Below are 243793 nucleotides of genomic sequence, written 5' to 3'. Positions count from 1 at the left end.
TCCTCTTCTCTGCATTTCCTTGTTGAAATCAAGATTCACTGCACTTTCTCCTTTTCTAATTCATTCTTAACTCCAAAATCACTCAGTTTTTCTCCCTTTCCATTACTAGACTCAAGCGTTACATCACTTAATTGTAGTCATCTCTTCTAAACATTATCAATCATGGCTCTTATCTGGGCTTTCCAATTGAAAAAATCCTTTTCATACCAGTTCAAAGGAGACAAATGTAAGTAAGTAATACACAGTGTACATATTGCATTTTATTTTGCAAGGATGAGAACCATGAATTTTCAATGCCAAATTGCTGCTTAAAATGTTGGGCTGTCAAAACAAATAGTCATTTATCTGTTTTTTTTTAAAAAGGTACTTATCTCAGAGTATCATTTAGGTTGTAATTGTCATATGTAAAACATATTAGATATTGAAAAAAAAGAAATTACGTCAAAGGCATTTAAGTGTACATTTCATATTGGCACAAAGTAAAGCAGCAACTGTTTTAAAAAATCAGAAATTAAGACATAATTGTAAGGGAAACATTTTATCAACATCTACTAACAGATATATTAAAAGCCTAAAAGTACCACTGCACCTGTCTAAGAACAGTAAAAGGGACTGCTTAGTCCATGGACATTCTAAAAGATTTGGTAGCACCATTAAGCTTTTGTGCCAACCACTAAACTTAACAGTTGACAGGACTGTAAAGCTCTAGGGGTAGGAATTCAGTTCAGTGCAATGCTTTATATTCCACTCTTATGTTATTCTCAGATCGTAATGTCATTGCAGCAACATTAATTAGTCAATATGGCTTTTACAGTCAAAGCTGACAATGGCCTGTATTCAAATGCAAGCTGTGCAGAATATGCATGGAATGGAGTCTCTGTTTCCCTCATCTGTAGCATATATTTCTACCATAATTCTAGACATATAATGCACAGAAGGGACATCAGGCCTATTTTCCAAAGTATAACAGTGCATGTTATATGCAAATATTGTTCCAAGGTCCATTACTAAAATTTCACATTTTATGCACACCTGGATTGTGCACCCATTTTCAAATGTAAAATGGTGTCAACATAAGCAAAACAAATTTCTCGTATCTGAATGATATGCTGAGTAGGTGACTCCCAGTCTTGCTATTGGCCATATGCTACAGGCTTGACCCATTAACTGTCTTTTGGGATTGGTTCTGGTGGTTGTGGCTTCTTTTGGCTAACCAATCGCATCTTTTCTCGAATATGTTCTGCTGTTGAGGCCATGTCACTTGGGCTTCCAAAGTACTGTTCAGTTCTGTAAAATAAATATTGAGAATACATTTAAATGTGGAAAAGCAGAATTACTGAAACACAATATAGCAAACACCGAAAATAAACCACAATTATGTTTAGTGAGGAATTCTGAGTGATTGTTAGTAATTTTGCCCAGGATGATTTCAAACGTGTATGAATTTCCCCATCTCCACCTTAACACAGTCAATTGAAATTAATTCCTCAGTTCTTGTAAAGAATGCATCATTTATCTGGTTCTATCCTCTCCAAACTGCCTGGAAGAGAAAATCTGTTGGGGCACAGAGCGTAAACATGCATCTTATAATTTTATAAGATGAACGAGGCACAACCTATATTAAGAAGAAAATCCTTTTCACATTTAACTTAAATTTGTTGGATCATATCCTATCTAGGCGACAACAGGTAATAAAGAAGGCAAATGGAATTCTGGTCTTTATAGCTAAAGGGATAGAGGGCGGAATTCTCCGCTCCCGGGAAAAGTCGGGAAGGCCGTCGTGAACTCGGCCGAGTTTCACGACGGCCTTGGAGGCCGCTCCTCTCACCGTATTCACCCCCACCCGGGGGGGGCTAGGAGCGGCGCTCCGTTATTCTCGGCGGCCGGACCATTAAGGCGGCGCGCCGAGAATGATGCGACGGCGGCGCCTATGTGATGTCAGCCGCGCATGCGCAGGTTGGCCGGCTCCAACCCGCGCATGCGCGGCTGACGTCACGACGGCTGATGGCTCAAACCCGCGCATGCGCGGTGGCCGTCTTCCCCTCCGCTGCCCCGCAAGACGTGGCGGCTTGATCTTGCGGGGCGGCGGAGGGGAAAGAGTGCGTCCTGTTGAGACGCCGGATCGACGATCAGTGGGCACTGATCGTGGGCCAGTCCCCTCCCGAGCACGGCCGTGGTGCTCACTCCCCTCTCCGCCCCCCACAAGCCACAAACGGGCCTTTGGCGCCCATGTTCACGACGGCAGCGACCAGGTGTGGTTGCCGCCGTCGTGAAACGGTCGCGAACGGCAGGCCGCTCGGCCCATCCGGGTCAGAGAATCGGCGGTCGCCGTGAAAAACGGCAAGCGCCAATTCTTTCGAGCGGGGGGTGGGAGAATCGCAGGGGGGGCGCCAGGGGGGCGTGAAGTGAGTCGCCCGGCCCTCCCGCGATTCTCCCACCCGGCGTGGGGAGCGGAGAATCGCGCCCAGAGTATAAAAGTAGGGATGTGTTGCTACTCTATAAGGAATTGGTGAGACTCCACCTGGAGTACAGTATTCTGTTTCTGTCCCTTTATTTGAGGAGGGATGTAGTTGCATTCGAGGTAGTTCAGAGGAGGTTCACGAGATTAATTCCAGAGATGAGGGATTTGTCCTATGAAGAGAGATGGAGCAGTTTAGGCCTATACTCTCTCGAGTTTAGAAGAATGAGAGACCAGTCTCAAGGGGCTGGATTGCCTACTCCTGCTCCTAGTTCTTATATTATGTTCAGGCAGATTAATATACATTGCCACAGCAAACCTAACTTCTTTTGTACAATCTTAGCGATTCATATTAATGAGAAGTTATCAGATCATAAGCATCTGGAAAATTAAAGTTGGTTTCACATAACATACTGATCACAATAGAGTGCATAACCTATAATACCTAATGAGCTCTGTGCTACAGTGAAGAATGCTAATGCTGAAATCTAGAACACTTTAATTTCTGAGTATGTTACCCAGTATCGGCATCAGGTGTTCCCAAGTACAGTTATAACTGAATGATGGTGCTCTGAAAAAGCCGTGTGACATTGCTCATATGCAGCCCACTCTCAGTTAGCAGATCCATAAATCTTGTTGAAAGTTCAGCTTCTCCACATCTTCTCCCATATTCAACCCTAATTGCCCATCAACCCTGCTCTTGATGAAGTACATTTGTTTCTGGACCCTGACTACATTGAATTTAAAATCTTCCTCTTCAAATTGTTCCATGGCTTTGCACACATTGGGCTGGATTCTTGCTCCCGAGATGCCTGAAGTGCGTTTCCTAATGGGATGGAGAATCGTGAGCTGGGGGAAAATCAGGTTTGGTGCCGCACGACCCCCTGCTGGTGCCAGGATCGAGATTTAAGACCACGTGCCAGTGGGAGCATGCAAATGAATGTGTCTCAATGACACATTTGCATCCATTTAGCGTACCCGGCACCAGAGTCTCCGGCTCTTCGTGATACTCTGGTTCCCTGGGCCAGGAATCACATGGCAACAAATCACTTCTTTTATTTACCAGTGTAGCCCTGAGGTGGTGGGCCCTTTTGGGGAATTTTTCCCAAGGTCCATCTGAGGGTTCCCACAATGCACTACCTGCCCACCCCTCCTCGACCAGACCCCCAAACATCCCTCCTTTAATAGGGAGAACCTGCAGCCCCCCCCCCCCCTTTAATAGGGAGAACCTGAGGGGTCTGGACACAGGTCACGGCTTTTTTAGTTTGAGGAATGGACACGTGGAAATTCCAGCAAGTGCATTTATTTTCACTGCCTCTGTCTGGTCTGCTCTATAGCTTCTAGTCAGGGGTCTCTTTTCTGGGGGGTGGGGGTGGGCCTTTAGTCAGGGGGTCTCTGTGGGAAGGTCCTTTTAGTTAGGGGTCCCGGGGGGTGGGGCGTGGGGCACCATCATACTTGGGGGAAGGGGTAGGGGACCTGGGAATCCAGGGATGGGGATTGCTTTGTGGTGCTATCTGGCTGCCCGCTCAAAATGACAGCCCAATAGAGGCTTGTATTCCTCGCCATGCGTAAATTTGCATGACCAAGGGATATGGAATTACATCTTGATTTGCGCTCTCTGGGGGATTGTAAATCAGCTGCTGCAATTCTCCTCCAGCGGGAAAACATAGTCTCCCAAGCAGAGAATTCACCCCCTTATCTCTACAATGTGCTTTATACCCACTCTAACACCCTTTAGCGCTGCAATTCTGGCCTTTTTCCATTACTTCCTGTTAACATTGGTAGCAGAGCTTTCAACTGCATTGGTTTCCCTCTCTGGAATTCTCTGCGTAAGCCTCTCTTCCTCTGCAATTTTTAACAAAATTGTCTCCTAATCATCCGATTATTATATATAATTCATTCATTTATTACATAAACCTGTCACATCTTTCATAGAGAAAGCCGTGGAATGTTCTCTACATTAGGGACACCACCAAAATAAAAACTGTGAAAAAACTGATCAGAAAGATACAAATATTTTCTCAATATTATGAAATGCATTAGTGATCATTAGATGATAATAACTTCCCAAATTGGCTGTATGGATAACATGCACAGATAAATATCAACAATGCAAAACCGTACCCATCTGGGTAAATCACAGGCACTGTTAGTCTATCTAATAACGATTTTCCAGTGACTTCAACTTCATCAATTTTTTCTAGAAACTCCTTCCAGGCTTCAGTCTGCTCCTCCAATTGAGAATTATCCTTTAGTATCTGAAGAAAAAAAAATGATAAGTTATGAAACAAAAAGGTAGTTGTATAGCCATGTTCTGAATATAACCCTAGTCAATTCTAAAGAAGAAGAACATGTACGTATTTAGGAAGTCTGTGCCAGAATATTAGATCTGAAGTATCAAGCTGCCCACATATGTAACTTATACTTCAAATGTATAGGTTTTGCTGAAAATATAAAATGTTGTTTACAAAGTGGTGCAATATTAGTTTACTGTGAATTCACTTCACTTTCATCTGCTTATTAAAATACAAGCATGAAACAAACTAGGGTCTTTAAAATTAAACATATCCCTCGCAGCTATGCATACGGAAACAGTCATGACACAACATGATTCTTTAAAAGTAAATTAAAACTGAGCGAAGGCAATTTTAATTGTTAATATTGTAAAAATTGGATAAAAATGAACCATTCTGTGATATGAAAACAGCCTTGATATAAAGGCATAATTTTATTTAAGCCATTGCAATTCATCAAGAAAAATAAACATTTTGGGTAATATTTTAACTTCAAAAATAAACCTGTTTTAGCATTCAGTATAAACCTTGGTAAGTGGCAAGTTTTGTGAACAATTAATTATAAAATAATTCTAATACACAGCTTTTTGTGGGCTTATTTAATTTGAAAGAGTGGGTGTGCTATATATGTGTAGGTGGGACTGGTCATTTTAGTTACTGGTTAGACGTATACTTCTCTTCTCCCCAGTTTGCAGAGTGTTGACTCTTCCTGAATACAAATGGGGATTGGAAATCAATGCACAGACATCAGCCACCATGAACCCTTTAATAAGTATATTCCATTCACACCAATTTAATGGGGTGAACTTACTATCTTGTGCATCAGTTTCTACAAAATGGTTGAATCCAGTGAAACTGAAACTAAGAGAATTTGACCAACCATAGAAAATTGCTGGCAGACATTTACTCAGAAGCAAACGTTTGCAGTTCCTAGCAGTTCCTGTTATACTGAAGTTCCTCCTTCACATAAGAAAAACATTCGTACAAAGTGTTCTTATAATGGCTGAGTAAGCAATTCTTGTACATGATATGCTACAGACTAATACATAACCGGAAAATTCCTTTTAGATCTGAGTGGAGTTAACCTTGATGATATCTAGGCACTACAACTGATCTCAATCCCTCAGGTCAGGAGGAAAATACAATCACACATTTTTTTTTTTTTTTTTTTTTATTATTAAGGGGCAATTTAGCGTGACCAATCCACCTACTCTGCACATTTTTGGGTTGTGGGGGCGAAACCCACGCAGACACGGGGAGAATGTGCAAACTCCACACGGACAGTGACCCAGAGCCGGGATCGAACCTGGGACCTCAGCGCCGTGAGGCGGATGTGCTAACCACTAGGCCACCGTGCTGCCCAATACAATCACACATGCTTCCCATTCCTGATTGGCATTCAGTGGCCCTCTCTATAAAGTGATCAGATAGATAATGACAGAATCAGGCTTGGTTATAATGGCCATACTACATAAAATGTTTACATATTGACAAAGCCCATAAATGGAAGTAAAAGAGTCACCACTTTCAGGACAGCAGTGATGAAGAAAAATACTTCAAACATCTAAACACTTAAGAGGCTAAAAAAGAAAACACAACCTTTTCAGCAGCTAAGTTGAATGTGTAGGCCAAACTCAGTCTGTGAATCCTTTCTTCCGACGTCACTGTAAACTGTTTCCAGACTCTGTTCAGTCTTGGTAGTGTCTCTCCTGATGACCTTGTGGTGCATCGTAGAGATTGGCACAGCACTACTGTGGCCTGCAGCAATTGTCTTCCATAATCATAGGTACTCTGGATACACAGCATCATTAGGTGGGATAAATAAAACAGGCCGATACTTGGATTACTTTTGCATTCTATTCACAGCAATTTATTTTGCTTAAGTTAAAATTAGAAATACTTTTAAAACTGGATTTAAGACATTTTTGGGTAATGACACTATCTTTCAAATATTTTGCTTTATCTAAACAGACACATTGATTAAACAAGCAGAATAATCACAAGTCATTTGCTCACCTAGCTTCAAAGGATAATTCAAATGTGCTAAACTATGAAGAAGCAGCAATGTTCTGCTCACCAAAATTCATGAACAGTGTGCCACCATACATATATGTTTAGTCAGGATGGGAGTTTAAGCAGAAATTATAAATAGGCAGATTAGGTTAAAATTAAACCCAAAGTTTGAGTGCCATCCTTTTATCAGAACTGCGCACTTTCCACTTGTGCTTTCTATATCGAGCTTTCCCAAAATTTAGCTCTGTTCACTGATTTTTCACACACCATTTAGTACTTTCTGACTTAAAAAATCAGATTCAACATGCCTATTTTCCTCCTCCTGAAGTCCCAAATGCTACTCCAAGTGAACAACATTTTCTTCCATATCTGTATTTGCTAGTCACATTATTGTTTCGATGTGTAGGATGACTGTTGGGTGACTGTTTTGATGAACTCTTCCATTTTGTTTGTAAGTATGACCTGGCTCTCTATGATCAGCTACCTCAACTCTCACTTTCATTCCTGTTCTAATACTTTCATGATGATCCAACTAAGTTCAATATAAAATTCAAGAACTGTATCAGCCTTAGCTCAGCAGAAGTGCTCTCATCTCTCAGCCCAAAGGTTGTAGGAACGAGTTTCCTTCTAGGATTTAAGCTCATAATTTAGGTTGAAACCAATGATAGCCATGCTGTTCACAGGTGTGGCCACCCAACAGCCTGGACGATAACATGAAGTTCTTCTTCCGGGTTATATGCCACATATATGTGAGGCCATCCAAAAAAAATGGCAATTGCACATTTAAAAAAAACTCACCATTCGTAACAGCAAAGTTTTTACTAAGAACGTTGGTTGAGACATTGGACTTCAACTGACGGTTATGTGCTGAGCATTCGCACATTCGATGGCTCTCCTCCAGGATACAACCAAATAAGCACTTTTAATCGAATTAGCATGGAAATTCGGACTTATTTCACCCACAATTAAGAAAGGGAAAGAATAGGAACAACAACATGCCAGCAAATGGGACCTCAGGATGCTGCAGAGATGGCAGGAGCGGAGGTAAAGGACACGAACAGCAGGGGGACGAGTCGGTGGACCCACAAGGTGAGGAGTCCCCATCCATGCCGGAGAGAGAAACAGACGACCTGAACAACGGCCTCCCCTCAGTGGCCTGAAGATGGATGGAAGACGTTCCTGACAAGGAACTGATGGCAATGAGGGAGGCGATAAAAGTGGAGATCCAGGTGGCGGTCAAAGTGGCAGTGATGGAAACGTTGGTCACCATGCAGGCAGCGATCGACAGAATGGGGAAGAAGCTGGAAGCTCAGGGGAAGAAGGTCCTAGGGCTGGAAAAGGCATCGACGGACCAGAGCAACAGGATTGTCACTCTGGAGGCCAAAATCAAAAGGTTTGTGACGACCCTGGGGAGCCTGAAGGGGAAGGTCAAAGACCAGGAGAATCAGTCCCGGAGCCAGAATATCCAGATTGTGAGCCTGCCAAAAGGGACAGGGACCCGACGGCCTCTGTGGCTCAGATGCTGGGCAACCTAGTCGGGAGGGACAACTTCCCCAAACCACCTGAGATTGACAGGACACACTGTTTGCTCCGACCAAAGCCCAAGACGGGGAACTGCCAAAGGCAAAAATTGCCAAATTACACCGATCAGGAGAGGATCCTGTGATGGGCAAGGCAGACAAAGGCGAGCAGCTGGGAAGGACATAGAATCTGAGTCTACCAGGACATTGGGGCAGACCTGGCAAAGCGCAGGGCCAAGTTCAACCAGGAAAAATCGGCTCTATACGAAAGCGGAGTAAAATTTGGAATGTTCCCAGCCAGGCTCTGGGTCATTTTCAAAAATAAGAAACATTATTTCAACACCCCGGCTGTGGTGAAAGGCCTGGACAAGGGGCAGGCAATGCAGCATTGAGGATGAAGCAGAGGAGGGGCAAAGGGAAAAAGAACTATGATGGACCCATACTATGTTTGCGCGGATCATTACTGCCTCACTTTGAACAGAAATGCCAGGCCACAGCGAAGGGCGAGGACAGAGAAATGCAGGAGAGGGTGAAGGGAAGACAGTAAAAAGGGGCAAATATCTCCCGTCACCCTGGCTACGTTACAACATTGATACCCATGGTTAAACAGTGCAACAAATTAAGAAAATGTAATGTAATGAAGAATTGGTGCGTCACTGAAGATAATGATGCAGTAGGAAAGTGGAAACAACTTCTGCATGATGGTGTCAGGAATAATGAGGAAAGAACTCACCAGTATTATATATAGCAGAGTTAGAATAAGTTGTTTGACAAACACAGGGTACAACTAAGTATTGCAAGATTATTCTTGGTATTCAATTGTAGACAAGACAATTATGCAGCATAATACATGGAATATGAACAAAACAATATTCAACATTTTTAGTAGATTGACAAACGGAACAAAAAATTCCAAGTGGTAGCAGTAACAAGGACTTAAATAATGCCTTTAATGTGGAAAAATATTCCAAGGTACGTCATGGACACAAAGGGCAACAAAACGAAGAAGTTTGGAGGTGTGACAAAAAGCTTGCTCAAAGAAGTTGGATTTAAGGAGGAGAGAGAGTGGAGAGATGGTGGGGTTGAAGGGACGAATGAGGCAGCTAGTCTCACTGTAATATGCAGCTCCCTGAGCTAACCAAGGCATTGGGATCCATCTCCTTCACCTTGAAGACCTTGGGCGAACCCTATTCAGTGCCGGTCTCCACAAATGGGGACCAGACGGAATGACACTCGTAGGGATTTCTCAGGGATTGCAGTCACCCAGGTGCATGCTCCCTAGGCTGGGTGGTACCTTGGCACTGCTGCTGCCACCTGGGCACCCTGGCACTACCAAGGTGCGAAGCCGGCATTTTTTATTTTTGCAGGAATGATTGGACAGGGAGGGGCCCTGCACAGGGGGGGGGGGGGATTCAGGGATCGCATCTGGGGCTCGTTAAATTGGGATGCCATTTAGAAATAGCGTCCCGACCTCTCCTGCATGGAGGAGTTTCAGCGAGTGGGCTCCTCAGTGCAGGAAATGGGACGAAGTGTGTAATTGGCTGCGCATTCCCAGCTGAAGTCCCATATCTAATCCAAGTCACGTTCGATAGCATTGTGTTTCTCGGCGCTGTGAGTGCTGGGAAACATGCAGCTAAACACGCTCACGATGGGACATAGTTCCTATTTGGTTAAATTAAGCCCTTAGTGAGGGAACTGCAGAATGTCAGACCCAGGCACTAAAGACATTCAGTGCGTAACAAACCAGAATCAGAGAAATGCAGGAGAAGGGCATTTCTCAAAACCCAGCTCCTTAAAGAGTCATTCAGTCAACCATTTTAATACCTCCTTCTTTAATTTGTCCAACTTTTCCTTAAGCCTCTGCAAAGTGCTCTGGGAGATTTTTGTCTGATAACAGCACCAGTTCAATGCTGCTGCATCTTCTTCACATTTGAAAATCTGCTCTTGTTGGCAGCAATAATTATTGAGTAGTTAATTATCTCAAATTCTGTCAGTCAACAGATCATTACTTGCTTCCTTTGTGAATAAGTAGCTGTAGAATTAAGAGCATTGGCATACCTGGGCAACATCAATAAATTTGCGGTGCTTTTCCAGGAGAACTTTGGCTTCCTGTGCATCATCTCCAAGTCTAATATGAGTTTTGAGAAGGGCATCTAATAGTTCACTTAGCCATTCAACTGCCTGTTATAAATGAAGCAAAAGAAAATCACTGTTATTATGTTGCATTCTTTTCCAAGTTCCAGTTTGACATCCCACTAAGTTGACATGCATAAATATTCGTCATTTCCAGATTCTTACTTCAAACCAGTTCAATGATTTACCTGTGCTGCATCTTCCTCACATTTGAAAAGCTGCACCATCTGAAGCATTTTCAATCTTCGCACATCCACCATATCTTCACATCTGCAAGCCCACAAGCACAGAAAGAAAAGGTTATAGCTGCTGATCATTTAATAAGCACATTGTCTCAGTTTGAAGTTCAATCAATAAACTCCAAATTATTTATTCTGGAAATTTAACATAAACCTGTGAAACAAATCAGTTTTTACATATTTACCCATTAAATTAATAGGACTTCCCTGTGGTTCGCACAATAAATATCGAGAGTAATTTAAATCACTTTAAACACTGACATTGTTACAGCAAATCTTAAATTAACATTTCTTACCAAAGTCAATCTGGTATCCTAAGAATATAACTTATACAGCAATTAATTGCGAAATACAAGTATTGTTTAGGAAACATAACTCTATCATTATTGGGGTAAACCTCGATATTTAGAAGTGATATAATCATTAATATGTATGGACAGTTTCTCCAATTGTTTAGCAAAGATCTCTGCAATATTGAAACTCTTAATCTCAGTGATTAGTTCAGCAGTGCAATATGTCCACCAACGTTCACCAAGCTCCAAAGTGATATCCTCCCTCCATTCTTCAGCATCTGCACTGAGCAATTCCTCATCATGTACAGGAACAGCTGCAGGCCATTCAGTCCCTTGAGCCTGTTACAACAGATTTGGTCATGCCAACCCCCCTTTCTGCCTCTGCTTCTGTGGCAGGACCCTCTTCACCCTCAGCACCTTCCCTGCTCACGTAAACTCCAAAATTGCTGCGTCCAGTTTCCGGAAAAAGGTCTTCGGAATTAAAATTGGGAGGGTTAGGAATACAAACGGGAACCTTGGCAGAAGGTTCATTTTTACTACCTGAAGCTCCAAATATCTAAACCTGTCCCTGGCTACCCTAAATGGCAACTTCCCAAGATTGGCTCCCTGACCGGGAACATTCATCAGAAACACCTTACTCTTCCCAACATTCAACTAATAGACCGAGAAGGCCCTGAATCTCGCTCGTATGTCCATAATTCTCCCCATACTCTCCAAAGGGTCTGACACGAACAGCAGCAGATTGTTTGCGTACAGTGACACCTGGTGTTCCCTACTCCCCCTCACAATCCCTGCCACTCTGCTGACCCCCTAAAGGGCCATCGCCAAGGGCTCTATCGCCAGCGCAAATAGCAGCGGCGACAGCAGAAACCCCTGTCTCCACGTCTATAGAGATCACTACCACTAGTACCCGTCCTTTGATGGGGTCATGATCATGTTTAATAACTGCCTAATGTTACTGGAAAGCTGCCTTCCCTTTAAGAAACACGTTTGGTCCTCTGCAACCACTCCCAGAAGGCAGCCTTCTACCCTCCCCACCTCTAACCTGGCCAACACTTTCACATCCATGTTCAACAGTGATATGGGCCTGTATGACCTACACTCCAACAGGTCCTTCCTCTTTATCGGGATTAGCGTGATCGACGCCTGGGTTAGTGTCTCCGGTAGCTCCCCCTTCTCCAGTGTCTTGCCAAACACCCCCAGTAAATGTGGTGCCAACTCCATTGGGAACTCCTTATAGAACTCCGACGGGTAACCGTCTGGCCCCGGGGCCTTCCCCGACTTCATCCCTTGTATACTATCCATCATGTCTCTCAGCCCTAGGGGCTCCTCCAGCCCCTCCCTCCTCTCCTCATCCAGCCTTTGCAATCCCAGCTCATCCAAAAACTGCCCCATATCCCCTTCCTCACTGCCTGGATCGGCCCTATGTAACTTCTCACAATACTCCTTGAACACCTTGTTAATCTTACCTGGCTCTGACATTACCTCCCCCTTCCCTGTCCGTACTTTCAGGATTTCTCTGGACGTGGCCTGCTGCCGTAGCCCACTCGACTATCTCGTCCATCAACCGTCCATATGCCTCCCGTCTCTTTGCATTATGAACGAGGTAACCTCCCCCAAACCACTCCCTACAATGCCTCCCAAAAAGTCTGTGGATATCCCCACATTCTGATTCAACTCCACATAGTCTCTGACCACCAACCACACCATCTCACAGAAACCCTTGTCCGCCAAGAGCCCCAAATTTAATGTCCATCCTGGCCTCTGCTCCTACCTCGAGCTAAATCCGACCTCCAGCCAGTGCGGCGCATGGTCAGAGATCACGATTCCTGCACATATCGGCCCCACCACCCCCACCAATACCTCTTGGCTCATCACGAAAATTTCAATTCTAGAGTATACCTTGTACACATGCGAGAAGGAGTATTCCCTCTCCCTCGGGTTCCTAAACCTCTACGGGTCCACCATTCCCATCCTTTGCTTAAACCCTCCCAGCTCCTTCACCACCCTCAACTTTCCCATTGACTTAGGGCTCGACCTATCCGCCCTCGATTCTAGAATGCAATTAAAATCACCACCCATAATTAACTGATGAGTGTCCAGGACCAGAATCGTTCCCAATAACCCCTTCACAAACCTCATGTTGTCTCAATTCGGCGCATATTCACTAGCACCACTGCCGTCCACTCCAACACCCCGCTCACTATCACATACCTCCAGAACCCGTGTCCCGCACTTCCTTGGCCCCTACAAACCCCATCATTTTGCTCAGCAGCGTGTCCACACCATGCGACTTTGAATCAAACCCTGAGTGAAATACCTGACTCACACATCGCTTTCTCAACCTAACCCGATCCTTTACCCAGAGGTGTGTCTCCTGCAGAAAGACCACCCACTTCAAGTTTCTCAAGTGCACGGAGACCCAAGACCTCTTCACTGGCACGTTCAATCCCCGTACATTCCATGTTACAAACCTTACCGGACGCTTATGCCTTCACTCCCCTCTACTGTCCGCCATCCTCCACTTCCAATTCTACCTCCTTTGATTTTGCCCTGAACTAGGCCCATCCAAGATGGCCTCCTTCTCTGCCCATGACCCCGCTCATTCTCCAACACTGCCATGTCATACCCCCCTCCCCTCCCGCCTCCCCCACCCTTACTTGGCCAACCTCTGTGACCACCTCCCCCACCTCACTTCCATCCACCTGCATTATCTGCTAGCGTGGCAGCTCCTGCCTGAAGGCTCCTCCTATCTACCCCTCCCCGGACCCTTCACTTCCTTGGTCTGTGCAAACGGCTCCCCGTGGACCCCACCCAAAGACAGATCGAAATCCACACGCCACCCCCTCCAAAACGAAAAGCACACAAATGAAAAGAGGGGGAGGAGCAGTTGCCCCCTTACCATCTTGTTGCCCCTGTGCAAATAATCACAACGGCAGTCACCCCACCCGAGACAATGTCCCACACCCTCCGGCCCCACCAATACCCGCAACGTCCGATCTCTGTTGTTCCAGTTCCTTCATCTCCCATTAACATTCAACTCTCCCCAGAATATGTTCTCGAATGAAGCTATTACTCTCTTCTGGGTTTTCAAAATTGTACTCCTGGCCTTCAAAAGTAATCTGCAGTTTCGCCGGGTACCGTACCCCAAACCTGAGCTGCCTTCGGTATCGAACCGCTTTGGCCTCGTTGAAACCGGCATGCCTTTTCGCCAGCTCCGCTCCAAGGGATCCTGTTCCCCTGCCATTCACACATCACATCCATTTCTCTCTGGCCTACTCCAGGATCTTCTCTTTATGCATCAACTAATGGAGCCTCATAATCACCGCCCGTGGCGGCTCCCCTCGCTCTCGCTTCTGCCTTGGAGACCCGTGTGGCCTATCTCCGGGGCCTTGTCCAGCACCCCCTCTGCCACCAGCCCAGCCAGCATCCCTGAGACATATCTCGTCTCACTCGTGCCTTCCACACCCTCTGGCAAGCCAGTGATACGCAGATTCTGCCTTCTGGATCTGTTCTCATGCAGTTCTCCCTTTGCCCTTAGCGACTTGTAAAGCTTCCGCTTCCAACGCCACCACCCGATTGCTGTGATCGAACATCACCGTCTCCATCTCCCTGATCTGCGACCCCTGCACCTCCAGACTCTTCTTGACTCTTTCCATTGATCCTTTCAGGGGTGCTACCGCTCCCTCGATGGCCTTCGACTGATCTTCATGCATCTTCATTCGCTGCTCGTGGCTCTTTTCTAATAAATGCTGGAAACTGCTCCATCTGGGGTTTTCAACTTGCGACAACTCTTCCCCCTCCGCCACCTTCCCAATTGCTACTGCGCCACAGGTCTCCTCCAGTTCCTTGGCTGGACTTTGTAAAAGGAATTTTATTCATGGCATTTTCATATAAACAAACAAAAGCAGAAGAACCACCATACATTATAAACAACCAACACTCACTACCCTCTCACTCCCCCAATACTGCCGCCATCTCCATCCTGCCTTCCCCATTTTAACCCCCTTACCCTCTCCAATCCATCCCTCCCCGTTGCTGACCCCTCAAACCTCCTTAAAGAAGCCATGATGTGGAGATGCCGGCTTTGGACTGGGGTGAGCACAGTAAGAAGTCTTACAACACCAGGTTAAAGTCCAACATGGTAGAAGATAGATGTGGATGGTGCACGACAGGGGTCCTCGAATCACGTCCACACGTTTTAGGCATGGTCGAAGCTGAAGGGGTTCTGGCAAGGGTTCGCGGTATGATATCCGAGGTGCTGAGGGTGAAGGTGGCCCCGAGCCCAGAGCTGATGATATTCAGGGTATTGGAAGACCCGGGAGTTCAGTCGCCGAGAGAGGCCGAAGTTTTGGTCTTTGCTTCCCTGATAGCCCGGAGACGGATCTTTCTCGGGTGGAGAGACTCAGAGCCGCCGAAAGCGGGGAATGGTTTCAGGTATTTGCAGGTCCTAGATTTTGTAAAGAGAGAAGTCCCGTCCTTTCCTGGACTGCCATCCCTGGGATTGCAGGATAAGGTACTGTTGAAGGATGAGATAGAGCAGGGGAAGGTGTCCGAGGTCTACCTTTCTGGGCCTGCGTCATGCAACCCTCCAGGCCCATCCTCGGATGTCCACTGTTATTGATCCTTTTCCAACTGCGCCACACCACCACACCCTTGCCAGCAACTCCCCCCCCCCCCAAACAAAACATCAGCCGCATTCAACCCCCCCCCCCCCCCCACCTCCAGACAACCCCCGTTAACTCGCCCACCCATCTAGCGGTTCCCGCCCAAGGACGCTAACTTCCCTGCCACCCCCAATTCTAACCCCTCCACCTGTCCATTCCCCCTAAAGAGTAACAAAAGGTACGCTCACCCTCAATGTTCCCCCATGAAAAGCCTATCCTTCAGAATCTCCGCCATCAAATAAGAAAAAAAACTTTTTTAAAAAACACACGCACAAACTCCTCCAAAGTTCAATGTGTTCACCCTCCTCCCAGCCCATTGTCCCTCAAGAACTCCATCTCTTCTGGTATGCCGATATAGTACTTACGCGTCTGGAAAGTTACCCAGAGGCAGGCCGGGTACAGTACTGCAAACTTACGCCTTTTAAAAGAGGGCACCCTTGACCCGGATAAACGCGGTCCTCCTCTTCACCAGTTCTGCTCCCAAGTCCAGGTGCACCCGCAGCTCATTTGCTTCCCATGTGCACTTCCTAGTCTGCCTCGCCCATCGGAGGATATTTTCCTTATCTAGAAAGCGGTGCAATCACACCACGATCGCCTTGGTGGCTTGTCCGCCTGCGGCCTCTCCGTCAGTGCACTGTGCTCTCAGTCGACCTCCAGGGGCCAGACAAAGGCCCCCTCCTCATCAGCTTCTCCAACACTTTGGCAACGTATGTGCTGGCCTCCGCACCTTCGATGTCTTTGGCCATCCCCATGACCCTCAGGTTTTGTCTTCTGGAGTGATTCTCCAGACCCTCCACCGTCAGCCTTTTTTGGGGTGTCCTACATCACACCCAGCTCAGCCACCAATGAGGTCAACTATTCTTTGTGCTCCCTCACTGCCTCCTCCACTTTCTGGATTGCCCAGCCTTGGGACTCTAGCCTTTGCCCCACTCTCTCGATCCCCAACTTAAATCGGTTCCACCACCTTGGTCATGTCTTCCAGGGAATCTTTCCTCTGCTGACAGAACTTTCCATTGAGGAACTCTGTTAGCAGCTCCGTTGACCATTGGGTGGGCAGGGCAGCTCCCTTGCCCTCTGCCATATTATACTGTGGCGCACCTCAAAGACTCTCGTGTTTCAGCAGCTCTTTTCGTCTTACCGCTTTCCTAGTTTGTGGATCCATCCACCAGCCACATCAGAGGAGTAAAACCTTTCACAGGCACTCCTGCACTCTAATACTGTGAGTGGGGAAAAGACCAAAAAACAAAATGCTTTGAGTGGGAGCAACCAAATGTGCGACCACTCACTCCATGGCCGCCACCGGATGTCCTTGGCCAGGTCTTTAACCATCTTCTGCTGGATCTGATAACCAGTAGACATGTCACTCACGGGTTGGGGGGTCCTTCTCCTCCACACCTTCAGCAACGCTTTCCTGTCAAAATTACCCTTTTCTTTGGTAAAAAGAGCTTAAACCAAGGCCTTTGAGCCGAAGTTGCCTTGTGTGCAACTCCATGGCCGCCACCAGAAGTCCTAGTTTTGGATTTGACTACTTCACTCTCTATCTTAATGAAAAATTCTATTCAATGATGGTCAGTCTCGTCCACAAACAAAGATCGTTAATTAACCCTTTCTCATTGCACAGTGGAATAGCCTGTTCTCTGGTCGGTTCCTCAATGTATTGGTCTAAAAAAAATCATTATGTCCACTATATCATTGCGAGTTTGATGTGTCCAATCCATATGTAAATTAAAGTCACCCATGATTACAGTTGTACCCTTATTGCATGCATCTCTAATTTCTTGTTTAATACTTTCCCTTACCATCGTCACTACTGTTTGGGGGTCTATAGACAGCCGTCAACAATTCTTTTGCCCCTTGGTGTTTCTTATCTCTACCCACACAAATTCCACATCATGATTTTACAAGTCAATATTGGATTGATTTCCTCCTTTGCTAACAATGCTATCCCATCTCCTTTCCCTTTTGGTCTGTCCTTCCTTAATAATGAATACACTTGGATGTTCCGTTCCCATCCTTGGTAACCCTGCTGCAATATCTCTGTAATTGCAACTATTGCAGGATTTTTAATATATATTTGCACTGTTATCTACTTTATTGCGAATGCTCTGCATATCAAGACACAAAGCCTTGATACTTGTCTTTTTAACCCCCTCCCCGCCAAGAGGAGACACTGGTCCTGGTCCTGCCCAGATGCAACCCATCCTGCTTGTAACGGTCTCACCTTCCCCAGAACCAGTCCCAATGTCCCAGGAATCTGAATTCCTCCCCGCTAAACCATTTCCCCAGCCACGTATTCATGTGGTAAATCACGTTATTCCTCTCACTAGCAAGTAGCACTTGTAGTAGTCTGGAGATTCCTACCTTTGAGGTTTTTAATTTACATCTCAACTCCCTACATGCTACTTTAGGACTTCATCCCTTTTGTTAACTTATGTCATTGTACTGATATGTACTACAACCACTGGCTATTCACCCTCCTCCTTCAGAATGCTCTGCAACTGCTTGGAGACATCCCTGACTTTAGCATCAGGGATGCAACGCACCGTCCTGGAGTCTCTTTTGCAGTTGCATAAATGCCTGGCTGTTCCCCTTACTATCGAATCCCCTATCACATAGCCCTGTCATTCGTTTTCCTCGCCTCTTGTGCAGTACAGCTACCTACAGTGCCATGCACTTGGCTTCCATTGCTAACCCCCGAGAAGTCCCCACTAATCCCCCCTCCCAGTCGTATCTAAAAGGTTACATCTGTTAGAGAAAGGGAAGGCCAGAAGGGTTTCCTGCACTACCAGCCTTCCCATACTCTACCTGTTCAGTCTTTACCTGTGGTGTGACAACCTCACTGATTGTTCTGTTCATGACAATCTCAGCATTGTGGATGCTCCCCAGTGAGTCCACCCGCCTCGCCATCTCTAAAATGCAGTTTGCCAGTAGCTGCAGTTGGCCGCACTCTCTGCACACGTGGTCGTCAGAGACATTGAAAGTTTCCCTGACTTCCCACATAACACAGGAGGAGCATATAATGGGTGCAAGCTCCACTGCCATGACTCCCCTTTATATTAGGCTTTTTAGTTACTCCCAAAGAATACTAATTATGCTTATTTCACTCTGTTCACTCCGGCTACAACGCAAAGATCTTGCCGTAAATCTTTGGAAACCTTACTTTAAGTCTTAATTTTACTTCCATTATGTTACTTTTGTTAACTTATTATATTGGCCCTAATTTTCTGTTGGATCGAAGTACAGCCATTTGTTTGAAGTATAGACGCTTTTCTAATTTACAGCAAATTGTAGGTAATCCCCAACAGCAGTTTCTTACTAATCAATGAACTTAAGGTTTTCCAGAAATATAACTTTTTTGTCCAACAAGAACTTACCATAGGACACTCTTTACAGTCTACACCGGCCCTTGGAAAGAGCACCACACTCAAGTCCATACCTCCACCCTATCTCCGTAACCCAGTAACCCCACCCAACCTTTCTTTTGGACACTAAGGGGAATTTAGCATGGCAAATCCACCTAACCATCTTTGGACTGTGGGAGGAAACTGGAGCACTTGGAGAAAACCAACGTAGACACGGAGAGAACATGCAGACTCCGCACAGACAGTGACCCATGCAGGGAATCAAACCCGAGGCCCTGGAGCTGTGTAGCTGAAACTATGCTAGCCACTGTGCTACCATGCCGTCCCTTCTTAGTATTAACTACCCCCTGCAATTTGATGTCATTCCCAAATTTAGAAATTGTATTTTTGATTCCGACGTTCAAATCATTAATGTAAATTGAGGAAAGCAGTGGTCCCAGCACTGATTCTCATGAGATCAGAGGTCATTCTGAATAACTAACCTTAACTTCCACTATCTGCTTTCTGTCTTGAAACCAACTCTCTACTTCCACAATTTAGGTCAGATAATTTCATCTCCAAGACTTCACCATTAACGGCTTGCATTTATATGGCACCTTTAATGTAACAAAACATCCCACGTTGCTTTGTTGGAGCATAATCAGAAAGCAATTAACAGCAAGCTATGTAAGGAAATTTTAGGACTGGTCACCAGAAGCTTGATCAAAGAGGTATATTAAAAAGAATGTTTGAAAGGAGAAGAGAGGAAGATAAACAGCCAGGTACGGCAAGGGAATTCCAGAGTTCAGGGCCCAAGACATTTGAAGGCACAGCTGCCAGTACCTCCTACCACCCTCATTTCCCAACCCTTACAATCAGACATCCTGCTATGTCCACACAAAAAGAAAACTCTGCCGCAATTATTCAGTTACACTTTCAAGCAGCCAACTGCCTGATCTTTGACCGTTTCGCAATACTTTTGAACCTGTTAATCTGCTGAACTGCTCATTCACAGCCACCTTTAGTATCCTTGTTTCCACTTAAACCTCCAGTTTCTCCAAACATAAGCCATTTCCCATGATATGTCGTCCATTATCACTCTCTCAAGCCTAAAGGCAAAGGCACAAGCACATTGGGCACACATCTGGATTAACCGTTCATTCCCAGATCTAGTTGTACCAATTAAGTACCATCGGACTTCATTGTTCTCTGCCAAGACAGCCCACTACTCCACCTCATCCTGGAGAGCAAAGATAAATATGGAGAGATGATAAAATTCTGTTCAACATTACAATAAGACCATAAGACATAGGAGAAGAATTAGGACATTCGGCCTATCAGGTCTGCTCCATCATTCAATCACGGCTGATATGTTTCTCATCCCATACTCCTGCCTTCTCCCCATAATGCCTCATCCCTTTATTAATCAAGAACCTATCTATCTCTGTCTTAAAGACACACAGTGACTTGGCCTCCCCACAATTCTGCGGCAATGAGCTCCACATATTCACCAACCTCTGGCTGAAGAAATTCCTTCTCATTTCTGTTTTAAAGGATCGCCCCTTCAGTCTGAGGCTGTGCTCTCGGGTTCCAGTTTCTCCTACTAGTGGAACCATCCTCTCCATGATCACACTATTTAGGCCCCTCAGTATTCTGTCAGTTTCAATGAGATCCCTCCTCATTCTTCTAAATTCCATCGGGTACAGAACCAGAATCCTCGACCGCTCCTCATATAACAAGTCCTTCATTCCGGGGTCATGCTTGTGAATCCTCTTTGGACTCTTTCCAAGACCAGCACATCCTTCGTTAGATAGAAGGCCCAAAACTGTTCACAGTATTCCAGAGCCTTATACATCCTCAACAGAACATCCCTGATCTTGTATTCTAGCCCTCTCGACATGAATGCTAACATCGCATTTGCCTTCCTAACTGCCAAATCAACCTGCATGTTAAGAGAATCCTGAACTAGGACTCCTAAGTCACTTTGTGCTTCTAATTTACGGTGTGATTTCCACATTGTATTCCATTTGCCACTTCTTTGCCCACTCTCCCCTAGCCTGTCCAGGTCCATCTGCAGCCTCCCTGCTTCCTCAATACTACCTGTCCCTTTACATATCTTTGTATCATCTGCAAACTTAGTAACAATGCCCTCGGTTCCTTCTTCCAGATCATTAATGTGTAACATGAATAGCTGTGGTCCCAACACTGACCCTGTGGAACATCACTGGTCACCAGCTGCCATCCTAAAATCCTTTATCCCCACTCTGCCGTCTGCCAGTCAGCCAATCCTTTATCCAAATCAGTACCTTGCCCCTAACCCAATGGGCTTGTATCTTATTTAGCAGCCTCCTGTATGTCACCTTGTCAAAGGCCTTCTGGAAATCCATATAAACCACGTCCAATGATTCCCCTTTGTCTAACTTTCTCATTACCTCCTCAAATAATTCTAACAGATTTGTCAGGCATGATCTCCCCTTGACAAACTTGCGCTGACTCACACCTACTCACTCCGCAATCTCATTCTTAATAATACTAACCGGCCTATAATTGCCTGTCTTCTGCCTCCCTCCCTTCTTAAACAGGGGTGTTACATTAGCAATTTTTCAAGCCTTTGGGACCCTCCCTGCCACCAGTGATTCCTGAAAGATCACCACTAATACTTCCACAATCTCCTAATTTAGGTGACATTTCCGAGCAAGAAATTAATATTTTTTTAAAATATAAATTCAGAGTACCCAATTCAGGGGCAATATAGCTTTGCCAGCCACCGAGCCTGCACATCTTTTGGGGTTGTGGGGGCGAATCCCACGCAAACACGGGGAGAATGTGCAAACTCCACACAGACAGTGACCCAGAGAATTTAATATCTTAATGAGAAAAAGACGACTTGAACAATTAATCTCACTGCATGTATTTCCCTTCTGGAGAGAGATTTTGAATTTTACTTGCAGACCTTGCTGTGATTCCTCCAATCTAGTGGCTGAACTTGTAAATACAAATTATGTGGTTGCAAGGTAATAGTACAGATTTGTTCTCTGGATTGAGTTAGTTTATCTCAGCCTGAACTAGCAAGAAGAAGAAGCCGGGTTTTCACCAAAGTGCACACTCTTAAAAGCATGCTTGCGCACTTGTTAGCTCTGAGGTGATGCCTTCAAGGTTATAAAGCATGTGATGTTTATTAAAAATGGTAATTTCTGTGATGAACCAGTGGACTGAGAGCAGTTATTCATTGACTACTCGTCACTCAAAGGCTCAAATTTAAAACATTCATCCCTTTCTTTGAGTCCTTAAGGCCTCATTCCCATCCACTACGCTAGCTAGCTCCAGCCCTACAAATCATTCCGATCGCTCTGTTCCTCCAACTTCTTCTTCTGGCCTTTTAAGCCACACCCACCCTCTTCATCCTACCAATGATGTTAGCACACCACTGTCTGAACGACTTACCAGGGGTAAGCCATGAGGTACGGGACTCTAGCACGGAGTCTGTCCCTGTTGCTCAGAAGGGAAGGGGGGAGAGGAGCAGAGCATTAGTAATTGGGGACTCAATAGTCAGGGGCACAGATAGGAGTTTTTGTGGGAGCGAGAGAGACTCACATTTGGTATGTTGCCGCCCAGGTGCAAGGGTAAGTGATGTCTTGGATCGTGTTTTTCGGGTCCTTAAGGGGGAAGGAGAGCAGCCCCAAGTCGTAGTCCACATTGGCACTAACGACATAGGTAGGAAAGGGGACAAGGATGTCAGGCAGGCCTTTAGGGAGCTAGGATGGAAGCTCAGAGTGAGAACAAACAGAGTTGTTATCTCTGGGTTGTTGCCCGTGCCACGTGATAGTGAGACGAGGAATAGGGAGAGAGAGCAATTAAACACGTGGCTACAGGGATGGTGCAGGCAGGAGGGATTCAGATTTCTGGATAACTGGGGCTCTTTCTGGGGAAGGTGGGACCTCTATAGACAGGATGGTCTACATCTGAACCTAAGGGGCACCAATATCCTGGGGGGGAGATTTGTTAGTACTCTTTGGGGGGGGTTTAAACTAATTCAGCAGGGGCATGGGAACCTGGATTGTAGTTTTGGGGTACGGGAGATTGAGAGTAGAGAGGTCAGGAGCACAGATTTGACTTCGCAGGAGGGCGCCAGTGTTCAGGTCGGTGGTTTGAAGTGTGTCTATTTCAATGCCAGGAGTATACGAAATAAGGTAGGGGAACTGGCAGCATGGGTTGGTACCTGGGACTTCGATGTTGTGGCCATTTCAGAGACATGGATAGAGCAGGGACAGGAATGGTTGTTGCAGGTTCCGGGGTTTAGGTGTTTTAGTAAGGTCAGAGAAGGGGGCAAAAGAGGGGGAGGTGTGGCGCTGCTAGTCAAGGACAGTATTACGGTGGCAGAAAGGATGCAAGATGGGGACTCTTCTTCCGAGGTAGTATGGGCTGAGGTTAGAAACAGGAAAGGAGAGGTCACACTGCTGGGAGTTTTCTATAGGCCACCTAATAGTTCTAGAGATGTAGAGGAAAGGATGGCGAAGATGATTCTGGAAAAGAGCGAAAGTAACAGGGTAGTTGTTATGGGAGACTTTAACTTTCCTAATATTGACTGGAAAAGATATAGTTCGAGTACATTGGATGGGTCATTCTTTGTACAATGTGTGCAGGAGGGTTTTCTGACACAATATGTTGACAGGCCAACAAGAGGTGAGGCCACATTGGATTTGGTTTTGGGTAATGAACCAGGCCAGGTGTTAGATCTGGAGGTAGGTGAACACTTTGGAGACAGTGACCACAATTCGGTGACCTTTACATTAGTAATGGAAAGGGATAAGTATACCCCGCAGGGCAAGAGTTATAGCTGGGGGAAGGGCAATTATGATGCCATTAGACATGACTTAGGATGTGTAGGTTGGAGAAGTAGGCTGCAAGGGTTGGGCACGCTGGATATGTGGAGCTTGTTCAAGGAACAGCTATTGCATGTTCTTGATCAGTACGTACCAGTCAGACAGGGAGGAAAGGGTAGAGCGAGGGAACCGTGGTTTACCAAAGAAGTGGAATCTCTTGTTAAGAGGAAAAAGGAGGCCTATGTGAAGATGAGGCGTGAAGTTTCAGTTGGGGCGCTTGATAGTTGCAGGGAAGCGAGGAAGGATCTAAAGAGAGAGCTAAGACGAGCAAGGAGGGGACATGAGAAGTCTTTGGCAGGTAGGATCAAGGAAAACCCAAAAGCTTTCTATAGGTATGTCAGGAATAAAAGAATGACTAGGGTAAGAGTAGGGCCAGTCAAGGACAGTGGTGGGAAGTTGTGGGTGGAGGCTGAGGAGATAAGCGAGATACTAAATGAATACTTTTCGTCAGTATTCACTCAGGAAAAAGATAATATTGTGGAGGAGAATGCTGAGACCCAGGCTATTAGAATAGATGGCATTGAGGTGCGTAGGGAAGAAGTGTTGGCAATTCTGGACAAGGTGAAAATAGATAAGTCCCCGGGGCCGGATGGGATTTATCCTAGGATTCTCTGGGAAGCCAGGGAAGAGATTGCTGAGCCTTTGGCTTTGATTTTTAGGTCATCATTGGCTACAGGAATAGTGCCAGAGGACTGGAGGATAGCAAATATGGTCCCTTTGTTCAAGAAGGGGAGTAGAGATAACCCCGGTAACTATAGGCTGGTGAGCCTAACGTCTGTGGTGGGTAAAGTCTTGGAGAGGATTATAAAAGATACGATTTATAATCATCTAGATAGGAATAATATGATTAGGGATAGTCAGCATGGTTTTGTGAAGGTAGGTCATGCCTCACAAACCTTATCGAGTTCTTTGAGAAGGTGACTGAACAGGTGGACGAGGGTAGAGCAGTTGATGTGGTGTATATGGATTTCAGTAAAGCGTTTGATAAGGTTCCCCATGGTCAGCTATTGCAGAAAGTACGGAGGCTGGAGATTGAAGGTGATTTAGAGATGTGGATCAGAAATTGGCTAGTTGAAAGAAGACAGAGATTGGTGGTTGATGGGAAATGTTCAGAATGGAGTTCAGTTACGAGTGGTGTACCACAAGGATCTGTTCTGGGGCCGTTGCTGTTTGTCATTTTTATAAATGACCTAGAGGAGGGCGCAGAAGGATGGGTGAGTAAATTTGCAGACGACACTAAAGTCGGTGGAGTTGTAGACAGTGCGGAAGGATGTTGCAGGTTACAGAGGGACATAGATAAGCTGCAGAGCTGGGCTGAGAGGTGGCAAATGGAGTTTAATGTGGAGAAGTGTGAGGTGATTCACTTTGGAAAGAATAACAAGAATGAGGAATATTTGGCTAATGGTAAAATTCTTGGTAGTGTTGATGAGCAGAGGGATCTCGGTGTCCATGTACATAGATCCCTGAAAGTTGCCACCCAGGTTGATAGGGTTGTGAAGAAGTCCTATGGTGTGATGGCCTTTATTGGTAGAGGGATTGAGTTCCGGAGCCATGAGGTCATGTTGCAGTTGTACAAAACTCTAGTACGGCCGCATTTGGAGTATTGCGTACAGTTCTGGTCGCCTCATTATAGGAAGGACGTGGAAGCTTTGGAACGGGTGCAGAGGAGATTTACCAGGATGTTGCCTGGTATGGAGGGAAAATCTTATGAGGAAAGGCTGATGGACTTGAGGTTGTTTTCGTTAGAGAGAAGAAGGTTAAGAGGTGACTTAATAGAGGCATACAAAATGATCAGAGGGTTAGATAGGGTGGACAGCGAGAGCCTTCTCCCGCGGATGGAGGTGGCTAGCACGAGGGGACATAGCCTTAAATTGAGGGGTAATAGATATAGGACAGAGGTCAGAGGTGGGTTTTTTCGCAAAGAGTGGTGAGGCCGTGGAATGCCCTACCTGCAACAGTAGTGAACTCGCCAACATTGAGGGCATTTAAAAGTTTATTGGATAAGCATATGGATGATAAGGGCATAGTGTAGGTTAGATGGCCTTTAGTTGTTTCCATGTTGGTGCAACATCGAGGGCCGAAGGGCCTGTACTGCGCTGTATCGTTCTATGTTCTAAATCCCTCTCTCTCATCACCTTCCTTTCCTCCTTTAAAATCCTCTTTAAAACTCACTTATTTTGATCAGGATTCTGGTCACCTCCCTCACTCCTCAAAATATCCTTCTTAGTTTGATGTTCATTTTTAACATACACCGCAAGAAAAGCTTTTTCGAGGTTAACGGCACTGCTATCAACGTGATTTATTTTGAATTTGAAGCATTTTTCAGAAAACGCAAAATATGTACCCAACTCTCTCAAACATTCATGAGACGTATTTCTCATATGATCTTTACCACCACATGGTCCAATAATAATTCTACTGATGTGCAGGTAATCATTTATTTTTCGCATCAAGTATACAGTTTGGTTTTTGTAACTGTTTGGACAAAACGGACACCCTCAGTTTACATATTGCAGCTTTGTAATTCATCATATATGCAAATGCTAGATTGTACCTTTGTTTTCGAAGCTGCATATCCTCCATAAGTCCTTGAATATGTTCTATGTTGTCCTTATTTTCAATGGAAACATCTTTTCCGAATGTCCACGGAGCCTGGGATGTCATCTGGTCTAAAAGGCCTTGACCTTTTTCCTGTAAACTCTGCAAAGCAGTATCTACAAAACAAAAGCGGTTTAAGTACAATTTCCCTGCTATTATCGAAGTGCAATATAAATTTTAAAAATAATTGGCAAGTCAGTTGGGGCGGCACACTGGCTAGCACTGCTGCCTCAAACAACCAGGGCCTAGGTTCAAATCCGACTTTTGGTGACTGCCTGTGTGGAATTTGCACATTTTCCCCATGTCTACATGGGTTTCCTCCGGGTGCTCAAATTTCCTCCCACATTCCAAAGATGCGCAGGTTAAATGGATTGGCCATTCTAAATGTTCCCTTCATGTCCAAAGGTTGGGTGGGGTTAGGGATAGGGCGAGGGAATGGGCCTAGGTAGGGTGCCCTTTCAGAGGGATGGTATAGATACACGGATTGAATGGCCTCCTGCAGTGTAGGGATTCTATGAAAAGGTATCCGCTCTGACTCAGTAGCGGAATTGTCACCTTTGAGTAAATAATAGTGTCATCTGGGCACCATCACATGAGCTGCCCATTAGATATCCAACTGCATTTTCCTTTCCATTTACTTCAATGGAGAAGAACATCAGGAAGCATGTATAGTGGGCGGCTGATCAGATATCACCTGCTTTACCCTGTTCTTAAAAGTTAAAATAATTTCCAAGGAGTTCTGTTGAAATTGGAGTGGGATTGGTGGATATTGTTTTTTTATTGCAAAACACAGAGGTGATCAGAGAGTCTTGGGTATGCTGCAATTAATAAGACAAAAACTGCAGGGAGGAGCTTTCCCAAAAAATGGAATAGTGTCTGGCTGTCACTGATAACCGGCGTGTTTCTCCCAGAGAAATAGCCAGTTTTTCTCTCCAGATCCTCTGCGACTTTGTCAAGAAAAAAGCAAGTGGGCATCTTTTATGCCCTCATTCTTGAGGGGGCGTGGCCCTGTTCCACAGAGATCGGACAACTGGCAAGACTGGTTCCACAGGGATCGGACAACATTTTTAAAGGGTCCCCAATCTTAAAGTTAAAAGACAGGACACCCCCGCCCCGCCCCCTCCCTCCCCCACGGAGAACGAGACCATTACCCGCCCCCACATCCATCATTGTTGGCAACACCACCACCCCCACACACAAAATTAATAATTCCTGGCAATTACACCCCTCAATTACAGCAATTCTACACCCCCCCCTATTAATCATCACCAGCAAATCCCCACCCAGCAACGATCGTCGTTGGCAATTCCAACATCCACCCCTCCCATTAATCACCGCCAGAAATTGCCCTCAATGCCCTCCTCACACCCATTAATTATCGCCAGTGATTTCATCCCCCTCCCACCGCCATTGTGGCCAGGTTGGCACATGCAGGGTGTCAGGGCACTACCCTGCCATGTCCCTGACCACCAGGGGCCACAAAGGCCTCCACCCCGCTGGCTTGGTAATCTCGACTGCTACAGAGCAGCAGTGATTCACGCCGGCCCCACATCAGGCTAGCGGTGGCGAACCTGAAAGGTAAGCCATTATACCATTTCGGCACATTCACATCTATTTAAATCCATGGTATTCAGGCTCATGCCCTCACTGGGCGTCAACCTGATTACGTTGCCGGCAGGAGCGGGAGGTTAGTGGGCATAACAGGATTTGCATCCATGGCGAACAGGACCAGAAATCACCCTGTTGTGTGCAGCCATCTTTATATTTTAGTCACTATTCCACCCTACTTCATGGCCAATTTCTCAGGCTAGAACAGTCTGATTTCATCTGCCATCATATTAGATCACAATTTAAGCTTCTGATTCTATATCCTCTCAATCACAAAAACTTCCACTTCCACCTCCATGACATCTCAACCATGTGATGCTGTCAAAATCTTATCCAGCCTGCTATAATTTCCAAACTCAACTATTTTAATCTCCTCCTGGCAGAGTCTGACTCTGCAGCAAATCCAAAACTCTACTACACACATCATATCCTGTACCTAGTCCAGCTGACTCATCACGCCTATCTGCACTATCTTACAGTGCCCCCAGGTTTCAACTTCTCAAATTAAAAGCGCACCTTTGTGTTTAAATACTTCCATGGCCTGTCCTCTTCCCTATCTTTACCAGTAGTACAGAGCCCCTTCCTTGAACACTGTTGCTGGATCAGACCCATAGTGTTTCCGACTTACCATTGGCAGTCATACCTTCAGCCATCTTGACAGCACAATCTGAAATTCCTTCCCTAACCACCGCAGCCTCTCCAACTCCCTCTCTTCAATAAAATACAACTTTTGACCAAGCCTTTACTCGCACCTTTGGATATCTCTATCTTTGGCTCAGTGTCCATGCTTCCCTTCCACACATGTTCACAAGACGTAATGGCGGAGGGTGGGGAGGGGTGTAAGAAATTACATAACTAACAGGGGGATATGTGGATAAAGGTCAGAGGGAGGTCATGTAATAATAATAATATTTATTGTCACAAGTAGGCTTACATTAACACTGCAATGAAGTTACTGTGAAAAGCCCCAAGACACCACACTCCGGCGCCTGTTCGGGTACACAGAAGGAAAATTCAGACTATCTAATTCACCTAACAGCACGTCTTTCGGGACTAGGAGGAGGAAACCGGAGCATTCGGATGAAACCCATGCAGACACAGGGAGAAAGTGCAGACTCCACACAGTCAGTGGCCCAAGTCAGGAATCGAACCTGGGACCCTGGAGTTGTGAAGCAACAATGCTAACCACTGTGCTACCCCATGTGTGTCATATTCTCCTGAGACTCTCGTCACCCTTTAACTTTTCATACCTTATATGGACTGGACTCCAAGTCTCCTCTCCCTAATCCACCCAGACGCTTGCATCGCCATTTAAATCTTTGGGTTTTAATACAAAATGTTACGAGAATTTTGGCCATTTCAGTCTTTAAATGGAAACTATTTTAAAGTTCTAATTTAGAACATAGAACAGTACAGCACAGAACAGGCCCTTCGGCCCTCAATGTTGTGCCGAGCCATGATCACCCCACTCAAACCCACGTATCCACCCTATACCCATAACCCAACAACCCCCCCCCCCATTAACCTTACTTTTATTAGGACACTACGGGCAATTTAGCACGGCCAATCCACCTAACCCGCATATCTTTGGACTGTGGGAGGAAACCGGAGCACCCGGAGGAAACCCACGCACACAGGGGGAGGACGTGCAGACTCCACACAGACAGTGACCCAGCCGGGAATCGAACCTGGGACCCTGGAGCTGTGAAGCATTTATGCTAACCACCATGCTACCCTGCTGCCCCAAGAATTAATTTGTTCCAAAAAATTCTTTACTCTGCTAAATATAACATTACTATGCACCTCACAAATGATTCTGAATCACAGAATATTGATACCGATAAAGCTTAAAATTTAATTTTAAATCATTTGTTCCATCTATGGTACTGAATGTATCCTCACATGTTAATATAATCAAAAAACATGCTAGTAAGTTTATTTGATCACTTGAGTAAAAACTCAGTTTTCATTGAAATACCCATGAGACAGAATGATTTTAAATGATGAAGGATGAAATGAAGTACTAATTCCATATGATGACCTCTTAACGCATTCATAATCTTTTCAATCCTTTTAATCATAACACAATTTACTTAGCAAAAAGAATAGCTTAAGTTACTGTTACAGACAAAAGGAGTAAACTGTGGAGCAATTTTTATACCTCATTTTCTACCAATAAAACTCAAGTAGTTAATGGTTTGAAAAAATATTGTTTTACAGATAATGATTTCCACTGCACTGAAGTAGGTTATGTATGCAAAGGGCGCAATCCAATTGCCATGCTGTGCCTGAAAGTCAACTCGCCACGGCTCAGTGCGGCCGATAAAAGCCGGGAGACCCCGCTCCCAGGATCTGTCCGGCTCACAACACCTCGCAAGTTATAACGCAATCTCGCGAGATGTTGTGATGTGAATCCCACCCAATCTGTGTGGGATAACCTTTTGGCAAATCTGCGTATTAAAGCGAGAGAGCTCGTCTCATTTTAATATGCAGATTCAAGGTACCTGAGGCATTGGGATCTATCCCCTTCACCATGGAGACCTCGGGCGAGCAGCGTTTGTTCTCATCTCCATAAATGGGCACAGTAAGAAGTCTTACAACACCAGGTTAAAGTCCAACAAGTTTGTTTCAAATGACTAATTTTCGGACCAGGGGATCGAAGGCCCCCAGCTGCATGCCCTTTGGGTAGGGTGGTGCCCTGGCACTGGTTCCACCTGGGCACCCTAGCAGTGCTTGCACGGCACCTTAGCAATGCTCTCGGAACTTCATTAAACCATGCCCTCCACCTGTGTAAGTTTCACCCAGGCGGTGAACTCTGCTCCGAGCACAAACCGCTCCTGTACCTCTATGAGGTACTCTCACTTGACTGTCGAAGGCCTTTTCTGCGTCCCGGGAAATGATCACCTCTGGTGTTCTTTGCTCGAATAGGGCTATTATCACATTCAGCAGGCGCGTGATCATAGAATCATAGAATTCACAGTGCAGAAGGAGGCCATTTTGCCCATCGAGTCTGCAACGGCATTTGGAAAGAGCACCCTACTTAAACCAACACCTCAAGCTTATCCCTGTAACCCCACCTAACCTTTTTTGGACACTAAGGGCAATTTAGCATGGCCCATCCACCTAACCTGCACATCTTTGGACTGTGGGAGGAAACCGGAGCATCTGGAGGAAACCCACGCAGACACGAGGAAAATGTGCAGAATCCGCACAGACAGTGACCCAAGCTGGGAATCAAACCTGGGATCCTGGAGCTGTGAAGCAACAGTGCTATCCATTGTACTACCGTGCTGCCCCGGTAGTGAGACTGATGTTTGATTTTAGCTGCCCTACTGTCCTCTGCGACTACCTCTGGTATGCAGCTCTCCGGTTGCCTCATCCGGATCTTAGCCAGTATTTTTGCATTTACGTTGAGCAGCGAGATGGGTCTGTTGGACCCACATTCTGTCGGATCTTTGTCTTTCTTGGGCAACAGCAAGATTGAGGGTTGTGCTGGAGTTGAAGGCAGGGTGCCACTCGTGAGATTGTGGACATCTTGCGCATCTCGAGGCCAGTGCTGGCATGAATTTCTGGAACGACCAGTTCTAATGTGTTTCCAGACCCCCCCCCGTTTTCTATCCTCCCCCCCCCACGACTGGCATGTCCAGTCCACTGAGGAATGTTTTCATCCTCGAGTCCCCGTTGGAGGGTTCGGAGGTGGAGCCCAGTGCTTCTTAATCCTGTGCAACCAATCGTTGAGTCCTGAACTTTGAGTATTCTTCCGTTTCCTTGACTTTTTAAAAAATAATTTAACTTTAATAATCTGTGTTGAGTCTGCAGGCTCTCCCTGTGTCTGCATAGGTTTCCTCCGGGTGCTCCCGTTTCTTCCCACAAGTTGTGAAAGACGTGCTGTTAGGTGAATTGGATATTCTGAATTCTTTCTCAGTGTACCCGAACAGGCGCCTAAATGTGGAGACTAGTAACTTCATTGTCGTGTTAATGTAAACGTACTTGTGACAATAAAGATTAAATATTATTATATAATTAACGTACCATTAACAGAGTGCTGAGGACCATGAATACTAAGATGTTTGGTGCATTGGCACTCTTGCACAGAGTTTGGAGCCCATTCTTACCAAGATAAAAGTGGTGACCAATCCATGGCAGCACTTGTAGGCCCGCCCATAATGCATTGCCTGGCAGCCGGATTCTCCATTTCCACTGCAGCATAAGTGGAAACCCTCAATGTCTCAATTGTGTACTGAAAGCAAAGACTAAAGTCATGAGGTCCATGCTAGCACTCCAGAGGTTCAGCAATCTCTCTATCAGGATGAGATCATTTGTGCTCTCACCCAACTGCCACTCCACCAGTGCCTTTGCTGTTTCTTCAGCTAACACTGCTGACACTCAATCTGTAGGCCCTCAAGGTCCAGATCAAGGTCCAGGGTTAGGTGGATTGGCCATGCTAAATTGCCCGTAGTGTCCTAATAAAAGTAAGGTTAAGGGGGGGTTGTTGGGTTACGGGTATAGGGTGGATACGGGGTTTGAGTAGGGTGATCATGGTTCGGCACAACATTGAGGGCCGAAGGGCCTGTTCTGTGCTGTACTGTTCTATGTTCTATCTGCCCATGATAGACTGTGAACTTTACAACCACTTGCAGCACCACCCTTGTCCTGGTGTGAGGCTGCAGCTCCTCTTGCAAGACGTGACATAGTTCTTGTTGCGTTTCGAGGTTCTTTATTATAAATCTACCAATCACACACAGGATTGGTAAGTTATAAGTGGATTCCATTTATTTGAAGACTAGAACTAATATATACACTCATTTCAAGGGAGCTCAACAAACAGGGCCATCTAGGAATTTAACACACTCAGTAACTTACCAACAGCACCTCAAAGGTAACATTATGCACAGTAAGTAAATGCACATTACACAACATATTTACACAAAAGATGGATCTCCATTCATCATTTCAGAGTTTTAGAGTTTGTATAATGTGTAGGTGGCTCACTCATCCTCTTGGATCTCGTGACGGTTTATCCTTCCTGAGATCTAGACTCATCACTTTGGTGCTCTCGTCTCTTCTGACAATGCCTGGTTAAATATCTCAAACATATGTTGATGGTCCTCCTGCAGTACGTATTGAACATCCTTCCTTAACAGCTGTCTATGTGATGTGGCATTGCTCTATTAGTGAAGCCAACCCAGGACTCAGTGCTTGTGTGTGTATTTGCAACCCAGATAGCTAGAAGCAATCAAAACCCCCGCTTGTTTGCATTCTAATGGCCCATTTCCCCAGAACAAAAGAACTGTACTCAGTTAAGTTACAGATACAGACTAATCGGCGCCACTCCCTTTACTCAGGGAGCCCAAACAGCCACGGTCAATGACCACTAAGGATACACTCAGCCATCAAGGCACCCACCCCTTTATTGGCCAAAATTGAAGGCGGTGATCGAAGCCTGTCAAATTATTGGGTCCAAGTTAAGGACCGCCCCAAAGAGTGCAAAATCCCAGAGGGATAAGAAGAGACAGAAGACAAGTTCAAGACCAATGATCGCTACCAGACGGATGAGCCCAGCAGAAACGAAGCCACTTCTTCTACCCAGTCACGCAAGATTCGAACAAAGGCCTTGTTCATCTGCAAAGAGCCGGTTGCCCTGAAGTTAAGTATAGGTTATCGAAGTTGTTAGGTGCAGTTTAACTTGTAGTGTTTTATGTTGCATGTCAAAGTAATCCTTGTGTGTAAATAAATCATCTTTGAACTTGAACTGACTAACTGGTTGTGTGATCCTTTGATCGATATCCGGTAAAGCCTTGCGGTGGTATCATTTGATACCTGGTGACTCTGAAACGCAATATTATCATTAATAACTGCCATATCTAGTTAATTTAGCAACAGTACTTACCTTCATTTCATGCAGTGAGGAGCTCTGCTGGTCAGTGCAGGAAGAGATCAGGGCGCCATTTTCAAAAGGCACACTGATCTTGCGATCCCCCAATCTGACCCTCAGACCACCCCAATGGCCCAACTCACCTGCTGGGGGGCGGGGGTGATTCCTTGAACCACGCACTCCACCTCATAAGGGCAGGCCACCCCAAGGCCCAGCCCCCAGCACAGGCTGCCAGCCTGGCACCCCGGCAGTGCCCCTGCCAGCCTGACAATGCCACCTGGGCACCCTGGCAGTGTCAGCCTGGCTTGAAAACTGCCCGGGGAGCCAGGTTGGCACTGCCAAAGTGTCAAGCTGGCATTTTTTGCACACGCGCAATTGAGCCAGTGGTGCCCTGAGTGGGTGTTGGGGGTTGCGGGGGGGGGGGGGGGGGGGGGGGGGGGGAGAGGGACCCTCCCATAGTGCATTTGGACTTGGTGGGGGGTTTCTTCGGAGATCACATTGCTATTTAAAAATGGCGTCCCAATTTCTCGCTACACTGGGGAGTTCCAGTGGGCAGAGCTCCTCAGTGTACAAAACAGGGCTGCGTGTGCACTCCTCGCTGAGGCCACTTATAAAACGCGTGTTGCGTTGTATAGTCATGTGTTTGTCGGCGCTGCGAGTGCCGGGAAACACTGGGCTGAATGCATTCACTATGGTACTTTGTTCCCAATTAGTTGCGCCCAAAATGTTGAGTTTACCAGTATCAATCATGAATGTAAACTTAATTTTGAATGTTAACATTTATGTCGAGACGGCTACAGTACAAGAGCAGGGATGCACTTCTGAGACTTTATAAGGCCCTGGTCAGACACCATTTGGAGTATTGCGAGCAGTTTTGGGCCCAGTATCTAAAGAAGAATGTGTTGGCCTTGGAGAGGTTCCAGAAGAGGGGCACAAGAATGATCCTTGGAATGAAGAACTTGTCATACAAGGAGCAGTTGAGGACTCTGGGCCTGTACTCATTGGAGTTCGAAGGATGAGGGTGATCTTAATGAAACTTACAGGATACTGAGAGGCCTAAATTGAGTGGAGACGGAGAGGATGTTTCCACTGTGAACCTGTGGAACTTTTTGCCGCAGAAGGCTCTTGAGGCCAAGTTACTGAGTGTCTTCAAGACAGAGATGGATAAGCTTTTAATTAATAAGGGGATCAGGAATTATGGGGAGAATGGGGATGAGAAACATATCAGCCATGATTAAATGGTGGAGCAGACCCAATGGGCCGAATGGCCTAATTCTGCTCCTATATCTTATGGTCTTAACGAGAGCCTGGTGTGAAACATCTAATACATCACTTCAGTTATGGATTTTCTCAATGTCAATTTCAACCAATAGTTGGTATTACCTTCCCACTAACTAAATAGTTTCATAGGGGCAGTGGCACAGGGTTAGCACTGCTGCTTCACAGCGCCAAGGACCAGGGTTTGATCCCGGCCCTGAGTCACTGTCCATGTGGAGTTTGCAAATTCTCCCCATGTCCGCCTGGTCTCACCCCCACAACCCAAAAAGATGTGCAGGGTAGGTGGATTGGCCATACTAATTTGTCCCTTAATCGGAAAAAAAAATTATATTTAAAAAAAACTAAATACTTTAATGTAAAAACAAAGTTGTGTCTCATGTATATTTACATTAATGGAACATTCTTAAGGGCTGTAAAAACATCTTCAGATTTCGATATATTATCCACCCTAATTCCAATTTGCAGGCCGTAACAATCTTTATTTTGATCTGTACCATACAAGTATATCAAATGTTGTGCACCCAAAATGAGTATAACGGAACTTTCCCATAATTCAAACCTACAATGCTCAGACCGATTGAAAATTCATACAATTGTAACTAATTTAAGGAAATTATAATACAAGTTTCTTCCACTTACCAACACTCTTTAGCTTCTCTTCCAGAAGTTTTAATGTTTGCTGAATAGCAGTTCCATCAGCTGGTGCAACATCAGCACAAAGCATCCCAAGTAATCCATCCAGCTGCTGGGACAACTGTGAAAAATCCATTCACAAGATTCAATTTTTCAAGTCGGTGCAAATATATGGCATAAATTGCTCACAATATTCATTAATTTATATTAAAAAAGAAATACGTTCCACATTTTGAAAACAAATGCTAGAAATAAAACAGACTGTAAAAAGTTAAGAAAGTACAAGTGAATTATCCTTTTAAATCTCATCTATATAGCACCTTCAACGGAATACAACATCCCAAAGTGTTTCACAGGACCAACTTAAAACAAAACACAAGCTGTGTAAAGGAGATATTAGGTCAGTTGACCAAAGGCTTGGGTAGTGAGATAGTTTTTAAGGTGCTTTTTATAGAAGGAAGAATGAAGAGGTGATAAGAAGGAATTTTAGAGTTTAGGGTTGTGGCAACTGAAGACATAGCCACCAATAGTACAGCAAATAAAATCAGGGATACTCAAGAAGTCAGAATGAAAGGACTATAAATATCTTGGAGGAGTATGGAAATGGAGGATATTACAGAGGAAGTGGAAGGACAGCACAGTGGCGAAGTGGTTAGCACTACTGCCTCATGGCACCGAGGTCCCAGGTTCGATACCGGCCCTGGGTGACTGTCTGTGGAGTTTGCATAGTCTCCCTGTGTTTGTGTGGGTTTCGCGCCCACATCCCAAAGATGTGCAGGGTAGGTGGATTGGCCACTCTAAATTGCCCCGTAATTGGAAAATGAATTGGGTACTCTAAATTTATTTTTTGAAACTTTACAGAGGAAGTGGGGGGCATGGAGGGATTTGAAAACAAAGTTGAGAATTTTTAGTTCAAGACAGTGATCGACTGTGAAGCCAATGTAAGTCAGTAAGCACAGGGGTGAAATGTAATATAATAATAATAATCTTTACTGTCACAAGTAGGCATACATTAACACTGCAATGAAGTTACTGTGAAAAATGTGACTGAAACTTGGTGTGAATTAGTTGCAGGGTGGTGATCAAATTTCCAAAGTGTAGAATGTGGAAAATCTGCCAGGATTGTGTTGGTGTAATCAATTCTAGAGACAACAAAGATATAAATGAGTGTTTGAGCAGCGGATGGGTTGAGTCAAGGATGAAGTAGGGCAATGTTATAGAGGTAAAAAAGGTGGTTTTGGTGATGACATGAATATGTGGTCAGAAACTCATATCGGGGTCAATTATGATGCAAAGGCTACAAATGACATGTTTTAGTCTCAGACAATTACCAGGAAGAAGGATGTATTTGATAGCCAGGTAACAGAGTTTGGGGCAGAGAGAGAAAACAATGGCTTCAGTCTTCTGAATATTTACCTGGTTTAAATTTCAGCTGCCTCACAGCACCAGGGACCCGGGTTCAATTCTGGTCTTGGATGACTGTGGAATTTGCACTTTCCCCCCCGTGTTTGCATGGGTTTCCTCTGGGTGTTCTGGGGCGGGATTCTCCTCTACCCAGCGGGGCGGGGGGTCCTGGCGTAGCGGAGTGGCGCCAACCACTCCGGCGTCGGGCCTCCCCAAAGGTGCGGAATTCTCCGCACCTTTGGGGGCTAGGCCCGCGCCGGAGCGGTTGGCACCACGCCGACTGGCGCCAAACCAAGCACCAACGGTCTTTGATGCCCGCCGCCCGGGCTGGCCAAAAGGCCTTTGTCGGTTCGCGCATGCCCCCACGGCACTGGCCTGCCCGCCGATCGGTGGGCCCCGATCGCGGGCCTGGCCACCGTGGGGGCACCCCCCGGGGTCCGATCGCCCTGCGCCTCCCCCAGGACCCCGGGGGCCCGCTCGCGCCACCGATCCCACCGCCACCAGAGGTGGTTCAAACCTCGGCGGTGGGACTTCGGCCTATCGCGGGCTGGAGAATTGCCGCAGGGGGCTCGCCGCTCGACGTGGCGCGATTCCCACCCCCACCAATACCTGGGTGGTGGAGAATTTCTGCCACGGCGGTGGTGGGATTTTCGGTGGCCCCGGGCAATTCTCCGACCCTGCGTGGGGTCGGAGAATTCCGCCCCTGGTTTCCTCCCACAGTCCAGAGATGTGCAGGTTGGTAGTTTGGCCAATTTAAATTATCCCTTAGTGTCTCGGGATGTGTGGGCCTTGCAGGGATAGGGAGGGAGCCTCATTAGGGTGCTCTTTTAGAGGGTTGGTGCTGACCCGATAGGCCAAATTGCCTCCTTCTGCACAGTAGGGATTCAATGCTCACTCATACTAGATGTCAGATGAGCAATCTAGTTAATTCAGTAATAACAAAGGAGTCAAGAGGTGGTGGTGAGGTAGAGCTAGGTGTCAGCATGCACATGAAAACTAATTCTGTGCTTTCAGGTGATGTCGTCGAGAAGCAGCATGTTAATGAGCAATAGGAGGGGGCCAAGAACAATTCATTGCAGGGTATGAGAAATAACAGTGCAGCAGAAGGTACAGAAACAATTGAAAGTGATACTGCAAATGATACACGAGGACCAGGAAGGAATGCTGTATGGTTAGCATTTTAGTGGGAATAGGGCCAAGGGATCTAAAGGAAGTGGTTTCATGGACAAAATGAGCTCCAAGAGCTGCTGGCCTGCTTTAAAAGCCAGCGATTTAGCCCAGTGAGCTAAACCGGCCCCTATTTTTCAAGAGGACTTGAGGGGGACGGGGGGGAAGATTATCATAGAATTAACAGTGCAGAAGGAGGCCATTCGGCCCATCGAGCCTGCCCCGGATCTTGGAAAGAGCACCCTACCCAAGAAGAGAGAAACTAGTGAGCTCAGGGTTAGGGCAGGATGAGGTTTGCCCTGAAAGCTAGTTGAAGGGAAGTATGTGACAGAGGCAGCTACCAGATTGTCTCAATCTTAGTGATAAAGAAGTCCATGAACTCCTGGCACTTACTGTTGGAAGTGAGGGTGGAGGAAACCGGTGAGAGGGGTTTAAGAAGACAGCTTGCGGTACTTAAAAGAAAATGGGCTTATCCTTGCACTCCAGGATGATCTGGAATAGTGTGCAGTTTTAGCCAATGATAGCAGGACCCAATTATACTTCACGTGGTTCAGCCAGATTGCCAGTCATATCCCTTGAAGGAATGGAGAGGAGGGGCCTGAGAAGGTGAGTGACCCAGATGAGAGTAATGGTTTTTTGGAGGATTGGGTAAACTGAGGGTGTGCTTGAAGCAAAGCAGTAAATGCAACACGAGTGTGGCGAACAGAGGTTCAAAGATTCCACAGTTGGGATTTTGAAGGTGAAATTCTTTTTTATAAATTTAGAGTACCCAATCCACCTACCCTGCACATCTTTGGGTTGTGGGGGCGAAACTCATGTAAGCACGGGTAGAATGTGCAAACTCCACACGGACAGTGACCCAGAGCCGGGATCGAACCCGGGGCCTCGGCGCCGTGAGGCAGCAGTGCTACCCACTGCGCCATCGTGCTGCCTTCTTGAAAGTGCCATTGTAAGTGAATTGCAAATAGTCACAGAGACAGTTACCCTCATCTCCAATAATTTTATAACTAAGAAATGTGAGTGCTCAAAGAAAATTTAAAAATAAACACCCCTGTGATACTTCCAAGTTGCTCAATTATCCTGAACCGGTACCATCCTCCTCGAACAGGCGCCGGAATGTGGCGACTTGTGACAATAAGCGATTTTCATTTTTCAGATTAATATTTAGTTTCTGGGGACTCCATTACAACCCTGGAGGTCTGACAACCTTAACCAGTGCTGCAAAACCAATTGACAGTGAAATCACTAATATCACAAGAATCTAATTGAAAAACAATGCCTTGTGGTCACCTGCAATAATAAAAGCAGATGCCTCACAACTAGACAGTGACTATCTCTAACCTACCTTCCCCAAATATTGGGTGTGTTGCGGTGGCTGTTATTATGAGGGGTTAATTAGAGTAAGGAAATTGACGTGACATATTTATTTTGCAGCTGTATTTTCTCTTTGCTCCATTTTTGACAAGTATGCTTCTACTAAAATTAAAACTCACACCAACAGTATCTTTCATTTTGTTGCTTGGTAGCACCACATTCTCATTTTATGGTTGCCAGTTAATAGCTTTTTGTCCAACTGTACTTATTAGACAACACAACATTGAGTTGAATTAATCACATTTCTTGCCACAATAAATTAAAAGTAGATAATCAATCAATTACTTAATTGATAACAATTCCCAAAATGTTTAAAATAGTTTTATTAACAAGTAACTTACATCCTGAGCAATACCATGAAATTCAAGAGCTGTCTGCAACACATTCTGCCTGAACTCTAGTTGGCTGGCCTGTCGATAGCAAACATCACTTAGCTGTTGTTGCAGGGCCTTTAGTTCAAGCAAATCTTCCTCATCCCCTGCGTTCAACAGTGCTGCAATCTGCTGATTAAGCTCCACGTATACCGCAAACCACTCCTGCAGATAAATTGAGAAATAAAGGACAGTAAGAGACAAACGAGATTCTACACTCAAATGCTCATTTGCTGAATCATCCAATTATTAAGTTTTACACACAGATTTGGCTATTGCATGTTTGAAAGTTTGTACAAATCTGAAGTTTGACATCACAGACTCAGGAATCACACATCACAAACTAATCACTTAAAAAGTATCGAACTATTCTATTAATTCTGATCAACCATCAGAGATTTTGTGAAAAAAGTGAACAAAATGATAGGATTGTAAAATAATGAAGGAGACTATTTGGCTTACTGCGTATGTGCTGTCTCTTTTAAAATAATTCAACTCGTCCCAAGTCTGCCCGCTTTCCTCATATCTGTGTAATTTTCATCTTTTAGATATTTATCCAATTCAGTTTTTAAGTCTACTCGTGAATCTGTATCGAACATCCTATCAAGCAATGTATTCAAAATCCTAATTGTTCGTTGTTTGAAAAGATTTTCCTCACGTTGCCTCTGGGTTCTTTTACCAATCATCTTAAATCTTTGCCTTCTGATTAATGACCAGTGCATAAGACCATAAGGCATAGGCCACTCGGCCCATCGAGTCTGCACCACTATTCAATCATGGCTGATATTGTTCTCATCCCCATTCTCCTGCCTTCTCTCCATAACCCCTGATCCCCTTATTAATCAAGAACCTATCTATCTCTGTCTCAAAGACACTCAATGATTTGGCCTCCACAGCCTTCTGCGGCAAAGAGTTCCACAGATTCACCACCTTCTGGTTGAAGAAATTCCTCCTCATCTCTGTTTTAAAGGATTGTCCCTTTAGTCTGCGATTGTGTCCTCTGCTTCTAGTTTTTTCGACAAGTGGAAACATCCTCTCCATGTCCTCTCTATCCAGGCTTTGTAGTATCCTGTAAGTTTCAATGAGCTCCCCCCTCATCCTTCCAAACTCCAATGTGTACAGACCCAGAGTCCTCAACCGTTCCTCATAAGACAAGCTGTTAATTCCGAGATCATTCTTGTGAACCTCCTCTGGACCCTTTCCAAGGCCAGCGCATCTTTCCTTAGATACTGGGCCCAAAGCTGCTCACAATACTCCAAATGAGGTCTAACCAGAGCCTTATACAGCCTCAGATTGTATTCTGCTCTTGTATTCTTGCCCACTTGACATGAATGCTAACATTGCATTTGCCTTCCTAACTGCTGACTGAACCTGCACATTAACCTTCAGAGAATCGTGAACAAGGACTCACAAGTCCCTTTGTGCTTCTGATTTCCTAAGCATTTCCCCATTTAAAAAATAGTGCATACCTAAATTCCTCCTTCCAAAGTGCACAACCTCACACTTTTCCACATTGTATTTCATTGGCCACTCTCCTAACTTGTCCAAATCCTTCTGCAGCCCCCTTGCTTCCTCAATACTACCTGTCCCTCTACAGATATTTGTATCATCTGCAAACTTAGCAACAGTGCCTTCAGTTCCTTCTTCCAGATCATTAATGTATATTGTCGTAGGAGGAACGGTTGAGGATTCTGGGTCTGTACTCGGGAGTTTCGAAGGATGAGTGGGGTACTTACTGAAAATTACAGGACACTGCGAGGCCTGGATAGAATGGACGTTTCCACTTGTCGGAAAAACTAGAAGCAGAGGACACGATCTCAGACTAAAGGGACGATCCTTTAAAACAGAGATGAGGAGGAATTTCTTCAGCCAGAGGGTGGTGAATCTGTGGAACTCTTTGCCACAAAACGCTGTGGAGGCCAAATTACTGAGTGTCTTTAAGACAGAGATATATAGGTTCTTGATTAATAAGGGGATCAGGGGTTATGGGGAGAAGGCAGGAGAATGGGGATGAGAAAGTATCAGCCATGATTGAATGGCGGAGTAGACTCGCTGGGCCTAGTGGCCTAATTCTGCACCTATGTCTTATGGTCTTATGGACTATTGTGAAAAGTTGTGGTCCCAGCACAGACCTCTGAGTCACCACTAGTCACCGGCTGCCATCCTGGAATAGACGCCTTTATCCGCACTCTGTGCCTTCTGCCAGTTAGCCAATCCTCTATCCATGCCAGAATCTTACCCTGAACACATAGTTTCTTAACTTACTTAGCAGTCTCCGATGCAGCACCTTGTCAAAGGCCTTCTGGAAATCTAAATAAATCACGCCGACTGGCTCTCCTTTGTCTAACTTCCTTATTACCTCCTCAAAGAACTCGAACAGATTTGTCAGACATGACCTCCCTTTGACAAAGCCATGTTGACTCAGTCCTATTTTACCATGCACTTCCAAGTACTCTGCGATCTCATCTTTAATAATGGACTCTAAAATCTTACCGATGACCAAAGTCAGGCTATCAGGCCTATAATTTCTCGTCTTCTGCCTCCTTCCCTTCTTAAACAGTGCTGTTACATTAGCCACTTTCCAGTCCTCTGGGACCCTCCTTGCCTCCAGTGATACCTGAAAGATCACCACCAATGCCTCCCGTACCAGCCTCCCCCAACAGGTGCCGGAATGTGGTGACTAGGGGCTTTTCACAGTAACTTCATTGAAGCCTACTTGTGACAATAAGCGATTTTCATTTCATTTTCATTTCCATAATCTCCTCAGCTATCTCTTTTAGAACCCTGAGGTGTAGTCCATCCGGTCCAGGTGACTTATCTACCTTCAGACCTTTCAGTTTCCCCAGAACCTTCTGCTTAGTGATGGCCACTGCACGCATCTCTGCCCCCCTGATTCTCCTGGAGCTCTGACATCCCACTGGTGTCTTCCACCATGAAGACTGATGCAAAGTAACTATTCCGTTCATCTACCATTTCTTGGTTTCCTATTATTATTTCTCCAGCCACGTTTCCCAGTGGTTCAATATCTATTTTTGCCTCTCGCTTACCTTTTATATATTGAAAAAAAACTCTTCCTATCTTATTTTATATTACTAGCTAGCTTGTATTCATATTTCACCTTCTCTCCCCGTATTGCTTTTTTAGTTGTCCTCTGCTCACTTTTAAAGGCTTCCCAATCCTCTGGCTTCTCACTAATCCTCGCCACTCTGTATGCTTTTTCTTTTGCTTTTATGCTGTCCTTGACTTCCCTCGTCAACCATGGATGCCTTGTCCTCCCTTTAGCATGTTTCCTCCTTCTTGGGATGAATTTCTGCTGTTACTCCCAAATAATCCCCCAAAACCCCTGCCATTGCTGTTCCGCTGTCTTCCCTGCTAGGCTCCTTTTCCAATCAACTCTGGTCAGCTAGATGTCATGAACAAGAGCCCTTGAGAGGGAACATTCCCAAGCTCTCAGGGGCAACAGGATATCAACTACCGCACCAGACCTAGCCAAGCCCAGCACATACTGACACACAGGAATCCATACCCCAGGATCTCAAGCACATTACAAAACCTTCCAGCCGACCCTGGACCTCACCAACCACGGTCGTGCACTACCCCTCCACCCATTTACACAAAATAATATTACCCAGACCCACCTGAGGAGACCCACCGAAGATAAGAAGAATTGTCAGGATATCTCCCCCCCCCCCCCCCCCCCCCCCCCCCCATACCCATACCCATACAAAAAGGGAACCTTCCATAGACCACCAGACATGGCAAACAGTCTCTCGCTTCAACAAATCAGTCAAGGGTTGACCAAACCGACCTCGGCATACACCGCCACTCAATTCATCCTATTCAAATAGCAGCCCATATAAATAGGCTGATTTATATCAGCCCATTGCTCAACCAGATGAAAAGGGGAAGGAAAACCCCTAAGGGAAGGATGCTCGAGTTGACCTTGGGATATTAACCACAGCCCGGCACTTCACGCCAGCACAAGAATATTAAGGGAAATGACAGCGCTGCCTCAACAGAGATACAAACACTGCTTCCCACATAGAAAACCCAACCAGAATGAGGAGGACACTCAAGAAGCAACCATATATGACCACTTCAAGGTGGGCACCTCTCTCCGACATCAAACCTGTACCTGTACGAGGGAAGAGCTCCAACAATGTAGAGACATGGCAAACAGTCTCTCGCTTCAACAAATCAGTCAAGGGTTGACTAAACCGACCTCGGCATACACCGCCACTCAATTCATCCTATTCAAATAGCAGCAAAGAAAAAACTCTCCAAGCTCCCGGAAACCTCCCCGGGAGTGATAATCTGCCCGGCCATCAAAGGAGACGAGCACAGATTCTTAAATTCAAAATAACAAAAAACAAAATAAAGACCCAATACGGTTAGCTGTAACTGGAGGGCTAGCCTCAATCTCAGTGAGGACTTAACTGATCCAACACCCAACACCAATTAACCACTCATTGCCATGCCGCGGCTACACTCATTTTCATCATAATGAGCTAAGGGGTGTCCACAAGGCGCTCCCTTCCCATAACAAAAAGTACAGCACATAATCTTAAAAAAAAAAGAGTAAAATTGTGCACCGACCACATTTCATATAATATGGCTTTTGCTAGAACAGGTAACAGGCAACTCTTGCCCTCGTGCTCACACCTCGCATGCCCTTGCAGGAGAAAAAACAACAACAAGCAATCAACAACATAATCATAAGGAAGTAACATCCGGGATAATTGAAGAACTGCAGGATATTAACACCATCTATGGTTGCTCGAAAAGGTCAAAGCCGTGATCGGATCATCGAACACTCTTCAGGATCTCTCGAGGATACCAACAAATGGAGTGCCTTCATTTCCACCATGTTGCCGCTGCTTGATGCCCACATAATTCACAGCTGGGGGATAACAGCATGATCGGCCACCTCGAACCCCTCACAATGAGCATCAAGAGCAGGGTAATATAGGGCCTGTGGTCGGGGGCCCAACCGACCCCAGGCCTCAAAGAACAGGTACTCTGTGCTCTGTCGATACGCCCAGCCTCCAAATCAAGATTACTAAAGTATGGCAGCCAATTTTCAAACTCAATCCGGAACTCGCTGTTTTGTTATGCTCTTGACATAGCATAAGCTCCTTCCTTGATGTGCACTCTGACAAAGGAAGGTTCAGACTTGGAGATAGTTTTAACACACTTATTTAAACTGTTAACAATTCTCCTACTTGGATTCAACTCTCCTGTTAATCCTGCTATAGCTACTCAGATTGACGAACCAGTCTGCTACAATCCACGTGGTGGCTGTGATGTGTTTCAAATCAACGTTATGTACTCACCGAGTGTCTCCACTGGAAAGAGGAAGATCATGTGTGCTGTGTCCTTTTATAGGAGTTGGTGTAATGCCCTCCTGTGGTAGTGTCACCTCTGTGTGTATCTTGAATGCCCATTGGTCGTGTCCTATTTTACTGACCTATTGGTTGAATGTCTGTGTGTCATGTCTCTGGTGCTCCCTCTAATGACTAGCTAGTCTACGCGTATTTACATTAACCCCTTGTGTATTTACAGTGATGCGTATCACCACACTCTCCTCCCATTTCTCAACAGGGTTCGGGCTCACAGATACTGCTTTTCCAGCCGCTACTTCCTGAGCCCGTCAGGATAGATGACACACCATGCAACAGGATTTCAACTAATCGAAGGTGGGCCCTTATCATGGAAAATGCTCGACTGAATACAAGGATTCATTCCTGCACCTCCACCATTCTTGCAGTTCCTCAAAGTGAGCTCCAAAGACCTGCACAGAGCGGAGATTCTCATCTAAAAAAACATTCTCAATGGCGGCCATCATCTTAGAACATAGAACATTACAGCGCAGTACAGGCTCTTCGGCTCTTGATGTTGCGCCGACCTGTAAAACCCCTCTAAAGCCCATCTACACTATTCCCTTATCGTCCATATGCCTATCCAATGACCATCTGAATGCGTTTAGTGTTGGCGAGTCCACTACTGTTGCAGGCAGGGCATTCCATGCCCTTACTACTCTCTGAGTAAAGAACCTACCTCTGACATCTGTCCTATATCTATCTCCCCTCAATTTAAAGCTATGTCCCCTCGTGCTGTACATCACCATCCAAGGAAAAAGGCTCTCACTGTCCACCCTATCTATTCCTCTGATCATCTTGTAAGCCTCAATTAAGTCACCTCTTAACCTTCATCTGTCTAACGAAAAAGCCTCAAGTCCCTCAGCCTTTCCTCATAAGATCTTCCCTCCATACCAGGCAACATCCTTGTAAATCTCCTCTGTACCCTTTCCAATACTTCCACATCCTTCCTGTAATGCGGCGACCAGAACTGCACACAATACTCCAAATGTGGCCGCACCAGAGTTTTGTACAACTGCAACATGACCTCATGGCTCCGAAACTCAATTCCTCTACCAATAAAAGCTAACACACCGTACGCCTTCTTAACAACCCTCTCAACCTGGGTGGCAACTTTCAGGGATTTATGGACATGGACACCGAGATCTCTCTGCCCGTCCACACTACCAAGAATCTTACCATTAGCCCAGTACTCTGTCTTCCTGTTATTCCTTCCAAAATGAATCACCTCACACTTTTCTGCATTAAACTCCATTTGCCACCTGTCAGCCCAGCTCTGCAGCTTATCTATGTCCCTCTGTAACTTGTAACATCCTTCCGCACTGTCCACAACTCCACCGACTTTAGTGTCATCTGCAAATTTACTCACCCATCCTTCTACGCCCTCCTTCAGGTCATTTATAAAAATGACAAACAGCAGCGGCCCCAAAACAGATCCTTGTGGTACACCACTAGTAACTGGACACCAGTCTGAACATTTCCCATTAACCACCACCCTTTGTCTTCTATCAGCTAGCCAATTACTGATCCAAACTGCTAAATCACCCTGAATCCCATGCCGTTGTATTTTCTGCAATAGCCTACCGTGGGGAACCGTATCAAACGCTTTACTGAAATCCATATACACCACATCAACTGCTTTACCCTCGTCCACCTGTTTGGTCACCTTCTCGAAGCACTCAATAAGGTTTGTGAGGCACGACCTACCCTTCACAAAACCATGTTGACTATCTCTGATCAAATTATTCCTTTCCAGATGATTATACATCCTATCTCTTATGAACCTTGCCAAGACTTTTCCCACAACAGAAGCAAGGCTCACTGGTCTATAGTTATCGGGGTTATCTCTACTCCCTTTCTTGAACAAGGGGACAACATTTGCTATCCTCCAGTCTTCTGGCACTATTCCTGTAGGCAAAGATGACTTAAAGATCAAAGCCAAAGTCTCAGAAATCTCCTCCCTAGCTTCCCAGAGAATCCGAGGATAAATCCCATCCGGCCCAGGGGATTTATCTATTTTCACACTTTCCAGAGTCGCTAACACCTCCTCCTGATGAACCTCAAGCCCTTCTAGTCTAGTAGCCTGTATCTCAGTATTCTCCTCGACAACATTGTCTTTTGCCTGTGTGAATACGGACAAAAAATACTCATTTAGCACCTCTCCTATCTCCTCGGACTCCACGCACAACTTCCCACTACTGTCCTTGACTGGCCCTACCTACTCTTACCCTAGTCATTCTTTTATTCCTGACATATTTATAGAAAGCTTTAGGGTTATCCTTGACCCTACCTGCCAAAGACTTCTCATGTCCTCTCCTGGCTCTTCTTAGCTCTCTCTTTAGAGCCTTTCTAGCTAACTTGTAACTCAAGCGCCCGCCCTAACTGAACCATCACGTCTCATCTTTACATAGGCCTCCTTCTTCCTCTTGACAAGTGTTTCAAATGCTTTAGTAAACCATGGTTCCCTCGCTCGACCACTTCCTCCCTGCCTAACGTACATACTTATCAAGGACACGCAGTAGCTGTTGCTTGAACATGCTCCACATTTCCATTGTGCCCATCCCCTTCAGTTTTCACCTCCAGACGATGCATCCTAAGTCCTGCCTCATCGCATCATAATTGCCTTTCCCCCAGATATGACTCTTGCCTTGCGGTATATACCTATCCCTTTCCATCACTAAAGTAAACGTAATCGAATTGTGGTCACTATCATCAAAGTGCTCACCTACCTCCAAATCTGACACCTGTCTTGGCTCATTTCCCAGTACCAAATCCAATACGGCCTCGTCTCTCGTTGGCCTATTTAAATACTGCGTCAGGAAACCCTCCTGCACACATTGGACAAAAACGGACCCATCTAAAGTACTCGAACTATCGTGTTTCCTGTCAATATTTGAAAAGTTAAAGTCCCCCATAACAACTACCCTGTTACTTCCACTCCTATCCAGAGTCATCTTTGTAATCCTTTCCTCTACATCTCTGGAACTTTTCGGAGGCCTATAGAAAGCCCCTAACAGGGTCACCTCTCCTTTCCTGTTTCTTAACTCAGCCCATACTACCTCAGTATTCGAGTCCTCATCAAATGTCCTCTCAGCCACCGTAATACTGTCCTTGACTAACAATGCCACCCCTCCCCCTCTCTTACCACCTTCCCTGAGCTTACTGAAATATCTAAATCCCGGCACCTGCAACAACCATTCCTCGCCCTGCACTATCTATGTCTCCGAAATGGCCACAACATCGAAGCCCCAGGTACCAACCCATGCCGCAAGCTCACCCACCTTATTCCGGATGCTCCTGGCATTGACGTAGACGCACTTTAAACCACCTTCCTTCCGATACAATCCTGCAACTTTGAAACCTTACTCATGACCTCACTACTCTCAACTTCTTGTGTACTGGAGCTACAATTCAGGTTCCCAATCCCCTGCTGAACTAGTTTAAACCCTCCCGAATAGCATTAGCAAACCTCCCCCCCAGGATATTAGTACCCCTCTGGTCCAGGTGTAGACATCCCGTTTGTAGAGGTCCCACCTACCACAGAATGAGCCCCAATTGTCCAGGAATCTGAAACCCTCCCTCCTGCACCATCCCTGCAGCCACGTGTTCAACTGCTCTCTCTCCCTATTCCTCGACTCGCTAGCACGTGGCACAGGTAACAACCCAGAGATAATAACTCTGTTTGTCCTGGATCTAAGTTTTCACCCTCGCTCCCTGAATTCCTGCCTTACATCCCTATCCCTTTTCCTACCTATGTCGTTGGTACCTATGTGGACCACGACTTGGGGCTGCACCCCCTGCCCCTTAAGGATGCCGAAAACACGATCCGAGGTATCGTGGACCCTGGCACCTGGGAGGCAGCACACCAACCGTGAGTCTCTCTCGTTCCCACAGAATATCCTATCTATCCCCCTAACTATGGAGTCTCCAATGACTAATGTTCTTCTCCTGTCCCCCTTCCCTTCTGAGCAACAGGGACAGACTCTGTGCCAGAGACCTGTACCCCATGGCTGACCCCTGGTAAGTCTTCCCCCCCAACAGTATCCAAAGCAGTATACCTGTTACTAAGGGGAACAACCACAGGGGATCCCTGTACTGACTGCTTCCCCCCAGCCCCTCTCACCGTCACCCATCTATCTTTATTCTTTGGCGTAACTACTTCCCTGAAGCTTCTATCTATGACCACCTCTGCCTCCCAGATGATCCAAAGTTCATCCAGCTCCAGTTCCCTAACACGGTTTTTGAGGAGCTGGAGTTGGGTGCACTTCCCACAGATGAAATCAGCAGGGACACTGACGGCGTCCCTCACCTCAAACATTCTGCAGGAGGAGCATTGTACTACCTTCCCTGCCATCCCCTCTAGATAAAAAACAAGAAAAAGAAAGTTAGAGCTTACCTGATATTCCCTCAACCCCTTAGGTTAGAGGAGGTGGAAGGGTGGGGGACACTACAAGTGTAGTGTCTCAGGTTTAGCAACAGCCCGACTTATACAGGTACTCACCTTCCCGACAGGCCCCTGCTCCCGCCAAAAATCCAGAGGCCGCTCCCACTGAAAGGTAAGCAAATTTAAAGGCACACAGCACCACCACTGCAAGCTGGGCCCCACCCCAGCCAACTCCAACTGCCATGGTCAAACGAGGAATCTCTATGATTTACCTCAGCTCCTCATCACAAACACCTAAATGGATCATCCTGGGCAAAACATCCCAAAGTAGGAAGGAACTTAAACGTGGAATTAGAAGGCTAAAAGGGGCAATGTCTTTAGCAAAAATGGTAAAGGAGAATCCAAGTAATGCATATATTAGGAGCACGAGGAAAGCAATAGGCCCACTCAAGGACAATGGAGGGAAGTTATGCGTTGAACCACAGGAAGTGGGTGAAATCCTTAATGAGTACCTTGTGTCAGTATTGACCAGGGAGAATGACATGGCGGATGTTGAAGTCAGGGATAGGTGTGTGAACGCTCTTGAGAACATCAAAGGAGGAAATGTTGAGTATCCTAAATTGCATTATGGCAGACACGTCCCTGGGGCCGGATGGGATCTATCCCAGGTTACTGCAGGAGGCAAGGGGAGAAATAGCTGGGGCCTTAACAGATATCTTCGCATCCTCTTTGACCACAGGTGAGGTTCCAGGGGACTGAGAATAGCCAATGTTGTTCCCTTGTTTAAGAAACAAAGCAGTTGATAATCCAGTAAATTATAGGGTGAGCATGACATCGGTGGTGGGGAAGCTTTTGGAAAAGATATATGCACATTAGGAGGAAAATGGACTAGTTAGTGACAGGCAGCATGGTTTTGCATGGCGATGGTCATGTCTCACCAACTTGATTTGTTTTTTGAAAAAGTGACAAAGAAAATTGATGAGGGAAGGGCTGTAGATGTAGTTTATATGGATTTTAGTAAGGTGTTTGACAAGGTCCCACATGGCAGACTGGTACAAAACATAAAATCACATGGCATTCGAGGTAGGCTGGCTAGATGGATACAGGATACAGGGCAGCACGGTAGCATGGTGGTTAGCATAAATGCTTCACAGCTCCAGGGTCCCAGGTTCGATTCCCAGCTGGGTCACTGTCTGTGCGGAGTCTGCACGTCCTCCCCCTGTGTGCGTGGGTTTCCTCCGGGTGCTCCGGTTTCCTCCCACAGTCCAAAGATGTGCGGGTTAGGTGGATTGGCCATGCTAAATTGCCCGTAGTGTCCTAAAAAAAAGTAATGTTAAGGGGGGGGGGTTGTTGGGTTACAGGTATAGGGTGGATACGTGGGTTTGAGTAGGGTGATAATTGCTCGGCACAACATCGAGGGCCGAAGGGCCTGTTCTGTGCTGTACTGTTCTATTAGAACTGGCTTGGTTATAGAAGACAAAGAGTAGTGGTGGAAGGGTGCTTTTCAGAATGGAGATCTGCAGCTAGTGGTACATAGGTAACATGGAAAATTAGAGCAAGAAGTGGCCTTTTGGCCCTTCGAGCCTGCTCCACCATTCATCACGATCATGGCTGATCATCTAACTCAATAGCCTAATCCTGCTTTCTCCCCATAGCCTTTGATCCCATTCTACCCAAGTGTTATATCTAGCCACCTCTTGAATATATTCAATGTTTTAGCATTAACTACTTCCTGTGGTAATGAATTCCACAGATTCACCATTCTTTGGGTGAAGAAATGTCTCTTCATGTCTGTCCTAAATGGTTTACCCTGAATCCTCAGACTGTGAACCCTGGTTCTGGACACACCCATCATTGGGAACATCTTCCCTGCATCTACCCCATCTAGTCCCGTTAAAATTTCATAAGTATTTATGAGATTCCCTCCTCATTCTTCTGAACTCTAGCGAGAACAATCCCAACCTAGTCAATCTCTTTATATGACAGTCCTGCCATCCCTGGAATCAGTCTGGTAAACTTTCGCTGCACTCCTTGAGAGCAAGAACATCCTTCCTCGGGGAAGGAGACCAAAACTTCACACAATACTCCAGGTGTGGCCCCACCAAGGCCATATAATTGCAGCAACACATCCCTGCTTCTATACTCAAAACCTCTCGCAATGAAGGCCAACATAACATTATTTTTCTTTACTGCCTGCTGCACCTGCATGCTTACCTTCAGCGACTGGTGCACAAGGGAACCCAAGTCCCGCTGCACACTCCCCTCTCCCAATTTACAACCATTCAGATAGTAATCTGCCTTCCTGTTTATGCTTCCAAAGTGAATAACCTCACACTTATCCAAATTATACTGCATCTTCCATTGATTTGCCCACTCGCCCAACCAGTCCAGATCATGGTGTAGGATCCCTGCATCCTCGTCACAATTCACCCTCCCACATTTCTTGGTATCATCTGCAAACTTTGAGACGTCACATTTTGTTCCCTCATCTAAATCATTAATATATATTGTGAATAGCTGGGGTCCCAGGATCGATCCATGTGGTACCCCACTAGTTACTGACGGCCAATTTGAAAAGGGCAGCACGGTAGCATAGTGGTTAGCACAATTGCTTCACGGCTCCAGGGTCCCAGGTTCGATTCCCGGCTGGGTCACTGTCTGTGCGGAGTCTGCACGTTCTTTCCACGTGTGCGTGGGTTTCCCCCGGGTGTACTGGTTTCCTCCCACTGTTCAAAGATGTGCAGGTTAGGTGGATTGGCCATGCTAAATTGCCCTTAGTGTTGGTTGAGTGGGGTTACTGGGTTTTGGGGACAGGGTGGTGTGGATTGGGTAGGGTGCTCTTTCAAAGAGCCAGTGCAGACTTGATGGGCCGAATGGCCTCCTCTGCACTGTAAATTCTATGACCCATTAATCCCGTGGTGTTCTGTAGTGATCAGTGCTGGACCTCTGTTGTTTGTAGTATATAAATGATCTGGAGGAAAATGTGGGTCGTCTGATTTGTAAGTTTTTGGATAACATGAAGATTGGCCAGGTTGCTGATAGTGCGAGGATTGTCAGAGGATACAACAGGAGATAGATTGGAGACTTGGGCATAGAAACTGCAGATGGGAGTTTAATCCAAACAAATGCGAGGTGACGCATTTTGGAGGATCAAATCTTGGTATGAATTATACTGTAAATGAGAGAAGACTTAGGAACATTAACATACAGAGGGATCTGAGCATGCAGGTCCACAGTTCCCTGAAAGTGACAACATAGGTAGCAGGGTGATTAAGAAGGCATATGGCATACTTACCTTCATCAGCCGGGGCACTGAGTACAGAAGTTGGGAAATCATGTTGCAGCTTTATAAAACCTTGGTTAGGCCGCATTTGGAGTATTGCGTGCGTTCTGGTCACCAAATTATCAGAAGGCCGTGGAACCTTAGGATAGAGTGCAAAGAAGGTATTCCAGGATGTTGCCTGGTCTCAAGGTTGTTGGCTAGGAGGAGAGTTTAAGTAACCTAGGATTGTTTTCACTGGAAAGACGGAGGCTGAGGGGAGACCTGATAGAGGTCTACAAAATTATGAGAGGCATAGGCAGGATGGATAGTCAGAAGCTTTTTCCAAGGGTGAAAGTATCAATTACAAGGGGGCACAGTTTCAAGGTGAGAGGGAGAAAGTTTAAGGAAGATGTGCGGGTTAAGTTTTTCCACGCAGAGAGTGGTGGGTGCCTGGAATGTGCTGCCAGAGGTGGTTGTGGAAGCAGGCACATTAGCAACATTTAAGAGGTTGGGAGAGGGTATGGAGGAGGGGTTCTGGTATGAGGTGCTCCAGAGGGTGAACACCTCCACCTCGTGCGTGAGGTTGGGGCTGATACAGCTGAAGGTGGTACATACAGCACACCTCACATGGGTGAGGATGGGTCGGCTCTTTGAGGGGGTAGAAGATGTGTGTGAGCGTTGCAGGTGGGGGGGTCGTCGCAAACGACGTTCATATGTTGTGGTCCTGTCCAAAGCTGGAGGATTACTGGAAAGAGGTTTTTAGGGTAATCTCTAAAGCCGTGCATATGAAACTGGACCTGGGCCCTCGGAAGGCCATATTCGGGGTGTCGGACCAGCCGGCGTTGGAATCAAAGTGTGGAGGCAGACGATGTAGCCTTCGCCTTGTTGATCTCCCGAAGGCGAATCCTGTTCAGGTGGAGATCCCCTCTCCACCTCGTGCCCTGGCGTGGCGGCGGGGGACCTGCTGGAATTCTTGACTCCTGAGAAGGTTGAATTTGAACTGACGGAGGGATTCCACAGTTCATGGGCGATATTCATTATGCACTTTTGAGAATTGGATTACATAGAACATTAGGGGGGGGGGGGGGGGGGGGGGGGGGAGAGAGACTGTATATGTTAATGGTGACTATGGGTGATTCCTGATTCCTTTTTGTCACGTGTTTATGTTAACATGCAGGTTAATGTTTGGGGGTTTGGTGGTAAGATAGGATCATTGTTATTGATATGGGGATTGACATTGCATTCGTTACTGATTATTTTTTATTGTTGGGTGTAAATTTGGGAGAAAATGTGAAAAAGGAGAATCAATATATTTTTAAAAAACACCATTTAAGAGACATCTTAAAAGAGATACATGAATTGGGAGGAAACAGAGGGATATAGACTGGGTAAGGGCAGAAGATTTTTTTTTAAGGTAGGGCATCATGATCAGCACAGTCATGGAGGGCCAAAGGACCTATTTCTGTGCTGTACATTTTTTTGTTCAAAAATAACGACAATTATGAAATGTGCACTAGGATAAAATAAGAATTAAAAAACAAGCAGTGACAGAGGTTGCAAAAACGCAGCTGTTCCCGCACTCATATCATGTAACCCTCAAGAGTTTGGAGTTTATTCTGAAGTGCTAATTAAAGGGCAACCGTTACGCTAGTTTCTTAGGGTTTGGAAGAGTGGTTGGGTGGTACAGATATTAGAGTTAACTCTCACATAGGTGAAAAAGTAATTTTGAAAATCCTTCTCGCACTTTGAGTCATATGAAGTGTAGGTCAAATTACAGAGAAGCCATTTTTTTGCACAGCAATACTTTTTGGAAAGATGTGCTCTGAAATTACCCAAAGAGGCAGCAGGTGCAGAAGAAAAACAATGGAAACTGAACAAGTGTGTCTATGGCCCGAATGATGCCTTCAGGGTGTGGTATTTTTCACTGAAAGCTGATTTTTTTGGTCATAGGTTACGTTCAACTACAAACAGATTCCACAATATTTAATTGGTATTATAAAGGAAAACTTTCAGGTTTAATCTTGATTGCTTAAGGGATGAGACTACGGAATTTGTAAATAGTGTTATTGACAAGATTGAGGAGAATTTAACATTAGGGCCGGGATTCTACCCTACCCGACGGAACGGGGGTTCCTGGCGTATTGGAGTGGCGTGAACCACTCCGGCGTCGGGCCTCCCCAAAGGTGCGAAGTCTCCGCACCTTTAGGGGCCAAGCCCTCACATTGAGGGGATTGGCCCGCGCCGCAGTGGTTCCCGCTCCCCCGGCTGGCGTGAACGGCCTTTGGCGCCACACCAGCCGGGGCCGAAAAGACTTTGCCGGCCGGTGTAAGTCCGCGCATACGCCAGAGCGTCAGCGGATGCTGATGTCATCCCGGCGCATGCGCGGGAAGGGGGTCTGTTCCGCGTCCGCCATGGTGAAGACCACGGCAAAAGCAGAAGAAAAAGAGTGCCCCCACGGCACAGGCCCGCCCGCCAATCGGTGGGCCCCGATCGCGGGCTAGGCCACCGTGGGGGCACCCCCCGGGGTCAGATCGCCCCGCGCCCCCCCCCACCCCAGGACCCTGGCGCCCACCCATGCCGCCAGGAGAGGCTTGTCAGCGGCGGGACTTCGGCCCATCGTGGGCCAGAGAATCGCCGCAGGGGGCCCGCCGATTGCCGTGGCACGATTCCCGCCCCCGTCGAATCTCGGGTGGTGGAGAATTCAGTACACGGCGGGGGCGGGATTGACGCCGGCCCCGCGTGATTCTCCGACCCAGCGGGGGGGGGTCGGAGAATCTCGCCCTAGAAGTCAGAATAATGGAGACATTAAATATATTGGGTGAGCTATTAAGCAGTAGATCTGGTATAACGTTAGATCGGAAATGGAGTGTGTTATTCACATTTTGGTCAATCGTGTTCGGCCATCACAGAAAAATATTACTCTCTCTAAAGAGATCGAGCACCTGTAAAGCTCGACTTGCCAGTTGAATTGGTATACCACTGAGACTTGTCCAGACATCAGTTTTTATGCACTGACATTAATTACTATGGTGAGATATCCAAAAGTTAGAATGTTTGAAGGGCAAACAAACATTAAAAAATTAAGCCGAGAGAAATGCATACTTAAGTTACCATCCTTAGTAGAACCAGAGAATCTGAAACTAATAATTTTGAGCGACTACATGCTAATTTTCCTGATAGGTATTTTAATGTAACTGATTTCATACTGCCCATATCTTCTGCTCCCCAGATCGTCGGAGTCTGGGCAAAGGGCACAGCAGTGGCACAGAGGTTATCACTGCTGCCTCACAGCACCAGGGACTCGGGTTTGGTTTCAGCGTTGGATCACTGTCTGTGTATAGTATATACGTTCTCCCCGTGTCTGTTTGGGTTGCCTCCGGACGCTCAGGTTTTCTCCGACAGTCCAAAGATGTGCAAGTTATGTGGGTTGGCACGATAGATTTAATTTGGTGTCCAGAGATGTGCAGGTTAGGTGGGATTATGGGGATCGGGTGGGAGAGTAGGCCTGGGTGGGGTGCTCTTTCAGAGGGTTGGTGCAGACTTCATGGGCCAAAATGGCCTCCTTCTGCACTATAGGGATTATATGGATATGATCCAAGATGTTCATCAAGACCCTGTGGATGTCCCAATGCGCTGACCTCCTTCAGAATTGCCTAGAAGTTTGGACTCAGACAGATAATTCCCCTGCTCCCCAGGACCCTCCTGCAAATATCTCCAACTCGGAGCTAAAGTCAAAGGCTTTCGGCAGTTTCGTGGATCTTACCCAATAGTTACCCAGAAGTGTTGGACAGACAAATCCTAGTCAAAGTCCTGAGCAACTAAAGAACAGACCTCCCAAGCACTCACACTGACCCAACTTCCTGTTGACTCCTCCGCTAATTACCTCCAAATGGGACTCCCAGAAATGAAATGAAATGAAAATCGCTTATTGTCACGAGTAGGCTTCAATGAAGTTACTGTGAAAAGCCCCTAGTCGCCACTTTCCGGCGCCTGATCGGGGAGGCTGGTACGGGAATCGAACTGTGCTGCTGGCCTGCTTTAAAAGCCAGTGATTTAGCCCAGTGAGCTAAACCAGCCACCCGACACCGATACCAGTTGACCTGCTTGCCACCACACCTGCCTGCCACCCACCTATCTGCTATGGTACCCACCTACACATTCACTCATTCATTCACTCACTCATTCACTAACATCCACACTGAACTTTTAAACATACCATACAGCAGCCAGTAGTGTAAAAAGGGAGCGGGTCCTATCTTGTCCCTGATGCTCCAGTGCTTCAATGGAGCTCTCAGGTGGACACTGTGCTCCGCTCTTCTGGAAATGCCAAGCTCAGAATATAGAAGACCTGGCTAGAAATGTGGAGCAGTGTCCAGGTGTGGGAAAGTTTGAGTGGAGCAGCAATCCAATGATGAATGCCACTTCACAAAGATCTGGACCAATATCTCTTATGGGTGTAAAGGAGAAATGTTGTCCTTAGTTTGGGAAGCTAAAAGAATTTTAAAAAGGTTATTTAAAGCGCTTTAGCTGCTTAAACACATTTGTGCAAGCAGTGGAAATGGGTTCTATTCAAAAGCATGTAAAGATTGGCTCCAGTTCTATCCTTACTGGCTTTCTGGAATAGAACACCACACATTCTGTCCTGTTGCATCCCTCTTTCTGCTCATAAACTCCTTTTTATACACTCACAGCAACTGCTTCAGCAAATATAAAAATCTTCTGTAAGAAATCCAGGCTGGCTTTGAAGTAGTGCAAGCTGGCTTTAAGTAATGCTTGCCTTGCACAGATTTGGGCCTCCTGCTGAGGAGTGCGGCCACTCAGCATTACTCTTAGCAATTAACCATTATAACTTAAATTAGCCGAAAGCATGAAGCTTCGAATGCTGCCTGCACTGTAATGAATGTGCATTGTGAGACCATGGCCTGATTACTGGCCTAATCCCCCCCACCCCCCAATTCCCCCCACTCCCTGTGCACCAAAATTGTTATTCTTCTGAATTCAATTACAAAGCCAAGCAACGTAGCCACTGAGCACTATGAGAAGCAACAGAACATTGTGAAGCACTACGTGCATATGAACAAGAAATTTGGAAGTTATCAGAATTGAAAACCTGGTCAACATTACCAAATGCTTGGCTGAAATATTTTCCCCGTTTTTGTGAGCAAATGAAAGAACACCATTCCACCGGGCATAATTCTAAAATGAAGGTTCAAGTTCATAGCAAGGAAAGCAATATGCTTATCATCTCTTTGGCATGGCATAAAGAAGGAAAAGGACACATATCATGGATTATTGTGAAACATTTTTTGTATCTAGTTGGACGGCTCACTTGATTTATTTGCATCCAACTGGCTGAAAATAGCACCAAGTAGGATGTTGCAAAGATAATGGCATGCACTGAAGGCAACGCCATGTTAAGAAATATGTTCAATTAATTGACAGATACTTTTGATCGTCCTGCTGGTGATCCTGATTTCCTTTTCAGAATTAGTGACAAAGTTAACACTGATTTGTGCAAACATTATGCTCCTGTAAACAGTTGCTTTGCTAATATCATGATATATGGTCTGTCTTAACAGCAGGTCACAGCATTAAGCATGAATTCAGCCATATATATGCTAAAACACGTGTAAGAAATTAACCTTTTGAATCATGTAAAGCTTTCTTCATCCACGCATTACAAAGGCAACTGATACTGAAGAGCCGAAATATGTGAAATCTTTCCTGATTGCTTTGGTAACTGCTTGGTAACTGGGTAGCACAGTAGTTAGCACTGTTGCCTCACAGCACCAGGGGCCGTGGTTCAATTTCAGCCTTGACTGATTGTGTAGAATTTGCACGTTCTCCCATGTCTGCGTTGGTTTCATCTGGGTATTGTGCTTTCATCACACAGTCCAAAGATGTGCGTGTTAGGTGAATTGGTCTTCTAAATTGCCTTTTAGTGTTCAGGGATATGCAGGTTAGGTGGGGTTATGGGGATGGGGCAGGGGAGTGGGTTTGGGTAAAGTGCTTTTTCGGAGGTTTGGTGCAGACTCGATGGGTCAATGGCCTCCTTCTGCACTGTAGGCATTCTATGATTAGACATACTATTAAACACACTAACATTCATATTAATATATTATTGTTTTTGGAGTGATACCATTTAAAACTCTTGACTGCTGCCATTGAGGAGTAGATTGCTGAATAAAATTCAGTGTGACAATTGAAAGATATGTCAGATCAACAGAAAAATAATAGCGCGCTGAATAATAAAACAATAAATGCAGATTATATTATTTCAGTTGATGACATTGTGCAACATACCTCAGTATTAATTCCATGGTATAAATGTACCTTAGTATGAATCACAGTCACAGAATGAATACAATCATAGAAATAACACAAGGGATTGATGAAGCTAGCACAATAGATGTTGTATGCAAGGACTTTCAAAAGGCATTTGATAAACTATCACCTTACAGACTTAATGAGAAAGTAGAAGCATTGGATGTTAAACAGAAGATGGTACTTGGGCATGTAATTGGATAAAGAGGCGGAGATGCAGAGAGCAGCAGTGATCTGATGTTTTTCTGGCTGGAGAGGAGTATGCAGTAGGGATAATAAGGGGTCAGAATTAAGACTATTGCTTTTCTTTTATATAGAATAATTTGGATTTGGGGAGAGGGAGTAGACAAAACAAGATAACTTAGTAAATAGTGAGCAGTATAGTTGCAGATTTCAGGATGCCATGAGCAGAATAGTAAAATGCAATTTAATGTGGAAAAGTGTGAAGTGCTGCACTTCGGGATGAACAGCATGGGGAGGCACTTAATCTAAATTGCTCTTAGTTTGAGGGGTTGCAAGAACAAAGGGACCTCAGGGTACAAATTCACAATTATTGAAGGTGGCACAACAAGTTGATTAAGAAAGGTTATGGGATACTTGACTTTGTGAATGGGTATAGTGGACACAAGGAACCTTTATTGAATCCCCACTGAGGTAAGTTTATCCTTCCTTGAGTAGAGAGACAAAAACTGTGCACAATACTTCAGATCTAGTTTCACCAAAGCCCTTTACAATTGCTTATTCAGGTAACCCAATCCCTTTGTAATATAGGTCAACATACTATTTTGTCTTCCAATTTGCTTGTTGTACCAGCTTGTTAACATTCCATGTCTTATGTACCAGACATTCAATTCCTTCTGAACACCAACATTTAATAGTTTCTCACTATTGTGCACCTAGGCAAAATGCCACTCTTCTGTTCTAAGAATCCATTCTATGAGTAAGCCATTCATTTGAAGTAAAACTCATTAATGATTTAATTTAAGCAGACATTTGGTAAATTTTGTACTAGGTCACTTGTTAGATTACTAGCCCATAATACAATAATACATTTGTTGTCTTATAAGTCTCTCTTAATTATATTTTAATTGTATGCAGGTAGTGGGCATGAAACAGACTAAAACTGTGGTTGTTGGGTTAGGTGGTGTTTGCTTGTACTATATAACTCTAAATAAACAAAAAAGTGTGTCAAGATTGGCTCCAATTCTATCCTTCACTAACTGGCATTCGCTAACTGGAATGGGACAATACATTTCACAAGTATTTGGTAATTAACATCTAATCACTTACTAAAACAATTTGCAGTGATTAGATCATCATAGTTAATTGAACCATTTCCTAATTGAAGACAGTTTCAGTGAACTGCCCAGCAGACACAATGCTGAACATTGGTATGACATTACATTTTTCAGCATTCTGCAACAATAACCAAGCAGATGAAAACGGAATTTCACTATTATAACAATGAAAGCAATCTTCTTTATAATCATTCCAATTAACTGACACAATATAGAAATAATATATAATCTAATTTATGTCTTTGTTGGGATATATTCTGGGAGGTGCTGACGTAGTGAATTTGTCACTGGATTAATAATCCAGAAACCCAGGCTAATGTTCTGGCGGACACAGGTTCAAATTCTACCATGGCAGCTGCCAAGTATCCCATAACTTTTCTAAACCACATTATCAACTTGACATGCCACCTTCTGTGGTTTAAATTCAATTAATATATCTGGAATTAAAAGCTAGTCACAGTAATGGTGACCATGAAACCATCAAATATGGTCATAAAAACCCATCTTGTTCACTAATCCCGCTGAGGGAAATAAATCTGCCGTTTATCCTTAACTGCTCTGGCTATCGGTCTGCTGACTGAATGCTGTCTGATATGGCCTAACAAGCCACTTTGTCGCATCAAATGGTGAACAAAATCAAAGAAGAATGAAACTGGATGGGTGGTGGACCTCAACCTAGGCACTGGAAATGACAATGGCACACCCAGCCTGTGGATGATGCAAAGTTATTGCTAACATCTGGAGACCTGTGCTAAAATTGGGACAGCTCTCCCACAGGCTAAATCCCACCTTGGCGTAGTCATACTCACTGAATCATAGTTAACAATGTCCCAGGGACTGCCACCATCATCATCCCTGAAGGGGGCAGCACAGCGGTTTGCAGTTGATAAGGGGTTGCCCTGAGAATTGTCAATATTGACTCTGGAACCTATGAAGTCTCATAGCATCAAGTCAACCAAAGACAAGGAAAGCATCTGCTGATTACCACCTATCGCCACCCCTGAAGCCAATTAATCAGGACTCTTCCATGCTGGACACCAATTGGAAGAACACTAAGGGTGGCAAGGACATAGAATGTACTCTAGGTGAGGCACTTCAATGACCATCACCAAGAATCGCTCTATAGCACCATTACTGATCGAACCTTGAAGGATATCGCTGTTGAACTGGATCTGTGGTATGTAGTGAGGGAACAGACAAAAGAGAAAAATCTACTTGAGTTCATCATCACCAATCTACCTGTCTCATTCATCTGTCCCATCAGAGTATTGCCAAGGGTGACCACTACACAGTTGTGCAGACAAGTACCAATCTTTACATTGAGAATGCCCTCCATTGTATTGTGCTGTACACCTTACTGCCCAGTTAGTTTAACATCAGTGGTGGAAAAACTTCTAGAAACAATTATTTGGGATAGAATTAGTAGTCACATGGAAAAATGTGGGTTGATTAGGAAGAGCCAGCATGGATTTCTAAAGGAGAAATTGTGTTTAACTAACTTGCTGAAACTTTTGACGAGGTAACAGAAAGGGTTGATGAAGGAAATGCTGCATTCGATACAGTGCAACACCACAGACTCATGAGAAAAGTTATAATTCATGGAATAAAAGGGACGGTAGCAACGTGGATAGAACATTGGCTGAATAATAGAGAACAGAGAGGAATGGTCAATGGATACTTTTTGGGCTGGAGAAAGGTTTGTAGTGGTGTTCCCAGGGGTTAGTATTGGGACCCTTGCTTTTCCTGATGCATATCAATGATCTACATCTTGGTGTGTTCGGGACAAATTCAAAGTTTGTGGACAATATAAAACTTGAAAGTATTGTAAACTGTGAAGAGCACAGTGTGGGACTTCAAAAGGACATAAACAAGATGGTGGAGTGGGCAGATAGGTAGCAGGTGAAGTTCAATGCGGATAAATGTGAGATAATGTATTTTGATAGGAAGAACATGGACTGACAATATAAATTAAAGGATAAAATTCCTAAAGGGGTGCAGGAAAGAGGGACCTGGGTGTAAATCTGCATAGATATTGAAGGCGGAGAGAGCAGTTAATAAAGCAGATAGTATTCTGGACTTTATGAACATAGAGTACAAGAGCAAGGAAGTTATGCAGTATTTTGGGCTTTATGAATTGGGGCACAGAGTACAAGAGAAAGGAAGTTATGCTGAACTTATGCAAGTAGCGAGTTAGACCTCTGCTAGAATCCAGTGGACAGTTCTGGGCGCCACACTATAGGAAGGATATAAACACACTGGAAAGTGTGAGTGTTAGTTATGAGGATGGATCAAGAGAGGTTGGGACAATTCTCCTTGGAGAGAAGGCGGCTAAGAAAAGATTTAATAGCGATATTTAAAGTCATGATGGAGCTGGACAGAGTAGATAGGGAGAAACTGTTACTGTTTGTAAATTGATCAAGAACAAGAGGACACCGATTGAATGTGATTTGCAAAAGAAGCAAACGTGATGTGAGAAAAACTTTTTCCATACAACGAGTGGTTCGGGTCTGGAATGCACTGTCTGGAAGTGTGGTTGAGGGAAGTATAATTGAGACATTCAAGAGGGGATTAAATTATTACTTTAATAGAAACAATGTTCAAGAGTGTGGGGCAAAAGTGTGATGAAAATCACACTGACCATAAAGTCAGATAAAATCTAAAGCTTTCATAAAAATAAAACTTATGGCCAGGAGTGGATTCTGGTGCACAGCACGTGTGACACAAGTCATGATACAACTGTCTTTCAGAATCCCTAATACCATTGCGATAGAAACATAACAAATACAATTATGAAAGAAATAAAAGTAAATTACTGCGGATGCTGGAATCTGAAATCAAAGAGAAAACGCTGGAAAATCTCAGCAGGTCTGGCAGCATCTGTAGGGAGAGAAAAGAGCTAATGTTTCGAGTCCAGATGACCCTTTGTCAAAGGACAATTCCCTCAATGCTTTGACAAAGTGTCATCTGGACTTGAAACATTAGCTCTTTTCTCTCCCTACAGATGCTGCCAGGCCTGCTGAGATTTTCCAGCATTTTCTCTTTGGTTTCAAATACAATTATGAATTAGACTTAAATGGTTCAACTACCCCAAACAATGAATGTAACAAAGAGAATAAATTGTACTCCAGGATCTTGAATTGATAAACATAAAATGTTTTCGATCATCATTCGTAAAAGCTTAAATGAGATGGCCACATGGATAACAAACTAGAGATTGGGGGGGGAAGGGAAAGTCAGGGAACCAAGAGGTGAAGGAATCAGTGGGAAGCGTAGCTGCTTAGGATTACAAAAAAAATCACGAAAAGACAGAGCTCAGGAGAGGTTACGATAGTCCCCATCTCACAAAATATGACACAGTGTATGGAAAGGCTCAGTAAACCAAGGTCCACCACACTAAGAAAACAAAAAGGGACAGTCAATAGGGAATTAAAGGTGCTATATTTAAATGCCCGCAGTGTACGGAACAAGGTAGATGAGCTTGTGGCCCAGATTGTGACTGGCAGGTATGATGTGGTAGGCATCACAGAGACATGGTTGCAGGGGGTTCAGGACTGGCAGTTAAACATCCAGGGATTTACAACCTATCGAAAAGACAGAGAGGTGGGTAGAGGGGGCGGGGTTGCCTTGTTAATTAGAAATGAAATTAAATCAATAGCACTAAACGACATAGGGTCAGACGATGTGGAGTCTGTGTGGGTAGAGTTGAGGAACCACAAAGGCAAAAAAAAACCATAATGGGAGTTATGTACAGGCCTCCTGACAGTGGTCAGGACCAGGGGCACAAAATGCACCACGAAATAGAAAGGGTATGTCAGAAAGGCAAGGTCACAGTGATCATGGGGGACTTCAATATGCAGGTGGACTGGGTAAATAATGTTGCCAGTGGACCCAAAGAAAGGGAATTCATTGAATGTTTACAAGATGACTTTTTGGAACAGCTTGTGATGGAGCCCACGAGGGAACAGGCTATTCTGGACTTAGTGTTATGTAATGAGCCAGAATTGATAAAAGATCTTAAAGTAAGGGAACACTTAGGAAGCAGTGATCATAATATGGTAGAATTCAGTCTGCAATTTGAAAGAAGGAAAGTAGAATCAGATGTAAAGGTTTTACAGTTAAATAAAGGTAATTACAGGCGCATGAGGGAGGAACTGACGAAAATCGACTGGAAGCAGAGCCTAGTGGGAAAGACAGTAGAACAGCAATGGCAGGAGTTTCTGGGAGTAATTGAGGACACAGTGCAGAGGTTCATCCCAAAGAAAAGAAAGGTTATCAGAGGGAGGATTAGGCAGCCATGGCTGACAAAGGAAGTCAGGGAATGCATCAAGGCAAAAGAGAGAGCCTATAATGTGGCAAAGAGTAGTGGGAAGTCAGAAGATTGGGAAGGCTACAAAAACAAACAGAGGATAACAAAGAGAGAAATAAGGAAGGAGAGGATCAAATATGAAGGTAGGCTAGCCAGTAACATTAGGAATGATAGTAAAAGTTTCTTTAAATACATTAAAAACAAACGGGAGGCAAAAGTAGACATTGGGCCGCTCCAAAATGACGCTGGTAATCTAGTGATGGGAGACAAGGAAATAGCTGAGGAACTTAATAAGTACTTTGCGTCAGTCTTCACAGTAGAAGACATGAGTAATATCCCAACAATTCAGGAAAGTCAGGGGGCAGAGTTGAATATGGTTGCCATCACAAAGGAGAAGGTGCTAGAGAAACTAAAAGGTCTGAAAATTGATAAATCTCCGGGCCCAGATGGGCTACATCCTAGAGTTCTAAAGGAGATAGCTGAAGAAATAGTGGAGGCGTTAGTTATGATCTTTCAAAAGTCACTGGAATCAGGGAAAGTCCCAGAGGATTGGAAAATCGCTGTTGTAACCCCCCTGTTCAAGAAGGGAACAAGAAAAAAGATGGAAAATTATAGGCCAATTAGCCTAACCTCGGTTGTTGGCAAAATTCTAGAATCCATCGTTAAGGATGAGATTTCTAAATTCTTGGAAGTGCAGGGTCGGATTAGGACAAGTCAGCATGGATTTAGTAAGGGGAGGTCGTGCCTGACAAACCTGTTAGAGTTCTTTGAAGAGATAACAAATAGGTTAGACCAAGGAGAGCCAATGGATGTTATCTATCTTGACTTCCAAAAGGTCTTTGACAAGGTGCCTCACGGGAGACTGCTGAGTAAAATAAGGGCCCATGGTATTCGAGGCAAGGTACTAACATGGATTGACGATTGGCTGTCAGACAGAAGGCAGAGAGTTGGGATAAAAGGTTCTTTATCGGAATGGCAACCGGTGACAAGTGGTGTCCCGCAGGGTTCAGTGTTGGGGCCACAGCTGTTCTCTTTATATATTAACGATCTAGATGACGGGACTGGGGGCATTCTGGCCAAGTTTGCCGATGATACAAAGATAGGTGGAGGGGCAGGTAGTATTGAGGAGGTGGGGAGGCTGCAGAAAGATTTAGACAGTTTAGGAGAATGGTCCAAGAAGTGGCTGATGAAATTCAACGTGGGCAAGTGCGAGGTCTTGCACTTTGGAAAAAAGAGGATTCTCGAGGAATTAAGGGCTATGGGGAGAGAGCGGGTAAATGGAGTTGAAATCAACCATGATTGAATGGTGGAGTGGACTCGATGGGCCGAATGGCCTTACTTCCGCTCCTATGTCTTATGGTCTTATGGTCTTATTTATTCATGGTTTTAGGTGCGAATTAAATGCATAGCTAATGATGAAATTATTAAAAATGTCTTGCCTGTGAGAATACATTGTTTTAGATAATGAATCAACTATTGAATTCTTGTCTTGACTGTGGAAATTTAGGCATTGTTTCAGTGAATGTTTTATATAATGAATTAACTATTATTCATTTCATTTTCAATGCATTTCGCAATAAGAAGGTATTAACTAATTATTTACAGCAAGGTTTATGGCCAGCGATGGCGTGAGAAAACTATTTTCATATATAAGGATTCCCTTAAAAGTAAGACCTCATGATTGAGTTCTCGTTTCTGAATTTCTGCACTGCTGAATTCTTGATCATCCAATTCGTTTATTTTGAAGTGATTTCTTTTTGTTTTTATGTTTAATGCTTTTCTTTGTCATGTATTTGACCTGTTTATGTATTGTTTTGATATTTTGTTTCTAAGTTTTGATTCAGTTCTTATGCAAGTGAATAATTAGCAATAAAGTTCAGGAATACTTCCTGCAGATTGAAGGGTAGCTCATGTAGCTCCATTATTTAAAAAGGGAGGTAGAGTGAAAGCAGCGAATTATAGGCTAGTAATCCTGACTTCAGTAGTGGGGAAAATTCTAGAATCCATTATCAAAGATTCTATAGCAGAGCACTTAGAAAATAGTGGCAGGATTGGACAGAGTCAGCATGGATTTGTGAAGCGGAAATCAAGCTTGAAAAATCTACTGGAATTCTTCAAGGAGGTAACGAGTAGAGTTGATGAGGGGGAGCCAGTGAATGTGGTATATTTGGACTTTCAGAAGGCTTGTGACAAAGTCCCACATAAAAGGTTAGTGTGTAAAATTAAAGCGCATGGGATTAGGGATAGTGTATTGAGATGGTTCGAAAACTGGTTGCAGACAGGAAACAAAGTGTAGGAATTAACGGGTCTTTTTCAAACTGGCAGGCAGTGACTACTAGAGTACCACAAGGATTGGTGCTAGGACCCCAGCTATTCACAATATATATTAATAATTTAGGTGAAGGAACAAAGTGTAATATCTCCAAATGTTAAGATGACACTAAATTGTATGGGAGGGTGAGCTGTGAGGACGATGCAGCGATCCTTCAGTGTGATTTGGACAAGTTGAGTGAGTGGGCAGATCATAGAATTTACAGTGCAGAAGGAGGCTATTCGACCCATCGATTCTGCACCGTTCCTTGGAAAGAGCACCCTACTTAAGCCCACACCTCCACCCTATCCCTGTAACCTGACCTAACCTTTTGGACACTAAAGGCAATTTAGCATGGCCAATCCACCGAACCTGCACATCTTTGGACTGTGGGAGGACTGTCGGAGCACCCGGAGGAAACCCACACAGACACTGGGAGGAAGTGCAAACTCCACACAGTCATGATAGATAGAGAAATACAGCACAGAACATGCCCTTCGGCCCACGATGTTGTGCCGAACTTTTGTCCTAGGTTAATCATAGAATTTTGGACACTAAGGGCAATTTATCATGGCCAATCCACCCAACCTGCACATCTTTGGACTGTGGGAGGAAACTGGAGCACCCGGAGGAAACCCACGCACACATGGGGAGGATGTGCAGACTACCATGCTGCCCTTAAGAAGAAATTAATCTACACTCCATTATTCTACCCTAATCCATGTACCTATCCAATTTCCGCTTGAAGGTCCCTAACGTTTCCGACTCAACTACTTCCACAGGCAGTGCATTCCATGCCCCCACTACTCTCTGGGTAAAGAACCTAACTCTGACATCCCCCCTATATCTTCCACCATTTACCTTAAATTTAGGTCCCCTTGTAATGGTTTGTTCCACACGGCGAAAAAGTCTCTGACTGTCTACTCTATCTATTCCCCTGATCATCTTATAAACCTCTATCAAGTCGCCACTCATCCTTCTCCGTTCTAATGAGAAAAGGCCTAGCACCCTCAACCTTTCCTCGTAAGACCTACTCTCCATTCCAGGCAACATCCTGTTAAATCTCCTTTGCACCTTTTCCAAAGCTTCCACATCCTTCCTAAAATGAGGTGACTAGAACTGCACACAGTACTCCAATTGTAGCCTGACCAAGGTTTTGTACAGCTGCATCATCACCTCACGGCTCTTAAATTCAATCCCTCTACTAATGAACGCTAGCACGCCATAGGCCTTATTCACAGCTCCATCCACTTGAGTGGCAACTTTCAAAGATCTATGAACATAGACCCCAAGATCTCTCTGCTCCTCTAAATTGCCAAGAACCCTACCGTTAACCCTGTATTCCGCATTCATATTTGTCCTTCCAAAATGGACAACCGTACACTTGTCAGGGTTAAACTCCATCTGCCACTTCTCAGCCCAGCTCTGCATCCTATCAATGTCTCTTTGAAGCCGACAACAGCCCTCCTCACTATCCACAACTCCACCAATCTTCGTATCATCTGCAAATTTACTGACCCACCCTTCAATTCCCTCATCCAAGTCGTTAATGAAAATCACAAACAGCAGAGGACCCAGAACTGATCCCTGCGGTTCGCCACTGGTAACTGGGCTCCAGGCTGAATATTTGCCATCCACCACCACTCTCTGTCTTCTATCGGTTCGCCAGTTCGTTATCCAACTGGCCAAATTTCCCACTATCCCATGCCTCCTTACTTTCTGCATAAGCCTACCATGGGGAACCTTATCAAATGCCTTACTAAAATCCATGTACACTACATCCACTGCTTTACCTTCATCCACATGCTTGGTCACCTCCTCAAATAAGTCAATAAGACTTGTAAGGTAAGACCTACCCCTCACAAATCCGTGCTGACTATCCCTAATCAAGCAGTATCTTTCCAGATGGTCAGAAATCCTATCCCTCAGTCCCCTTTCCATTACTTTGCCTACCACCGAAGTAAGACTAACTGGCCTGTAATTCCCAGGGTTATCCCTATTCCCTTTTTTGAACAGGGGCACGACATTCGCCACTCTCCAATCCCCTGGTACCACCCCTGTTGACAGCGAGGACGAAAAGATCATTGCCAACGTCTCTGCAATTTCATTTCTTGCTTCCCATAGAATCCTTGGATATATCCAGTCAGGCCCGGGGGGCTTGTCCATCCTCAAGTTTTTCAAAACGCCCAACACATCTTCCTTCCTAACAAGTATCTCCTCGAGCTTACCAGTCTGTTTCACACTGTCCTCTCCAACAATATGGCCCCTCACGTTTGTAAATACTGAAGAAAAATACTTGTTCAAGACCTCTCCTATCTCTTCAGACTCAATACACAATCTCCCGCTACTGTCCTTGATCGGACCTACCCTCGCTCTAGTCATTCTCATATTTCTCACATAAAAGGCCTTGGGGTTTTCCTTGATCCTACCTGCCAAAGATTTTTCATGCCCTCTCTTAGCTCTCCTAATCCCTTTCTTCAGTTTCCTCCTGGCTATCTTATATCCCTCCAGCGTCCTGTCTGAACCTTGTTTCCTCAGCCTTACATAAGTCTCCTTCTTCCTCTTAATAAGACATTCAACCTCTCTTGTCAACCATGGTTCCCTCACTCGGCCATCTCTTCCCTGCCTGACAGGGACATACATATCAAAAACACGCAGTACCTGTTCCTTGAACAAGTTCCACATTTCACTTGTGTCCTTCCCTGACAGCCTATGTTCCCAACTTATGCACTTCAATTCTTGTCTGACAGCATTGTATTTACCCTTCCCCCAATTGTAAACCTTGCCCTTTGCACGCGCCTATCCCTCTCCATTACTAAAGTGAAAGTCACAGAATTGTGGTCACTACCTCCAAAATGCTCCCCCACTAACAAATCTATCACCTGCCCTGGTTCATTACCAAGTACCAAATCCAATATGGCCTCCCCTATGGTCAGACAATCTACATACTGTGTTAGAAAAGCTTCCTGGACACACTGCACAAACACTACCCCATCCAAACTATTTGATCTAAAGAGTTTCCACTCAATGTTTGGGAAGTTGAAGTCACCCATGACTACTACCCTGTGCCTTCTGCACCTTTCCAAAATCTGTTTCCCAATCTGTTCCTCCACATCTCTGCTACTATTGGGGGGCCTATAGAAAACTCCCAACAAGGTGACTGCTCCTTTCCTATTTCTGACTTCAACCCATATTACCTCAGTAGGCAGATCCCCCTCGAACTGCCTTTCTGCAGCTGTTATACTATCTCTAATTAACAATGCCACCCCCCCCCACCTCTTTTACCATCCTCCCTAATCTTGTTGAAACATCTATAACCAGGGACCTCCAACAACCATTTCTGCCCCTCTTCTATCCAAGTTTCCGTGATGGCCACCACATCGTAGTCCCAAGTACCGATCCATGCCTTAAGTTCACCTACCTTATTCCTGATGCTTCTTGCATTGAAGTATACACACTTCAACCCATCTCCTTGCCTGCAAGTACTCTCCTTTATCAGTGTTACCTTCCCCACTGCATCACTATGAGCTTTGGCGTCCTGAATATCGGCTTCCTTAGCTGCTGGACTACAAATTGGTTCCCATTCCCCTGCCAAATTAGTTTAAACCCTCCCAAAGACTACTAGAAAACCTCCCCCCCAGGATATTGGTGTCCCTCTGGTTCAGATGCAACCCGGCCTGCTTGTACATGTCCCACCTTCCCCAGAATGCGCTCCAATTATCCAAATACCTGAAGCCCTCCCTCCTACACCATTCCTGCAGCCACGTGTTGAACTGCACTCTCTCCCTATTCCTAGCCTCGCTATCACGTGGCACCGGCAACAAACCAGAGATGACAACACTGTCTGTCCTGGCCTTTAACTTCCAGCCTAACTCCCTAAACTTGTTTATTATCTCCACACCCCTTGTCCTACCTACATCGTTGGTACCAATGTGCACCACGACTTCTGGCTGCTCACCCTCCCCCTTCAGGATCCTGAAGACACGATCCGAGACATCCCTGGCCCTGGCACCCGGGAGGCAACATACCTTCCGGGAGTCTTGCTCGCGACCACAGAATCTCCTATCTATTCCCCTAACCATTGAATCTCCTATTACTATTGCTTTTCTATGCTCCCCCCTTCCCTTCTGAGCCCCTGAGCCAGACTGAGTGCCAGAGACCTGGCCGCTAGGGCCTTTCCCCGGTAGGTCATCCCCCCCAACAGCATCCAAAACTGTATACTTGTTTTGAAGGGGAACAGCCACGAGGGATCCCTGCACTGTCTGCCTGTTATTTTTTTTTTCCCTGACTGTAACCCAGCTACTCTTGTCCAGTACCTTGGGTGTGGCTACCTCCCTGTAACTCTTCTCGATAACCCCCTCTGCCTCCCGGATGATCCGAAGTTCATCCAGCTCCAGTACCCTAACACGGTCTCTGAGGAGCTGGAGTTGGGTGCACTTCCCGCAGGTATAGTCAGCGGGGACACCAGTGGTTTCCCTCACCACCCACATCCTACAGGAGGAGCATGCAACTGCCCTAGCCTCCATCCCCTCTTACTTTACTGAATTAGCTGCCCCGTGGACAAACTGGACCTCCGCCCTCCGACCCTGCTTCCAGTCAGCTGTACTCTAAATCCTGGCTCCCTTCACGCTCTTTGATAAATATAGGAAATGAAATGTAAGGAGCACCTTACTCCCTCCTACTACAGTATCTTTCCAGATGGTCAGAAATCCTATCCCTCAGTCCCCTTTCCATTACTTTGCCTACCACCGAAGTAAGACTAACTGGCCTGTAATTCCCAGGGTTATCCCTATTCCCTTTTTTGAACAGGGGCACGACATTCGCCACTCTCCAATCCCCTGGTACCACCCCTGTTGACAGCGAGGACGAAAAGATCATTGCCAACGTCTCTGCAATTTCATTTCTTGCTTCCCATAGAATCCTTGGATATATCCAGTCAGGCCCGGGGGGCTTGTCCATCCTCAAGTTTTTCAAAACGCCCAACACATCTTCCTTCCTAACAAGTATCTCCTCGAGCTTACCAGTCTGTTTCACACTGTCCTCTCCAACAATATGGCCCCTCACGTTTGTAAATACTGAAGAAAAATACTTGTTCAAGACCTCTCCTATCTCTTCAGACTCAATACACAATCTCCCGCTACTGTCCTTGATCGGACCTACCCTCGCTCTAGTCATTCTCATATTTCTCACATAAAAGGCCTTGGGGTTTTCCTTGATCCTACCTGCCAAAGATTTTTCATGCCCTCTCTTAGCTCTCCTAATCCCTTTCTTCAGTTTCCTCCTGGCTATCTTATATCCCTCCAGCGTCCTGTCTGAACCTTGTTTCCTCAGCCTTACATAAGTCTCCTTCTTCCTCTTAATAAGACATTCAACCTCTCTTGTCAACCATGGTTCCCTCACTCGGCCATCTCTTCCCTGCCTGACAGGGACATACATATCAAAAACACGCAGTACCTGTTCCTTGAACAAGTTCCACATTTCACTTGTGTCCTTCCCTGACAGCCTATGTTCCCAACTTATGCACTTCAATTCTTGTCTGACAGCATTGTATTTACCCTTCCCCCAATTGTAAACCTTGCCCTTTGCACGCGCCTATCCCTCTCCATTACTAAAGTGAAAGTCACAGAATTGTGGTCACTACCTCCAAAATGCTCCCCCACTAACAAATCTATCACCTGCCCTGGTTCATTACCAAGTACCAAATCCAATATGGCCTCCCCTATGGTCAGACAATCTACATACTGTGTTAGAAAAGCTTCCTGGACACACTGCACAAACACTACCCCATCCAAACTATTTGATCTAAAGAGTTTCCACTCAATGTTTGGGAAGTTGAAGTCACCCATGACTACTACCCTGTGCCTTCTGCACCTTTCCAAAATCTGTTTCCCAATCTGTTCCTCCACATCTCTGCTACTATTGGGGGGCCTATAGAAAACTCCCAACAAGGTGACTGCTCCTTTCCTATTTCTGACTTCAACCCATATTACCTCAGTAGGCAGATCCCCCTCGAACTGCCTTTCTGCAGCTGTTATACTATCTCTAATTAACAATGCCACCCCCCCCCACCTCTTTTACCATCCTCCCTAATCTTGTTGAAACATCTATAACCAGGGACCTCCAACAACCATTTCTGCCCCTCTTCTATCCAAGTTTCCGTGATGGCCACCACATCGTAGTCCCAAGTACCGATCCATGCCTTAAGTTCACCTACCTTATTCCTGATGCTTCTTGCATTGAAGTATACACACTTCAACCCATCTCCTTGCCTGCAAGTACTCTCCTTTATCAGTGTTACCTTCCCCACTGCATCACTATGAGCTTTGGCGTCCTGAATATCGGCTTCCTTAGCTGCTGGACTACAAATTGGTTCCCATTCCCCTGCCAAATTAGTTTAAAACCCTCCCAAAGACTACTAGAAAACCTCCCCCCCAGGATATTGGTGTCCCTCTGGTTCAGATGCAACCCGGCCTGCTTGTACATGTCCCACCTTCCCCAGAATGCGCTCCAATTATCCAAATACCTGAAGCCCTCCCTCCTACACCATTCCTGCAGCCACGTGTTGAACTGCACTCTCTCCCTATTCCTAGCCTCGCTATCACGTGGCACCGGCAACAAACCAGAGATGACAACACTGTCTGTCCTGGCCTTTAACTTCCAGCCTAACTCCCTAAACTTGTTTATTATCTCCACACCCCTTGTCCTACCTACATCGTTGGTACCAATGTGCACCACGACTTCTGGCTGCTCACCCTCCCCCTTCAGGATCCTGAAGACACGATCCGAGACATCCCTGGCCCTGGCACCCGGGAGGCAACATACCTTCCGGGAGTCTTGCTCGCGACCACAGAATCTCCTATCTATTCCCCTAACCATTGAATCTCCTATTACTATTGCTTTTCTATGCTCCCCCCTTCCCTTCTGAGCCCCAGAGCCAGACTCAGTGCCAGAGACCTGGCCGCTAGGGCCTTTCCCCGGTAGGTCATCCCCCCCAACAGCATCCAAAACGGTATACTTGTTTTGAAGGGGAACGGCCACGAGGGATCCCTGCACTGTCTGCCTGTTAGTTTTCTTTTCCCTGACTGTAACCCAGCTACTCTTGTCCAGTACCTTGGGTGTGGCTACCTCCCTGTAACTCTTCTCGATAACCCCCTCTGCCTCCCGGATGATCCGAAGTTCATCCAGCTCCAGTACCCTAACACGGTCTCTGAGGAGCTGGAGTTGGGTGCACTTCCCGCAGGTATAGTCAGCGGGGACACCAGTGGTTTCCCTCACCACCCACATCCTACAGGAGGAGCATGCAACTGCCCTAGCCTCCATCCCCTCTTACTTTACTGAATTAGCTGCCCCGTGGACAAACTGGACCTCCGCCCTCCGACCCTGCTTCCAGTCAGCTGTACTCTAAATCCTGGCTCCCTTCACGCTCTTTGATAAATATAGGAAATGAAATGTAAGGAGCACCTTACTCCCTCCTACTACAGTATCTTTCCAGATGGTCAGAAATCCTATCCCTCAGTCCCCTTTCCATTACTTTGCCTACCACCGAAGTAAGACTAACTGGCCTGTAATTCCCAGGGTTATCCCTATTCCCTTTTTTGAACAGGGGCACGACATTCGCCACTCTCCAATCCCCTGGTACCACCCCTGTTGACAGCGAGGACGAAAAGATCATTGCCAACGTCTCTGCAATTTCATTTCTTGCTTCCCATAGAATCCTTGGATATATCCAGTCAGGCCCGGGGGGCTTGTCCATCCTCAAGTTTTTCAAAACGCCCAACACATCTTCCTTCCTAACAAGTATCTCCTCGAGCTTACCAGTCTGTTTCACACTGTCCTCTCCAACAATATGGCCCCTCACGTTTGTAAATACTGAAGAAAAATACTTGTTCAAGACCTCTCCTATCTCTTCAGACTCAATACACAATCTCCCGCTACTGTCCTTGATCGGACCTACCCTCGCTCTAGTCATTCTCATATTACTCACATAAAAGGCCTTGGGGTTTTCCTTGATCCTACCTGCCAAAGATTTTTCATGCCCTCTCTTAGCTCTCCTAATCCCTTTCTTCAGTTTCCTCCTGGCTATCTTATATCCCTCCAGCGTCCTGTCTGAACCTTGTTTCCTCAGCCTTACATAAGTCTCCTTCTTCCTCTTAATAAGACATTCAACCTCTCTTGTCAACCATGGTTCCCTCACTCGGCCATCTCTTCCCTGCCTGACAGGGACATACATATCAAAAACACGCAGTACCTGTTCCTTGAACAAGTTCCACATTTCACTTGTGTCCTTCCCTGACAGCCTATGTTCCCAACTTATGCACTTCAATTCTTGTCTGACAGCATTGTATTTACCCTTCCCCCAATTGTAAACCTTGCCCTTTGCACGCGCCTATCCCTCTCCATTACTAAAGTGAAAGTCACAGAATTGTGGTCACTACCTCCAAAATGCTCCCCCACTAACAAATCTATCACCTGCCCTGGTTCATTACCAAGTACCAAATCCAATATGGCCTCCCCTATGGTCAGACAATCTACATACTGTGTTAGAAAAGCTTCCTGGACACACTGCACAAACACTACCCCATCCAAACTATTTGATCTAAAGAGTTTCCACTCAATGTTTGGGAAGTTGAAGTCACCCATGACTACTACCCTGTGCCTTCTGCACCTTTCCAAAATCTGTTTCCCAATCTGTTCCTCCACATCTCTGCTACTATTGGGGGGCCTATAGAAAACTCCCAACAAGGTGACTGCTCCTTTCCTATTTCTGACTTCAACCCATATTACCTCAGTAGGCAGATCCCCCTCGAACTGCCTTTCTGCAGCTGTTATACTATCTCTAATTAACAATGCCACCCCCCCCCCCCTCTTTTACCATCCTCCCTAATCTTGTTGAAACATCTATAACCAGGGACCTCCAACAACCATTTCTGCCCCTCTTCTATCCAAGTTTCCGTGATGGCCACCACATCGTAGTCCCAAGTACCGATCCATGCCTTAAGTTCACCTACCTTATTCCTGATGCTTCTTGCATTGAAGTATACACACTTCAACCCATCTCCTTGCCTGCAAGTACTCTCCTTTATCAGTGTTACCTTCCCCACTGCATCACTATGAGCTTTGGCGTCCTGAATATCGGCTTCCTTAGCTGCTGGACTACAAATTGGTTCCCATTCCCCTGCCAAATTAGTTTAAACCCTCCCAAAGACTACTAGAAAACCTCCCCCCCAGGATATTGGTGTCCCTCTGGTTCAGATGCAACCCGGCCTGCTTGTACATGTCCCACCTTCCCCAGAATGCGCTCCAATTATCCAAATACCTGAAGCCCTCCCTCCTACACCATTCCTGCAGCCACGTGTTGAACTGCACTCTCTCCCTATTCCTAGCCTCGCTATCACGTGGCACCGGCAACAAACCAGAGATGACAACACTGTCTGTCCTGGCCTTTAACTTCCAGCCTAACTCCCTAAACTTGTTTATTATCTCCACACCCCTTGTCCTACCTACATCGTTGGTACCAATGTGCACCACGACTTCTGGCTGCTCACCCTCCCCCTTCAGGATCCTGAAGACACGATCCGAGACATCCCTGGCCCTGGCACCCGGGAGGCAACATACCTTCCGGGAGTCTTGCTCGCGACCACAGAATCTCCTATCTATTCCCCTAACCATTGAATCTCCTATTACTATTGCTTTTCTATGCTCCCCCCTTCCCTTCTGAGCCCCAGAGCCAGACTCAGTGCCAGAGACCTGGCCGCTAGGGCCTTTCCCCGGTAGGTCATCCCCCCCAACAGCATCCAAAACGGTATACTTGTTTTGAAGGGGAACGGCCACGAGGGATCCCTGCACTGTCTGCCTGTTAGTTTTCTTTTCCCTGACTGTAACCCAGCTACTCTTGTCCAGTACCTTGGGTGTGGCTACCTCCCTGTAACTCTTCTCGATAACCCCCTCTGCCTCCCGGATGATCCGAAGTTCATCCAGCTCCAGTACCCTAACACGGTCTCTGAGGAGCTGGAGTTGGGTGCACTTCCCGCAGGTATAGTCAGCGGGGACACCAGTGGTTTCCCTCACCACCCACATCCTACAGGAGGAGCATGCAACTGCCCTAGCCTCCATCCCCTCTTACTTTACTGAATTAGCTGCCCCGTGGACAAACTGGACCTCCGCCCTCCGACCCTGCTTCCAGTCAGCTGTACTCTAAATCCTGGCTCCCTTCACGCTCTTTGATAAATATAGGAAATGAAATGTAAGGAGCACCTTACTCCCTCCTCACCTAACTCCCTCAGTCACCAAACTCGCACTGTAGCACTCAAATGCAACAAGTTCAGCACTCCATCTGAGGGTGAAATTGGACCCAGGTTCCTGGAGGTGTGAGGAAGCAGTGCTAACCACTGTGCTACCGTGACGTGAATGGCAGATGCAGTATCATTTGGAGAAAGTGTAGCTTATCCACTTTGGTAGCAAAAACGAGAAGGCAGGCTATTATCTGAATGGTCATAAATTAGGAGCGGGGAATGTGCAGCGAGCCCTAGGTGTCCTCGTACACCATGTAAGCATGTAGGTACAGCATGCGGTAAAGAAGGCAGATGGTATGTTGGTCTTCATAGCGAGAGGATTCGAGTATAGGAGCAGGGATGTTTGTTGCAATTATACAGGGCCTTGGTGAGGCAATATCTGGAATATTGTCTTCTTATCTGAGGAAGGATGTTCTTGCTCTAGAAGGAGTGCTGTGAAGATTTACCAGATTGATTCCTGGGGTGGCAGGACTGTTGTATGAGAGATTGAATTGGTTAGGATTGTATTCACTGGAGTTCAAAAGAATGATAGGGCTCTCACAAAAACTTTGAAAATTCTAGTAGGACTAGACAGAGTAGATACAGGAAGGATGTTCCCAATGATGGGTGTGTCCAGAACCAGGGGTCACAGACTGAGGATACGGGATGGACCATTTAGGGCAGAGATGAGGAGAAATATCTTCACCCAGAGTGCGGTCGACCTGTGGAATTTGTTACCACAGGAAGTGTTGAGGCCAAAACATTGCATGTTTTCAAGAAGCAGTTAGGTATAGCACTTAGGGCGAAGGGGATCAAAGGATATGGGGGGAAAGCGGGATTTGAGTTGGATGATCAGCCATGATCATAATGAATGGCGGAGCAAGTAGGAAGGGCCAAATGGCCTCCTTCTACTCCTATTTTGTTTCTATCCCTACCCTCAATGATAGAGAAGCACAGTAGATTACTGCAAAAAACAATGCTGAGCATTTTCAAACATCTTCAGCCACAAGGTGATCCATCGTGCTCCTCCTAAGCTCCCAAGCATCATAGATACCAATTTTCGGCCAATTCGATTCACACCATTTGATACCAAGAGAGAGCTAGGGCACTGGATACTGCAAACACAATGGTACCTGACAACATTGCAGCAGTTGAACTAAAGACGTGTGCCCCAGTACTAGCCGTGACCCTCGCCAAGCTGTTCCAGTACAGCTACAACACTGGTATCAATCTGCTAATGTGGAAAATTGCCCTGATATGTCCAGTTCACTAAGAGTCCTTCCTGTTTATTTTCTTTGTTCCCATTTTCTTTTTTTTATTATTTTTGGTCCATGGACCCATAATCGGAATGTGCCTTTTAGCAGAGGACTCAAGCTGAAGCAGCATGCTTGGCAGGACATTATGTTTCAGGTTTTGTATTTTGCAGATGAGAGACCGGGGCCGGGATTCTCCATAAGTTTTGATGTTTAACTATTACAAATAGTATAAACTCAAAGTATATAAAAATAAGAAAATAGTATACAACTTTAAAAAGGGGACTAAATTATATTTACATGCCTTGGTTGAATTATCCCTCATTGTCCCTGCTTCACCTGAAGATCTCAACCTCCTTATTCAACACAACTGATGTTCAAGTACTAGTATAATTGTTGTAAAGCACAATGTAAGTTAAAACGTCAGCAATTTCTTGGGGAAACTTTGAATTGAAAAAGAGCAAGTTCCATTCAACTGCATAAAATGATCAGTTCTATGTAAGTTAGTGATGACTCATAAATTTTGCTCCCAGATCTGGAGGCACTCTCACATTTTATACACTTGTGGGAAGACTTTAACAAATCTTATTCCAGTGTCTTAACTCATTATTTTACGGAGTTAAAAATTAAAATGTACCCGTTAGATTCCAAACCAACTTCGATTCTCCTATTTTTCATACACTGTAAACCAGTCCCTTAATTCAGTGTTTTTCAAACTTTGTTGCCATGGAACATTCTTGCCACTCAGCTATCCTTCGGGCTGAAGCCGGCCGACCTTCATGACCCACCAATTTCTCTTACCTTTAATGCGAAAGGTGAGCCTGCGTGGTCCTCACAATCTCACTCCAATCAGATTCACAGGAGGAGAGGGCTATACGCATATTGGGTAGAGAATTCAGCCGGTTCCTTTGTGCTGTCTTCATCTTTGTGAGGACAGAAAATCTAACCTCGCACATTTAGGTCGTTGTGAAGGGAAAAAGCAACAAAATGCTTGTTTTACTCAGCTCTGGATACTTCTCAGAGACGCTACTCCAGATTGCTGACAGCCTCATTGACTTGTACCGTGTTCTTAATGTGCTGTCACAGCTGAGGCGCAGAATTTCAGTTTCTCCATTTGGTGTCAGCTGCAAGTTAATAACTAATTCTGGGATCTCAAACTCAAAGGGAATTTTTACCCACCTCTTCTCTGGAAAGCAACAACAAAAACTGTTGATCAGCGCAGCCATATGCGACTGAATAAGGCTTGCCAGTCCATTTACAGTTTCCTTACTAACGCTGTTTTCTTCGTTGTGTCCTAGCATTGTGGGGAACATGTAGTAATTTTGGCTTTGAACTCGCTATTGCCAAACTTTCAATGACTTTTGGAAAGCTTTGATTTCTTCACAGTCCTGAAAGTAATCATCATCCTTCCCTTGCAATTTGAGGTTCAGTTAATTTAGAATTGAAAAGGTGTCTGCAAGGTAAGACTGTAAGGTGTCTGTAAGGTAGCATCTAAGTTTCATCAGCAAATAAATCAGCCAGAGGGAACAATTTCTCGAGGAGGAAAGCCTGAATTTGATACCACAGTTCGTAAACTGTGACTAGCACCGACTCCTTGACAGCCAACATACTTCTGTGTGGAAAAATAAATGTGTGTGCTCGGCCCCCATATCGGAAGACAGAGTCTCAAAAGGTCTGGTACTGAGTGCGCTGCGTCTAATAAAATTCGCAACTTTCACAATTCCTTTCAACACCACTTCAAGATTGGATGGAATTCCTTTTGATGCCAGTGCTTCACGGTGAATAAAACAATGATTCCAAACGACGTCCTGACCAGCTGCCTCCTTTTTCCTCATTATAATTCTGCTGTTTTTTCCCAGTCATGTTGGCTGCTCCAGTGCTTGTGCTTCCTCTGCAATGAACCCTGTCGAGCCCGCACTTTCCAACCACATAACTATTCAATGCTTCAAAAATCTCTGCGGCAGTCGTGTGGGTTGGTAATGTCAGGCAGCACAGCAAATCCTCAACAAATTCATTGTGCCAAAAATACCTAATGTAAACTAGCAAAGTTGTACAATCTGAAACATCTGTACTTTCATCCTGTTGCATTTTCTCTTTAGCTAGCATGTAAGAGGCTAATTGTACTTTGTCGTTCAATGTAACACGAACCGTCATTTTTAAAGCTGGTTGCAGCTGGCATTTTTAAAAGCCGGCAGCTGCAGCTGTTGGGTATTAATCCCCGTGATCGGGAACGCCGCAATGGATGGGTCCACGACCCTCCCGACACCCACCCGCAGGTCGCGACCCCCACTTTGAAAATGACTGCCTTAATCTGTTTCCACATTTATATTTTGAAGAGCAATACCAGTGTAAAGTGATGCAACATGACATGGGAAGGAAAGTCCAGCATTCGTTCAATTTCCCACTCGCTGAAAATTAAGAAGTTACTGTAATATTGCACTGCACTCAAGCGTTTTGACTTTTATGAGACATTTTATAGACCTCATTAGATGCTCAATGCATCAACTTGGCATTGAGCATTTTTCAGCATCATAGTGCTCTGGCAGGTAGAGTGGGGACGGGCCAATGGTAACAAAAATTACAATATATAAGTTTAAAATTACTTTATAAGCACAACAATTGTCAGGCACAAGATTAAACATACATCATTTGTATTTTTCAGTAGAACGCCAATTAGATAATTTAACTTGTTCCAACTTTATTTAACAGCAAAATTTTATCTTGTAGCACATCTTGCATATTATATTAGCGTGATATTTTATTACAGAAATGTGTTTTAAATGCGTATTACGATCCCAAATTTATCTCACTCCCCGACAAACAGAAATAATAGTTATAAATCCTCAGAAAACAAACTCGCGCTTGAACTCTTTGGCATTCTTAAGCCTATTATCAGATATGTTAAATATACTTATGTTGTAAACCATGCAAAAACAATCCCTTACACTGTGCTGGCTTTCTATTTCCTCATGTTTTTGTTGCAAGGCCTGTGAAGCTCGAATGGAATCCCCAATTCCCCACTGAGTCCTCAGTTGTTCTGATCCAGGTCCTTCAAGCCAATTCACAACCTAAAGTGAGGAATTTATTTTGGTAAATGAATTGAATGGCAAATCTTCGTCAGGACAATATTCCTGAAAACCCCTCAAATGTGAAATAAAACACACTTATAAAAAAAAACTGTTGTACAGCCAGATAGGACGTGGACATTCATATATTATATATATATATATATATGTATGTATGTGTATTTTTTCATAGTTTAAGCATCAACTATTATGCAAACCAATTATTGTTCAATTTAAAAATTAAATTGTAGTGAATGGTCTGGTGACACTGTATAGTAGGGCAGCAATGCTGTGTCCTGGAGATTCAGCATGCCAATCTTAACCCATGATTCCTCTTAAATAACTTTGCAATTGAAATGGGCCATTTGGTGGAGATGCAGAATGAAAGTAGCGCATTTCTTCAAAGTGGAAAGGGAGAGGAACAAAACAACATGGAGATTCAACATGCTCCATGTTTACAAACAACATGAAGCACACTACCTGTCTCTCAGGGAAGCTACTTCAATTGTGGAAAAGACAATGGAAGCAATTGTTTACCAACCCACAAAGAAGTAACATGAATATGTGCATCAAAAAAATCAGATTTTCCAGTTATGAAATGATGACACAGTCTTGAAAAAGAAACGGTGTCATTGCTGTTTGTCATCTAGATCAACAATTTGGATGAGAATGTACAAGGCATGATCAGGAGGTTTGCAGATGACGCTAAAATGGGTGGTATAATAGGCGCTAAAATAGGACAGTGAGGACGGTTATCAAAAATTGCAGCAGGATCTTGATCAGCACGGGTAGCACAGTGGTTAGCACATTTGCTTCACAGCTCCGATTCGCGACTCGGGTCACTGTCTGTGTGGAGTCTGCACATTCTTCCCGTGTCTGTGTGGGTTTCCTCCGGGTGCTCTGGTTTCCTCCCGCAGTCCAAAGATGTGCAGGTGAGGTGGAATGGCCATGATAAATTGCCCTTAGTGTCCAAAAAGGTTAGGTGAGGTTACGGGGACAGGATGGAGCTGTGGGCTTAAGTGGTGCTCTTGCTAAGGGCTGGTGCAGACTCGATGGGTCGAATGGCCTCCTTCTGCACTGTAAACTCTATGATTCTGTGAGCTGGGGAAGTGGGCCAAGAAATGGCAAATGGAGTTCAATACAGATAAGGGTGAGGCGTTGCATTTTGGAAAGTCAAATCAAGGTATGACTTTCAGGATGAATGGTAGGACCTTAAGGAATATCCTGAAACAGAGGGACCTTGGAGTTCAGGTGCATGGTTCTCTAAAGGTGGAGTCACAGGTAGATAGGGCAGCGAAGAAGGCTTTTGGCATAATAATAATAATATTTATTGTCACAAGTAGGCTTACATTAACGCTGCAATGAAATGACTGTGAAAAGCCCCCAGTTGCCACATTTCGGCACCTGTTCGGGTACACAGAGGGAGAATTCAGAATGTCCAAATTACCTAATAGCACGTCTTTCGGGACTTGTGGGAGGAAACCGGAGTGCCGGAGGAAACCCACACAGACACGGAGAGAATATGCAGATTCCGCACAGACAGTGACCCAAGCCGGGCAGGATTTTCTATGAAGCATACTCTTATATTACACTGAAATGCCAATGTAAATTATGCACCCATAGCTTCAAAATGGAGCTTGAAAACAAATATTCTGACTCAGGGCCATAACTGTAACACCCTTGGTTAATGAGATGGACAGATTGGTAGCAGATGCAATTTGATCTAACTAATTGCGAGGTATTATGTTTTGGGAGAAAATATCAAGGATTGAAGGAATGTTGACCCCTCCCGAAGTCAGGGAACCATAGTCCAGTTACAATACCTCAACTGCCTAGATAAAAAGTAGCTACACTAACACAGGTCTGCAATCTAATGGTCTGTAAGACTAAATCCCACAAGCAGTGAGTGCAGTTGTTTTAAGATTAAACCATCGCAATTTGTAGAAATGTGCATTTTATTCTGAATTATTTCTCACCTGCATAACTTTCTGTTGTATCTCTTCAAGTTGAGTACGTTTATTCCGCTGTCTGCAGACCTCTTGATATCTAGTATATTGTTCTCGTAGAGAATCCAGTAGTTTCACTACTTTGGGCTGAGCTAACAATTCGTCATCCATTGGGGACCATGACATACCTCCTTCTAACCCATTAAAGCGGCGCTGCTGCAATTCCGATAGTAGTTCATGACCTTTGGGGTAATTACATAAAATATTTCAGAATCAATTCACAATTCAATCTTTTATAGATGTGCCAATGGTGCAACAATTTATTACTTCAAAACTGAAACAGGCAGCTTTGAAACAGACAGGTGTTAATAGGCATCTGTTTGATCAAAGGGAGGAACGGAACCAGCATATAAATACTGTAGCTACAAAAGCAGATCATAGGCGGGGAATTCTGCAGTACTCACTTCCCAATTCCTCAAAGCCTGTCCACCATTTGGAAAGTACAAGTCAGGAGTGAGATGGAACATGCTTAACGTGGATGAGTGGAACTCCGCCCAATGCTCAAGCCTGCTTGATAGCCACCCCTGCACCACCTAAAACATGCATTCCCTCCAATACTGACACAGTGGCAGCAGTACGTACCACATACAACATAGAACATTACAGCATAGTACAGGCCCTTCGGCCCTCGATGTAGCGCTGACCTGTGAAACCACTCTAAAGCCCATCTACACCATTCCCTTATCATCCATATGTTTATCCAATGACCATTTAAATGCCCTTAATGTTGGCGAGTCCACTACTGTTGCAGGCAGGGCATTTCACACCCTTACTACTCTGAGTAAAGAACCTACCTCTGACATCTGTCCTATATCTATCTCCCCTCAATTTAAAGCTATGTCCCCTCGTGCTCGCCATCACTATCTGAGGAAAAAGGCTCTCACTGTCCACCCTATCTAATCATCTGATCATCTTGTATGCCTCAATTAAGTCACTTCTGGACTAGCCAGCAATGCCAACATCCCATGAAAAAAACGTTTTAAAAAAGTATTTTCTCATGCATAGATTATGCCCTTGTAAGCACAATGATTTCTGCTTTTTGTGCATCATTCAAACACTACAATAAATCTACTTAATGACGTCTTGATGTTGTGAAACCTCCCACTACTGAGATAATGTACAGACTGTCCTAAGGGACCTAAAAGAAGAATGACGCTTTATCGTTGAATTCCAAACTAAAGAAGCAGTTATTTGTGATCAGCACGTTATCTAGGACATGAAGTAACAGTACAATTCAAATAACATTTGTATTTGTGTTCATATTGCATTATGAAAATGCCCTGTTTATGCGATAGAAAGTTTCAGACATCAACAAAAAATAAGTTAGTCCATTCTCCTACAAAAAGAGGGGTGATAGTGAAGTTTAGGTCAGAGCACAAAAAAGATAGTGAGTCTCATCTAAAATAAAGCCCAATAAACATGCCAGCAATGTTGAGCATCTATCAACATCCTGGGGAATACCACTGATCAGAAACATAACTGGTACAACCACATAAATACCATGGCTACTAGAGCAGGCCAGAGACTGGGAGTTCTGCATTGACCAACTCACCTCCTATCTCCACAAAGTCTGTCTACCATCTACAAGGGACAATTTAGGAGCGTGATGGAATACACTCCACTTGCCTGGACGAACGTGGCTCCAACAACACTCAGGAAGTTGGACACCATCCAGGAAAAAGTAGCATCCTAGATCGACCACATTATAGACCAAAGTTTGGCCACAGAGGTGCCAATGCAAACTATACACAAGATCTACTGCAACAACTAACCAAGACTTTCTCAACAGCAGCTTCCAAATCCATTATCGCTACTACCTGGAAGGTCAAGGGCAGCATCAGCACCTGCAAGTTCCCTCCCAAGTCACACAACCACCTGACTTGGAACCATATCACCACTCTTCCAGTGTCACTGGATCAAAATTTTAAAACTCCCTCCCTAAAAGCATTGTGGGACTCCAGCTGTTCAAGCAGGGAGCTCACCACCACCTTCACATGGGCATGTAGGGATGGGGAGTAAATGCTGGCCTTGCCAATGACATCCAAATAAAAAATTAAATGCAAAGGAATTTGGTTGGTAAGTCTTTGAATACAGAAAAGGCACACCTTGTTCCATTAAAAATGATTATGGAGAGTAAAAGAAAACATTTGCAATCATACAGCAGCTTTCACAGCCTTAACACGTTCATAGCGTTTTACAGCAAATAAAATACTTTTAAAGTGCAGTCACAATTACAGGCCTAGATTTTCATCCCTGTATAGGTTGAGAGATAAAAATAATCGCACATGGGTTGGATTTTCAGTTGCTGGATTTTCAGCCAGAGAAAATGGGCGAGGTACTAAATGAATACTTTGCATCAGTATTCACCAAAGAGAAGGAATTGATGGATGTTGAGTTTGGAGAAGGGCGTGGAGATAGCCTGGGTCACATTGAGATCCAAAAAGATGAGGGGCAGTATTCTCCGCTCCCGATAAAAATCGGGATGGCTGTCGTGAAATCGGCCGAGGTTCACAACGGCCTCGGGGCCCGCTCCCCGCACCTATTTCACCTCCACCCGGGGGGCTAGGAGCGGGCCTCCGTCTTTCCCGGCCGTGACCTCGTCGCGCCGGAAATGACGCGCAAAACGGCGCATTTGGGTGGTCATCCGCGCATGCGCGGGTTGCTGGTTCCAACCCGCGCATGCGCGGACGACTTCTTCGCGCCGACAGCGCAAACTGCACATGCTCGGTGGCCGTCTTTCTCCTCGGCCGCCCGGCAAGATGTGGCGGCTTGATCTTGCTGGGCGGCGGAGGGGAAAGAGTGCGTCTGCTTTGGACGCTGGCCCGACGATCGGTGGGCACTGATCGCGGGCCTGTCCCCTCCAGAGCACAGTCGTGGTGCTCCCGTGCCAATCGGGGCCCCTAGATGCCCCAAACGGGCATCTGGCACCCGTTTCACGAATGCAGCAACCAGGTGTGGTTGCTGCCGTGGTGAAACGGGCGTGAAGGGCCAGCCGCTCGGCCCATCGGGCTCGGAGAATCGGCGTTCGCCGTGAAAAACGGCGAGCGCCGATTTTTCTGAGCCCGGGGGGGGGGGGGGGGGGGGGTCAAAAATGTCGGGAGGCTTTCCCGCGATTCTCCCACGCCGTTTGGGGAGCGGAGAATTCCGCCCGAGGTGTTAGGCTTCTTGAAAAATATTACGGTAGATAAGTCCCCAGGGCCTGATGGGATCTACCCCAGAATACTGAAGGAGGCAAGAGAGGAAATTGCTGAGGCCTTGACAGAAATCTTTGGATCCTCACTGTCTTCAGGTGATGTCCCAGAGGACTGGAGAATAGCCAATATTGTTCCTTAGTTTAAGAAGAGTAGCAAGGATAATCCAGGGAACTACCGGCCGGTGAGCCTTACGTCAGTGGTAGGGAAATTACTAGAGAGAATTCTTGGAGACTGGAACTACTCCCATCTGGAAGCAAATGGACGTATTAGCGAGAGGCAGCACGGTTTTGTGAAGGGGAGGTCGTGTCTCACTAACATGATAACGTTTTTCGAGGAGGTCACAAAGATGATTGATGGAAGAGGACAGTGGATGTTGTCTATATGGACTTCAGTAAGGCCTTTGACAAGGTTCCTCATGGCAGACTGATACAAAAGATGAAGTCACACGGGATCAGAGGTGAGCTGGCAAGATGGATACAGAACGGGGTAGGTCATAGAAGACAGAGAGTAGCAATGGAAGGGTGCTTTTCTGATTGGAGGGCTGTGACTAGTGGTGTTCCGCAGGGATTAGTGCTGGGACCTTTGCTGTTCGTAGTATATATAAATGATTTGGAGGAAGGACTTCCGGTGGTGGCGATGACGTAGGAAGCCACACATTTGGGAGCTCCCATTTTAAACGGACTTTTCGGCTCTTTTTAGAGCCCAAAACGGAAAATTTTCGACGTCTCCTGATGGGAGAAGGTGTGCTGATCGACTTTCCCCGCAGTCCATGACTCAAACTCGGAGTGGAAAGGGGGAAAAAACGGCAGCAGCTCCCGAGTAAAAACGGGGGAAGGAATCCAAGATGGCGGCCGACGGAGCTCCAGAGGAGCGGAAGCAGTGGGCCCTGGAGCAACAAGCTGCTCTCCTGCGCTGTTTTGCAGACTTCAAGGCTGAGGTATTGAGCTCTCTGCAGGAAACAAACAGAAGGCTCTCGGAGATTCAGACGACCCAGGGTGCTGCCATCAAGGAGTTGCAGACGCAGGCCACTGAATGAGAGGAGGAGGCCGGGATCCTCGTGAGTAAGGTGGAGGGACACGAGGCACTCCACAAGAAGTGGCAGGAACGCTTTGAGGAGCTTTATCACCGCATGAGGCGGAAAAATCTGCGGATCTTGGGCCTTGCGGAGGGGCTGGAGGGGTCAGACCTGACAACCTACATGGCTACGATGCTGAACTCGCTAGTGGGGGCCGGGTCCTTCCATCTGCCCTTGGAGCTGGAGGGAGCACACAGAGTACTGGCCAGGAGGCCTAAGGAGAATGAACCCCCGCGTGCGGTGCTGGTGAGGTTCCACCGGTTCAGTGATCGGGAGTGTGTGCTGCGCTGGGCCAAGAAGGTGAAGAGCAGCAATTGGGAAAATGGGGTAGTACGGATCTACCAGGATTGGAGTGCGGAGGTGGCTAAGCGGCGGTCCGGATTTAATCGGACGAAAGAGGTGCTTTACAGGAAAAATATAAAGTTCGGAATGTTGCAGCCCGCGCTCCTGTGGGTAACTTATTCGGACCGACATTATTATTTCGATTCCCCAGAGGAGACGTGGGCCTTCGTGCGGACGGAGAAACTGGACTTGAACTAGGGGTTGGGGGGGTCGGTTGTAATGCTTTCTTGCTGGTTTCTGCTGTTGCTGTGTTCTCTTTTATTTTACTTTTGCAATTATGATATGGTTATTTATGGGGGTGTTGTTCTGTTATGTTTTCTTTTTGCTGTGGGGCATTGTTTGAGTTTTGTATCTTGCGGGGAGGATTGGTGGGGTTTGTTGTATTCTATGTCGGGTTGGGGGGATGGAGTGGGGCTGGTATTTGGGAGCTGCGTCAGAAGGATGTGGTGGGGCAGTGCAAAAGCGCGGGCTTTCCTCTGGTTTCCCGCGGTGCGGGGCTGGGGGGTGGAGACGATGACGGGGGGAGGCGGGGCCTTAACTGGTTCTTCCCCGCGCTGGAGCGGTGCCTGGAGGAGGGATAGATTGGGGGAGGATCCCACTTTGGGAGGGGTCGGGTTATTGGCGGGAGTTTCCGGGGTCAGCAGAAGTTAGCTGACACACGGAAGTACAATGGAGGACGGTTCGCGGCTAGGAGGGTTCCTAGCCTGAGGGGGGGGGGGGGGGGGGGGGGGGGGGAGGGAGGGGAGGAAAGGGGAATACCGGGTTGCTGCTGGTAGGGTCAGGAAGGAGCTGGTGGGGGCTGGGGGGACAGAGGTGAGGTGTTGTCGCTGTGGGGACTGGGTCGGGCAGGGGGTGCTGGCCTGGGGCGGGCAGTCGACGGGCTATGGCTAGTCGACGGGGGAGGGGGGGGCGGGACGCCCTCTGATTCGGTTGGTCACCTGGAATGCGAGAGGATTGAATGGGCCGGTGAAGCGGTCGAGGGTACTTGCTCATCTGAAGGGGCTAAAGGCAGATGTGGCAATGCTTCAGGAGACCCACCTGAAGGTGGCGGACCAGGTCCGTCTGAGGAAGGGATGGGTGGGGCAGGTTTTCCACTCTGGGTTGGATGTGAAGAACCAGGGAGTGGCGATTCTGGTGGGGAAAAATGTGTTGTTTGAGGCATCGGAGGTGGTGGCAGATAAGGGGGGTAGGTTTGTTATGGTAAGGGGCAGGCTGCAAGGAGAGAAGGTGGTATTTGCTAGTGTGTATGCCCCAAATTGGGACGATGTGGGCTTTATGAGGCGTATGTCGGGACGGGTGGCGGATCTGGAGGCGGGAGGTCTGATCATGGGTGGGGGGGGACTTTAATACGGGGTTGGATCCTTCACTGGATCGGTTCAGCTCTAGGACAGGTAGGAGGCCGACGGCGGCCAAGGTACTGAGAGGGTTTATGGACCAGATGGGTGGGGTGGATCCATGGAGGTTTGTGAGGCCGAGGGCACGCGAGTACTCTTTCTTCTCCCACGTACATAGGGTCTACTCTCGGATAGACTTCTTCGTGGTGAGTAGGGGACTGATTCCGAGAGTGGAGGAAGCCGAGTATTCGGCCATTGCAATCTCCGACCACGCTCTGCATTGGATAGAGTTGGAGATGGGGGAGGTGCGGGACCAGCGCCCGTTGTGGCGGTTGGATGTGGGGTTGTTGGCGGAGGAGGAGGTGTGTAGGAGGGTCCGGGCAAGTATTGAGGGGTACCTCGAGGTGAATGATACGGGAGAGGTTCAGGTGGGGGTGGTCTGGGAAGCCCTGAAGGCAGTGATTCGTGGGGAGCTGAAATCCATCCGGGCACACAGGGAGAGGACCGAGAGGAGTGAGAGGGATAGATTGGTGGGAAAGATGCTGGAGGTAGACAGGAGGTACGCAAAGGCACCAGAGGAGGGACTGTTGGGGGAGAGGCGCAGCCTGCAGGCTAAATTTGATTTGCTGACCACTAGAAAGGCGGAGGCACAGTGGAGGAAGGCACAAGGGGCAGTGTACGAACATGGTGAAAAGGCGAGTAGGATGCTGACTCATCAGCTCCGCAAGCGGGATGCGGCTAAGGAAATTGCAGGAGTGAGAGACAAGAGTGGGAATGTGGTGCGGAAGGGGGTAGAGGTGAATGAGGTCTTCAAGGACTTTTACGGGGAACTGTACTGGTCGAGCCAACGGGGGAGAGGAGGGGAATGGAGAGGTTCCTCGACGGGCTTTCTTTCCCGAAGGTGCAGGAGGAGCAGGTGGAGGGGTTGGGTGCGCCGATTGAGCTGGAGGAGCTAGTTAAGGGGATCGGGCAGATGCAGTCAGGGAAGGCACCGGGGCCGGATGGGTTCCCGGTGGAATTTTATAAAAAGTTTATGGACCTAGTGGGCCCCTTGCTGGTGCGGACACTTAATGAAGCGTGGGAAGGGGGACTTTGCCCCCGACGATGTTGCGGGCGCTGATCTCGTTAATTTTAAAGAGGGACAAGGACTCCCAGCAGTGTGGTTCATACAGGCCCATATCTCTCCTCAACGTAGATGCCAAGGTGCTGGCAAAAATCCTGGCCACCAGGATAGAGGCCAGGGGTTGTGCACGAGGACTAGACAGGTTTTGTGAAGGGAAGACAGCTGAACACGAATGTGCAGAGGTTGTTGAATGTCATCATGATGCCGGCGATTGAGGGGGAGGCAGAGATAGTGGTGGCGCTGGATGCGGAGAAGGCCTTCGATAAAGTGGAGTGGGGGTACCTATGGGAGGTGTTGGGGAGGTTTGGATTTGGTGAAGGGTTCATTAGATGGGTAAGGCTGCTATATGAGGCCCCGATGGCGTGCGTGGCCACGAATGGGGGGAGGTCGGAGTACTTCCGGCTTTACCGAGGGACCAGGCAGGGTTGCCCCCTGTCCCCCTTGTTGTTTGCACTGGCAATCAAGCCGCTGGCGATGGCGTTGAGGGATTCAGAGAGGTGGAGAGGTTTGGTGCGAGGTGGGGAGGAACATAGGGTGTTGTTGTATGCCGATGACCTGTTACTGTATGTGGCGGACCCGGTGGGAGGGATGCCGGGGGTGATGGAGCTGCTAGCTGAGTTTGGGACCTTTTCAGGTAATAAACTAAATTTAGGCAAGAGTGAGGTGTTTGTGGTGCACCCTGGAGACCAGGAGGAAGGAATTGGTAGGCTCCCGCTTAGGCGGGCAGGGGAGAGCTTTACGTACCTGGGGGTGCAGGTGGCCAGGGACTGGGGGACTCTCCACAAACATAATTTCACTAGGCTTGTAGATCAGATGGAGGAGGAGTTCAAGAGGTGGGACATGCTGCCATTGTCGTTGGCGGGGAGGGTGCAGTCCGTCAAAACGACGGTGCTTCCGAGGTTCTTGTTCCTCTTTCAGTGCCTGCCCATCTTTATCCCCAGGGCCTTCTTTTGGAGAGTGACTAGCAGTATTTTGAGCTTTGTGTGGGCACATGGGACTCCGAGAGTGAAGAGGGTGTTCCTGGAGCGAGGGAGGGATAGAGGCGGGCTGGCGCTGCCCAACCTTCTGGGGTACTATTGGGCGGCCAATGTGTCAATGGTGCGTAAATGGGTGATGGAGGGGGGAGGGGCGGCGTGAAAAATAATGGAGATGGCATCATGTAGAGGTATGAGCCTGGGTGCCATGGTAACGGCGCCGTTGCCGCTCTTCCCTAAGAGGTTTACCATGAGCCCGGCGGTGGCGGCGACCCTAAGAATCTGGGGACAGTGGAGACGGCATCGGGGGGAAACAGGGGGCTCGATGGAGGCTCCATTGGGTGGCAATCATCAGTTTATCCCAGGGAACAGGGATGGGGGATTTAGGGGGTGGCAGAGGGTGGGCATCAGGAAATTGAGGGACCTGTTTATTGGCGGGAGGTTTGCGGGCCTGGGGGAACTGGAAGATAAATTTGGGCTTCCCCAAGGGAACATGTTCAGATACTTGCATGTAAAGGCGTTTGCTAGGCGACAGGTAGAGGGATTCCCTTTGCTGCCCACGCGGGGGACGATGGACAGAGTGCTTTCGGGGGTGTGGATCGGAGAGGGGAAGGTGTCTGACATCTATAAGGTAATGCAGAAGGTGGAGGAGTCATCAGTGGAGGAGCTGAAGGCTAAATGGGAGGAGGAACCCGGGGAGCAGATAGAGGACGGAACTTGGGCGGATGCCTTGGAGAGAGTCAACTCTTCCTCCTCATGTGCGAGGCTCAGTCTCATCCAATTTAAGGTGCTGCACCGGGCCCACATGTCCGGGACTAGGATAAGTAGGTTCTTTGGGAGTGAGGACAGGTGCACCAGATGTTCGGGGAGTCCAGCGAACCACGCCCATATGTTTTGGGCATGCCCAGCACTGGAAGAATTCTGGAAGGGGGTGGCGGGGACGGTGTCGAGGGTGGTTGGATCCAGGGTCAAACCAGGGTGGGGACTCGCGATCTTTGGAGTTGCGGTAGAGCCGGGAGTGCAGGAGGCGAAAGAGGCCGGTGTCCTGGCCTTTGCGTCCCTAGTAGCCCGACGAAGGATCTTGCTACAGTGGAAGGATGCGAGGCCCCCAAGTGTGGAGACCTGGATCAGTGACATGGCGGGATTTATAAAACTGGAAAGGGTCAAATTTGCCCTGAGAGGATCAACACAAGGGTTCTATAAACGATGGCAGCCTTTTCTGGACTTCCTGGCTCAAAGATAGGTATCTTAGTCAATAGCAGCAGCAACCCGGGGGGGGGGGGGGGGGGGGGGTTCCTTATTGTAGTTTCTATTATGTAACTTAATATTGTGTTAATTTGCGTTGTTGTCAAAATGCTGTGTTGTTCATGTAGGTGGGGCGAATGTTTATGATTGCTAATATTGTTATTTTTGGTATTTTATTATGGTTTGTTGTTGTATAAATTCAAAATTTTTCAATAAACATTATTTTTTTTAAATGATTTGGAGGAAAATGTAACTGGTCTGATTAGTAAGTTTGCAGACGACACAAAGGTTGGTGGAATTGTGGATAGCGATAAGGACTGTCAGAGGATACAGCAGGATTTAGATCATTTGGAGACTTGGGCGGAGAGATGGCATATGGAGTTTAATCTGGACAAATGTGAGGCTATGCATTTTGGAAGGTCGAATGCAGGTAGGGAATATACAGTGAATGGTAGAACCCTCAAGAGTACTGACAGTCAGAGAGATCTAGGTGTACAGGTCCACAGGTCACTGAAAGGGGCAACACAGGTGGAGAAGGTAGTCAAGAAGGCATATGGCATGCTTGCCTTCATTGGCCGGGGCATTGAGTATAAAAATTGGCAAGTCATTTTGCAGCTGTACAGAACCTTAGTTGGGCCACACTTGGAGTATCGTGTTCAATTCTGGTCGCCACACTACCAGAAGGATGTGGAGGACGAGAAGGATAGAGAGGATGCAGAAGAGATTTACCAGGATGTTGCCTGGTATGGAGGGCATTAGCTTTGAGGAGAGGTTGAATAAACTTGGTTTGTTCTCACTGGAACAAAGGAGGTTGAGGGGCAACCTGATAGAGGTCTACAAAATTATGAGGGGCATAGATAGGGTGGATAATCAGAGACTTTTTCCCAGGGCAGAGGAGTCAATCACTAGGTGGCATAGGTTTGAGGAGCGAGGGGCAAGGTTTAGAGATGTACGAGGCAGGTTTTTTTTACACAGTGGGTAGTGGGTGCCTGGAACTCGCTGCCGGAGGAGGTGGTGGAATCAGGGACGATAGTGACGTTTAAGGGGCATCTTGACAAATACATGAATAGGATGGGAATAGAGTGATACGGACCCCGGAAGTGTAGAAGATTTTAGTTTAGACGAGCAGCATGGTCGGCACAGGCTTGGAGGGCTGAAGGGCCTGTTCCTGTGCTGTATTTTTCTTTGTTCTTTGTTCTAAACAGACGTCAGGGCAGGCGACCCCGGAATGAAAGTGCAGGCTGCTGGGAGCAGATATGAGCTGGGTGCAAGGCCTGCCTGTGTCTCAGCACTGTGCTTAAATAAAAATAATTAATCACAGAACATTCCTCCAGCACTCACCATCCTCACACACTCCCTATGTCCACCTATGCCACCCATTCTCCCCACTCATCCCTCATGGCACCTATATCCTCTGTACCAAATTAGTGCCCCTCTAAACAATCCCTACAGCATTCCATGTTTCCATGCCAACTTAGTGCTAACTCATACCCATAACCCACCATCCTTTATCCTTACCCCCTCCATGCCAACTCACCTAGTATCCTTGGACAGTTCACTGACAATTCTGACACTTACTGGATAGCTGACTCTTCCTGGACAGTTCTGGCACTTTCTGGATACCTTTGACAGGTTTTCGACTCCTTATCAGTTCCGTGACAACTTCTTGACAGCTTAACAATGTCAATGATTTTGTGCGTAAAAAGTGCATACTGTATTAATGTTCACTTTTAACTAACCCAAAGGATACCTTACCTCTCCCAAAGGGGTACCTTACCTCTACAAAGGTGCACCCAAGCTATCCAAAGAATCCACCAAGTTCAGACCTCCTCGTACCGGCTGTATTCAGCACAATCTAAATTTCATACTCCCTGTTCTTCCAAGAACCCACTTCAGTGGGGCAGCTGGTGATTTAAATGGCCAGCTGCCTTCACGATTTGTGAATCCTAGCCCGACTCCAGTCCTGCCCCATGCAGAAGGAAAATGTTGGGTTCAAGGGACGGGATTTAAAATTTTAAGTCATTTCCGAAATTGTCACCATGATGGAGAGCCTCTCCAAGCCGTAATATAGGAAATGCAACAGCCAACTTGAACACATCAAGATCCCACAAAGAGAAAGGTGATAATGACCAGATGAATCTGTTTTTATGTTGGTTGATTGAGGAATAAATATTGACCACAACACTGGGAGTAACTCCCCTGCTCTAAACTGCGAGTAACTCCTCTCTCTTCTCCAAAATAGTGTCTTTTATGCTCCAAGAGAGTAGGTGGGCACTCAGTTTAGCTTCTCACTTGAAAGGTGGTATTTCTAATAATCTAGCATCCCCTCAGCACTAAAACGGAGTGTCAATCTAAACTTTTGTGCATAAGCACCAAAACCTTTTGTAGTGGCAAAAGTGCTACTCAATGAACCATAGCTTACACCTGATAAAACTTTTCATGACCTTGGTTATTCTATGTCTGCTGGAAAGTTGCACAAGGAAACAACTGAGCAGAATAGATTTTTATTTCATTCTAAGTATGGAACATAACATATCCAGTATTGGAATGGAATACAGCATACAAGTGGCAACACTGGACAAGAGGTTTATGTTCAAACTTTATTCAATGTTAGCAGGTGCATGAAGCCTAGATACTAAAAACAGAAAACAATGGTAAAACTCAGCAGGCTTGGCTGCATCTGAGAAGAGAGAAGCAGAGTCAAAGTTTTGGTCCATATGATCCTAATTTCTTCTCTTGGCGAACAGCAGCAAAACAGTACTGCCTGTCGGAATCATAAATGGGGAAACTGGACTAGACATTGCCAGAACATGGAATCATGTGTTCTGCCAATTTGTGACAGTGGCCGATTCACATACTTTTGGACGCTAAATGAACTGTTTAATTGCCAAAAAAGTGGGGATGCACAAAAAAATGTCACTGTACTTGATATGATAACTGTGGTCATCAATACTTGTGCATGAAAAAGAAGGCTCTTCTTTTAAAAATCGGAACATTCCAGTCTCACAAAATTATCTCAATTGTAATACATAAAAAGTGGCACTGATATTCAAGTTGGCATCCTATACATAAACAATCAAAAACAGATGAACAGATAAAGCTAGGATCAAATTTTGCAGAACCAATCAGTTTATCAAGTTTATTGTATCATTAAATTTAGTATTTTCTATGGCAGTTAATTTTTTGAAGACTTAATACTCGTTTAAAAAAAATCACCTGTTTGCAAAACCGTTTCTGGATCCACGGAAGGAAGAAAACTGTATTCCACCGGCCTATCAATGTAAACAAAAAGTGAATCTTTCTAGATGTCATACAAGATGCAAAACTAAATCACAGACAGTAGTTTCAGAACATAAAAATAAAAATTGGATAGCCAAACATTTCAAAAGGGTTGAGATAGCACATTACTGCAAAATACTTAGTTTGCCCTTGGATATCTGTGCATTGTGCAACCCCATCTGGTGGCACTAATAGGTACTTATATTATCTTATGCATAACTTTTAACAATTTAAATTTACATGGCATATTTAACGTGATGAAATGCCCCAAGGGATTGCACAGGAGTATTAGAAAACAAAGTACATCACACATAAGGACATTAGGTCAGAAGACCAAAAGCTTTGTCAAAGGGTTAGATTTTAAGAAGCGTCTTCAAGGAGAAATGTGAAGTAGAGAGCCGGAGTGGTGTAAGGAGACAGTTTCAAAGCATGGGGCCCAGGCAACTGAAGGCACCACAACTAATGGTGGAGCAATTATTTCAGAAAATCCAGAAGAGGCCAGAATTAGACGATTGTGGAGACCTCAGGGGGCTGAGTTATCTTTACTATTCGATGGGCATGATCTACCAGCCATGTTACACCCGAAAGTCAGCGCAGTGTGGCGCTGCCATTTAAAAATGCTGTCCTGCTCTCAACCCGCATCGAGTTCCGGTGAGCGGAGCTCTTCGTTGCAGGAAACGGGATTGAGTGCAACCTCGGCAGGGCACCTGCTTCCGAGACCCCCAATTTACCCGAATGGCCGTTTGATAGCAAGCTGTTTCCCGGCGCTCCGAGCGGCTGGAAACATCCAGTTAGTCGCTCGCTATGGGACGCTATGGGACTTCGCCTAATGTAAACTAATCATACAACAAGGATTGGTAAAACAATAATGAGTTAATTATTCAAAGATAGGACTATATACTAGCAGTTACCTGTGAGACTGTGGCAAGCACATCTGATTTCTACTGTAGATGGAGTTGAATATCATGGGGCAAAAACTTTGTATGCACGCACATGCACGCAAATCAGGAGGAGCAAGCTCAGTGGTTCAAATGGTCTACTCCTTCGGTTTCGTGTGTGTGTGTGTGTGTGTGTGTGTATGTGTGTGTGCGCATGGAAACTATGCCATGATACTACAGCACCATAGGAGTAGTCCATTTGACGCATTGAGCTTTCTCCTCCTTTAATACTATCATGGCTAATCTTGGGCTTCAACTTCATCTTTCCACCTGTTACCCATTTCTGCTAGTTCCCTACGAGACCAAAAATCTGTCTATTCCAGACATACATTCTATTAAATGTATTCAATGAAAGATATCCACAATCCTGTGCTGAGGTATAAGTGATGGACAGCAGTTTAAGATATGCCCCTTAAAGGTCGGTGTACATCATTTCACAATGTCCTTTTTTTAAAAAACTAAGTGGTTTACCCTCAAAAAATCAAGCTATTTACATGTCAGCAAAAGAAAGCAACGTTGTGACTGAATAAACCATTATATAACTCAATAGATTTACAAGTCTCTGAAACAAATCGGCAGTTTGGTTATTCATCCAGACTTAGTTATGATTATCTTGGTTTTTAGGCATGTGCAAGGCTGTTACATCTGCTTGTGGCTTCTCATTATGTTGAATCATGTGGTGCATTCTTTACTTTCTGTATTGGTGCTTCCAGTGTCCTCTGGCGCTACATGCTTTGCATACAGCATTATAAGATGGGCATTTTCAGGATGCATATATGAGCCTGCACCACCTGCATTGCTTACTAGGCTTGCCTGTACTGGACAATGGTGAATGATTTACACAAAGCCTGTGGACTCCGTCTACCCAGTAGTATGGCTTCATGCTAGCGTACACTTTGCAGTAGAGCTTTCATGCCGTAACCTTTGGGTTGGTCCAAGAGGTCTTTTTGAAATGCTTTTATCGGGATAGATGCTGTCACAAGCTCGATTATTCTGTCGGATAGCTCTGACACCATACAGTCGCAATCTCGCATGTACTAATTAACTGGTCAACAGTCTTTGTCGGTTGTTGCTTGTAATGTTCTTTGATTGGGCTGATGTGCAATCTCGATATTGCCGTGTGAACAAAGAACATTCGACTTGGTTTTATAAACAAAGTTATTTATTACTAACACTGCACTAACGAGTAATTAAAATGTCTAAGGTGAATAAGTTGAAAATAAATGTCTAACACTAACTTACACTAAGATACTGCAGAGCTATTCTAATATGCGACTGCTATCAACTCCTTACAAACACCTTCTGATGGAACACATGGTACATCCGGGTCCTGTGCCTGTCTACTCACCCCACCTGCTGGTCGGATGCTAGAACTACAACAGTAAAACATATGATGATGATTTACTCATGCTATATACAGATGATAGTCTACCTATCATCACTGATTAAAACACAAATTCCTTACGATGTATTTGGAAGTTGAGCTTCACTGATCTTCTCGGCTTGACCATATTTTATCGAGATTTTTAATATGTCGGACAGACCTGACATGATCAATTTGTAGCACTTTTATGGCTTAGATATCTGGTTCAGAAAACATTGTTCTACATGTTGATAGAAAAAAAATTCAGACAGAAGGTTTGTGTCTTCCAACTGAGTTTTTGAAATGTTTTGGTCATCTTGTGGCTTTTTGTTGGATTATTATGACTATCTGGAATATAATAGCTTTCTATGCTTTTAGACAGCCCCAAAGCACTTGGAATGGCTTCCTGAGTTACAGTGTATTCTGTGGCCACCACCTCAGGTAGTCATAGATTGTCGCTTGATTGCAATGTTGACACGATTGAGCTCAGTTTCTGCCTTTCCCAGGCTTGAAGCTCTGCCTACAAAACAGTGATTTTCTTTGCACAAATAGGAACTGCAATGAAAAAAGACTTTGTCCAAGCTTCATGGCTATTGGGAACTGATCCTGGAATAGATTGTTCTTTATTAGTCCAGCATGGTGTGTTTTAATCAGCTCTAACCTCCTGTGGGGAGAGCAAGCAGTAAGATGGATTCCTCGGTCTATGGAGTTCTGTTTAAAAGTAGAACCCTTGGATTTATCCTTTTAATGTCTGTTCCTGCACAAACTTCACAGCAGGCAGACTTGCACTGATTAAAGGTTCCCAAATTTGAATAATTCTACTCTGACCCAGTGCCTGCAGACTGGAGTTATATCCCAGAATTAACGTAAAGTGTGTCAGATTTGCACAGGGCTGCAGGATCACTAACACACCAAGTTCGTACTTAAGTTAGTTGCTTAACTATCACACCAGTTACTCTTCTGCAAGAGAAAAGGCTATGTTAAGACCGCAGCAGATGTTATTGCTGAGCATGCCAGATTCCAGATGACAGATTACTGATTATCAACTTTTTTTATCTATTCTGAAAAAAGAAGGAAAAACTACTGACTCCAAAAGCATAGAACCCCAGTAACACCTTTAGGATTAAAAAAATTAAACAATTTATTTAAAAACCTTGAGCACATAAGATTAAAGTTACACTGTTAAAACAATTTTAGAGAACAACCCTCAAAAAACGCATTGGTCAAAAATACATCCATGAACTATGTTCTTGGCATAAACCCCCTTATAGATTAACTGTAAAAATACAGTATTATTATCCAAATCATAGAATTGTTTCCGCTTGAGTAAAGGTATGCCACAGAACTTCTCAAACACTTACACTCCGATGAGGAAATTCAAAAACAAGGTTCAGAAACAAACTGGTTTTGTGAAAACAAAGACTTTTCTGGCTTGAAATTGGATAATTGCCTCAAAATCAAAACGTTCACACCTTCACAGAACTTAGAACTCGACTTCAGGACATTTCCCCACATAGCGACCACAATTCAGCTAAACATCTTTCCTTGAATACTTTTTGTGCTTTCATCACAAGTTTCATTGTCCTGAAACACCTATTTTGTTTTCCTCTTGCCTCTACTTTCACGTCAATAATATTTAATATGTCTTCCCTGTTTACTCTAATTATTCCCTTATTTCCCCTTCATTTTATTTTTGCCATTACATTTTAATACTTGGATAATTTGTGGACATGAGTCTTGTGGACATGGGGCTGGTTTAGCTCACTGGGCTAAATCGCTGGCTTTTAAAGCAAACCAAGCAAGCCTGCAGCACGGTTCGATTCCCGTACCAGCCTCCCCGGACAGGCGCCGGAATGTGGCGACTAGGGGCTTTTCACAGTAACTTCATTGAAGCCTACTCGTGACAATAAGCAATTTTCATTCATTTTTTCATTTCATTAAGGCAGCTTGTATCTTTAATTCAAGCAGAAGAAAGCAGTAGCCTGTGCGTTTAATTCAAACCGAAGGATTCCAAAGGCTGTGCTGATTTAAATTGATGATTGCAGACTGGCCGGCATCAGTGCTGACTCAGTGTGATTGATTTGGCTGATGGCCAATGAATTTGGCCCAAAAGACTGTGCTCTGCTTAGTAACGGGTGGTGATTGAGTCTTATCCCACTAAAATGGTTCAGAGATCTTAGGAGCTTTCAGTTTCATTTTGGAAACATGGAGGTTAAGAGCTAAATCCTCTCCAGAACAATGTTGCTAACTCTCTCTCCCAAAAGATCTAGCTAAACTCTCTTCAGAGAGCGACTGAGAAAGCTGACTCTCTCACTAGAGAGTCTGGGTGCTGTTTTCTGGAGGCAGCAGAGGCCTAAAATCAAACCAGGAGCGGGAAGCAAGGTTTGATGTGAAATAAAGTGTCTCTCCAGAAAGATATAGGCCTGAATGTGAACCTCAAGCTGAAGGTCCAGCTTGATAAGAACTGGTGCTTTTCCAGAAAGCCTACTGCCTGTGTGTACTGTATTCTATTTCTAAACTACAAGAACCCTGAATGAATGACTCTGCAAAGACCATTACCAGCTGTAAACCAGTGACTTTAATCATTCGTCGTGCTGTGACGAAAGAGTGCTGAGAATCACTATTTGAAGCAAAGACACTTTTTAACCTTCATCCCTATTATTTTTACCCCTTCCACTCTGCACTCTTCTGCTTCCATTCTTATCTTTCTAATTTTAGCCAGAGAATCTCCTCTGTGTTTGTCTGTCTTATGTGTGTGGGTAGAGGATGGGACAGTTAAAGTGGGTAGTAGGTATCAACTTGTCATTTGTATTTACTGCATATTTTATGATAGTTCTTGGTATAAATAAACAGTAATTGTGTTTAAACGTACAAACCTGGTGACTGTAATTATTGGGCAGCCAAGGGCCAAAGACTTTTCTATTATATTATTTAATTTTTATATATATTTAATTTTATATTATTGGTTAATTCACTTGTGTCGTGACTCCGGTGCATGTGGGGCTGGAATTGAACCCGCACTTTCCCAGGGTGAGTAACATTATGAAATCTTTGTAAGTTGTAAACGTTCCTTTCACTTTGAAATTCAACAACTAAAAAGCCACGCCCCACATATCTTATAATGTACATTTTAAATCCAACCCATTTACTTGCACCTCAATCTCATCGTAACCCCTCATTACAAATGCATGAACCCATACCCTTTTATTTCAGTTCTGAAAAAAACCCAGCCACAAACAAAGCAGAGTTGAGGCTTGCCCATTTTTCAGTCAAATCATCAAAAAACACACTACCACCATGTTACTTTTTTTATTCAATGTAAACGTACCAGTCACATGGCAATGATTGGTAAAACCATAATATGAGACCTTATTTGAAGATAAGACCTCTCTCTATATATATATATATATATATATTATATATATTTATTACATACACAAGTTTAACTGGGAGACCCGAGACCGGATCGGACATTGGGGGCGGGATTCTCCGACCCTCCGGGGGGTCGGATAATCGCCAAGGGCCGGCGTCAATTCCGCCCCCGCCATGTCCCGAATTCTCTGCCCCCTGAAATTTGGCGGGGGCGGGAATCAAGCCGCGCCGGTCAGCGGGCTCCCCGCGGCGATTCTCCGGCCCGGGATGGGCCAAAGTCCCGCCGCTGACAGGCCTCTCCCACCGGCGTGGATGAAACCACCTACCTGACCGGCGGGATTGGCGGCGCGGGCGGGCTCCGTGGTCCTGGGGGGGGGGGGGGGGGGGGGGGGAGCGCAATCTGACCCCATGGGGTGCCCCCACGGTGGCCTGTCCCATGATCAGGGCCCACCGATCAGTGGGCGGGCCTGTGCCGTGGGGGCACTCTTTTTCTTCCGCCTCCGGCATGGCCTTCACCATGGCGGAGGCGGAAGAGACCCCTCCCCTGCACATGCGCCGGTATGACATCAGCAGCCGCTGACGCTCCGGCGCATGCGTGGACTTACGCTGGCCGGCGAAGTCCTTTCGGCATTGGCTGGCGTGGCACCAAGGGCCGTTCACGCCAGCCGGCCGGAGCGGGAACCACTCCGGCGCGGGCCTGGCCCCTCAATGTGTGGTGCGGAGAATTCTGCACCTTTGGGGAGGCCCGACGCCAGAGTGGTTCACGCCACTCCGACACACCGGGGCCCCCGCCCCGCCGGGTAGGGGAGAATCCCGGCCCTGATGTTTACTGCTGGTGTATTGGACTGAGTTCAGAGTCACGGGACTAATCTTTCACATCTTGTACCAAGGTCATAATGATTGAGTTAAGATATGCTCTCTTAAAGGCATGTACACATCATATCATAACCGGTCGTGGAGGTTGGAAGAGATTGTAGAGATAGGGAGGGACAAGGTCGTGAAGGGACATGAAAACAAGAATAAAGAATTTTAAAATCAAGTTATTTGACTGGGAGCCAATATAGGTCAGCGAGCACGAAGGTGATAGGGGAAAATAACTTGCTGCAATATTTAATTGGAGGAAATTTCTGGGTGTCGAATAAGCAGTCTGTAGTTAGCATCACTGGAGCAGTCAAGAGAGGTGGTGGTGTGGGAAAGCTGGGTCTCACTGGGAGTGACTTTAAATGATATCATTGAGAGATAACATGTAGATGAGAAATAAGAGAGGACCAAGGATAGATCCTTGAGGGACACCAAAGGTAATGGTGAGGAAACAGCAAGTGATTCTCTGGCTAAAATTAGAAAGATAAGAATGGAAGCAGAAGAGCGCAGTCTTGAGCAGGTGGATGACAGTGGAAAGAAGTTGAGGGGGATCGTGTGGTCAATCGTGTCGAAGGCAGCAGCTGGCGAGGAGGTGGGGGGTACGTTTACCTTTGCCACAGTCACCCAGGATGTATTTGTGACTTTAATTTTTAAGGGGGGGGGGGGGGGGAGGAGGACCCGTGGAGGTTTGGGAGATCGAGGGCGAAGGAATTTTTGTATTTCAACCATGTGCACAGGGTGTACTCCCGGATTGACTTTTTGTGGTGGACAAGGTGTTGCTGACAGGGTGGTTGATTCAAAATATTCGACGATTGTGATCTCAGCCTACGTGCCGCACTGGGTGGATTTGCGGGTGGACGGTGGGTGGCAGCGCTCGCATTGAAGGCTGGATGTGAGGCTGTTTGTGGATGAGGTGGTATGCGAGCGAGTGAGGACTGCCATTCAGGAGTATGTGTAGGACACGGGGCAGGTCGCGAGGTTGATCAGGGGGACTTTATCTCGATCCGGGCATAAAAGGAGAAGGCGGAAACGGCAGAGATGGCAAGGCTGGTGGAAGTGATTCTGAGGGGGGGGGGACAAAGGTATTTGGAAGCTCCGGAGGCAGGGTTGCTGAGGGAGAGGCAGAGGCTCGAGATCGAGTTTGGATTGGTGTCCACAGGGAAGGCGGTAGGGCAGTTGCGGAGGGCCAGGAGGGCAACTTACGAGCACGGGGAAAATGCAAGCAGCATATTGGTCCTCCAGCTTAGGAACCAGCAGGTAGCGAGGGAGATTAGTAGAGTGAAGGACGGGATGGGAAGGGAAGTGCTGGACCCGGTGAGAGTGAATGGGTTGTTTGAAGAATTTTATGAGTCGGAGCACCCGGCAGAAAAAGTTAGGAGCAAAGGCGTCTTCATCTGGGGGCACCCTACCACTGACTCACTCATCGTAAAGGCAGACTGATGCTCCTTCCGAGTTGGAGAGCTTCCTGTTGGACTTCCAGCTTCAGGGGCTGGTTTAGCACAGGGCTAAATCGCTGGCTTTGAAAGCAGATCAAGGCAGGCCAGCAGCACGGTTCAATTCCCGTACCAGCCTCCTGAACAGGCGTCGGAATGTGGCGACTAGGGGCTTTTCACAGTAACTTCATTTGAAGCTTCAGGTGGCAGAAAGGATGCAAGATGGGGACTCTTCTTCCGAGGTAGTATGGGCTGAGGTTAGAAACAATTAAACACGTGGCTACAGGGATGGTGCAGGCAGGAGGGATTCAGATTTCTGGATAACTGGGGCTCTTTCTGGGGAAGGTGGGACCTCTATAGACAGGATGGTCTACATCTGAACCTAAGGGGCACCAATATCCTGGGGGGGAGATTTGTTAGTACTCTTTGGGGGGGGTTTAAACTAATTCAGCAGGGGCATGGGAACCTGGATTGTAGTTTTGGGGTACGGGAGATTGAGAGTAGAGAGGTCAGGAGCACAGATTTGACTTCGCAGGAGGGCGCCAGTGTTCAGGTCGGTGGTTTGAAGTGTGTCTATTTCAATGCCAGGAGTATACGAAATAAGGTAGGGGAACTGGCAGCATGGGTTGGTACCTGGGACTTCGATGTTGTGGCCATTTCAGAGACATGGATAGAGCAGGGACAGGAATGGTTGTTGCAGGTTCCGGGGTTTAGGTGTTTTAGTAAGGTCAGAGAAGGGGGCAAAAGAGGGGGAGGTGTGGCGCTGCTAGTCAAGGACAGTATTACGGTGGCAGAAAGGATGCAAGATGGGGACTCTTCTTCCGAGGTAGTATGGGCTGAGGTTAGAAACAGGAAAGGAGAGGTCACACTGCTGGGAGTTTTCTATAGGCCACCTAATAGTTCTAGAGATGTAGAGGAAAGGATGGCGAAGATGATTCTGGAAAAGAGCGAAAGTAACAGGGTAGTTGTTATGGGAGACTTTAACTTTCCTAATATTGACTGGAAAAGATATAGTTCGAGTACATTGGATGGGTCATTCTTTGTACAATGTGTGCAGGAGGGTTTTCTGACACAATATGTTGACAGGCCAACAAGAGGTGAGGCCACATTGGATTTGGTTTTGGGTAATGAACCAGGCCAGGTGTTAGATCTGGAGGTAGGTGAACACTTTGGAGACAGTGACCACAATTCGGTGACCTTTACATTAGTGATGGAAAGGGATAAGTATACCCCACAGGGCAAGAGTTATAGCTGGGGGAAGGGCAATTATGATGCCATTAGACATGACTTAGGTTGGAGAAGTAGGCTGCAAGGGTTGGGCACACTGGATATGTGGAGCTTGTTCAAGGAACAGCTATTGCATGTTCTTGATCAGTACGTACCAGTCAGACAGGGAGGAAAGGGTAGAGCGAGGGAACCGTGGTTTACCAAAGAAGTGGAATCTCTTGTTAAGAGGAAAAAGGAGGCCTATGTGAAGATGAGGCGTGAAGTTTCAGTTGGGGCGCTTGATAGTTACAGGGAAGCGAGGAAGGATCTAAAGAGAGAGCTAAGACGAGCAAGGAGGGGACATGAGAAGTCTTTGGCAGGTAGGATCAAGGAAAACCCAAAAGCTTTCTATAGGTATGTCAGGAATAAAAGAATGACTAGGGTAAGAGTAGGGCCAGTCAAGGACAGTGGTGGGAAGTTGTGTGTGGAGGCTGAGGAGATAAGCGAGATACTAAATGAATATTTTTTGCCAGTATTCACTCAGGAAAAAGATAATATTGTGGAGGAGAATGCTGAGACCCAGGCTATCAGAATAGATGGCATTGAGGTGCGTAGGGAAGAAGTGTTGGCAATTCTGGACAAGGTGAAAATAGATAAGTCCCCGGGGCCTGATGGGATTTATCCTAGGATTCTCTGGGAAGCCAGGGAAGAGATGGCTGAGCCTTTGGCTTTGATTTTTAGGTCATCATTGGCTACAGGAATAGTGCCAGAGGACTGGAGGATAGCAAATGTGGTCCCTTTGTTCAAGAAGGGGAGTAGAGATAACCCCGGTAACTATAGGCCGGTGCGGCTAACGTCTGTGGTGGGTAAAGTCTTGGAGAGGATTATAAAAGATACGATTTATAATCATCTAGATAGGAATAATATGATTAGGGATAGTCAGCATGGTTTTGTGAAGGGTAGGTCATGCCTCACAAACCTTATCGAGTTCTTTGAGAAGGTGACTGAACAGGTGGACGAGGGTAGAGCAGTTGATGTGGTGTATATGGATTTCAGTAAAGCGTTTGATAAGGTTCCCCACGGTCGGCGATTGCAGAAAATACAGAGGCTGGGGATTGAGGGTGATTTAGAGATGTGGATCAGAAATTGGCTAGTTGAAAGAAGACAGAGAGTGGTGGTTCATGGGAAATGTTCAGAATGGAGTTCAGTTACCACAAGGATCTGTTCTGGGGCCGTTGCTGTTTGTCATTTTTATAAATAACCTAGAGGAGGGCACAGAAGGATGGGTGAGTAAATTTGCAGACGACACTAAAGTCGGTGGAGTTGTAGACAGTGCGGAAGGATGTTGCAGGTTACAGAGGGACATAGATAAGCTGCAGAGCTGGGCTGAGAGGTGGCAAATGGAGTTTAATGTGGAGAAGTGTGAGGTGTTTCACTTTGGAAAGAATAACAGGAATGAGGAATATTTGGCTAATGGTAAAATTCTTGGTAGTGTGGATGAGCAGAGGGATCTCGGTGTCCATGTACATAGATCCCTGAAAGTTGCCACCCAGGTTGATAGGGTTGTGAAGAAGGCCTATGGTGTGATGGCCTTTATTGGTAGAGGGATTGAGTTCCGGAGCCATGAGGTCATGTTGCAGTTGTACAAAACTCTAGTACGGCCGCATTTGGAGTATTGCGTACAGTTCTGGTCGCCTCATTATAGGAAAGACGTGGAAGCTTTGGAACGGGTGCAGAGGAGATTTACCAGGATGTTGCCTGGTATGGAGGGAAAATCTTATGAGGAAAGGCTGATGGACTTGAGGTTGTTTTCGTTAGAGAGAAGAAGGTTAAGAGGTGACTTAATAGAGGCATACAAAATGATCAGAGGGTTAGATAGGGTGGACAGCGAGAGCCTTCTCCCGCGGATGGAGGTGGCTAGCACGAGGGGACATAGCCTTAAATTGAGGGGTAATAGATATAGGACAGAGGTCAGAGGTGGGTTTTTTACGCAAAGAGTGGTGAGGCCGTGGAATGCCCTACCTGCAACAATAGTGAATTCGCCAACATTGAGGGCATTTAAAAGTTTATTGGATAAGCATATGGATGATAAGGGCATAGTGTAGGTTAGATGGCCTTTAGTTTTTTCCATGTCGGTGCAACATCGAGGGCCGAAGGGCCTGTACTGCGCTGTATCGTTCTATGTTCTATGTTCTAAGCCTACTTGTGACAACAAGTGATTTTCATTTTCATTTCATTTCAAGTGCCCATCCTGTCCTTAACTGGATAGCGAGCCAGTGTGGCCACAAATTGGCAAAGTTGGGGAAACTGTTTGTACCGGAATGTGGGCTTCTGGCCCATATTTAAGCTGACAGCAAGGTCATGAAGCCCAAGGGAAAAATCCAGCCCATCATCTTTAACATCTACAGACTTGAAAATATCAGAGACAAAAATCTGCATTTTGTGAAGAAACAGAATATAAACTTACAAATTAATTGACCATTTACAAATTCATGAGATAAAAAATTGGAGGAAGCAGCAATCTTAAAGAGATTTGAAGCCGAGTTGGTATAATTAAATATAACTAAAGAAAATTAAATAATAAACATAAAATCATAGTGAAATCATAATGAAACTGCAAATCATCACATACACATTTCATTCCTACCTTTCTTTCTCCTGTTGATTACCTCTCTCAGATCCATTATTAATTAGAGCTAGTTCATCCAGCAGTGATGTAGATTCCTTTGTAAATTTTTCAAAGACCTATGTTAAACAAAAAAAATTCTCCTCAAATATTCAACTTTAAAATATTTCACTTTCAAGCTGCTCTTCAAGTTAAAATGAACTTGCACGACTCAACAGTAAGGATCTGGTTAATAAAAAACGACTTTCCATTCAGTGCAAGAAAATTAGCAAAAATCTGAAAATTCTTTTAATTCACCAAAATCATATTTAAAAAAAATATAAATATTGCTTAATCACTGCAAACTTGTCAGGAAGATTGCTTTTACATCTTAAGTGATCCTCCCTTCTGTTTTTGTTGAACAATGCTGTATTTCTTCTATTCCTGTAAACATAAAGGTGATCCACATTTGCTATGTTGTATTTTGGTTCGCTATAATGTGGAGACTTTCAGATAAAAATTAGTTTATACCTGACCATTTTTGCTTCTTTCTTATGTCATCAATATGAGTAACCTGATTTTATGTCTGTTACCGTTGGGTTCAAAGGAAATACAATTTGACTCAAGAGAACAATTGTGCAGGAGTAAGAGAGAAAAGAAATATTGATTTGTAGTAATTGTTTATGTTCGCTTTTTAAGAAGGAGATTCAAATGGATAACGGGTCCCTTGTAAACAATACACTGGCTTTCATGACTGCATTATGACCAATATTACTTAAATGTAAACTGTTTTCCATGCATCCATGTGCCAGTACGTCAACCTGTAAAAGTTCAACAGATTACATCAGACCAACAATGCATTTGGTGGTCAACATGAAAAACATTATTGCTGCATATGTTCCTGCAATACTTCAAATCAAGTTATTGCTTTTGGTGGTTGAGAGAATTTCTAACAGGGATATCTTGTTCATTTGTTTTCACTGCATATATGGAATTGTGCAAGGGTCACCGGGAATACCACTACAAAAAATATGGGTGCTCAAATTACTCTCAGAGAATATGTGACATGAATGATTAAGGTTACACAAAGTTAAGTTACCTAAATTATCCTCATCAACATGGGAAATTTTTAAGTTTGATCGAATCAAGGGAAATGCCAGCAACTCCAATGTTACAGTTAATCAACATTTTACACACATTTACCGCATGTAGCACAAGACAGCAAAAAGGCACAACCATATTTTATTTTTTCTTGGCAGATGGCCGATCTCAGTCTTTGAGGCAACCTATGCAACAATAAGCATGCTGAGTTAGCACTCTCTGCAATAGGACAAGGTCCCTGGTGATTCTTTTATTGCAGAATCACAGGAATTCCTGATTGCATTTGGATTTAAATGAATGAGAAAAGCTGCCATCGCATGCAGTACCAGAATTCCCTGAAGAAATGTCAATGAATGCAATCAATTCATTAAGCTATTAAAATGAACAAGGGGGAGTTCCGAGATAGAAATTGAGAGGAGAATGCTACATTTGAGATAGGAAAAAGGAAAACAACATTAGAAGCATCTTGGGTATCGGCATTTCTCTGGAACATAATTTGGAAGGCAAGTAATTATCCCCATGCTCTCAAAACTGAAAGTCGTAGTAGATAAAAGCTCTTACCAAAGACACAAAGTAAACTGTGCACTACACTGCAATGGTCTCCCAATGGATACAAAGTCAGGTATGAATTTATTTTTACTATGAATCTTCATTGGCCTTGAGGGTCACTTGCCAGTTCACCATTTGCTTGGCCTTCTTTAATTGGCCTTGAAAGGAATGGCTTGCTCGGCTATTGCAGAGAGCAGTTGAATTAACCACATTGCTGCAGGCCAAGAGTCATATCTAGACCTGACCAGGTAAATGCAGATTTCCTTCCCTCAAGGACATTAGTGAACCAGATGGGCAGATCCTAATTTTTTCTTTCATGCTACCGAGATGCACATGGGCCTTTTGTAAATATAAGCAACCCAGGAGAGGCATTCTTATCAGCAAAGTGACAAAAGAGGGAAGTATCTCTTTCTGAAAATTCCTCAACCCTCAGAAGACATGTGCTAGCATGCCAATGAGAATGTGCTACAGTTCAGTTAAATACCACTGACATCCTGTTTCATTGTTAAAACACTTAATTTGCATGTTTTTGTATGTCAATATAAGGAATCAAAGTGTATGCCACATCAGTAAGAAGACGGTGACGTAGTGTTATTGTCCCTGGACTAGTAAGCCAGAGGCCGAGGGAAGTACTCTGGTGACCTGGGTCCGAATCCCACCATGGCAGATGGTGGAATTTGAATTCAATAAAAATCCAGATATAAAAGTCCAATGCTGACCATGAAACCATTGTCGGTAGTTCACTAATGTCCTTTAGGGAAGGAAGACTGTCGTCCTTACTTGGTCTGGCTGACATGCGACTCCAGACATTCTGAAACGCCCTCAGGGATGGGCAGCAAATGTTGGCTCAGCCAGTGATGCCCACATCCCATGAATGAATATTTTTTAAAAACTCACTTCTCAAGCCAAGGAATTATGAGCCTTCCTGACGTCTTTAGTTGTGATGTCATAAATGTACCATTGTCAGACAGGGCTAACATTTCAAAATTCCTACAACCATATTATTTAAATATAAATTATGAAATTATACATCAACATAATTACCAATATTTACAAAATGCAATGAAGCAACGCTTCTACGAAAGTCTTTACTGGGCAGGCAGTTGAAATTAGGTGACTTATACACTGACACCCTGCATGGATTATGCTGTCCTCAATTTAACCTGCTCTTCTGACATGCTACAAAGAAATCTCACTGAAATTTGTGGGATTCTTCTTTGAATATTTATCAATTACATCATCCAGTCTCAACTGTAATTTTAACTGGAGCCTTTTTGTGGCTATATCACTAGGTTAAGACAGTGGGAAAATACTCTGTCACCAAAAGAGACCAGTCAAGGTAAGTTTTATTCACATTCCTTGTGGGGCCAAAAGGAGCAGAAGTTGACTGGCAATATGCAGATGAGGCCCTGGAGAGGAGAAGGGCACTTGCCTTGTCCCACTTAATTCCACTCCAGGTTTGAATATTCACAAATTGGTATGGCTTCTCTGTGGCTTACAGGATCAAAACTTCCTTGCCCCGATACTTGAAAGCTAAATTTACAAATAAAATTATACTTAATAGCTAGATAGTATAATTTATTAGGTGACAATCCAATTCCAGTTCTTAAAATAAGAACAAAGGAGTAATTATGAAGGTTATAAACAGATCTGATGCCGCACAGGTATCAAAATCGTCTTCAATTGTTTACTCTCATCCAATGCTGAATGATCAGAAATTGCCTCTGATTAAACATTGGGAAAATTAAAGCTATCCTTTTCGATTCCTTCTCCAAGCCTTGCTCCCTAAGTATTCTCCCTCTCTTCTTGTCGTAAGCCCAAGATTAACTCTCTCCATCACCCAATTTGTAACCTACTCTTCCCTTGCCTAATCACTGTTATGAGGGATTCAATCTCCCACAGTGTTCTGGGCTCTTTGGGAAGACACCTTTGAGACATGCAGACTTTCCTCTCTCCCTTGGAAGTCATCATCAACAGCAAAATGGGATAGCAGCTTTACAGGATTTCTGGTAATCAGGGTGTTGCTGCAGGGCCTACGAAAAGTGCTGACCATGGATCCTTTTCAAAGATAGATTGATCCAAGAGAAAATACTAAAAGGCATCAAAACCTGGAACTCTTTTAAACTAGAAGAGTAAAAGGGCAGGTTTCAGCACAACTATTTACAATCTTGATACCAGTAACATCTTTATGGGGTTGCAGGAGACTCAAAGTCTTTTGATTATGGACAAAGCAACAGCTATGATTGCCCTCAAATGTAAATATCGGGCACCTCCCTCTCAGTAACACAATTTGAGTTTTCCCTTTGGTCCTGACTAATTATACCCCAGCTTTTACAGTCAGATAGACATAACACATAATTCCTCCCACTTTAAAGTTAAATTTACAGTCCCAAATTATAACTCTCTTTCAAATCGTAAAGATACATAATCATCAACATGGTGTGACGCTTGAAGAATTTTAGGACTATTGGGACAAGAGTTAAAAGTGTGTATGGCTGCAGCAGTCATGGTTTTAAAAAGGATTTTGTTTTGCTTCTGGGAAATAGCAGGCAAAATTGACCAGAGGAATGTTGCTTGACCGGGGAGGTCCGTGGGGAGTTGATGTGCTTTTGCAACCTGCAAAGATGGTTTACTTTTCAGCTTTGGGAGCTGAGGGGCGCAATCCATTGGCCATGCTGCGCCCGAAAGGCAACTCACCAGGGCGCACCGAGGGCGATAAAAGCCAGGAGACCACGCTCCCAGGATCTAGCTGACCCACAAGCCTCGCAAAATCAAACGCGATCTAATGAGACGTTGCAAAGTAAATCCCGTCCATTGTGGGTGGGATCGCTTTTTGGCAAATCTGCATATTAGAACGAGACAGTTAGTCGCACTCTAATGTGCGGATTCCCAAGGTATCTGAGGCCTTGGGATTCATCCCCTTCGCCTCAGAGACCTCGGGCGAGTGCCGTTCAGCACTGGTCCCCACAAACGGGGACCAGAAGGAGCGGCTCTCATAGGGGTCTCCTAGGGAATCGGAGGTCCCTAGCAGCATGCCCTTTGGGTAGGGTGGTGTCCTGGCATTGCTTGTGCCACCTGGGCACCCTGGCAGTGCCACCTGGATGCCAGCCTGGCATTTCTAGCTGGCATGGGCACTGCTCAGGTGCCAGGTTGGCACTGCAAAGGTGCCAAGCTGCATTTTCGGCACGTGTGCAATTTTGCTGAGGATGCCCTGCGTGGTGTTGAGGGGGCAGCGTGCATGGGGGGGTGCGGGGGAGGAGGGTGGAGGAGAGGAGAAGAGAACGACCCTTTCCCATAGTGCATTCGGGCTGGGGGGAATGCCATGGACCACTTCGAGGGCCCCAGAGATCAAGATGCCAAACTCCTCAATGTACAAAACGGGGCTACGTGTGGCCTCGGCTGTGCGTTCCTCGCTGCGAGCACCAGAAAACAGGCGGCTAAACGCGCTTGCTATGAGACTTTGTTCCCATTTGAATCAAGCTAGAGGTCATTGCTGGGTGGAGCCCAGGAAAGGCAGAGAGGCAATGAGTTTGGAGAAGCTTTGTGAGAGAGAAGAACTTAATTCATATCTGCCTGACCCCGAGTCCACAATTGTTTCCCAGTAGGATAGTTGAAAAAAAAATAGCAATATTTTAAAGCAGAGGAGTTTTGTCTGAAGACAAGGAAGAGTTTGAAACAGCCTAGTGGAAGCAGCTATTTGAAGACATTCAGCAGAGTCTCAAGGGGTTCCAACCGGAGCCACATTTGTTGTATAAAGCAAGTATTTTAAGAGGATTAAGAGCTTTTCTCGTTGTTTAATGGGAAATTGTATAGTTGTGTTAAGTGCTAATTGTAAGCTTCTCTTTTCAAATGTGAGGTTAAAAGTTTAATTCACAATGACATTTTGTTTTAGAAATATCAATGCCACATTTGTTCATGATATCACTCCTGGAGCGAATCATTCTTCCTGCACAGTCTAAAAATAAACTAAAATATTGGGGTTTTGGTCCAGTATCCTAGCCACTTTTGGGATCTGGTCTGGAATCGTAATAATAGTAACACATAACAATTACACTTTGCATCCACTGATTTAAGCAGTTACTTATCCATTTTTTTAAAAATCCCTTCTATTCCAGGTGTTTGTCGGAGTTCATCAAACATTTTGTTAAAATTTTTTGCCTGTATGAAATCGATTGATTTCCTTTAGCAGTTTTATCCTCAAAACCCTCTTGTGAATTTGACATTCGAGATCCATCATCTATATAGCCATTTGAGTACATTTTATCCTTACACCTTTCTCATGATACCTATTTATTCTCTCACACAATATTCTGTGAATTGCCAATGTCAACCTCACATATCTATAGCTCTGTGCATTCTCCTTCCATCCACATTTATAAATTGACAACTCATTTACCCACTTGTTCTTTGGTACATAACCTGTTAAGTGATGACCGCAATAGATGCATGTCAAAATATACCGAATAGCATTTGGTACCTCATATTTTACTCTGCTTTGGTATCCAACATGGCTGGGTGCCTTGTCTTCTTTTAGCAGCTTCAATTCTTTTAATTTTTTTAAATAAAATTAGAGTGCCCAATTATTTTTTTCCAATTAAGGGACAATTTAGTCTGACCATTACACCTAACATGCACATCTTTTTGAGTTGTGGGGGTGAAACCCACGAAGACACGGGGAGAATGTGCAAACTCCACACAGACAGTGACGCGAGGCTGGGATTGAACCCGGGTCCTCAGCGCCGTAGGTAGCTGTGCTAACCACTGCGTCACTGTACCGCCCTAGCTTCAGTTGTTTTAACATTATAGATAATTTTTGTATCTATCCTTCCTCTCGCCCTGTAAATTCAAACCTTGTAGGTTGATAGCAGTCCTCTGATTCAATTGTACATTCTGATGTGAAAAGAATCATCATAAAGACATCAACTATTTCTTGGTTATCCCTAGGATTCTTAGAGTCTCATTATGTGCATCATATTGGCACCCCTTATTTAAATATTTACAGAATCATTTCACTTTTCTCATGTTGCTGACAATCCTAATCTCAGTAGTCCTAAAATTCAGCTATGGTCAACTCCAATGGAACTCAACGCAAGAGAAATGGCCCATAAAAGCCATTTTCAGCCATCTTTCCTATATTTGTGTCTTTCGTTTAGGGCTGTTTGCAGTATTCCTCCACCCTATTGTTTCTATGACCATTTAAGTCATTTGTTTTCTCTTTTTATAAATTTAGAGTACCCAACTCTTTTTTTCCCAATTAAGGGGAAATTTAGCATGGCCTATCTGCCGACCCTGCACATCTTTTTGGGTTGTGGTGTTGAGACCCATGCAGACACGGGGAGAATGTGCAAACTCCACATGGACAGTGACCCGGGGCCTGGATCAAACCCAGGTCCTCAGTGTCGTGATGCAGCAGGGCTAACCACTGCGCCACCATGCTGCCCTGTCATTTATTTTTCTAACGTTCTGCAATCAATGAGGCATGGTATTTGTTTTAGAAATTGAACATTTTCTATTTCAGCTATCTGGCATCAGTTTCAGGCTCACGGAGATCATTTATAGTAAAGCTAGCACTTTCCTAAAGGTGTTACATCTCCAACACCACGCTATGGCACCTCATTGCAACAGGATTTCGACTCATGATTCCACTCAATTCCCAGGTAGGTATTCATTTTATATTCACCATAAATTTCCAGAATAATCTTTGCCAAATTGATATTCTCTATCAAAACTCTTATGATATTGATAGAAACTCCATCTACAAGTTTGCTGACGATACGACCATAGTGGGCTGGATCTCGAATAACGACGAGTCAGAATACAGGAGGGAGATTGAGAACCTAGTGGAGTGGTGTAGCGGCAACAATCTATCCCTCAATGCCAGCAAAACTAAAGAGCTGGTCATTGGCTTCAGGAAGCAAAGTACTGTACACACCCCTGTCAGATTCAATGGGGCCGAGGTGGAGATGGTTAGCAGTTTCAAATTCCTAGGGGTACACATCTCCAAAAATCTGTCCTGGTCCACCAACGTCGACGCTACCACCAAGAAAGCACAACAGTGCCCAATACTTCCTCAGGAAACTAAGGAAATTCGGCATGTCCACATTAACTCTTACCAACTTTTACAGATGCACTATAGAAAGCATCCTATCTGGCTGCATCACAGCCTGGTATGGCAACTGCTCGGCCCAAGACCGCAAGAAACTTCAGAGAATCGCGAACACAGCCCAGTCCATCACACAAACCTGCCTTCCATCCACTGACTCCATCTACACCTCCCGCTGCCTGGGGAAAGGGGACAGTACAATCAAAGACCTCTCCCACCCGGTCTACTCACTCTTCCAATTTCTCCCATCGGGCAGGAGATACAAAAGTTTGAGAACATGCACAAACAGACTCAAAAAAAGCTTCTTCCCCACTGTTACCAGACTCCAAAACGACCCTCTTTTGGACTGACCTCATTAACACTACACCCTAACACTAACACTACACCCCTATCTGCTTTACCCGATGCCGGTGTTATCTAGTTACATTGTGTACCTGGTGTTGCCCTATTATGTATTTTCTTTTATTTCCTTTTCTTTTCATGTACTTAATGATCTGTTGAGCTGCTCGCAGAAAAATACTTTTCACTGTACCTTGGTACATGTGACAATAAACAAATAAAAAATCCAATCCAAGAAACCAGTAAAGTTACTGTATATTTTGGAAATTTGAAAATCCAGGTATTTACGAAAACAATAACGCTGCAAGTTTCACTGTTGAAAACAAAACAATTTTAGCGCAAAAAAATCAAAGAACATGATTACTACTAACTAAATCCTATCTTATATGGTCAGTTATGTTAAAGTCATTTAAAGTACAAGGAACATAGTTATTTTCGCTGTAAACTGAATTTCTCAATTCAAATTTCTGTCCACACCCTTATGACAGACATCCCCAAAAACTCAAAACAGATACTTATCAGAAATTTGAAGGTTAACCACTTGGTCAGAATGTTGTTTCAAAAATTCAACTAAAAGGTTGAGATTTCTTGGGCTTTTCACTTACTTCCAGTAAGGTTGTCCCTTCAAATTTCCTCCAACCATCCCATGGTTGTAGACTCCCAATTAACATTAACATAGGCGTCGCTTGCCTCTTAAGCATAGCCATCTTGGACCAGAATTCTCCTGGTTCCAATGTGCTTTAATTCTGGAGCCTTACATCCAACAATGTACTATCTCTCTCCTCAGCTTGGCCGTCCCAGAAGTCTAACTCACTGTTAATAGAGTCACTTAGTTATCAAAGGGTTTAAAACCTTTTAGTAGTGCACATAATTTCAACGGAATTTGGCTTGAAAATGTTCCCTGCAGTCAGCTTGTTCTGAACTGCTTGAACTGCTCGTTTCAAACTGCTTGAAAACCAGAACTACCCATGCAGGAATCTATTCCCCATTGCAATTAACTTCTTGTTTACTCTTTTTCGACTATTGTTTTATTGGCCAGACAGCTTGGTTTCATGATCAGTTACTGGAAGCAAACTGCCTTTTACAAGAAATCATCTTCCAGAGAAACTTAGTTCTTAGAGGAACCATAACCCCAACATATACTAAAGGTTCGGCCATCAGACCGTTCATACATTAGTAGATAACTGAACTGACTTGGAAATATATTACTTCATCATCACAGTTCAGTTCACTATTGTCAAAGATGTCATCCAGATTATTTTTTGAACTTTTTGCCTCAAACAGATGACGGTTAAAGAATCAGATACATTTCAGGTTTTGTTTCTCATTTTCTCAGGGAATTTATGAGGTACAGTCTGTTAGGCAATATTTTTAAATATGTAAAATAGCCAATAGTCATTATATATCTAATCATTTTAATATGTATTAATATACTAATATTTTATGTGCTAATTTTATAATACTTGTAACTTCACAATACTAACCAATCTTTTATTCAACCAGTCTATGTGGTCATACAAAAGTGACCCTCCAAATTCATCTGTCAATTGGGATGGTTCTATATAACGTGTAAGCTTGTTGGCAGATACCAAAATTACCTGTTGAGAATGAAAATAAATTAGCAAAGTGAATATTTACAACCGCCCATTTATCTTTATAAAGATCTAAGCAAATATATATTGTATAGTCTACATCTTATAGCAGTCAGAATTCTAATTGAAGAACTTGTGCATATCATTCAGCCCTTAGTCAAATACTGTTTCAGTCGAGAGACTCCCATGAGCAAAATGTTTTCAAGCCTGTAGCTGAATGATACCAAAGCACAAAATTCAATCTGAATTTGCTTTTCCATAACCTGATTAAAGTGGACTTCATCCAAATTACACAAGAGATTTTTGCGAGACTAATTCCATTATTAGTTTTAGCAATCTTCAACTTTGGGATTCTTGTCTCCTAAAAATAATCAAACTATAATTCTTTGAAGAAAAATACTCCCAGCACCAGGTCATAAATATAAATTAGTTTGAATGCAGCCTTCGCAGGATTCTGAAAAACACATGCACAAAGCAAGCAATATCCTTTGTCGATCCAATTAGAAGGTATCAGGTTCGGTGGGGCTCACACAATCTTCAGTAATAAACCATAAAAATGTTCAGCTTTATTACTCCCACCTGATACTGTAGCTGAAAGAGAGATTAAAGTATTTAATACAAATCTGGTGTTAACACTTCTAGACATTGTTACAGCTGGCAGTTTCAGCTGTTAGCTAACATCCTTTTACTTTGGATCTGCCAGCTGAGAGACACCGCAAAATCATGTGCATTCTTCAAAGATTCTTAACAAGGAATTCTAACAGCAATAATGGAAACGCTCAGCAGAACAGCAACATCTGTGGAGAGGGAATCAGAAATAATGTTTCAGGTCAATTCAGGTCAATGACTTTTCATCAGAACTGGAAAATGTTAAAGATAAACATATTGGAAGTAAGAAAGAAAAAAGGGACAGGATTGAAGGTATACTTTCACTGAGATTTTAACAATGGTTATCGGAAAAAAAAATGCTAGGGTTTGTCAAAGGCATTTTGTTATCTGCAGAGGAAATATGAACATTTTACTAGAAACAAAACAATGACAATATTCTATCTGATACCATGCGCCACCTCCTCACTCTCTCTGAAACACCCTCATCATGGTTCGGGCATCAATGCCCCCATCTATTTTCTTCTTCACTTCTGCACTTCAAAGATCCAATTCCTTCATGCGTACCATTTTTGGAGCACATAGCAAGCCACAACAATTTTTGGTACCCTTAATGGAGTGTACTGTAGATTTTCTATAATATTTCCAAGTAATAGAAGCACTGCTCAAAAACCATTTGCTTAGCACTGAAAGCTTCACCACATCAGTTTTCAAACAATGGAGAAGTTTCAACAACCATTGCTGAAGGGTGACCCCTGGTGTCCAATCAGCCATTTGCCTACTCTAGTTGCTGATTACAACCCCTACCCCATGCCTCATCTAATGAATCAGTACTCTTCAATGTTAGAGGAAGCACTCAGGGTAGCAAGGGGACAGAATGTACTCTGGGTGGGGGACTTCAATGTCCACCACAGAATGGTTTGGTAGCACCACAACCCACCAAGCTCAAAAGGACTTGGCTGCTAGACCAGGACTGCTGGCAGGTAGTGAGGAAACCAACGAGGCTTGACCTTGTCCTCACTAATCTACCTGTTGCAGATGCATCTGCCCACGGTACTATCGGCAGTAATGACTACCACACATTCCTTGCGGAGATGAAGTCTTGTCAGCACCGTGCTAAATGGATTAGATCTCGAACAGATCCATCAACTCAGAACTGGGTCGTTAGCAGCAACAGAACGGTAATCAACCACATTCTGTAACCTCATGGCCTGGCATATACTCCATTCCCATTAAACCGGAGCATTAACCCTAGTTCAATGAAGAGTTCAGTAGGGAATGCCAGGAGCAGCACCAGGCATTTTCAAAAATGAAGTGGTAAGCTGGTGAAGCTACCTGCACACTAAGGGACAATTTAGCATGGCCAATCCACCCAACCCGTATATCTTTGGACTGTGGGAGGAAAGCAGAGCACCTGGAGGAAACCCACACAGACACGGGGAGAACATGCAAACTCCACTCAATCACCCAAGGCTGGAATTGAACCTAGTTCCTGGTGCTATGAGGCAGCATTGTTAACCACTTTACCACTGTGCCGCTCTTCTTGCATGCAAAACAGCGGAGATAGCATGCAATAGACAGAGCTAAACCATCCCCTAATCAACAGATCAGAGCTAAGATTGCTGTCCTGTCACACAGCTAAATTTATTTACACTACTTAAATTAAAGTTTGACAGTTATGCCTTTAGTAAACAGATTATATTAAACTACACTCACTAACACTATCTCTATACTCTAACTGTTACTATATTCCATCTTCTTCAGCTCTACTATGGACTTCACTCCAGTCAGCACGGTAGCATGGTGGTTAGCATAAATGCTTCACAGCTCCAGGGTCCCAGGTTCGGTTCCCGGCTGGGTCACTGTCTGTGCGGAGTCTGCACGTCCTCCCAGTGTGTGCGTGGGTTTCCTCCGGGTGCTCCGGTTTCCTCCCACAGTCCAAAGATGTGCGAGTTAGGTGGATTGGCCATGCTAAATTGCCCGTAGTGTCCTAAAAAGTAAGGTAAAGGGGTGGTTGTTGGGTTACGGGTATAGGGTGGATACGTGAGTTTGAGTAGGGTGATCATTGCTCTGCACAACATCGAGGGCCGAAGGGCCTGTTCTGTGCTGTACTGTTCTATATCTACAATCCACTCTCTCTTCCAGAAGCCCAAGAGTCAGTGCCTTTTATAGTACTGTCCCTAGCTCCATCTAGTGGCTAACATGACATTAACTCTTCACATGCTGTACATTTCTATGTCACAACAACTCCACAAATATCCCCATCCTCAATGATGGTGGAGTCCAGCAATCAGTGCCAAAAGCAAGGCTGAAGCATTTGCAATCATCTTCAGTCAGAAATGCTGGGTGGATGATCAATCTCGGCCTCCTCCTGAAGTCCCCAGCATCACAGATGCCAGTCTTTAGCCAATTCAATTAATTCCTCATGATGTCAAGAAACGGCTGAGGAACTGGATATTACAAAGGCTATGGGCCTTAAAACATTCTGGCAATAATACTGAGGATTTGTACTTCAGAACCAGCCGCTCCTGTAGCCAAATTATTTCAGTGCAACTATAACTATTGGCATTAACCCGGCAATGTGATTGCCAGGGACGTCAGGTACGCAAAAAGGACAAAGATAACCCCTCCAATTACCACCCCATTTGTCAGCTCTCAATCATTAGCAAAGTAATAGAAGGTCTGGTTGACAGTTCTATTGAATGGCACTTACTCAGCAATAACCTCCTCACTGATGTGTAGTTAGGCTTCCGTCAGGGCAACTGAGTTCCTGACCTCATTACAACCGTAGACAAAAGAGTGAACTCAGGAAGCAAGGTGAGCATGACTGCCCTTAAACATCAAGGCAACATTGGACCAAGTGTGGCATCACAGAGGCCGAGCAAAACTGAAGTCAATGGGGATTAGAATCAGGGGAAAACTCTCCACTGGTTGCAATTATACCTAACACAAAGGAATAGTTATGGCTGTTGGAGGTCAATCATCTCAGTCCTGGGACAGGGTTGTGTCCTTAGCGCAACCATGTACATCAATGAGCATCCCTTCATTATCAGATCAGAAGTGGGGATGTTGGCTGGTGATTGCACAATGTTTATTACTATTTGAGATAGGTCAGGTACTAACGCATTCCGTGTCCATGCGTAGCAAGACCCGGACAACATTCAGACTTGAGCTGATGAGTGGCAAGTAATGTTCATGCCATACAAGTGCCAGGCAATGACCATCTCCAATGTTACGATCCCAGTTGATGTTATAACCGGATGAGAAGATCCCAGAATGGAACTCTGGCTCAAAAGATCATAACTTTTATTTTTGTTTTATAAAACGTGGAAGAACCAAGTCACAGGACCACTAATTAGTTTTAACAACAAGAAAAAAAAAATTAAACATGAAAAAATTGGATTATAATACAATACTCCTTTACTCCACCCTTCGTTTAACAATTATACACAGGTTTCAGGATTAACATGGACTAGAGTATAAGACCATAAGACATAGGAGCAGAATTAAGCCACTCGGCCTATCGAGTCTGCTCCGCCATTCAATCATAGCTGATATTTTTCTCATTCCCATTCTCCGGCCTTCTTCCCGTAACCTCTGATCCCCTTATTAATCAAGAACCCATCTATCTCTGTCTTAAAGATACTCAGTGATTTGGCCTCCACAGCCTACTGTGGCAAAGAATTCCACAGATTCACCACCCTCTAGCTGAAGAAATTCCTCTTCACCTCGGTTTTAAAGGATCGTCCCTTTAGTCTGATATTGTGTCCTCGGCTTCTAGTTTTTCCTACAAGTGGAAACAGCCTCTCCACGTCCACTCTATCCAGGCCTTGCAGTGTCCTGTAAGTTTCAATAAGATCTCCCCTCATCCTTTTAAACTCCAACGAATACAGACCCAGATCCTCAACCATTCTTCATGCAACAAGTTCTTCATTCCAGGGATCATTCTTGTGAACCTTCTCTGGACCCTTTCAAAGACCAGCACATCCTTCCTTAGATACGGGGCCCAAAATCGCTCACAATACTCCAAATGGGGTCTGATCAGAGGCTTATACAGCCTCAGATTGTATTCTGCTCTTATATTCTAGCCCTCTTGACATGAATGCAAACATTGCATTGCCTTCCTAACTGCCAACTGAACCTGCATGTTAACCTTAAGAGAAGCTTGAACAAGGACTCCCAAGGCCCTTTTTGCTTCTGATTTCCTCAGCATTTCCCCATTTAGAAAACAGTCTGTGCCTCCATTCCTCCTTCCAAAGTGCATAACCTCACACTTTTCCACATTGTATTCCATCTGCCACTTCTTTGCCCACTCTCCTAGCCTGTCCAAGTTCTTTTGCAGTCCCTCTGCTTCCTCCATATTACCTGACCCTCTACAGATCTTTGTATTATGTGCAAACTTAGCAACAGTGCTTTCAGTTCCTTCTTCCAGATCGTAAATGTATATTGTGAAAAGTTCTGGTCCTAGCATCGACCCCAGAGACACATCACTAGTCACTGGTTACCATCTGAAAAAGACCCCTTCATCCCCACTCTCAGCCTTCTGCCAGTCAGCCAATCATCTATCCATGCCAGGATCATACGTTTAACACTATGGGTTCTCAACTTATTTAACAGTCTCTTATGCGGCACCTTGTCAAAAGCCTTTAATCTAAATAAATCACGTCCACTGGTTCTCCTTTATCTAGCTTCCTTATTAGCTCCTCAAAGAACTCTAACAGATTTGTCAGACATGACCTCCCCTTGAAGGAGCTGTGCTGACTCAGTCCTATTTTATCATGCACTTCCAAGTACTCCACAATCTCATCTTTAATAATGGACTCTAAAATCTTACCAATGACCGAAGTCAGGCTAACCAGATATAATTTCCTGTTGTCTGCCTCCCTCCCTTTTTAAACAGCGGTGTATATCTCACTGACACACAAATTCCTTTCAAGCACACAAGATGACTGTGATCAAGTATGCACACTCTGCTCTGAACCCAAGTTGGTGTCTGGATTTCTCCTCAGAATCCCCCCAGATGAGAGCTTCTAAACTCTGCTTCCAAAAACACACTTTAAAATCTTCACTCGTAATAATGCTTTCCCTTAACGGTATGCCTTCTGAAATCCAATCCAGGTTTTACAAATGACTTTTTCTAACCCAAGCTTCCATTCCACTTTTAACAGTGAATCCAATCCAGGATTTTACACCAACTCCTTTTAGGTTTCCTTTAGAATAACTGCTTTGACACAAACACCGAGATCCTGTCACCAATTTCCATAGTTTTTCAACTCATGTTCCACAGGCAGTAGTAGAAGCTCAAAATCCTGAAATTTATTTCAGATATCTTTCTGGTCTCAACCTTCTTCTCAGCTCTCTCTGCCTTTACTGAACAGTGTCTGTTCTAGTACTTTTAACCTGTCTTCTTGGAAATTTCTCTACATTTCTACTTTCCTCAACAAGCTGCTCTTCAGATCTCTGCACTTGTTTTCTTAACGATTACTCCATGGTGCGGCGTTTCTTCCAGCGAAGCCGAGAGAGATGTTTCCTCTGTAGCCCTCCAAACCAACTGCTTCTAGCAGAGCTGTGAGAGCTGCCTTCTCTCTCATTACCTATCTTCAACTTCAATCAAATTAGCTAGACTAAAAGTTAAACGCTTCTCTACCTTACATGGCCCAGTTGCTAAGCAAGCACAGCTGGTTTATTTATTCTTCACACTGTAGCCCTCTCCAAGTACAATAGAAACACAGTTGAAACTTAACCAATCCCACACGTATAAAAGTCTTTGTCCAGCATCAATCTAACTATAGGTTTTACCCTTCCAGGCAAGAAACATTAAATTAAACCCACTTAAAACCATACCTTATTTCTAATGTTCATCAATACAAATAGAAATCTTTAAACCTATTTGTTTGAGAGACTTCCAGTGATGGGGATGTGCTGAACAAATGCACGGAATAGGCTTTCCACGTAGGAAATCGAATTTAGGCACTTGTAACTGAAAATAGCCCGCCGAAACCGAGAAAAAAAGCATCCCCTCATCACCCTCTTCAACCTACAAATTAAATATAAACCGAAATGCCAAGAACAGCTGCAAGGAAACAAGAGGCATCAAGATCCTGGAGAAACTGGCGAGTGAGACGGCAGACCCATGAAATGAAGAAGCTCCAGCTGCACCAGAAAGAGAGGGCCCAACAAGCCGTGCACAAACCCCCCTTCGCCAGAGGGCGGATGGAAGAACTACCTCCCCAGAGAGCTAAAGGAGCACAAAGAAGAAGTAAGAATTGAAATCCACGCACCGATCAAGGTGGCGGTCATGGAAGCGCTGGCCGCCATGCGGGTGGCACTCAATAAAGCAGAGGGACGACTAGAGGCTCAGGGGAGCAGAAGTAAGGAGCTGGAAAAGGCCTCCACAGACCAGAGCGATCGTTTTGCTGCCTAAAAAGAGATAACGAAGTTCATGGCGGCCCAGGGGAACTTGAAGGGTTAGCTAGAAGATCAAGAATACTGGTTGAGGCGCCAGAACCTAAGAATAGTTGGACTGCCGAAGGGAACCAGAGACAGGAACCCCACGGACTACATGGCCCAGATGCTGGGAAACCTGGTGAGAAGGGGCAGCCAGAGATAGACATGGCTGAAAGGTCTCTCCGGCCAAAACCCAGGGCCGGAAATCTGATGATGCACTGGTACCACAACCGGGAAAGATTCCTGCTTTGGGCCAGGCAGACGAGAACCTGCAACTGGGAAGGACACCAGATACGAAGCTACCAGGACATTGGAGAAGACCTGGCCAAGTGCTAAGCCGAATTCAACAGAGCAAAGGCAGCCCTGTTCAAAGGTGGGGTGAAGTTTGGGATGCTGTACCCAGCCAAACTGTGGGTAATTTTCCTGGGCAAGGAGCACTATTTATGGCCCCTGAGGACGCGGAGGTGTTCGTCCATAAGAATGGGCTGGTAAGACAGCAGCACAAACAAAGATGAAGCAGTCATCCGAAAAAGACCGAGAGGCTAAAAAACAATTTGAGCGACTGTACCGCCTCGTTTTCAAGCGGAAAACTAAGGCACAGAAAGGTGGGAGTGAGGGCAGCAAGGTGCAAAAAAAAAAAAAAAATGGAGGAAGAGGGGAAAGGAAAGAAAAACTCCACGATCGTAATTTCCGACCATGCTCTACACTACATGGATGTGAGGTTGGTGGCAGGCCATGCCCAACGTCTCCCATGGCGGTTGAATACAGCCCTCCTTGTCGACAAGGTTTTTTATGAGGAAATATCACAAGCCATAGACGGGTATATTACAAATAACCATAATGGTGAGGTTTCATCCTCCACCGTCTGGGAGGCACTAGGGGTGTGACCAGGGCAAACATTATTTCCCATAAAGCACATGGAGATAGGGAAGAAGGAGCAGGGAGGCAACAGTTATAAGACCATAAGACATAGGAGCAGAATTAGGCCATTTGGCCCATTGAGTCTGCTCCGCCATTCAATCATGGTCAACTCGATACCAGAGATAGATAGACAATACTCCGTGGCCCCAACCGTAGAACTTCTGGGGGAAGAGGAAAAAGCTACAAATGGACTGTGACCTGCTCTTCACGGCGAAAGCAGTGCACCAACTCCACTAGACACGAGGAACCTTCTACGAACACAGAGAAAAAGCCAATTGCCTGCTGGTTCACAAGCTGGGGAAACAGGCAGCCACAAAGGAATAGCACAGGTTAGGGACAACAACGGCAGACTAGTAGCAGAGCCGGAAAAAGTCAACTATGCTTTTGAGTCCTTCTACTGAGGGCTGTACACCTCTGAGTCCCCAAGGGGGATTTGAGGAGGAGGCTGTTCCTCGATGGATGCCAGTCATGGGGGATGATAGGAAATGGAGGCTGGAAGCACCATTAGAACTGGGAGAAGTCATGGAGAGCATCAACTCCATGCAGGCGGGGAATGCGCCGGGACCAGATAGATTCCCAGAGGACTTCTATAAAGTTCGCAAAGGTATCGGCCCACACCTGCAGGAGATGTTCACAGACTCATTAGCGAGGGGCACACTGCCACCAATGCTAGCACAAGCCTCAATATCGCTGATACCCTAGAAAGACAAAGACCCAACAGAATGCGGATCCTACAAACCCATCTCACTGCTCAATGCTGAAACGAGGATATTGGCTAAACTCCTATCCAGGCCACTGGAGAACTGCACACCAGAGATCACAGAGGACCAGGCGGATTTTGTTACGGGCAGGCAGGTAACGTCAAATAGGCAGGTAACGTCAAATAGGCAGGTACCTGCTAAAAGTGATAATGACCCCTTCCGTGGAGAGAATACCAGAGGTGATCATCTCCCTGGATGCAGAAAAGGCCTTCGACAGAGTCGGGTGGAAGTACCTCATAGAGGTACTGGAGTGGTTTGGACTTGGAGCAGGGTTCACAGCATGGGTTAACGTTCTGTATATAGCAAGAGTGCGGACTAACACCACCAGCTCTAAATACTTCCAGCTGCACAAGGCAGTGATTCCCGCTATCCCCACTTCTATTCGCGATTGAGCCGCTCAGAGTGGCGAGAAACTGGAAGGGGAACTAGACGGGGGCCAGAGAGCACAGAGTCTCACTCTATGCGGATGCCCTGCTCCTCTACATTGCAGACCCCAAAGCAGCATGGAAGTGATCATGGCGGTCCTGAAAGAGTTTGGAGCATTCTCGGGCTACAAACACAACCTGAGCAAAGGTGAAATCTTCCCAATGAACCCACAAGGGGGTGGGGCAGAGCTGGAGGGACCACCGTTCAAACGAGCCAAAAACAGGTTGTGTTACCTGGGGAGCTTAATTGCCCACAACTGACATGGATCCACAAATGGAATCTGGCAAGTCTAATGGAGAAAGTAAAGAAGACCAGCAGAGGTGGGACACATTCCCACTCTCCCTGGCGGGGTGCAGACGATCAAGATGAACATACTGCCCAGGTTCCTCTTCCTGTTCAGATCCACACCAATGTACATCCGCAAGGCCTTCTTTAACATAGCAGACTAAATGATTATGGGGTTTGTATTGCAGGGGGAAGAATCTAAGGATCTCCAAAAGAGTCTTGCAAAGAACGAGAAGCAGGGGAGGCCTAGCACTCCCAAACCTGCAATACTACCACTGGGCATCCATGGCAGAAAAAGTGAGGGGATGGAGTAAAGTACCATAAGCAGAATGGGTAAGAATGGTGGAGAGCTCCTGCATCGGGACGTCCCTCAGGGCCCCGGCCACAGCAGCGCTCCCATTTCTACCAGCCAAGCACTCAACAAGCCCAGTGGTATTAGCTACGCTCCTGACATGGAACCAGCTAAGACAACACTTCGATCTGACCAAAATGTCCAGTTTAGCCCCCATATGCAACAATCACAGGTTCGCGCCAGTCAAAATGGACACCATATTTAAAAGCTGGAGACAGAATGGGAGAACACTGAAAGTTAGTGACTTCTGCATGGACAATAGACTGACAACGCTAAAAGAACTGAAGGAGAGGCTTTAACTGACCGGGGGACCAAGTTATGACACATGCAATTCAAAAACTTCCTCCATGAGGAAACAACGACATACCCACAGACACTGGGACACTCATTGTTAGAAGAACTGTTAGACGCAGGCGACTTTTTTGGGGGGAGGTGGCAATGGAAACTACAGGGACCTGTATGGTGACTGTAGGGAAAGGCATGCTCCCCACTGGACGAGACAAGGGAAAAATGGGAGGAAGAGCTAGGGATTGAAATATGGTGGGGACACTGGAGTGAAGCACTGAACAGGGTAAACCCCACCTCCACATGCACAAGGCTAAGCCTAGTACAGATACAGGTGGTACACCGAGCGCACATAACCTGAACCCGAATGATCAGGTTCTTCTCGGAGATGGAGGATAAATGTGAATGGTACCAGGGAGGCCTAGCCAACCATACCCACATGTTCTGGGCATGCCCAGACTTGTTGTGTTCTGGACAGTCTTCTTCGAGGCAATGTTCAAGGCTGTGGGTTGAGGATGTAGTCGTGCCTAGAGTGGCAGTTTTCGAGGTATCAGACCAGCCAGAACTCTTTATGGGTGGGTGGGGGGGGCCAGCCTTTGCCTCCCTAATCGCCTGTCGAGGAATGCTGCTCAGCTGGCGATCAGCAGCATCAAGCAAAGCTGCAGACTGGCAGGCCAACCTGTCGGAATTTCTCCAACTGGAGAAATTCAAATTCGTCCTCAGGGGGTCGGAAGAGGGCTTCCACATGACATGGAAGCCATTCATCAACCTGTTTTATTTGTGTTGGTAAACATTAGAAATAATGTATATTTTTAAGTGGGGTTAATTTAATGTTTCTGTGCTTGGAACGGTATAACCTGTAGAATGATTCAAGCTGGACAAGGGTGTTTGTATGTGTGGGGACTAGCTAAGTTCCAACTGTGTTTTTATCTTACTTCCAGAGGGAAGAATAAATAGAAAGCATAAGCATGTGGGTGTTGCTTAAATACTGGGGCCTTGAAAGGTAGAGAAACTTTTACGTTTTAGTTTTGGTTGAATTTGTGGAAAGTTGGAGACTTGACACTGAGAATAAACCTCTCTCAATTCTGTTAGAAAAAGCTGAACAGGAGAAGGGAGTTGCAAAGATGCAAGCTTCCTAAGGAAGAGCATACAATCCAAATAACCAGGGAATTGAGACAGAAAGAACCTTTAAGACATCTGAAGTTAAGAGAACAGAGGAAGAGTAAACAAAATATTCTGAGATAAAGAGACAGTTTCAGTAACGAGATTTGAACTGGACAGTAGATTTCAGAGGTCGATGAAATGTTTGATGTCATTTTAATACAGTATGGGAACAGAGAGTTAAAGTTATTGTAAGCAATTTGCACAGCAGTCAAAACAAGGAAATCCAAAAGGGGTTGGTGTAAAATCCTGGACTGGATTCACTGTTAAAATGGAGTGCAAGGTTTTGGAAAATCTGGTATAGATTTCAGAATGCAAACAGCTACAGGAATACATACTTGGAAGAGAATATTAAAAGTGTGTTTTTTGGAATAGAATTTGGAAACTTTCATGTGACAATCATATGGGGGGGATTCTGAGGAGATGTCCACAAACATTCACTTGGTGTTCAGAGTGGAGAGCGTATTATCCCGCAATTATCTTGTGAGCTTCAAAGGTACTGTGCGTTCATGAGACTATTGTAGATTAAGATGTATTTTGTAATCTGTGCTAATCCTAAAACCGGTGTGTAATTGTGAAATTAAGAGAGGAGTATTATACAATAATCCACCTTTTCATGTTTAATTAAAAAAATGTCCTTGTGTTAAAACCAATTAGAGGTCCTGAGACTCTGTTCCTCCATGTTTTCTATAAAAAAAAGTCAATGTTATGGTCCTTTGAGCCAGGGTTCCATACTGAGATCTTCCCATCCAGTTGGAACATCAATTGGGATCATAACACAATATCAATACTGTGGCTGCTAGACGTCTGGTGCAGCGGCATGAAGTAGCGGCCACATCTCGGGTAGTTCCTTCACAGGCACTTGGGCTTATCTGCCCGATTGCAAGAATTATTTTTTAAAAGGTGCACTTTCCCAGCAATAAAACTGACCAAAAGTGTGCGTTGTCGAAACTGACATCGAAGAGGGGCGGTGGGGTGAAATTGCAAACGTATTGCCCGAGCAACGAGGCATCAAAGATTGCGGAGCAGGTGGCCATGCCTACCACCCTCGACATGATGGCAGGGGTGATAGCCAGAGAATTTAAAAATTGGTGCAGAAATGGATGAACGCTTCAAGAAACACAGTCAGGAATTGAAGGTTTTATTTGGAGGCTGAAATGGAGGTCGTCAGAGACAGGAAGAAGGGCTTCATGGCAAAGCTGGATGATTTAGAAAATAGGTCCAGGCGCATGAACCGGAGGCTGTTACGTCTACCTGAGGGGGTTGAGGGCACAAAGCTGACCAAATACTTCACTGAGAAGTTTTCCCAATTGATGAGCGGTGATGAGGTGTTTGCTGCGCCGGAGTTTCGATAGGGCACACAGGACCTTGAGGCAGAAAGCGTGACCAAATGAGCCACCTCGAGTGGTGTTCATTCGGTTTCATAGTTTTCAGGGAAAGGAGTGGGTCCTGAAATGGGCCAAGAAAGTCGGGATAATCAACAGGGACAGCAACATGGTAAGAATTTACCAGGACATTGGCACATATCTGTCAAAACAAGTGACCTTCAATAAGATGAAGATGGTGGTGTTTAATCCAAGAGTGCAATTTGGGATTGTGTACCCAGCAAAATTAAGGGTCACGTTTGATTCAAAAGATTTCTATTTTTAAACTCCCGAGCAGGCGGAGGACTTTATCAAAGATTGTGGTTGGGACATGACTTGAGGGATGCGGGCGGGCGGCTGGGATGTTAATATTTTACTGCTTTTGTTGTTAAGGTGTTGAGTTGGGTTAATGGTGGAGGTGTTTGAATGGGGGTCATTTCTTCTCATTTTTTAAAATTTTCCTTCTTCATGCACTTAGTAGAGTTGGGATGGGGATATATTTCCTCCGTTTAAAGCCTTTATTTATTATTGGGTGGGAAAGTGGATCGGGAAGGAGAAATGTGCTTGAGGTAGGTATGAAGGCAATGGTTAAGGAATAAGTGGGACCAAGGGTGGGGTGGTCACCTCACCTGCACTAGAAAGTTAGCTAATTAACGGAAGTGGGGAATAGGGCTGTGACTTATTGGGCTAGTTTGGTGAAGCTTGATGGGTCTAAAAGGGAAGCGAGATGGGGAAGGGGTTAGAAGGGATAATAGATCATCTGTTGACTGAGGGAGGGGGACGGGAACTGACAGCGACCAGTTATTTTATTTCTGCTCCATCATTCAGGTGGGACTGGTTGCCATCTTAGGTGCAGCCTGGGTATCATTGGTAAAGCTATGAAATTTCGCGGTGGTATTGACTGACTCCAGGCTGAGAGAGGGGGGGGGGGGGTAAGCAACCCCCTACAAGGGCGGTCACCTGGTATGTGCACGGCCTGAGGGGCCCAGTCAGGAGAGTGTGAGTTTTTGCTCATTTGAAGAACTTGGGAGCCGATGTGACATTCCTCCAGGACACCCACCCTAAAGGGGCTATTTACGAATGTGGGGAAAAGGTAAGTCGGCTCCTAGCATATCAACTGAGGAAACTGGAGAACTGGAGGAAAAAGATAAGAACCCCATAGACTATGGTTTGTATCATCCAATCTCCCTATTAAATGTGGACACGAAGCTGTTAGCTAAGGTGCTGGCATTAAGGCTGGAACCTTGTCTGCCAGATGTGGTGGAGAAACCAGTTTCGTTAAGGGTTGGAGGTTAACAGCGAATGTGAGGCGACTGTTAAATGTGGTGCTTACTCTGGAGGAGGGTTGGGTCCCGGAGACCATAATCTTGCTCGCACGAAGAAGGTATTTGACCGGGTAGAGCGGGATTATCTGTTTGCAATTTTAGAAAAATTTGGATTTGAGGTTGGGCTATGTAACATGGATGCGGTTGTTATATACGGCCGCCCCATTTACCAGTGTTTGCATTAACAAAGTGACCTCTGACCCCGTTCCCAGAGTTCCAGGCAGATATGTCCATTGTCCCCTTCACTGGTTTGCATTAGCAATAGAGCCACTAGCCATGGCCCTGAGGTCCTCAAATACATGGGGAGGAATAGTTAGAGGTGGGGTGGAACACATGATTTCTCTGTACGCCGACGATTTACTATTATAGTGAGGGATCCGGAGGCGTCAATAGATAACATTACTACTGTGAAGAGTAACTCAACTCCTGACTTCCCAAAACCTGCACATCATCTACAAGGCACAAGTCAGGGGTGTGATATTCTCCCCTTGCATGGATGAACCCAGCTCCAAAACACTCAAGAAACTCGATATCATCAAGAACAAAGCAGCTTGATTGGCATCCCATCGACAACCTTAAACAATTACTTGCTCCACAATCAGCAGTGTGTACCATCTACAAGATGCACAGTAGCAACTCTCCAAAGCTTCTTCCAAATCCGAGACCATTACCATCTAGAAGGACAAGAGCAGCAGATGGATGGGATCTTGACAACCTGCAGGTTCCTCTCCAAGCCACACACCACCCTGCCTTGGAACTATGTCACCATTCCTTCACTACTGCTGGGTCAAAATCCTGGAACTTCCTTCCTAACAGCATTGAGCCTGCTTAGTCGTTCAATTTGATCATGACAATTACCTAAGAATAATTATCCCTTTACTTAAACACAGAGACTACATTTGATAGCTTCCAAACATGTAGCAGCTCTCCAGTTTCCAATGAATTCTTTATTGCTGCACAGTTCCATTAGTTCCACCTCACCCAGGCGGCCGTTTTTCAATGATAAGCTTAAACAATAAGTGTTGTCAGCCTAATTAATCATGAGACATGACAGCCAAATATAATCCTGTCTGTCCCCGAGATCGACGCATGCAATTTCTGGCAGCACTCAATGAACAGCAACCGGAATCAGACACTCGACCCATTTTTCACTCTTAATAGCCCAATGAACCCAAAATCAGCTGTAATCTTCAAATTGTCTCTTGCAAATCCAGCCGATGTAAGCTTACCAATGTCAAGAATCAAAGTGGCTCAATTCCATGCTGAGCAGTTCACCTATACATTGACCCTTTATGTACTGCCCTGTTGATTCAGTTCTATTATCAACAGTAGGCAGGTGGACAGCCTGTCCCATTCATAGGTATCATTGACATACTCCACAAGGAGAGTTTGGACATCGATATCTCATACTGCAGATCTGATTAATTAATTTAACAGCACATGATTATCATTGCACCAAATAGATTACAGTGAGAGAACACTGCAATAATAATAGAATATTCATGGCTTCAAAGAAAATCTTTCCATGCTCACATAAATTAAATTGGCAACAAATTCCATTTATTGTTTAATATAATTTAACGTTTAAGTGATTGCTGCATGTGAAACATCCTACATTAGCTGGATAGTTTACTGATCTTAGTCTTTCGTTGGTACTGTACTTTGCTTAAAGAAGTACAACATTAGAGGTTATAGTTTTTGTTGAGCAGATTTTTGGCTCTAATTTGTGACTTGTAAAAGTACCAATAATAGGAAAGATATAACAGTACAGAAAACCATAGAAGGTATTCAGTATGTTTTTTAAATAAATTTAGAGTACCCAATTATTTATTTTTTTCCAATTATGGGGCAATTTAGCATGGCCAATCCACCTAAACTGCACATCTTTGGGTTATGGGGGTGAAAGCCACGCAGACACGGGGAGAACGTGCAAAATCCACATGGATAGTGACCCAGGGCCGGGATTCGAACCCGGGTCTTCAGTGCCACAGTCCCAGTGCTAACCACTGCGCCACGTGCCGCCCCGTTATTCAGTATTAGTTAGATTAAGGTAAGTAGAAAATATTTTCCAGCATTACATCAGAATCTTCTTTGCTGAGAGATACAGTACAGAATTTCAACCCTCCTCCAAATTATAGCAAGGTCAAGAAAAGAAGCTGACATAGGTAAAACGTTGCCAGGTTATTGGCTCAAAATCAATTTACCTTATCAGTGCAGTGACCATTATTTTTCCTGAAGCAGTTTTGTGACTCCTTACAGAAGGAGGACACAAACAGAAATTCACCAGGTTAATTTTCCTCGTCTTGAATAAAGACACTGTTGCATGAGAAGACTAGATGGATAGTTAAATACTTTATTAATTTAATAAAAAGCAAAGTACTACAAATGTAGGAAATCTGAAATAAAAACAGAAAATGCTGGAAAGATTTAGCCAGACTGCTAGCATTTGTGGAGAGAGAAACAGAGTTATTAGGTTGATAACCTTTCACTCAGGGTGTCTGTGGTTGGAGTTGCAGTTGGTGTGAGTGGTGCTAAAGTCAGTTGTCTGTTGTTTAATGTGTTTTTGGATCTGTGTAAGTCTGCTGTCTCTGGCATGGGGATATAGGGTGGGTATAGCTGCGGGCCACATAAGTAGGGGGTGGGGTGCGATGAGAGTCAAGCAGCCGGGCCGAATTGGTTGGATGCTGAGACCCCGAAAGAGAATACAACATGGTGCCCAGTTGGGGGGAGTGGGGCGGCAGCGGGAGCATGCACAAACTCTGGAGTAGCTGGAGTGGCTTAAGTGTTGAGGCATGACAGCAATGAGATCTCGGATGCAACCTGAGTAAGAAGGATGCATATTAGCTTTGCCTATCCCTGAAGCATAAAGCAATTGTGCCCTCTAACATTCCTGAGACTCATGCTCATTAAATTGGCCATCAAGAGCTAACCCTTAGCAATGCCAGTTACCCATAGTCTCAAAATCAAGAAATGAGAGGAGTACTCAGGGTTCACTTGGCTACACGGAATCAAGAGCCATTTGGCTTGTTTCTGTGCCGGACCCCACACCGACCAGTCAGGGTCCTTTTGGGCCAGGATTCTCCGCAATTCCGGGCAAAACTGGCGTCAAATCCGGCGACCCTGGCGTCAACGGGCCTCAGTCATTCACCCCTTCCCCGGGGGCTAGAACGGCGCCCGAGTGCTGTGCGCTGCTCCGGCAGCTACATCGCCGGCGCAGGTCTGCGCATGTACGCCACGCCACGGGTGTGGCATATTGCAGACATGCACCCAAAAGTGCATGCGTGAGGTCACGGATGCACTTTATGCTGGTCCTTTGATCTTGATACTTTCCACCTGGACTTGGCCCAGCAGAACAAGAGGGCTACGGGCTTTGGCAACATAGCTGGTCTGTCACAGGTGCAGTGGGTAATTGACTGCAGCCATGGCACCCTCTGAGTTCTTTGGCACCAGAGAATCCTCTTTATAAACTGGAAGGGGTTCCACTTCCTCAATATGAATCTGCTGTATCACCACCAGATACGTTCCATATAAGTGTGTGCCTGTTTTTTAGGGAGTGTGCATGATAGTTACATGCTCAGCCAATCACAGATCTCTGGCATTTGCGAAGGTCACCCCAGGCTACAGAGATGGCACGTAGGGAACAAGGGATATCCCCTCAAGTCTTGGACGATGATACCAGTGCAGAGGCCAGAGACCACAGCAGAGGCCAGGTGCAACGATGCTCAAAATGTCACCCCATCTGTCATCGAGCGGTGCATAGGCTTCCTAAAGATGCGGTTCTGCTGCCTAGACATATCTGGTGGAGCTCTCCAATATAGCCCCAGAGGGTCCCCCACATCGTCGTGGTCTGCTGTGCTCGACACAACCTAGTTCTGCAGCAGGACGATGCCCTTCCTGATGATGACCTCAAGAAACAGAATGTGTCCTCAAATGTGGAGGTTGTTCAGGAGGGAGTCAAGTAAGAGGCCGCTGAAGATCTGGACAATGGAGACCTGGCGGGGTGAGAGAGAGCATGTTTGAGTGAGATTCAACCATACATTCCTTTGCTCTAGAGGGGGTTTAGGGATGAGGGTCTAGGGTTCAATAAATCATGCCTGAGTCCTATAACTGTGAATGAAACATTCGCACGGAGAAGGCCTTACCGTCTGGCGGACATTGAGGGCCAGTGAAGACAACCTGAAGGGGAGAAGTACCATGACACTGGGAGGAGGATTAAAAAATGTGAGAAGTTAAGATGGTGAAGAACAATAATATTTAATTGAGTGACATGTCCAGATTTAACAAGACTGCGCCCCCTAACTTAGGCCTAACTTCACCCCTGTCCACGCTGTTCCACTACACATCCTTACACTTGCGAACCCTCCCACTATGTCTAGGTATATTCCCAGGATGTACATCAGAAGGGGAGGCAGCCTACTGGCTTGTATGCCCTGTTGCCTGAAATGCCCTCAATGGGCAGCCTCTGGAAGGCTGGGATCTGTCTTGCCCCTGCCTACTTTCGGGTAGTACAGATGTTGTAGTGTTCTGCCCCTGTGCCCGAGTTATGACTCAGGAATGGGGGATTCAGATTGACTGGGCCCTCCCTGCGCTCATTGGTCCCTGAGTTACCCCATGGGCCAGCGGTGCAGCTGGAGTGAGCTACAGAAGCATCAATGTCATCTGGCGTTGCCAGTCCTGGAGTCCTGCCATTGGCTGAACCAAAGAGGTGAAGCTGTCAGCTCTGGTCCTCAAGCACTGAGCCATGCTTTGGAGTTCTTCCATCACGGATCTGACTCTTGCCCAAGGCTTTCCATTGCGGATGCCAATCTTGCAGTGTTGGCCATGCATTTATCACACTGTCTCCTGCAACAGAAGGCTATGGGACTCCTTCATCCGGCCTTGCAGTCGCTGGAGTGTCGCTGCCAACCATTCCTGGCATTCCTGCTCTGCCTTTACATCTCCAGCAGCTGAGGGACAAAACGTGTCCAGAAGCACAGCACCTGGCTGAGGCACAGCTGAGTTCTAGGGTCCAACAGACCTCCCTGGGACATTCCTGCCTCCACCTGATGTGCATCAGAAGCAGTGTGGTGCTCACCAGATAGTTACCCAGAGGTTTGCCTGCTAAGATCACCCACCGAGGTGGTGTATCTCTGTGGTGGTGAGGGTGATATCCGTGATGCTTCATCAGTGTCCTCAATGGTCATGCCGAGGATGGGCAGTGGTACACTGCTGGTTGATGGCCCAGGCTCTTCGAGTGATGCTCCTGCAAGACGATGAAGTATATGGCCTGGTCAAGAGTTTGGACTACAGATTACACATTTGAGTTTGGTCATCTGAATGAAGGTGCAGTGGCTCATCACATTTCTCACACAGGCCCACCTCGCTCTCAGCACAGGTTCGCTCCTGCAATCTCCATGGCTTTCTCCTCGTAGGGAGTCAGGATGCTCAGATAGGACATCCCACCGCCTGTCGTCTCGCGCTCGAGGCAGTTGTGGGAACAAATGGGGATGATATGAGTGTGAATGATACCTGGCATGTGTGAGCACTGCGCGTTAGCAGGGAAGAGTTCTGTTAAGTGCTGGGGAGGGTGTGAGGAATCTTGAGGGAGATCGAGCGTTGGGGCCCTGCTAGGTGGCAACGTCTGGGATTGAGGGACAATTTGAGGGGTGACATAAAGGCGGATTGCAGAGAGCAGACAGGGACCCTGGCAGAATGGATTAGGTTCTTCTCTTGGTCAGGCTACTGGCACTAACCAGTGCAGCGACTATCTCCCAGGTGGGATTTGGCGCCTTGCTAGATTGTCGCCTGCCAGACCAGGGGTATATTGTTGCCTGTCTCTCCCCTACGGCATCCAGCATACAGGTGAGGGTCTGCCTAGTGAATCAAAGAGCTGTTTCCTTGCTGCCATCCTCCTGACTTGAATAAGAGCAAGTGTTGTGCAACCGTTTAAATGCAGCACCCCCTTCACTGAAGTGCTCAGATGACCCCCGAGGCGAGTAAATCAGACACCTCGCGCCTCAGGCGTGGGGAAAAATAAATTCTCCTAAGTGCCTGAAAATTGTGATTCAGATTGTGCTGCTGGTGCCGGTGGGAAACACACCGATTGTGCAACAAATTCCGCCCGGTGTCGAAATGAAGTGCGAACGGCAGTATCATGGACAGCTGCCATCTGAAAGAAGCGGAAAAGCGATTGACAGAAACCAAAACCTGCAAAGAATAAAAGAAACAAAATGGGAGCAGAGCTTAACTTAATACTTAAGTTTTCATTTATAAATTCTGGCTGGCACAGTGCCATAGAATTAATTGTAAGTGTACTTTATATAGTATGCAGAGTAAGCCAATTAAAAATTAACTATCATAAGTAACTACTATACATGGAAATTGCTAATATAGTAATATCTTAAATTCAGCAGAGATTATATTTAAAATTCCATTGCCATATAAATGTCATTCATAGTTCACAGGATCATAAAATAGTTAAGGCTGAGGGAAGCCATTCAATCTAACTTGGTTCATTCATCTAGAGTTGCCCTCATTGTAGCAACTATTTGATGTTAGTACTAATACATTGACAAAACTGACACCATTCGCCTTAATACACCTCTAAAACCGACAGCTACTTCTAGAACCTGCACCTGCATAGTAAGACGTGAAAATCCAGAAGAGTGTGCACTGTTGAAGACACCTAAAATGCAATCTATTTGGCATCATCGAACTGACAAGAATCTCCACTCTTGCGCTTTAATTTCACTTTAAAAAGCCTTGTTAAAGTCACACTTTGTTGAATGAGGTGTAACTAGGTTTTTGAACAGAGTACGAAGTTCAATAATTATTGCAAAACAGTCTCACTGACAGAGTAATTTTATATTTGTCAAATATCAAATTTCTCCGTTATAATAAGAAATTCTATACAGTATTCAAATAAAGTTCACTTTTAAAAGTTTATTTTAGCTTCTAACTTGATCCTGTGTGTCTGTCCTGATAATTTATTTTGCTATGAAATTTTAAAATTAAAAATGAAGGGATTTAATGATTTTTACTTCCTGGCTTACGATCTGAGAGAATGCTTCAATATGGCTGGCTGCTTACCCTGCTTGATCACACCACTGTTGCTGATCGCCTGAAGGTCCCCTCGACTTGGTGCCAGATTTAAGCTGACGCCAGGAAAAGGGAAGTTGGCTCTATAGAGATAATTTTACCTTTGTGGGCAACATTATTATAGGTCAACGATAAGTACCGCTACTTCACTGCTGACTGTAAAACTAGCCCATCGTATAAGAGCACAATAAATTGTTTTTGGGACAATGTCGCCACGCCGTCGTAAAATCTGTGGACTTTCACGCCAGAAAAACTTCAGTGAAAGGGCCACATATTCCTAGTCCTGCAGGGGGCTAACAGTGAACCAGCTTTTGCTGCAGATACGGGCCCCCGCACTTACCGGTAGAGGCCGCGCGTGCGCATGGCAGCGGCCGCACCGCGCTCTGTGGCGGACTCAGACCACGGAACTGGACCCTGAACATAGTTCCCCCGATCGGCCACGTGCCTGACCCTGACCACCCGTCCAAAAATTGCCCAGCCGCGTATAAGGCCCCCTCTACCCTCCGGTCGGGATACTAGTGTGACGACTGAGTCCGCAGCCGCCACGCTAGTATCCCGACTGGCAGGACCATGTTAGATCCATGCCGTCAGGACTTTGGCCGGTCAGGGACAGAGAATAGCAGGGCGGGCCTCCAGCAATGGCCGCAGGTAGGTGATATGGGCGCGGCGTTTCGGGGTTCCGGAAAAATCAGGGAACCAGCGCCGGTCCCGATTCCATGCGGGGAAATGGAGTCTCTGCCCTGGCGCCGACCGCGATTTTCGGTGCTGGGGTCCACAAACTCCAGCCCATTATCTTTCTTTCATATTTTATTAACTTTAAAGTATAAAAAAAACTAAAATGCCCAATCCTAAGAAATAGATCAACTTTTAAAAAAAGTTCAGTTATACCAATTCTTTCAAATTTGAAAATAAGAATTCTCTTTACTTAACTGCCTGAATAGTAATGTAGAAAATTGAACCTGTCAGCTTCTGGTTTGTATAAAGCAGCAATCCTGTAACTGTAAACCTTGTGGAGCATTCTTAACAGAAATATTGATATACAATAAACAATATCAATTATAAAGATCCAATTATTAAAATTCTACCTTTCACACCAACTATAAATAACTTTCCATCATGTGATTTTCAGAAAGGCAGCAAGAAGATGAGTTCCATGCTGAGTGTATATAAAATGAATGCAAAATAATACTGCAAGCTGTAAACCGGGTTAAACAATTGTAAAAACAGGGTACCTATGTTAGGAAACACATCAGTGTTCACATACCTCAAATCCAAGTCTATCTTTCTCCTTCCAGAAGCAGAAATGAGTCACTTTCTTGTCCCAGAATTCATCTGGTTTCACCACACACACTAAAGACACTTCAGCAGGAATCACGTTCTAGGTAACAGAAGAAAATTTCTATCACTTTCACAAGTGGAGGTTTAACATTTTCCCCCCAAACTTTAAGATATTGGAACTATTACATATTATTCGTAATACCTGTGAAGAGAGCAAAAATAGAATTATGGCAGCTCTGTTCAAAATGGTCATCTATTTTTTTCTTCCACACAGCCACTGCCAATAGTGACAGGAGAAAAAAGTATAAAACATATAATACATACAATCTTTAGAAATATCAAGGAGTTAATTATTCTCGAGTTCCATATGAATTTGTGAATGGAAGCCAATTGACGCATTTATTTAGTTCTTGATTGCTACTATAAATATGTACAAAGACAATTAATAATAGATTTAGACATGAAACAATGCTTGATCTTGGGTTTTAAAACCAAAAATGATAAATTCCATCAATCTCCCCAGTCATACAAGTTACTGGAGTGAAATTCCATGCTGTTAGTTTTTGAGACCTAAAATCACCTGACTGAAGAGCAGATTTGGACAGAAATCATGTACTCTGGTTTACCCACTACAAAAAAGTACCTGAATTTTTAAATGCAATGTAATTATTTCCATTCATCCTGCAACAATCCCTGTGGGGAACCATATACCAAATTAGCCAATCTAACAAATAACTTGTAAAGAAGAAATTATAAGCAAGATTTCACTTTTTGCAATTTTTACTTTTAAAGTTTAACAGAAATCCGAATTAACACAAATTAAAGATAAATTAACAAGCCAAATGATGCTTGAAATAAATAAGGCAATTTTTACTTTACATAGTCGATACAGCAAAGAATTGTCTTCCACAAGTTCAAGCATTCCCCTTTAGCATATATGTCACTGTGTAGCTACACAGTTCCACAATATGCTGTTCTCTATTCATCCAGGTGTCCCATCTGACAACAGCTTTCACCTGACTTTCACAGATACGATTAGCATCAGCAAAGCACACTTCTACAAACCTTCTCTTTCTCTCGGGTCATGACAGTCCTGAGGGTGTAACTCTCCGAATTCCTTTATAACTGACCAACCAATAACACCCTGGATAATGGTTTGGCCACTTTTGTGAAAACAAACCTCTAGATTCTATGCTTCTTGGTAAAAACTGGGTGGCGTGGACAAGTCAGGCCGAACGGTCTGTTTTCATGCTGTAACCTCTATGACTCCAATTCCCTAAACCTCTCAATTCCCTCCCGCTCCCACACCCTGTACGTGGCACCCAATCCTGCCGGGACAAATCTGTGATTGCCTCAGATCGACTCCCAAAAAGGCATGCCCGTGTGACTAAATGTGCCTTCAGTTCTTTTATTATAGTGTGAACCTATGTGAAAGATAATGGCCAGTATTACAAAGTAGTTGGTTACTGCTTCGAGATAGATATCCTACGTAATCTCTTCCCTCATTATAGCTTGCTGTCAAGGAACCTTGTGTGCGTGTAACCTGGTGTACCTCTTGAATGTGATTAGCACGGTGCCCCGAGTGGGAAGGTTAGACGTGTGACAAGTGTAGTTGTCCTGAGACATGGAAGCAGGCTGACTCCAACCTCTTTATTCACCCTGAACATACTGATCTCTGGAATGTCTGGTGATTATCAGATACAAAAGGCCCAAGTCTGCAGCAGTTAACCAATACATCAGGGGCTGGAAGCCAGTTCACACAGCACTGTCTAATTGTCCCTGATATTGTTGCAAATGAGCACTGTACTCTCAAGTCACAGCCAGCAGTTGCTAAGTTTCCTCAAGAAAAACATCAAGCTTTGATTAGTATTCCTTGAATATTCTTCTCTTCAGGCAAGCTCCTGATCTAGGTTGCACAAATCGGCACGGTGGCACTGTGGTTAGCTCTGGTGTCTCAGAACTCCAGAGACCCGGGTTCAATTCTGGCCTTGGATGACTGGCTGTGTGGAGTCTGCACGTTCTCCCCCTGTCTGCGTGGGTTTCCTCCGGGTGCTCCTGTTTCCTCACACAGTCCAAAGATGTGCAAGTTAGGTGGATTGGTCATGCTAAATTGCCCATAGTGTCCAAAAGGTTAGGTCGGGTTACTGGGATACAGGGAAAGGGTGGAGGCGTGGACTTGAGTAGGGTGATCTTTTCAAGGGCCTCCTTCTGCACTGTAAATTCTATCTATTTATCTATAACCCATTGACAATCTGTTCCTTAGCCTCTACTGGAAGGTGACAGATTCCCAGCTACTTCTTTGTGCCTGATGAATCATTCAGTACAACATTCTTGCTAACTAATTGCTCTAGTGTAAAAAGAAGCGAGTGTATGGAAGTGCAAATGTAAGTGTCACATGGGCCTGATGTTGGAGGTAGTGGCAAAGGAGTATGGGACCTTAGTTGAGGTCTCATGGCTGGATCTGATACCCTATGTAATTATTATTACCATTAGTCAATGCTGATCACATGGCTGTCATATGAAACAAAGAGGTTTTACGTCTGCTGCTGTTCATTATTCTTTCTCTTCCGCATTGTCTCCTACTGTATGTGCATGGATATCAGTGAGGGCAGAATAGGGTTCAACTGAAATGGTGCTTCTTCCCCCATCCCCGCAGTACTCGCATTCAAGCCTTGAGTAGCAACCAATTGGCATCCATAGAACAGTACCTCAAGACGCCAATCCTTCAGGTGCGTAAGAAATTTGATATAAAGTAAAAATCCAATTTAAAACAATGAAAATAATGCTGTCGGTTCTTACCACAGTCTTTCTGTGCTGCCCTATCAGAGTACACTGTCATGCAATCAAATGTCGATGTTACTTCCAAGATTCATCCCTCCACTACAATAAATACTTGGATGTTCCCTGGAATGATTTTACTGTGCCTGGTAAACAAGATAATATATCTCCTATGATGACATATGCAATGCATGAACACTTACGGCAGACATCAGAGGTATTTTTGCACTGGTGCAGATTTGAAATGTTTTCAATGTCATGTTGCACCCCTTATAATTCTGAATAGCACGGCTCTTAAATTTCTCTACTCCAAGGACAATCCTAGATTCTCCAATCTCTGATTACAACTCGTATTTTCCTAGTAACTCTCCTTTGTATCCTCTCCAAAAGGTTTTGATATTCTGCCCAGAATTGTACACAATATTATAACTGAGGCCAAGCCAGAGATTTGTAAAAGGTTTTATCATAACTTCTGTGTTTTTGTATTAATATTTTTTAACGTGCTAATGGAGTATGGGCATCACTGGTATGACCAACATTTATTGACCATCCTTAATTGCCTTCGAGAAAGCCATCTTCTTGAATCATTGCAGCTCTTCAGGTACCGTTCATCTAACCATGCTTGAGATAGCGAGCTCCAGGATTTTGACTCAGTGATGACAAAGCAGTAGCAATATATTTGGGTCAAGATGGAATGTGATGAGTTTTTAAAAAATTCTTTCATGGGATATGGGCGTGTTGACAAGGCCAGCATTTTTTTACCCACTCCAAAGTACTCTTCAACTAACTGGCAGACAGTAAAGAGTCGATAAGACCATCAGACATCTGACCATAATTAGGCCATTCGCCTCATCGGGTTTGCTCCGCCATTCAATCATGGCTGATATGTTTCTCATCCCCATGCTCCTGCCTTCTCCCCGTAACCCTGGATCACCCGTATTAATCAAGAACCTATTTATCTCGGTCTGAAAGACACCCAGTGAGTTGCCTCCACAGCCTTCTGCGGTAATGAGTTCCAGAGATTCACCACACTCTGGCTGAACAAATTCCTCCTCATCTCTGTTTTAAAGGATCATCCCTTCAGTCTGAGGCTGTTCCCTTGGGTTCCAGTTTCTTCTACTCGTGGAAATATCCTCTCCACGTTCACTCTATCTAGGCATTTCAGTATTCTGTAAGTTTCAATGAGATCCCCCTCTCATCCTTCTAAAATCCATCGAGTACAGACCCAGAATCCTCAACCGCTCCTCATATGACAAGTCCTTCATTCCGGGGATCATTCTTGTGAACCTCCCTTGGACCCTCTCCAAAATCAGCATATCCTTCCTTAGAAACAGGGCCCAAAACTGTTCACAATATATCCCAATGGGGTCTGACCAGAGCCTTATACAGCCTCAACAGTACATTCCTCCTCTTGTATTCTAGCCCTCTCAACATAAATGCTAATGTATTTGCCTTCCTAACTGCCAACCAAATCTGCGTGTTAACCTTAAAGAGAATCCTGAACTAGGACTTCCAAGTTCATTTGTGCTTCTGATTTCCTAAGCCTTTTCCCATTTAGAAAATAGTCTATACCTCGATCCAGCAAAGTGCATAACTTCACACATTTCTACACTGTATTCCATCTGCCACGTCTTTGCCCACTCTCCGAGCCTGTCCTTCTACAGCCTCTCTGCTTCCTCAATACAAACTGTCCCTCTACATATCTTTGTACCATCTGCAAACCTAGCAACAATGCCCTTAATTCCTTCTTCTAGATCATTAATGTATATCGTAAACAGTTGTGGTCCCAACACTGACCCCTGCGGAACACCACTAGTCACCAGCTGCCATCCTGAAAAGGACCCCTTTATCCCCACTTTCTGCCTTCTGCCAATCAGCCAATCCTTTATCTATGCCAGTACCTTGCCCTTAACACCATGGGCTTGTATCTTATTTAGCAACTTCCTGTAAGGCAACCACACGTGTAGTCACATGTAGGTCAGACCAGGTAAGGGTGGCAGATTTTCCTTTCCTAAACATCACTTATTTTCAATTAATTTACGGGAGGTGGGTGTTGCTGGTTAGGCCAGCATTTATTGCCCATCCCTAGTTCCCCATAAGGTGGTGCTGAGCAGCCTTCTTAAACCGCTGCAGTCTCTGATGTGTAGGTACACCCACTGTGCTGTTAGGGAGAGAATCCCAGAATGTTGCCCCAGCGACAGTGGAGGAATGGCGATATATTTCCAAATCAGAGTGGTGAGTGACTTGGTGCTGTAGTTCCCAGGTATCTACTGCTCTTGGCCTTCTAGATGATAGTGGTCGTGAGTTTGGAAAGTGCTGTCTAAGGAACCTTGGTGAGTTACTGCAGTGCATCTTGTAGATGGTACAAAAGGCTGCCATTGTTCGTCAGTGGGGAAGGGTTTGAATGTGTGTGGAAGGAGGAGCAATCAATGCTTTGTCCTGTATGGTTTCAAACTTCTTGAGTGTTGTTGGAGCTGTCTCATCCAGGCAAGTGGAGAGTAATCCATGTGAAGGGCCGATGGTTCGATCCTCTCTTGTAGGAGATGGTCATTGCCCGGCACTTGCGTGGCACAACTGTAACTTGCCACTTGTCAGCCCAAGCTTGGATATTGTCCAGGTCTTGCTGCATTTGGACATGGACTGCTTCATTATCTGAGGAGTCATGAATGATGCCGAACACAGTGTAATCATCCACCAACATCCCACTCCTGCCCTTGTGATTAAAGGTAGGTCATTGATGAAGGAACTGAAGATGGTTGGGCCTAGGACACTACCCTGAGGAACTCCTGCAGTGATGTCCTGGAGCTCAGGTGATTGACCTCCAAACGCGACAACCATCTTCCTTTGTGCCAGGTATGACTCCAACGAGTGGAGCGTTTCCCCCCACTCCCCCGCCGATTCCATTGACTCCACGTTAGCTAGGGCTCCTTGATATCATTCTCGGTCAAATGCTCCTTGATGTCAAGGGCAGTCACTCTTACCTCACCTCTAGGATTCAGCTTTTTTGTCCATGTTTGAACCGAGGCTGTAATGAGGTCAGGAACCGAGTGCCCTGGAGGAACCCAAACCGAGCGTCCGTGAGCAGGTTATTGATGAATAAGTGCCGCTTGATAACCCTGTTGATGACTCCTTCCATCACTTTGCTGATGACAAGAGAGTAAACTGATAGAGCAGTAATTGGCGGAGTTGGATTTGTCCTGATTCTTGTGTACAGGTCACAACTGGACTATTTTCCACATTTCAGAGTAGATGCCATTGTTGTAGCTGTACCGGAATAGCTTGGCTAGGGATGCGGCAGGTTCCTGAGCATAAGTCTTTAGTATTATTGCCGGAATATTATCAGGACCTATAGCCTTTGCAGTATCCAGTGCCTTGAACCGTTTCTTGATATCACGTGGAGTGAATATATTGGCTGAAGTTTGACATCTGTAATGCTGGGACTCTCTGGAGGAGAGAGAGATTGATCATCCACTTGGCACTTCCGGCTGAAGATTGTTGTGGATGCCTCAGCCTCGTCATTTGCATATATGTGTTGGGCTCCTCCATCATTGAGGATGGGGTTATTTGTGGAGCCTCCTCCTCCAGTGAGTTGTTTAATCGTCCACCACCATTTACGCTGGATGTGGCAGGACTACGGAGCTTAGATATGATGAATTGGTTCTGGCATTGCTTAGCTCTATTACTTTCTGCTTATGCAGTTTGGCACACAAGTGGTCCTGTGTTGTAGCTTCACCTCGTTTTTCGGTATGCCTGATGTTGCTCCTGCATACTCTCCTGCATTCTTCATTGAACCAGGGTTGACCCCCTGGCTTGGTGGTAATGGGGGATATGCCAGGCCAAGAGATTGCAGAGTGTGGCTGAATAAAATTCTGCTGCTGGTGACGGCCCACAGCACCTCACGGCTGCCCAGTCTCGAGTTGCTGGATCTGTTCGAAGTCTATCCCATTTAGCACGGCGGTAGTGCCACACAACACGATAGAGGGTCTCCACAAGGACTGTGCGGTGGTAGCTTCTACCGATACCGTCATGGACAGACGCATCTGCAGCAGGCAAATTGGCGAGGATGAGGTCAAGTATGTTTTTCCCCCTTGTTGGTTCCCTTACCACCTGCTGCAATCTCAGTCTAGCAGCTATGTTCTTTAGGACCCAGCCAGTTCGGTCTGTGGTGGTACTGCCAAGCCACTCTTGATAATGGACATTGAAGTCGCCCACCAAGAGCATGTTCTGCCCTTTTGCCACCCTCAGTGCTTTCTCCAACTGGCACTCAACATGGAGAAGTACTGATTCATCAGCTAATCGTGGACGGTACGTTTTCTTGTCCATGTTTAGCCTGAAACTATGAGACATCTTGGGGTCCAGTGTCAATGTTGAGGACTCCCAGGGCAACTACCTCCCAACTGTACACCAATGTGCCACCCGCCACCTCTGCTTGGTCTGTCCTGCCAGTGAGACAGGACATACCCAGGAATGATATGGTGCTGTCTGGAATAGTGTATGTAAGGTATGATTCTGTGAGTATGACTAAGTCAGGCTGTTGCTTAATTGGCTGGGGGGGGGGGGCCTGCCATGCAGAGCTGGGGCCAATCTGCGGTGTGTGCGTGTTGGGGGGGGGGGGGGGGGGGGGGGGGGGGTGGTGCTCGGGGCCAACCTGCGGTGCTTGTAGGGGGGGATTTGCAGAGCGGGGAGTGTGACAGGTGCGGGACTCCGCTATCAGGCTGCTCACTCAAGATGGCGGCCCGATATCAGGAAACCCTTGTATTCCGCAAGGCCATGCATAAATTTTCATGCCGTGGATCACTGAATTGCATTATGCTTTATGACCGCAAGGAGTTCGTAAAACTAGTGCAATTCAGTTGTGGCGGGAGAATATCATTCTACCAAACGGCTAATCCAGCCCAGTATATCAGCAGCAATTTCACCCTATGCAAGCTGGCTGCTTTGAGAACTCAGCCCAGAGCAAGAAAAGCTGTATGAACCCCCAGTAAACTGTGTCTGCAAAAACGTCTGTTTGAAAAAACAGATATTTCACCTCAAGTCAGAAATAACCCCAAAAAAGTGCCTGGTGTGGTAATCATGACTGTATTTTGGTAATAGTTTTTAAAACTGATAGGATATTTGGGAAGGGTTAATTCTGAAGTAAATAAAATACAGAGCTTTGGAACTGGGTAAATTTAAATACACTGTGTATAATCATCAAGTAAATTAAGTCTATTTCTAGTCGACTTTATTGCGCGTTTTATTGATTAGTAAACATTTAGTTGTTTAAAATCATCACAAAAACATCTGGGAAATCTTTCTCTGGTCTTCACATCTTTCCTTACATCATACCAAATGCAAAATGCAGTTGAGAGCAGGTGTTTCAAGTTTCCCTTCTGGGATTTGGAATACCCTCACGTTTAACTGAATACCAGCTGTGTTCTCAACATTGCCAGCATGCACTATGTCATTATCTAAAGACTTGCAAATGGAATTGAACACTGCAAAAATCCCCACTTCTGACCTTATGATGGAGGGAAGGTCATTGCTGAAACATCTGAAGATGGCTGCACCCTATGACACTGTCCTGAAGAACCGCTGCATTAATATCCTGGGACTGAGATGATTAGCATCCATCTTCACAGCATCTTCATTTGTGCTAGATATGACTCCACTCGGTGGAGAGTTTTCCCCTCGATTCCCACCAACTTCAATTTTGTTAGGACTCCTTGATGTCATACTCAATAACAACTTCTCATGTGCTATACCACCTTGAAAGATTTTTGAAAAGGCTACCCCAGTTCCCTGTGCCTTGCATACCCCAGCATTTCCAGGCTATATTAAGTCCTCATTTAAAGTTCTAGTTGAGTTCCTGAAAACTACAACTTTAAGTGAAATTACTTTGTGAATCAGATTTTAACATTACACCCAAAGTAAAAGCTGTAATTACATTCTGTAGGACTTTTCATGTCCGAAGAACATCATTGAAATATTACACCCTGTAAATTTGAATATCCTAAATTCCTGTATTTGAAATAGCTTTAAAAACATAACTAATTTCAAGATATGCTAACTTTTTCTCCTCACAGAACAACTCTCTCCCGCAGCCCAACTCTCACGGATCGCTTCTCCTCCCAATTCTCCCGCTCACCCTTTCCCAACTTTCCCACTTGCCCCTGATGGAGTCCTGGGGAGCAGGATGGAGTCCTGGGGAGCGGGAGGGAGTCCCAGGGAGCGGGAGGGAGCCCCAGGGAGCAGGAGGGAGTCCTGGGGAGGGGAAGAGGCCTCTCCAAAGTGGCCCCAATTGGCTCCACATACTGACTCCACCACAAAATGATGCTGAAGCTAAAGTCCCAATACTATATGCGCATATCAGTCCTAATATACCTGCAACACGAACACAAAAAGTGCAATGTAAAACAAGGACTAAAGTGTAATACCATTTAGATCGTACTGCTTTTCCAAGTGTTTCTCCCAAAGTACATCACTTTACGTTTAACCTGCACATGTCCCCCATTTCACCAGACTGTCCATGACCCCCTGATGACCATCATGCTTATTACTAGGAAAGGAGCAGTCACCTTGTTGGGAGTTTTCTATAAGCCCCCCAATAACAGCAGAGATGTGGAGGAACAGATTGGGAAACAGATTTTGGAAAGGTGCAGAAGTCACAGGGTACTAGTCATGGGTGACTTCAAAACAACCATGTTCCCAAACATGGAGTGGAAACTCTTTAGATCAAATAGTTTGGATGGGGTGGTGTTTGTGCAGTGTGTCCAGGAAGCGTTTCTAACACAGTATGTAGATTGTCCGACCAGAGGGGAGGCCATATTGGATTTGGTACTTGGTAATGAACCAGGGCAGGTGATAGATTTGTTAGTGCGGGAGCATTTTGGAGGTAGTGACCACAATTCTGTGACTTTCACTTTAGTAATGGAGAGGGATAGGTGCGTGCAACAGGGCAAGGTTTACAATTGGAGGAAGGGTAAATACAATGCTGTCAGACAAGAATTGAAGTGCATAAGTTGGGAACATAGGCTGTCAGGAAAGGACACAAGTGAAATGTGGAACTTGTTCAAGGAACAGTTTCTGCGTGTCTTTGATATGTATGTCCCTGTCAGGCAGGGAAGAGATGGTCGAGTGAGGGCATTAAAAATCTTTGGGGGATAGGATCAAGGAAAACTCCAAGGCCTTTTATGTGAGAAATATGAGAATGACTAGAGCGAGGGTAGGTCCGATCAAGGACAGTAGCGGGAGATTGTGTATCGAGTCTGAAGAAATAGGAGGTTTTGAACAAGTACTTTTCTTCAGTATTTACAAACGAGAGGGGCCATATTGTTGGAGAGGACAGTGTGAAACAGACTGGTATGTTCGAGGAGATACTTGTTAGGAAGGAAGATGTGTTGGTCGTTTTGAAAAATTTGAGGATAGACAAGTCCCCTGGGCCTGACGGGATATATCCAAGGATTCTATGGGAAGCAAGAAATGAAATTGCAGAGCCGTTGGCAATGATCTTTTTGTCCTCACTGTCAACAGGGGTGGTACCAGGGGATTGGAGAGTGGCGAATGTCGTGCCCCTGTTCAAAAAAGGGAATAGGGATAACCCTGGGAATTGCAGGCCAGTTAGTCTTACTTCGGTGGTAGGCAAAGTAATGGAAAGGGTACTGAGGGATAGGATTTCTGAGCATCTGGAAAGACACTGTTTGATTAGGGATAGTCAACACGGATTTGTGAAGGGTAGGTCTTACCTTACAAGTCTTATTGACTTCTTTGAGGAGGTGACCAAGCATGTGGTTGAAGGTAAAGCAGTGGATGTAGTGTACATGGATTTTAGTAAGGCATTTGATAAGGTTCCCCATGGTAGGCTTATGCAGAAAGTAAGGAGGCATGGGATAGTGGGAAATTTGGCCAGTTGGATAACGAACTGGCTAACCGAAAGAAGTCAGAGAGTGGTGGTGGATGGCAAATATTCAGCCTGGAGCCCAGTTACCAGTGGCGTATCGCAGGGATCAGTTCTGGGTCCTCTGCTGTTTGTGATTTTCATTAACGACTTGGATGAGGGAGTTGAAGGGTGGGTCAGTAGATTTGCAGATGATACGAAGATTGGTGGAGTTGTGGATAGTGAGGAGGGCTGTTGTCGGCTGCAAAGAGACAAAAATAGGATGCAGACCTGGGCTGAGAAGTGGTAGATGGAGTTTAACCCTGACAAGTGTGAGGTTGTCCATTTAGGAAGGACAAATATGAATGAGGAATACAGGGTTAATGGTAGGGTTCTTGGCAATGTAGAGGAGCAGAGAGATCTTGGGGTTTATGTTCATAGATCTTTGAAAGTTGCCACTCAAGTGGATAGAACTGTGAAGAAGGTCTATGGTGTGCTAGCGTTCATTAGCAGAGGGATTGAATTTAAGAGCCGTGAGGTGATGATGCAGCTGTACATAACCTTGGTCAGGCCACATTTGGAGTACTGTGTGCAGTTCTGGTCACCTCATTTTAGGAAGGATGTGGAAGCTTTGGAAAAGGTGCAACGGAGATTTACCAGGATGTTGCCTTGAATGGAGAGTAGGTCTTACGAGGAAAGGTTGATGGTGCTAGGCCTTTTCTCATTAGAACGGAGAAGGATGAGTGGCAACTTGATAGAGGTTTATAAGATGATCGGGGAATAGATAGAGTAGACAGTCAGAGACTTTTTCCCCGTGTGGAACAAACCATTACAAGGGGACATAAATTTAAGGTAAATGGTGGAAGATATAGGGAGGATGTCAGAGGTAGGTTCTTTACCCAGAGAGTAGTGGGGGCATGGAATGCACTGCCTGTGGAAGTAGTTGAGTCGGAAACGTTAGGGACCTTCAAGCAGCTATTGGATAGGTACATGGATTAGGGTAGAATAATGGAGTGTAGATTAATTTCTTCTTAAGGGCAGCACAGTAGCATTGTGGATAGCACAATTGCTTTACAGCTCCAGGATCCCAGGTTCGATTTCGGCTTGGGTCACTGTCTGTGCGGAGTCTGCACGTCCTCCCCGTGTGTGCGTGGGTTTCTTCCGGGTACTCCGGTTTCCTCCCACAGTCCAAAGATGTGCAGGTTGGGTGGATTGGCCATGATAAATTGCCCTTAGTGTCCAAAATTCTATGATCTATGATTAACCGAGGACAAAAGTGCAGCACAACACCGTGGGCCGAAGGGCCTGTTCTGTGCTGTATTTCTCTATCTATCTCCTTAATTTATTGATTTGTCACATTTACCAAGGTACAGCGAAAAGTATTGTTCTGCGTATAGTCCAGACAGATCGTTTCACACATTGAAAAAAGATAGGACATGCATAAATACACAATGCTAAATACATAGGTACAGGCATCGGGTGAGCACATGGAGTGAAATACTGTCCAGTAGAGAAAACGTGTGAAGATATCAGTTCAGTCCGTAAGAAAGTCATTCAGGAGTCTGGTAACAGCGGGAAGAAGCTGTTTTTGAACCTGTCAGTGTGTTTTCTCAAACTTTTCTATCTGCTGCCCGATGGAACTAGTTGGGAGAGAGGAATAACCTAGGTGGGAGGGATCTATAACTATGCTTCCCGCTTTCCCAAGGCAGCAGGTGGAGCAGACAGACTCAATGGATAGGAGGCAGGTTCAAGTGATGGACTGATCGGTGTTCACGACTCTCTGCAATTTTGTACGGTCTTGGGCCGAGCAGTTGCCATAGCAGGCTGTGATAGAGTTGGATAGGATGCTTTCTATGGTGCATCTGTAAAAATTGGTGAGAGTCAATGAGGGCATGCTGAATTTCCTTCGATTCATGAGAAAGTAAAGGTCCTGTTGTACTTTGTTGCTCGTAGCGTCAACTTGGGTGGACCAGGACAGATTGTTGGTGATGTGCGCACCTAGGAATTTAAAGCTGTCAACCAACACGTGGTTAGCACTGTTGCTTCACAGCGCCAGGGTCCCAGGTTCGATACCCGGCTTGGGTCACATTCTGTGCGGAGTCTGCACGTTCTCCTCGTGCCTGCGTGGGTTTCCTTTGGGTGCTCCAGTTTCCTCCCACAGGTCCCGAAAGACATGCTGTTCGGTGAATTGGACATTCTGAATTCTCCCTCTGTGTACCCGAACAGGCGCCGGTATGTGGCGACTCGGGGCATTTCATAGTAACTTCATTGCAAGTTAAATGTAATTGCAAGTTAAAGCTAATAATACAATAGACATTATATTACCAATTCTCTTGGGAGCAGCATTAAAGTCAGAACTTTGCCTTCTATGCCTCAACATGCAGAATGTTGTAATATTCTTGTAATTACATTACAACATACACTTGTAATGTAAGCCTACTTGTGACAATAAAAATTATTATCTTCACCTTGGCCCCGTTGGTGCAGGCAGGAGTGTGTATGATACTTTGATTCCTGAAGTCAATAACCAGCTCTTTAGTTTTGCTGACATTGAGGGAGAGATTGTTGTTGTTACATCACGCCATCAGGTTCTCTATCTCCCTCCTGTACTCTGACTCATCGTTGTTCGAAATCCGACTCACTACGGTCGTGTCATCAGCAAACGTGTAGATGGAGTTGGAGCCAAGTTTTGCTATACAGCTGTGTGTGCATAGGGAGTATAGTAAGAGGCTAAATACACAGCCTTGCGGGGCCCCGGTATTGAGCACTATCGTGGAGGAGGTGTTGTTTTTTATCCTTATTGATCGTCTTCTATGGGTCAGGAAGTTGAGGATCAAGTTGCAGAGGGAGGAGCCAAGTCCTCGGTTTTGGACTATGTTGGCAAGTTTTGTATCGTCTGTAAGAATGCCAAGATTCTCAGTATGCTTCTCCAGCATGCCTGCAAGTCCTTGATTAGATCTAGCAAACTATCCATCTCCTCCAGTGTTCGAATAAAAATAATATGATGATAAGGCAAGTAATAAAACTGTACAAAACATTCTGCATGTTGAGGCATAGAAGGCAAAGTTCTGACTTTAATGCTGCTCCCAAGAGAATTGGTAATATAATGTCTATTGTATTATTAGCTTTAACTTGATCAAGCACTGGACTGTTCTTGAATTTAAGGATTGTGTTGGCTAGTCATTCAGCTTGTTAACTCTGTAACTGCTACGTGTTCTTTTAAATAAAGTAAGCCAATCTACTCACTACACCCTATATTAGTTCAGCCTCTTTTAGAATCTTTAACTTCAAATTTAACACTCGGAGAGAACATTGATAATTGGGTTTGCTGGCAGCTGAAACTGCCTCATCTACTTACGCTTTCTACAACATGTCCAGCTCAAATTACCATGTTGACAGCATAAACATCAGCACCAAATTACATCTTGGTTCCTCTCTGTATTTCTCTTCTCTTTCGTCGCCCTCTAGTACATCACCTTGTTTCATACTCTGCCCTGTCCTTTAAATCTTCAAGTCTCCCAAACATCACCTTGATTTGCTCACTGAGGTCCCACCATCCTTTCCCCTTTGGCATCTTCAACAATTTCAATCTTAGCTCTTCTTGTCTTCTCACTTCGCACCATCCTCTGTGATCCTTTAATCTCTCCTTGCAAATAAAAGCTCCAACCCACATTCAGAGCCACCCATTCAACCTTACCGCCTGCCATAATCTGGAACAGCTCAGGTCACCTCTGACCAATTCTTTGTAGCTCACATCACTAACACTCCTATCTGTGTCCATTCCTGATATAAAACTCTCCCTAAGTTATTTAAATACGAACAGTTTTAGCTGTTTTCAACCACTCCCTCACCACTTTAATGCTTGTGTTCCCAAATAAAGGTCGATTCACTCTCATCCTCCTTGATCCCCTGTATGGCACCCAGCTTTGTTCCCTCAAATTGAAGGATTTGAGCTTATCTAGTGCACAACTGCTTAACCACCATTGTCAAATCTGACTAAACAGCATCAAGCACGAGCATGTCCTACTTCCTTCTGTCAGAAGTATTCAATATTCCGGAATCAATCTGGGGAGCAAAGAAAGCCTTTGGTTTCCATTGTCTACTATCAACTGTCTCTTTAAACCACCTCCCCTGCCCTCTTCAACAAGCAAGAGGAGTTTATGGAGAAGGAGGCAATCCATTCAGTAAACCCTGTGCTTATGCCCTATTCTTTTACCCACCTAGTCACCCACAAGGATTAATGCTTGCTTAGCCCTAAACTTCCGATTTCTATAGCCTTTTTTTCCCACCACATCCTATCATGCCATCTCCAAGCTCATTTTGGCCCTATGACACACATCCTGCGACTTTGATCCCATTCCCATTAAACAACTGAAGACTCAGCTTCCCTTCCTGGCTTTTAAGATTACTGATATTGTAACGTATTGCTGCTTTTCAGACACTTCCTGCTCCCTTTTAAAAGTGCCGTCATCATCCCCTTCCATAAAATGTTTACCTTGACCCAAGGCAATGCAAACTCGATCTCTAATTATGTTTCCTCTTGAAAGTATTGGCATCTTCTAAATCTATGATTATTAGTCATGGAACATAAACTTTGGATCTCTCCAATTAGAAGTCAAACCCTGTCTCAGACCTGAAACAACCTTAATCAAAGTTACATGTAACATTGCCTGCAATTGTCATCACATGCATTGTCTCACCTAGTCTTCCTCAAACTCTCTCTTGTCTTTGACATAATGATCACACCATCTTCTACCAATATCTAGCTCAGTGGGATTGCCTTCACTTGGTACCATTCTTGCAAATACAATTGGAGCTGGAGCATCCCCATCAATCGCCACTCCGCGCAACTCCACATTGTTATCTTGAGTTCCTCAAGGATTTATTCTTTCACATCTGACATTTGACAACAATATTTGCTAATATGAGTCAGCTTAAATATATTTACTGACAACACCCAGTTCTTTAGCTCTAACTCTCGCTCTACCCTTATACTAGTCTCTTATCGAATCAAAGAAAGGTTACAGCACAGAACGAGGCCATTCGGCCCATCTTGTCCATGCCGGCCTGAGGACACCCAGGTGCCCTTTCTAATCCCACCAACCTGCACATGGTCCATAGCCTTATAGCCCTGTAGATTAGAACACTTATTCAGGATTTGGACTCAATTCCTTGTTATTGTAATGAGATAACTCAATTGATGCAAGACACATCACATTTTCTTGGCTTCAGGATAGCAAAAGAATCAACACCTCTCCATATCATTTCAATGTTTGACAGGAGGGAGAGTTCCATGGGCTGGAAATATGGTCGTGGATCCAGGATTCTGGCAACATCGGGAGAACTGGGCAATAAAGCCTTGCTCCCATCTTTCCCACTTCCATGACCATTCCTCTTGACTGATGCCCCTCCAGTCTGATTTCTCTGTCCTCGTGTGCCGTTTTTGGTACCAAATGCTCACCAGGTTTGTGTGAAGCTAGACATGGACAATAATGACACCTCCACCACTGTGACCAAGTGTGCCCATCACCTGACATTCCTCCACCTCAACATGACTGGGCCCAAGAGGTCGCTGAGAATTACTTTGATTAATACAAGCTACTCTACTGCTTGGGGCACTCTTTAAACCAGCTGCAGAAGATTACGAGACAATTTCAAGGAAGGAAATCAGTGGTGAAGTCCTAGCATTCAGAGTAAGAGTACAGGGGTTGGTTAGCACAGTGGGCTAAACAGCTGGCTTGTAATGCAGAACAAGGTCAGCAGCACGGTTCAATTCCTGTACCAGCCTCCCCAAACATGTGGCGACTTGGGGGGTTTTCACAGTAACCTCATTGAAGCCTACTTGTGACAATAAGCGATTATTATTATAAGTGTCTTGAGGAATTGGAAGGAACTTGGATTAGAAGGAATGTGGGAACATAGGGAAACAGATAAAGTGGAATTTCAGAGTACTGAGAATGGGTCTGGGAGGAAGTAAGAGCACAAGTAAGATGGTAATTGTGGGGAGACACAAACACAGCATATGCAAGTACCGAGGCCTGGGTGTGAAGCATCAGTGCAGCATTCATGAAAGTGTGATTTCACATTTTAACACTGTTGGGAGACTGATACCAGTATGTGATGTTTATATCTGGAAGCACAGCACAGGGAGATCTGGTAGGAACATTTCAGGATCTGAGGTAACAGGTACCTGGTAAGATGTCAGTGAGATATCAGGATGCTAGGCCAGCATTTATTGCCCATCCCTAACTGGCCTCGAGAAGGTAGTGGAGAGCTGCCTTCTTGAACCGCTGCTGTCACTGTGGCCTAGTTGCCCCAGTAGTGCTGTTAGGGAGGGATTTCCAGGATTTTGACACGGTGACAGCGATATATTTCCAAGACAGGATGGTGTGCGGCTTGGAGGGAAACTTCCAGATAGTGGTGTTCCCATGTGTCTGCTGTCTTTTTCCCTCTAGATGGCAGCAGCCATTGGTTTGGAAGGTGTTGCCTAAGGAACATCAGAGAGTTTCTGCAGTACATCTTATGGATGGTACACACTGCTGCTAATGTGCGTTGGTGGTGTGGGGAGTGAATGGTGTGCCTATTAAGTGGCTGCTTCGTCCTGGATGGTGTCAACCTTCTGGTAAGTCTCAGTTACTCACTGAGGATTCCTAGCATCTAACCTGTTCTTGTAGCCACAGTATTTTATATGGTTGCAGCAATGCAGCAACATTTTGCCAGAGGTGGGGAATTCAGATGCAGCAAAATATGAAAGAATAAAGATTGGTAACAGTGTGAACCAGAATCACAGGTGACATGTAGAGGATCAGAAGAAATAACAGGTGGCACCAGGAATGTAAATCAATGGCACTTGGGAGAGAAATAGCAAACGGCAGTAGGAGATATGGAGGGAGTAGCACAAATGCTCAGATTAGATATGGACAGCGAGTGTTAGGAGGAGGTGATACAGAGGTTATCTATGGTAGGAGAGTTGTGATGTGGTGAAATTTGAGATTGTAGGAAGCACCAAAGGAGGGAATATAAAGATGGATGAAACCTAATCCTTCCCCTCTTTCCTCCAGAAAAGTTAATAATCAACATTAAGGAATACTCTGCTTTCTGTAAACAGTGCAATTTAAATAATAAAATAACTTTTCATGGTAGGTTTAGCCTTGAGATTAAAATCTTACAGCATAATTTTTAATATTATGTTTGTTATTCTCACTTTAAGTGTTGTAATGAATTAGCCACATTTGCACTAAGCATTTCTGGATAACAGAGAAGTTGCAAGTTAATAAATAAAACTAAATCTGTGATACTACTGACTAATTTTACTTGTAATAAATCCAAATTGTAATTGAGAGCAAGTCAGAAGTTATAATGTTGATTTTTTTGCTATCTTGAAGCCAAGAAAACGTGATGTGTCTTGCATCAATTCAGTTATCTCATTACAATAACAAGGATTTGAGTTCAAATCCTGAACAATATTCATCACCATATATGTGCATATAAAGGTCACACTCCTGTTTGTAGGGAGCAACTGCTTATTTACGGGAGTGGCCTCTGTTGCTCTGCTCAAATCTGTTGAGGCCCAAGAACCATAACTATTTTGTAGCTAAGTAGAATATCTGACCAAAAGACTGAAGATATTTATTACTTCTACAAAACAAAGACTGGCTTAGAGACTGACAATTGTATTGACTACCATGAGGTTAATTTTGTTAGTACTACAGTTCAGATAATTAATGAAGCTTAGCTTCTTATGTGCACAAATAGAATTTATGGTCACCACAATTCACTAATTTCCTTCTTGTGAGACACAATGGATCCTACAAATCTCAACAGATTTCTGCATCTTCATAAACACTGGAAGTGTTTGATTTGGTTCAAAATGCTACATAAAGACCAATGTTAAAAAGTCATTAGGAGGTGGAATTTTGGCAAAAGGTTGTGGCTGCTAAGCAGCCAAGAACTCATGCAGCTTAAGGTTTCCCAGCACTAAGGCACAATGGCCAAATATGCAAAACTTGGCCCAATGTATCAAAAACAAGATAAATCTTTCTCTTATGTTTTAACATCCCTGATATAAAGAGAAAACATTTTGTAATCTAACTGGCAGTATGTTTTTAATAAGCTGAAAAAAATTGACTCAAACAATCCATGGGATTGGGTGGCACAGAGACGCAGTTAGCACTGCTGCCTCATGACGCTGAGGGCTCGGGTTCGATCCCGGCCCCGGGTCACTGTCCATGTGGAGTTTGCACATTCTCCCCATGTCTGCGTGGGTCTCACCCCTACAACCCAAAGATGTGCAGGGTAGGTGGATTGGCCACACTAAATTGCCCCTTAATTGGGGAAAAAAAGTGAAGTGGGTACTTTAAAAAGAAATCCATGGGATGAAAAATTGATTACATGTTCAGTCATCACAAAATTCTTCACATTCTGTCAAATATTCAGGTGTCCAGTTTCTTTGTAAAACCTTATTCTTAAGAACATTAATTTTACAAAGATATTAGTATTTGAGCAACATGGTTACATTCTTTCTGCCCCATCGTGTATATTTTAATAGAAATGAATAAACTTAGAAAAGACTAACAAAAACGGTCAACTCTGGATATCTTGTGAAGTGAGTTACACGCACAACTATTAGTTGTCAAGAAACTTCACCTGCAGCATCAGTACAACCGTCTTCACCACATTCCACTGAGACTTCCGTCCATCCACAATAACCGTAAAACCCCTGGCTTTACACTTATCACTGCAAGAAAAGAAAAATCACCTTGAACACAGAAGGTCAAACAGAAATACAATCACAAATATAGTTAGACTCCAGACCCAGAAATAAAACCATAGGTCTCAAATTAAAATGTTTTCAGGAGCTTCAATGTATCTTTTAACTAACTGGTAAGGCGAGCAACAATCACAAAAATCCTCTGCCAAGACCTATTCTGGGAATCGTCCAAAACGGTAAAACTGTCACAAGAAGAAAATATATAGACAAATAAAATGTCAATTCTAAGTATAAGGCCCAAGTTTTAAAATGCACAGAAGTATATAAGTCTTTCAACTCAAAAGTACAATTGGGAATTGGATCATAGTGCAATGACTAAATTTAGGGTGCTAAATTAGTCAAAACAAATCATTTTACCATCTCCTCCGAGTCACGTTCTTTGCATTTATCTTGAAATGAATTCAATTATTTCACAACAGGAAGGAATTTGTTAGGTTTTACCAAAGTCTTCAATGAGGCCACGGATGCATGTTTTAACAACACAAATAATTATCAAAAGAAAACTCAACTTTCTGGTAAATTTAACGAGGTATTTTCTCTTACCACTTTAGAATTCTATAGCATTCATCCACAGATAATAACAATATAATAATAATCGCTTATTGTCACAAGTAGGCTTCAATGAAGTTACTGTGAAAAGCCCCCAACTTGGATTTCTTCACAGCGCAGCTATGCAAAGAGATGGGGGAGAGGGGGACTGTTGACCTGCTCACCAAAGTTCATTTCAGGCTCACCAAAGCCCTTGCAAAATTGCTGTCTATCGAAATCAGAGGGGAAGCTCTCATTAGTTGGAGTCATGCCTAAAACAAAAGAAGATGGGTGAGATTGTTGGATGCCAATCATCACAGCCCAAGGACATTGCTGCAGAGGTTCCTCAGTGAGGTGTCCTAGGCACAACAATCTTCAGTTGCTTGACTAAAGATCTTCCCTCCATCCTAACATTAGAAGTGGAAACAATCACTTATGATTGCATGGTGTTGAGTTACATTCATAACTCCTTGATAGACCTTGGCAGCATTGAGAAGTGGCAAGTAACATGCATATCACACAACGGTCGGGTGATAACCATCGCCAATAAGAGATTCTAAGCTCCTCCCTTTGACATTTATAGGCATTACCATTGGTGAATCCTCCAATATCAACATCTTTGGGGTCACCATTCACCAGAAACCTAACTAGATCATCCATATCAATATTGTGGCTGCAAAAGTAAAGCAGAGACTGGCTATTTTGTGGTGAGAAACTCATATCCTGACTCCCCTATCTACACAATAGGAGAATGATGGAAGAAGGTGATAATATGGCAATTGGTCAAAAGCTCAGTCAAAGATCTAAGTATCAAGAGCATCTTAAAGAAGAAAAGAATGGTGCAGACGCAGAGAGATGTATGGCAGTGCTGTACAATATGAACTGAAGGCTAATCACAGGAGTTGCTGGGGAAAGATGGTTTTAGCCACATGCATTAATTTAAATTCAAAAACAAAGGGTTGGATTCTCCGCAGCCCGACACCGAAATTGTGGCAGGCGCCAGGCGGAGAATCTATTTTGGCGCACGAAATCGGCATCAGCGCCAGTTTCCCGATTCTGCAGGCCCCGAAAAGCGGCGTACTCAGAGAGCACGCTGCGCCGCCTATCACCTACCTACAGCCGTTGCTGGAGGCCCACACTGCCATTCTCCATCCTCGATCTGCCGAAGTTTCCGATGGTGTGGATCTAACATGATCCTGCCGGTCGGGATACTAGCGTGGCGGCTGTGGATTCAGTTCGCGGCCGCCCTGGTCGGGGGGGGGGGGGGGGGGGGGGGGGGGTGTATTTTTAATGTCCAGCTCTGCAGTCCGAGTCCGTCATGGAGCACAGCGCAGCCGCTGGAGGCTGCCGCCATGCGCATGAGCGGCCTCCGACCAGGATGTGCGGGGGCCGTATCTGCAGCAGAAGCGACTAGTTTTATGGCGGGTCTTTGCGAGCCCACTACAGGGATAGGAATATGTGGCCCTTTCACGCCAGGTTTTACAACGGCATGGGAACATAGGTCCAAAAACAGAGAATCCAGCCCAAAGTCTTGTATAATATACGTGTAAGTTTACTTTACATATATGTTTTGTGATGAAATCCGTAATTTAAAAGCTTGTCATTTTTGAGACAGACCCTATTTGAAAAGAGAATCCCAAAAATAAAGGAAATTGACAAGCACCCCCCCCCCCCCCCCCCCCCCCCAAATACCGGCTGACATTTACATTTGGAACTCAGGTTAATTAATGTTCATGATTGAAAATAGCTGTTCACGGTCTATTTAAGGTTTATTAGAGCCCATATAAGAATTTGTTCTACTGTCCAAATAGAGTTTAACTTTTTAAGAAACATTTTCTTGTTGAAGTTTTCTCATTGGATGATTTTTCTTTGTCACAAAGGAGTCGGCTGTGCCTTATCCTTCTCACTGCAGGGGTACTTATCGGACAAAAACCTGTGCCGCACGCTGACTTCTGACACGCTGTCCCTTGTCTCCAGCTCCAGTAGTCCAGAATCTTGTGTTTTGATTGGAGCCACAAAACATTACAACTCACTGTCCTGTCAAAATTGTGCAGGGAATAGCACACAACTATCCTCACTTCACTTAACGGGAAGCACTGGAGGAGCAAGCAATTGAATCGGCTTATCAGCACATCAATGCTGTTCTTAACTATCTGTTGGACACATGTACTTGGTTGTGTCTCATCTCAGTAATGGCACACAAAAAGGCAAAATCAGGAATGGTAACAAGGAACAAGCTCCACCACTGAAGATCCATTCTTACACTTGCCCACACTACCCAAAAGCATGCATGCGATAACAGGTTGTGCACGTTCAATGCATCATTGCAGGCCCCCACATGCTGTGCATTCACAAGTAAAATTTGCGGCCAGGCATCACAAACTATCTCAAATTTGTGGGAGTGGTAGCCCATTCTGGTGCAAGGAACCACAAATCTTAAATATATAAATATCTATACATATATGTATGCTGTTATCATAGTAAATGTCCCAAGCAGTAGGAGTTAATCTGTGACTGCTGCAGTCAGGTTTTTGAAATAAATCCTAGTTTGAAGACAACAAAGTTTTGGAGCCCAAAGTGCAATTAAAGCAACGTATAAAACTTGGACGAATGAAATGTTATTTGGATTAAGGGGATTCCCTGTGTCCCTTTGTCAAAGAGTCATCGGACTCGAAACGTTAGCTCTTTTCTCTCCCTACAGATGCTGCCAGACTTGCTGAGATTTTACAGCATTTTCTCTTCCCTTTCCAAAGTTATTCGTTTTCATGTGTTCCATTTTCCAACCTCTGCAGAGGTCTTATTTGTTGTGTGTGTTGGGATTTTAAGAGGGGTAAATCATTATAAATCCGCAATATAAATTGTATGTTAACCAGTTTTGCATCTTTTTTAAAATAGATTTGTTTCATAATAAATCAAATATTCAAGAGTTCACTGAAAGAAGCCTGGTTTAAGTCTCTATTATCCTGGGTCCAGCAGTAGTGAAGGTAAACAATTGGCCATCAGAGTTAAATATTCACTCATGGTGTGACCCAAGGAGTCGTGGGCTAGAGAGAGAAACTGCACTCCTCCCATCCTAGTCATAACATATAAAGAAACTGTGTACCGATGTCCGTCATAACATATAAAGAAACTGTGTACCGATGTCCGTCATAACATATAAAGAAACTGTGTACCGATGTTAAGACAATACGACATGGCTTCCGGTGGCGAGGATGTGCTCAGCGATTGCACATCAGGTGGCTCTGCTCCCAACTAGAACCAAAAGCGTCAAGTTTTGGAGAGTTCTGGCTCAAAACGTCATCCAAACTTTTCCCAAACGTATCCAGGACAAAGACCAACAGTGGTGAAGAGGATGCCTGCAAATGGTAGCTCGAAGAGCTGACGAGAAGGCAGGAGTGACGGAAAGGGGCACGAACATCAGAACGGATCGGCGGAGCCACGAGGCGGGTAGAAGCCCCGACTACTGACTACCCAAGAGCAGGGAAGAGCGGTGACCCAAGCGGCGGATCGAATGCGAACTGCGGCCTCTCCCTCCCCAATAGGGGACGGATGGAAAAGCTTTTTAAAAAAGGAACAAGCCTCCAAGAGGGAGGCGATAAAAATGGAATTCCAGGTAGTGGTGAAGAAGGTGGTGACAGAGGCGACAGCTTGCCTCCAGCACTCGATGGACGGCCTGGGGAAGGAGGTGGAGGCGCAGGAGAGAACAATTCTGGACCTTGAAAGGCTTTGCCAGATCAGAGCGACAGGATCGGGACTCTGAAGGCAGAGGTGACGAGGTTGGTGGCGGTATAGGGGAAATCGAGGACCAAGGGAATAAGTCTCGCCGACAAAATGTCCAAATTGTGGGTTTGCCGGAGGGCATCAAGGGCAGGGACCCGACAGACTATTTCGCCCAAATCCTGGGCAGTTCAGTCAGGAGGGACAGCTTCACCAACCCCCCAGAACTCGACAGGGCACACAGATCGCTCTGGCCGAAACCCAAAACAGCGGAGCAGCCAAGAGCGACCATTGCTAAGCTGCACCGGTACCAGGACCGGGAAAAGATCCTGAGGTGGGCCCAGCAGACGAAGTCGCGCTCCTGGGAAGGGCACAAAATCCGGATCCACCAAGACATTGGGACGGACCTTGCATAAAAAGAGCTGAATTTAATAGAGCAAAATCGGTGCTCTATAAAAGTGGGGTGAGGTTCTGCATGTTGTTCCCAGCCAGATTCTGGGTCACATACCAGGGGAAGGAACATTACTTTGGCATCCCGGTGGCGGCTAATGAGCTTGTAAGGGCGAATGACGTGGAGTGGGACCAAACTCGGCAGTGGTGAGGATGCGCCAAAAAAGACCACAGTGAGAAAGAAGAGCAGAGACCAGAGACTACTGTGCAGACTATGTGGTTGCGCGGGACTATACAGCCATGTTATCATTTAAGAGTTGGATTGCAGACGAAGGGATTGCAGACCCATGGAGGTTCCTACACCCGGGTGAAAAGGAATTCTTTCTTTTCACCAGTACACAAAGTATCGACTTCTTTGGGTGGCACAGTAACACAGTGGTTAGCAAAGCTGCTTCACAGCTTCACGGTCCCAGGGTCGATTCCCAGCTTGGGTCACTGTCTGTGAGGAGCTTGGATGTTCTCCCAGTGTCTGCGTGGAATTCCCCCAGATGCTCCGGTTTCTTCCCACAGTCCAAAGATGTGCAGGTTAGGTGGATTGGCCGTGTTAAAGTGCCCTTAGGTTAGGTCGGGTTGCTGGGATAGGGTGGAAGTGTGAGCATGAGTGGGGTGCTCTTTCCAAGGGCCGGTACAGACTCGATGGGCCGAATGGCCTCCTTCTGCACTGTAAATTCTATGATTCTATGCAATGGGGAAATCGGTGCTTCCAGGAATACTAGGAGCAGAATACTCCACGATCGTCATCTCCGACCATGCTCCGCACTATGTGAACGTGAGGGTGGAGACAGGCCATGCCCAGGCCCCACATGGATGCTGGACACCAATCTCCTGGCCAACAAGGCCTACAGCCAGAAAACATCACGGGCCATAGATGAATACGTCAGTAACAACCTTAACGGGGAAGTCTCACCTTCAATGTTCTGGGAGGCACTAAAAGCTGTGATCAGAGGGAAATTATAGCCTACAAGAATGTAGAGAGAGAAAAGAGAGGGCGGCCAGGCAAAAGCTGATCGAGTCCATCTTAGAGGTCGACAGAAAGTACTCCGAGGACCTATCCATAGAGCTGCTGGCGGAGAGGTAAAGCTACAAACGGACTTTAACCTGCTATCCACCAGGAAAGCAGTGCACCAACTCCGCCTGACACTGGGGACCTGCGACAAACACAGGGAAAAGCCTGGTCACTTACTGGCTCACCAGCTGAGAAAGCAGGCAGCCACGAGGGAGATAGCTCAGGTAAGGGGCAATAGAGGCAGACTGGTGACGGAACCAAAAGAGGTCAACCGAGCATTTGAGACCTTCTACCGAGTACCCGCCCGAAGCGCCCAACGGGGACGCGGGAAACAGTTCCTCGGCGGACTGGATATGCCAGTTGCGGGTGTGGACAGGTGGGAGGAACTGGAGCCACCTATAGATCTGAGAGAAATCATGGAGACATCAGCTCCAAGCAGGCGGGAGGCGCCAGGACCCGATAAAATATTTGCACCAGCCCTGGCCCCACATCTAAGGGATATGCTCACAGACCCGCTAGCAAGAGGCACCTGTCTCCAACACTAGCACAGATCCACAAAAGGTCCTGGCGCTCCCCCCCCACCTGGAACCTGACAAGTCTGGTGGAGGAAGTCAAAAAGGATCTGCAAAGCAGGGAGTATGCAGACGGTCAAAATGAACGTGCTGTCGCGGTTCCTCTTCCTGTTTCGATCCATACCGATCTCCATCCCCAGGCCTTCTTCCAAAACGTAGACAGTTTAATTATGGCGTTTGTGTGGGGGGTGAGAATCCAAGGGTCCCCAAACCAACACTGCAAAGGAAAAAAATAAAGGGTGGCATGGCACTACCAAATCTGCAGTACTACCACTGGAAAGCGACGGCAGAGAGTGAGGGTTGGGTGCACAAACCCAACTTGGAGTGGGTGTGGAAAGAGGAGACCTCCTACAGGGGGACAACCATCCGGCCCTAGACACGGCAGCACTGCCACCCCTTCGACAAAATACACATCCAGCCCAGTGGTATTGCCACACTGAAAACGTGGAAATAATTGAGGCAACACTTTGGACTGACCAAGATGTCTCCATGGCCCCCATCTGCGGAAACCAGCTAAACCCTGCTAGACACCACCTTTAAAAAATGGTAAGAAGTCTTACAACAACAGGTTAAAGTCCAACGGGTTTATTTCAAACACTAGCTTTCGGAGCCCTGCTCCTTCCTCAGTGCTCCGAAAGCTAGTGTTTGAAACAAACCTATTGGACTTTCACCTGGTGTTGTAAGACTTCTTACTGTGCTCACCCCAGTCCAACGCAGGCATCTTCACATCATGGCTACCATCGACACCTTTAATAAATGGAGACAGGACGGGGGATCGCTGACAGTTAGGGACTTCTACTTTGGAAACAGACTAGTGACATTGAACGAACTTACGGAGGAATGGGAACTTAAAATACATAACCTTTATTGTCACAAGTAGTCTCACATTAACACTGCAATGAAGTTACTGTGAAAATGCCTCTAATCGCCACATTCCGACGCCTGTTCGGGTACACAAGGGAGAATTCAGATTCTCAGCTGGTACGGGAATTAAACCCGCGCTGCTGGCCTTGTTCTGCATCACAAACCAGCTGTCTAGCCCACTAAGCTAAACCAGCCCCTCCTGACAGGACAAGAAATGAGGCACTTACAAATAAAACACTCCCTCTGCAAAGAAACAGTAGGATATCCCAGGGCCCCAGAGACCACACTATTAGATAATCTGATTAATATTGACAGTAAAGAAGGGGACTCTGTGGGAAAATATAAGGACAGCTACTGGACAGGGCCCGAATGTCATCAGTCGAGACCAGACAGAAATGGGGGGACGAACTGGGGACAGAAGTGGGTTGGGACTCTGGAGCGAAGTACTGAGCAGGGCCAACTCCACCTCCTCCTGTGCAAGGCTCAGCCTCACGCAGTTCAAAGTGGTGCACAGAGCACACCTGACCAGAACCCGAATGAGCAGGTTCTTCTTGGAGGTGGAGGACAAATGTGAGCGGTGCCAGAGAGACCCGGCCAACCACACCCACAAAGCTTTGACAAAGGGTCACCTGGACTCGAAACGTGAGCTCTTTTCTTTCCCTACAGATGCTGCCAGACCTGCTGAGATTTTCCCTTTGGTTTCAGATTCCAGCATCTGCAGTAATTTGCTTTTATCCAGTGTACAAAACAGACTCAGCTGACAACAAGGTAATCGTCAATAGTGGTAACAATTTCTACAAATATAAATCGCATTTTTTTAAAAATATAGCTAGAATGCATAAATAGAGGAATCACCTTGGAATGCTGAGCAAATAATCCAAAGTGACACTCAGCTCATCCATGTTTGTTTGGTCTGAGCATAATGGAATTGTCAGGATAAGGCCACTTCTTCTGTCCTTGCCCCCTAAAATGGAGACGATAATTTTTGTCAGCACATTATCATTGTGAAATCAATCTAAAATCTCATCACAACATTGGATATTAGACACTCAAACCATTGTTAAGTACAGTGTGATTTTCAATGACAAAGTCAGTGTTCTGTATTTAAATGCCACCCAGCACATTTTAACAAATGCAAAAGAAAGCTACCACCTCCCCCCAACCTCAAGTCCAAATATTGCGCTAAGCTTGCAACTAGTACTATTCCCATCTACCAACATTCATTCATTGTTTGTTTTTGAATTCTTCATCATTTCTTAGTGTCTGTCTTCCTTATTTATAAATACTTCCATTGTGATTGAACCCATATTGACTGTAGTAGCTCTGAATTTATCCAATTCTATTCAATGATCACAAATTCTTCCACAAGGACAAACTGAAATACAGTATTTTCAATAGGCAATAGCAGATTTGGTGTAACTTGTACAGCAACAAAAACGCTTATATTTATCTAACACCTTTACATGTTATTACAACCAGGTTAGCAACGTGAACTGACTTCTCGCTGTCCCACTGATAGTAAAAACTTGATCAATCAAACAGTAAAGCTAGCAAAAAAGAAAATCAGAGTGCCCAGATGCTTATTTGCAGCTGAAGGGTCCAATGTCCACAGTAGCTACTGGTTCTTGGGGCTTCTCACTGGAGACAGTGGTATTAATTAGGAATTCCTTTTTCAGAACTTAGTTTCCAGCAATGGGGTTTTCCAAATTACAAACAGCATAGCCTTGAAGAGAGAGAAATGGCGTAAGGCTGTTGCCCTATGGCAGTCTCTGACCATCCATAACCCCTGTATCTTTTCTTTACAGGCAAGAGCTGGATCACATGACTTCCTGAGAGCTTTATGGACACAGTGGCCGTGTTACCCAGCAGCGTAGGGTGGCTTCAACAGGAAATTCCACTGAAAAGTGGTGGGAAGACAGAATCCCACCGCAAGCGAATGACGCACCACCAGGAAACACACGGCTGGGGAACCGGAGAATCCAGCCAACTATCACCAGAAAAACAGCTTATGCCCTGCACAAGTACAATATAGTAGCCGGTAGCTGCTGCACATCAATGCCCTTTGCTTAGCAAAAGTGTTATTTTCAAAAAGGTTCAATACATATGTATGCCCAGCTGATGACATTATATATTAATGTTTCATATAACGCTGCTGCATCACAACGTAACAAAACCTATGTGCTTCACAGGAGCATTATAAATCAAAGTATGACACCGAGCTACATAAGGAGAAACTAAGCAGCAAACCAAAAGCTTGCGTAGGAGTATTTTAAAGGAGGAATGCGAGGGGGAGATGTGAAGAAATGTAGGGAGGTTATTTCAGAGCTAGGAGCCTAACAAAATGAAGACATCACCACCAATGGCAGAATGCACAAGAGGCCAGGTTAGTACAGAGACCAAAAAAAACTGCTTCCGTCGCCCAATTTTTAACTGGAGAAAATATCTTCTCATCCAGTACCGGAAGTTGATTAAGAAGTCAGATGGCTGGAGCAGGGGGAAATATTTAATACATGCAGGTTTGAGACTTTGCCAGAAAGGAGATACAGAGCTTCCAGCAGAGCCGACCTCCACATTGCTGGAGGAGGTGCTGATGACAGGGGGACTGCAGAAGGGGGTAGTATCGGCGGTTTACAAAGCTATTTTGGAAGAGGAGAAAGCACCGCTGAAAGGGATCAAGGCACAGTGGGAGGAAGAGTTGGGATAGATATGGAGGAGGGGTTCTGGTGTGAGGTGCTACGGATGGTGAACGCCGCCTCCACCTCGTGTGCGAGGTTGGTATTTATACAGCTGAAGGTGGTATACAGAGCACACCTTACAAGGGCGAGGATGAGCCAACTTTTTGAGGGGGTAGAAAATGTGTGTGAACGTGCAGGGGAGGGGCCCCACTAAACACGTCCATGTGTTTTGGTCTGTCCAAAGCTTGTGGATTGCTGGAAGGAGGTTTTTAGGGTAATCTCTAAAGTGGTGCACGTGAAACTGTACTCAGGCCCTCGGGAGGCCATATTCGGGACGTCGGACCAGCCGGAGTTGGAAATGGGTGTGGAGGCAGATGTTGTAGCCTTCACCTCATAGATGGCCCGAAGGTGGATCCTGTTAAGGTAGAGATAACCCTCTCCATCCTGCGCCCTCTCGTGGTGGGAGGACCTGCTGGAATTCTTGACCCTTGAGCCAGTCAAATTTGAACTGAGGGGAAGGATGGAGGGATTCTGCAACTCAAGGGCGTTATTCATTATGCACATCCACGAATTGGATTACATCAAACATTAGGGGTGGTGGGGAGGGGGACTGTCTGTCATAATGGTGTCTATGGGTGATTCCTGATTCCTTTTTGTCATTTGTTTATGTTAACATGCGGGTTAATGTTTAGGGGTTTGGTGGGAGGATGGGATCATTGTTATTGATATGGGGATTGACATTGTATTCGTTACTGATTATTGTTTATTGTTGGGTGTAAATTTGGGAAAAAATGTGAGAAAGGAGAATAAAAATATTTTGGGAAAAAAAAGTCTGATAATTCAGCAGCAGCGGAGGAGTCAAGAGAGATGGTGGCATAGCATAGCTGGCTGTCGCCCACATACATGTGAAAACTAACTGTGTGCCTCCGGATGATGGGGTGGATCAGGTGGCCATTGAGGGGCAGCAGGTAGATCAGAAATAGAAGCGGGCCATGGACAAATCAATGAGAGACACCAGAGGTAAAAGGGACAGAGAAGGAAGATCGGTTATTGCAAGTAATGTTTTGGCCATGATTAGGTAGATATGACTGGAACCAACTGATAGTTTCACCCAGCTGGGTGACAATTGAGGTGTTGGAGGAGGACAGTGTTGTCAACTATGTTAAAGGTGCATATAGGTAAAGAAGGGTGAAGATGGAAAGTTTGCCTTTGCCATCAACACATACGATGTCATTTTTGACTTTGATTCGAGCTGTTTTCAGAAGTGTGGCAGAGGAACCTGAATGAAGGACTTCAGACAGAGTTCTGGGAAATCTGAGAGCAATCATACGTTCAATAACTTGAGACGAATGGGAGGTTGGAGATGGGACAGTAGTTTATGGGATGGTGGTGTTACGGTATTTTTTGAGTATTGGAAGGTGTTGGTAGATTTAAAGGAAGGAAAACACCTGACGCAGAGATTTTTCATTCTTGGGTTTCCCCACCGACACTCAAGTCGGCAGAGAATCCATTCCCAGTAATGCAGGAAGTCCTGTCTCTGAGATTGTGTAGTCCTAGCAGCACTACTGGGGAAGTAGCTACTACTGGGACTACAAGCAGTCCTCAGACTGAAAATGCCGGAGCCCATAGGACAATGTTAAGTCTGGGATGTAGTGACGGGGAGGGGAGGGAGGGAAGGCCCAGGAGTGGAGGTCGTGATTTTCAGGATAGGCGGGGAAAAAACAGCCAGCAAACCTTTGAGGCACAGTGGCTGATCTCAAAAGGAGGCCAGTATTCGAGGCATCGCCACCACCTATGTCAACCCCACTGGCCCCAACCAGAGATCCAAGCAAAATCAAGGCCAAGAAGTGACACTTTATTGACCAATTAAGGATCTAATTTGAGGCAAGGGCAGGCTATCTGCAATTTTATGGTAGCCAGCAGAAAGGCCACCCAGGGCCACCTATGCCTGCAAACCCACCAGTTGAGGGTCAGCAAAATTCTGCACAGGAGGAGAGAACACACCACATATATGGGGGACAAGAGGGGATGTTGGGTGATCAGCATGCTAGTGCAAATAGGATCAAGGTGGGCCCCGAGAAAAAGATGAGTTCAAGACAGGGGATGAGGAGAGAAAGTTCAGGGATAGGGGAGGGGGACAGCATTAAAGGAGGTTTAGCCATGTGCAGAAATGGAAGGGAGGAACATGGCAGAGGCAGGTGATTAGATTTCTTAGTGACAAGGTTATCCATGTATTTATTGTTGGAGGTGAGTGTGGATTCCAGGACGATCCGGTCGAGAGCGGATGTGTTTTAAGTGGTCCAGTCAGATCATGAGGTGGGTGTCTAAACCAGCTGTCTGCTAAATAAAGTCTGAGACCTTTAGACATAAGTAAGCAGGATGAGGGCTGTGAACTGCAAAACCTGAACTTGCACCTAAGATTAACTAACGTTTTGAAGTTTGCAGCGTGACTTGATTAGTTTGAAGTCCAATTCCTGGGAGTGATGGATGTAAAGAGAATTCAAAATGAATGATCACTAAATTGCTGATTGCACTGAAACCACAAGAATCACTGTTATGAGAAATTGGGGAGGAAATCCAGTTGTGCAGCTAAAAAATGCTTTAATTTGATCTAGTCTTAATCCTGAGAATGCTCAGTTTGATGTATGTATAATTTCACACACAAAATAAATTTTAATGGTCAAGTGGTGCAAATCCACAGGAAGGAGGACAATATGAACAAAGAACAAAGAAATTAAAGCACAGGAACAGGCCCTTCAGCCCTCCCAGCCTGCGCCAATCCAGATCCTTTATCTAAACCTGTCGCCTATTTTCCAAGGATCTACTTCCCTCTGTTCCCCGCCCGTTCATATATCCGTCTAGATGCATCTTCAATGATGCTATCGTGCCCGCCTCTATCATCTCCACTGGCAAAGCGTTCCAGGCACCCACCACCCTCTGCGCAAAATATTTTCCACGCACATCTCCCTTAAACTTTCCCCCTCTCACCTTGAAATCGTGACAACTTGTAATTGACACCCCCACTCTTGGAAAAAGCTTGTTGCTATCCACGCTGTCCATACCTCTCATAATTTTGTAGACCTCAATCAGGTCCACCCTCGACCTCCGTCTTTCCAACGAAAACAATCCTAATCTACTCAACCTTTCTTCATAGCTAGCACCCTCCATACCAGGCAACATCCTGGTGAACCTCCTCTGCACACTCTCTAAAGCATCAACATCCTTCTGGTAATATGGCGACCAGAACTGCACGCAGTATTCCAAATGTGGCCTAACCAAAGTCCTATAGAACTGTAACATGACCTGCCGACTCTTATACTCAATACCCCGTCCGATGAAGGCAAGCTTGCTGTATGCTTTCTTAGCCACTCTATCGACCTGCGTTGCTACCTTCAGGATACAATGGACCTGAACTCCCAGATCTCTCTGTACGGCAATTTTCCCCAGGACTCTTCCATTGACCGTATAGTCCGCTCTTGAATTGGATCTTCCAAAATGCATCACCTCGCATTTGCCTGGATTGAACTCCATCTGCCATTTCTCTGCCCAACTCTCCAATCTATCTATATTTTGCTGTATTCTCTGACAGTCCCCCTCATTATCTGCAACTCCACCAATCTTAGTATCATCTGCAAACTTGCTAATCAGACCACCTATACCTTCGTCCAGATCATTTATGTATATCACAAACAACAGTGGTCCGAGCACGGATCCCTGTGGAACACCACTAGTCACCTTTCTCCATTTTGAGACACTCCCTTCCACCACTACTCTCTGTCTCCTGTTGCCCAGCCAGTTCTTTATCCATCTAGCTCGTACACCCTGAAACCCATGCGACTTCACTTTTTCCATCAACCTGCCATGGGAAACTTCTACTTCATGCTCGCTTTTGGGAGGCCTGTAGTAAAGTCCCAACAATGTTACTGCACCCTTCCTATTTCTTAGCTCTACCCATTTTGCCTCAGTGCTCGAATCCTCCATAGTACCCTCCTCAATCACAGCTGTAATATCATCTCTGGCCAGTAATGCAACTCCTCCACCCCTTTTACCTCCCTCTCTATCCCTCCTGAGCATCTATACCCTGGGATATTTAGTTGCCAATCTTGCCCTTCCCTCAACCAAGTCTCAGTAATAACAATAACATCATATTCCCAGGTACTAATCCAAGCCCTAAATTCATCTGCCTTACCTGCTACACTTCTCACATTAAAACAAATGCACTTCAGACAACCTGTCCCTTTGCGTTCATCATTTCTTCCCGGTCTACTCTTCCTCTCAGTCACAATGAGTTTATTATCTAGTACCTTACTGGCTTTAATTGCTGCCTCTTTACTGACCTCTAACTTCCTAATCTGGTTCCCATCCCCCTGTCACATTAGTTTAAAACCTCCCCAACAGTGTTAGCAAAAGAACCCTCTCGGACATTGGTTCCAGTCCTGCCCAGGTGTAGACCATACGATTTGTAATTGTCCCACCGCCCCCAGAACCGGTTCCAATGTCCCAAACATCTGAACCCCTCCCTCTTGCACCATCGCTCAAGCCAACTATTCATTCTGACTATTCTTGAATTTCTACTCTGACTGTCTCGTGGCACTGGTAGCAATCCTGAGATTACTACCTTTGAGATCCTACTTTTTAAACTTATCTCCTAACTCCCTAAATTTTGATTGTAGGACCTCATCCCGTTTTTTACCTATATCGTTGGTGCCTATATGCACCACGACAACTGGCTGTTCACCCTCTCCCTTCAGTATGTCCTTCAGCCGATCGGAGACATCCCTGACCCGTGCACCCGGAAGGCAACATACCATTCGGTAGTCTCTTTTTCGACCACAGAAACGCCTGTCTACTCCCCTTACGATTGAATCCCCTATGACTATAGCCCTGCCACTCTTTATCCCGCCCTTCTGTGCAGAAGTATACCTGTTTTGGAGGAAGATGACCACAGGGGACACCTGCACTGCCTTCCTGTTCTTTATCAGCCTTTTGGTCACCTATTCCCTGTCTCCCTCACCAATCATAATCCACGGTATGACCAACTCACTGAACATGCTATCCACGACCTCCTCAGCATCGCGGATGCTCCAAAGTGAGTCTATTTGCAGCTCCAGAGCCTCATGCGGTCTAACAGGAGCTGCAGCTGGACACACTTCCTGCACATGAAGGAGTCAGGGGCATCGGCCGCGTACCTGAACTCCCACATTGAGCACAAGGAGCATAACACGGGTATGGGATCTCCTGCTATTTTTACACTTTACCTTAACTGATTACAAATATAGTATCAAATAATGAATAAGTGAAAGGAATAAAGATTTCACTTACCAATCACAATACTTGCCAACACACGAAGAGTTAAATTTCTCCCAGCTACTGCTAATTGGAGCACTTTCCTTAATAGCCAATCAGGTCACTGCTTTACTGTGATGTCACTCTACAAATTTATCCCCAAAGACCCTGTGGCCACTGTTTAAGCAGCAAAGGAGCTCGTTTAAATTCTCACCGCTCGACTCTGTAGCTCCGCCCACTCCAACAGCTGAATTCCCGCCGAAAAGACTCGAATCCGCTATTTAAGCAGCTCGTTTAAATACTCACCGTTCAACTCTGTAGCTCCGCCCACACCATCAGCTGAATTCCCGCCGAAAAGACTAAAATCCGCGAAGCAGCTCGTTTAAATACTCACCGCTCGACTCTGTAGCTCCGCCCACTCCAACAGCTGAATTCCCGCCGAAAAGACTAAAATGCGCAAAGCAACTCGTTTAAATACTCACCGCTCGACTCTGTAGCTCCGCCCACTCAAACAGCTGAATTCCCGCCGGGAAAAAAAATGGTGTCTCTCCGATCTGTCTCTGTTGTCTTCCTATTGCTGACAGTTAAACCATCTCGCTTCTTTCCTTCCCCTTCTTTAATGTTTCATCCTCCTCCTTTCGGATGGAGGGTGGCAGAGAAAGAAAACACAGCCAGCTCCAGCCCTCTCTTTTACCCATTTCGCTTGGTGACATGATTCCTTTCAAAAGATATTGTCTGTCTACTTCGCTCTTTGCTTGTCTCTCAGAAATGCTAGCAATTAGAATATTTTCTTCCCATTAACAAAACAAAAGTGAGATAATTACAGGCTTTCTGTTGGTTTCAAAATTCAACCCAAAGAATTACCATGCCGACAGACTCTCACATTTGTACATTTTCTGAAGAATGGATTATAAAAACAGAAGCTAGAACAGGTAGATTTTTCTTGCATAAACATATTCTCTGCGTTAAAAATGCCCCCAAGGGACTTCCGTTGGCAGTGATGTGTTGAGCGGAGGCACATCAGGTGGCTCTTCTCCCAATCAGAACCAAGATAGCGAATGTTTGGCTCAAAAAGCCACCCATAACTCCTCCAAACCCAGAAGGTAGTAACAGCAAGGAAGTAGAAGGGAAGATGCCGACAAATGGTAGCTTTAAGGACCGGGAAAGACACAGAATTAAAGATACCTCTGCCTTTACAACAAAGTCCTCTTCACCCTCGGCACCTTCACCATCCAGATAAATTCTGAGATTAGCACATCCACCTTCCGGAAAAAGGCATTAGGGAGAAAAATCGGGAGGGACTGAAACACAAACGGAAACCTTGGCAGCACTTTCATCTTCATCTCCTGCACTCTTCCCACCAATGTCAAATGCAGCGTATCTCGCCTTTCAAGATCCCCTTGACCTCCTCCACCAATCCAATCAGGTTCCACCTATGCATTGTGGCCCATTCTCGCGTTACCTAGATCTCCATACCCTTGCCAACTTAATGGAAGAGCCCCCAGGTTCGTCCCTCAGCATTCACTGGGAACACCTCGCTTTTCCCTACATTTAATTTGTAGTCCGAAAAAGTCCCAAACCTTTCCAACAAACCCATAATTCTACCCATACTCTCCAGCGGGTCCGAAACAAACAGAAACAGACCGTCCGCGTCAAGCGATACCCGGTGCTCCCTTTCTCCCACCCCACCGTCCCATTCCCCCGCCCGGAGTGCCATCACAAAGGGCTCAATGACCAATGCGAATAACAATGGCGGCAGTGGGTGTCCCTGCCTCGTCCCCCTATACAACCCAAAATACTCAGAGTTGATCTCATTCGTTTGCACATTTGCCATGGGGGACGTATACAGCAATTGGACTCACACCACAAGCCTCGGTCCAAGTCCAAACCTCCACAAAATCGTGAACAGATTCCACTCTACCCGGTCAAATGTCTTTTCCAGCTCCATGGACATTCCCACCTCCAGCTCTCGCCCCCTGATGGAGTTATAATTACATTTGGCAATCTCTTAAGATTACTAGAGAGCTGCCCCCCTTCACAAAACCTGTTAAGTACTCAGAGTCCACCTCCGGCACACACCCCTCGAGGCTACACGCCAACACCTTTGCATCCGTATTCAGCAGTGAAATTCAACGAAATTGCACCTGCTCCAATGTAGCCAACAGCTCCCCCTTTTCCATCGCCTCACTAAACATGCCCAACAGGAAGCGGGGCCAGCTCCATCGCAAGCTGCTTATAAAATTCTGCTGGGAAGCCATCCGTTCCCAGCACCTTTCCCACCTGCATCCTGCCAATACCAGTACCTACCTCTTCTCCTCCTCCAACTACAAGAAATCCAGCCCATCCTGACACCGCCCCAAATCCGCCCCCTCCCCCACCGGCTCAGCCCGCAGAACCCCTCAGAAAGCCTTAAAAACCTAATTATCCTCTCCGGATCCAACACCACATCTCGCCTCTCCACCCTCTCCTGAAGAACTTTCCTCAGCATTGCCTGACGCCGCAGCTGGCGGGCCAACATAGGACTCGCCTTCTTCCCATACCCATACTGCACTTCCCTTGCCCACCACAGCTGAAACCCAGTCCTTCCTGTCATCAACCGATCAAACTGCCCTGCAACTTCTTTCTCTCTGCCAACAGCTGCTTCGTGGGGGCTACCAAGTATCTACTGTCCACCTCAATTATCCCATCCAATAACCACCGGGTGCTGCTCCCTCATCTTCCTTTCCTTATGGGACACGAACAAAATATTTTTCCCCTATTCCATGTCACAATTTTCACCAGAGGCTTGCAACCCCCCCCCCCCCCCCCCCCCCCCCCACCCCATGCCCCGCCTTGTGTCTGCCATCATCACCTTTAGGCTCTGCCCCCCCCATCCCACTCTATACCGGGCCTTCCCAAGATGGCCCCCACCCCGTCCATGACCAAACTCATCCTCCATAACTGCCACATCGCCTTCCGCCCCATAAATACCAACTTGCAAAAAGCATAAAACATTTGGTAACATAAAAACATGAAATATTTGTCCAAAAAGCCTAGAACAAAATGCAACCATTACAAAAAACAGAACCAAGGTGGTGGTGGTGGAAGAAAGAAGCAAACCCTCCCCTCCTCCACCTTATATAGTACCTCTGGAAACATTTCTTTGTTTTAAAAATAACCTGATATAATTTCGCTGGTGGACTCAATGCAAAACGCAGTATTCTATTCAAAAGAACTACAAAGAAAAGAAGAATTTTTAAAATCTGCATATTGTAAAACGTTTTTGCACAGCTTGCAGGATTATTTTGGCCTATTGAAAAAAAAAAACGATAAATCAAGATATATCTTACAGCCCGAAATGACAGCATGGCAGGGTGACCTCAACACTCAGCATCAGAGGAATGCATTTAGTAAATAATTGCTGCAGGTCCTCTTATAGCATAAACAACATCTTTCTTTCATAAAATATTTTCATTTGTTGCTAATCTACAGAGATTTCCAACTGAAAAAAGGTTGGCTCGGTGCTCATTGCATTTTTTCCAAGTCAGTGCAAAATAGTAATAAAAAGGCAGTATTCATTTTTTGTTGTTGAAAGGTTTAAAGTTCATCGTGTAAACTAATGTGTACACAGAATTTAATATTTTAACCCGCATAAACCTAGTTTGAGTTAAAATAAAATAAAAGCTGGAAAAGGTATTTTTTACTCGTTGCATCATTTGTTACTGTCCACTGTGGAAAGGAAATGGTGTTGAACCAATGAGAAAACAACATAACCTGACATTTAAACAGTTTAAATGTTAAAACTACAAATTTTGGAGATCAAATACAAGAGAAAAATGTTAGAAATAGACAGAAGGTTAGAAGGTCAGACAGTATTTACAAAATGAAAATAAAAGACAAGATGCAACATTTCAGGTACGATTTATAAAGCAGCATACCCAAAATGTCACCACTTGTCCTTTTTATCCCCATTATACTTTAGACGGTAAACTCCATTTTAACCCCACCCCTATACACGCTATTGTGCTTTGCTGATTTTCAGCTTCCTGCCTGCCCCCAACACCACCCCACCCTTGCCCCCAACACCACCCCACCCTTGCCCCCAACACCACCCCACCCTTGCCCCCAACACCACCCCACCCTTGCCCCCAACACCACCCCACCCTTGCCCCCAACACCACCCCACCCTTGCCCCCAACACCACCCCACCCTTGCCCCCAACACCACCCCACCCTTGCCCCCAACACCACCCCACCCTTGCCCCCAACACCACCCCACCCTTGCCCCCAACACCTACCCCACCCTTGCCCCCAACACCACCCCACCCTTCTCCCATGTGGCCACCTGTCCCTTGCTGTTCAGTTGCTCCCATTTCCACATTCTGGTCTTACCTAATGCCACAATTAATACTCTTCATCCATGAACGGGGCAATTAACATTTGTTATTACCACGACAAAATCATGATGGAGGGATTCGGCTTCCATCAGGGGAAGAGAGCGGTCGCGGATAGGAGAGCTCCTGACGGGGGAAACACAGTTGCATCCCGTTCCCCACGGAGAACTTGCACCTAAGCGCGCAAACGTGTCTGACTGGGCTAGACTAAACAGCGGAGCGCGAGTAGGACGCAGCGACCACCATCCCCCCCGCCCGCATAGGGGGAAAGAGTGGAGAAATATGCTAAAAAAGGAACTCAGCACCATAAAGGATGCGCTCAGGACAGAGCTTCATACAATGATGAAGGAGGTGCTGGCAGAGACAATGGGCAAAATTGCAGCAAATCATCGAAAGCCTGGGGAAGAAAGTGGAGGCGCAGGAGAAAGCCATTCTGGAGTTGGAAAGGGCCAGCCCGGACCAAAGCGACAGGGTGGCAGCTCTAGAAACAGAGGTGAAAGATTGCTAACGTCCCAGGGGAGCCGAAGAGGGAAAGTGGAGGACCAGGAAACTAGGTCCAGACGGCAGAACATTAAAATAGTGGGTTTGCCAGATGGGATAGAGGGCAGAGACCCAACAGGTTACAATCGCCCAAATGCTGGGCAAGCTAGCAGGAAGGGAGGGATTTCCAAACCCCCCAGAAATAGACAGGGCGCACAGCTCACTCCAACCCAAGCCCAAAGCCGGGGAGCAGCATTATAGCAAAGCTGCACCTGTTCCAAGCCTGGAGGGGAAAAGGCTGGCAGACCAAATAGCAGAGCGGGAGTAGAACGCAGCGACCAGCATCCTCCCGCACAGGGTGAAGTGTGGAGAAACATGCTAAAAAAGGAGCTAAGCACCATAAAGGAGGCGCTCAAGACAGAGACTTTAGGAGAAAGTCCTAAAGTGGGCCCGGCAGACGAGATCGAACACATGGGAAGTGAAGAACATAAGGGTGTATCAGGACATTGGGGCGGATCTGGCCAAAAGAAGGGCTGAGTTCAACAGGGCAAAATCGGCACTCAACAAAAGCAAGGTGCGATTTGGGATGTTATTCCTGGCCAGACTCTGGGAAGGGGAAAGAGCTGTATTTTAACACCGTAGGGAAGGCTGATGAGTTTGTTACATCGAACAAACTGGTGGAGGAACAGCCGCAACCGCAATGAAAGCCACAGGGATGTAAAAGAAAGGGAAAATCGGAACAAAGAGCAGAGGACAGACTGCAAACAAGTACAATAAGACCATGAACATGTGTATTATGTTTTGAACGGGACTGCGCTGCCTCATTTCCGGGCTTGTCTCATGTCTCAATGCGAGGGGGGGGGGGGGGGGGGGGGGGGGGGGAGAGAGAGCAAGGGAAATGAGGGTGAGAAAACGGACAGGAGGGCGAGGCGAAGGTTAAATAGGAGGAAGGTTAAACAGGGCCAGAGCTGGGCAAGTACTGGGAGGAGCGCCACCGTACTAGCGAGGAGGGCCAACACAGTATGGCAGGAACGAAGGAGGGACGTGGCGGGCCTCTCAGGGGAGAGGGAGCGCCTGGCACAAGAAGTGGGGGGAGGGAGGGGGAAAGAGAACACTGGGGGGGGGGGGGGAAGAGCGCAAAACAAAAGAGAAGCAAAGAGAAGAGCGAGATAGAGAAGCAGTACAGACACAGGCCTTGGCAGGCATGGAACAGGGCGAGGAACCAAGATGGCAACGCAAACAGTCACTTGGGAGGGCATCAGGGCAAAGGAAGACCCCGGAGGTCAGGGGCACACCCACGTGACGTACACACAGCCGCCGGCCATGTTGGGTAGCCCCTGGACAAAGGGAGACCTCGGAGCACTGAGGCCCGACTTTATGGTGAGAGTGGCGACCCTGGCCATTTTAGATGGCCCCCTAACAAAGGGAAACCCCGAAGTGCAGTGGCGCGTCCACCGGGTACGTATGGGTGATCCCGCAGGACCAGGGTGTCATAAACCCCTCACCAGAATTGTTACCTAGAATGTAAGGGGTCCCAACAACCCAATGAAAAGATCCAGAGTCTTCACCCACCTAAGAAGCCTAAAAGCAGACATAATCTACCTGCAAGAGACGCACCTGGGGGAGAAGGACTGACTGCTCGTAAGGAAGGGCTGGGTGGGACAAACATACCACTCATGCTACGGGACGAGGGCAAGGGGGTAGCAATATTAATTAACAAGAGGACGAGGTTTACGGAAACCAAGACATGTTTTGGGAGGCACTGAAGGCCGTGATTAGAGGAGAGATCATAGCCTCCAAGGCAAGCAGAGATAGGAAAGAGAATGGCCAGGCAAAAACTGGTGGACTCCACTCTGGAAGTCGACAGAAACTACTCCGAGGCCCCAACCATAGAGCTGCTGGCGGAGGAAAAAGCTGCAAATGGACTTTAAGCTGCTAACCACTAGGAAAGCAGTGTACCAACTCAGCCAGACACGGGGGACCTTCTATGAACACAGAGACAAGACTGGCCGCCTATTGGCTCACCAGTTGAGAAAGCAGGCAGGCACAAGGGAAATTGCGCAGGTTAAGGATAGCAGAAGCAGACTGGTAACAGAACGAAAGGAGGTCAATTGGGGATTTGAGACCTTCTACCAGGGACTACACACCTCCGAGCCCCGCAACGGGGACGCGGGGATGAAACAGTTCCGAGACGGACTGGAATTACCAGTTGTAGGGAAAGACAGACCGGGGTGGGGGAAGCTAGAAGCACCAACAGATGCGAGAAATCATGGCGAGCATCAGCTCCCTGCAGGCGAGGAAGGCACCGGGACCCGACAAGGATCTCCTGGTCGACAAGGCCTTCTGCCAAAAAATATCAAGGCCATAGGCGACTACGTTAGTAACAAGCAAAGCGGGAACAAAATTTTTGCACCGGTCCTGGCCCCACACCTAAGGGACATGTTCGCACACTCACTGGCAGGCGACACCCTGCCCCCCACGCTAGAGCAGGCCACAATTACACTGATACCCAAAAAAGACAAAGACCTGACGGAATGTGGATCATATAGACCCATTTCAATGCTGAACGTGGATGTGAAAATACTCAAAAAGGTCCTGGCCAAAAGGCTGGAGGGCTGCGTACCACACACACACACACACACACAAAGAGAACACCAGAGTTATCGTCTCTCTGGATGCAGAAAAAGCCTTCGACAGAGTCGAATGGAAGTATCTCCTCGAGACACTGAACGGTTTGGGCTCGGAGCGAGGTTCACCACCTGGGTGAGGCTCCTGTACAATGCTCCCAAAGCAAGTGTCCGAACTAAGACGACCAGCTCTGAATACTTCCAGGTACAGAGAGGAACAAGACAGGGCTGCCTCCTGTCCCCACTCTTGCTAGCGATCGAACCCCTGGTGATAGCCCTGCGGGACGTGAAAACCTGGAAGGGAATCCGGAGAAGAGACAGAGAGCACAGAGTCTCACTCTATGCAGGTGACTTGCTCCTCTATGTTTCAAAGCCACAGGAGGTACTGAAGGCAATAATGCAAATACTGAAAGAGTTTGGAACCTTCTCGAGCTATAAACATAACCTGGGAAAAAGCGAGGAATTCCTAGTGAACTCAAAAGGGGGAGGGTCAGAGCTGGAGGAAGTCCCATTTAAAATGGCCTAGAACAGATTCCGTTACCTGGGAATCCAGATAGCCAGAGACTGGACACGGATCCACAAGTGGAACCTGACCTGCCTGGTGGAGAAAGTAAAGACCTTCAACGGTGGGGCTCACTCCCACTCTTCCTGGAGGGGAGAGTGCAGACAATCAAGATGAGCGTACTGCCAAGTTTTCTCTCCTGTTTAGATCCATTCCGATCTTCATCCCCAAGGCCTTTTTCCAAAACGTAGACAGTCTAATCATGGCAGGGGGGGGGGGGCGGCGGCGGCGGCACTGCAAAGGAGGAAAATCAACAGGGGCTTGGCCTTACCAAACCTACAATACTACCACTGGGCAGCACCGGCAGAAAGAGTGAGGGGATAGGTACACAAACCCAACACAGATTGGGTACAAATGGAGGAAGCATCCTGTAAAGGAACGACCCTCCAGGCCCTGGCGACAGCATCACTCCCATCCCCCTCAACAAGACACACAACAAGCCCAGTGGTAGCGGCCACGCTGAGAATGTGGACCCAGTTGGGACAACACTTTGTGATAACTAAAATGTCCCTCACGGCCCCCATCTGCGGCAATCACAGATTCCCCTGAGCCATGCTAGATACCACCTTCAAAAGGTGGAGGCGGGACGGGGGCACACTGACAGTCTGGGACTTCTACGTAGGGCGACAGACTGGCGACACTGGAAACTAGCAAAAGGACAGGAATTGAGACACCTCCAAATACTCCGCAAAGAGACAGTAGAGTACCCCAGTTCCCCAGAAAACACACTACTAGAGGACCTGATAGGCACCAGCATCAAGAAGGGGGGTCTATGTGGGAACATATATGGACCGCTACTGGACAGAGCTCGAACGCCACTGGATGAGACCAGACAAAAATGGGAGGACGAACTGGGGACAGAGGTAGGGTGGGAACTCTGGAGCGAAGCACTGAGCCGGGCGAACTCCACCTCCTCTAAGCCTAATGCAGCTCAAAGTGGTGCACAGAGTGCACCTGACCAGAACCCGAATGAGCAGGTTCTTCCCGGAGGTGGAGGACAAATGTGAGCGGTGCCAGAGGGGCCTGGCCAACCACACCCACATGTTTTGGGCTTGTCCCAAACTTGCTGAGTTCTGGACAGCCTGGGTGAGATTCTCCGTCTGGTGCGGCGCTCCCCCAGGATTCTCTGTCTCGCCAGCCAGGCAATGGGGTTTCCCATTGTGGGCAGCCCCACGCCATCGGCAAATCCCCGGGCTGCCGGCGCAACTGAGAATCGCGACAGTGGAGAATCCAGCCCAATATCTTTCTTTCATAAAGTAAAGTCTAGTTTCACACCTCTTTCAATCAAATGCACATACGAGCAGACTCTACAGGTGGCCTCTGTGCACCTACAACATAGCCTGACCTTTGCAAGCACTGCACCCTGTCATCTTCTTTGAAGATTAAAGGGAAATCCCTAGTCTCCATTGTGCTCTGCCTGAGAAGGAGTAAGGGAAATGGCAATCACACTGCAAAAAGCAAAAGAAAATCATCTGCAATCAATGAAAGCTTTTAGCAGGAAGAATAGAAAAGCAGAAATCTATGGTACAGGGATTTGGGTGTCCTTGCGCTCTAATTACAAAACATTAGCAGACAGGTATAGGAAGGCGACTGGGAAGGCAAATGAATGTTATAATGTTGTCCCCGAGTGTCATGAGCTCCCAATTTTCATGATCCCAGACGAGACCACCAATTGATATGATCTCGCGAGAGACCAGTAACATTTTGTTTATTTACTTTTTCTCAGAATTTGAAAACACATGTATTTATAAAGAACTTAAGCCACAAGGTTCACAGTTTAAGTCAAAAGAATTTTCCAAAACAAAAATCAAGGAACATGAATATTACCAACTACATTCTATGATAAATTACATTAAAAGCACAATAAACACAGATATTTATACTTCAATCCAAACTTTCTAACTCAAAATTCCTTCCAAACACATTTGACCTAAACAGCCAATACTCAAGTTAGATACTTAACAAAAATTGGAAAACTAACCACTTGGCTTGAGTGCTGCTTTAAAAATTTGCCATGATGTGGAGATGCCACCATTGGACTGGGGTGAGCACAGTAAGAAGTCTTACAACAGCAGGTTAAAGTCCAACAGGTTTGTTTCAAACACTAGCTTTCGGAGCACTGCTCCTTCCTCAGGTGAATGAATGCATACAGGTTGAAAATTTGCATACAGGTTGAGATTTCTTGGGTTCCGCTCATTTCTGGCAAAGTATTCACTACAAAACCCTCCAATGACCTGCAATTAAGGATTGACGTAGCGCATGCCTTAAGCGAGCCTCTATTAAGAACATAGAACATACAGGCAGAAGGAGGCCATTCAGCCCATTGAGTCTGCAGTGACCCACTTAAGCCCTCACTTCCACCCTATCCCCGTAACCCAATAACCCCTCCTAACCTTTTTGGTCACGAAGGGCAATTTATCATGGACAATACACCTAACCTGCACATCTTTGGACTGTGGGAGGAAACGGAGCACCCGGAGGAAACCCACGCAGACACGGGAAGAACGTGCAGTGCAGGAAGAGGGGGTGTACAAGGTGATGAGAGGCATGGAGAGTGGATAGCCATGGATAGGGTGGAAATGGCTGTCACGAGGGGACATAGTTTTAAGGTGATTGGAGGAAGTTATAGGGGAGATGTCAGAGGTAGGTTCTTTACTCAGAGTGATTGGTGCACTGTCAGCAGAGGTGGTGGAGTCTGAGTCATCAGGGACATTTAAGCGACTCTTGGACAGGCACATGGACAGCAGTAAATTGAAGGGGTGTAGGTTAGATTGACCTTCAGTTAGGATAAATGGTTGGCACAACATCGTGGGCCGAAGGGCCTGTACTGTGCTGTACTATTCTATGTTCTATATCATAGAATTTACAGTGCAGAAGGAGGCCATTTGGCCCATCGAGTCTGCACCGGCTCTTGGAAAGAGCACCCTATCCAAGGTCAACACCTCCACCCTATCTCCATAACCCAGTAACCCCACCCAACACTAAGGGCAATTTTGGGCACTAAGGCTAATTTATCATGGCCAATCCACCTAACCTGCACATCTTTGGACTAATCTTTGGATATGAGACGAAGAGTCACGAGGCGCTCATTTCTTCCAAGAGAGAACTCATGAAGCTGGTTCGCAAGTTCATTCATAACAGCAAATACAACTCCATGGACTCTACATTATTCTTCCAATTTCCCTTTCCAGAAGAAAGTATAGCTGCCTCGTAGTTCTTTGAGCTGCCCCTCAGGGGGACAGGATTTTCTTTTTCTTCCAAAGGATCAAGGTCATTTGGAACTCTCTTTCCTGGAGAACGGTGGAAGCCAGGTCATATGAACATGTTCAAGGCTGAATTAGACAGATTATTGATTTGCAAGGAAGCCAGAGTTATGGGGAAGCAGGCAGGAAAGTGGACTGAAGGCCACAATCAGATCAGCAATGATCTTATTAAACGGCGGAACGATCGAGACACCCAAGGCCTACTCCTGCTCCTATTTCTTTTGCAAGGTTTTGCAAAGCGTTTATTTATCTGTATTTTGTTCTTAAAATTTGATAGCATGATATGACATGATCACAAAAGCATGACAGAAAATGAGATTTATGATGCCATGTCATTTCAGCCTCATTTAAATTCCACTCCAATTTTACAATGAGCACCAGGGTACAACAAAAATGGGTTGACGCTAGCCCTATTTTCACCCAAAAATCAGGCAGTAGCAGATTCAAATCTGGACGGCCAAATAAAGTGACAATAAGAAATTTTTAATTCTGAATCACGATAGGCACACGTAGATTGATTTAAAATATAGACCAATTTTCCTCCAATTTTCTGATCCAAGTTCAGAATTTGAACAGAAGTGACCATAACAAGGAACTGTTAAATATTAAAGACACCAGTACATACAAACATTTGAATTAGTAAGCCATTCGGCCCCTCAAGTTTGCTCGGATATGTGATAAGATCATGGTTGATCCGATTGTGCCCTCAAATCTACTTTCCTCTCTATCCACTATAACCTTTGGCTCCCTTGTTAATCAAGAATCTCCTTAAAACTATTCACAGATACTGCCTCCACTTCTCTCTGAGGAATAGAATTTCATTGACTACCAACCCTTGGGAGAGAAAAAAGTTTCGCTTCATCCCGGACTTATTTTTAAAATGTATCCCCTGGTTCTCGTCTCTTCCATAATTGGAAATATCCTCTCAGCATCTACCCTGCCAAGTACCCACCTCTAGTTTTTATATGTTTCAATAAGATCATCTCTCATTCTTCCAAACTCCAATGAATACAGGACCAACATGTCCATCTGTTCCTCATATAACACTTTCATCCCAGGAATCAGTCGAATGAACCTTCCCTGGACTGCTTTGAAAGCAATTATGCCCTTTCTTAGGTAGGGAGACCAAAACTGTACACAGTACTTCAGATGTGATCTCATTAGTAGCTAAACTTCCCTATTTTAATATTCAATTTCTCTTGCAATAAACAACTTTCCATAGGCCTTCCTAATCACTTGCCACACCTGCATATTGTACTAACCTTTTGTGATTCATGTACCATAACAATCAGACCTTGCTGTGCTGCAGAGCTTTGCAAACTCACTCAATTTAAATAATATATTGCTCTTCTACCCTTCCCACCAAAGAGGACAAGTTCATATTTTCCTACATTTTACTCATCAGTCAAAGTTTTGCCCATTTGGGCGTGATTTTCCAGAAATTTCTGCCCAGGTCAACGGACCTTTAAATGGCCGGTCAAGTTTTTCATCCCACCCACGACTATTTCCACCGTGGGCAAGACCAGAAAATGTACCCCCGTATGTTCACAACTTACTCTCCCACTTTTCTTAATGACATCAGCAAAGGTAGCACACATACATCTGGTCTCTGATGTGTTATCTGTGTTGGTCTAACATCGACTGCAACTGGATGCAGTAAAACAAGAAACAGGCTTCCGACACAGATGGTCCAACACTGTTTTATTGAACCTGTTGATTGCTGCACATAATCTGCTGTGGGTTGACACTCTATTAACCTAACTGATAACCTCTTACTGGCTTGACCAGACTAGCTCTCTATCAAATGGTGATGATGTTCATTGGCCTGTGCACTGCAACTATCTCCCTAGCCGTGTCCTGTGAGAGAGGGAGAGCCTTAATGCCCTGTGGGCTTTATAGTAGTGGTGTCCTGTCTGGTGATTGGTTGTTCTGTGTCGTGTGTGTTCATTGGTTATCCTGTGTGTCAATCACTGCCTATCTGTATCGCATGACATACATGAGTGGATATTATGACAGTCCCTTCATCCAAAACATTGATATAGATTGTAAATAGCTGAGGCCCCAGCACTGATCCCCGTGGCACGCCACTCGGTACAGCTTTGCCACCCAAAACTGACCCATTTACAACTGCTCTCGGCTTAACCATTCCCATATACCATGAGTTCTTATTTTGTGTAGCAACCTTTGATGTAGCAACTTATAAAATCTTTCAAAAATTAATATCTACAGTTTCCAATCTACTGTATCTACAGGTTCCCCTTTATCCACCTAACTTTCTCCTTCCTCAAAAAAAATCTAATACATATTTTACATAGAATTTACAGTGCAGGAGGCCATTCGGCCCATCGAGTCTGCACTGGCTCCTGGAAAGAGCACCCTACCAAAGGTTAACACCTCCATCCTATCCCATAACCCAGTAACCCCACCCAACACTAAGGGCAATTTTGGACACTAAGGGCAATTTATCATGACCAATCCACCTAACCTGCACATCTTTGGACTGTGGGAGGAAACCGGAGCACCCGGAGGAAACCCACGCACACACGGGGAGGATGTGCAGACTCCGCACAGACAGTGACCCAAGCCGGAATCGAACCTGGGATCCTGGAGCTGTGAAGCGATTGTGCTATCCACAATGCTACCGTGCTGCCTTGACCACATTAGTCAAACATGGTTTCCCTTTCACAAAACCATATTGACTCTGCCAATTTGTATTATGATTTTCGAAATGTGCGGGTATAAACACCTTAATAAGATTCTAGCACGTTCCCCATGAGAGATGTCAGGCTAATTATCCTGTGGTTTCCGGCTTCCGTCTCCATTCTTCCTGTAACGGAGGAGATATATTTTCTAATCTGATGGGACATTACCAGAATCTCAGGAATGATGGAAAATTACAACTAATACATCAATTCGTTCAGCAACCATTTCTTTAAAGACACAAGGGTGAAGTCCTTCAGGTCCTAGGGACGTGTCAGCCTTTAGTTCTAATAGTTTTCTCTATCATTTCTCCGTCCTGCCTTTCACCTATTGATTTGTAAGTATTCCTGGGATGTTATTTGTGTCTTCTGCAGTGAAGACAGACACAAAATAACTCTTCAATGCTTCTGCCATTTCCTTATTTCTAATTATTAATTCGCCAAACTCATTCTCTAAAGGTGCAACACTTATTTACTCTTTCCTATTTTAAAAGGACAATTCCACAATTTATTCTTAATTCCAGTCTACAATATATATATTATTAATATAATTCAAAATACAAAGTTGAAACAATATAGTGACATCCAGAAAGTATTAGAATATCAAATAAAATGAACAGCAGCATGGCAGCAGTGGTTAGCACTGCTTCCTCACAGTGCCAGGGGCCCCGGGTTCAATTCTGGATTGGGTGACTGACAGTGTGGAGTTTGCACGTTTTCCCAGTGTATGCGTGGGTTTCCTCCTGGTGCTCTGGTTTCCTCCCACAGTCCAAAGATGTGCAGGTTAGGTGGATTAGCCATGATCAATGTGCAGGGTTAAGGGGATCGAGCAGGGGATTGGGCCAAGGTAGAGTGGTCTTTCAGAGGGTCAGAGCAGACTCGATGGGCCAAATGGCCTCCTCCTGCACTGTAGGGATTCTATTGGTGAGCAAACCCACACTCAGAACATTAAGCAATCTTTCTTAAAATTCGACCCATTATGTGGAATACTCAAGCAACAAACACAATACTATACCTGAGAGAAAGGCTAGCCTTTTCTTCAGTATGGGTAACATACTTGTGGCCTCCATTGTTTCAGTGTGAGAATGGTCAGAAGTGTCTATGGTTCTGCAAGATAAACATTCACTATGTCAGCACCATCTGGAAAATGTAACCTACCAATTAGATCTTCAATATAATCCTTAAATTAGCCAACTATCTTTGACAGATTGGAATGCAACAAACATTAGCAAACATATCACTAAGCTGTGAAAAACAAGAACTCTTAACCTTAATAGAAAATTGAAATGGATTATGCAAGACAGATCTTGGAATTTAACCCTTTTTGTATACATCAGGTATGTGGAAGCTGAATATCACATGGCTCCTGTAGGCCACCTCTCTAGCTGTATATTACCTTTGTGCAAATTTGCACAGTCATGAGTTATGAGGTACCAGAATTTCCTCCTCAGCAGCTTGACAAGTAGCACAATTTTCCATAAAGTGCTACCACATTGTATCTACCTTTCTGACCACAGCTTTAACACACACCAAATCACATTAATAATGGTTCTGCCAATTTGAAGGCAAGTTGCAACCCTATTCAAAGAAACCAAACCTTGGATGTACCGCAATTTATTTGCCTCCATCAGTTGTAGTTCCAAGCCTTAGCTTTCCATCAACTACCACGGGAAAGCTATCCTCACAATAGTGCAACAATTTTTACAGAATAGTTTGTGGCATGACAGACAACTTGATATTCATGTCAAACATGGAACAGTAAGGCTTGGATGAGTATTTCAGTCCCATATAATACACCACTCTTGCTCATACCTAATGTGTTAACCCAAGTCCACAAATATCAGGTTTTGGAAACAAGGTTAGCCCATTGAGAGGGTAACTTCTCTTGCAGGCTACTGAATGCCAGCTCAATGTCAATCAAAATCTTCCCTTTCTCCAACTAGAGAAATTTTTTGAGCATAAATGTTCTCCTTAGCTAGCCCCCAGTTCTAATATATGTTGAAAAAACTGCTACATATCGAGAGATGCCAAACCACAAATTACATATCTAGAGATGCCAAACCATGAACAAAAGGTCGGAGACTATACTTCAAAATGTGGGAGTATAAACTAATAATAAGAATACTAGAAATTCACAGCAGGTTTGTCTGCATCCACAAAGAGAACGTTTTAGGTGTAATCATGAGAATAGTAGCAGTGTACTTATGATACTGGACTAGAAATGCAGAGGCTTGGACCAGAGACACGAGATCAAAGCTCACATGACAGCTGAAGAACTTCAGTTAATTCAACAAATCTGAAATGAAAAGCTAGAATCAGTACTGACAGCCATGACAACTACCCAGACTGTTGTAAAAATCTATCTGGTTCACTAGTGTCATTCAGGGAAAGACAGTCGCAGTCCTTATCCAATATGGGCTATTTGTCCGACCACTCCAAAACAATGTGGTTGACTCTTAACAGTCACCTGAACAGGCTAGCTAGCATTATTCACTTGTATCAAATAATTACAAAATCGTATGTAGTATTGTAAGGTACTTACATGGACTGCAGTATTTCAGCTCTATCTTTTCAAGGCAAATTAGGGATGGACAATAAATGCCTCATCGCATAAACAAATAAGTCTGACAATTATAAAGAAGAATTGCATAGTTTCATTGGTCAGATCCTTCTGACAATTTTTCACAGAATGTGTTTCAAAGAAGTTACTCCAAGAATTATGTTTTAAAACATACTCTATTCCTTCATGGCAAAATTTGGTCTTGAGATGAAAGCAGCTAAGATGCCAATGAGCTAGCATTAAAGCATTACGTTCCCTGATGGGCTGTAATTGAGAAGCAATTTGTTAGCTTGTCTTGGTGATTGATTAACACCTCAGAACTGATGTGTCGGGGTGTCTCTGATCCTGAGAGAATGGCAGGTGGCATGGTAACAGACAGAACTGAATCAGAGACAATATCTACAATGCACCGGGATTGATAACTAGCTGTTTTTTCTCAATGAAGATGCAATACACTTCAAGAATTTTCTATTCTTATTTACATGATGAATTGTTTGAAGACTTAACCTGTATTGAGATTCAATTGTTTCTTTGAAACTCATTCTAGGGATCTGGGTGTTGCTGGCAAGCCTGCAGACATTATTGCCCTAGCACAGCAATTCAGTGACCTGCTATCACACTTCAGGAAGGATAGCCATGTTGACAGGTGCCACATGCAGGTCTGACCTTATGTACAACTGATTTCCATCCCTAAAATACATTAATGAAAAAATTGGGTTTTTACTACTATCTGACAGCTTCATAGTCATTTTTACTGATAGCAGCTTTTACATTTCCAGACTTTTAGAACTGAATGCAAATTTGTAAACTGCTGTTGTGAGATTTGAACTCTCTGCCCCATTATTAGTCAAGTCTTATGTTTACTAGTTTAGAGAGATAACCACGACACTACTATATTCAGTGTTTTATCATTGAAGAAGAATAGTAAAGATCAGTGATCTTTGTCTCTTCTGCTAAGAAACCTGCTGATGTTAAATGTGAGGGTATCCCAAAACCCAGAAGGGTACTTAGAACACCGGTTCTTAATGGTGCAGATTTTCAATTTGGTGCACTGTGAGAAATGATATGCAAACCAGGGAGGAGCAGTCCTGTCATTTTGTGATCAATTAATAAACAGTATTTATTAACTTATAACAAAACATACGATAAGTAGACCATAATACACTACAACAGTACACTTAACTACACTCGTGCACGCGCACCCACACACACACTATCTCACGAAGTTACCTCTTTGCTCCCAACTACCGACAATTCCTGAACCCATGAGAGGCCCTTGTTGCAAAACAACATCCAACATCATATAACTCTATGAGCTAAATCTAGCAGATAGTTCCCATTTACAGGTTATTTGTCCACGTTTGGGAAAACCGTCTTCAGTTTCAGCGAAGGTATAATCCTCTCTGTTAGGGCTTTGGATATTAATCAACCACTTTCACAATAACTTGTTTCGGGAGACTGTTTTCTGCAGCTGAGTGTGGCTATGATGGTAACTGCTTCTATTGTGTCTCTTTCTCCAGTTACCTTGCTATGGATAGATTATTTTTCCCTTACCTACCCTGTAGACGCTCAATTTTGCAGCAAGTGCTAATTCCCTTATCTCTCCACTGTGGAGTTGTCTCTTCAACACCTCATTGTTTTCCCCTATTCACATAGGCAAACACTTGCTTTTCTCACTGGCATGCTAATTCGCATATCAAAACACCCCTTCAGGCAGCTGCATTTCTCAATCTCCTTTTTTATTGTATCCTAATTTAATTTTTAATCTTCATTCTCCTCAATTGTTAACACTTTTCAATATAATACCAATGAATGAAGTGCAAGCTAAAATTCATCATAACCAAGATACAGAAATGCATGGGCAACTGGGATAAATTCCCTTTCATCTTCATATCATTACATTCAAAACCTCCGCTTGAGCCGTGCAGAGCAATAATACTGTGCCACAGTTAGCTTGTTTCTCAAAATGTAAGTGGATGACTCCCAGAAAATGTATTAACACTGCAAGACATCAAAATATCATGAGCGAAGATGGCCCACTTTGTCTGAGTGTCTCACTGTTGCCTGAACAGAGAACAGAGACCAGGTCAAAGTCAAACAAACCAACACATTTGAGGTAAGACAAAGACTCCGCTGTGAATGCTACTGTTTCCAACTTCTTGAAATGATAGCCACATGGGACACTAAACCACTAGACGTGTCCAACTGGTAAGGTTCCTTATTCACGTTAATAATACTACCACAGGCTTTTAAGCTAGGAAAAAGTGCACACTTACATCAACTTAGATGTACAATTGAAAATAAGCAAACTACTTTCCGGAAATTTCAATATTCAATAAGTGCTGAAAAGAGAGATATGCCACCAAAGCTTTTGATCTTGCAGTCACCAGGACAGATAGCAAGAAATTACCGACAATGAAGTGGAACAACAATTTATACGGCATGAGAAGAGAATGTTGATTGGTTGGCAAGTGGACTCTGGTGGAGGCATTGCCATAGGGAAAGGCAGGATAACACAGTTAATTGTCCAACTTCATTCAAACTTTTTTTGGGCAGGTCAGCTCTGATTAGTCACGGCATTGCGCTGAGGAATGAACCAGGGAATGATTGTTCCTATATCTTCTTTTTAAATAGTTGTTTATTTTTGTAGACAGAAAGAATATGTGAACATATTGTGCCCGTTTCATCTAAACAAAATTCGTGGTGGCAATTTGCTGGTTCATTCCTTAGGTGAATGCCTTGACCAGAGTTAAGCTGCCTGGTTTAAATTTTTGAACAATACTTGACAGTTAATGGTCAGTCACCATTAACTGGTGCATTCCCCATCACAACGCCTCTGCCAGAGTCCACTTGCCAACCAATCAGCGTTCTCTTCTCATAGTATAAATCATTATTCCCCTGACATTGGTATTCTTGCAATTTTTCCGGAGGAGTACAAGACAAACATTTTTGACAAAATACATTTTTTCCAGCATACTCAAGCTTTTATTTAGTTGAAAAAGGTGTTATGTGGACATGTTCCTTTTGTCTGCAAAGGACAGGGCCTTGCTCCATGCTACATTCTCCATGGCAACACCTCCACCAGAGTCCATTTGCCAACCAATGAGCACTCTCTTTCTCGTGCAGTATAAATTGTTCCTCCACTTCATTGTTGCAAGCTGTCCTGATGAAAGCTAGACGAGAAACGTTGGTAGCATGTATCTTTCTTCAGTAATAATCAAGTTCTGTACTACCAAACAACAATTTAAAAATTGTTTGCGAACTAGATTGTTGACCCATTCTTGTAAAATATTTTGTACATAATATTCTTGAAATCTGTAGCATTTAAAGAAGTGTTACAACTTACTTGAAGGACTTCTGTGATCAAATACATGGCCCATTGATCTCTCAAAATTCATCACAACTCATGTCCTAAAAAAGAAAACAATAGTAAAGCTTTTTCACCAATGGCAAAATGGTTAGGGGAGGGGAGTGCAAACTGAGAAAGGGGTAAAGTTATAAATAAAGTTTGAAGCAAAGGTGAGGATTCTGAAATCAATGCATCAGAGGATGAGAAGCCCAAGGACATTGGCAAGCAGAGGGATCATAGGTGATTGGGATGGGTTATAAGACATAAGCAGTAAAATCTTTGGTGAGCTGGAAGTCATGTATGGCAGAACACAGGTGGACTTTAGAGAAATATTGGGAGAATTACAGTTTCAGTGAGGGTGGCAGGAGAAAAATTAAAACAGTAACAGAGCTAAGAATTCTTATTGAATTTGTAGCAATAGATCAGATGTGGCGTTCAACAATCACCTCCTGGCTAAACATGGCAGAGGATGTGCACCATTTTCACCTTAAGTAACACAATCAATTCAACATCAGTCTGCTAACAGGAACAAAGGGACAAAAGGAACAGAAGACATTCAGCTCTTCATTGGATCAGGAGTAGGCCATTCAGTCCATCATACAAGCTCCGCCATTCAATTGGGTTATGGAATTTTGTATGTTTCAATGAGATCATATCTCATTCTTCCAAATTCTAGAGAATACAGTCCCAATCTCCTTGATCTCTCCTCAGAAGACAATCCTACTGTCCCAGGGGTCAATCCGGTGAACCTCCATTGCACTCAGTCTATGCCAAGCATATTTCTCCTCAGATAAGAGGACCAAAGCCATACACAACACACCAGTTGAGATCTCACCAAGGCTTTGTACTACTGCAGCAAGACATTTTCAACCAAAGTGAATTCACATTATATTTCATCTGCCATGTCCTAGCCCACTCACTTCCAAGTCCTCTTCAAGCCTCCTTGCATCTTACAACTTATATTTCCACCCAGTTCAGTGCCATCAGCGAATTTAGAAATATTATAATTGGTCCCCACATCCAAATCATAAATATAGGTTGTGAACAGTTGAGGATCAGCACAGATCCTTGTGGTAGCACCTCCCACTGAGAAACAGCCTGACATTCTGAGAATAATCATTTATTTCTGCTCTGCTTTCTGTCTATTAACCAAGTCTCAACGCATACCAGCACACCCTCCCCAATCCTAGGCGCTCTAATTGTATTCCCTAACCCGAGTGGGACCTTATCAAAAGTCTTCTGAAAATTCAAATACACCACAACCCACTAATTCTCCTTTATTTTATTCAAGAAATATTTTCATTGAAGACGTTTTTCATATATACAAAAAGTGCAGAAGCCAAACTTCAGCAACAGGCAGTAAAACTAACAACCCCCCCCCCCCCCCCCCCCCACGTTTCCACCCCCCTCTCCCCCTCTTTCATTTTCCCCTTTTCCTCATAGCATCCCCAAACAGAACTAAACACCCATAACTCCCCTCTTCCCTGCGGACAGCTCAATTCACTTTAAAGAAGTTGATAAACGGCTTCCACCTCAGGGTGAACCCCATCTCCATTCCACCCAAGGCAAACTTGACTTTTGCCAGGTACTAACATTCCGCCAGGTTGTTCACCCATACAGACTAGTTCGGCACAATATCATGGGCAGCAGGGCCTGGAGAGACTCCATGGAGAGCCCCCGAAGTCATGTGTGTGGGTCAGCGATATGACAGGGTTTCTCAGCCTGGAAAAAAATCAAGTTCTCCTTGAGAGGATCAACTCAGGTGGTTCGCCCAGAGATGGCAACCGTTCATCGACTTCTTCGAAGAAAATTGAACGTCAGCAGTAAGGAGGGGGGGGGGGGGGGGGGTGTTAAAGAGGGGGAAAGAAAATAGGAGGCATGGCAGTGTTAGATTATGGGTACTTAGGGAATAGGGCGTGGGCAGTAGGGGACATTGTTTTTTAGGTTTTCTGCGTGCGTCGGCCCACGCAGTTGTTAAGAAATGTTAATGTTAAACTGTGAAAATTACAAATGCTTCAATAAAATATTTTCTGATTAAAAAAAACAATCTCCAGACTTTCAGGGAGGCTGCGGCCAAGACAACGGCCTCTCTCCCCACCTGAACTCCCTGATCTTCTGACACTAATATTACCACCTCCGGGCTCGGAACCACCCTACATCCAGAATCTCAGACATTGCCCTCAAAAACATCCCTGGGTGTAGCCCCTGGGTGCATTGAATTTATGTCAGCATTGAGTGAGGATGGTATCAGACATGCACAGCGGTGATTGATGTCCTCCTACCTTTGAAAATTTACTGTCCAGGGCCACACACAAAAGATACTGGAGGTATTCCACCTTAATGAATCATTCACCTTCAGGTCACCAGCAGGTATTACTTTCCTCATACCAGTCTAGGTTTTGCAATGTTCCAATTTTCACAAAGCAGCTCAACATCAGCTCCATACATTGAAAACATTCTGTCCAATTCAAACCACCAGCTGCATCATTTCCCATCATCGATACGTGGGAAACTTGTACACAGAGATTGACGCAGTCCCCTTACGCATGACGCGTGTGTATTGCCCATCGGAATTGCTTTTCAGAAGACTTCCCAATTATATAGAATAAAGCTCATTCAAAGCACCAAAAAGGAAACATGCTGTGAAAATGTCATTTTATTCCAATGCGTTGCAAGTGAAGCATGTTTAAAAAACCTGCCAATGACTTGCCTGCTTACGGTCAGGCAAACCAGTGATCGAATGAAAAATCAAATGGGTCTACTGTTGAATTTGATATTTTATCCCAAATTCCGGGGTAGTTGCAAGGAAAAGGAAGTGAAAGGTCGACCAGCGTGGGTCCCGAGGGTCGGCCGCGAAGGTCGGCCAGTTGGCAAATGTGGCTTTCAATCAAAGATTCCTTTGTTCTTACAGTAAAAATGCTAGCACCTAGGGATTGATGGGGTGCTAACTTGGGGCAGGCGTGGGGAAGAGAATGGATTTTGAACACAGCATTCATGTTACAGCTGGAGCTGGGTGGTCACTGAGAGAAACATTTGGAGCTTGTCGGGTAGCTTGATGCAATGACGTGAGCGCGGGAGTGCTGGCGGCCATGGCACACTGGTATCCTTCCATGGTGTTACCTCGGAGCTTCGCATTGTGTCACTAGCTTGTTAAATTCTGGTTCTTACAGAGGAGCGGCTTCTCCCTATGAAATGCAGAAATGTTACCGGCTCTGGGCTTCACAACCCACATTTTGAAAAACCCTGAACTATACAACTGCAGCAAGACTTCTTTATTCATGGTCTTCATTGTAAGGGGAATGTAGTACAGCATGCATCTGCCTTCCTAAATATTTGCTGTGCCTGAATGCTTGGTGTTCCTTGTATGATTAAACGCAAGGTTCTCTCACCATCAACATTCAGAGCTGAGTTTTCTAAACGTTTTTCCTGCGACCCATTTTTACCAATTGGCCGACCTTTGGGACCCACGCCAGCCAACATTCCCAACACACCATTTTCGCCTACCTTTAATGCAATAGGTAAGTCTGCATGGTTTCACGATCTCACTACAATCAGGTTCACAGGTGGAGAGGGAAATGCACAAATCAGGTGCGGAGTTCAGCCGATTCCTTTGCACTGTCTTCATCTTTGGGAGGATGAAAATCCAACCTCGCACATGTCGGTCACTTTGAAGGACAATAGCAACAAAATGCTTGTTTTACTCAGTACTTGATACTCCTCAGAAACGATACCGCTGAATGTTGACAGCCTCATGGACTTGTGGTGTTTCTGCAGGTGAAGTGCAGAAGTTCAGTCTCTACATTTGGAGTCAGTTGTTGGTTAATAATTGACTCTGGGGTCTCAAACTCAAAAAGAATTTTCATCCATCTCTTCTCTTTCAAAATCTGAAACTTCTCTGGAAAATAGCAACAAACACTGTTGCTCAGCACAGCCAAATGCAATGGAATAAGGCTTGCCACACTGTTTTCTTCGATGTGTCATAGCAGCGTGGAGAACATGTCACAGTTTGGCTTTGTACTCACACTTGCTAAACCTTTGGAAAGCATCTATTTGTTCACAGTCCCAAAAGCAATCATCATTCTTCCCTTGCAATTTGAGATTGTTAGTTTAGAATTGAAAAAGATGTTTGCAACGTAAGACATAGTTAGCATTCAAGTTTCATCACCAAACAAATCAGCCAAAGAGGACGATTTCTCAAGGAGAAAAGCGTGGGTTGCATACCTCAGTTCATAAACTCTGACAAGCACCAGACCCTTTGACAGCCAACATACCTGTGTTGAACAATAAATGGGTGTGCTCGGCCCCCATACTGGAACACAGAGCCTCAAAAAGCCTGGTATTGAGTGCGCCGAGTTTAATGAAATTCACATCTTTTACCATTTCTTTCAGTGCCACTTCAAGATCGGATGGAATTCCTTTCGATGCCAATGCCTCAGTGAATAACGATTCCAAACAATGTCCTGATCAGCTGCCTCCTTAATCCCTCTTATAACTCCGCTGTTTTTCCCAGTCATGTTGGCTGCCCCATCGCTTGTGATTCATCTGCAATGAACCCAGTCAAGCCTGCACTATCCGACCACCTAACTATTCAATGCTCCAAAAATCTCTGCGTCAGGCATGTTGGTTGGTAATGTCAGGCAGCACAGCAAATGCTCAACAAAAACTCTGTACCAAACATACCTAACGTAAACTAGCAAGGTTGCACAAGCTGAAACATCTGTACTTTCATCCAGTTGTGTGGAGAACTCCTGTGCTGACTTTAAACGAGAATTAAGCCAGGCTTCTAGACGCTCAGCAATATCACAAATTCAGCAAGCCACTCTGTTATCACTAAGTTGGATGCATTTCAGTTTTTCAGCTGACCTCTCATCCAGGACCGTACAAGCCATGTCTAATGCTGCAGGGCGAATTAATCGCACTATTAGTTTGGGGCTTGATCTCTTTACCTGCTTGGTAAGCTACCATCCAAGAAGTTAATTGTGTTTTGTGATGCAATGTTACATTTCTGCTAAGGACTCCAGCTGATGATTCAAGATCTTGCTGCATCCTTTGAAAAAAAAAATCAAGCTGTTTGACCTCGAACGCACCATGCTTAAGTCTTCAAATGCGTTTGACGTTTAGAGGTTTAAAACTTTCATTTGCCAGTACTTGTCTGCATAGCATCCCGATTTGCATTGGTAAAATTAACAAATCCATAACTCAAGAAATCATGTTTATACTGTTTTGTTCCCAATTTCAGTTTGTTCTAAGGTTGTTCACCCCAGAAGTCCTGGAGTTCTATATATAGCTCATACTACCACTGCTTTGTCCTGCCGTGGACACTCCTGAGCAGCTCTCTCCAACAGATTCAATTGTGAGATGCAGGCCTGTTTCTGTCTCTGGCCTCTCAACCTTATAACAAAACAATCCATCTTCAGTTCTTCGGAGTCCTGTTGCTTGCATGCTCGCAGCTAGAAAATGGAGGAATCGCTCCTCCATGATTTCAAGGGAAAAGCACATGATGTCAGAGTACATGATGGGTGAGTGACCTGCTCTCCGGCGGAAAGACTGCATCGTTCTCAACTTAAAAGCCGGTCGTGGCCAGCACTCTTAAAAGCTGGTCGCGGCTGTTGGGCGCTTCTCCCACAATCAGGAACGCCACGACCGATCATCCCGCGACCCTCAGTTTGGAAAGGCCGCAACCCTCAGTTTGAAAAAAACTCTGATTTCGTGCTTTCACGTCTTTTAAAAATAATTCTGCTTTCCAGTTCTTGACTAACAAAGTGATTAGCACCACAATTTCCCACATTGTATTCCATCAGCTATATCGGCCATCTTGTTGCCCACGACATATCTGTGTCCTATTTGAGCCCTCCTTACATTTTACATTCACATCTAGCTTTGTGTTATGATCCACAGAGAGGCCAATATCTTTTTTAAAAGATTTGAATTCCCAGAGACCGCCTCAAAGGATCATAAAGTTTCACATTTTAAAGACTTTTACAGTAACAAAACAAAATCAACATTAAGTAAACAATAATTAGAAGGCAACTACACTGAACTACAGAAAAGACCAGACCCAAACAGTTACTAGGATACTGGACAAGAGCCGCAATATTTTATTTAATTTGTAAGACTGTGGGGAAGGATACTTCGTTCCAGGAGTGATTCCTTGCACAAATAGAGATATGGTACATTAAAACAAACTTTATTAACAACACAGGATTAAAATAACTTTAATATCATACAATAATAGAACATAGAACATAGAACAGTACAGCACAGAACAGGCCCTTCGGCCCTCGATGTTGTGCCGAGCAATGATCACCCTACTTGAACCCACGTAACCCGTATACCCGTAACCCAACAATCCCCCCATTAACCTTACACTACGGGCAATTTAGCATTGCCAATCCACCTAACCCGCACATCTTTGGACTGTGGGAGGAAACCGGAGCACCCGGAGGAAACCCACGCACACACAGGGAGGACGTGCAGACTCCACACAGACAGTGACCCAGCCGGGAATCGAACCTGGGACCCTGGAGCTGTGAAGCATTGATGCTAACCACCATGCTACCGTGAGGCCCCTATGCTACCGTGAGGCCCCGTGACAATAATAATCTTTATTGTCACAAGTAGGCTTACATTAACACTGCAATGAAGTTATTGTGAAAAGCCCCTTGTCGCCACATTCCGGCGCCTGTTCGGATACACACAGGGAGAATTCAGAATGTCCAAATTGCATTACAGCACGTCTTTTGGGACTTTTGTGAGGAAACCGGAGCACCTGGAGGACACAGGGAGAATTTGCAGACTCCACACAGGCAGTGACCCAAGCCGGTAATGGAACCTGGGACCCTGCAGTTGTGAAGCTACAGTGCTATCCACTGTGCTACTGTGCTGCCCTAAATAGTTTACATTTAACAATGCTTAACAATAAAATAAAACACTAAACCCTAACTGCTATCTTTTATCGTCACTCAAACAAAACCCATCTCAGGTCAAAATCCACTTTTAAATAGTTAGCTTACCCAGGAATACTTGCTTTATTGAGATATCTTTGATAAACTGCTTTGAGAAGGAGGGATCCTTTAGCAACCAGCATACAGAACCTTTTCTGTTCAACTTCCCAGCATTTGGCAAAAAGCTGCTCGGCTGTTCACATCCCAATCTAAACTGCTTTTTTCCAGAAACTGAAACTCAACACCTGACTGCTTCAGCCTCTGGTTCCTCCCATTAACTACAGAATCTTACAAAGGCTTTGTTGCAGACGTCGAGCCGCGGGCACGTCACCCGACCTGTTGCATCCAGTGAGATCGAGATCACGCCTTCACTGGGCACGATCCAGAAGTGCGATCGAGATCACGCCTTCACTGGGCACGATCCAGAAGTGCGATCGAGATCACGCCTTCACTGGGCACGATCCAGATAATCATTTAAAACAAACCATTAAGATTATCTAAATATGCGCACCCTATTTGATGCCACATTCTCAGGGCTCCCAGGAGTTACTAGCCGCACTGACAAAGCCATACCCGGGCACCAATTAGAACTGATTTCCATAAGCAGAGACCAGGCAAGATGGCCACTCCTGGGAGCTCGGAGAACATTGGAGCCCCACAGAGTGGTCGGGGCGAGGGCAAGACAGTGCCCCAGCACCATGGCAGTATCAATCAGGTTGGTACTGCCCAGGTGTCAGGTTGGTCGTGCCAGGGCACAATGTTGGCACTGTCAAGAGACAGGGCCTGAGGGGGGGTGGGGCATGCTCATGAAAGTAAGGATGAAGGAGAGTTATGAAGGGGCGCCATGAATGTTGGAGGGGGGGTTTGTAGGGGGCGACGTGAAAATGGAGAGTTGAAATGGGGGGGGCCCCACAGCGACCCCATAGCGGGGTATGTGGGTATGTTCACTTAGGATGGAGGGCCGATGCCCAAAACGATGGATGGATGTGAGGCACGATCATCCTCATGCCTGGGTGGTGGGGGAGTGGGTACTCTTGATAACTTTCAGTGCTGGGAGAGGTTGCCCATCAGGGTCAAGGGTTGGAGGTATTGTCCATGTCTGAGGAGGGTCACATTACCCGCGGATGGGCGATGGCGGTCACAATGTCTGCAGGTGGGGTTGGAAGACCCATAACCTCACTTTGAGAACAGGTCACCCTTTCAAAATGGCACCCTGATCTCAGAGGAGCCGGTCTGGGTGGCGAATTTAGTTCCCCACTGCTGAAAGAAATTCTGTGTGTGAGATTGACCGTTGAGAAACTCCCCAAGCCCCAAGAATATGACCCAAGTGTGGATGAATACAGGTCTGGATCTCACCCAAAAAGTCATTGGCGCACACACACTGCCAAACCCACCCAATATTCTGGGTGAATTGCACCCAATGTCTCCAAACATCTATTCCCCAGGGAACCTTCTTCATATAAACAAAATTCCATTAGCCATACTTCAGGTAAACAATATACATAGCTGGAATGATGATTTTATTTATTGCAATGGTTTAACTGCACCTCTGTAGCCAAAAGGCCTGGTTGTCTTTTAAACCATGATTTTTCTAAAATTACCAGAGCAGTCATATATACATTAACCCAGGCTTTTAACCCTTGCTGCACTAAATACATATAATACAACATACATCTGAAATTCCGACATTCATCAAACCAGTAGCCAGAGGTTTGTTTCCTCAGTCTTCCGTGAAATCCCAAATCAATTTCCAGCAGCATGGCTCACTTCGGTGTTCCTTCCTCTGGCCATACAAAGATGACATTTCCAGTCCTTAGATTTCTACAGATTCACCTCCTTCGACCACATAACACCATCCCACCTGTCTGATAGCCAACAGAGAAACAGACTTTTCCCTCTGCTGACTGTAACAGCTTCAGTCCCTCTGGGACTCTCCCTCTCTCTGTACCCAGGATTTAATTTTTAAATAGTGTGTAGTCGATCACGACAAAACCAGCTGCTGTCATTTGTTTTCCGGTATTACACCTGGCATGTGGTTTTCAATAGACCTGGATCTTATCCTTTGATAACCAGGTAACATCAGTTTATCATTAGGCAAAATTAATAGGTCATATATAAAAACAGAAAATGCTGGAAAAGCTCAGCAGGTCTAACAGCATCTGTGGAGAGAAGCAGAATTAACATTTCATTTCTAACATGACTCTTCATCAACAGGTTGAGATTGGAAGAGATGGTGAATGCAATGAGGCAAGAGGAAATGGAAGTTAGGATTTGGGAATGGAACGAGGGTTTGGAGAGATAAGGTTCATTGTAAGCAATAGGTGAGCAAGGGAGAGTGCAAAAAAGGTAGGGGTGATTGTAGGGAAGGCAGTTATAGGATGGTGGATGCCTTGAGTTAAAAGTAGAGATTGGGGGGTCTGGGTGGAATGTTGGTGGAAAACGTATGAATGCCAACAGTGAATTATCGGGTTAGGGGCTGATACAATGGATTAGAAGGATGTCAGAGATTTTGTGGAAGTGATGCAAATGTAAGGACCTGAAAGCGGACAAAAAAAAGGGTTAAAGGAATCTAGGAACAGGTGGGGATAGTGATCTGCATATCTCGGTGTATGTAAAGGGTTAGTATACAGAAGTAACAGCTAGATAACCACTAGATGGCAGCACTAGAGATGGGTACAAAAAGGTAAACTCAGAGAGTTCCCACCTCTTCGTGTTTAGAGTGACTAGTGACCAGAGGTAGAGAGAGATAGCTTAGTGTGCAGGTGTCGTTAATCATAGTTAATATATATTTAGTCTTGTTAATTTAATCTATAATTTAGTTGTTGAAGAGAGAACAGACTCAGTTAGCTAACTTTACTTTCCAAATATTGATTGGAACCTTTATAGGTCGAACAGTTCGGTGGGGCAGTTTTTGTACAGTGTGTGCAAGAGGGTTTCCTGACACAATATGTGGATAGGCCGACAAGAGGTGGGACCACATTGGATTTGGTACTGGGTAATGAACTGGGCCAAGTGTTAAGATTTGTTTGTGGGAGAGCACTTTGGAGATAGTGACCACAATTCGGTGTCTTTCACTATTACAAAGGAGAGGGATAGGGCCATACGGCAGGGCAAGGTTTATAATTGGGGGAGGGGTAATTATGATGCGATTAGGCAAGAATTAGGAGCATAAGATGGGAACAGAAACTGTCAGGGAAAGGCACAAATGAAAAGGGGAGCTTGTTCAAGGAATAAATACTGTGTGTCCTTGATAGGTATGTCCCTGTCAGGCAGGGAGGAAATGGCCGTGTGAGGGAACCATGGTTCACAAAAGACGTTGAATGTCTTGTCAAGAGGAAAAAGGAAGCGTATGTAAGGATGAGAAAACAAGGTTCAGTTGGGTCACTTGAGGGTTACAAGGTAGCAAGGATTGAGCTTAACAAAAAAAGGGCTTAGGAGAGCTAGGAGGGGACATGAGAAGTCCTTGGTGGGTCGGATCAAGGAAAACCCCAAGGCTTTTTACTCTTGAGATGTGAGAAATAAAAGAATGACCAGGGTGAGGTTAGGGCCGGTCAAGGACAGTAGTGGGAACTTGCGCGTGGAGTCAGAAGAGATAGGAGGCGTTGAATGAATACTTTTCTTCAGTGTTCACCAAGGAGAGGGGCCAGGTTTTTGAGGATGAGAGTGTGATACAGGCGGGTAGGCTAGAGGAGGTAGATGTTCTGAGGAAGGATGTATCAGCAATTTTGAAAATCCTTAGGGTCGACAAATCCCCTGGGCCACATGGGATATATCCTAGGATTTTTTGGGAGGCAAGGGACGAGATTGCAGAGCCTTTGGCTTTGATCTTTGGGTCCTCAGTCATGGGGATAGTGCCAGAGACCTGGAGAGTGGCGAATGTTGTTCCTCTGTTCAAGAAAGGGAATAGGAATCACCCTGGTAATTATAGGCCAGTTAATCTTACTTCGGTGGTCGGCAAGTTAACGGAAAAGATCCTTCAGGATCTTTTCAAGACCATTTGGAAAGATGCAGGATAGTCAACACGGATTCGTGAAGGCTAAGTCTTGCCTCACAAATTTGATTGAATTCTTTGAGGAGGTAACTAAGTGTGTAGATGAAGGTAGAGCAGTTGATGTCGTATACATGGATTTAACTAAGGCGTTTGAGAAGGTTCCCCATGGTCGGCTCATGGAGAAAGTAAGGCGGTGTGGGATAGAGGGAAATTTGGCCAATTGGATAAGTAACTGGCTATCACATGGAAGACAAAGTGTGATGGTGGATGGCAAATTTTCAGACTGGAAACCAGTTACCAGCAGTGTACCACAGGGATCAGTGCTGGGTCCTCTGCTATTTGTGATTTTTATCAAATGACTTGGAGGAGGGGGCTGAAGGGTGGGTCAGTAAATTTGATGATGACACCAAGATTGGTGGAGTAGTGGATGAGGTGGAGGGCTGTTGTAGGCTGCAAAGAGACATTGATAGGATGCAGAGCTGGGCCCAAAAATGGCAGATGGAGTTTAACCCCGATAAGTGCGAGGTGATTCATTTTGGTAAGAAAAATTTGAATGCGGATTACAGAGTCAACGGCAGGATTCTGAGGAATGTGGAGTAACAGAGAGATCTTGGGGTTCATGTCCACAGATCGCTGAAGGTTGCCACTCAAGTGGATAGAGCTGTGAAGAAGGCTTATAGTGTGTTAGCGTTATTAACAGGGGGCTTGAGTTTAAAAGCCGCGAGGTTATGCTGCAACTGTACATGGCCCTGGTGAGACCACATTTGGAGTATTGTGTGCAGTTCTGGTCACCTCACTATAGGAAGGATGTGGAAGCAATGGAAAGGGTGCAAATGAGATTTACCAGGATGCTGCCTGGTTTGGAGGATAGGTCTTATGAGGAAAGGTTGAGGGAGCTAGGGCTTTTTTCTTTGGAGCGGAGGAGGATGAGAGGTGACTTAATAGAGGTTTATAAGATGACGAGGCAGATAGATAGAGTGGACGTTCAGAGACTATTTCCTCGGGCGGATGTAGCTGTTACAAGGGGGCATAACTACAAGGTTCAGGGTGGGAGATATAGGAGGGATGTCCGAGGTACGTTCTTTACTCAGAGAGTGGTTAGAGTGTGGAATGGACTGCCTGCTGTGATAGTGGAGTCGGACACTTGAGGAACTTTCAAGCGGTTATTGGATAGGCACATTGAGCACACGAGAATGACGGACTGGGATAGCTTGATCTTTGTTTCGGACGAAGCTCGGCACAACATCGAGGGCCGAAGGGCCTGTTCTGTGCTGTTCTATGTTAATACCAGAGAAGAGTTCTGATGAATTGGTAATGAAGAATTGTATTACACTTTGCTTCTCTCTCCACAGAATCTGCCAGCCTTGCTGAGTTCTTCCAGCATCTTCTGTTTTTATTTTAGATTTCCAGCATCTGCACTATGTTGCTTTTATATTAACAAGTCACATGCTCCCTTCTTCCCTTGAATTTCTTCCCTTGAATTAAAAGACAGTTTAAAACATAACCACCTTATAAAATGACATATTTGTGACATTTGTATTATCTGAAAACTTGTAAATCCATGTACACTATTTCTACTTGTTCCTCTTTTACTCTCTAAAACTTTTAATAAATTTCCTGAACGTGATTTCCCGGTCCTAAAAACATGTCAGCTCTGCTATTCATATCACAAAATTCTGAGTGTATTGTTAAGATTTCCCTAATAATAACTCCAACATTATCTTAATAACTGACGTCAGACCAAAAGGTCTGTAAGTCCCCATTTCTCTCTACCTCCTTTCTTGAATATTGGCGTTACATTTTCTGACTTCAGAAATTTAGCTTGAGTAATTCTAGAACCTCGAGAATGCAGGAAAATCAGAACAAGTTCATCAACTATCTGCAGACACCTCTTTTAGAACTCCGAGATGTAGGCAATCAGGTCCAGGTAATTTGTCAGTTTTTAGTCCCTTAAGTTTCTGTCATACTTCTTCTCTGCTGATATTAGTTTTTCATTCTTATTAGGCTTTTGATTACCCTCTATTTCTGGTATGCATTTTGTGTCTTCTATTGTGAAGACAGACAAAATATTTGTTTAATGTCTGCCATTTTCTCATACCCTGCAATAATTTCTCGTCTATATCTAAGGGACCATCATTTTTTTAAAAATATTTTATTCAAGGCATTTTCACATATCCAAAAAACAACAAAAAAATTCAGGAAACAACCAATAACCACACCCCACCAGCGAATGTCCATTTCATTCCAACCAGTGGCCTCGTCCAGCATACTAAGCTGCCAAGAAAGGGCAGAGGCAGTCAAACAGGCTAATGTGTGGGGCTGCTGTCATGGGACATGGGCATCATCCCTCACTTCCTCAGTCCCTCCAACTCAGGACTCATTAATGTCACAAGTCTGTTGTCAGAAGCTCCCCTCCAATGACACAAGAACCCCTAAGGGGACTTCCACGATGAAGATGGGAGCCACATGCACCTCAGCCAGAGTTGAGAGTGCAAACTGTCTCCATCTTATCCTCAGAAACAGGGAGAGCTCCCAGTTGGGGCTGGTTTAGCACAGTAGGCTAAACAGCTGGCTTGTAATGCAGAACAAGGCCAGCAGCGCGGGTTCAATTCCCGTACCGGCCTCCCCGAACCGGCGCCGGAATGGGGCGACAAGGGGCTTTTCACAATAACTTCATTGAAGCCTATGTGTGACAATAAGTGATTATTATTATTATTATGTAGCTAGTGTTATGAACAGGTGGATGTTTATTTAAACAGGGCGGATTTCTCCTCTCGCCATCTGTCCTTGAAGAGAAAGGTGTTTTGATTTTGATTTGCTTTCCCCCTTTATAAGTGGTGGTGCATTTTGCAACCCCTTCGAATTGCGCTGATCTAATTTTTAGTAATAACCCCAGAGCAAACTCAAGATAGGATGAATCCCAGAGCAAAGTCAGGGCAGCAGGGTAGCATGGTGGTTAGCATAAATGCTTCACAGCTCCAGGGTCCCAGGTTCGATTCCCGGCTGGGTCACTGTCTGTGTGGAGTCTGCACGTCCTCCCCCTGTGTGCGTGGGTTTCCTCCGGGTGCTCCGGTTTCCTCCCACAGTCCAAAGATGTGCGGGTTAGGTGGATTGGCCATGTTAAATTGCCCGTAGTGTCCTAATAAAAGTAAGGTTAAGGGGGGAGTTGTTGGGTTACGGGTATAGGGTGGATACGTGAGTTTGAGTAGGGTGATCATGGCTCGGCACAACATTGAGGGCCGAAGGGCCTGTTCTGTGCTGTACTGTTCTATGTTCTAAAGTCGAGGTATGATGAACTCAACGGATTAATTTATTTGCACATTGGAACACAGGAGAAGGGGAGCAACTTTGCCTCATTTGCACTCACACAGTAAAAGAGCGATGGACAAAAGAAACATACAGAGCAAAGGCTTAATGTTTACAAGTCCAGAATCAAAGTCCACTGAGGTATTCCTTCATGGAGGTCAGGGGGTTGAAAACTGATGCTGTACAATTCATTTTTCCAGTGGAGTTGACTTCACATGGGCAGATAGGCACACAGAGATGAATCAGTCTTGTAGGCAATGGTACAAAATCTTAGATTGAAACAGTGTAGATTGAACACCCAGGCCCAATCTGGGTAGAGCCCTTTCTCTGTGCTGTTGCTTGTAGATGGTAAATTGACAGAAGGAGTTTTCTGTGCAACAAGGCAATATAATTGGTTCCAACAGCTAGAGGGTCATGTCACTTGACTCCCACCTCTCCACGCTGGTTTTGACAAAGGTTGTGTATCCCTTTGTCTGGGTCTCTGAGATTGTGAAATGTAGGATGGGAAGATGGCATAGTGGTTAGCACTGCTGCTTCACAACATCAGGGACCTAGTTCGATTCTGACCTTAGGTGACTGTCTCTGTGGAGGAACAAGATTGCCGCTGCACTCTCTGAACTCCCCTTCAATGTTGGCAAGAGGTTGATGACCCTATCCCTACACCTCAACCGCAACCAATGTGCCACTGCTATCACTGCATACACGTTTAGATTCCAACCATGAAGTCGAGGAGAGATTCTACTGCCGATCTTGATGGTGTCTTTGCTTCCATCCCCAGGGATGACCAGGTCATCCTCCTAGGTGACTTTAATGACCTGACCTCGTATGCAAATACTCTTTTGCAGCAGGAAGGATAACAACATTAAATTCTAAATGTAGCCTCACCAGTTCGTTTTTTGCATCATAAAACTTGTCATTTATTTAATCATAACTTGATAATTTTGTAAGTGAGATTTGTTGACGAAGCAAGTTTTATTTAATTGCCTGAGGCATTGCCTTGGAGAAAGAAACAGGGAGCTATGGGATCTCCATGTTCTCTCAATAATAATACAATCTTAATTGTCACAAGTAACCTTACATTAACACTGCAATGAAGTTACTGTGAAAATCCCCGAGTCGCCACATACCGGCGCCTGTTCGGGAACACAGAGGGAGAATACAGAATGTCCAATTCACCTAACAGCACATCTTTCGGGACTTGTGGGTGGAAACTGGAGCACCCAGAGGAAACCCACGCAGACACAGGGAGAACATGCAAACTCCACACAGACCGTGACCCAAGCCGGCAATCGAACCTGGGACCCTGGCGCTGTGAAGCAACAGTGATAACCACTGTGCTCCCGTGCCACACATAAAGCTGCCCATCAAGGAGCAAGGCTTGAACGTATTGCTTTTGTTTATATAGAATGGGTCCCTATGAATGAGAATATGCTGCTTTTGAGCTTGACTGATTATCTGAGGTTCGTTGCTATTAACACACTTAGAAATGTTCATCAAGTGCTGCCTAATTGTGGAATTATATGTAACAGTAGGTGTTTTACACAGCAACATACATTGAAAATAGAAGGAGGCGGCCATTTGGCCCTTGGAGCCTGCTATGCCATTCATTATGATCATGGCTAATCATCAAGTTCAATACCCTGGGGCAGCACGATAGCGCAGTGGTTAGTGCTGCTGCCTCACGGCGCCGAGGTCCCAGGTTCGATCTCGGCTCTGGGTCTCTGTCCGTGTGGAGTTTGCACTTTCCCCCGTGCTTGCGTGGGTTTTGCTCCCACAACCCGGAAAATGTGCAAGAAAGGTGAATTGGCCCTCTAAATTGCCCCTTAATTGGAGAAAATTAATTGGGTACTCAAAATTTTAAATTAAAGTTCAATACCCTGATCCTGTCTTCTCGCTCCCGTCCCCCCCCCCCCCCCCCATCCACTATCACAATGCCTCAATAGAAACATTTTAATTTGATTTTGCAAGCCCCTTTAGTTGCTGCAGTTTGACTTGTCTCCTTTCTGAATCTCCTACACAAATATGTAAATAACAGTACTGTGGAATGGCTCCAGCACGGACCTTTTCCTGTCAAAACAGGTGCAAAACACAACGTTGCGTTGTTCATCAACACTATTCTTAATCTTTCTTGCAACAGCGATGCAACTGACTATGACAGCCTTTCCCGCCCCAGCCGTGATATTCATGGCAGTATGTTGATGATGCACAAGTTAGTGCTCACTCTGAAGAAGAGTTACAACAGATAGTTGACCTATATACCAAATCTGACAACAGCATAGCCTTGCCTTGAACACCAGGAAGCCCAAAGTCCTCTACCAACCCACAACAAATCCAATGCATTCAATTGAGATTCCTGGTGAAAATGTCACTCACTTTCCATACCTTGGAAATTATCTTAAAAAGCTGATATTGGAATTGATGGTGTACCTCTTCATCAACATATTATCTCAGTCTATAATGAATTACATACAGCAGTTTTGAGACCCAACGCGAAACTTAAAGGCTATGGGACAGCGATTCTCCAAAGCAAAACCTCAGTATACAAATATACTGTGGAGCAGCACGGTAGCATTGTGGGGACAGCACGGTAGCACTGTGGGGGGCAGCATGGTAGCATTGTGGTTAGCACAATTGCTTCACAGCTCCAGGGTCACAGGTTCGATTCCGGCTTGGGTCACTGTCTGTGCAGAGTCTGCATATCCTCCACGTGTGTGCGTGGGTTTCCTCCCACAATCAAAGATGTGCAGGTTAGGTGGATTAGCCATGATAAATTGCTCTTAGTGTCCAAAATTGCCCTTAGTGTTGGGTGGGGTTACTGGGTTATGGGGATAGGGTGGAGCTGTTGACCTTGGGTAGGGTGCTCTTTCCAAGAGCCGGTGCAGACTCGATGGGCCGAATTGAATCCGCACTGCTGGCCTTGTTCTGCAATACAAATCAGCTGTTTAGCCCACGGTGCTAAACCAGCCCCTCATGTGGCTAACTGGAAATTACAATGTGGCTAATTGCATTTTTAATTAGTAAGAATGAAAGTGAGACACGTCTTTGAGCATTCACAGTCCACATTTGAAGCAATCACTGTGATTAACTGAAGTACCACTCAACTCTGGAAGGGTTTCAAAACTGCACCAAGGTGTGTTGCGTCTGGCACATTCATTCAAACATTGGTCCAAGAGAAAGACTGCATTGCAAAGTTTTGCTGCTAATGCTAGCAGATGTTTGTTCAGTACACAAGTACAAGGTATATTTAAATGTATTGCATGCATAGCACTTTGTAAATTAATCAATGACTAAAACAGTAACACCACAGTCATGGCGAAGCGAGGCAGCAATTTAAATTGGAGAACACTACTTTAATTATTAATTTTTCCACACTCAATATTAATTTTGTTTGCCAATTATCCTATTCACAGGATCAACTGCATCAGCTGAAGAGCTATTCACTTAAAGACAAAAGTCCCAAACAGCAAGATCAATATTTATCAAAAAACTGGCCACGTTCCAATACAATCAAAGACAGTTATAGTTATCAACAGTTTTTTGATTTTGTATCTATCAGTGTGAATCTAAATTCAGTGAAGGCAGCATTTTATTGCAATAAAACTTGTCTGCTATCCCTGCCTCAATATTTGTGTAGTCTTGCTCTGCATCAGAGGATTGTTGCCATGGTGACAACTATTTGCTGGCAATGGTAAGCTGTAACCAATGACCTTGGGAATAAGGAATGTCACCAGAAAAACCCTCAAGTGGCTTTGTGCATTAACTGAAATAAATTCAAACCATTTTCAAAGGTGAACAACTAATATTTAGCCTCGCACAATAACAGATGAGAACTTAGAAAACTACGTTCATATCTTAAAATACAATAGATCCACATCTTATCCCTTATAGATAAAACAGAGATCTCTATCAAACATATTGACTCAATCCATCTCATAGACAAATATAGAATGAAATAACTTAAATTATCAAGTGCTCAACACTTCCAGAACTTTTGCAGCACTTCAAAAACAAACAGTCTTAGGTTATCTCATTACAGGTGCCAGACTACTTGGGACATGCCAACTCTTGTTTTTTGGAACAATAATATTATGGAGCTATAATGATTATTTTAAAAATAAACTCCTCGTAGGACTAGTCCCAAAAGCAAACTGTATGGTTTTCAAAGATAGTCAGGAAATCACTGAATTCAATCTACAGAATATTGGTTAAAATGTCTGAAATCCATGGTTAAATGCATATTTAAAATAAAGAAATGTTTGCCCTTAGAATGAGCAGAATGACGGAATTTGTAATGATCAATAAATATCCCAGGTTTTCAACATGTATTGCAAATACCTTTTTTTAAGAATATAAATCCCAGTATTATGAATTAAAGTTTTAAGTGTAGATAGTGGGGGCATCTGATTGAGAAACTAGCAAACATAACCCCACCAGGACCACTCAGCTCCTTACCTCATAACAGCCTTGGTCCAAACAACAGATACGATGAGAGTTACTACTCTTGTCATTATGGCTGCATTTGACTGAATATGGTATCAAAGAGCCCTACCAAAACTAGAGTCCATGGGAATCAGAGGGAAAACTCTCTACTGGTTGGGTTCATACCCCTACCACAAAGGAAGATGATTGTTGGAGGTCAATCAAATCAGCCCCAGGACATCATTGCAGGGTTTCCTCAGGCTAATGTCCTGGGCCGAAACATCTTCAGCTGCTTCATCATAAGGTCAGAAGTGGCGATGTTCGCCGATGATTGCACGATGTTCAGTGTCATTCACGATTCTTCAGATATGGAAGCAGTCCGTGTCCAGATCCAGTAATACCCGAACACCATAATTGGCAAATGACATTTGTGTCACACAATTGCCAAACAATTACCATCTGCAATGAGGGAGAATACAGCCATATCGCCATGGCATTACTATCGCTGAATCCCCCACAATCAACATCTGGGGGGGGTTACCAGCGACCAGAAACCGATTTCAGTCAGCCATAGAAATACTGTAGCTACAAGAGAAGCTCGGAGGCTGGGAACTCTATGATGAATAACTCACTGCCCGATTCCCCAAAGCTTGTCCACCATCTACAAGGCACAGGTCAGGAGCATGATGGAATACTCTGCACTTGCCTGGATGAGTGCACCTGCAACAACACTCAAGAAGCTCCACACCGATCATTCGCCTGGTACCCCATCCATAAACATTCACTCTCTCCCCCATCGACATAAAATGATAGCAGTGTTCCATCTACAGATGCACTGCAACAACTCATCAAGGCTCCTTCAACAATACCGTCTAAACCTGCAAACTCTACCACGGAGACATACAAGGGCAGCAGATGTATGGGAACACCACCAGCTGCCTCCAAGCCACATACCACCTTGAGTTGAAAATATATCACTGTTCGCTCTACTGGGTTAAAATCCTGGAACTCCCTTCCTAACAGCACAGGAACTGCAGCAGTTCAAGAAAGTGGCTCACCACCATTTCCTCAAGGACAATTCGGGATGGGCAATAATTACCAACCGAGACATTAAGGCCCACATCACATTAAAGAATTTTTTAAAACTCAAAAATCCCTACTTAAAAGGTAGTATCCGCGAAGGTTGGATTTAACAGTTAAAAAATGGAGGACTAATCATTTGGCTTGTGGTAGAGCCAGAGGGTCTCTATTTACTTCAATAAAATATTTATATTATGTGTGTGGTTTACAGAAGAAAAAAGCAGTGGGTATACAAGGGAGTTCCTTGATAGGAACAGAAATTCTGAGGAAACGGTCGTAAACTCTCTTAGCAATATAAATTATTCAAATGGATTGCAGAATCAAAGGATTGTGTTGAAGGTAAAATTATTCATTTACATTTCCATGTGACGACATCCAAAAGAATGCTAAATTGTCACAGAGATGTGTTGATGTTTTGTTTATGTTATCTGGGTGCTTGCTCAGAAAGTAGGCAGTTGCAGCTCTGCTTTGGTGTAGGCTGCATATCACTGGATTGGGAAAGCCAACAGGAGTTGACTGTTAGTCAGACCTGCACTATAAGCAATTAAAATATTAACTTTATTGTTTACCTCATGGAATACTGATGGAGCTCAAGCGCAGTTTGGATTTTGTGGTGGGAAAAGTCGTGGAAGATTTGCCTAGCTTACAGTTGGGGAAGAAATCCATTGACCTTCTCAGAGGTTTGTGGCAGAAAGCAGTAAGCAGAGTTAGCTTGGAAGGCTGAAAGTAGTTGTTGGGTATCTCTCAGCAACCAGAACAAAGAGTCGAGGCATCCACAATTGTGAGGTATTAAATAACAGTTGGAGGATTACTTTGCTAAAACCCTGAAGGAAGGTTTATCTCAGAGAATAGCTGGAATACTGAGGAGCATTAAGTGAATTCCAGGGAGCTGTGGCATACATTCGAGTTGGATCCAGGAAAAGTTAAAGAACCTTCAAGATTTCTGTAATGGATGGTTGGGGATGGGGAGGGGAGGGTACGGAGTGAAGTAAAAAGTAGAACTGAGTTCGTAGCATAAGTCATTAACACCTATTGTGTCAGTGCTTTCTTAGTTTAATTCTATTAAAATAATGGTTGTTTCTGTTTGTAAAACGTTAAACCATGGGACGCGGTTCTGTCAGTTAATTATAGGGTGTTTGGATTTCTCTTTAAACGTTAACAATCTCGAACAGGATTGTTACACCTTCCAGCTTTTGTTGAACGATGCTATCACTGCAAATGTAAAGGTATTTCATATTTGATGTATTAAAGATGGGGCTAGCTATTATGTGGGATCTTTGTCAAATTTAGTTTAAGCATATCAGTTTTGCTTATTTTCTACTAAGCCTCAGACTGTGTTACAACATGTACTGTAGAATTTTTGAATTAAAAGTTCCTAAATCTGTATACTGGAGAGAGAGACACACAAAGAGAGGGTGGAGGGAGAGAGAGCCACTGTTTTTAAATTCATCCTCCACTTGTGAAGTTGGTGGGAGAGGGACGTGATTTGAAAGTTGTTTAAGGTGAAGATTTATTCCTGGATGACCTTAGTGACCACAATTCGGTGTCTTTCACTATTGCAATGGAGAGGGATAGGGCTATATGGCAGGGCAAGGTTTATAATTGGGGGAGGGGTAATTATGATGCAATTAGGCAAGAATTAGGGAGCCTAAGATGGGAACAGAAACTGTCAGGGAAAGGCACAAATGAAAAGTGGAGCTTGTTCAAGGAACAAATACTGCGTGTCCTTGATAGGTACGTCCCCGTCAGGCAGGGAGGAAATGGCAGTGTGAGGGAACCATGGTTCACAAAAGCGGTTGAATGTCTTGTCAAGAGGAACAAGATAGCTTGATCTTGGTTTCGGACAATGCTCGGCACAGCATCGAGGGCCGAAGGGCCTGTTCTGTGCTGTACTGTTCTATGTTCTATGCCTGTTACTGCTGAGCTCAAAAAAGTGCTACATTTTTAATTTGGAGAACTGCAAAATTTCAGGAGACACAATTTACACCAGAGTGGGAAAGGACGGGAAAAACGATTTGCATTTATATACCATAGTTCATCTCAGGATGCCCCAAAGCATGTTACAGCCAATTAAATACTTTACAAAGGATAATCACTGTTGTACTGTGGGAAACACACCAGTTTGCATACACCAAACTTCCACAAACAGCAATGAAATAGATCACATGTCATAAGTGTTGGTCCACCGGTGACAGCTGAAAGGATCATTGTTTATATATCTCATCTGACAGCACTGCACTCCCTCTGAGTTGTACAGAAATGATTATGTGCTCAAGTCTCATAAGTGGGGCTCAAACCCACATCTTTTTGACTCAGAGGCAAGAGTTTTATCATTCAGCTACATCTGACCCAGACTTTTGGTGTTGACAGGAGGAATGCAGACCACAACACCATGAGTAGTCATGCTCTTCTTCATATAGAACCAGGGGTTCTTTATGTCCTCATGATAAAGCAGGCAAAGCCTCAATTAATACATTCACCAAAAGATCTCCCAAAAATACAACATTTTTCCTCTGAAGAATTTGATTAAATTCTCTGCTAAGTTGCATATTGGCTGATGAACATATAACTTTCTGACTCAAAGATATGCAGTCAACCAAATGAGTCAAGATGACAACCAAGTCTTTGTGACTTAAGCAACACTGCAGTACTCCAAGGCACCATCAGTAATTAACCAGCTAACTTGGATCATTGACTGAAACATAGATGGAACAAACCATGAGTGGGGAGGTTCGCAGGATTCTTCTACTCATTCAGTTCCAAATAAAACTGTAAGCTACTTTACCAACATGTAGCTGAATGAACAGTGAAAAACATTGTTCTCCATGTTGGTAACCAATCTTTTAGTGGGTTGAACTCCACCACCATCCCGTTGGGCATTTGGGAACCACATAGCCTTGGATTTTGACAAACCGTGCCTTGCTTCGACCAAAAAAAGCTTTTTCTACAGAGCCACATTCCCCATCGAGTAAAGAGACCAGCAATGCAGATTGCTTGGCTTAGTCTTTCAAACGCAGTGATGGCTCTACACATTTCAGAAATCCAGTTGACAACAAAAAGCGCTTAAACCTTTCATCAGGCCAGTGTTATGAAATGATCTACTTCGTACTGCAGCATTTATACTCAAAATCTTCAAAAAGGGAGCAGCAATTTGGTACTTCAAGAACAGCAGATACCGTTAATTTTTTTTTGTGATTCCCTCCCAAACCACAGGAAGTACTCATTCCGTCTTTTCAAAAAATGGCTGGAGTGCGAACAACACTGCACTCTGCAGACTGACTTTCAGCATCGGGGCAACGCTTGCTTACCAAGTCGAGTGGGAAACGCAGATTGCAACTGTGGTTTTTAAATGAAATATAAACAAAGCCTTTCACCACACACAAAAAAATCATCAGTGTCAGCGACTGGGAAAGAACCACGAGCTGGCAGTGGGCGCTGCCACTGAACAAAGCTCCGTCCACCCCACTTCAAGGCCTACCTTTCCCTCAAGCCTTCAGCCTAGCAACAGCCGCAATCGTGATTTATTTCACACAGCAAAGAAAAACACCACGCACAGGATTTCCAGCACCAGTCCATTCCGCACGATCGTTACTGGTTCTGCTTTGGGCGGCCAAGAGGAGAGAGAGTGCGGGGCCGCCCAGCTGCCCGGGGCAGACTCGCTCCTTTGTTGCCGGGGAGACTCGCTCTGCCTCCTCCCCCCCGCACAGCCCCACCCCAGCCACGCGGACAGGTGAACCAGCGCGAGCACCCCCCCCCCCCCCCCCGACCGACCGACCTGCTGCACCCGCTCACCTGAGGACAGGGGACTGTCCGCAACTCCCTGTCGCATATCCCGGCACTTCCCCTCCGACCTCCCGCTGCGGTTTTCTCTCTCTCTCTTTCCCTTCTCTCTTGAAGTGTAAGAGAAGCACACACAGGGCAGCAAGCAACCGGCTCACTGCAAGCAATCTCAATTAACGCTGCCTGCAGCTCTCAGCGGCGTTTTTAACATATTAACGTCTGATACAAAATTAATGTTTCACGCACAACAAATAACCTGCTTGCACAACAAAGCAGAAGTTTCCACCACCTCCAATGCAGCAACGTATGATTGAGATCAATGAACAGATGGAAATCCACCACATAAAATAAATCTCACAACCGAGGGAAAATAAATTTGAAATTCAGCAAAACCAAATCATATTTCATCAAAATGAATCCCTTTTTCTTTTCAACAAGGTTGCCAGACGCAGGTTGTCTGCTTCTTGAATATATTGCCTGATATACTTTCCAAAATATGAAGAGCTATCAAAGAGAATTTTTAAACTGCCTCACTTGATATACTTTCCAAAATATGAAGAGCTATCAAAGAGAATTTTTAAACTGCCTCACCAACCCAAGTTATTAACGAGCCATTGGTTATTTTTACTGTCTGAAACATGGTTAATATCTAAAGGCTTACAGAGCGTGAAATCAGATCTGTCTCAAAGTGCATCACTTGCCTTACTTTGGCAGAGATTAGATTTTATTCAAATTTGTCACTTTCATCAGCAATGTTGAAAATGTTTGATGGAACATTTCATAGACTTTGTCATGTACAGCTTTCTACCCTTTCCTCCTGAAGATACTGACTTTTGCTGAAACAACATTCTACAAATAGCAGTAAGTAGCCTCCACTATCTTGTCCACGTCGCAGTCATTTCGGCACAGACGAAAGTCATAGAGTCCATGCCACCTGTGACGATTGGGAGATGTTAGGAAAATTAGAATATAAATGTAATAAACAATTTAAGGGTTAAAAACCTGGGGTTAGAATGTATTTGTTTATAAAGGATTTTGTTTTACTTCTAGGAAACAGCAGGTGAAATTGACAAATTTTAATAAAATCTAATCTCTATAATTCTTTTTTTAATTTCAGAGTACCCAATTCATTTTTCCAATTATGGGGCAATTTTTGCATGGCCAATCCACCTACCCGGCATATCGTTTGGGTTGTGTGGGCGAAATCCACACAAACACGGGGAGAATGTGCAAACTCCACACGGACAGTGACCCAGTGCTGGGATTGAACCTGGGACCTCAGCTCTGTGAGGCTGCAGTGCTATCCACTGCACCACCCCGCCGCCCTATCTGATCTCTATAATGCATAGTGGATTGACTGGTGAGGTCCCTGGGGAATAAATGTGGTTTGCAGCCTGCAGAAAACATGGGGGGGATTCTCCAAAATGGCTGACACCAAAATTGGGAAAGGCAATTGGGTGGAGAATTGGTCTTGAGTCCAAATCGTGGCCAGCTGTGCGTCCACCGAAATGCCATGTTCCGGTTCTCGACAGTGGCGTCAAAGCGTTCTACTCCGCACGGACAGTACACAGCCCAGTCCATCACACAAACCTGCCTCCCATCCATTGACTCCATCGACACCTCCCGCTGCCTGGGGAAAGCGGGCAGCATAATCAAAGACCCCTCCCACCCAGCTTACTCACTCTTCCAACTTATTCCATCGGGCAGAAGATACAGCAGTCTGAGAACACGGACGAACAGACTCAAAAACAGCTCCTTTCCCACTGTTCCCAGACTCCTAAATGACCCTCTTATGGACTGACCTCATTAACACTACACCCCTGTATGCTCCATCCGAAGCCGGTGCTTACGTTGCTTACATTGTGTACCTTGTGTTGCACTATTATTTATTTTCTTTTATTTCCTTTTATTTTCATGTACTTAATGATCTGTTAAGCTGCTCGCTGAAAAATACTTTTCACTGTACCTCAGTACAGGTGACAATAAACAAATCCAAATCATTAGCGGACTGGCCCAGTATTCTCCAGGGCCTCCACGATGCTCAGCCTCCACCAACAGGAATTACTGATGGTGAGGTTCACTTGTGGTTTCAAAAATCGGGAAACAGGTTGCTGATGGAGAAAGAAGGTGTACAGAAAGTGTACCATATTGCCATGGTGTGCCGACAGTTGTGCCGCTGGCGGGGGGGGGGGGGGGGGGGGGGGGGGGGGGGGGCTTCTGCTAAGGCCGGAGAGAGTAGTGGGACTCAGCCAGGAGGTGGGCCGTGGGGTTGGGGTGGGCAGGCATGGAACACCATTGCCGCAGACTGCAAGACAACTATGTGACTGCACACCGCTGACTGCCCACTGTGAACTTACTGCCAGGGATCATATGGGTGCCTCCCCAGGCCACCCTCCTAAGTATCCTCTGGCCCCAGTCGATCCATCAATGGGATGGATGCATTCCAGCGCAACCAGTGCTAACATGTTGGCTGGGATGAGTGTGTGTTAGAAGTGGAGTTCTATTATGAGGCTACACCTTGTCAGCCTCTCAAGTGCGAATCCCAGCCCGAGCGAATCCAACACCATTTTTCATTGGAATCAGTCATGTTCTACGTGGCGTTGATGCTAGCCCATTAACAGTTCATGAATTGCTACGGGAGTAGTGCCAATTAAGCTGTCAATTCTATCCCGGAATCAGAACTTTGCCTCTGAAATGGAGAATCCCGTCCCATTTGTGTTTTTTGGGGGTGATGAGGCCATTGCTAGGTGGAGCCAAGGAATGCCATGAGAGATGTTTTAAGTAGCTGCGAAGAGAGTCAGAATTCCTGAAAAAAGGCTTTTGGAGGTGAAGTATGATCTAGCAACGTGTTTTAAGACCACAAATAAAGGAAGTCTTCTTTCCCAGTAGGATAGGGGAAAAAGAGGAATAATATTTTAAAAGCAGAGCATTCCTGTCTGAAGACATGGAAGAGGCTGAAACAACTGGGTTGAAGCAGCTATTTGAAGATATTCAGCAAGAATCTGAAGGGGTTCTAGCAAGAGCCAGGATCTGTTCTCTACTGCAAGTATTACTCTATGCCCTGCTAATTCTAGGCTGGATTAAGTGCTGTATGTTTCTTTTCTTATTGTTTAATGGGAAATTGGATAGTTGTGTTAAGGGGTAATTGTAAGCTAGTCTTTTTTCGGGTGTGAAGTTAAAAAGTTTAATATTGGATTATAATAAAGTTTTGTTTTAAAAGTAACCAAGCCCTATTTCTTTGTGCAATCACTCCTGGAGCAAATAATGGGCGACACGGTAGCATAGTGGTCAGTACTGCTGCTTCACAGCGGTAGGGTCCTGGGTTGATTTACGCTTAGGTCACTGTCTGTGTGGAGTCTGCATGTTCTCCCTGTGTCTGCGTGGGTGTCCTTCGGGTGCTCCGGTTTCCTCCCAAAAGTCCCGAGAAATGTGGTGTTAGGTGATTGGACATTCTGCATTCTCCCTCTGTGTACCCAAACAGGTGCCGCCCTGTGGTGACTGGGAGATTTTCACAGTAACTTCATTGTGGTGTTAATGTAAACCTACTTGTGACAATAATAAAGATGATTCGTATCTTTCTTCCCACACAGGCTTTCAAACTAACTAAAGTTTTGGGATTTCGGTCCAGTATCCTTTTTTTAATGTATTTTATTCCAAACATATTCAAAAGTACAAAAACACAAATCAGTAACACCCCACAGTTCATAGTTTGTGCAATTTTTCCTGCTTTTCCCCCTCCCTCCTCCGCGACAAACAATTCCTCAAACATCGTCATGGAAAGTCCCCACTGTGTCTCAAAGCCCTCAGCTGATTCCATCAACTCAAACTTGATCTTTTCCAGCTGAAGGAGGTCATGCAGGTCCCCCATCCAGGCCGCCACACTGGGGCAGTTGCCGACCTCCAATCCATCAATATCTTTCGCCGGGCAATTAGAGAGGTGAAGGCCATGACATTGGCCCTCCTCATCTCCATTAGCTTTAGCATTTCCGATACCACAAAGATTGCCACCATTGGGTCAGGCCTGGCCTCTACCCCCACAGTAGTATCCCGAATACTACCCCCCAGAATCTCTCCAACTCATCACAACCCAGAGCATGATTCACTGGTTCCCACCCACACTTCTCACACTCGTTTGCCACCCCCTGGAAGAACCCACTCATCCTCGCCCGAGTCATGTGCACCTTGTGCATTACCTTAAAATTGAATCAAGCTCACCCTCGCTCACGAGGAAGTTGAATTTACTCTACCTATGCCACGTCCTATCTCTCTCTCTCTCCCCCCCCCCCCCCCCCCCCCCCCCCCAGCTTCTCCTCCCATTTATTCTTGATTCTCACCCTTGCTCCCACAGCCAACCGTATATATCATCAATCCTGCCCTCCCCCTCCACATCCGGGAGCAGCAACCGCTCCAGCAGAGTATACTTGGGCAGCTGGAAAACTCTCTCCATTCCTTCTACGCTCATACCTGAATTCACTTCCCTTTGGCAGCTCCACCCGCTCCTGCAGCTCTTCCACACGTGCAAAATTCTCTTCCAAGTACAAATTCCTCGCCCTCACCAGCCCCTCCTCCCTCCACCTCCTGTACATGCCATCCGTTTCCTCTGGCTTAAACCTGTGGTTTCCACACAATGGTGTCAGCGCCGACATCCCCTCCATCCTAAAGTGTGTCCTCAACTGGTTCCACACCCTAATCGTGGACTGTACCACCGGGCTCACCGTGTACCTCCCCGGCGCCAGCGAAAGAGATGCCAGCACCATGGCACTCAGGCTGGATCCTCTGCAGAACTCCTCATCCATCATAACCCACTCTAACCTCTCTCCCTCCCACCACCATCTCACCTTCTCCACGTCCGCTGCCCAGTAGTAATGCAGTAGGTTTGTTAGCACTAATCCCCATTTCGGCCTCTGCCTCGGTCCAGTATCTTAGACACTGTTGGGGTCTGGTCTGGGATCATAATACACCTCTCTCTAAGACAATAATCAGTCCCAATCTTCCACTCTATCCCTGTAGTCTTGCAACCTTTTTTCCCTTCGGAGTTCCCAATTTCCCCTTTTTGTTTCCAATTTCCCCTTTTGAACATTGATTTTCTCCACTTCCACCACCCTTGTAGGTAGTAAACTCAGGATCACTACCTGGGTAAAAACGTTTCTCCTCACGTCCCTCCATATCTCTTGCACAAAATATTAAATCTGTGTACTTGAGCCCTTATACCAACAGCTAATGGGATCAACATGTGGGGCAGCAGGGTAGCATGGTGGTTAGCATAAATGCTTCACAGCTCCAGGGTCCCAGGTTCGATTCCCGGCTGGGTCACTGTCTGTGTGGAGTCTGCACATCCTCCTCCGGGTGCTCCAGTTTCCTCCCACATTCCAAAGATGTGCGGGTTAGGTGGATTGGCCATGCTAAATTGCCCGTAGTGTCCTAATAAAAGTAAGGTTAGGGGGGGTTGTTGGGTTACGGGTATAGGGTGGATACGTAGGTTTGAGTAGGGTGATCATGGCTCGGCACAACATTGAAGGCCGAAGGGCCTGTTCTGTGCTGTACTGTTCTATGTTCTAACATTTCTTTGTGTACCTGATCTAAACCTGTCATAATCTTATAAACCATGGGATGTAAGCCATCTGGACCACACAACTTATCAACTTAAGTATAGTTAGCCTTTCCAGTATTACTGCTTATTAATTTTCACCCAACCAGTACCTCTAACAACTCTATTTCTACCAATATTTTATAAGCACCCCCCTCTTTACTAAACACCAATACAAAGTATTCATTGAGTTTTTTAGCCTTGCTTTGTACTTCTAAGTACATATCACCTTATTTATCACTCGAAAAATGCACTCTAGCTCTGACTATTACTATTACTTACTATTACTTACTATTTACATGCCAGTAAACAATTTTTGGTACCTTTTTTGTTAGCTCTCATTCCATAAGACCATAAGACCATAAGACATAGGAGCGGAAGTAAGGCCATTCGGCCCATCGAGTCCACTCCACCATTCAATCATGGTTGATTTCAACTCCATTTACCTGCTCTCTCCCCATAGCCCTTAATTCCTCGAGAAATCAAGAATTTATCAATTTCTGTCTTAAAGACACTCCACGTCCCGGCCTCCACCGCCCTCTGTGGCAATGAATTCCACAGACCTACCACTCTCTGGCTGAAGAAATTTCTCCTCATCTCTGTTCTAAAGTGACTCCCTTTTATTCTAAGGCTGTGCCCCCGCGTCCTAGTCTCCCCTGCTAATGGAAACAACTTCCCTACGTCCATCCTATCAAAGCCATTCATTATCTTGTAAGTTTCTATTATATCTCCCCTCAACCTCCTAAACTCCAATGAATATAATCCCACGATCCTCAGACGTTCATTGTATGTTAGGCCTACCATTCCTGGGATCATCCATGTGAATCTCCGCTGGACCCGCTCCAGTGCCAGTATGTCCTTCCTGAGGTGTGGGGCCCAAAATTGCTCACAGTATTCTAAATGGGGCCTAACTAGTGCTTTATAAAGCCTCAGAAGTACATCCCTGCTTTTATATTCCAAGCCTCTTGAGATAAATGACAACATTACATTTGCTTTCTTAATTACGGACTCAACCTGCAAGTTTACCTTTAGAGAATCCTGGACTAGGACTCCCAAATCCCTTTGCACTTTAGCATTATGAATTTTGTCACCGTTTAGAAAATAGTCCATGCCTCTATTCTTTTTTCCAAAGTGCAAGACCTCGCACTTGCCCACGTTGAATTTCATCAGCCACTTCTTGGACCATTCTCCTAAACTGTCTAAATCTTTCTGCAGCCTCCCCACCTCCTCAATACTACCTGCCCCTCCACCTATCTTTGTATCATCGGCAAACTTGGCCAGAATGCCCCCAGTCCCGTCATCGAGATCGTTAATATATAAAGAGAACAGCTGTGGCCCCAACACTGAACCCTGCGGGACACCACTTGTCACCGGTTGCCATTCCAAAAATGAACCTTTTATCCCAACTTTCTGCCTTCTGTCTGACAGCCAATCGTCAATCCATGTTAGTACCTTGCCTCGAATACCATGGGCCCTTATTTTACTCAGCAGTCTCCCGTGAGGCACCTTGTCAAAGGCCTTTTGGAAGTCAAGATAGATAACATCCATTGGCTCTCCTTGGTCTAACCTATTTGTTATCTCTTCAAAGAACTCTAACAGGTTTGTCAGGCACGACCTCCCCCTTACTAAATCCATGCTGACTTGTCCTAATCCGACCCTGCACTTCCAAGAATTTAGAAATCTCATCCTTAACGATGGATTCTAGAATTTTGCCAACAACCGAGGTTAGGCTAATTGGCCTATAATTTTCCATCTTTTTTCTTGTTCCCTTCTTGAACAGGTGGGTTACAACAGCGATTTTCCAATCTTCTGGGACTTTCCCTGATTCCAGTGACTTTTGAAAGATCATAACTAACGCCTCCACTATTTCTTCAACTATCTCCTTTAGAACTCTAGGATGTAGCCCATCTGGGCCCGGAGATTTATCAATTTTCAGACCTTTTAGTTTCTCTAGTATTTTCTCCTTTGTGATGGCAACCATATTCAACTCTGCCCCCTGACTTTCCTGAATTGTTGGGATATTACTCATGTCTTCTACTGTGAAGACTGACGCAAAGTACTTATTAAGTTCCTCAGCTATTTCCTTGTCTCCCATCACTAGATTACCAGTGTCATTTTGGAGCGGCCCAATGTCTACTTTTGCCTCCCGTTTGTTTTTAATGTATTTAAAGAAACTTTTACTATCATTCCTAATATTACTGGCTAGCCTACCTTCATATTTGATCCTCTCCTTCCTTATTTCTCTCTTTGTTATCCTCTGTTTGTTTTTGTAGCCTTCCCAATCTTCTGACTTCCCACTACTCTTTGCCACATTATAGGCTCTCTTTTGCCTTGATGCATTCCCTGACTTCCTTTGTCAGCCATGGCTGCCTAATCCTCCCTCTGATAACCTTTCTTTTCTTTGGGATGAACCTCTGCACTGTGTCCTCAATTACTCCCAGAAACTCCTGCCATTGCTGTTCTACTGTCTTTCCCACTAGGCTCTGCTTCCAGTCGATTTTCGTCAGTTCCTCCCTCATGCGCCTGTAATTACCTTTATTTAACTGTAAAACCTTTACATCTTATTCTACCTTCCTTCTTTCAAATTGAAGACTGAATTCTACCATATTATGATCACTGCTTCCTAAGTGTTCCCTTACTTTAAGATCTTTTATCAATTCTGGCTCATTACATAACACTAAGTCCAGAATAGCCTGTTCCCTCGTGGGCTCCATCACAAGCTGTTCCAAAAAGCCATCCTGTAAACATTCAATGAATTCCCTTTCTTTGGGTCCACTGGCAACATTATTTACCCAGTCCACCTGCATATTGAAGTCCACCATGATCACTGTGACCTTGCCTTTCTGACATGCCCTTTCTATTTCGTGGTGCATTTTGTGCCCCTGGTCCTGACCACTGTCAGGAGGCCTGTACATAACTCCCATTATGGTTTTTTTGCCTTTGTGGTTCCTCAACTCTACCCACACAGACTCCACATCGTCTGACCCTATGTCGTTTAGTGCTATTGTTTTAATTTCATTTCTAATTAACAAGGCAACCCCGCCCCCTCTACCCACCTCTCTGTCTTTTTGATAGGTTGTAAATCCCTGGATGTTTAACTGCCAGTCCTGAACCCCCTGCAACCACGTCTCTGTGATGCCTACCACATCATACCTGCCAGTCACAATCTGGGCCACAAGCTCATCTACCTTGTTCCGTACACAGCGGGCATTTAAATATAGCACCTTTAATTCCCTATTGACTGTCCCTTTTTGTTTTCTTAGTGTGGTGGACCTTGGTTTACTGAGCCTTTCCATACACTGTGTCATATTTTGTGAGATGGGGACTATCGTAACCTCTCCTGAGCTCTGTCTTTTCGTGATTTTTTGTAATCCTAAGCAGCTACGCTTCCCACTGATTCCTTCACCTCTTGGTTCCCTGACTTTCCCTTCCCCCCAATCTCTAGTTTAAAGTCCTATTGACCACCCTATTTACTCTTTTCGCCAGAACACTGGTCCCAGCTCGGTTCAGGTGGAGACCATCCCAACGGTATAGGTCCCCCCTGTCCCAAAACTGATGCCAGTGTCCCATGAAAAGGAACCCCTCTTTCCCACACCACTCTTTGAGCCACGTGTTAACTTCCCTTATTCTTGCCTCCCTATGCCAATTTGCACGTGGCTCGGGCAGTAATCCGGAGATTATGACCCTTGAGGACCTGTTTTTAATTTGAATCCTAGCTCTTTATAATCTCTAAACAGGTCCTCTTTCCTAGACTTGCCTATGTTGTGGTACCGACATGGACCACAACAACTGGATCCTCCCCCTCCCTCTCCAATATCCTTTCAAGCCGGTCAGAGATGTCCCGCACCCTAGCACCGGGCAGGCAACATACCATGCGGGACCCTCTATCCTACTCACAAAGGATACTATCTATCCCTCTGATAATAGAATCCCCTACAACTACAACTTGCCTATTTACTTCCTCCCCTTGAATGGCCTGCTGAACCATGGTGCCTTGGTCAGCTGACTCATCCTTCCTGCAGCCCTGTTCGCCATCCACACAGGGAGCAAGTGCCTCGTACCTGTTGGACAGGGTCAAGGGCTGAGGCTTCTGAGTTCCTGACTGCTGGTTCCCTTTACCTGCCTGACTTGCAGTCACACCCTGCTGTCCCTGGCCACTGGCAGGATTTAAACTATTTACTCTGACAGGTGTGACTGCCTCCTGAAACAAAGTGTCCAGGTAAGCCTCCCCCTCCCGGATGTGCCTCAGTGTGTGAAGCTCAGACTCCAGCTCATCAACTCTGAGCCGGAGTTCTTCGAGCAGCCAACACTTACTGCAGATGTGGTCGCTGCAGCTCGCAATGGGATCTGCCAGCTCCCACATCAAGCAGCTTAAGCACATCACCTGACCAGCCATCTCTAATTAATTAATTTGTTTAATTTAAGTTTACGAGTTTTAAATTTGGGGCAGATTGGTTATCAACCAATCAGATCACAGCTTCCCTCTGACGTCACTTTTGAAAAAAAAGTGGAAAACAGGAAGTTACCGTTAGGTCTGTATACTCACCCAGAGACTGCTCCTCCTCCTCTGAACGGCTCCCGAAACTAGGCCTCGATCCCCGGGTTAAAGTGAGTTTTTATACTCACCCAGAGACTGCTCCGCCTCCTCTGAACGGCTCCCGAAACTAGGCCTCGATCCCCAGGTTAAAGTGAGTTTTTATACTCACCCAGAGACTGCTCCTCCTCCTCTGAACGGCTCCCGAAACTAGGCCTCGATCCCCAGGTTAAAGTGAGCTTTTATACTCACCCAGAGACTGCTCCTCCTCCTCTGAACGGCTCCCGAAACTAGGCCTCGATCCCCGGGTTAAAGTGAGTTTTTATACTCACCCAGAGACTGCTCCTCCTCCTCTGAACGGCTCCCGAAACTAGGCCTCGATCCCCGGGTTAAAGTGAGTTTTTATACTCACCCAGAGACTGCTCCTCCTCCTCTGAACGGCTCCCGAAACTAGGCCTCGATCCCCGGGTTAAAGTGAGTTTTTATACTCGCCCAGAGACTGCTCCTCCTCCTCTGAACGGCTCCCGAAACTAGGCCTCGATCCCCGGGTTAAAGTGAGTTTTTATACTCACCCAGAGACTGCTCCTCCTCTGAACGGCTCCCGAAACTAGGCCTCGATCCCCGGGTTAAAGTGAGTTTTTATACTCACCCAGAGACTGCTCCTCCTCCTCTGAACGGCTCCCGAAACTAGGCCTCGATCCCCGGGTTAAAGTGAGTTTTTATACTCACCCAGAGACTGCTCCTCCTCCTCTGAACGGCTCCCGAAACTAGGCCTCGATCCCCGGGTTAAAGTGAGTTTTTATACTCACCCAGAGACTGCTCCTCCTCCTCTGAACGGCTCCCGAAACTATCTCTTTGCCAGTCTTACTTCCCTCTTTGCTCCCTCTCTCAACTTATTGCATTTTTCCTGGTTCTCACATGAAGACTTCATTTGGCATGAATCATCCACCTTTTTTTTGTTCAATCATAATCTCTATCTCCTCACTATCCAAGGTGTCCTGGATTTGGAGTCCCTCGCTTTCCCTTCCTTTGAAATGTGGCGGTGGTGTATTACAGTTCATTCAAGGAATCAAAGTTGCTGTGTATACATGCGTGCCATAGTCTGGAGCTATTATGATGATAGGGGCTTCAACTTTCCATCACACAGCTGACCAGGAATGTCTTCCACTCTTACCACCTGTCATTGGCATGTGGTGGAATGATTTGCAGGTTGATCGTCAACCTGGCGGTTGTAGACGGAGGCAAAGATTCCACAAGAGGCCAGGCTAACAAGATACAACTCTCTTTACTCTCACATTAGATACAACAATTAATCCTCTCCACTCCCCGCAGTGTCACCTTCTCCGACTGCTCCCAGGTCGGTGTTTATATCCTGTTGGGAGTTCCTCCAGTTCAGTTCTTCAAACTCTTTTTCCGGGAACCCATTTTTACCAACCGGCCAACCTTCGGGGCCCAACCCGGCTGACCTTGTGCCCTATGCCGGCCGACCTGCACAACCCACCATTTTCTCTTACCTTGTTTGCTGCTGACAAAAATGGAGGAAATGGTTTTGGCCCTCGTACACGCTCCTCCAATGGAACCTATTGGATGAAGGTGAAGCCTTCCGGTGTCGGAAAGTATGGAGTCTCCATCTGTCCAAAGTTCTGCATTTTTGTCCTGTAAAATGTTATCAAATAAAACCCTCCTGAACTTGTAAAAAAAAAGTAAAATGAATAAAATAAATGAAAAAAATACAAATTTAATGAATAAAATAAATGAATTAAACCCCCCCCCCCCCCGAACTTGTAAAACAAAAAGCTTCAACCGTTTAAAAAAAAGCGGCCGCACTGCGCATGCGCGCCTGATCATAGGCACATGCGTGCTGATGATCGGGCACGCGTGCGCAGTGTGGCCGCATTTCTTTTACTTGTTCGCGGCCATTTTGAAGGCCGCTTGCAGCCGGCGTTATTAACAGCTGGCTGCTGCGACTGTTGCGCTCAGATTTGCACAATCGGGAGCGCTGCGACAGACGGCTCCACGAACCTCCCGACACCTGCCCGAGACCCACCTGCGGGTCGCGCCCCCGAGTCTGACAATGCCTGCTCCAGTTGACCCCCTATTTACCTGAGTAGTTCATACTCTGAGGTGTAGGAGGGGAATCAGATGTAATGCAAGTTTTGTCCCCGTAGGGACTGGTGACACCGCCCCCCCCCCCCCCCCCCCCCCCCCCTTCACGTCCAGAAAAATGTCCATGTCCTCAGGTGGTTTCCCTGACCGCTTGGGTTGTGGGCGGAGATCCAGGGGTGGTACAGCCAGCCCAAGAGGAGTGTAGAGCACCGGTGTCTGCCACTTCCCCAAGGATTGCCATAGCTGCACGGCTCAGACGGCAAGTCTGTTGGTACATTTGGTGCTGGCATATTGTCACCGGGCAGTCCAATATCCATATCAGAATCTGCGGCGCTGTCTACGACTTGAATGTTATATGTTTGCAGTATCCATTGTAACCAGAAGAATTCACTGTGCCTTCGGGGCCTCTCTGTGCCAGGTGTATACTGGTTAACGTTTTTGTACCTTTTTGTAGTTTTTGTACCCTTGGAGCAGTTTATGGTTGGTTATGATCATGTTTGTGCTGGTCCTGGGCGTAATTGAGAATGTAATGTATGGGGGCCATTTTGCTGTGTTTTCTTCTTTTTCATGCTTGTGAGTTTGGGACACTGAGGGTGGGGAGAGGAGGAGAGGTGGGGAGCAGGTGAGAGAGGGGGGATGGGTGAGTAGGAAAGGGTAGATGGAGCCCTTTCTTTGGACCTCCAGGTGGGAGTTTCCACGCCAGGGATTGGTTGGGATTGGCTGTATCATTTGTGGATCAACATGTCCTCCAGGTGAAGGCGAGGAGCTTATCCATGGCATTGCACAAGCTCCTTGATGCTTTTGGGGTTGGCATTGGGAGAATTAAGGGGCCGTGGTGAAAATCCAAGTGAATTTGCAGGTGCATCCATGTTGTTTTCGCGTTCGACCGGTCCCTTATGCTAATGACGAAAGGCTGAAGCCGAACTGCAGTGATTGGAGAGCCTCAGTGTAATTCGGCCGGTTTGTTTCACTGACTGGGTGGTGCCTGTGGTTCCCGTGATGAAATCAGGTCGGACTGCAGCAATTCTAAATTAACCGTCAGGATGGCTTCCCATTCAGACCAAACCCGCTGTCTCGAATTGAAGGTCTCTGTGCTACATTGGAAGGTTGTTCTACATTTACCAAGTTAGATGTGAGCAATGCTTATTTACAGTTTAATATGGACAAGGCCTTGAGAAAATATGTTACTATCAATATCTGAGGTATCAGTACTTCCGAGGTTCCACCTGCTTCAAGAAAACCACGATCAACCCAGTGCCAAAGAAGAACCAGACAGCGTCCCTCAATGAGTACCGTCCGTTGGCCTTGACATCTATCATTATGAAGGGCTTTGAGAGGTTGATCGTGAGACACATCGACTCCATACTTCCAGAATGCCTTGATCCACTGCAACTCTCATATCGCCACAACCCATCAATAGGAGACATTATCTCCCTACTCATCTCTGGAACATCTCGACAAGAAGGACTCCTACGTCAGGCTCCTATTCATTGACTACAGATCTGCCTTCAACACCATAATCCCAGCCAAGCTCAATAGCAGGGCCCTGCAAGGCTGCGTCCTTAGCCCCCTACTATACTCGCTACACACACACACACACAAACAATTGTGTGGCAAAATTTGGCTCCATCTCCATCTACAAGTTTGCTGATGACATGATCATAGTGGGTTGCACGGTAGCACAGTGGTTAGCACTGTTGCTCACAGCACAAGGGACCCGGGTTCAATTCCCGGCTTATATCGGGTGGCCCCTATTTGGCTGCATCACGGCCTGATATGGCAACTGCTCGGCCCAAGACCAGAAGTAACTACAGAGAGTCGTAAATACAGCCCAGTCCATCACGCAAACCTGCCTCCCATCCATTGACTCTGTTTACACCTCCCACTGCCTTGGGAAAGCGGACAGCATAATCAAAGACCCCACCCATTCGGGTTATTCTTTCTTGTATATCCTGCCCGATGGAAGAGTTTGGAAAAGTCTGAGAACACGCACTAACAGATTCAGAAACAGCTTCTTCCCTGCTGTTACCAGACTCCTGAGTTACCCTCTTATGGACTGAACTGATCTCTTCACACATCTTCTCTACTGAGTAGATTCAACTCCATATTCTTCACCTGTTGCCTGTGCCTAATAGAATTTCATAGAATTTACAGTGCAGAAGGAGGCCATTTGGCCCATCGGGTCTGCACCGACTCTTTGAAAGAGCACCCTACCCAAGTCCACACCCTATCCCCACAACCCAGTAACCCCACCCAACATTAAGGGCAATTTTGGACACTAAGGACAATTTATCATGGCCAATCCACCTAACCTGCACACCTTTGGACTGTGGGAGGAAACCGAAGCACCCGGAGGAAACCCACGCACACACGGGGAGAACGTGCAGACTCCGCAGTGACCCAAGCCGGGAATCGAACCTGGGACTCTGGAGCTGTGAAGCAAATGTGCTAACCACAATACTACCATGCTGCCTATGTATTTACATTATGTATTTATGTTTGTCCTTTTTTTTTAATGTATGGAATGATCTGTTTGGACTGAACGCAGAACAATACTTTTCACGGTACCTCGGTATATGTGACAATAAATAAAATCCAAACCCAAGTACTCATAAAGGGTTGTAGAGTACCCAGCTTCTATTCGGTGTGTCCTCGGGTTGTGTTATGTTTCAGTACGTAATGGAAGGCATGTTACAAGGTCTCCTACGCATTACCATCTATCTCAATGATGCATTAATCATGGGGAACATGGAGACTGAGCATCTGCGAAACCTTGAGGTGGTGCTGCGGAGGTTTATGAAATATGGCATCCGCCTGCATAAGGTGAAATGCATCTTCAATGCCAAGCAGGTGGTGTATCTAGGCTATCGGGTCCACCAGTATAGCCTGCACCCAGTCGCCGACAAGGTACAGGCGATCAAAATGACCCCGTGCCATGTGCCACTAGTCCAAGGACTGTTCAATTATTACGACCGTTTTACTCCAAACCTGGCGACGGTCCCTGCCCCCCTTCACTTTCTTCTACAGAAACGCCGGCTTTGGGTTTGGGGTAAAGAACAGGCGGCACTTTCCAGTTGATGAAATGAAAGTTGGTTTCATCGAGAGTGCTGACCCATTTGGATGCAACTAGGCCGCTGTATCGGACGTGCGATGCATCGCAATATGGCATCTGCACTGTCCTCTCCCATCGGATGGGTGATGACTGGAACCACCTGATAGCTTTTGCCTCCAGGATGTTGATGGCTGAGGAGTGTAACTATGCGCACGTAGAGAAAGAGGGTCTGGCAATTGTGTTTGAAGTCAAGCGTTTTTATTAGTATGTTTATGGCCGTCATTCTTTCAGAATTAATGAACAAAAGCCATTGCTTGGCCTGTTTCCCAAAGATAAGGCAGTTCCACCAATTGCATGCCCTCAAATCCAGATGTGGACTCTGCTTTTAGCTGTGTACCAGTATTCTTTTGAGCATTGCTTGGAAGCGCTGGTAGTGAAAGCTGACCCGTTGAGTCATCTTCCTCTGCTGGTAGTTTTGATGGATGTGCCCAAGGCCGACGAGATTCTCCTAAATTTCATGGACACTCTGCCCGTAATGGCTGCCTGTATCTGTGAGTGGACACTAACTGAGCTGGTGCTGGCTAATGTGCACTGTTTGGTATTGTACGGTGGACCACGACGACAACTTCCAGTAGAACTGAAGGTCTTTTCCACCAATATGCCAGAGCTGACCATCGAGGACAGTATCCTCTTGAGGGGCATGAGGGTGGTTGACCCTGCAAAAGGGGAAGCTTTGGTTCTGATGGACTTTCACGCATTCTATTCGGGTGTCCCTAATATGAAAATGCTGGCCAGGAGTTAGGTCTGGTGGCCGAGACTTGACGCGAACCTTGAAGTGGTGGCTTAGTACTGCCCCGTTTGACAGGAACACCAAAAGATTCCAGCATCTTGGTGGATGCGCACTCGAAGTGGCTGGAGGTCCACAAAGTGGCATCCATCACCTCCCAACCAACCATCGAGCGGTTGCGCACCGCTTTTTCGACCTATGGCATGCCGGATGTGCTCGTTACCGACAACTGGCCACTTTTAAAAGTGTGAAGTTTGTTGCATTCGCGAAAGCGAATGGCATTCACCATGTCCGCACCGCTCCTTATCATCAGGCATCAAATGGACTGGCAAAATGCGCTGTGCAGATGGTGAAACAGGGCCTGAAGACCATAGGCTCTGAAGAACAGTGGTTAGCACTGTTGCTTCACAGCCCCAGGTTTGATTCCCAGCTTGGGTCACTGTCTGTGCAGAGTCTGCATGTTCTCTCTGTGTCTGCGTGGGTTTCCTCTGGGTGCTCTGGTTTCCTCCCACAAGTCCCGAAAGACGTGCTGCAAAGTGAATTGGGCATTCTGAATTCTTCCTCTGTGTACCCGAACTGGTGCCAGAATGTGGCGACCAGGGGCTTTTCACAGTAACTTCACTGCAGTGCTAATGTAATCCTCACTGGCTCCTGGGGTTTGTCATTTGTCAAACCAGTCCCGTATCATACCAGGTTTGTGTTCGAGGTCAGCAAATCAAGCATCACCTGGAGCACCTCCGTGCCAGGAGGTTCACCACTTTGGAGGGACATCCACCCCGGTCACACCAGTTACTCTGATGCTGTGCCTCCGTCTACCTTGTCTTCCTTTCCTCGTATTATGGAGATACCTGTTGTCTTGTTGTCTGATTCTGATGTGGCACAAACCTCTGGTATCTTTTACTCGGACGTTGTAGTTCAGCTGCCTTCGGTTGGCTTTCCGCAAGCGTCGTTTTCCAGTTAGTTATACGCTGGTGGACCTGGTCCCCTGGCAGCAATGTGCTAAAGCCAAAGCATCTCACCATCTGCTGCCCACTGGGACTGCCCCGGTTTCTTCTCCTCCTTCCTCGTCATCAGTGTTTTTCACTTCTTCTACTCTTCGTCTTCATCGTCCTCATTGTTTCACTTGGGGGTCTTTGGACTTTGGGGAGGTTGTAATAACCTGCACGGGAGACACAGGGTGGGATTTATTGTTTTCCCTGTGTGGCTCAAGGAGTATGAGCTCCCCCGCTAACTATGTGGCTGCAATATAGAGAACAGGTGAGGTTTAAACGGGCCTCATGTAAATAGTTGTTCTTATCAATAAACATCTTAGAATCGTAGCATCATAGAATTTACAGTGCAGAAGGAGGCCATTTGGCCCATCAAGTCTGCACGGGTCCTTAGAAAGGGCACTCTACTTAAGACCATGCCTCCAGCTTACCCCCATAACCCAGTAACCCCACATAACTTTTTTGTACACTAAGGGGCAACTTAGCATAGCCAATCCACATAACCTGGACATCTTTGGACTGTGGGAAGAAACTGGAGCACCCGGAGGAAACCCATGCAGACATGGGGAGAAAGTGCAAACTTCACACAGCCAGTGACCCAAGACCGGAATTGAACCTGGGATTTTATTTACTTGTTGGGCTCCCGTTGCTTTTATTAAAGTGAGCATTTTTCAATATGTGAACCCAGGTGATGAAAGTCAGCAGGTTATTTTACCATGGAAGGCATCATATGCATACCCAAACTTGTCCTTATCCAATGTACAGTGATGAAGATTTGGCCTCCAGAGCCAGCCACACCTCTAACCTGTCTATTTCAGTACATTTATAATATTGGCATCGACCCGACCAAGTGCAAAATTGCCCAGGAATATCCTGTCCACTAAGATCAGGACAAATCCAGTCGGCCATCTACCGCCGACAGCTTAACCTCAATCATCAGCAAAGTATCCTATCAAATGACACTTACTCAATCTGATAACCGAATCTCTATTCTATAAAAGGTATCAAAACTCATGGCTTGGACCTAAATATAACCCATTAAGAGGTGATCAGACTCCCTCTTGGTGTATTCTGATGTCCTCACTGTGTCCTGGACCCAGCGCACAGCTTTTTATGATGGTTATTCCAACAGGTTATCGCTTCAGAATTTCCTTTGTCTCTCCTTTTTATCCAAATCTTGCTCATGCTTCCAGTCACGTACTCACAGGCCAGCACTAATCAATCAATGTCCCTGAGTCACAAATGCTCAAGAGTCATGACTCACTCAGGGGTCGTAATTCTCTCAGGATCTCGTCACACAGGTGGTCTGTGTTCAATCATTGTCTGTTCAAAGCACAGCCACAGCCACCGTCCAATCAGCTCCTGTGCTCACTGCCTGGCTGCACGACCTGTTCTTCACTGCAGACCCCCACAGCCTTGCTGCTCCCACAATCCTTAGCCTGATACAGAGTCAGCTCTTTTAACCATCAGGCTTTGCTGGTGCCTTCATTTTACTGGTGTTTTACGAATACTCATCAAGCTACAACTGTTACCTGAAAAGGAATAATGTGCAGAGTTACTGGGAGAGAATGGTGAAATGGCACGAAGTGAATTACTCATTCAGAGAGCTGGTGCAGGTGAGATTAGCTGAGTGGCCTCATTCTGCCTGTTAACAATTCTGTGATTCTGTTGGAGTACCTTCACCAAATGGCTGTTGAGAGTTCAAGAAAACAGCTCACTATCACTTTCTTAGAAGCAATTAGTGATGGGCAATGAACACTGGCCTGTCCTTCAATGCTCTTATGCAATGAATGACAAAATTAAAAACAACCCACTTTTTGTGAATTTATATTCATTGGGAGGAATTCTCCCAAAAGGTTTCTTTGCATAGTCACCGGCAGGAAATAAGGTGCGGTTCCCGTCGGGTTGTTGGGCACGATTCAGATCGCAATCTCCCCACTCTTGGAAATTGTTTTGGAGGGGAATTAGTTTTGTTCCGGCACTGAGAGGGTCAGGGCCTAAACACACCAGCAAGCCCGATTCCACAGAGATCGGGGTGTCTTTTGTTATATCTGTAAAATCTCAGATACTTCGACCAGCATTTAATCAAAAGTTTTACCCAGGTATCTTTATTGACAAGGCAAGTAAAGGACAGTACTAGTATGAATCAAATCGAGTTTAATCAATACAATATTTTAACCCTCATATTAACCCAATAGCAATCAGATTAAAATTTTTGATATTACCCGTGCTGATGAACTAGGTTGAGCCGCGGGTCCGATTTCCTACGTCCTCGGGGCCGTATCTCAAAGGTAGGTCTCACTGGCTGCTTCCTTTCTTCCTTCTCTGGTCAGTCTTCAGAATGGTCAAGGTCACCTCCATGCAGAGTCTTCATTGAGGTGTGTCTTGTGTGTCTACCTTTATTCTCCTCCCTTCGCACCTTTCCAGATATCTCTCTGGTTTTCGGTCAATGAGTCCTCAGGAGCATCCAATGGATGATGATGACCGTTTGATGGGCCAGCAGGGCCCGCCCCATGGTGTCCATCTCCGGTGCTGTTGCTCGCACGTAACCTGCTGCCATATAAGGTAACAAGGGGAATTATGGGCGCCCGAAAGTCTGGTTCCATCTAGGCAACCCAAAACAAATCGGTGCATATCAATAGAACTGATTATCTCAAGATGTGTGATTGACAAGGCAGGTCCAGACATATCCTGGCAGTTTGTCTGTTTGCATTGTATTTGACTTTGGTCAACTCCGAATTCCCATCAGCCTCCCTGAGGTTGACTGCAGTTTAAAGTGTCCAAACCCTAATTTAACATGTCCAATTTTATTGGGCCTAAGCCCCGGGCCAGTTACCATACTTTTTTAAAGAGCGCCCTGATCTCAAAGTGACAGGAAAGGCTCTCTGTTTCAATGTCCCCCACTGCCGCCACCCCCCCAACCCCCCAGTGAGCGATACCCAGTTATGGGGTCGCCAGGGTGCCCCACTCCCTTCATGCCCCACGCCTGTCAGGCCCTGCCGTGTTCAGGCCTCACCCATCACCCCATAATCTCACATTTTAATATAATGTGAATGTCAACTATTTTTTCATAATATCAACAGTACACATTGTGACATATTGACAGATCACATTCCCACGTTAAACAGCCTATAACAAAGAAATGAGAATCGGAAGTAGAATATGATGAAAATATTACAATATTACATTACATTTAGATACTATTTAAACTCAAAATAATTGAAAACTTTAACTACAAGAAACAAATGCGAGTAATAGCGGTCCATTGGAAATTTTCTAGAGCAAAAAAAGAAAAGAACAAGTAATAAAGTGCACAACGGAAACCACTATCTGCAAAGGAGCAACTAAAGACCTTCAGACCAAAAGACCAGAAGCATCATAAAGAATGAATTGGGGGAATTGTCTGGCCTCCTCGCGCCGTTTTCCTCACGGCAGGGAATTGGCTGTCTGCAACTAGCTGGATTCTCTGTTCCCACCACTGTCAATGGGATTTACCATTGATCCCACCCCACATCACCGGGAAATCCCAGGTGCTGGTGTGCCGTCTGCAGGACCAGAGGATCCGGCTGGCGTGAATAATCGGAGAATTGCGGCCAATGTCTTTAAGTCCTGTGGGTAATGCCATGACCTAATATCCCTAGATATTAATGATAATAATCAGAAGCGAGAAATACTGGATGGAATGTTCCGAAAAAATGACTAAGTGTAATTTTGGGCAGGAAAACCAATGCAAATCACAGCGGCTGTTCCGGCACGATTCCCATCACGATCTTCCCACACTCAAGTAATTTTTCTGGAGCCAGGGTTCAAACACGGCAAAAAAAGTGATGTGTGGAACCCGAAGATACCTACAACCCGGGCTTCACAGATATCAAGTACCCTTTAAAGAATGAGAGTGCAAGCCCCGCCCACAACATCACAGACATTTGGACTTCAATGCCCCACCACCATTCTCATGGGCAACAACCCCCTCTTCCCACCCTCCCTCACCCTCCACGGTTTGCTGGCAATAGGGGCCCTCCTAAAGGGTCTCCTTTCAGGCCCCGCCCCTTCTCACCGGGAAAGACCCCCCCCCCCCCCCCCATATTTAGCCAATATCAAGTTCCCCCCCAATCGGCAATACCAGCTCCCCAAAGGTATGCGGCATTCTACTATGGGGTTGTCAAATTCCCCCCCACCCCCCTATGGCCTTGTCCTCTTCATGACCTTGCATCCTTTCAGGTCCCGCCCCCGGACAGTGCCAACCATTGGCCAAGAGAATCTGGCTTGCAATTGACCGAGCAACATTAAAAGGTTTTGCCGTGGTATTGCACTCTGGAGTTGGGTGGCGATATTTGAATATAACCTTATTAGACATTTTAAGCACATACCATGCAACGTGATTATTTACTATCAAGTTACATTTGAACGTGAGTATTTTAGCAACACCTGCTCAGTAGTCATGTTTTATGCCTCCAATCCTTGATTGCAAATCTTCAGGCAGCAAGTTACTATGGAAACTAATAATACACTCTACCACAAAATGCCTGATGCACCATCAATTGGACACGAGACGAAGATGTGATCCAAACAAAAGGCTTTAATGCACAAGATGTGTGCCCAGCAGCAGACGTACAGGAGAATGGCCGACTGCTGGGGAACACGGGTTCTTATATCCCACCTTGTAGGCGGAGCTACCTACCTCTCAGCCAATCGGCTGAGAGGCACAGGACTTACTTGGGCCAATGGGCAGCGAGTCCTCTGCACCAATAGCAGCTCACTTCTGAGGTACCGTAATATCCCTATTCATACTACCACATTCACCCCTTGTTGAAAAGGAAGTCGGGGGTGGGTGGAAACGTGGGCATGAGGGGGGTGGTGTCCCGTGAGTACGTGAGACTGGTAGTATGACTAGAGATGTTTAGGACGTACCGTTGCATCGATGGCTGCCCACTGACCCGTAACTAATGTGCAAGAGGAAAAAAAAACAACAACTATGTACAGTGTGCATAATCGGGGGGGAGGGTGGGGGGGGGGGGGGATGGGTGAATAGGTAAAGAACAAAAAAACCACAAGAGTCGAACCGGAGGCAGATGTCCACCCGTAGGTCACATCGATTCAATCAGTCGAGTGGGCGCCCTCAATGTCCTGCTTGACCTGCATAGTGGTGCCGGTTAGGTCGGAGCGGTGGTCATCCGAGACTCCGGGAGCGATGATCTTGTTTCTGTGTCCGTACCCCTGGTCGGAGCTAGCGGGGGCCAGGCCGGGGGAGGGGGTCCCTGCCCGCTGAGCTGTGGGTGCGTTGTTGCTGGGGGCAGTGGGTGTCAGGGGGAGGGGGGGGGGGGCTGGTGCTGGGGGGTGTGGCCGACATCCGGCGGGTGGCAGGTCCCGGACGGAGACCGTGTCCTGTCAGCCGTCGGGATATTCCACATACGCGTATTGCGGATTCGCATGGAGTAGCTGGACCTTTTCGACCAACGGGATCGACCTGTGCACCCGCATGTGTTTCCGGAGCAGAATGGGCCTAGGGGTAGCCAGCCAGGTCGGGAGCGGAGTCCCTGAGGAAGACTTCCTTAGAAAAACAAGAAGACGTTCGTGAGGCGTTTGGTTAGTGGCAGTACAGAGAAGTGACCGGATTGAGTGGAGGGCGTCTGGGAGGACCTCTTGCCAGTGGGAGACTGGGAGATTTGTGGACCGTAGGGCCAGCAGGACGGTCTTCCAGACCGTACCGTTCTCCCTCTCGACCTGTCCGTTACCCCGGGGGTTGTAACTGGTCGTCCTGCTGGAGACGATGCCCCTGCTGAGCAGGAATTGATGCAGTTCGTCACTCATAAATGAGGACCCCCGATCGCTATGAACGTATACGGGGTAACCGAACAGGGAGAAGATGGTGTGTAGGGCTTTGATAATGGTGGTTGTGGTCATGTCGGGGCAGGGGATGGCGAAAGGGAAACGGGAGTACTCGTCAATCACGTTGAGGAAGTACGTGTTGCGGTTGTTGGAGGGGAGGAGACCTTTGAAGTCCATGCTGAGACGTTCAAAGGGGCGGGAAGCCTTAATCAGATGCGCTTGTTCAGGGCGGTAGAAGTGCGGCTTTCACTCCGCGCAGACGTGGCAGTCCCTGGCCACTGTCCTGACCTCCTCGATGGAGTAGGGCAAGTTGCGGGTCTTTATGAAATGGAAAAAGCAGGTGAACCCCAGGTGGCAGAGGTCCGCGTGGAGGGTTCAGAGGCGGTCCACTTGTACGTTGGACAGGGCATCGCGAGGCTCATTTAGCTTCCCAGGACGATACAAGATGTCGTAGTTGTACGTGGACAACTCAATCCACAAGATTTTATCGATCTTTATCTTGCCCTCTGTGCATTATCAAACATGAAAGCTACTGACCGTTGGTCTGTGAGGAGGGTAAACCTCCTGCCGGCCAGATAGTGCCTCCAATGTCGCACAGCTTCAACTATGGCCTGTGCTTCCTTCTCGACCGAGGAATGGCGGATTTCAGAAGCGTGGAGGGTACGGGAGAAGAAGGCCATGGGTCTGCCTGCTTGGTTGAGGGTGGCCTCCAGAGCAACATCAGACGCGTCGTTCTTGACCTGAAAGGGAAGGGACTCGTCGATAGCACGAATCGTGGCCTTTGCAATGTCTGCTTTGATGCGGCTAAAGGCCTGGCGGGCCTCCATCGACAGGGGAAAGGTGGTGGACTGGATGAGGGGACGGGCTTTGTCGGAGTAATTGTAGACCCACTGGGCGTAATATGAAAAGAAGCCCAAACAGCGCTTGAGGGCTTTGAGGGAGTGGGGGAGGGGGAGCTCCATCAGGGGGCGCATGCTTTCGAGGTCGGGGCCTATCACTCCGTTACGCACTATGTAGCCGAGGATGGCTAGACGGTCAGTGCTAAACACGCACTTATCCTTATTGTAGGTCAGGTTAAGGAGTTTTGCGGTACGGAGGAATTTGCGGAGGTTGGTGTCGTGGTCCTGCTGGTCGTGGCCGCAGATGGTGACATTGTCGCGATACGGGAAGGTTGCCCATAAACCGTGTTGGTCGACCATTCGGTTCATCTCCCTTTGGAAGACCGAGACCCCATTCGTGACACCGAAAGGAACCCTCAAAAAGTGGTAGAGTCGCCCATCCGCTTTGAACGCAGTGTACTTTCGGTTACTCGTGCGGATGGGGAGCTGGTGGTAGGCGGACTTAAGGTCCACCGTGGAAAAAACCTAGTACTGCACGATCCTGTTGGCCAGGTCGTTGATACGTGGGAGAGGATACACATCCAGCTGCGTAAATCTGTTGATGGTCTGATTGTAGTCTATGACCATCCGATTTTTCTCCCCGGTCTTAACCACCAGCACTTGTGCTCGCCAGGGACTGTTGCTAGCCGCTATGACCCCTTCCTTCAGAAGCCTTTGGACTTCGGACCTGATGAAGGTTTGGTCCTGGGCACTGTACCATCTGCTCCTGGTGGCGACGGGTTTGCAATCCGGGGTGAGGTTTGCAAACAAGGATGGGGGATCGACCTTGAAGGACGCGAGGCTGCAGACAGTAAGGGGGGGCATAGGGCCGCCGAATTTGAATGTTAAGCTCTGGAGGTTGCACTGGAAATCTAACCCCAGGAGTGCTGCCGCGCAGAGGTGGGGAAGGGCAAAGAGCTTATAGTTTTTAAACTTCCTCCCCTGGACCGTGTGGTGCGCTATGCAGCACCCTGTAATCTGGACCGAGTGCGAACCGGAGGCCAGAGCGATTCTTTGTTTTACCGGATAAACGGGAAGTGCGCAGAGTCTTACCGTGGCGGGGTGAACGAAACTTTCCGTGCTCCCGGAGTCCAACAGGCAGCTCGCCTCGTGACCGTTGAGGAAGATCTTCATGGTCGCCGTGAAAAGCATGCGGGGCCGTGACTGATCCAACGTTACTGAGGCGAGTCGTGGCAGGAACTCCGAGTCGTCATCCGACAGCAAGTGGGCACTTGCGGGGTCCTCGGCACCGATCCAAGATGGCGGCGCCCGTCGGCCGCATGTGGTGGGGGGGGGTGAACAAAATGGCGGCGCCCGGGGATCGCACGTGGAGTGGGGGACCCAAACCGGCGGCACCTGGGGATCGCACGTGGCAACGGGGGCCCAAAATGGCGGCACCCGGTGGTCACTCGTGGTGGTGGGGGGTGGGGGCAGAGAGGTCCGCGGGCCGCAGGAGCGCGTGAGGAGCACGGTGGGGGGGGGCACCCGCGGTCGCTGCTCAGGACTGCAGCTATTGTCTTTGACTGGCAAATGGATGCAAAAAGGCCCGTTTTGCCGCAGCTTTTACAGATTGCGGTGCGGGCCAGGCAGTGCTGGCGGGGGTGCTTGGCCTGGCTGCAAAAGTAGCAGCGGAGCCCCGTAGGTTTATCCGGGCGCCCTGCGGCGCAGGCCTGAGGGGGGTCTGAGTCTGCGGAGGTGAGGGGGGTCGCGTTTCATGCTGCCCAGGGGGCACAGCCCAGGGGGCATATGCGCCACAGCCATGCGCGGCTCCGCAC

At 45.5% G+C, this 243793-nt stretch overlaps 1 protein-coding gene across 4 annotated transcripts; it reads right to left on the bottom strand.

Moving 5' to 3' along the window:
• Positions 1 to 240: 240 nt before the first annotated feature.
• On the bottom strand, positions 241 to 218417 carry sestd1 (SEC14 and spectrin domains 1). Of its 4 annotated transcripts, none has more exons than XM_038789283.1 (19): positions 218269 to 218417; positions 194734 to 194798; positions 189843 to 189934; positions 167719 to 167827; positions 159603 to 159693; positions 140310 to 140423; positions 117928 to 118041; positions 108394 to 108491; positions 96511 to 96566; positions 83978 to 84189; positions 81882 to 82004; positions 40120 to 40314; positions 35840 to 35954; positions 26396 to 26555; positions 10607 to 10688; positions 10344 to 10466; positions 6352 to 6543; positions 4583 to 4716; positions 241 to 1287 (listed from the first exon to the last, which is right to left on the bottom strand). In XM_038789283.1, exons 3-19 carry the CDS (start codon positions 189895 to 189897, stop codon positions 1164 to 1166), a joined length of 2097 nt encoding a protein of 698 aa, XP_038645211.1. In that variant the 5' UTR covers positions 189898 to 189934; positions 194734 to 194798; positions 218269 to 218417; the 3' UTR covers positions 241 to 1163. The 4 variants fall into 4 exon arrangements, with proteins under 4 accessions (XP_038645211.1, XP_038645212.1, XP_038645213.1 ...); XM_038789284.1 differs by lacking the exon at positions 218269 to 218417 and adding an exon at positions 217955 to 218164; XM_038789285.1 differs by lacking the exon at positions 218269 to 218417 and adding an exon at positions 218031 to 218154.
• Between the last annotated feature and the right edge of the window lie 25376 nt (positions 218418 to 243793).

The sequence above is a fragment of the Scyliorhinus canicula genome, chromosome 2, assembly GCF_902713615.1.
Source record: "Scyliorhinus canicula chromosome 2, sScyCan1.1, whole genome shotgun sequence".
NCBI classification, from domain to species: Eukaryota; Metazoa; Chordata; class Chondrichthyes; order Carcharhiniformes; family Scyliorhinidae; genus Scyliorhinus; species Scyliorhinus canicula.
This window is presented reverse-complemented; position numbering and strand designations above follow the sequence as displayed.

Coding starts and splice junctions, on each gene's coding strand:
- sestd1 (XM_038789283.1), bottom strand. CDS start 189,897: ATGGAGGCCACAAGTATGTTACCCATACTGAAGAAAAGGCTAGCCTTT. Junction 96,567..108,393: donor AATCAACAGGAGAAAGAAAG/GTAGGAATGAAA, acceptor TTACATTGATAG/GCCGGTGGAATACAGTTTTC. Junction 4,717..6,351: donor TCAACTTAGCTGCTGAAAAG/GTTGTGTTTTCT, acceptor TTTTTTCTTCAG/ATACTAAAGGATAATTCTCA.